The 248918-nt window shown below is 46.1% G+C and overlaps 3 protein-coding genes and 1 non-coding gene across 4 annotated transcripts; 2 read left to right on the top strand and 2 right to left on the bottom strand.

The window, feature by feature from the left end:
- The first annotated feature begins 2845 nt into the window (after nt 1–2845).
- UNG (uracil DNA glycosylase) lies at nt 2846–15058 on the top strand. The gene is made up of 7 exons (XM_060118841.1): nt 2846–3054; nt 3713–3919; nt 4430–4525; nt 7268–7365; nt 8011–8099; nt 9476–9654; nt 13840–15058. The coding sequence occupies exons 1-7, from the start codon at nt 2926–2928 to the stop codon at nt 13978–13980; spliced, it is 939 nt and encodes a 312-aa protein (XP_059974824.1). The 5' UTR covers nt 2846–2925; the 3' UTR covers nt 13981–15058.
- Nucleotides 15059–41136: 26078 nt separating this feature from the next.
- On the top strand, nt 41137–147790 carry ACACB (acetyl-CoA carboxylase beta). The gene is made up of 53 exons (XM_060119398.1): nt 41137–41222; nt 48480–49135; nt 68387–68519; nt 70925–71063; nt 73547–73656; nt 73870–73951; nt 75104–75202; nt 76201–76310; nt 76405–76515; nt 79465–79674; nt 79962–80132; nt 82372–82533; nt 84358–84521; nt 87844–87994; nt 88093–88196; nt 89516–89597; nt 92052–92197; nt 93333–93483; nt 94770–94904; nt 96999–97145; nt 99010–99198; nt 100958–101058; nt 102629–102717; nt 102810–102934; nt 107160–107273; nt 107438–107551; nt 108132–108221; nt 111444–111562; nt 114488–114625; nt 115683–115782; nt 115871–115978; nt 119412–119468; nt 119706–119747; nt 121141–121356; nt 123021–123176; nt 124049–124252; nt 125605–125760; nt 128862–128984; nt 129287–129556; nt 130480–130577; nt 131622–131742; nt 133651–133761; nt 134628–134771; nt 136270–136390; nt 137949–138045; nt 139897–139993; nt 141377–141512; nt 142504–142681; nt 144502–144614; nt 145555–145709; nt 146397–146567; nt 146681–146817; nt 147541–147790. The coding sequence occupies exons 2-53, from the start codon at nt 48489–48491 to the stop codon at nt 147665–147667; spliced, it is 7371 nt and encodes a 2456-aa protein (XP_059975381.1). The 5' UTR covers nt 41137–41222; nt 48480–48488; the 3' UTR covers nt 147668–147790.
- TRNAW-CCA (transfer RNA tryptophan (anticodon CCA)) lies at nt 59655–59727 on the bottom strand. Its single transcript has one exon. It is a non-coding gene; the product is annotated as a tRNA-Trp (tRNA).
- A 6912-nt stretch (nt 147791–154702) lies between the features above and the next one.
- On the bottom strand, nt 154703–178158 carry FOXN4 (forkhead box N4). The gene is made up of 9 exons (XM_060119472.1): nt 178073–178158; nt 163909–164054; nt 160817–160941; nt 160610–160723; nt 160171–160298; nt 159445–159541; nt 158330–158540; nt 156001–156393; nt 154703–154962 (listed from the first exon to the last, which is right to left on the bottom strand). The coding sequence occupies exons 1-9, from the start codon at nt 178156–178158 to the stop codon at nt 154703–154705; spliced, it is 1560 nt and encodes a 519-aa protein (XP_059975455.1).
- Between the last annotated feature and the right edge of the window lie 70760 nt (nt 178159–248918).

The raw sequence follows: 248918 nt of genomic DNA, 5'->3' as shown, positions 1-248918 counted from the left end.
ATCCCATAAAATTCCCCCAAGTCTCCTAGTTATCAACTTGCCCCCTTACCCAGCCCCTGGCAACCACTGATGTGTTTTCTGTCCCTAGAGTTTTACCTTTTCCAGAATTTCTTGTAAATGAAATGATACAATACATAGGCTTTGTGTCTGGCTTCTTTCACTTAGCCTAACGCCTTTAAGATGTATCCATGTTGTTTGTATCAGTTTATTCCTTTTTATTGCTGAGTAAGCTGCCCTTGTACTCACGCCCTACAGTTTGTCCACCCACTTGCCACTTGAGGGGCATTTGGGTTGTTTCCAGTTAGGGGAAAATACAAATAAGGTCACTATATCTATTCATGTACAAGCTCTCATGTGAATACAGATTCCAATTTCACTTGGGTAAATACGTAGGAGTGGGATCGCAGGGGCACATGGTAAGAGTATGCGTCACTTTATACAAAGCTGCCAAACTTTTTCAAAGCGGCTTTTATGTTCTTATTTTAAAAATAATTTTAAATTATGAGCATCTCTTCTTCTTACACATCAAGCTCCTTGTCCTAGGCGCTGGAACACAACGGTAACAAGGATCAAGTCCCTGCCCTCACCCAGGTTACATGTTGGAGATGGAGACAGAAATAAACAAGGAGAGAATAAATAAGATTATTTTATTTTATCTTGGCCACACCACAAGGCATGCGGGATCTTAGTTCCCTGACCAGGGATCAAAACCGCGTGCCCTGCAGTGGAAACGCAGAGTCTTAAGCACTGGACCTCCAGGGAAGTCCCAATAAGATCATCTTAGATAGTACAGAAGCTATAAATAGAGTGACCTGCTAGAAAGTGGGGCAGGAGGAGAAGGCCCTTCAGAGGCAGGGTCTCGAGCTGAGACCTGAGGTTTTCCAGGCAGGGGGACAGTGCGTGCAAGGTGTCAGACCACACAAAGGACAGCTGGGTATGCCTGGTGACTGTGCTGAGAACCAGACTCATCATGTCACAGCAGCTGGGCTTCCGTGAGAGGGCGAAGCAGCCTTGCCAACTGGTAAGAAGCAGGGATTTTTTTTTTAAACCATTTTTTTTTTTTTTTTTTTTTTTTGCGGTACACGGGCCTCTCACTGTTGTGGCCTCTCCCGTTGCGGAGCACAGGCTCCGGACGCACAGACTCAGCAGCCATGGCTCACGGGCCCAGCCACTCCGCGGCATATGGGATCCTCCCGGACCGGGGCGCGAACCCGCATCCCCTGCATCGGCAGGCGGACTCTCAACCACTGCGCCACCAGGGAAGCCCTAAACCATTTTTAAGAGTTGAAGTATAGTTAATTTACAATGTGTTAGTTTCAGGTGTACCGCAAAGTGATTCAGTTATACATATATTCTTTTTTCAGATTATTTTCCATTATAGGTTCCATTGAATATAGTTCCCTGTGCTATACAGTAGATCCTTGTTGTTTATCTATTTCATATATAGTACTGGGTATATGTTAATCCCAAACTCCTAATTTATCTCTGCCACATCCCCTCTGGTAACCATAAATTTGTTTTCTATGTCTGTGAGTCTATTTCTGTTTTGTAAATACGTTTATTTCTATCACGTTTTTAGATTCCACATATAAGTGATATCATGATATTTGTCTTTCTCTGACTTCACTCAGTATGATAATCTCTAGGTCCATCCATGTTGTTGCAAATGGCATTATTCGTTCTTTGTTACGGCTAATATTCCATTGTGTGTATATACCACAGCTTCTTTATCCATTTATCTGTCAATGGACGTTTAGGTTGCTTCCATGTCTTGGCTATTGTAAATAGTGCTGCTATGAACATTGGGGTGCATATACCTTTTCGAATTAGAGTTTTTTCCCTATATATGCCCAGGAGTGGGATTGTTGGATCATATGATAACTCTATTTTTAGTTTCTTTAGGGAACCTCCATACTGGTCTCCATAGTGGCTGCACCAATTTACATTCCCACCAACAGTGTAGAAGGGGTCCTTTTTCTCCACACCATCTCCAGCATTTACTACTTGTAGACACTTTAATGATGGCCATTCTGACTGGTGTGAGGTGATACCTCATTGTAGTTTTAATTTGCATTTCTCTAATAATTAGAGATGTTGAGCATCTTTTCCTGTGCCTGTTAACCATCTGTATGTATGTAGAAGCAAGGATTTATTCCAAACATATTTGGAAACTATAGGATTTTAACCTGGGGATTATTATGGTGTAATTTACATTTAAAAAAGATGATTAGGTAGGAAAAGAGAAGACCCGCTGGGACTGTAGTTAGTAGACCAGAGATTGAGAGCAGCATTTGAATTTGGGCTTTATTATGGAGATAGACCCAAGAGGACCTGTCCCCAGTCTGGATGTGGGGAGGGAGGGAGAGGGGAAGAATCCCAGGTGTATGGGGATGTCTTTCAGAGGATGACTAGTTTGGAGTTTAACCTTTATGACCTCTGTTAAAGTCTCCCTCAAACCTTACAGGTTAGGCCTCTAGGCCTTATTTTGTCGTCAGTAAAACAGGTTGTGAAAATTGGACAACTAAAAGCAAAACAATTACTATTTTAAAGCTAATTTCACTCCCACAAAAGACCCTACGGGGCGGGTACTTTTAAGTTCCTTCACCGGCTAAGAGGTGGAGGGACCTGCCCAAGGCAGAGGTATGATGGGTGAGAATAATGAATGAAAGAGTAAACATCTGAGTGAACCGACCTAAGGAACCCCGCCCGCTCTAAAGACCTTTCGGAGCCCCACTTCTCCCCAGGGACCTTGCCCATCGGCCCCTCCCACACATGCGCACTAGGCCCTCCGCTGCCCCCTCGCCCACCCCCACCCCCCGGTCGGAGCATGCGCGGGTTGCTTGGCGCCAATTGCTGACCGCCGCAGCTATCGCCAAACTCGCGGGTCCCCGGGCAGCGCGCGTTCGCTCCCTCCTCGGCTCCAGGATGATTGGCCAGAAGACCCTCTACTCCTTCTTCTCCCCGAGCCCCGCCAGGAAGCGACGTGCCTGCAGCTCCGAGCCGGCCGAGCAGTGGAACGGCGTGGCGGCGGTAGCTGAGAGCGGGGATGCGGCGGTAAGGCGCGGCGGGGACCGCTTGTGGGGCCGGGGGTCAGGGGGAAGGGAGAGTGAGGAAGGCGAAGAGGGCGAGGAGGGCGGCGGACCCCGCGCGACCGAGGGGTTGAAGGAACATGGGGCTGAATGGGTAAACTGGGGCCTTCACGTGTTCAAAATAGCCGCCTTGGCGCCCCATCGGCGGCCATGCTGAGGGATCAGCCAATGGAGGCGAACCTCGGGGCCCACGGCGCCAATCAGAGGCGAGGGTCCGGCCCACCCTCCAATCAGAGGAGGGAGGGGGTGGGTCCTGGAGGGGAGGGTTTTTGCCGCGAAAAGACCGCGTGGGGACGCTAGTGGCGGGACCCGCGGGGCGGGGCCCTGGGTGCTGGGCCCCTTCTCCGCGAACCCGTAGCGAGGCGCTGCGGGCCTTGCTCACAGACCTTTTCCTGCCCTGTTTTGGAACCAAACTCGAAATTTGGGGCAGCGGCCTGTTAGTGCAGGACTGGGATCAGCCCTGGGTTTCCAGAGTCCGGTTTTGTACGGAGCTGCCGAGCGGGGCTGAAACCCCAAGAATGGGTGTCCTCTACCCTGGGCTGTTAGGTTGGGGACGGAAGCTGCTGGCTCCCGGGAGAGGCCCGCTGCAGCTCGTGACCCGTTTCTGCGGGGACCACTTGCAGGCCAGCCCCGCCAAGAAGATCCGGGCCGGGCAGGAGGAGCCTGGCACGCCGCCCTCGTCGCCACTGAGCCCCGAGCAGTTGGTCCGCATCCAGAGGAACAAAGCCGCCGCGCTGCTCAGACTCGCAGCGCGCAATGTGCCTGTAGGTTTTGGTGAGAGTTGGAAGAAGCACCTCAGCGGGGAGTTCGGGAAACCATATTTTATTAAGGTAAAGTTGGAGACTGCGGGCACTTGTAAATATAGCAGGCCAAGCCCACGTTTATAGGATATTGCTTTCGTGAGCTCCTACTTTCCCTCCTTCAACATGCAGCCATGATGTTTTGAATCTGCCCAGTTTAAGATTTTTAAAAGACTATGAGGTGATATCATAGCTTCTTTTAACCCGTTTGTTTAGTCTGCTCCCTAGGAAAGAGTGGCCTGGTAAAACCACAAACCCGACTGAATGAAACCTGCCCTTTAAACAAAAGAGGGAGGGGTTGGCAGCTGCCGGAAATCAAGGCTGCCAGGCCAATCAACTCTGACCCAGCCCAGAGAAAGGGGAAGGGAATTAGAATGTCGGGAGGGGAACTGTTTTGATTTTTACGCAGAATTTGGATATAAAACTTGGCAAAGAGCTAGCTAAGAGCTCTTCCAGTAGCTTGCATTAGAAGCTTTCTTATTGAATTCTTATGCTTTCCAGTGAGAATCTGATTGTAAATCTAGCTTATCTTTCCATCAGCTTATGGGATTTGTTGCAGAAGAAAGAAAACATTACACTGTTTACCCACCCCCGCAGCAAGTCTTCACATGGACCCAAATGTGTGACATAAGAGATGTAAGTACAAGTTGTGGATGACTTTTACTAAAAGGGGAGTAGGACTCAAATGGTAGTTTTTAATTAGGGACACTGGAGTTAAGCCACTGTCCATAATTCAGTAATAAATAAAATACTGAAATTGTGAGGTTTGGCGGGCTGTATTTTAGCCTATATGTACCCTGTTTAACTTTTACTGTGTGCCGTTCATATAGCAAAAAAAAAGTATGTACGTAAACCGTGGGTCTGTATGCTCTCACTTGTATTTTATTTTATCCTTAAACCGACCCCATGCCCGTCAGAGGTAAAATGTGGTGGTGAGGAAACTGAGGCACGAAGCAGTTAAGTCTTTTTCAAGTGGTTGTCAGCAGTCCCACCTTGACTTGCAGCTCAGTGTTCTTTCTGTCTGACCACACCATCCTTTACGGTTGATGCTTTCAAACTCTTGACCCCTGGCCTGAACACATCTCCTGTTAACACATTCCTTTGCTTCGGTTCAATGTATACAATGGCTGCTCGCTGTCAGAAGCTTGTTTGTGGCTTCCCACGGTGCAAACTTTGAAAGCTGAGGGTGAATATGGCCACCTCCTGCTTCCCAGCCTCACCTCCACCTTCCATTCTCCTCCTTTGGAGCTGGACAGGGCGGTGACCCTCTCCTCACTTCTGTCTTTTGAAAACCAACTAGATGCATCTCTGGCACCTCCCGGAAGGAGGCCTGTCCCCCACTATATTTGTGATGTGGGTTTCCTTTGTGATGTGGGTTTTTAGTATCTGCTTGCATTGGAGGTGTTCCATTTTTTTGTTCTCCTTTTGCCTTACTGATTTTGTAAGCTGAGGGTAGGAATCCCGTGATTTAATAAGTACCTGTTAAATCAAAGAGAATTGAAATTGTTGAAGAAGCCATCGTGATAAGGCTGACACTCCTAATATTTAGCAGACTTCACAATTTTCATTTCAGAGCAAGCACTTCGAACGTACCTCCTTGTTTATAAAGTTAAAAAACAAGTCCTATTAAATTCAGTACTAGTTTGCCCCTTGTTTGAAGTATGTCCTGTTTTGAGTACCAATGAGCAATATTGTAAAGAAAGACTAAGAAAAGTGCATGAGACTTCTGAGGATCAGATGGCCCAGTGGGGCTTCTTTGCCAATGAGCATGTGGAGGGTCGGGGATGTTACCTGGCTCCTCTGAGGTCCTTATCCAGGACCAGAACCGGAAAGCTTCCCCGCTCGGACAGGTTGCTTCATGTTGGAGAATATGCCAGGGGCAGTGTGAGTACCATCCGGAGGAACGGAGAGGCCCATGAAAGCTGCCCGATTGTGGGAACGTCTGAAGCTGGATTTTGAAGGATAAAGTGTATGTTGGCTACGGAAGGAGAGTCTTAAGAAGGAACACGGCAGAAATGTGGGAATGAAGAGAGGTGGGTGGGCGGGCACCCGATCAAAAGGCCTAGGAGTATTTTCACACCACTGACGGTGACAGTGACCTCATTCTCCTCTGGTTCCATCCCTTAAGAGGACACAGGCAGACCTTGTTTTATTGTGCTTTGCGGATCCTGCGATTTTTACAAATCGAAGGTTTGTGGCAACCTTTCATTGTCGAATGATGGTTAGCATTTTTTAGTAATAAAGTACTTTCTAATTAAGATTCGTACTTTTGGGCTTCCCTGGTGGCGCAGTGGTTGGGAGTCCGCCTGCCGATGCAGGGGACACGGGTTCGTGCCCCGTTCCGGGAAGATCCCACATGCCACGGAGCGGCTGGGCCCATGAGCCATGGCCGCTGAGCCTGTGCGTCCGGAGCCCATGCTCCACAACGGGAGAGGCCACAATAGTGAGAGGCCTGCGTACCGCAAAAAAAATAATAATAATAATAAATAAGATACGTACTTTTTTTTGACATGCAGTTGCACACTTAATAGACTACCATATCGTGTATGCACTAGGAAACCAAAAAATTTACGTCACTTGTTTTATTGTGATGTTTGCTTAGTGAGACAGTCTGGAGCTGAACCCACGGTATCTCCGCAGCGTACCCGTCCAGGGGAACAGGCTCCTTCATATGCTGCTGCTGGGCAACTGGAGTTTCTTCAGCTCGTGGAAAAGCAATTTGGCATATGTCGATGAAAATTTTAAATACACTTATACTGTGACCACCAACTCCACTCTTCTGAATCTATTCCATAGAAATGAAAGCAGCAGTCTGTAAAGATACATGTAGTAGGATGTTTACTGCATTATTTTTTTAAGGGAAAAACTGGGAAACCAGCTGATTGCCCATCAACAACTGAGCTCTGTTGACTTAAAGGAGGCCTGCAGTGTATGATGTGAGAAACACAAAAATGTAGGGTGATGAGTACAGTGACCCTCATTATATATCAATAGGTGATTATAAATGGTTGAATCAGGACGGGGTAGGGATGACCGGGAGATCTTGTTTCTGGATGGTCGTACTTGTGACAAGGGCGTATTTCCTTTTGTAATTTGAAAACTGAAGGGGATGAAAGCAAAGTTGACCCCAGCTTGTTTCAGACACGTGGGTCAGAGAAGGGAGGGGGCGCTGCAGCAGATGACTGAGGGAAGGATAACTGGGTGATGCAGAGTGATGGTGCCAAGTCACCTGCTCCCTTCGGGGGGCTCTTAGTTGGGCCGGGAGGGGGGCCTGCCCTTGTCCTCATAGTGCCCCTCTGTATAAGTTATCAGCCAGCCAGGTGTCCGTTCAGACTGCCTGTACTATAGTGTTTGATCCTCGCCATCTGGTGTTCACAGGTGAAGGTTGTCATCCTGGGACAGGATCCATATCACGGACCCAATCAAGCTCATGGGCTCTGCTTTAGTGTTCAAAGGCCCGTGCCACCCCCGCCCAGGTACGCAGGCTTTACAGGTGGCTCAGCTCCAATCGTGATCACTTTCAAATTACAGGTGCACCTGTTTGTGGGACCGTCACTAGCCTTTGGAGCAGGATTTCTCAGTTTCTGCACTACTGACATGTGGGGCTGGGTCTTTGTGGTCGGGGGGCTGCCATGTGCGTGGTAAGATGTTTAGCAGCACCCCTGGCCTCGAGATGCCAGCAGCATGCCCCCCCAATTTGTGACAATGAAAAATGTCTTCAGACGTTTCCAGCAGTCCCTTGTGGGGCCACATCACCCCTGGTTAAGAACCCCTGCTTTGGAGGATTTTACATATCATTTACAAATATAATGAACATTAAAGGTATAAACTAAATCCATCACTTGGGAGTGGGGTGGTAACTCCTGGGCTAATTTGCTTAGGTTTTCCAAAGTTCTCTTCCTTAAACCCAAGCACTGACCGAAGTAAAGGCGTTTGGCAGGTGTGCCTGTCTAAAGGAAAGGCAGTGTTTCCCATGAGTCAGTGCAGTGCGTCCTGTTGTTCGCCCCGAGGGCTGGCTTTGCAGACTAACCCGTGTGTGTGCTGGAGGGTCCTGAACTTTCCGAATTGTGCTTAAGATTCTGTTTTTTGTTTGTTTTTTTTTTCTTCTGGCTTGCTTTCAGTTTGGAAAACATTTATAAAGAACTGTCTACAGACATAGATGGTTTTGTTCATCCTGGTCATGGAGATTTATCCGGATGGGCCAGGCAAGGTAAACCAGCCGCTGCTCGATGTCTTTTGGATGGATTTCAACTGTCTTTTCTGTCTGGCTTGCTTATATTTTTAAAAGATACCCGTGAAGAACCAGAGAGCTCTAATAAAATGGCTAAGTTTATGTAAGTCAAAGAATGTATCTCACCACCCCCTGATATCCAGGGAGAGGAGATGGTCTGGAGGTTGAATCCATTGCCAGTGGCCAGTGATTTAATCAATCATGCTTCTGTAATGAAGCCTCCATAACACCCCTAAAGGATGACATTTAGAGAGCTTCTGGGTTGGTGCACGTGTGGAGATTGGAGAGAGAGGCAAGCTGAGAGAGGGCATGGAAGCCACATGCCCTTTCCCTCTGTCTGGCCCTTTGCACCTCTTCATCTGACTTGACTGCATCCTTTAATATCCTTTGTAATAAACCAGTAATCTAGTGGGAAAAAAATGTATCTCGCTTTTATCCTGCAGCCAGTGTTTTTCATGTTTTAATCATAGCACGAAAGGGAAAAGTTGGTTCCTCATGATTCATATTTTACATTGAGCCACTCAACTTCGACCATTCAGAAGGTGGCCACAAGTTTTCTCATTTCGACACACGGGTTATGTTGTGTGTGTTTAATACCTATCTGTGGGACGTCTTTCTCCTTTTTTAACAAACTATAATCAGGATAAGGAAAGAATATCTACTCTTCCCTTGCAGTGAGATTTTTGTTTCAGTGAAACATCTTGGCCTCCTTGTGTTACTTTCCAGGGTTATTTCCTATCAGTTAGGGTATATATTTTTAAACAATTCTTTCTGATGATGGATATAATGCATGGTCACTGTTGCAAACTCAGAAGTTCAGTCTTGAAAGTGCAGAGGTGAAAATGAATCTCGCACAGAGGCACCAGCTGGTCATGTCCTAATGCTTTCTCCACCACCTGATTTCAGGTGACTGCACCAGCTTGCATCTCAGGGTGGTTTTGTCATGCTCAGAGCCCATTATTGGGTGTTTAGGCCAACTCGTTTCAGCCTCCCCCTTTTTTTTTCTTTTAATTTTATTGAAGTATAGTTGATTTACAATGTTAATTTCTGCTGTACAGCAAAGTGATTCCATTATACATATACATATTCGTTTTCATATTCTTTTTCATTATGGTTTATCACAGGATATTGAAGAGTTCCCTGTGCTATACATCCTAGATACAATAGTTTGCATCTGTTAACCCCAAACTTCCAGTCCGTCCCTCCCTCATCCCCCCCCACCCCGGGACAAGCACAAGTCCGTTCTCTGTTATCTGTGAGTCAGTTTCTGTTTCGTAGATATGCTCATTTGTGTCGAATTTTAGATTCCACGTTTCAGCCTCCCTTGAACCTGCTTCTTCGCTGTGTGCTCGCAGGTGTTCTCCTGCTCAACGCCGTCCTCACCGTCCGGGCGCATCAGGCCAATTCCCATAAAGAGAGAGGTTGGGAGCAGTTCACCGATGCTGTTGTGTCCTGGCTCAATCAGAACTCGAACGGCCTTGTCTTCCTGCTCTGGGGCTCTTATGCTCAGAAGAAAGGCAGTGCCATTGATAGGGTATGTTTTGGGGTTGGTTTTTTTTTTAAACAGGTTAGAGAATTGTAGGAATCCCTTTATGTCATCCTAGAAAATCCATATCCTAAAATGAAGCTTATTTTCCCTTAAAACTGTGATAATTAGGATTAGGTTTCCCATCGAAAATTGAACAGAATTCAGGGACTTCCCTGGCGGCCCAGGGGTTAAGACTCCGTGCTCCCAGTGCAGGGGCACAGGTTCCATCCCTGGTCAGGGAACTAAGATCCTGCATACCACACAGCGCGGCCAAAAAAAAAGGAAAGAAAGAAAATTGAACAGAACTCAGACGAAATGATTAGTTGTGTATGAGGAGAGCAGCTGGCCAGCTTCTGCTTAGATGCAGTTGGTAAAACTGGCATAAAGTTGCTGCATACACAGAAAGATACACAGGTCCCCATGTTCCATTCATGTAACAAACGATGCAGTAAATGATGAGCGAGGTAAGTCTCTTGCTTTCAACAAGTTGGAGGGTATATGGAAAACATGAAGAGTTCCACTTAATCGCAAATGTAACCTCCCCCCATGACAACACCATCAGCGATGATTATTAAACCTGGGCCCTGATTGCTGGTCCCCGACCCCAACCCAGCTCTTCAGTCTCTGCCCGCCCCACCGCATCCTCCCCGACCCACCTGCGTATACTTGGTTGCTAAGATTAAAAACCGGAAGTCATCCTTGAATGCCCTCCCTCATCCCCTTAAACCCAGTCCTAAAATCATCCTAATCCTGCCTCCCCTCTGTGCTGAGCACTGGCATTTCTCTCTGGGATGCCTGTGACCGGACTGGAGGGGATGCTGGTATGAAGGCGACTGGCGAGGGGAGGAGGGGGCTTGGGGCTGGGAGGGAGGGAGACAGCAAGGAGGAGTGTTTAGCTTGGGCTCCTGGGAGGCACTGAATTGGGCGGTGAGGGTGGGGGGAGAAATCACAGCATAAACACGTCATAAGCGAGGTAAAGGGATGAACCGAGGCGACATGGCAGTGGTTTATGGTGTATCAGAGACGTGCAAACAGGCGTCAGGAGCAAGTCCAGCACTTTTCACACGGCATCTCTCCTGACCTCGACAAAGGCTACTGGGGGTGGAAGGGATACGCTGACCCCGCTTTGTACTCGGGCGCAGGGAGGCGAGGTCACTTGCCCACTTGCGGTGAATGGAGCTTCGGACTCTGATCCGAGCAGCCAGCTCACCTGGGTGGGGAGGCCTGCCCAGCCCACGGGCGAGGGTGGCAGGGTTCCAAGCCAGCCATCAGCTCTAGAGACTTGACTCACATGTCAGTTATCTCCTCCATTTTCTCTTAAGTGGAGTTCTACTTTTATTTCGTAATTTAGGCCTTTTTTCCTTTTTAAGGTAGTAGATTCACATGGTTAGAAACTAAAGGATATCAAGGCCTCCCCTCCTAGTCCCCATCCATTCCGATTCTTCTTGGCCTGGGGTAGGCACTGGGCTTTACTGTCTGATGTCTCTGTCCAGTGTCTTTATACACCTGGATGCAAGCAGCAAGGGGGCGTGTAGGTCAGATGGAAGAGCTGCTTTCTCTATAAAGGTTCTGTGTGAATGAACAGGATGTTTTCAGGTGTTTTTCTTTTCGGGAAGGGAATAGTAGGAATAAAACCTGGCATGAATGAACTAACTGCTAAGATCTGATTATCTCGGTAGTGAAGTGTGTGTGGGAGTGATTTCCAGTCTGTGTCTTAGGTTTGTGGTCAGAAGCGCCCTTACTCAGTATATCTGTAATCTTAATAATGGTTCAGTTTGAAAGTAAACAGTTGTTAAAGTAGCTTGACCATTAAAAACCCGACTTCCCTGGCGGTTCAGCAGTTGGGACTCTGTGCTTCCATTGCAGAGGGCCTGGGTTCGATCCCTGGTTGGGGAGCTAGGATCATGCATGCTGCATGGCACAACCAAAAAAAAAAAAAAAAAAAAACTAGTAGATTGACCATTAAAAACCAAGTTGCACATCTCTAACCCGGGGTATCTCCTGAGCACTAGATCTGTATATTCAGCTGCTTCCTTACTAGGGACCTGGAAGCACATCAAATGCAACATTTACCAATTCTCCTTTCCTCGTCCATCCCTCACTAAACTTGGGCCTCTGGATGCCCAAGGATAAAAAGGACCCTGTCTACCCAGTTGCCCAACCAGAAATCGCATATCATTCTTGACCCCTCCCTTTCTTTCCCCCTCTCCTTCCCCCCTCCACCCTTTGTATCTATCCCCACCTCCTGCATCCAGTCATATACATACTTTCTTCTCTCAGCCTGCCCCCCCCCCAACCTCCCCAACTTAGCCTCAGGTCAGCCCCATCTCATCTTGCCCAGAGCAGAGCGTTCAGATGCCTTCTCCTTGGAAGGCCTTGACCTGGGCTCATGAGCTGGGGTCTGGGCACGGCCCCAGCCTGCCTCTCACCCTCTGTGAACTCCAGGCTCCCTGAACCACCTGGACTCCCTGCCCCCCACTCCCCTGCCTGCCTTTGAACGTACTGCTTCCTCTGTCCAGCACGTAGAGGTCTCTTCCTTCCCTGGAGGCTGGCTGACTGGTCCTTTATAATGCACACAGCTCACGTGTTCAGGGGCTTGCCCCATATGCTGTACCCTGTGCTGAGCACCCGGCCTGCATCCCTTCCCGGGATGCTCTGCATGCACAACCCATCTTTTGTTCTTCACGGGATCTTCCTGAGCTGGCTCTGCTGTTAACTTCCAGTCCACAGGTGAAAAGTGACCTGTGGCCTAGGGAGGGTCAGCGACTTCCCCGGGGCTGTGCCACTGCTGAGTGACAGGGCCAGGACCTGAAGGAACCCAGGTTCCATGCCCTGACCCACACTGGGCTGCCTGGCTTCACTGATGGCCCCTCCTCAACCCTCCTTGAAAGCAGGCGTATCTTTTTTTTTTTTGCGGTACGCGGGCCTCTCACTGTCGTGGCCTCTCCCGTTGCGGAGCACAGGCTCCGGACGCGCAGGCTCAGCGGCCATGGTTCACGGGCCCAGCCGCTCCGCGGCATGTGGTATCCTCCCGGACCAGGGCACGAACCCGTGTCCCCCACATCAGCAGGGAGACTCCCAACCACTGCGCCACCAGGGAAGCCCGGCAGGGGTATCTTGAAAGACAATGATTTGTTGGGTGATTTTTTTTTTTTTTTTTTTTTTTTTGGCTGCATTGGGTCTTCATTGCTGCACGCGGGTTTTCTCTAGTTGTGGCGCATGGGCTCTAGAGTGCAGGCTCAGTAGTTGTGGTGCTTGGGCTTAGCTGCTCCACGGCATGTGGGATCTTCCCGGACCAGGGCTCAAACCCGTGTCCCCTGCATTGGCAGATTCTTAACCACTGCACCGCCAGGGAAGCCCTGTGGGTGATTTTTATTTAAATACAGGAAAGAATAAAGAAGAAAACAAAAATGGTCCAGAATCTTCCTGCTAGGTTAACTACAGTTGACATTTTAAAAAATTTTAAGCATTCTATTTTGGTGGTGAGATAATGCAAACAGCATAGAAAGGTACAATCTTTCACCTAAAGGAACTATTATAAATAGTGTCTTGGGTCTTATCCCCCCACCAAATAATTTTTTTTTAATTTAATGCATTTATCACTTTTTCTTGCTTTTTTTTTTCCACTTGACATATTTTAGAGGTCTTCCTGTGTCAGCATATGTGGCTTGATCTTGTTCTTCTAGTAGCTATGTGGTGTTGAGTTGCCAGAACTTTAGAAAAATATTTGTAATCTGTTGCATAACCCTGGATTTATAGTAGGTTTTACCTGATAGGAGCTGTGCACCTCCTCATGCCTGCATCTTTATGGAGATGTGTGCATCATGTCGTCCTTTACCAAATACAGTCTCAGCAGCGGGAGACCTAGCAGTCCCACTGCTGAGTGGGACTGCTGGGTCATAGGACAAGGGCCACCTATGAGTCCTGTCGAGAGTGCCCAGTGGAGGGCAGAGATGGTTGCTCTGCATCCTTAGAGCCTAGCCCAGGTAGTGGCTCTACCAACCAGTGGAGGATGAACGCACGGACCTGTGTGGATGCTGCAAGTAAACCAACACCATGAGGAAAGCGGGCGAATTTAGAGCAGTCACAGGGGAGCGGCAGAGCTGACAGAAGGCGCCACAGCCAGAGTGGTTTTTTTAAAAGTCCTGAGAGTGTCCCCACAATCTCACTCCCCGTCTCCTCCTCTTTCAGAAGCGGCACCACGTGCTGCAGACCGCGCATCCCTCGCCGTTTTCGGTGTACAGGGGGTTCTTCGGATGCAGGCATTTCTCTAAAACCAACGAGCTGCTGCAGAAGTCCGGCAAAGAGCCCATCAACTGGAAGGATCTGTGACCTTGACCCTTGGGGGTCAGGGGTCTTTGAGTGGTTTTCTAGAAGCTGTGATTGAAGTATCTGTCATTTACAAAGTCAAAGTCAAAAAACAATTTCCCTCCTAATTCTTCAGCACCCTGCACAAGGGCACACATTTTCCGCAGAGCAGCAGTGAGCCAGGTAGCCTGGGAGCAGCTTTACCCAGCCAGAAACACAAAAATCACCCTGGGACCTCTGGCCTGGAATATGCTGTCTGTGGGTCAAGGTTCTTGGAAGGGAGATGAGGTCAAATACTCTGGACTTTGTTCCCCTTTGTTATTACTTTCATGGTCAAAGCAGGGAGGAGATAAGCACCTTTTTGGTACAGCCAGCTGCTACTTGTTTTTACCTGGCAGGTTAGACTTTAGGTTTTGTGGTGTTGGGTGTTTTTATTTGGAAAGGCCCCCTTTCCTTACCCAGCCTGGCATTCCAGTATTGGTCAGGTACACTGGCCCGTGATCTTTCACGGAGCCCTCAGGAAGCCTGAGGGTTTTGCAAGTTCCCAGAAATTAGGGATCGAGTTCCTGACTGTAGTACTGGCGAAAATTGCTAAGGAACCATCCTTGGTGTGAACTTTCACTTCTGGAGGCTGGGGAAAGTGAACTGGGTCTAGTCTATGCAATTAGTTATATAATTCTTTGGGTGTTTCTAGGAATAAGCTGTGGAGGTTGAACAGGAAGGAGGAGAAAAGTTTTTGTTGGTTTTTTTTAAGAGGAAAGAAATGCTTTTTTCCTAGCTGCATCTCGCGTGGGGTTTGAGCCAGCTTACACTGCCAATGTTGTTTTTTCGTGTGTGGGGGGTAGGGGTGCGTTTAGACTGAAATCACTTTGGGATTTTTTTTTTCAGCAACACTGGTGAATTTTGCTTTTTTAAGAAAGATACTTAACGCAGATGTATATATATATATATATATATATTTTTTTTTAATCCTTTTTTTAAGAGGCAGTCTTTATTAGGTGTGCACCTCCATCCCAGATGCCGTTAGAGCGCTGTTTTGCTGTTAGCTGGGTTAAAGGGTTAACCCTGCGAGAGTTTGGTAATAAAAGATTGTTGAAGTTTCGCTCGGTGCCTGGTCCTTCTGGGCCCTGGGCGGACGCCCTTTAGGCTGCTCTTGGCTTGGGGCGGCCCGTGGTCGCCATGACAACCAATGTGGGCCGGAAGGGCCGCCTCCGTGCCGCCCTTCCTCTTTTCTCCCTCCCCCCGCCCCTCCGCTCCGATGGAGCCGCCTACCCCTGCGCCAGGCCTCGGTAATCCCTGGGCCGGGTTCCCGGGAGGGGCGCGAGCAGGAGGCGGCGAGGCGGCGAGGCGGGGCGCTCCGAGCTCGGCCCCAGCCGAGCCTGGGAGCCTGGCGCAGCATCCCGGGCGCTGTGGAGGGGGTATGGGGGCTGAACGGGGTCAGGGTCTGCTGGGACCCTAAAGGAGCCACTTCGGACTGGAAAAAGCATTTCTCCACGGATCTTGGCATGCTCACCATGGCTGCGTGTCCTGCCAAGCCCTGCGACAGTGCAAGGGCAGCTTCCCCCCACCCTCCCTCAGCTAGCTTTCCAGACTCTTTGGGCTTGAGGTGTGAGGCCAAGGCACTGGGAAGACCCCCTGATGGTGGCCCACTGACCTGGCAGCACTTGGCTCCAGTAGCTGGGGTGGAACATCCAGAGGAAAGGTCGGTGTCCCCTGCTGTCTGATGAAGGGAGCAAAAGAATAAAGAAGTCTTGGGGCTTCCCTGGTGGCGCAGTGGTTGAGAGTCCCTCTGCTGATGTAGGGGACGCGGGTTCGTGCCCCGGTCCGGGGGGATCCCACATGCCACGGAGCGGCTGGGCCCGTGAGCCATGGCCGCTGAGCCTGTGCGTCCGGAGCCTGTGCTCCGCAACGTGAGAGGCCCGCGTACCGCAAAAAAATAAATAAATAAATAAATAAAAATAAAGAAGTCTTGGGAACGCGGGTGCTCGTGTTTAAGTGGGCGAGAAGGACCGCATCCAGTGAGAACATCCAGTCTAACACGTTTCTTGGGAGGGCAGGGATTTGGAAACTTGCTTGAGAAGATTGCTTTCCCTCTGGGCCTGAGTTTTCTCATGTCTGAAAAGAAGGGTTTATGATCCCACATTGTGCAAAATCAGCACGAAGATGCATTTGCAGTTTTCCCTCTGGTAACTTTGGGGTCCTCCCCTAAGCGTTCCAACGGATTCCCTTTATCCAAAGAAGTGAGAGAATAATGTTTATCAGTGAGGTTTTAACACCGGTCTCCTAATGCAGTGCTGTGAGTAGGGAGGAAGCAGAGAGCTCTGAGGTACCACAAATAATTAAAAAGCAAACTGATTTTTTAAGAAAGATTGAACCTTGGAAGTGTAGTGACACTTTAAACAGAACACAGAGCAGCATCTTAAATGGTCTATGACCACCCCTGCCCCCAAAAAAGAAATACAAATTCGATCACTGATTGTTTAGAAACAAGGTTAATTTTTTTTTTTTTTTTTTTTTTTTTTGCTGTACGCGGGCCTCTCACTGCTGTGGCCTCTCCCGTTGCGGAGCACAGGCTCCGGACACACAGGCCCCGCGGCCATGGCTCGCGGGCCCAGCCGCCCCGCGGCATGTGGGATCTTCCGGGATCAGGGCACGAACCCGTGTCCCCTGCATCGGCAGGCGGACTCTCAACCACTGCGCCACCAGGGAAGCCCAGAAACAAGGTTAATTTTGATGAACTTTTAGCTGTGTAGTTGTAACTTTTTTTCACGTGTTTTCAGATTTGCTATGATTATAGCACTGGGTCACTGGGTATGCAAAGATGTGTAAAAAGGTGTTAAGTTCAGCTGAGTAAATGAAGATCTAATTGGCATCATTAAAAGATTCATGAGTCAAGCAGCATCTCATCTAGCAGAGACATACTCTGAGGGGTTGTACAAAGTGGAAGGCATTTGTAGAAGGGAGGGTGGGACAAGGAAATCATCGAAAAAAATGAAAGTTCATTGGAGGAAAGTCAGTTCAAGTGACAGTGGCTTCTCACTGGGGTTTGTGATTGACGCTTTGGGGTAATTGACCAGAGTCAGTCACCAGAGGGCATAAGAGCTCCCTCTCCAGGCCCTCCCAACTCCAGTTTTAGTTGAGGTTTCCTTTTATTAATTTTCAGTTACCGCCTTTTGATCAAGTTCTTCCTCCAAAAGCATCGCTGATCCAGAGACAGGCTTTCCAAATTCAGCCTTCGCTCCTCGGTGCCAGGAAAGACCTTTTCTGGGTGTCATGTCCCACACTGGAGGGAAAGTGCACCGACCAGACACTGCCTGAGGCCACATTTGAGTAACAAGAGACAGTGGTAGGGAGAACTCGCAGGCGTTTCTTATCCCAAGTCTGTCTTTTGTCAAGGTTGTAAGTGTTGGAAATCACCGCGAAGCGCTGAGCGAGCATCACCTCGGTAAGCGCGTCATTTTCACGAAGTTCCAACAAACAGGAGGTGGAAAACGTAACAAGTATGCAGAGCAGAATTGAAAACAACATAACAAAACCATCTGTACACAGAACCATAAAGACGGTTCTAAACCAAAACCTTCACATACAAAGATGTAGCCAGGAGGTGTGCAGAAGGCTCCTGCATAAGTGACAGTACCTATGGACCCGTTCATTGTTAGAGAGGCTTTAGCATCATTCCACCAAGGCTCATATACTGTATTATTATATATTGAAAGGGTGTCTAAATACATGGGTATGTCGGTGAGCTTACAAATGGCCTGATTACATTGGCTGCCCCACAGAGTTTCTTATATAGATACTCGAGAGACCGCATTTTCCCATCCCAGGGTTGGGTTAGATTGAAGCAAAGAACAAGGTTAGGTGGGCTTAGTACCCTCACTTTATAAAACGGGCCCTTGGCACAATTTAAACACACAGTGGCATTTGGGATTTATTGAAATTACTTCTAGGGTGGAGCCAGGCCAAGTGGCAGTTGAATGAAGTCCAGCTGCAGGTGTTCAAGGGTCTCAGGGCTCCAGGAGCAAGAATAGTTTTAACAGGATTATGGACCTGGCAGATCAGAATCGTTGGTAGCCTGTTTTTGCCGTTTTGTAGACGTCTCCCCACCAATGGTGATTCATAATTTGAGTCATCTTAAATGTACTATGGTGGATGAAGGAATGTAAACACAAACAAAAAACAAAAAAAGGGATTTGCCAGGGTTCCAGGAAGAACCAGGCAGCCGTCTTGGGTTTCCAAGAGCCCTGACCATTCATTTAGTTTACAGCCATTGTTTACCCACCTTAATTTCTCTTGATTCAGGAGCAGACCATTGCCATTTTACAAGGACATCAGGATGGCAGAAGTCTGGCAGTGAGGGATGATTTTTTGCAGAAGCAGAACGGATTGCATCCACATGTGTTACAATCTTTATAGATTCTGTTGCTGTTGCCTTTGCATGAGAGTCATCCAGGACATTTCCCTGATACTCAGGTTCAGTCCTTTTAGTGTGAGTCTTAATTTTGATGATAGCAATTTCAGAAAGTAAGAGAATAGCAGTAAGAAGATTGTTTACTTGTTGCCCATTTTCTATTGGGGTCCCAGAGGATGTCATACAACATTTTAAGATAATAACTAGAACTACAAGTGATAATCATTGTACCAGGTCCTATCAGATTTCTAGGAATTTCACACGATTTCTGGAACACGTACATACCTGTACAAACACAACATTAAAAAAGCTTAGTGGGGACTTCCCTGGTGGTCCAGCAGTTAAGACTCTGCACTCCCAATGCAGGGGCCCCGGGTTTGATCCCTGGTCAGGGAACTAGATCCCGCATGCCGCACCTAAGAGCCTGCATGCCACAACTAAGAGCCTGCATGCCGCCAACTAAAGATCCCGCACGCCACGACGAAGATCCCACACATGGCAATGAAGATCCCTAATGCCGCAATTAAGACCTGGCGCAGCCAAATAAATAAATAAATATTTTTTTAAAAAAAGGTTTAGGGCTTCCCTGGTGGCACAGTGGTTGAGAGTCCACCTGCCGATGCAGGGAACACGGGTTCGTGCCCCGGTCCGGGAGGATCCCACATGCCGCAGAGTGGCTGGGCCCGTGAGCCATGGCTGCTGAGCCTGCACGTCCAGAGCCTGTGCTCCGCGGCCGGAGAGGCCACAACAGTGAGAGGCCCGTGTACCGCAAAAAAAAAAAAAAAGGTTTAGTACTATTTCTTGTTTGACAGTGCTTCTCATGTAATTTAACATATCAAATAAGCCTAATTAGTTTAACAAATATTTTGGTAAGTTCAGGGGCCCTGTGGGAAAATCCCAAAGTTTCTTCCAGGTCAAAAAGACTTCATTTAGAATTTGATTTGGGGAAGCTTGTTAAAAATGTGAAGAAAGGGCCTCCCTGGTGGCGCAGTGGTTGAGAGTCCGCCTGCCGATGCAGGGGATACGGGTTCGTCTGGGAGGATCCCATATGCCGCGGAGCGGCTGGGCCCGTGAGCCATGGCCGCTGAGCCTGCGCATCCGGAGCCTGTGCTCCACAACGGGAGAGGCCACAACAGTGAGAGGCCCGCGTACCGAAAAAAAAAAAAAAAAAAAATGTGAAGAAAAAAAAAAAAGGTTTAAAAACACTGCCTAGATAGGATCACAGGTTACTGTGAAACATTACTTAGTTATCTATTTAACCAAAGTGACAAAAATAATTTAACAGGCAAATATAGAAGGTTATACAGGTGTTAGCAAAACTTTAGCTCTTTTAATTTTAAGAAGACTCAGTTCTCCTGAGTAACCAAGGACCTGATGACAAAGAGCACAGGAGATCACTGTGATAAAACACAAAATCTTTGCTTTCTAGGCAAATTACTCTTAAAGAAAAACCTTTTACAATCTTATCAGGAGCAGATCAACAATCCCAGAAAACTTGTTCTTTCAGCAGATGAAAGAAAATTAAGCTTTAATTTTACATAATATTGAAGCCTATTTCCAGAACCTTTCTGGTAGCAATACAAATTTTAAACCACTTGACTACAGAAGGTAAATTTGTCCTTCATAAGCAGAAGTTCTAGTTTAGACAAAATTACTCTCACTTCCCTTAACAAAAATGCATCTTTATTCTTCATGCCTTTTCTTACCCAAAACACATCCTTTCCTTGCATACAGAGTTGTTTCCCTTATTATTTGTAGTAGTTTCAATAACATATGTTAGAATTTTTAGCCTTGAGAGATCTTTAATTTCTAGTGAAAACTAAGAAGCAAGTAATTATGAACTGTCTTTAATATTAGCATTCTGTGGCTTGGCAAATTTATAAATACTTTTAATAGTTTATAGAAACATGCTTTTTGGTGTGGCTTAAAACATGTTTACTAATAGATCCACTTCATTTCTCTGCAGTGGGAATTCAAAAGCAGATAAACCTATGATCAATAATTAATATTAAATATTTTATCTTACTAGGGAATGATCCATATATTCAATAAGTTTCCATCATTTAATTTAACTTAGCAAAATTCTAAAGTTTCAGGTTGCCAGAAAGATTTGGGAAACTTATTTGAAAAGTTCACCTAAAAAACCTTTTATCTTACATTTATTTAATTTACTTGCCCTTAGCAGTTATGTTTAGATTACTTATGAAAATTTCATCATACTGAGTTATTTTTCTTGTTGACAAATTTGTAGAATAAAAGAATTATATTTAATGCTAAAAACTCTAAAGACATGCCTGTTTTATTGAAGCCAACAAACTTAAACTAGCTTTTATTTACTGAAGATTATCCCAGATCACATGAGGCATTTGGGTTAGTTTCTATTTTTCTGAGAATTTAGAATGCCCAATCTTTAAAAGTGCTTGACCTTCCAACCAACTAAATAGAGCTCTTTTACAAAATAATTTTAGCAATACCATCCAGAAGTAGAAAAATATCTCACATTTAATATCTATATCTATTTATCTCTCTATATATCTATCTAGATACCTTTATATACATGTACACAAATATATAAACAGATGCAAACAGATTTTATAAGTTTTCCTTCTTTTGTGCAGGACAGTTCTATATCTAATGTCCTGATCTATTACAATAGGGCAGGTTTGGGGATTGGCAAAAATGATTGACAGACCCCTCTGCTTATTGTTGGACTGTTTCTTTCTCTCTGGGTGCACAGTTCATTTTAACTTAGGGGAGGAGCCTAAAAAAATTACATCAGGCTCTGAATATCAGCTTCCAATTTTCTGATCATAAAGTTATTGAATCCTTTCAAACATCTTGTCAAGTTTTAGCCAGGGCAAACAATAAATACTACTGGCAGCGTGAACAACCCCATGAATAGTATTTGTAGTTTCCCCTTGGCTGTTAAAGGCAATAACAAACACAGCAGTTTACCAGAAAATCCCTCAGCGTCCCGTCAACTTTGGGAGGGGTCCATATGGGGCATTTAGGTTGATGTTGAAGAATTTGCATAAAGTTTTAAGGACAACCACTTTCCCACTGTCCCAGGTGATTACAATGGAGACATCAAGTTCTCTGCCAGTGTTTTTTCTTTTTAATATTTATTTATTTGTATATTTATTTATTTGGCTGCCCCGGATCTTAGTTGGGGTACTCGGGATCTTTGTTGCGGCATGCGGGATCTAGTTCCCTGACCAGGGAAGTGAACCTGGGCCCCCTGCATTGGGAGCTCGGAGTCTTAACCACTGGACCACCAGGGAAGTCCCTGGGCCAATGTTTTGATAATGAACTGCTAAGAGGGTGAAAAGGGGGAGGCCTAGGTGTTGTTTTAGATACCTTTTGCATCTTTAATTTTTTAAATTATCCTTTTGCAATGAATCTTCCAATGAAACTATTTTGGAATCCTGAAGCATTTTGGTAGCTTCCGCATACCATTTAAAATAGGTATCCCATCTGTTTGTTCAACTTGGGATCCCTTTCTCTCTAGCGTATTTCTTTTTTTTTTTTTACCTAGCGTATTTCTTAAATGAACAATCTTGTCTGACTGGAACATTCCCCAGGATGGCCATTGTAATTCTATGTAGTCTTTATTAAGACTTTGCCATTTTTGTAGATATCTACAGCTTCTTGGACCACAGTTCTTAGACAAAATAAGCAGGTGTGTTGGAAGGTGGTGAGCTCACCTCTTTGGATATAAAGGATCTGTTTCTTTTAGCTAAGTCTTTGGGTTTCTTGGAGCCTCACTAATAATCTGGGGAGTAGGGAAAGGGTTTAACCTCCAGGCCCCAAAGAATGAGGACTGTGGGTTGATTCCAAACAAATGAGCTGCAGCTGCTACCAGTAGTTCCCAAGGTGGAATCTGGGGGAGGATTCCAAATAAATGGGAAATTGTAGACTAAACGGTTAGCAGTTCCCAAAGTGGAATCCAGAACGGAGTTTAAGGGCTGGGATTTTTCCATCTGGGAAATTGTGGTCTTAAAGGCTAGGGACTTAGCTTCAGGTAGAACTATCTGCCAGCTCAAGCTGACCTGCCCTGTAAAGGAAAGCCCATTGGGTTGGGAGCTTGAACGCAAAGAGGGTGGAGCCCAAACAGAGGGGAACTTACCAATGGCCTTCGCAAACGGCAAGAAAGACAGTGAACTCAAACCATTTCTCATTGTCCCCGAATGTCATCAGGAGTTTGCTTTGGATCCCCTCACTGCCACCAATCTGTTAAAAAACAAATTTCAACTGAGTAAATTTGAAGATCTAATTGGCTTTATTAAATGATTCACAAATCAGGCAGCATCTCATCTAGCAAGCGGAGAGATACTTGAGTTGTACAAAACGGCAGGTTTTTATAGAAAGGAGGGTGGGACAAGGAAATCATCAACAAGAGAAAAATGAAAGTTCATTGGAGGAAAGTAAGAGTTCGGGTGATAACAGCTTCTCATTGGCTGAGCTGTGGCCATTTCCATTGGCTGGACTTGTTACTGGGCGGGAAGAAACTCTTTCTCCTGCTGGAGTAGTAAAGTAGTTGTATTTGGGAGTGCTAGGTATGTCTCTTCTGGTTGGGATCTGTAATTGATGTCTTCCTGTTTGGGGTAATTGATGAGGAATGGGAGGGTGTGAGAGCTCCTTCTACAAGCCTTCCAATTTCAGTTGAGGTTTCCTCTTACTAATTTTCACAAAGGCAGTCTTGGCTTTGTAGGGCAGGGATCAGCATACTTTTTCTATAAACAGTCATCCCGTCTCTGGGAAATTCAACTCTTCATTTACACGTATAAAATGTAAATGAATGGTGTGGCTGTGTTCCAATAAAGCTTTACGGACACTGCAATTGGCATTTAATATGATTTGTGAGTGTCACAATCTTTTGATTTTTTTTATAAAGCATTTAACAGATGTAAAAACCAGTCTTAGCCCGGGAGCCATAGGAAAACAGGCAACACGGGCCGTAGATTTTGGCTCCCTGCTCTAGTGCTTCCACTCAGGTGGCAGCAGTGATGGGGCCCGTGTGTTGCGTCCTCCCACTGCCTGGCCAGTTCCACGTGGCTTGCTGTGGGAGCCCGTGAGTGCCCAGCCAACAAATGATTCCCTTCTCAGGCAAGGAGAGTAGTACCTATCTGCTGAGGGCTTTTGGAAACATGCGACACTCGGTTATGCAAAATGTCGTTCCGGGAACCCCAAGTTATAAATTAATCGTGTGAAAGCTACTATCTTGTTTGTGACTTAAGTCCAGCGGGGCAAGGTCAGGGAGTGGGATTTTTTTTTTTTTAACTGTAGCATGTTGTGGGTATGCTTTCATTATTAGACAATACATTCTCTCCCTCTTAAAATTCCTCTTCGGCTTCAGTTTGCTCCTGGTATAAAAAATCTTAAGAGTTTGGGGTTGGAGAAACAAAGTTTTTGGCGTCTGTGTGTGTGACAGTGGCTTTTCATCCTTGTCAAAGCTTCAAGGGGTACAAGAAAGAACTGGTGGGGGCCCTGGGCTACTTGAAGGAGGGTCCTGGTAAATGACCTTGTTTGATCTCAGTGGGAACCAGTTTTTAAATTTCACAAGTATGTTTGGAAATGCCGATATTCGTGAGAGGGCATCCCGAGAGATCAATACATTGCTCCTCAATTGTGCACTTCCTGTGTCCTTGTGTCCCTCTCAGTGGTATTTGGGGTGATGAAGGGGGGATCTGGCTTCTAGAAAATGCTATGCCATAAACAGAGTGTCCAGGAAGAACTGAGCCACAGAAAGAGTTCTTTCTCTGTGTGTGTGGAACAGGAGGGGGAAGTGTTTCTAGTCTTTTGAGAATAAGGAATTTCATTAAAAAAAATAGTAAGTGCCTGCTATGAGGAAGCCACCATGCTAGAAGTTCAGTGCCCACCATTTCATTTAATTTTCTCAACCCTATGGTGAAGTAATTAGATGAAGAAACAGGCTTGGCCATTTGCCCAAAGCCACAGGTGACAGAGCAAGGATTCAAACTCAAGTCAACCTGATTTCAAAGCCCAGTAGCCTTTACCACTCCTGACACTCTGCCCAGATCACAAGTATTTGGAGTCATCGGGGAGGGATTTTCAGTGGAGTGTTAAGGAAATTTCCCTGAGTCACAGATGGCTCTCCCCAGAGACATAGGAGACCATGTCTGTATTTTGAGAGATGCTTCTTCCAAAGGATTGTATGAGCTACTCTAGAGTGAAGTAGGCTTGATAAAGAATCTAAGCACCGTCATCTGCCGAGTCCCCGAGCTGCATTATTTCATCCCCAGCTCCTATAAAACACATGTGCTACTCTCCCAGGCTCCCGCTGTGATACCCAGGCTCCAAGAGGCCACGGCAGCAGGTGAGGAATATGCTTCCTGCTTGCAAGTCCAATGAAGAAAATTCCAAGAAGTCCACTATTTGATAACTCTTCCTTCTTGGAAAACAAGCCCAGAAATGAAGTTGCTCTGGCATGGTGAAGGCTGCACCTGCACGGTCACCATTGAAATCATTTTTGCATCAGTTCAGGGCCCTTACAGATATTTCCACTTGCCAAGCCACTGAACTGCGGTCCCCTTAGCTTTTCTTGGCGCACAATGCAATGCCACCCCCCCTTTAAAAAATTTTTTTATTGGAGTATGGTTGCTTTACAATGTTGTGTTAGCTTCTACTGCACAACAAAATGAATCAGCCATACACATACAGATATCCCCTCCCTTTTGGACTTCCCTCCCATTTAGGTTACCACAGTGCATTAGGTAGAGTTCCCTGTGATATACAGTATGTTCCCATCGGTTGCTGCAATGCCCTCTTGTGTGGCCTCTGCTTTCCCTGCTCTGGCTTGGACCTGGACGTGACCTTTATCCTACATGCCTCCGGCTCTCCCTGAGCTGTAGAACACTCTGTCACTGTGGCATAGGCTGGATTTCTGTCTTCGCCACCAGCCAGCCCGAGCTAGAGCCAGCTGACCCTGTCTGGGAACGGAGCTGTTTTGGTTCTTTTTCCCCCACAAGTCCCGAAAAATAGGAAACATTTCATCAAGTGGCGTCTTCCTTGAGAGGGTTTTATAAAATCTCTTCCAGGGAGAGAAGCCAGAAGAGTTTTTGATAATGATCATCTTAACCCATTCGAGCCTTCACTGTGGGCTTGTTCCAGAAGCCATTTCTCAAACACCCAACAACCTGCACGGGGTTAATTTTCAGCATGTCACAGGAGGGCCAGAATGACTTTGTATTGCTGACGACAGCTTGGACTTTAGCTGCGCCGTGGCTTAGATATCTAGGGATTTTGAAATAAAGCGAGTGATGGGATTAAAAGGAGGGAGGCAGAACTGCTCCCGCTTCACCTGGGTTATGCCTCCTCTTCAGAGTCTTGAAAGTTAAGCGCTCTGGGGATATTTTTAAATGGCAGGGGCCAGTTAATCTAAAAGTGACATTTACAGTCACGGCAGTGAGCAACTAGCTGGCTGAGATTCAGGTCCTCGGCTAACAGGGAACCCGGAAAACCTCAGCCTGAACGCACAATTGAGAGGACACGGGGAAAGAAAAGGTGGAGAGATAGTGGTAAGTGAGTTCCCCGCCTCCCTGGGGTCACTGACCATACAGCCAGCGTCCATGTGAATAGGAATTTAACACATAGTGAGGGCAGCCCCTGGACAGAGGCTTGCATGCGGGCACAGAGGCACGGCTGTTTGCGGGAAGCTGATGTAAAGGGCTCGAAATGTAATGTAGATGAAGGACCTTTTCTTTGCTTCTATAAATGGTTATGTTGCTGGGGATCCCTGTGCAAACTTTCATCAGCTCCACACACCAAAATAGTTTAGGCTTTAGTTTTACCTACAAGGCAGTTCTGGGAGATTTTGGCCCCCAAAGCTTCTGTCTTCAAGAAAATTCTGTTTCTTATAGATGTCCAATCTCTCAGACTGTTGCTCATTTTTTTTTAAAAAAAGCAGACTCTGAGAGTAAAGCATTTCTGGTGGTCCTCTGTTGCTAGAAAGACACAATTTTCTTTCATTTTTAAAAAGCGTAGTACAAAGTAAAAGTCTTGAAGCAGCACAAGGTAAAATGAGGCGTCTTCTTGAACCGTACTCTGTCTATCCCTCCTCCTCCCGGGAGGCGCTATCCCCTTACCTTTTACAAGGCACAGTTTGGTATAAAGCTCCCCAGAACTTGTTTCCTTCAGACATTTTGTTCTGGGCATTCACTGTGTGCGTAATCATATCTCTCACATCAATCATTACTGTTATTTTAACATAAACAGGCAGGACTGAGGGGGAGTTCCCGGGAAGCAGGTCTTTCAATTTAAAAGCTGAAAGGTATAGACATTGTTTTCTAAATAATTTTTCCTTCTAACAGTGTCTTGGGGGATCTTTACAAAATGTGATTTCTTTACTGACTCCTCCAGATTTTAAATGGAAAGACCCAGCCAATCCTAAGTCAGGTGATCAGAGGTACAAACATCCCCAAATCGTGACGTTATTTGAAGAGCTCTCGGAAGGCATTTTATATTCATGCAAAAGAGTTTTATTTGCTCCTGCTCTGGTGTCATGTGCACTCCCTCAGACTCTAATCACCTTCAGATCTGAGACAGAATTTAGAGTATGACGTTATATGAGATACTTGATCTTTTTTTAAAAAATAAATTTATTTATTTATTTATTTATTTATTTTTGGCTGTGTTGGGTCTTTGTTGCTGCACGCGGGCTTTCTCTAGTTGCAGCAAGCGGGGGCTACTCTTCGTTGCGGTGCGCGGGCTTCTCATTGCGGTGGCTTCTCTTGTTGTGGAGCACGGGCTCTAGGCACACAGGCTTCAGTAGTTGTGGCACACGGGCTCAGTAGTTGTGGCTCATGAGCTCTAGAGCGCAGGCTCAGTAGTTGTGGCACACAAGCTTAGTTGCTCTGCGGCATGTGGGACCTTCTCGAACCAGGGCTCGAACCTGTGGCTCCTGCATTGGCAGGTGGATTCTTAACCACTGCACCACCAAGGAATTCCGAGATACTTGATCTTTATGGGGAAATAAACATTTTAATCTTTTGAAATGGAGTTTCCTCAAAGTCTTATCCCCATTAGAAATGTTGGGATACCTTATTCTAAAGCTTCCTCTGCATTTTGACTCAGAGATCTTACTTCGGAGGAGAGTGTATCTGTTCCTTGGGGAAGCCTGGAAGCATGGTCAGAAATCTTGCATTTTATCTGAAAACTTCATGTACAGTTCACATTCTGTTCTAATAGATCTCTTTGTTATTATAACAGTAAGCTTATTACCATAGAGTAAGATGGTTCTCCAGGAAGATAGTCTATGTTCCATTATTCTAGGGATCCAGGGCTGCTGGGTACAGCAAGGAAACCGAGGTATGGATTACTGAGTGGTTGGCATGTGCCAGGTGTTTACCCACAAGGGCACTCCTGGTAAGGAGATACTATTTACTCCTTTTCACAGCAGGAAACCAAGGTTTGGAGAATTTTGGTGACAGGCTCAGGTCAGTCAGATGACAAATGTCAGAGCCTCCACCCAGGTCACTCCCACATCAGAAGTTCCGCTCTCTGCCCCGCTGGGGCACCCAGCACACATTAGCCACCCCGACCTGTGCTGGGGCCCCCGGAAAAGAAGCACACTTTTCCGGGGTTTTGTGCCAGTCCTGTTGGACTCACTAAAGCGCCATCTCTTCAAATCAAATTAAATCATGAGTGACAGTGATATCAGAGGGAAACCTTGAACGCGCCCTCCTTTCTATTTAGAAGTAAATCAGTCGCAGGCTTCAGTACTAGCTAGAATAATCGCTTGTTGGAAATGCCTCTCTTAGCAGGCTTCCTCCACTCTGTTATTAGGAAAGCTGTGCTCTCTTATTTCCACACTCCCAATAAAGTGCGGCTTCTGGAGCCCTCCTGCTATGGAATAACCGGTGCAACGTGGAAAAACTCCTCTGGTTCCAAGCAGTTCAGGAAACATTGGGCTGCCTGTGGGGAATCCAGACCCTTTCCAGCAGTACTTGTCAGAGCCTTTCCTGTGCTCACCTGCAGTGGGACTCTCCAGGATGTGACTTTGGGATTTGGCAAGGATGGGGACCGTCTTTTGTACCGCACAGCCACCACTTGAGAAGCGTGGAACAATTTAATGCCTTCCTCCCTTCCTTTCAAGAATCCTGGGAGGCAGGATCGTGGAAGGATAAGATTCCAGGCTTGAACTCCTGAGCAGGGTTCAAAGGCTGTGTGTGTGTGTGTGTGTGTGTGTGTGTGTGTGTTTGAGTATACGGAGCTCAGGCTCCCAGGGCTCTGGATGGATTGGAACAGGGAGATCTGCTAACAGACGATTGCACTAACTCAGCTTTGGGTGGAGCTGGGTATAGGAGAAGGGATGGAGAAAACACATGTGCACGTGCACACACACACAGACACGCACACACAGCAGCTGGACAGCCCAACTCAGGTCCCCGACCTGCCCCTTGATGATGTGACCTTGGGCAACAGACTCTCCCTCTGCACCTCATCTCCATTTGCAAGGCAGGAGTACATCCTTCATAGAGTTTTTGCAGACCTTTAAAGGGATGATAAATGTAAACTATGCAGCATAATGCCTGGTAGGTAGTAAGTGTGCAACGAATTTAGCCTTTATTATTATTCAACAATCTCATTGGTTTCTTGAAGAACTGCTACGTTCCTCCCGCTGTGTTTACACCGGACCTACCGAAGAGCCCTATTTCCAGAGTCATTTTTTCAGATGCCTGCTTGCTAGGAAAGGGGTGGGGAAAGATTAAATCTGGGTAGACTTGGGTTTCAGGCCCCGGCTACCCTCCCAGAATTGACTTTCAAGGCGGGGAGACAGGTATGCACGTAACAGTGACCTCACACACGACTGCACGCTGTGATGAGTGCCAGGAGGGCGAGGACAGGGAGCCGTGAGGGCGCAGAGCAGATGCTGGGCATTCTGGGTGTTCTGTCTCCTGCAGTCCCTTATATCACAGGGAGGGGGAGCAGGGTGCCCGTCCAGGTGGCTGCCCCACGCCTCAACTTGGCACTCACACCCTTGGGGCAGGAGGACTGCACCGGGAGGCAGGAGAGCTGGGCGATCAGACACACCTGAGCCAGGTGCGGGCATCCATGCGTCCAAGAGGCACTTACCGATCCTTCCGTGTGTGAGGCGCTGCACTGGGGAGCGGAGAGCAAGACAAAGCCGGTCCTGGTCCTCAGGAAGCTTCCATGCCACTGGGGCAGATGGATGAGAGTATGAGTGAAAATATGGTGTCATTTCAGCAGGTGATAATTGACATAAGGGAAGGGATGTGTCATAGAGAATAAGACAGACCCATGGGGTCAGGGCAAGTCTAGCGGGGGAGCACTGGAGCCAAAGACAAAAAAAAAAGGAGCAAGAGATAACCATGCCAGGAGGCGGAAGGAGGCAGGGAAGGGAAGAGCATTCCAGAACATGGGCCAACGCCTGTGGGACTGAAGGGGACCACTGTGGCCAGATCACCAGGGCCACGTGGACCATGGGAAGCAGTGCAAATTCAGTTCAGCTGCTCACTGCCAGCATGACCTTGGGTGAGTTTTTTTTGTTTTTTGGCTTGGGTCTTCGTTGCTGTGCACAGGCTTTCTCTAGTTGCGGCGAGCGGGGGCTACTCTTCATTGCGGTGCGCAGGCTTCTCATTGTGGTGGCTTCTCTTGTTGCGGAGCATGGGCTTCAGTAGTTGTGGCACGTGGGCTCAGTAGTTGCGGCATGCAGGCTCAGTAGTTGTGGCGCACAGGCTTAGTTGCTCCGCGGCATGTGGGATCTTCCCGGACCAGGGCTCGAACCCTTGGCTCCTGCATTGGCAGGTGGATTCTTAACCACTGTGCCACTGGGGAAGTCCCCTTGGGTGAGTTTAACTTCTCAAACCCTGGGTTTCTTCCTCAATAAAATATGGCTTCTGGTGACACTGATCTCACAAGGCAGAGTGAGGTCACGATTAGAAGATGCTCAGTACAAGGCATATATCCAGAAAAGATGAAAACTCTAATTCGAAAAGATCCATGCACCCCAATGTTCAAAGCAGCACTATTTACAATAGCTAAGACATGGAAGCAGCCTAAATGTTCACTGACAAAGGATGGATAAAGAAGATGTGGTACATTTAGGTTGGTTCCACGTCCTGGCTATTGTAACTAGTTAGCTAGTGGGAAGCAGCAGCATAGCCCAGGGAGATCAGCTCGGTGCTTTGTGACCACCTAGAGGGGTGGGATAGGGAGGGTGGGAGGGAGGGAGATTCAAGAGGGAGGGGATATGGGGACATGTGTATGCCTATGGCTGATTCACTTTGGTGTACAACAGAAACTAACACAGTATTGTGAAGCAGTTATACTCCAATAAAGATCTATTAAAAAATAAAAGATGTGGTACCTATAAAAAGAATGAAATAATGCCATCTGCAGCAACAGGGATGGACCTAGAGATTTTAAAACGAAGTGAAGTAAGTCAGACAAAGACAAATATCATATGATATCACTTATATGTGGAATCTAAAAGAATGATACAAATGAACTTATTTACAAAACAAATAGGCTCACAGACATAGAAAACATGGTTACCAAAGGGGAAGGGTGGGGGAGGGATAAATTAAGAGTTTGGGATATGTACTATATAGAGAATAAATAAAGAACAAGGACCTACTGTATAGCACAGGGAAGTATATTCAATATCTTGTAATAACCTTTAATAAAAAAGAATCTGAAAAAGAATATATATATAACTGATTATATAATTGACATCCTTATATAATTATATAATATATAATTGACATCTCTTCCCTTATGTCTATATATATATATATAAACTGATTATATATAATCAGTTTATATATATATATAACTAATTCACTTTGCTGTACACCAGAAACTAACACAACATTGTAAATCAACTACACTTCAATTAAAAAAAAGAAAAAAAAAGAAAGAAAATGCTCAGTACAGAACCTGACACATAGTATTAGTAAATATTAACTACTGGTATTCAGGTTCTAACTAGTAGGCTGGGTGCCTTACATCTTGCTTTATGTGTTTTTAAACTTTTTAGTATAGAAAATTAACCTTTTTGAAAAACACATTCAGAGGTGGAGTGAATAGCACAACAAGCTGCTACATATTCACCACCCCCTTCAATAACTATCGACTTTCTGCTCTTCTAGTTTCTCCTAGTCACACATACACCTTTTCCCCTGTATTTTCCTCCCAACATTTTATTATGAACATTTTCAGACATACAACAACGTTGAAAGAATTTTACAGCAAGCACCCATAAACCCACCACTTAGATTCTGCCATTAACAGTTTACTCAGGACTTCCCTGGTGGCTCAGTGGCTAAGAATCCGCATGCCAGTGCAGCGGACATGGGTTCGAGCCCTGGTCCGGGAAGATCTCACATGATGCGGAGCAACTAAGCCCCTGCACCACAACTACCGAGCCTGTGCTCTAGAGCCTGCAACTACTGAAGCCTGTATGCCTAGAGCCCGTGCTCCACAACAAGAAAAGCCACCGCAATGAGAAGCCCGAGCACTGCAACGAAAAGTAGCCCCCGCTCACTGCAACTAGAGAAAGCCCACGCACAGCAACAGAGATCCAACACAGCCAAAAATAAAATTAATTAATTTAAAAAAATTTTTTTTAAACCCAATTTACTCTATTTGCTTGGTCACATGTCTATTTCTCTACCTACACTTTTTACACATTTCTTTTTTTTTTCTTTTTGGCCACACCACTCGGCATGTGGGATCTTAGTTCCCTGATCAGGGATTTACACATTTCTTATAAATTGCAAACATCAGTACCTTTCCCCCTGAATACTTCAATGTATGTATCAGTAGCTCGAGTTCTGTTTTTCTGGAGTATTTTCAAGCAAATCTCAGAGCCAGATAAATAATTTAGTACATATCCCTAAAAGAGACGAGGACTTTTAAATTTTATTTATTTATTTTTGGCTGCGTTGGGTCTTCATTGCTGTGCGCAGGCTTTCTCTAGTTTCGGCGAGCGGGGACTACACTTCGTTGTGGTGCACGGGCTTCTCATTGCGGTGGCTTCTCTTGTCATGGAGCAACGGGCCCTGGGCGTGTGGGCTTCAGTAGTTGTGGCACGTGGGCTCCGTGGTCGTGGCTCATGGGCTCTAGAGCGCAGGCTCAGTAGTTGTGGTGCACAGGCTTAGTTGCTCCATGGCATGTGGGATCTTCCCGGACCAGGGCTCGAACCCGTGTCCCCTGCATTGGCAGGCAGATTCTTAATCACCGTGCCACCAGGGAAGCCCTATAAGGACTTTTTAAAAAAGCCATTGCCATGATTATCTACCTCCAGCACAATTATTTATTTATTTATTTAGGCTGCGCTGGGTCTTAGCTGCGGCACACAGGATCTTTTTAGTTGTGGCATGCGGGATCTTTTAGTTGCATCATGCGGGCTTCTTAGTTGGGGCATATGGACTCTTAGTTGCAGCATGCAAGTGGGATCTAGTTCCCCGACCAGGGATCAGACCCAGGCCCCTTGCATTGGGAGCGCGGAGTCTTACCCACTGGACCACCAGGGAAGTCCCATACCTCCAGCACAATTAATGCTATTTCCTTAATCTAGTATCCAGCTCATGCTCAGTGTCCTCCAGTTGTCTCAAAGGTGTCTTTGAGGTTGTTTTGTTCAAATCGGGACCCACAAAACGTCCTCTTGTCTCTTTTAATCTATAATAGTCACCACCATTATTAAATGCCCGTTACTTATTGAAGAAATGGAGCCATTTGTCCTGTAGAATTCTCCCCATCCTGGATTTGGCTGATTAAGCATCTTCCAAGTGTCTTTTAGCACATTCCTCTGTCCCTCTTTTTTTTTTTTTTGGCCGCACTATGCGGCTTGCAGGATTTCAGTTCCCCAACCAGGGATTGAGCCCAGGCCATGGCAGTGAAAGCCCAGAATCCAATCACTAGGCCACCAGGGAACTCATCCTCTGTCCCTCTTAATAAGTATTAAGTCTAGAGGTTTGAATCAACTCAGGTCCAAATCCAGTGCATTGTGTCATGTCATATGACTAGAACAGAATGTCTAGTCATCCCACTTTTTTTAAAATTTTTATTTTATTTTATTTTATAGAGCAGGTTCTTATTAGTTATCTATTTTATACATATTAGTGTATATATGTCAGTCTCAATCTCCCAATTCATCCCCCCTGCCCCAGCTTTCCCCGCTTGGTGTCCATATATTTGTTCTCTAAATCTGAGTCTTTATTTCTGCCTTGCAAACCAGTTCATCTGTACCATTTTTCTAGATTCCACATATATGTGTTAATATATGATATTTGTTTTTCTCTTTCTGACTTACTTCACTCTGTATGATAGTCTCTAGGTCCATCCGTGTCTCTACAAATGACCCAATTTCATTCCTTTTTATGACTGAGTAATATTCCATTGTATATATGTACCACATCTTCTTTATCCATTCGTCTGTCGATGGGCATTTAGGTTGCTTCCATGTCCTGGCTATTGTAAATAGTGCTGCAATGAACATTGGAGTGCATGTGTCTTTTTGAATTATGGTTTTCTCAGCGTATATGCCCAGTAGTGAGATTGCTGGGTCATATGGTAATTCTATTTTTAGTTTTTTAAGGAACCTCCATACTGTTCTCCATAGTAATTGTATCAGTTTACATTCCCACCAACAGTGCAAGAGGGTTCCCTTTTCTCCACACCCTTTCCATAGTCATCCCACTTTTAGTGATGTTGACTCATCAGAGAGTTTGGGGATGGCAGCCTGATCTCCATTGTGAAATGCCCCATCAACCTTTCACCAGATGGTTTTACAAGCCACTGATGGCCGGAGCCTAAAACATTTTATTTCATTGCTGATTGTGGATGGTGGTTTTCTACTTCTACCAATCCTTCTGCGTTTATTAGCTATAACTTACAACTTTCTCCCACCGTTTGGTAACCTTGAAATATACAGGGGCTTTTCCTATAGGAAAAGCAGGATAAATGCTTAATTACACCCCTTTTTTTGTAAGTCAATTTCCAAAGTAATAAGTGGTGCCATGGCAACCTTCCAATGTGTCAATGAGGTTGTTTTTGTGTTTGTTTTCAGTAACATTATGACCTCATGATTTTCAAAAATATATTTGATGTATTTCAATCCACTGCAGTTGTCATCTTTTTTGGGCCCCAAATATCTTTTCTTTGGCAGGGAAGCCTATTCAGGTGGTGCCTTCTGTGTTTACATTTCTGCCCCAGCCCTGGAGTCAGCCATTTCTCCAAGGAGTCCTGGTTCCTTATATATGTGAACATTTTACATGCTCCCTGTGGTTTCTCTGTGCACAGTGGACTGGAGGGACATGACAGGGGCAGCCAGATGGGTTAGGAGGCTGGTGCAATGGTCCATGTGAGAGATAACAGTGGCTTGAACTTGATCTTAGGTAAAACCCTTAGCACAAGGCTTGATACATCATGGAAAGTGCAACCAATGTTAAATGAATAAATGAAACGTTCTTTCATGATTTGCATTGTTTATGTATTAGTGAATTGAAACCTCACCAAAACTCTATGAGGAAGACATTCTTACCATCCCCACTGAATCCTCAAGAAAACCAAGGCTCAGAGAGGCGAGGAAAGTTGCTCAAGGTCACACAGGAAATGAAGAATCTAGCACCTCCAGATCCTGTACTCCGACCAATACACTGTGCCTCCCATAGGGGTCTTAGTTTCAAACTCAAAAATGACCTAGATTAATTGTTGGCACAAAACCTGATCCATCAGTGAGGCCGACCTGCTTACACTTCATGAGATTGTAAACTGAGATTCCGGGGTGGGGGGCGCGTCCCAAGGGCTGGGGCATCCCTCAGACCCTCTCCCTGCCCCTGGACATTTCTGTGTCGCTGTACCTTAGCAGGAAGTGGCCCTCGAGACTGCTACTGCTACTGCTCTCCACACAACCTACAAGCTCTTCCAAGCGTTCTCATTATCCAGTCTTTGCAGGAGCCCTGTGAGGTTGGCATGTTTCAAAACTGGGAAGTTGAGGTCCCAAGAGTCAAATACAAACCATTAAAGATTTTCCTGGTGATGGCACCAGGGCTTGAACCCCCAGATTCTCTGATTCTGTATCTACAGCCGTTTTTGCTTTTCGATCTGGACAGAGGAGAGGTTGCTTCTTTTTAGGGAGAAAATCATCCTTGGGGCTCAGTCGATTCTGCTCCAACATTTGCAACCAGATTTCCAAAGCTGGCAGGAAGCTCTGGGACAGCCTTGGAGGGGAGCCGCTATCCCCAGGGTGGTGTGTGGCTCAAATGGGGAGGAGGACGCCTCCTCCTGAGTTACACCACTGCCTTTCAGTCTGGATGCTGCAATGGCCCTGCCCTGGACTAGCCCGGGTGGAGGCCCTCGGCCAACAGAGCCAGGGCAACAGGTGGAAGAGGTGCCCATCCCATAACAGCTCGACATCAGGGGAAAGTGTTGCATAGGATCCCTGGTCCCCGAGGCAGGGACCGTCAGCACTGCTGCCGTAGCAATCACGGCAGCTCCTCCTGGTTGCCTGCTTCATTTATGCCAGCCTAAGCAATCTACCTGTGTGAGTGCATTTAATCGCCCCGATGGGCTGCTTGGGCTGGGGAAACTAAGGCTCAGGTTAACCGCTCTGCTTGTAGGTGGCAGAGCCAAGACCCCACCCCAGGCGGCCGGCCGGTACCATGTGCTCTCGGCTCCCACGCTGTAGCTGTCCCTCCATAGCTCCAAGAAGGAGCTTTGACTCCCTGAAGCATCTCATGGCCCTGCCTCAGCCTCCATCCCTGTCTGCTGCCCCACACCCACCTCACTGTTTTCTCAGCACAAGGCCGACTGTGCGGTTCTTGGAGAGGTTCTGTCTCCTCCCGACTCCGGGCTTCTGTATCTCCTGCTCCATCTGTCTCCAACACTATTCCTCCTCCTTCCTGCCCTGGCACCTTCGCCTGGTGAAATCACACTCCCTCCGTCTCAGCAGAGATACTCCTGAGAAAGCTTTCCCTGGCAGACCCAGACCGGGGCCTCTGTTACTGGCTCTTCAAGCGCTTCTCCTTTGTGGCGATTCTCCTGGTTGTGCCCTTACATTCCGCCGTGATCTTACTTGCTTCCCCGTGAGATTGTAAACCCTGCATGGGCAGGACCATTCCTGCACTGTTTGGACCATATCTATGGCAGCCAGCACCATGCCTGGCAGGTGCCCAGCAATTACCCGTTGGTGAACAAGTGATGGTTGAACGCAAATTCACAGCACAGAAAGAATAGAGGGGAAGGAGGGTAGACTTCCATCTGCAAAGGTGGCAGGGGACCAGGACCTCAGGCGTGTGGGACAGTTGACTTCGGCGGTTTCTACAGGGATGACTCAAGTGAGACAGGCTCGGAACACATGAGCCCTAGCGGCCTTTGAGACGGCAGAGTGAGTTTTCCATTGGAGGTGGGGGACCCACTCCTCTTACATTTCTTTGAGGCAGGGGCCAATCTGGAACCGTTCAGGCTGGGTTTGCCTGGGCCCCCGCACAGGTCAACCCTATCAAAAGCTTGGCTTGGCTCCCCAGGTGTTAATCAAGCACCTGCAATGCGACAGGCACTGAGGAAGTGCCCCTTTCTAGGTCAGCAGTCCTGGAGGACCCTGGGACTTGTGGTATCTGAGCCTTTTCCGAACGGGGGGGGAGAACTGAAATTCACAGACTTTTCTCAAATGTGTTTTCCTACTGGAAGCTGTTCTCAAATCGGTGGCCCCTGAGACTGCATACCTGCTCGATTCTAGGATCAAGTGGTTGTAGATATTTTAGGCTTACTCTAAAGGCTTTTATTTTAGGCTTACTTTAGGCTTTTCAGTATTTGCTGAAATTTTCCAGAGACCTAGATGTTCTGACAGGTGATAAGTCTCAGAACTGCTGACCCTCTCTGGGTCTCTTCCAGGCTTCTGATTCCCCCCCATCCAAGAGGGAAGCCGGTTAATCAATTGAATCAATAGTCTGCTCACCTCCACCTCTTATGAATCTAGGCTTTGGAATCAGGCAGAGCAGGGCTGGATTCTATCTACCTCCAAAGCTGTGTGACTTTGGGAAATTCACTTCCCCTCTCTGGGCATTGGATTCTCACGCCTGGTTGGATTCTCATGCCTGGTCTGTGAAACAGGATAAGAATAGTACTTCCCTTGTAGGGATGTTGTGAGGAGTAAATGAGATCCTGAATGCAAGGTGCTCATTATAATGGGAGGTATAGTTGTTGTTATTTATTAGTTAATGTTTGTAGTTAAAGAATAACAGAGAACAGAATCTGTTCTTAGAGGTGAGGGGCAATTCTCTTGCTGTCTCTGGACATTGATTGGTTCCTCTGGGGTAAGGAAACATGACCTTGTACCAATGCCCTCAGCCATAATTGCAGGGGAAGGTGACATTTTTAGGTTACACAGGGTGTGTGACTTCTCAAGTCTCTCGGTCTGTAGGGAGCTACATCTCCCTCTCCTGTCACCTGAAATGTCACATTTCTTCTTCAGATGCCAAAATACTAAAGAAAAAAAATGACTATCCTTCACAATAGAACCAATTTGCTAATCGCTGCTCCTGGTTTAGTAACTTTGGCCGAATCCCTATCTTTATTTTATTTATTTATTTATGTCTGTGTTGGGTCTTTGTTGCTGCGCGTGGGATTTCTCTAGTTACGGCGAGCGTGGGCCACTCTTCGTTGCAGTGCACGGGCTTCTCACTGTGGTGGCTTCTCTTGTCACGGAGCACAGGCTTCTAGGTGCGCGGGCTTCAGTAGTTGCAGCACGTGGGCTCAGTAGTTGTGGCTCGCGGGCTCTAGTAGCAGGCTCAGCAGGTGTGCCTCACGGACTTAGTTGCTCTGTAGCATGTAGTATTTTCCCGGTCCACGGCTCGAACCTGTGTCCCCTGAATTGGCAGGCGGATTCTTAACCACTGCGTGGTGGCTAAATCTTGATTTGAAAAGCCTTTTTTTTTTTCTCCTTTGGGTTGAACTCTCCTGTGTCCCCCAAAGCCTTTCCCAGGAGAAAAACCCCAAGGCTAGAAAAGTAGTTTTGTTACTTATTTCTTGGTTGCATTTTAGTTTCTTCGGGGAGTGGACTCAGAGATTTAAAAACAAACCCGTGGCTCTAAGAAACCAAGCAGTACCCCCTGACACTCACTTCTCAGGTCTGCTGGTTTAGGACCTTTCTCAGGGTTTATAGAAGGAAATTCTGCACAGAGAGCGGAGGACATGAAGATTAGGAGCGTGGGCTACAAAGGGAGGCCACCTGGGTCCTAAAAGTGTGAACTTGGGGAGTGATGGAGCCTATAACAGGGGAGGAAGAAGCGGGACCTCTTGCAGGGGCTGCAGGGAGTTGATGAGATCATGTGTGTGAAGCTCTTAGCACCAGAAAATGCTGGTGGCAGGAAAACACTCCCTCTGATTTATTAGAGGGATAACCTCCTTCCCCTACCACCCTCCTCTCCTTAACTTATCATTTCTTCCCCTTTTTTTGTTTTTTGCTAAACTCATTTATTAGTTTTATTTTTCCTTATAGATTCTATTCCTTTCTTCCTTTTAAAAAATTTTTTAAAATTTATTTATTTACTTATTTGGCTGCATTGAGTCTTCGTTGCTGCATGCGGGTTTTCTCTAGTTGTGGCGCACGGGGGCTACTCTTCGATGCGGTGCACGGGCTTCTCATTGCGGTGGCTTCTCTTGTTGCGGAGCATGGGCTCTAGGCACGCAGGCTTCAGTAGTTGTGGCTGCGGGCTCTAGAGCACAGGCTCAGTAGTTGTGGCGCACGGGCTTAGTTGCTCCATGGCATGTGGGATCTTCCCGGACCAGGGCTCAAACCCATGTCCCCTGCATTGGCAGGAGGATTCTTAACCACTGCGCCATGAGGGAAGTCCCCTTTCTTCCATTTTTTTAACCCCTGTATTGACATTTAAGAATATCCTCTCTCTGAATAACATAAAAAGTCACACACACACACACACACACACACACACACACACACACACACACACAGTTCTCAGGACCATCTCCACTGATCAGGGAACAGACAGAATTTAATGTACAGAATTTAATTCAGCCTGACGCAGGCTGCTGAAGCCCCAGATATGCCTCCCCTTTGGGAAAGCACCTGCCCTGCGGGGCTGAAAAGCTGAAGTGAGTCCAAGGACTGTTTCTGATGTGAGTATCTACCTGTCCCATCCAAGCACCTGACCAGTGTCGGATGGGTGCCCCCACCCACGTGAATCCATTTCTGTCCATTGGTGGAAGAGGATCCTTACTCACCATCACCAGCCGCCTTCTTTCCCTTTTGGCTCACCAAGAAGGGGAAGGTGGTGGTTAGCGACCAAACAGACCTTGGTTGGTCCTGCCAATAATCCTGTGAGGTGGGTGAGGCGGGTGAGGCTGGGGATTCTCCCTCCTTTTCTAACATCTTACGGAAAAACCTGAACGAACTTTTTGGCCAACCCAGTAGATGGGGAAACTGAGGTTCACAGAGGGGACATGATTTAGCCGAGACAACACTCTGTGGGTAGCAGAGTGTCACCATGCGGTGACTTATCCTGCCCGAGGCTCTCAGCTCAGATTGCTAATGATGATCGCTAAGATGAACTGCGCCTGGCCCTGTGCTCAGCGCCCTGCATGGGTGACCACTTTGGACTATCGAGAACTCCATCGTGGAGCTGCATCCTTATGCTGCTTTGCGTAGCATAGAACTCCTGCAGCAGAGCCGAGATGAGAACCCAGATCAGTGTCCAGGGCACCCAGCAAGGTACCCAAAGACAGTGGCTCTTTACTGTGAATATCACCCCACACAGGCCTGGCGCGGGGGACCTTGGTGCTAGTCATGGCTGTGTCATTAACTTCACATGTGACCTCTGGCCTCTGCTCACCTACAAAGCAAGGACACTGGACATGCCAAGTGTCCCCCTCTTAGGCTGCAGGTTGGAGGCTAAGTGGCTTTTTGGGAAACGCAGGGTGACCTGTGATGCCCCCCGCCCTGTGGGCTGGAGTGCAGGTTGAAGTATCCACCTGGCAGCTTTGACCACACTGGCGGCCCGGCATAGCTTCCTCTATCACTTGAATGATCTCTGAATTTGCAAACCGTTGTTGCACCATCGCCTGCCAGCCAGAGGCCCTCGAACTTCGTCCTGATGCTTTTGCTTCTCTTTCCATCAGTATCACCTTGGCCAAACCCAGGTTCTGCTGGGACTCATGCTCCCCTTCTAGCAGGTGTCTTACAGATGAACACATGGGAACAGGAGGCTGGCGTGATTATGGGACTGTTTAAAACTCATAGAGTGTTTAAAACTCCATGCATAGCACAGGGAGATCAGCACAGTGCCTTGTGACCACCTAGAGGGGTGGGGTAGGGAGGGTGGGAGGGAGAGGCAAGAGGGAGGGGATATGGGGACATATGTATGCGTATAGCTGATTCACTTTGTTATAAAGCAGAAACTAACACACCACTGTAAAGCAATTACACTCCAATAAAGATGTTTAAAAACAAATGAACTCTAGAGGCTCAGCGTTGGGCAAGGGGGTGGCTGACCACAGGAGCAGCTAAGTAGGCTCTAAGTCCAGGAGTGTGGCAAGCCAGAGGGAGGTGGCCCTGTGGGCCAGAGCGTATACACAGCCTCTTAAGTACTTGAGCTTGAAGCTGGGGGAGGGGGAAGGGCGAGGACCTTGGCAAATGGCTTATATTTGTGGATGACAGATAAGGACGCCTGACTTGGGGGAAAACTCACTCGTGTCCAGCATGAGCTGGTCCAAACTCCTCCCCATGGACTGATGCATGACACCAGCCTCCTGCTGAAAGGTGACACCTCACGGCCCCAGTTCCCTCAGGCACCCCGTGGGAGCCTGTCAGACCCACATGAGAGTGGAGCCGGTGGCCGTGGCCACAGTGGAGGTAAGTGGCAGCGAGCAATCGGGAGTTCATCTTGGTGGGAGGCGACATCCGAGTGGGGACAGGACGGCTGGTTTAATGCTGACGTTCTGCCCTCCTCTGTCCCTCAAAGGCCAGGCCAGGTATGGGTGGCTGTGTTGGAGGCGGGTGGCTGGAGAACAAACTCCCGACCCCCCTCCCTCTCCAGCCCTTGCTTCGCTGCCAGCCAGCACCTGTTGGAAGCGAGCAGTTTCCTGCATTTGTCATGGTCAGGGCCACGACTGCTCTGCTCTGGCACCAGGCAGCTGTTGCTTGAGTTCGGTTTGCAACAAATAAAAATAGCTTCGGCCCTCGCTGGGTTTTCAGGTCAGCTGGGTTGTTTCAGCAAAGGGCAGCAGCTCGGCATGGCGTGTCCACAAGGGTTCACTGGAAGGACTTCTCTGGCCCTGACTGCCCGTGGATTCGAACCACACGCACAGTTCTCCTTCTAGACCGCTGTGCACATCTGGCTCCACCCTCCAGGTACACAGCCAGGTATCTGATTTTAGGGTCGTATCCAGGTGCTTGTGGGAACACCCTCCGCTTTATGGAATTTATGTATATCCAGTTTCAATGGTGGAGCAGTGGGAAAGGTATGAGCACTGGGCCTGGATGTGAGCAAAGTCAAGGAACCGAACTTCTCTGAACTACAGTTTACCGAACTGTAAAATGGGACTGTAATAAAGACCATAGCAATCGTAAGATCCACCAAGTTGTTCTGAGGATTGGAAGCTTGAAGGCACTGTACATGCTTGGTGGCTTTTTGATGCTTCTGATAGCATTGACACAAATGCTATGTAGGTTATTCAAAGAGCAACTGTGAGACAGGTAAAGGGGGCAAGACTCAGCATCCCCATTTTACAGGCGAGGAAACTGAGGCTCAGAGGGTTTCTTTGGGAGCTTTCTCAGAGAGTTCCCCATTTGTCTCTATGTACTTACTTGGAAAAAGTTCTCATGTGGTGACCTGTGGGTCCCCCATCATCACACTTCCAAGAAAAGGGAAAGACCCTGAGGTTTTTTGTGCGGGTAACCTCTGCAAGGTAGGTTTGGGATGTTTGACCCACTGGCTCCTATCAGAATAACAGCAGATCATAAAGGATTTGCCAAGTGAGGGAGGGGGCTGAACTGGGGAGAATTGCCGGTCCCTCCATTCATTAGAACTTCCAATTTAGAGCTTGGCAACTTCACCCACCAACCCTCAGTTGCTTACCATGCATGTGTCTCGCCATCTTGCCCATCTGGCCATCCACTCAACCCCTCTCCAAGCACCACCTATCTATCCTTCCACCCACAGTCCCCATCCACCATCCATTCAACCAGCCAGCAAGTTCCCAAAGTGCTTGTGTTATGCAAAACCGCATAGTTTGATTGGTTTTCCAATGGAAATCAACGTAAAGTATTCATTCTCAGGGTTCCTAAACTCCAAACCATTGTAGCATATTTTTTCTCTTTTATTTCCTCAGCAATAACTCAAGTATTTTTCTATTTGGGGTAGGGGGAAGCTCAGCATTTCAATGTAATGCACTTAGTGTTTCTTATTTCTCAGAATTTCCAATGTGTACATTTAAAGTGTACCTAAAGTTGGCCACATTTGTATGAGGTCTTCTGCCTGGCACTCTACTTCAGAACTGCCATGGAGACACCCAGCTTGATCCCCTGGTGTTCCTGAATGCACCTTCAGAAATGAGATCCTGAAACCAAAATTCCTGCCTGCCTCAAGCCATCTGTTGGTGCTCAGTGGGTATGCATGGATTTATCATTCATTCAGTACATACTTTTTGAGCACGTACTATGCACCAAGCACTACTAGCCTGGGCACAAGGATCCAGAAATGAGTGACAATTGGTCTTTGTTTCCAAAGGTCTCTGAGTTGGCCAGGGAAGACCAGTGAACAGGCTGTTTCCACAGTGGAGGTCTGTACCCACTGGCTGACTTGGAGTGGGTGGGCAGTGGAGCTATGAAAGCACTTGGCCCATGTGGCCAGCAGAGGGTGTGAGGGGGGAGTGGCCAGTGGGCACAGTCTTGAATGACCTTTATGCAATGCCATAACCTCCTGCTTGGGGAGGATATAGGGCTTTAAGCTGTCGAGCCTCCAGTAAAGCCAGGATAGCCTTTGCACCATTTTTGGCAATGCCATCTGCCAATGACCAGAGAACACGTGTGAGTCAGTAATTTCAGGACTCTGACCTTTCTTGCTGGTGCTTTTTAAACTTGTCTTGAGAACTTACTGTATGCAAGAGATGAGTAAGAAATACACCTTTTCCCCAGAAGCTCCTGTCTCACAATCTAGAAGCAGGGGGGAAGGAGTGCATAGGTGTAGGAGTTAAGACCAGTGGTTCTCACATGAGGGCACCTTTACCCCCCAGGGACATTTGTCAATGTCTGGAGATAGTTTTGGTTGTCACACCTGAGAGGGAGGAGGGTGCTACTGGCATCAAGTGGGTAGAGGCCAGGGGTGCTGCTCGATATCCAGCAATGCCCAGGACGGTCCCCCCCACAAAGAGGTATCCAGCCCCAAATGTCAGTAGTGCACTGACTGAGAAACCCAGGAGTAGGACAAGGCTTGAGCATCAGAAAGTTGGGGTGCCGCTGTGAACATGTGCGTTTATGTATTTGTTTGCCCTTGTTTTCAATTCTTTGGGGATATGCCTAGGAGTAAAATTCCCGGGTTGTATAGTAATTCAATGTTCAACTTTTTGAGGAACCACCAAACCGTTTTCCATAGCAGTTGAATTTTACATTCCCCCTAGTAACTTACAACTTCTCCACATCCTCACCAACACTTGATATTGTCTTTCCTCCTTTCTTTCTCCCTTCTTCCCTCCCTCCCCCTCCCTCCCTCTTTCTTTTTCTTCCTTCCTTCCTTCCTTCCTCCCTCCCTCCCTCCCTCCCTCCCTTCCTTCTTTCATCCTAGTGGGTGTGAAGTGGTACATTGTAGTTTTGATTTGCATTTCCATAATTACTAAGGATTCATGTTTTCATGAGCTCTTTGTATATCTTCTTTGGAGAAATTTCGATTCAAGTTCTTTGCTCGTTTTAAAATCAGGTTGTCTGTCTTTTGGTTGCTGAATTGTAAGAGTTCTTTATGTGTTCTGGATACTAGGCCCTTACCAGATATATGGTTTGTAAAAATCTGCTCCCATTCTGTACATTGTTTTTTCACTTTCTTGATAATGCCCTTTGGTGCACAGAAGTTTTTAATTTTGATGAGTCTGATTTATCTATTTTTAATTTTGTTGCTCATGCTTTTGGTGTCATATCTAAGAATCCATTGCCAACTCCAAGGTCATGAAGATTTACCCCTATGTTTTCTTCTAAGGGTTTTATGGTTTTAGCTCTTGTATTTAGGTCGTTGATCCATTTTGAGTTAATTTTGGTGTATGGTATAAGTTAGGAGTCCATCTTCATTTTTTTATATGTGGAAATCAGTTGTCCCGGACCCATATGTTGAAGAGACTATTCTTTCCCCATTGAACGGTCTTAATACCTTTGTCAAAAATCAATTGGTCATAGATATATGAGTTTACTTTTGGACTCTCAATTCTATTCCATTTGTCTATATGTCTGTCTTTATTCGAATACCACACTGACTATAGATTTTTTTTCTTTTTTTTTCTGCTTTATAACAAATTTAATCAGTTATACATATACATATGTTCCCATATCCCCTCCCTTTTGCGTCTCCCTCCCACCCTCCCTATCCCACCCCTCCAGGCGGTCACAAAGCACCGAGCTGATCTCCCTGTGCTATGCGGCTGCTTCCCACTAGCTATCTACCTTACGTTTGGTAGTGTATATATGTCCATGCCGCTCTTTCGCTTTGTCACAGCTTACCCTTCCCCCTCCCCATATCCCCAAGTCCATTCTCTAGTAGGTCTGTGTCTTTATTCCTGTCTGACTATAGTTTTGTAGTAAATTTTGAAATTGGAAAGTGTGAGTCCTCTAATTTGTTTTGCTTTTTTAACATTGCTTTGGCTATTTGGGGCCCCTTGCAGTTCCATATGAATCTGTAGATTGCTTTGGGTAGCGTGGCCATCTTAACAATAGTAAGTCTTCCAATCCATGAGGATGGGACATCTTGCCATTTATTTAGGTCTTCTTTAATTTCTTCCAGCAATGTTTCATAGTTTTCAGTCTATAGGTCTTTCACCTTCTTGATTAAATTTATTCCTAGATATTTTATTCTCCTGGATGTGATTATAAATGGAGTTATTTTCTTAATTTCCTTTTCAGATTGTTCATTGTTGGTGTATAGAAACACAACTGATTTTTGCATATTGATCTTGTAGCCACCAACTGCTTAATTTATTACCTCTATTAGTGTTTTTTGGTGGTCCTTTAGGATTTTCTATATATAGGATCATGTCACCTGTGAATAGAAATGGTTTTATGTCTTTTCAATTTGGATGCGTTTTATTTCTTTTTCTTGTTTAATTGCTCTGTCTAGGACTTTCAGTATGATGTTGAATAGCAGTGGTGGAAGTGGGCATCCTTGTCTTGTTCCAGATCTTAGGGGAAAGCTTCCCATCTTTCAACATTGAGTATATATTTTCTGTGGTTTTTCTTCATTAATGTGCCTTATTCTGTTGAAGTTCTTTCCTATTCCTACTTTTCTGAATGTTGTTATTAATGGTTGTTGGATCTTTTTTTTTTTGGCTGTGCCGTGCAGCTTGTGAGACCTTAGTTCCCCAACCAGGGATTGAACCCGGGCCCTTGGCTGTGAAGCTGCAGATTCCTAACCACTGGTCCACCAGGGAATTCCCAAGGGTGTTGGATTTTTGTCAAATGCTTTTTCTGTGTTCATTGAGAGGATCATGTGTTTTTTCCCTTTGTTCTAGTAATGTGGTTTGTTCATTGATATTGAACAATCCCTTGACTTTTTTTGAAAAGGAAACTTGATGATCCTAAAAGAAAAAAATCTCCTGACCCTTTGTTCTATTAATGTGGTTTGTTCATTGATATTGAACAACCCCTTGACTGACTTTTTTTAAAAAGGAAACTTGATGATCTTAAAAGAAAAAAATCTCCTGACCCTGTGTATTACCTAGAAAATACCCCTGACAATATTTCAGCAAATTCTGTAGCCCAAACTGTGCAAGAATTGCTTGGATCATGTAGTTCTGGGACATCTTGAGAACTTTTCCATTTCCCTTAAGAGTGTTGTGTTGAAATTTAAAAAGAAAATGCAGGACTTCCCTGGTGGCACAGTGGTTAAGACTCTGTGTTCCCAATACAGGGGGCCTGGGTTCGATCCCTGGTCAGGGAACTAGATCCCACGTGCATGCCACAACTAAGGAGCCCTCCTGCTGTAACTAAGACCCGGTGCAACTAAATAAGTAGATAAATAAATAAATAAAAAGAAAATGCCTTTTAGATATTAAAGTGATAAGCTTGAGTTTTGTGGTCCTCCTTTTTTTAAAATTTAATTAATTAATTTATTTTTGGCTGCATTGGGTCTTTGCTGCTGCGCGCGGGTTTTCTCTAGTTGTGGTGAGTGGGGGCTACTCTTTGTTGCGGTGCGCAGCCTTCTCGTTGCGGTGGCTTCTCTTGTTGCGGAGCACGGGCTCTAGAGCATGTGGGCTTCAGTAGTTGTGGCACGTGGGCTCTAGAGCGCAGGCTTAGTAGTTGTGGCGCACGAGCTTAGGTGCTCCGTGGCATGTGGGATCTTCCCAGACCAGGACTCAAACCGGTGTCCTCTGCATTGGCAGGTGGATTCTTAACCACTGCGCCACCAGGGAAGCCCTGGTCCCACTTTTTTAATGCTTCTACTGGATAATTATGGCAAAATTGGGTCAGAAATCTCAATACATTCAGGTTGCGTTTTCGTTTGTTTGCTTTTTAAACTATTTCCTGCAAATAATAATTATCTATTCATTAATAGGGTAGAGTTAGTGTGATGGTCACAGGCATGGGTTAGAAATCAGAATATCTGAATTCATGTATTCAACAAAATGAATTTTTGTCCATTGTTAAGCTCTCACTCTGTACCAGGCACTGTTTTAGACCCTGGAACAGAACAGACCCTCCTTGGTCTTGCTGAACTTTCATTCTAGATATGAGCATACCTGCATCAGGTGTACTAGCGCTATAAAGAAAATACGACAAGATACCCATTCCTCTTTCCAAGACCATGATGATGGTTGTGATAATAATACAGTGATGCTGATGATCCTGGTAGTGATGAAGATGATGATCATAGAAGCCAACAATCCTTTTCATCTACAGATTGGAATATAATGAAGTCTTTTTTTAAGATAAGCTTTGTTGAGATATAACTCATATACTGTTTGACTCACGTAAAGTGCAAAATTCAATGGTTTTTAGTCTATTCAAAGAGTTGTACAACCATCACCACAATCAGTTTTGGAACATTTTCATCACTCCAAACAGAAACCTTGTACCCTTTAGCTTTCACCCCCAGCCCATTAGCCCCAGGCAACCACTGATGTTTCCATCTCTATGAATTTGCCTAATCTGGGCATATTATCTAAATTCATGGAATCATACAATATGTGGTCTTTTGGGACTGGCTTCTTTCACTTGGAATGGTGTTTTCAAATTCATCCATGTTGTAGCATGTACCAGTGGTTCATTCCTTTTTGTGGCTGAACAATATTCCACTGTATAGATAGACCCCATCTTGTCTATTCATTCATCAGTTATTGGGCATTTAGAGTGTTTCCGCTCTGGGGAAATTATGATTAATGATGCTGTAACAGAGTCTTTTAGTGTACCTGATCTCATTTAGTTCTCTCTCACATACATGTTTATGATTTATGGTGAGTGTGTGTTAGTTTATTTAGAGGTGGGAAACTGAGATCCAGAGAGGTTAAGAAACATGTCCCAGGGACTTCCCTGGCAGTCCAGTGGTTAAGACTTTGCCTTCCAATGAAGGGGGTGCAGGTTTGATCCCTGGTCGGGGAGCTGAGGTCCCACATGCCTCGTGGCCATAAAACCAAAACATGAAACAGAAACAATATAGTAACAAATTCAATAAAGACTTTGAAAATGGTCCACATCAAAAAAAAAATCTTAAAAAAAAAAAAGAAAGAAACATGCCCCAGACCACAGAGCATGTAAGCCGGCAGGAGCACCCCTTCTCTGCTCCCCGTCTAGTGCTTCTCCCCTCCAGCCCTCTCAGCCGAACACACAGAACCTTAACTGGCTCTCACCACCACCTCCTTTAAGAGCTAGATAACACGATTACATAAATCCTAAAACGTCTCTCTTGTTCCCTTACAGATTTTCTGAATGATCCTGCTTCTTCTTCTATCTTATCTGATTTTCTCCTGCCTGACCTTTTTCTGGTTAAAAAGCTGGGGGAAAATGACGGACTCCAAGCAAGTCACCAAGAGTAAATTGAAGGTGAACTTCATTGCAAGTCAGGAGCCTCTTCCAGCCTCAGACAGCTCCAGGGAGCCACTGCAGGAAAATTGCAGCAGCAGCTCTCTGCCAGAGACCCCTGACCAGACTGAGCCAGCCTCCCACAAAGGTCCCGAAGACACCTGCCAGCAAAGAAACTCCCAGCCACCCCTGCTGCAGAATCCCCAAGGAAACCCCCTTTCCTCTGATGATGCCATCCCAGCACGCCAAGCCAACGGGACAGAGACCGAAGGCCTGGAGACCCCAAATACCAATGGCCTGTCCGTGCTAGCCAGACCCCAGGGCCAGCGAGCCAGAACCCTCTCCAAAGAAGACAGGAAGCGGGCACACATCAAGAAGCAACTGATGACCAACTTCATCCTGGGCTCTTTTGATGACAACTCTTCCGATGAGGACTCTGGCACTGGCTTGTTCAGAGAATCTTCCCGGAAGGGCAGCCGAGCCAGCCTGGGGACCCTGTCCCTGGAGGCTGCTCAGACCGCAGGCGAGACTGAGACCCCTGTCCCCACTATAAGGTAACGTACCCTCTGTCCTCATAACCAGGAGGTGCAGAGTTAGGGTGGGGTCCCCACCCTTCCCTGCTCAGCCAAGCTACCCGCTCATGCCAATGCTTTGAGGGTAGCTATGTGACAAGCAGAAGACATGAGCCTCCCTGCTTCCTTCCTTCCCTCCTATCAAAATCATTTATTGAGGGCTCCCCTGGTGGTGCAGTGGTTGAGAGTCCACCTGCCGATGCAGGGGACACGGGTTCGTGCCCCGGTCCGGGAAGATCCCACATGCCGCGGAGCGGCTGGGCCCATGAGCCATGGCCACTGAGCCTGCGCATCCGGAGCCTGTGCTCCGCAACGGGAGAGGCCACAACAGTGAGAGGCCCGCGTACCACCAAAAAAAAAAAAAAAAATTTATTGAGCATCTACTGCGTGTACAGGGCCCCAGGCCAGGAAACTGGCTTTCTAGAAGATCGTGGTCTGGTTGGGGAGGATGACCTTGTATGCAACAACTAGTTATAATTTAAGCAGAATGAGCTCAGATTGGCAAGAGCCAAAGCAATGATGGGAACCCAAAGGGAGGGACAGTTTCCCTGACTCCTGATGAGACATTCATTTACTTGTTCGTTCATTTGTTCATTCATCCAATAGGTAAATAACAACTGTAAAACGTGCCTTCCCCCAGTGATGCCTTAAAAGCAAAAATTCAAGGGAATTCCCTGGCTCTCCAGTGGTTAAGACTTTGCACTCTCACTGCTGAGGGCCTGGGTTCAATCCCTGGTCAAGAAACTAAGATCCCACAAGCCATGCGGCATGGCCAAAAAAAAGGGCAGAAATTCAAATACTATTACACATCCATCAAACTGATTGTTGAAAACAAATACCTACAGGTCCATCACAGGTGGGACTGTCCCGGGAGTGTAGTCAGTGGCTTCATTTCTGTTGTTCTTGTTATCAGACTTTGCCACCCCCAACTCCCAAATTGCAAATGGAATACGGTAATTCCAAGTAGAAAACATGGAAAATATGGGAGAGCAGAGAGTACAAAAGAGCCACCAACCATGACTTTGCCAGCCGGAAAGAACCTCTGCTGTGTTCTAGTGTTTCCTCCTGCTGCCAGTATGTTCTTCTGCCCTGGGAGGGGAATCCTGTTGGCTCTTCTTTTAAGCAGCTCTTGCACGCTCTCTGCTAAAATGAGGAAAAGCTGGACTAGGACATGGGCTCTTACATAGGCACCATGTTCCCGGTGAGCATGGTTACTGGAACATTTTTAACCCTGGTTACTGGAACTTGGAGATAGAGAAAAGAGAAAAATGCACATATTCCCTATACTGATGATCTTTAGGGGAAGACCGTTTTGAGTTTCTGGAAGGGTTAAAAGAACAGTCAGACTTCAGGGTTGAGTTCCACCCTGGCTCTGCCACCCCGCACTGTGTGACCTTGGGCGTGGCACATCGCCTCTCCTGGCCCCGGTCCCTCATCTGTAAAATTTTGAAGGATTAAATCGGATAATGTTTATAAAGTACGCACAGCGTTTGGGATACAGTAGGTGCTCAATAAGCAGTAAACTCCTCCCCAGCTCCTTTCCCACCAGCACCCACTTCACCCAGCACTCGAATTCACCCAGAGCTTCCCCACTTCTACCTACCCCTCTTCTACCTACAGTTTATATAAATTACCCATGTATCCTTTATAACAATGGTACAAGGCTGGTGGTGGATCCCTATTTTACAGATGAGAAAACTGAGGCTCCGAGAGGTGAAATAAATACTACTCAGCTTTAAAAAATAATGAAATAATGCCATTTGCAGCAACATGGATGGACCTAGAGATTATCATATTAAGTGAAGTAAGACAGAAAAAGACAAATATCATATGATATCACTTACATGTGGAATCTAAAAAAATGATAGAAATGAACTTATTTACAAAAGAGAAACAGACTCACACACATAGAAAACAAACTTATGGCTACCAAAGGGGATAGCGGGGGGGATATTAATTAGGAGTTTGAGATTAACATACACACACTACTATATATAAAACAGATAAACAGCAAGGACCTACTGTATAGCACAGGGAATGATACTCAGTATATTGTAATAACCTATAATGGAAAAGAATCTGAAAAAGAATATATATATATATATGTGTGTGTATATATATATATGTGTGTGTGTGTATATATATATATATATATATATATATAAAACAATCACTTTGCTGTACACCTGAAACTAACATGACACTGTAAATCTACTGTACTTCAATTTTAAAAAATGGTTAAAAAAAAAAGAGGCAAAGTACCTTTTCTAAGATCATGCAGCTAGGAAGTGGGAGAGCCAAGTTTCAAGACCAGGTCTGTTGGACAGCAGGATTCATTCCACTGTGTCACAGTGTGTTCTCCAGTAATCTCCAACATTCTCTCCCTTCCAGACCCTTCTTTCCCTCATTATGACGGTTTCAGCAGGGATTAGGGAAAAACAGTTTATTAAACCAATTCACCCAAATGAAAAAGCATCAGAGATTATGTTAGACGTGGATGTCCAATGAGGGGTTGCTAAGTGGCATCTAAGGAGGAGGAATGGTGAGATACATTTACCACACTGGCTCCAGCAGGAAACAAGATGGAGAGTCCTAGCAGGGAGATAGGAAATGTACAAATAAACAGATAAACTGATAAGATAGTTTCCAAGTTTGTTCAATGCCAGGAAGGAAACAGGCTACAGAAGAAATACCTGTGGGGATCTGTTTTAGAAAGATGTGGTCAGGTCAGGGAAGAGCTCTTGGAAGAGGCAACTTTCAAGCCAGAACAGAGCAGTCCAACATAACTTTCTGCCACATTGGGATGTTCCAGAATGGAATGTTCTAGAACTCTGCTGTTCAATATGGAAGCCACTCATCATATGTGACTACTGAGCACTTGATATGTGGCTAGTGTGACTAAAGAGCTGAATTTTATTTATTTATTTATTTGTTTGTTTGTCTTTGGCTGCACTGCGTAGCTTGTGGGATCTTAGTTCCCTGGCCAGGGATCGAACCCGCATCCTCAGCAATGAAAGTGCGGAGTCCTAACCACTGGACTGCCAGGGAATTCCCAGAACTGAATTTTAAATTTAAGTTTTAATTAAGTTAAATTTAAATAGCCTCATGTGGCTGGTGGCTGTTGTCTTGGATGGCACAGACCCAGCCCTAATTGAAAAAAGGGAAACAACTGTGTGAATTCTTCCTACTGGTGCTAATTAAGAACTTATCAAGCAAATAGGCTGGCCAAAATAATAAATGTTACATTAGTATTTTCTCCTGAGTCTTGGATTCCGAGAAAGTTCTGAAGATTAAATCAACTCATATTTCTAAGGTGCTTAGCAAGAGAATAAAGCACTTAATAAATGGTAGATTAAAATGGTAGGGCGGGGGGGAAGACTCCCAAGTTTCTACTCCCTGTCTTCCACTACTGTTTTGAGGGGTCTTTGCTGGTTTGTTCTTAAAAAAACAGTTTTTCTGGACTGGCAAATTTATAAAGGTAAACGATACTTAACTGAGGGCCTATCTTTGCATATGGCTGTGGGCCAAAGCAGGAAGTGAATTTTCTGCCCTTGTATCTTCATTGCATAAAAGTTAGCATTGTAGGTGAATCATTTTTCCTGCCTTGTCCCAGCAAAGGACTGGGGGAGGGGTAGAAGGATCTTGGATTTTATAAACCAGAGACACCAAGACATAGAGATGAAGGTGCATTGTGGGGTGATGGGGCACAGGGAGGACCAATGTGCTGTGTGACCTTGGGTAGGCCTCTTCCCCTCTCTGAGCCTCCAATGCCTCACCTGCAGCATGAGGAGGCTGGACCAGACTCCTGAAAGCTCACAGGGCACACAGTTCTTTTGCCCCCAATACATGTGCTTTTCAAAGTTGAGAATTTTGAATTTTAGTACCAGGGGCAACTCAGGTGGTTCTGCTGGTGCTTCCCAAGATCCTGGTATTTCCGTTAGAACATTTCCAGCCCTAGCTGAGTCCCTGAATCAGGGGCCTTTGATGGAGGGGACCCGCACGTGTTCGTTGTTTCTGATGACCTGGCACGAGAATCCCATGTGGAAGTATCTTCAGGGAGTCAAGGCCCACCTTTACAGTATTCCCCACGTGCCCCTAGTTTCTTGATTGATCACCCTGATGTGTTGTGAAAACTTAATCACCCCTTGAGATCATGTCTTTAGTTTCTTTGTTTACTTGGTTGTTACCTGTGTCCTGCATTGGACCACAAGCTCCATGAAAACAGGGCCATATTTTTGGGGTCTCCGCTTTTCCCCACTGCCTAGCCTAGTGTGGGTTCGTGGTAGACTTTGAAGAAATACTCACCAAATGCGTGAATGAAACAAGCAACCCAAACCTGCCAAAGATAGAATTCTGAATTTCTGGGGCAAGCAAGACACTTTGTGAATGAGTCTGGGGATGAATGAATGAATGAATGAATAAATGGATGGATGGGTGGATGGACGGATGGGTTGGTGAATGGATGGATGGATGAACAGATGACTAGGAGTTTTGTTGTCCCTCTTTAGCAGCAGTAGAATTTCTGTTTTCATAAAATCCTTTTTGTATAAATCTTGTGATTTGTAGACTAGTTCTGAGGTTAAACTCGGATTTCAAATGTTTCTTCTGCCTTTAATACAGTTATGCAACCTCACGCTTCCCTTCCACTTTCCGACTGGACAAGGGCTGGCTATGATTATAGATTGATTACAGATCCAGTGACTGTGCTGCCTGCTCAGGGCTTCCCTCCTGTCTCTCTCCTTTTGGGTTCATCTCAAACCAGGAGTTGGAACTTGGTCTTTCTTTGGACTTGGAAACAGTCCCCCAGGGTTGGAATGTCCATGCAACCCTTCAGAACAGAGCTGATGAGAACATTACATGATGTATAATAGCAAAATAGTTGCTCACATATTGTGAAATGAAGGTTACAGGGCAATCCCACATGTTTAACAAGCAGCAAAGTGGTTAGTACACGATGGACCTGGGCTAAGACACCAGGTTCAAAGCCGCCTCTTACTATCGTGTAACCCTGATAATCCTGCCCTATGGGGTGCATATGTGGATCGAGGGGGATGGGACACATTCAGGATCACGCAATTGCAGTCCTGAAATGTAAAGTCCTGAAACTTAAGTTTATAAGTTGGCAGTGAACTCACCAGCAAAACCTGCCTTGATGCAGAGTTATTTATAGTCTTGTCCCATTTTGTGTGAATATTTATGCCTTCTGCTGGTGAAATATTAACACCATAATGTGCCACATAAGGCTTTACCTTCCTAGAAAAATTTCCAAATTCTAAAATACATTGGGCCCTGGGAATTTCTGGTAAGGGATTGTGGGCACATGTATGTCATGTGCTGAGAATATTCCCTGGTGCATATTAAGCACAAAAATACTCATCCTTAATAAATGTGTGTGTGTGTGTGTGTGTGTGTGTGTGTGTGTGTGTGGCTGGAGAGACTGTAAGGAATGTCTCCAAATAGTTAGTAATCATTGTCTAACTCTAGTAATAATTGTCTAATTATGTGGTACACTTATGAGTCATCTAAATTTTCTTCTGCATTTTCTAACTTTCTGCTGTAAATATCATTGTTATAAGAAGTTTTAACAATGTTTAATAATAAAACAGTATAAAAATTACGGGGAGGAAAAAGCGAATCAGTCATCTCACTTCCTAGATAAGCTGAAACCCAGAGAGGTGCAGGGGTCTGTCTGAGGCCTCCCAACAAGATATCATAGGCCCTTAAGCCATTCAAACCCAGACCCTCAGCAGATGCAGATCAGAAAGCGGTCTTCAAACTCCCAGTGTTGATGTTGCCGCCTAACCTGGGCCCCAGAAAAAGTACCTCCACCCTCCTCCTAACTTGTTCTTTCTATAAATGGGAAGCGTGAGGAGATGAGGCAATTTATCAGGCAGCCTTCAGCTGTGCATCCTTGGGGATGTCACCTACCCTCTCCGTGGCTGGACTGGATGCTCTAAGTCCTTTGTGGCTCTCATAGCCTTTGCTTTTGTGTGGAGGGTTAGACAGGCCTGGGTTCAGATCTCAGACCAGTCCCATGCCCTCTCCGCTGCAATTTCCTTCTCTCTTGAAGGGGGATAACATCAGTGTCTACCTCAGAAGGGTGCAGAGATCATGAGAGCGGCAGGGCTGGGAGTGGACAGCCCAGAGGCTGCCTCGGTTGCCATCATCTGCTTTTCTTTTAAATTGAAGTATACTTGATTTACAATGTTGTGTTAATTTCTGCTGTACAGCAAAGTGACTCATACATATATTTATACATTCTTTTTCATTGTTGTTTATCTCAGGATATTGACTATAGTTTCCTGCGCTATACAGTAGGACCTAGTTGTTTATCCATTCAATGTATAATCGTTTGCATCTACTAATCCCAAACTCCCAGTCCATCCTTCAGTTGCCATCATTTGAATGGGCATCTCCCAAAGTTCTTATATGTGGCCACGGCTATTTCCAAGCCCCACCGGGCATACACCTTTAAGGTGTAGCAACCTGTGTCCACAGAGGAAGAGGGACTGAAGAGGCAGGTGAAGCTCTCTGATAAGAGGATACAATGCAAAGCAGAGAAGTTGAAATATCCACACAGTGTCAATGAGTATTGGGGTTTGTCAATAGAGAGTAAATATCTAGAAAAACGTTGAGTAAGCTGGAGAGCCTAACTGACTTTGGGTAGGGTAGGGTGTTTTGAAATACCTTCATTTCCTGATTTTAATTGTTTTTCCTGTTTTGAGGTGGTTACATGGAAGTGTGAGCCATTTGGGTCATGAGTACTTCTGGGTTTTTATTTGAAACTTAAAAAAAAAAAAAAAAACAGCCTACAGCAGGTTTCCTTTTTGGAGGGACTAAAGATAAAGCCATGAAGAAGCTTCCAGAGACTCTGAAGAACTGAGAATTTTGTTCACCTGTTTTATTTATGAAAAAAAAATTTTGTTGTTGTTGAAGTACAGTTGATTTACAATATTATGTTAGTTTCAGATGTACAGCAAAGTGATTCAGTTATACATATACATATATATACTCTTTGCCATATTTTTTCCATTATAGATTATTACAAGATATTGAATATATATATTTTAAAATTATTGTTGAAATGTTGTTGATTGTATAGTTAGAAGACTAACCAGCTAACCAGTGCCCTCAGGCAAGCCTGCTTACGCAACTCCAGGGAAAGGTCACTGTTCACTTTGTGGCCGCCTGGATGGCGCCCCCTGGATGTGTGGCCCTAGCTGTGCCTTTAGAAGAGAATTCCTTTGCATTTATTTTATTTCTAATTTTTCGGGTTTGCAATCCACATAAGCTACATTTACTACTACTGCAATGCTTGCTAGGCAGTGTGTCGGATCCTTTTTATTTATTATAACTACTTGGAGAAGCATTCATTCATTCATTCTAACTGGAATCAGACTGCCTGGGTTCAAGTCGCCAGCTGTGGCACGTTGCGCGATAGACATCTCTGTGTCTTCTTTCCTTATCTGTATTACAGAAATAAAACAGTTAAGATTGCTGCGACGATTAAATGAGACAGAGGCACCGAAGAACACTCTGTAAATACCTTATCAGCAGGAAACGTACTTAGGGTCACAGGGCAGCTGCGTCTTTCCTGTCTTGGAGGCCCTCATTTTAGCTGGGGACCCAGGGGGTCCCAAGTGTGTGCTAGAAGCTCACCGGGGGGAGGGGAGGCGTGGAGCAGACGCGTCCCTGGAAGTATAGGTGAAAGAATAAGCAAAAACCGGAACTTGGAAACCAAAAGTTGACTGCGGGGGCTTTTACCAGGCACCGTGGTGACATCTGACTCACATTTTAAATAACCCATATTTTCCACCACTTCCCTATTGTGTGCGTATTCCAGCACGTGAATTGCTTGCAGGTTTTTCCCAGCTGCCAGTCTGTAGTGGGGGATGCCATCCTGGAATTGTTCTACTCCAGTCCGGGGAGCTGGGGAGCCAAGAGGTTTCTTAAAGTCTCGGGCCACACTCTCCCGGCGCCCAAGGTCAGCGGTGGCTGCGCTACTGGCTGGTCCGGGGCGGGGTTGGGGGGAGGCGGGACCCGGTGTGGGAGATGGCGGGGTCCGTGTCCTGTCCCGGGACAGGAGGTGGGGCCCGGTCAGGGGGCGGGACCTCTAGGGAGGCAGGGTCCCCTTGGTCGGGGCGGGGCCTGGGCGGGCGCGTCTGCCCCGGACACAGGAGCTCAGGACGCCCTTCGGGATGGAGGAAGTCCTGCGCCGAGTTGGGCTCCTACAGGGTGGTTCGCCGCCCGGCCCGAGGCGCTCTAGGACCGCGCCTCCACCTCCCTGTCGCTACCTGGCTGGGCCCCGGGACAGGGGTCTGCTTCACAGGGGTAGGGGGTGCATGCTGTGCATCCCAGCAGGAGCCTGGTGGGCGGCGGGAGGGTCAACATGAGTCCCGCCAAGGGCAAAGTCTGTTTCCCCGATCGCAAAGTAAAGTAAGTAAGGCTTCAACTTTAGTGACCGTTAAGTTATCTTTTTTTAAAAAATTTTTATTGGGGGATAATTGACTTACAATGTTGTGTTAGTTTCAGGTGTACAGCAAGTTATCTTTTTATAAACTCGTGCAGAGTCCTTCCCACCCCCACTCCCCGCCCCCAGCCGAAGAAAGGCCGGCTTCAGTTTGGCAGCTGGGGAGATGGAGCCTGCCTCACAAACTCTAGCTGGTCTTGGCGGTGCAGGTGGTTGCCAGATTTGGCAGTGATGTTGATTGGAGAAGGGCTCTCGGAAGCGCACAGGTGCCTCAAGGTTGGCTGGTTGGCGGGGCCCGCGCTTTCCCCCTCCTCCTCCCCTTAGCCTTGATAAAGGTGATGGTTGCCTGACGGCAGGTCGTTTTGAAGCCTGGTGATCGTGAAGCCCGGGGCGAATCCACGTACCCTTGGGCAGGCATCCCACTTACGGTTATTTCCCGAGCAGGTTAAGTGTAGGCATTTCTGTGCCTGAGCCCTTCTTAGCACCACCTGCTTCATTTTGTTTGTTTGTTTGTTTCTTTCTTTCTTTTTTTGGTCTTCATTTTATTGCATTTTTTAAGGTTACCAAAGTGATGCTAACTGTGTTTGTTGTTGAAAATTCAGAAAATTATAGATAAGCAAAAAGGAAGAACAAACTCACCCGTACCCCTCCCCTCCATTTGATCTTTATTAACAGCTGCTGTATAGTCTTTCAGCCTTTTTTTATTTTTGGTGCAGGTATGCTTTAATTTATGAACTCGAATCATACAGAACATACTATGTTGTAACTTGCTTTTTCACTGGGCATTAAGTAGTCTACCACTAGACTCAGCACACTGTGGCCCACAGCCTGTTTTTGTGTGGCCTGTGTGCAAAGAATAGTTTTTAACTTACTTACCTACTTATTTATATGTTTTTTGGCTGTGCTGGGTCTTTGTTGCTTCGCGCAGGTTTTTCCCTCTAGTTGCTGCAAGTGGGGCTACTCTTCATTGTGGTGCACGGGCTTCACATTGCGGCAGCTTCTCTTTGTTGTGGAGCACGGGCTCTAGGCGCGCAGGTTCAGTAGTTGCGGCTCACGGGCTCTAGAACACAGGCTCGGTAGTTGGGCACAGGGGCTTAGCTGCTCCACGGCATGGGGGATCTTCCCAGACTAGGGATTGAACCCGTGTCTGCTGCATTGGCAGGTGGATTCTTAACCACTGCGCCACCAGGGAAGTCCCAGTTTTTAACTTTTAAATGGTTGAAAAAAAATCAGGGAATTTCCTGGCGGTCCAGCAGTTAGGATGCTTTCACTGTGGTGGCCTGGGTTCAATTCCTGGTCAGGGAACTAAGATACTGCAAGCAGCGTGGCACAGCCAAAAAAAAAAAAAAAAAAGAAAAGAAAAAAACAGTTGAAAAAATCAAAAGAAGTCTACTATTTAGTGAGATGTGAAAATTACATGAAGTTCAGATTTCAGTGTCTACAAATAAGGTTTTATTGAAACATAGCCACGTTATGTATCATCTATGGCTGCTTTTGTGCTTCAAGGGCAGTATTTAGTAGTGGAATAGAGACCGAATGGACTCTAAAACCTAAAGTATTCACTTTCCCGTCCTTTACAGAAAGCATTTGCCAACCCTTTTTCCACATGGTGCATTCTAGGGGTCCATAGTGTTCCTTTAAATGGGTACACTTTAAAATTTATAAACAATCTCCTACAGAGAGTGGATATTTAGGCTCTTTCTCCCTTTTTGTTATTATAACTAACACAGTGAAAAACAGCCTTGTAGCTAAGTCTCTCCCTATCCTTTGTTCTTTTCCCAGGATGTATCCATCTGGTCCATAAACATTACCTGACTATCTCCTGAGTGTAAGGCCTGCATCTGGAAGGGACACAAAAATGTTTGGGAAACATGACCTCTGCCTTTTAGGAACTCTTTTTTTTTTTTTTTTTTAATTTATTTATTTTGGCTGTGCTGGGTCTTTGTTGCAGCTCGTGGGCTCTTTTTTGGGGCTTGTGGGCTCATTTTTGCAGCGCACGGGCCTCTCTAGTTGTGGCATGTGGGATCTTAGTTCCCCGACCAGGGATCGAACCTGGGCCCCCTGCATTGGGAGCATGGAGTCTTAACCACTGGACCACCAGGGAAGTCCCTAGGAACTCTTGATCTAATGGGGGAAGCAGGTGTTTTCTTAGTAATTCAAATTCAAGGCCCACGGGAGCAACAGTAATTAACTGCTACCCTTCATGGGGTGCTTTCAGGATGCCAGGCTGAACGCTTCGTATGTGTGATCTCATGCCAAATTTACAACAGCACCATGGGACACTCAGTGGGTGCTGTCATCTCCATTTTACAGATGAGGAAACTGAGGCTGTCAGTGCTGGTGATAGCATAACGGGGATTCCGCTCAGGCTGTTGCCCAAAGGGCTCTTCATAGGCAGCCAGGTTTTCATGCATAACGTGCTTGAATAGACTCTTTCAAAATATAAGCCCTTCCTAATGTTGGACTAGTCAGAAGACTAAAGGACTCGACTGGTAACTAGTTACTGTGGCTGGTGAGCGTGCCAGGGAAGTGAAGACTCTTGGAGCCAGAAGGGCCTCGGTGGTTGTTTAGTTTCTCGGATGCAGGGTTCAGAGAGGGCAGGAGACCCAGATGTGTGGCCAGCCCACCAGGAGGGAGGCTGACCCTCCAGTTTTTTGGTTTTTCCTCAGAGGAGCCTAACAGAGCCTTCGGGGGCACCCTCCTTGGAGTGCTCAGAGCATGTCTGAGCAAAGGGCCCGCAGAAGGATAGGGGTCCCAGATTTGAATCACAGTCATTCTTGTGCACTAAGTTTTTTGTGGAGCATGGTAGTCACATTCCTTCCACATGTGGAGCCCTAATCTAACCCATCTGGCCAATACCCTCAAGTCTTACAGGAACGAAAGCAGGCCACGTGGTCTACAAAGGATACATTTTTTTCTGATCTATAAAAATATTAACACAAAAAGTTTAACCTATAACTCTTTTTTTTTTTTTTTTTTTTTTTTTGCGGTACGCGGGCCTCTCACTGTTGTGGCCTCTCCCGTTGTGGAGCACAGGCCCCGGACGCGCAGGCTCAGTGGCCATGGCTCATGGGCCCAGCCGCTCCGTGGCATGTGGGATCTTCCTGGACCGTGGCACAAACCCGTGTCCCCTGCATCGGCAGGCGGACTCTCAACCACTGCGCCACCAGGGAAGCCCTAACCTATAACTCTTGAATCACATTTAATTATACACTTTAATCCAAAAGAATAGCTTTCACAAACTACTTTATTTTTTATTTTAATTTATTTTAATTTATTTTAATTTATTTATTTTTGGCTGCATTGAGTCTTTGTTGTCGCATGCGGGCTTTCTCTAGTTGTGGCGGGCGGGGGCTACTCTTCGTTGTGGTGCATGGGCTTCTCATTGCGGTGGCTCCTCTTCTGTTGCAGAGAACAGTCTCTAGACGCATGGACTTCAGTAGTTGTGGTGCATGGGCTTAGTAGTTGTGGCTCGCAGGCTTAGTTGCTCTGCGGCATTTGAGGTCTTCCCGGGCTGGGCTTGAACCCTTGTCCCCTGCATGGGTAGGCAGATTCTTAGCTGCTGCGCCACCAGGGAAGCCCCGACACAAACCACTGTAATCCAAAAGAATGAACTTGCACGAAATTGGAATTGTCCCGTCAAGTTCAGACCATGTGATCACTGTATATATAATAATATGAAGATGCTTTATTGGGTCACTGCATGGTTCCTCTCTTAGCTTAAAGTCGCTAAAAAGATGGAGATAGACAGCCGCACTCTGCCTCTGAGCTCTGTAGCCTTGAAAAGTGCCATCAACCCTTTGAACCCCGGTTTCCTCATCTGTCAGTGGGACTGATCCTAATTGGCCTTTTCAGGGTTCTTATGCCCAGCACTCAGGGCCGTGGGTGCTGTCCTGAGTCAGCACAAACATTTGCACAACTGATAACAGTGATCACAGAATTCTGTTGCAAAAGAGGCCTATGCAGTCAAGAGGCGTTTGGGATCCTGTCCTGAAGACCTGGACCATCTACTAAGGAGCCAGAAATAATAGGAAGGCAAGGTCCCAAATGCTGGCCAGCATTTCTTGGTGTGCAAACAGGGCCAGAGTTCAGAGAACAGAGAAGTGAATGTGGGTTGGAGTGGTTGGAGGACATCTCAAGAAGAGACTTGAGTCTCTGTTGGGATGAAATAAAGTTGAGGACCGGAAGGCAGAAGAGTCTGGTCTTTAGTGAGCCCCGCAATATCCCGTTATGATGTCACTGCCGAGGGAATCCTGCTCAGGACCAAGGCCCGCTGCCCACGTTGAAATGTTGGTTGTTGATCTGTGGGTAGTCTCACTCCTATGTCGTGCACATTAGAATTTCCTGAGGGGCTTTTGAAAAACCGAAGTCTGCAAACTTTTCATAAAGGGCCAAATAATAAATATTTTCGGCATTGTGACAGTATGGTCTCTGTCACAGCTACTCAGCCCTGCCTTTTACTGCTCCAGCTCCCACAGGCAGTATGTAATTGAATGGGCCTGAGTGTATTCCAGTCATGATTTACAGACACTGAAATTTGAATTTCATATAATTTGCACGTGTCACAAGGTATGATTCTTTTTCAACCATTCAAAAATGTGAAAACCTTTATTAGTTTGTGGGAGGTACAGAAGCAGGTGGCAGACTGGATTTGGCCCTTGGGCCCTAGTTTGCTGACCCCTGGCCCAGCCAAAGTGGCCATCTCTGGAGGCACTGAGGGGGCAGTTGGCCTGAGAAATTTCCAAGCGTCCACTTATCGGGGGGTCCAAAGATGAGTTCAAAGCTATCAACCTTTCCTGGGCTATGCAATGTCCTTTCTTGCTTACTTGCTGGGTGATAATAGTAAGGCCTTTACTTCCATCAGGGCATAAGCTCAGAGCAGTGACCATCCCTGTTTTATGAAAGAAATGGTAGGGTAAGGGTTTTAAGAGCTGGTCAATGCCAGGGCCCTAGCCTGATGGCCTCACACTGGGGCTTTTATACTGGCTCCCGTGCAGAGAGGCACCTCAGCTAAAGCTCTTTCCTGCAGGCCAGGCCCAGTGGTGAACCCTGGACACATGCTCTAGGCGACAGATCCTATTAATAGTATAAATATTCACATCCTATCAGGGAGGCAAGGCACAGAATATTGAAGCAACTTTCCCAAGATTACACAGGTCATAAGCAGTAGATTTTGCATTCAAAGCCTGGGAGGATGGTTCTAGTCTACTGGGCTTTCTCACTTGTGGCACTGTTCACATTTGGGGCCCTGTAATTCTTTTTTAAGGGCCGTCCTGGGCTTTGCAGGATGTTGAGTGGCATCCGGGCTTTTTATCCACTAGATGCCAGGAGTACACTCCACGCTGTGATGACCAAAAATGTCTGCAGACAGTGCTGTGTGTCCCCAAGGGAGCAAAGTTGCACCCAGTTGAGAACCCCAGATTACCATATTGTCTCTCAAATGTAAGTGCTTGTTTTTGAAAGTACAGACCATAGAGTTACTTCCATTTATCTCAGATAGCTTTGTGCCTTGAAATTAGATCCCGGGGGTCAGATAGAATTGGATTGGAAGCCCAGCTCTGCCACTTGCCAGCTGTGTGACTTGAGGTCAGTGGGCCTCTCTGAGCCTCGGTTTCTTCATCGCGAGCAGGAGATGATGGTCTCCCCTGCATAAGGCTGTGGGGATTCAGGGAGGAGCCCCCTGTGCCCAATCTGTGGTGACATTTGAGGGTGTTTATTCCTTCCTTCCCAGTGCAGTCCTGCCTGGTCTCGTGCCTGGGCAGCTGATGGTGTTTGGTGTTTGGCTGACAGCTCTGTTGTGTAGCTGACCGCACCTGAAGCCACTTCCAAAGTCACCGTGGAATATTTCAGCCTCCACACTTGCCTTGGAAGGAATGCCAGCCAAAGGTCAGTCCCCCAGAGCCAATGTTGATTGGCCTCCAACTTCGTCAAAAACAGATAAAAATAGCCACTAGCCTCAGGCTGGCCCCACTGAAGCAGAGCCACACCAGCAGCATTGTGTGTTCACCCGTGTACTTTGCTGGGATGGGTTTGGGACCCTTCCAGTGGAGGGGCTGTGTCACCAGTTTTGAAGTCAAAATGGCGCTGTGAATGGTTTTTCCCAGGCCACAGAATGGTGTTTGTCTAATGGTTGAGTTTTTCTTTGTTGCTCTTTAGGTCAAATTGCTGAGTTTTAATGTTGCATGTATAAAAGTGGGATGTCTCAGACTTTCTGAAGCCACAGGATCAAGCCAGCCAGTTGGGGAAGACCATGGACAGAATGGGGAGGGTGGATAGTTGGGGAGGAGGCCATGGGCAGAGGAGTGGCCTGATGCCTTTCTTGGTTAGATTGGGAGATCAGTAGACCCTGATCCTCCTGGCATCACTGCATTGAAATAATATAGAGTTTACCGTGTGCCAGATGCCATCTTTTACTTTCTGTGTATTGATATGAGCTTATTTTATCTTCACAATCCAATGAGGTACATGTTATTATCCTCATTTTACGGTGGAGGATACTGAGTGCCTTACCAAATGGATACCAAAATGACCATGGCTTTCAGCATCCCTATTACAAAGTTAATAGCTTTTTCTTCTTATTGAAAATAATATATCATGGCAGAAGATTTAACAAATATAGGCAAAGAGGAGAAAACAGAAACCACCCATAATTCAACCACTTTGAGAAAGCTGCTCTTAACATTTTGGTATCTATTTCCCTAGATCAGGGGTCTGCAAACAATGGCCCTCAGGCCGAATCTGCCTGTTCTCTAAAGAAATAAAGTTCTTAAAAACGAACTGAACTGCTTGTTGGTTAATGGAATGTAATTATGATGAAAGCACTGTTCCTATTTGTAAGATGATATTGACCTTCAGAGTCCTTTTCTAAGTCCTGTTTCGTTTCAGCAGTTCAGTCCTAGGAGGTTTTAGAAGAAAAGCTGCTTGCAGTTTGTGGGAGGCAGGAAGGCCAGTTCAGGGGCCGGAAATCATTTGTTCATTTGTTTGTTCTTTCGGACAACATACATAAGCTTTGTTGAACGGAGACAGTCTTAATTGAAAATACAAATCCTGTGGTGGCATAGCATCATTATCGGTTTCTGTCATTCATTTCTGGTTTTGTTTCCTGGCCAAGAAGTCCGTTTTTTCATTTCTGATAGGCAGAGCTTGGGTTGGGGCGGGGGTGAAGGGGACAGACTGCAGGTTTGTAGAAGGCTTTTCCCGCGGGGAACTGTCCTGGATGGATAGACTTTATACAACAGAAAATGCCCACACCCAGTATTTCCTGGTGTGATGGAAAGAGCCCCAGTCCCGCTGACTTGCTGGGTGATTCCCTTTGCCTGACGGGACCTCAGTTTGCCCATCTGTAAACTGGGCTTTCTCTCCCCACAGTGGCTTATTGGCTTCCAGCTTTGCTCTTCCCGGTGACGTGCTGGCAGTGTTCCTTAGGATCTATCAGTTCTTTTCCTTTTTTTCCCCAAATATTTATTTATTTATTTGGCTGCGCCGGGTCTTAGTTGCGGCACGTGAGATCTTCGTTGCCACGTGTGGGATCTTTTGTTGCAGGATGCAGACTCCTAGTGGTAGCATGTGGGATCTAGTTCCCTGACTAGGGATCGAACCCGGGCCCCCTGCATTGGGAGCACGGAGTCTTAGCCACTGGACCACCAGGGAAGTCCCGGGTCTATCAGTTCTTCACCAAAACTTTTGGCCCCCCAAACCCACTCAGCCCCAGCCTCCCAAAATGCCTGGTGACACAGTTGCTGGATGCACCCCTGGGTGGCGAACCTCTAACTTAATGCCTGGCAGGTGGCTATCTCCCTGCTTGAATAGCCCATTTCCGGGTTGAGAGAGTGGGCTGAATGCCTGAATCTGTACCTGTCAAAACCCCGCCAAATGACAGCAGAGAGATTTTTCTTAAAGAGCTGGAAACCCATCAGGCCCTGGAAGAACAGGAGGGGAAGTTAGCAGCCACATTTTGGAAGCCAGAAAGCAGAAGAGCAAGCAGTCACTGGCTGAGCAGAACCGAGAGGGCTGAGCCGTAAAGCAGCAGTGAGGGAAGCTGAGAACCTGCACCCCAAAAGGCGCAGGGATTGGCAACATTGGGTGCCTCTGCATCTGGGTGCATCTACATGAGAAGGATTGGGTGAAAGATCCCCTCATCTGCTCCAGGTGGCTGGGGGCTTCCCACTTCCACCCCAGTAGCAGGCAGGCGGTTTGATCTCTGGAGAGGGAAGGGCAGAGGGTCTTTGGACTGGAGACCGATGGGCACTGTAGAGCCTGTGGAGCCTGTGTCCCAAACCGGAGGATGGGTGCTGTGTGCGTGCTGAATCCTGAAAGCTGCCCTGCCCCCCAGACCTGTCCCAACACTTCTCCCGCTTCCCCCTGGTCCCTAGGCTCCTGGCCAACCTTTATCCTCCAGGCAGAAGACCCCAAAACTTTTCCTCACTGGGGGAATTGGACCAGCCAGGGAGGATGACTCTAAAAATACTTGGGGTTCCCCAACACACAGTCCTCCCGGATCACCCTGCATTGAGGTCAGGGTCCAGTGACCCCAGCCTATGCTCAGTACTTCTCATCAGCCCTCTAGTTCCTGCTCTTGGTCATGAGGAAGCAACCATAGCTTATCAAACATTTGGGTGCAGTTTCTAAGATGGAAGGCAGGCCCCAAACATACAAACAAAAGGGACACAGGAAATGTGGGAGAAATAGAAACCACATCAGGAGAAGAGAACTTGGAGAAGCTATCATAAATACCCTCATCGGGGGCAGGGAGGATATTATACACATAGGAACAGGATGTATAGAAGAGGGGATATTGACAGACCAAAACCAAGCTCTTAGATGTTAAAAACACGATATTAGAAGTCAAAAACTCCACTGAACACTTAGGAGATAAGGCTGAGGGAATCGCCCAGAAGGTAGAAGAAAAGAGAGAGAAAATAGGAGAGGGGAAAAATACATAAACTAGTGGGCAGTCCAGGAATTTCAACATCCAGGTAACAGGAGAGAATGGAGAAAAAAGAGGCAGGGAAGTCACCAAGGAAATATTTGAAGATAAATTCCCAGACCTCAGTTTCCGGATTGAAGGAGGCTGACAGCTTCCCAGCCTTACTGATGGAAGTAGACACATACCTCAGCACATCACTAAAATCATTCCCTAAAATTGTAGAGTACTAGGGCAAAGAGAAGATCCTATAAGCTTCTGGATATGAAAAAACAGGTCACCTACAAAAGGATCAAGGATCATCATGGCTCTGGTTCTAGCATTCTTGGAAGCCACAACAACAGTGACATAAGGCTTCCAAAATTCTAAAGGAGAAAGTTTTCCATCTTAGAATTCCACGCACAGCCAAATGATCGGGTCCAATGTGACGACAGAAGGAAGACAGTTTTAGAACATGCAAGGCCACAAAATGTTTACTCCCCTGAACACCTTTTCTTAGAAAGCTACTGAAGGATGTCTTCCATTGAAACAAGAGAGTAAACCAAAGAGGAGCAAGACATGGAGGACAGAAAAAAGGGATCCAAGAGAACCAAAAAGAGTCTCTGAGGTGATAGTGGCAAGGGAACCCTATGCAGCCAGGATCAAGACAAGCATGTTGGGGGCATTATTGTCATGTGTCCTGCCATTGTACCATCTTTTTAACTGGATGAAACTACTGGTGGATATGCCCCAGCAAAACACAGGAGTCCATCAAGAAAGAGGGAGCCATGTGGTCCCTCAAATTCAGGATTAAACCCCAAGGAAAGGCAAAGGGAATCCTAAGGATGCCAGTGAAGGGAAGTCCCAGTTGACGGTTGCATAGGGGTTTAGATAACAGCGTCTGGATGAAAGGAGCGTCGAGGCCTTCAGGAGTGATGCGGTCAATGGAAAATAATGGAACCAATCAATTATCTTATGTGTACTAAGAGGCTGAGGAGTGAGATGAATTAGTGACAGATGCCAGGAAAACCAAGTCAATGAAAAAAATCACTAACTCCAGAAAAAAAAAAAAAAAAAAAAAAAAAAAGGAACATCTGGTATACCACAGCCCCTCACCTGTGAATAACGATCCCAGACTCATAAAACACCGAATACTGAATTTACCAAATTGCAGTATACCTGTATTGAGAGGTTGGGGAAAGGGGAGCCGATTGGATGGCTGCTTAAGAGCACTAATTCCACATCTGTCAAGATAAGAAGTTCATAGATGGATGGTGTCTTAAATGGATGACTCATGAGATAATGTACACATATTGTTCAGAACCATGGAGATGTGTAAATACCACAAAGAGTCAAACGTGATTTCCTCTGGGGTGGGGTTCTAGCAGGGGGATGGGGCAAGGACCCTCTATTTGTTATACATTTTTTTGTTTTCAGTTTTTTCAAAAAATTTGATATACACGTACAGAAAAGCACGTGAAAGATACAAACTGTTTAACAAGTGTAAAGTATTAGAATGTGGGAACTTCCCTGATCATAAACTTGGACCCCTGTTCTAAGCTTTTTTGTATTACTTGAGCCGCTAAATTATGGGCATGTAAAGTAAGAATGACTCTAAGATGAAAAATCTGATCGTACAGCTTGGGGCAGGTCAGAGGGTCGTTCCTACTTCATTTGTGATCTGACCTCTGGAGTCTCCTCGTAAAGTGTTTCAAGTTTCCCGGAGAGGGACTGCAAAGCAGCAGGGGTCTGATGGGCTTTGGCTTCTCTGTGGATGTGCATTTCATAGCTGCCGGGTGCCCAACCCCCTTCCCAGCGTCCCAGACCTGCTTGCTCACGGGTCTGTCCTGTTCCCTGGCAGGCCCAGCATGTCCGGGCTCCACCTGGTGAGAAGAGGCCGAGAACAGAAGAAGCTGGACCTGCACAGAGACTTTACTGTGGCTTCCCCTGCCGAGTTCGTCGTGCGCTTTGGCGGGGATCGGGTCATCGAGAAGGTACAGATGGGGTCCCGGCACTCGGTGTGGGGTGAGGTGGGCCAACCAGCCCCAGGCTGCAGAGGAAAAGTCCTGCCCCTTTGTGAGTGCTTGCGAAGGGCTGGGCGCTGGGGTTCATCAGCTTTTCACCCTCATGACAGCCTAAGTGACAGGTGCGTGACCCCATGTCACAGAGGAGGAGACTGGGGCCTCTGAGAAGGGTGGGGAGGCAAAGACCCTTCGTGCAGGGGGCTGCTTTCTGGGTTTCTAGGAGGGGAGCCTAAGACCCAGCTCTGCCCTCTCGAGGGATATAGCTCCTTACAGGAGAGCAGACCCAGATACTAGAATGATAGGGATGGAAGGAAACAGCTAAAATTGGTGGTTTGTGAAGGCTTTTCACATTGTTTCCTGTTCCAGCCGGTAAAGACCCTGACCTCGTGCTCTTAGATCATTCCCGTCATATTCACGGAGAAGCTAGAGCTCAGGGATTTGACATTGGTTGTCCAAAGTCACATAGGTAGTAAGTGCTGAAGTCAGAATTTGAACCCAGGTCAGTTTGACTGAAAGGCCTTTTTCTTTTCCATTTTATTTGAGGGTGGTACTAATAATGATAACAACCGCAACAACAGTGACAGCAGCTACCATTTATTGAGGGTCTCCTCTGGGCCAGGCATCCTGTTAACTGCTTTACATTGTTGTGTCTCATAGAACCATCCCCACAGCATTGTCAGTGGGGATTATTTTACAGATGAGGAAACTGAGGCCCAGACAGGGGAAGTGGCTTGCCCAGGTCTCACAGCTAATCAGTGGCAGAGCTGGAATTTGAAACCAGAGCCCATGCCCTCACCCCAGCATCCTAAGTACGGCATTGAGCCACAGAGACTCATATAGGTTCCCCAATCCGGCTGCCACCAGACTCCCTGACTGAAAATGCACACACCCACACGCCCCCCCCCCCCCACCCCGAAGCTTTGCTCTGATAATTAGGTCGAGGAAGCCATAGCCCAGCCGTTCTGTCCTCACTCACGGGAGGCATTTCTGAAAGGGGAGAAGGAACGCAGAAACTATGGTGGCCACTCACGGGATGTGACGTCTGGGCTCGCATTCCCTTCTGTAAAATAAATAGAGGCGATCACATCCCAAATCTCCAATGGGACTTGTCCTTCAGGGCCGTCACGAAGATTAGTCAGTGATGGAAGGACCTTAAAATTATGGACTTGGTACAGAAGTTGGAGCTTTGAATCTATACACCTAATTTTTTTGTTTTTTTTAACAAGAAAACTAGAGCTTGGTTTTATAGAGGCCAAACCAGGAGGTTTACCAGTCTGAGCTCCTCATATGAAGATGAAGCACAGAGTGGGAAGGGATCTGCCTAAGGCCACACAGCAAGTTCACAACACAGTGAGAACTGAAACTAGGGCCCCTCTGTTGCTGGGGACAGCCAGCCTCACTGCCTTTCTTCCTTCCCAAATGTGGGACCTTTAACCTTCTGGATACAGAAGCAGCCACCGGGGACAGTTCAGAGCATAGGTCATACTGTGGAGGGCTCACGAGTGCCAGCTTTGCCACTTACTAGCTGTTTGATCTTGGGCAAGTGCCCTAACTCCTCTGGGTTTTAATGTCTTTAACCCCAAATAGTGATAAAAGTACAACCTCTTTCAAAGGGCTGTTGTGAGGTTGAAATGAAATGGTGCTGGTAAAATACACTCTACTGTAGCTTGGTACATACTAAGTGCTCAAAAAATGCTACATGAACATGATGGCGCCAAACAGAGGAATCAAAAATCATTAACCCACCCATCCATCCATCCATCTGATCATCCATCCTCCCATCATCCATTCAACCATCCATCCACCCATCCATCCATCCATCCATCCATCCATCCATCCATCCATCTGATCATCCATCCTCCCATCATCCATTCAACCATCCATCCACCCATCCATCCATCCATCCATCCATCCATCCATCCATCCATCTGATCATCCATCCTCCCATCATCCATTCAACCATCCATCCACCCATCCATCCATCCATCCATCCATCCATCCATCCATCCATCCATCTGATCATCCATCCTCCCATCATCCATTCAACCATCCATCCACCCATCCATCCATCCATCCATCCATCCATCTGATCATCCATCCTCCCATCATCCATTCAACCATCCATCCACACATCCATCCATCCATCCATCTGATCATCCATCCTCCCATCATCCATTCAACCCTCCATCCATTGGATCATCCATTCATGCATCCAGCAGACTTTATGTACCTGCTCTGTGCTGGGCTGAGTGCCGTAGAACTACAAAGAGGTGCCATGGGAGGCTCACAGAGGTGAGATGAGCCCTGGGGTAGCACTCAGCCTCCAGCACAGGTGGATGTGCAGCTCTGGCCCCTCCTCGTTTTCCCCTGTCCAGGTGCTCATCGCCAACAATGGTATCGCCGCCGTGAAATGTATGCGCTCCATCCGCAGGTGGGCCTATGAGATGTTCCGAAATGAGCGGGCCATCCGGTTTGTAGTCTTGGTAACCCCCGAGGACCTCAAAGCCAACGCAGGTATTGATACTTGGGCCCTGACTTTCTTCCCCTCTGCCACGTCCCCCCGTCCTTACCTGCCCTCACCTCCTTCACCCCACCTGGGCCAAGTCCATCTTGGACCCCAAACAGCATCGCAGGGTACCTCTCCTGAGCTCGTATTTATTTCCCCTTTCTTTATTTAATTAAAATTTCTGCTGACAACAAGAGTGACCCATATGTCTTATAAAAATGCAAATGGTTAACATGCAAAGCGGAAATCTCACCTTTGAGAAACGGTACAGTAGATTTGGTGTTTCTTCCTCCATATGTTTTCTTCTTGCACTTGTACTGTTTTTCAATCATTCCTTCATTTTTCTATTTCTTAACCTCTCCATGTCTATTACCATTGATCATTCTGTTAATAACTATTGGACAATTTGCCTTTTCCCCTGAACAGTTGTATCCCTTTACAGACTCTGCACACAGCAGCCAAACAGATCTTTTAAAAACACAGATCAGGTCCCATCAGCCCCCTCCTGTGTCCACCACCAGCTACCTCAGCCCCCCGAGCCTCCCCAGACTTCAGGCCCTTGGCTCTGCTCTGCACAGACGTGGCCTCCTTTTTGCTCACTACAGTGACGACAGGTTTCCTTGTTAGCCCCATTTTACAGATGAGATAATCGAGGCATGAGGGTATAACTCACTTGCCCGGGGTCATGCAACCAGTACATGATGCAGGCGGGATTGAAACCCTGGGCTGAGTCCACAGCCTTGGGCTGTCGGGTCTCCTATCGTGCTCAGGCTACAATTCCAGAACCTCACTCAGGCCAATTAAGGCCTCACATGACTTGGCCCCTGCTGGCCTCCTGGACCCCCATCTCCCGCCTCTAGACATCCAGCCCTGGGCCCCAGTCACACTGGCCTCATCAGTTTTGGCCTCGCTCTTTCCTGTTGCAGAGGCTTGGAATGTTCTGGAGCTTCTGCTGATAGTGCTTCCCCGAAGCTCTTTGTACAGCAGGTCTCCACCCCTCCACGCACGACTTGGGTCTCATAGTCTTCCTGGGCATCCCTCTCAGAGAGCCCCGGTGCTGCTCACAGCCTGTAGTTATCATGTTTGTCTCTTGTTTATCTTCTCCAACATGATAGTAAAATTCAGCAAGGCGAGGGTCATGGTCTGACTTCTCGCTTTATAATCTCTGGGACCTCTCCAGTCGCCAACACAACGTGTTGGGTTAACATCAGAGGCCGGCGGGCCCGGAAGGAAGCATGGCTCTCTAGTTTCTTTCCAAGTGTGCACATAAAGTTCAACATCATTTCTTTTCAGGGTCTTCAAGAATTTCATAGTACAGATGTACCAGCTCCTGACTTTTGATTGAGTCTAGCTTTTCACAGTTCAAAACACTGCCCTGTGAACACCCTCTTACATCAGTCTTTGGCCTCGTCGATGAGTGTTTTCTTAGAACATATTTCTAGAAGTGGGATTCTGGTTTTAAAGAACATGAATATTTTTAAATCAAAACATTGTATTGTATTCAGTTTTGAAAAGGAAGGAAATCCTGTCTCATGTTACAGCAGGGATGAACCTTGAGGACATTATGCTCAGTGAAATAAGCCAGTCAAATACTCTATGATTCCACTTATATGGGGCACCAAGAGTAGTCAGATTCATAGAGACAGAAAGTAGAATGGTGGTTGCCAGGGGCTTCGTGGAGGGGGATGGGGAGTTGTCATTTTATGGGTATGAGTCTGAGATGCATGAGATGAAAAAGTTCTGGAGATCTGTTTCACAACAATGTGAATACTTGACAGTACTGAGCTGTACACTTCAAAAGTGATTAAGATGGTAAATTTTGTTATGTGTTTTTTTTATTACCATGATTAAAAACAAACATTGTATTGTTTAATGGCTAAACAATATTAAGATAAACCTTAAATAAGAATTTTTAGGGAGTTCCCTCGTGGCCTAGTGGTTAGAATTCCAGGCTTTCATTGCCGTGACCTGGGTTCAGTCCCTGGTCGGGGAACTGAGATCCCACAAGCCGCGTGGCAAGGCCAAAAATTAAAAAAAAAAAAAAAAAGAATTTTTAAAACCCACCTCTAATCCGACTATCTTGATAGCTTGTTTCCTTCTTTTTTGTTGCCTTCCAGGCCTCCAGACACCCATGTGTTTTCTTTTTTTTTTTTTTTTTGAAGTCTTTATTGTTTATGTTTTGGGTTTTTTTGGCCATGAGGCATGTGGGATCTTAGCTCCCTGACCAGGGATCAAACCCACGCCCCCTGCATTGGAAGCACAGAGTCTTAACCACTGGACCGCCAGGGAAGTCCCCAGATACATATATATTTTCACATGATTAAAGTCATACTCAGTTTTCTTTGAACTACCATATACATTTGTCCATTGTTGCCCCCGAATCTTCATGGTTATCCTTTCAGTAGCGGGGCGTGGTTGCATCCTGCAGATATCCTGGCCTCGACTTCAGTCTCTCAGCCCTTCTTTTCTTTTCTCTCCTGTTTAACCCCAGAGTATATCAAGATGGCAGATCAGTACGTCCCCGTCCCAGGAGGGCCCAACAACAACAATTATGCCAACGTGGAGCTGATTGTGGACATTGCCAAGAGGATCCCCGTGCAGGTAAGTCAGACGGGACACCCCAGTCTACCCGTGGCGGGGGTGATGCCCTGAGCTCTGGAGCAACCTGATTCTGCGGTTTGGAAGGGATGGAGGAGCTGGGTCCTAGGAGACCCTGAAATCCAGGGCTGATGTGACCCAGCAAAGAGCTTCTGGGGTGTGATGGGAGGCGGGTTCTTGAAGAAAGACCTTTGTCATGCCTCTTTGTGTTTGCAGGCGGTGTGGGCTGGCTGGGGCCATGCTTCTGAAAACCCCAAACTTCCGGAGCTCCTGCACAAGCACGGGATTGCTTTCTTAGGTAGAGTGCGCCTCCGTCAGATGCGTGGGAATTGGGGTGTTGATGAGTTGCTCGGTGGGTCAGATTCTCTTTAATACAGCCCTGTAAGGAGGGGACCAGTTTGATATTCCCACATCACACTTTCATGGTCAGGAGCAAATGAATCCAGGGGTGGGAGGTCACATGGATAGGTCAGCCAGCCCAGGGAAATAGGAGCCATTACCATGGTTACCACAGCAGAATAATGCCGGGCAAGCAGAACCCTCTGCTGGTGTTCCTGTTGGTACTGAGATACCAGTCATGGTCAGATTTCTAACTGGGTTTGGAAACCTTTCTGATAAGGCCACACCTTTCCTTGGGCTGTTCTCAGACCTTTGGAATGCCCTCACCTCCTGGGACCAGAGCCTCTCATCTCTACTACTTATTAGGTAAAATGATACTTACTGTCAATGGCATCTGTTTGTTTCAGGATTTGGATTTGAAATTTGTAAACATTGCTCAGTTACACTATCTGTTATGTGTGATGGGAATCATTTACCATCCCCAATAAGTCCCTATTGCTGCTCCTTATCTCTGGGCCCACAACCCAGACTTGCATATAAAGCAGCTTGGTGCTAAGTCAATACCTGATACTCACCTAAGGGTCTGCCTGGTGACCTGTGCTCACTGATGTATTCTTTGTCCATGACCTCTGATTGGCTGTCACATGGGACTCTCATTATCTCTCATGTTTAATTCTGGAGAGTGATGGTCCAGCCCCAGAGCCAGCCAACTACAGCCCAGGCCAAATCTGGCCTACTGCCTGCTTTTGTAAATAAAGTTTTATTGAAACACGGCCCTGCCCATTCATTTATGTATTGCTTATGGCTTGTTATAGAAAAAGTTTGCGTGGTCTAGTGTTTTGAGGTGCTGGCTTGCCCCCTTCGTCTAGCTTTTTGCTAGTGAACTTTGTGTAGGCCATAGAGCTTAGGTTGTAAATCACGTTTACAATCCAAATGTATTGAAAGTTGACTGGTAAAGTAGCAGACTAATAGATTTTTTCTTCCCCGACTTGATGTTAAATCCTTGGAAGCTGGGACTTGGGGACGTTTCTTTGTGTACCTGGTTGGCACCTGGCTTCCAGGGCCTTGTGGCTGACTTAAGTCTGACTTCCCCTTTGCCCCAATCCCTCAGGCCCTCCCAGCGAGGCCATGTGGGCACTGGGAGACAAGATCGCCTCCACCATCGTGGCCCAGACGCTGCAGATCCCAACGCTGCCCTGGAGTGGAAGTGGTAAGGGACCCTGAACCTCACTTCGGGGGAACTCCTGGGCCCAATCTTGCTAATGTGAGCAGAGGGGGTGACAGGAGTATACTTTTTTAATTCTTTCATTAAAAAAATTTTAAATGATCATGAAAATGGTCCTGTTTCATTGTAGACAACTTAGAAACTAGGAGAAGTACAGAAAAGGAAATAGAAATCCTTTATAATCGACTGACCCGGTTTTGATCATTTGTTATATTGTTCCAGCCTTTTTTCTAGGCACATCCTTTAAAAAACCAGAGCTCTTACATTTAACAGTTTGTGACTTGTTTTTTCTCACTAACCTTTCTATGTCAGTAAATGCACTTTACAACATTTAAAATGCCTGCATAGGACTATATTATACAGATATACTGTAATTGACTTAACAGTCCTCTATAGTTATACATTTAGGTTGTTTCCGATGAATTTTTTTCTAATTTTGAAAATATTAAAAGCTTTGATAGTCCTGTACCTAACTCTCTATGTCCATTTTAATCACTTCCTTAGGATAAATTCCTAAAAGTGGAATTTCTAGAATAAATTTAAAAAAATAAACAGGAAAAACATCTCAAGAGTTTCTTATTCAGTTTGATTTTTTTCCTCCAAAGATTGAATTTTAAATTTAGAATGAAAAGTTTGTTTCTGTTTTTGTTTTTTTTTTAAATCTTCACAGGGTTTTGGAAAGTAATGATTCACATACGAATGACTCCATAGGGTAAAGTTGGAGTTGGGGTTTTTTTGGATTCAGGTTAATATGGCTGTTCTTGGTAGACTCGGTCTGAATTTTCTTAAGCTTGGTGTCCCATTCAGGGTTGAGTCAGTCCTTAAGGAAATTAAAATCCACTGCAGGAAGCTGAAGGGCTGTGTCTGAATTCTGCTGGTCCAGAGGCCAGGTCTAGAGTGGCTTTGGTGGGAAGAGGCCCTGTGTTTCTGTGTCGTGTCTGTGCTCTTTTGGGGAAGATTCAGTTTTCTTTGTGACCCTCCAGGTCTGACGGTGGAGTGGGCAGAAGATAGTCTGCAGCAGGGGCAAAGGATCAGCGTCCCGGAGTACATTTACAACAATGGTTGTGTGAAAGATGTTGATGAGGGCTTGGAGGTAAACGCTCCTGGGGGGTCAGGTGCCAGAACCTTCTCATCATCCTGGTAGCAGCGGAAACCTCTAAAGTGGTCTCTTTGTCCTTTGCCCCCAGGCAGCAGAAAAAATTGGTTTTCCCTTGATGATCAAAGCTTCTGAAGGCAGTGGAGGGAAAGGCATCCGGAAGGTGGAGACTGCTGAGGACTTCCCAATACTTTTCAGACAAGTGAGCTGTTCGCGCTGCATATTTTTCCATGTGTCTTTGGGAATTGTGTTTATTCAGTTGGTGGCCACCAGATTCTTTCCACTAACATTATTGTGTCACAATCAAGAGGACACTTGCGGGAGCTGCAATATTGCTGTGTTGTGTTGCAAAACATATGTATACATTTTTACTCGCAGAAGTCCAAGGTTTTTGTTGATCTGTACACTATTTCCTTAAGATGTTTGATTCTATGAATCAGTGTGTCTCTAAAGGATTTCAGAGGTATCTGTTTGTGAGAATATCTGTTTGTGTCTATACTTGTCTATCGAGAGATGGGATAGTTTGTACATTTTAGCAGTTTCAATATTTTTAACATTTCTAGACAATTGATTTTTATTGTCTGAACGAATCATATATTTACTTATTTGTAGCTGGTTTTCCACTTTTAAAACATTATGCCCAGGGGGTGGGGGAAGGGATAAATTAGGAGCCTGCGGTTAACATATACACACTACTACATATAAAATAGATAACCAACAAGGGCCTACTGTATAGCATGGGAACTATACTTAATATTATGTAATAACCTATAAGGGAAAAGAATCTGAAAAAGAAAAAAATGTATATATAAAACTGAATTGGGCTTCTCTGGTGGCACAGTGGTTAATAATCCACCTGCCAATGCAGGGGACACGGGTTCAAGCCCTGGTCTGGGAAGATCCCACATGCCGCGGAGCAACTAAGCCTGTGTGCCACAACTACTGAAGCCCGTGCGCCTAGAGCCCGTGCTCCACAACAAGAGAGGCCACCGCAATGAGACTCCCGCGCACCGCAACAATGAGTAGCCCCTGCTCACCACAGCTAGAGAAAGCCCGTGCGCAGCAATGAAGACCCAACACAGCCAAAAATAAAATAAAAAAAACAAAAAACACTGAATTGCTGTGTTGAAATGTACATGATATAGTAAATCAACTATACTTCAATTAAAAAAATTTTTTAAAGGTCACCTAACTATAGATTAAAGAAAAACCCGTTATGCCCATTGTTGGCAATATTTATAAAAATTCACACCGTAATCTTCCCGTTCTTAACCCAACTATTTTAATATTTCTGGGCTTTCTTGTAGACCTTGCTCACATGTATATTTAATTTAGTTTATTTTTAAAATTTTTATTTTTTTATTGAAGTATAGTGATTTACGATGTTTCAGGTATACAGCGAAGTGATTCAGTTATACATATATATCTCTTCTTTTTCACATTCTTTCCTATTATAGGTTATTACAAAATATTCACATGTATATTTTAAAGAGTTGTATTTGGCCTACACAATATTTTGTTCTACGTTTTAAAAATTTCAAATTGTGGATCATAAACAGTTTTACCCTGTCCAGTCCTTACAGTTATTTTGATGATTGCACAGTATTCCCTATGTGGCCATTGTCTTATTTATCAAACCTTTCCTTTTTTGTGAAATGTTAAGCTTGCTTCCATTTTCATTATTATGCACAGTGCCACTATAGTATAATATGGTATTTAATACTATAAATAATATTTAGCTTTTTTTTTCTTCTTCTGAATTATTTTCTTGGGTAAAGACCTTGGGAGAAGAAGGATTTAGTTAAATAGCATGTACTTTACATGCGCTGACAAATACATACCAGTAAATTGCGTTCTCAAAAGGTTTACCGATTATACAGCTGTGGGCCATGTGTGAGTATTATATAAAGTAGTGGTTTCACTACCACATGTCCCTATTGGGGTGTACTGGTTTGGGAGTATTTTGGGGGGAAGAATTTATATTTTCGGGAAAGTTGCAACAGCAGTACAGAGTCCCCATCTACCCTTCCCCTCCTTTCCCCTATTGTTAACATCTTTTGTAACAGTACCATGATTGTTACAGCTAAGAGATTAATTTCGTTAATCCATGTCTATTAAGTGAACTCCAGACTTGATTTGGATCACCCCACTTCTCCCCGCTAATATCCCCTTTCTGTTTCAGGATCTAGTCCTGGATCCTACCTTGCATTTAGGGGTTGTACAGATTTTAAAGCTTTTTTCTTTCTTTTTTAAAAAACAGGCTTTACTCTTTAGGGTGGTTTTTAATTCACAGCAAAATGAAGTGAAAAGGACAGAGCTCCCATATACCCCCGGTTCCCCAACTGCATGCAGAGCCTCCCCCAAGCTTGTTTTTTTAAATTACATGAGTGCAATATGAAAATGTTCTCATTGTCAACATTCAGGCAATTCAGTAATACGTTACGAATAAAAAAGGAAAGGTCCCTTTCGCAACATCACCTCTCAACCCCTCGCCCCTTCTCAGATGTAACCCCTGTTAGCCACTGGGTTTCTTTCCAGTACTTTTACTGTAGTATAGACTTTTACATAGACCTTCATATAATTCTCTTTTATTATTTTTCACATAGGTGGGATCATCCCATGTGTTATTGCAACTTGCTTTCACAAAGAATTTGTCTTAGAAATAATTCCATGTGAACACTTATTTTTACTTCATTTTTAAGGGTCTCTGGACAACATGCCTATGAGACAATGCCTTTCAGACATTAAAGGTATGGAGTAAGTCGGTCTGTAGGTTCCACCGAGGAGAGCTGGCTGAGAGAGTGAATTAAGTGGGAGGAAGAGAAGCCTACAGAGTAGTGTGTTTTGGTTCTATTTTTGTTTCAAGAAACATTTTCTCTGTACGCATAGAAGAAAACCAATTTGTACCTAACTCTTAACAGCATATTATCCTTAGGAGATGTTGTTGCAGGGGAATTTCAGTTTCTGCATTATGTATTCTCATCATATTTGACTTGAAAACCACGAGAATGTAATGTCTTTGAGGGAGGTAAAACTAAAAGATCGGCAAAACCACGGGCATCCCTGCCATCGTTTCGCGCCCTCTTTGGAGAACTTCCTGCTCCAGCCCTGCTTCCCCAGGGAAGAGCCAGCCACCCTGCCGTCCCCCCAGGTGCAGAGCGAGATCCCCGGCTCCCCAGTCTTTCTCATGAAGCTGGCCCAGCACGCCCATCACCTGGAGGTCCAGCTCCTCGCTGACCAGTATGGGAATGCCGTGTCCCTGTTTGGGCGTGACTGTTCCATCCAGCGGAGGCATCAGAAGATCATAGAGGAGGCGCCGGCCACCATTGCCACGCCAGCCGTGTTCGAGATCATGGAGCAGGTGGGCTCTGGGGAGTTCGAGGGGAGGCATCTCAGCTCAGAACCATCAAGAGCTCTCAACGGTCCAAGTTGCCAAAGTGGGGTGGGTGTCCAAGAAGAGACCAAGTGGCGTGGGGAGCCCATTGTGGAGATGATTTCAGCCTCACACGGGGTTACTGGAGTACGATCTCAGAGGTCCCAGGGTAGTTTACACACAGCAGGTCCTCAGCCTGCCTTTAGTGAGGGAGCTAGTACGTTTTCCCCGAGAAAACTGCTGGAAGCCCCTCACTCACCTCCATCTCTCTGCAGTGTGCCGTGCGCCTGGCCAAGACCGTGGGCTACGTGAGCGCGGGGACCGTTGAATACCTCTACAGCCAGGATGGCAGCTTCCACTTCTTGGAGCTGAATCCCCGCCTGCAGGTGGAACATCCCTGCACGGAAATGATCGCCGATGTCAACCTGCCGGCCGCCCAGCTACAGGCAAGGAAACGGGCTCCGAACCCTGGGGCTTCTTCTGCCCACAGTGGGGAATCCCCTGTCCTGCTCAGATTAGACCTCCCTGCTCGTCTCTTGGCTGGTGTCCTGGGGAGTGACTGTTTTAATGTGTGGGTAGCACGGAGAGCCATGCAGTGGTTTATCACCTTTGTCTGCCCTTGGAGAAACTGGCAAAAGCCATGGACCTTCACCCTGGAAAAATCTATTTTATACAATTTGGGGGCATTTGTAGACCTCCCCAGTACCCGTTCATAGACCTTTTTTTCATTACAGCCTTCTGATGGGGCCCTTTTAGACATTTCCGCCCCTAATTTCTCCCCTATGAAATGTTAATATCACAGATATACTGTATATTGGTTTGGATACTGTAGATATAGCTGTGCGTTATACAGGCATACCTTGTTTTATTGCACTTTGCTTTATTGCATTTTTTGTTTGTTCTTTTGTTTTTTACAAATTGAAGGTTTGTGGCAACCTGTGTCGAGCAAGTTATAATGGTGCCATCTTTCCAACAGCATTTGCTTGTTTCGTGTCTGTGTCACATTTTGCTAATTCTTGCAATACTTCAAACCCTCCACTAGCAAAAAGGTTTAAGACTCTCTGAAGGCTCAGGTGATGGTTAGCATTTTTTAGCAATAAAGTATTTTTTATTTCAGGTACGCACATTGTTCTTTCAGACATACTGCTATTGCACACTTAATAGACTACAGTATAGTGTAAATGGAACTTTTATATGTGCTGGGAATCCAAAAAATTTGTGTGACTTGCTTTATTGCAATATTCACTTTATTGTGGTGGTCGGAATTGAACCCCCAATATCTCCAAGGTCTGCCTGTACATAGAAAGAGTAAGATTATTTTCACCCCCAAGAACAAATGTTTGCCCTCTTGGGCTCACCCCTGCTAAGAACATGTCACCCAGAGTTAGGAACTCTTGCATTAATAGAAACTCTTTAATTTTGTTATTAATATCTCCTTCCTTCCTCCCTTTTTTTCTTTCTTGAAAATTTCTTTTAAATTTTTAAAAATTTAAATTTTGATTAAATTTAATTAATTGAAAATTTAAGTTAATTAGTTTTACTTTGATTTAATTAATTTTAATTAATTTTTTAAAATTAATTAATTAATTTTTTAATTTCTTAAAAATCCTCCCAGAGTTTTTATTCCGTTTTTTATTTTGTTTATTTTTTTCAGTTTGAAAAATTTCAGAAAAGTTGCAGAAATAATACAATTAACACCCATACCCTGCACCTCGGTCCACCACTTGTTAGCATCTGACCACATTTGCTTCCTGTCTCTCTATTTGTGTTTTTGTATAATTTTCTTTTTTTCTTGGCTCAACCTTTTGAGAGATGTTTTGGCTTGAACTTCATGCCACTTTGCCTCTAAATCTTTCAGATAAGAACCTCCTGGGAATAATACCGTGATAGGATCGCCCCACTCCAGAAATAGAGCTTTGACACCCTCCACTTACCTATCTAATGTTACTTACTGTCCACATGAAAGTTTTCCCTGTTGTCCCAATAATTTGTTGCTGTCCTTTGTTTTTCAAGTCCAGGATCCAATCCAGGATCCCATACATCCCTTTCCATTTTCATGTCTCCTAATCTCTTTAATCTGGAACCGTTCCCCAGTCTTACTTTTTTGTCCTGGATGTTGACATTTGTGAAGTGTTCAGGCAGAATGTCCCTCCATTTGGATTTGCCTGGTCATTTCTTCCTGCTGGAAGTCACATAAACACTTTGGCAGGATATTACACAGGAACCATTGGGTCCCTTTTAGTGTGTCATCACATCCAAAGACTCAGCAGATTCAGTTTGCTCTTTTGGTTCACCTGGTGTCCGTCACTGTGTGTTTTTCACTCGGTCCTCCAGCCCAGCTTTCCCTGTGTCCTTCACAAAACGTTCTTAGACTCTGCAGCTGGACACCACCATTCCCCCACCCCTTCCACAGCACTAAGGATCTGTAACTTTTATTTGATGCTCGTGATGTTGTTCTGTGACTGTCGCTTCTTTTCCCAGCCACACAGTTCACTCCTTGGGGGCAGGGTCAAGCCATCTGTCTTTCTCCGTGCCTCTCCTGTCACCGTGTCGCCCGGTCTGGTGGGCACAGGAGGAGCTCAGTATATCCGAAATCATTCACCCCCCCCCCACCTCCATCGCCTCTAGCACTGGCCTCCACGTTTGGGGACTGACCCGCTTTTGGGATGGATTTCTTGATTTCAGATCGCCATGGGCGTGCCTCTGCACCGGCTGAAGGATATCCGGCTTCTGTATGGAGAGTCCCCATGGGGGGTGACGCCCATTTCTTTTGAGACCCCTTCCAACCCTCCCATCGCCCGAGGCCACGTCATTGCGGCCAGAATCACCAGCGAAAACCCAGATGAGGCAAGTCTGAGGGCCCTGAGTTTCCACCAACTCTGACCTCCCAGCGTGTGGCAGACCCCGAACCTTAGCCTGTTGAGACATCCAGGTTCACAGTTTACAGGCGAGGACACTGGGATGCGGGAAGGGACATGCCACGGTTTATCCACATGTGATGTGTCCAGGTACCAGGCAGATGCCTTCATATGTCAGTTACGTGACAGCCCTGCCGCTGGGCATTGTGACCCCACATTACAGCTCGAGAGGTTGGGGTGACCACCTTCACACCCGGGACTTGCTGAGGCCATGGCCAAGCCCCACTGGTGGACTTTACAGACCACGTCCATCTTTGGGATAAACAGCCAGGTTTAGAGCACAGGTCCTTGGATTTCTGGCCCCATGAACTTTTTGCTGCAACATACAATCTGGTTCATTCTAAGGAGTCCCTATGTGACTTGTTCTTACTTGTGCCTTAAGATACCAACCAGCTGGCATCTATCAAGTTTACATGCTTACTGACAGTTGATTGTCACATAATCTCCATAATCTAACACAATTTAGTTGTTTCATAACTACATCTAAGAAATTTGGGATAAGAGAGGTTTGGGTTTTTTTTTTACCCCCCACCTTTTTTTGTGTGTAAATAAATTTATTTATTTATTTTTGGCTGCATTGGATCTTCGTTGCTGTGCCTGGGCTTCCTCTAGTTGTGGAGAGCAGGGGCTACTCTTCATTGCAGTGCGCAGGCTTCTCATTGTGGTGGCTTCTCTTGTTGGAGAGCACGGGCTCTAGGCTCGCGGGCTTAGTAGTTGTGGCACGTGGGCTCTAGAGTGCAGGCTCAGTAGTTGTGGCGCACGGGCTTAGTTGCTCTGCGGCATGTGGGATCTTCCCGGACCAGGGCTCGAACCCGTGTCCCCTGCATTGGCAGGCGGATTCTTAACCACTGTGCCACCAGGGAAGTCCTCCCACCCCACCCCCACCTTTTTAATGAAAGAATTTTAAACTATGGTGACTGTATTAGTTTGGGATCTTTGGCTACAGGCGAACAGTCAGTTCTGATGGTGGACAAGCAAAATGGGAAATTTTCAGAGGGTTGATGCCTTGTTCACAGGTGCCTGGGAGGATGGAGGATCACGTGTAGAAATAGCCCAGGCACCTGGAACTTTCCATCTCTTGCCAAAACGAATGCCTCCATCACAAGCTTCAAGAGTTCTAATCCCAGCAAGAGGATCCAACCCACCCCCCCTTTACCACAGTTATACTCAGAAAGGGATGGGTCATCCCCACAAAGGGAATTATGTGTGTGTTAGCATCAGCAAGGGCTAACACTGGATTTCCTTACCTGCTGAAATTTTCATAATCTGGAATTGGAAATCCAACTCCTCTTTTTTTTTTTTTTTTTTTCTTTTTGGCTGTGCTGCACAGCATGTGGGATCTTAGCTCCCTGACCAGGGATTGAACCCGTGGCCCCTGCAGTGGAAGCATGGAGTCTTAACCACTGGACCACCAGGGAAATCCCGCCAACTCCTCTTTTATTTACACTTTTTATTATCAACAATGGCAAACATTTAAAATCAGTATGTACCTTCACTCAGCTCCATCAGTGATCACCGGTCCCGACTTGGTGGTGGTTTTTTGACTTTTTTTTTTTTAAGTAAAAATGACACACATTGACGTGCTCACCTGGAAACACCTGCACCCCTAGTGAGAAGTATCAGTGTTTTATTCATCACGCTAAGCTCTTGGGTATGGGGGGGGGGCTCTTGGGTTTTCCTAGGATTTAATTCTGATGGAAATATATCTGGAGTAACTATTTCTTCCTTTTTGCTTTTTCTGTCTGGGCTCCAGGGGTTTAAGCCGAGCTCTGGAACGGTCCAGGAGTTGAATTTCCGCAGCAGCAAGAACGTGTGGGGTTATTTCAGCGTGGCTGCCGCTGGAGGCTTACATGAATTTGCCGATTCCCAGTTTGGGCACTGCTTCTCCTGGGGAGAGAACCGGGAAGAGGCCATTTCGTCAGTATCTCCCTCCCTCCCTTCCTTCCCTCCCTCCCTCCCTCCCTCCCTTTGAGAAACTAAAAATTAGCCTGCTGCTTCAGATGCAGCAGCACTTTAGAAGGTGAGGAGCAGACCCTATTTTAAATACCCTATGGTGAAGTCCAAGAACCCAGTCTCTCCTCTTCCCATCCTTGAGATCCATGACATACATGAAATTAGTTCACCAAGGTCATTGGTCTTGAGCTTATTACAGGTCGATCTTGAAGGAGATCCAAAGAATGTTCAAGGTGATTCTAAAAGTTTAAAAGGTGCTGAGTACTATATCCTTTTTTTATTTTTTATTTATTTTTATTTTTATTTATTTTATTTATTATTTTTTTTTTGCGGTACGCGGGCCTCTCACTGTTGTGGCCTCTCCCGTTGCGGAGCACAGGCTCCGGACGTGCAGGCTCAGCGGCCATGGCTCATGGGCCCAGCCGCTCCGCGGCATATGGGATCCTCCCGGACCGGGGCACGAACCCGTGTCCCCTGCATCGGCAGGCGGACTCTCAACCACTGCGCCACCAGGGAGGCCCCCTATATCCTTTTTTTAAAAAGGTGGTGCTGGTTGGGATGGGGCTGGGGGTTCTTTTAAATTTAAATCTCATAAGTGCTTCCTGGAGAAACCTACATTGACAAAGAAGCTTACAAATTCCAAAACATCCACATCTTTTTTTTTATTGTTGAAGTATAGTTGATTTATAATGTCACGTTAATTACTGATGTATAGCAAAGTGATTCAGTTATACCTATACATACATTCTTTTTTTTATATTCTTTTCCATTATGGTTTATCATAGGACATTGAATATAGTTCTCTGTGCTATACACTAGGACCTTGGTGTTTATCCATTCTATATTTAAAAGCTTACATCTGCTAATCCCAACCTCCCACTCCATCCCTTCCCCAACCCCGTCCCTCTTGGGGACCACCAGTTTATTCTCTATGTCTGTGATCCTGTTTCTGTTTCATAGATAGGTTCATTTGTGTCATATTTTAGATTCCACATATAACTGATACCATATGGTATTTGTCTTTATCTTTCTGATTTACTTCACTTAGTATGATAATCTCTAGTTGCATGCATGTTGCTGCAGATGGCATTGTTTCATTCTTTTTTATGGCTGAGTAGTGTTCCATTGTGTATATTTACCTCATCTTCTTTATCCATTCATCCGTCAATGGACATTTAGGTTGCTTTCATGTCTTGGCTACTGTGAATAGTGCTGCTATGAATATAGTGGTGCATGTATCTTTTTAAATTAGAGTTTTGTCCAGATATATGCCCGGAAGTGGGATTGCTAGATCATATGGTAATTTTATTTTTAGTTTTCTGAGGAACCTCCATACTGTTTTCCACAGTGGCTGCACCAACTTACATTCCCACCAACATTGTAGGAGGGTTTCCCTTTTCTCCACACCCTCTCTAGCATTTGTTATTTGTAGACTTTTTAATGATGGCCATTCTGACCCGTGTGAGGTGGTACCTCACTGTAGTTTTGATTTGCATTTCCCTAAAAATTAGCGATCAAAACCCCTGCGTCTTAACGTTTCTCCTGCCTTGACCTGGGAACAAAAAGGTAAACACCAGTTTGGTTCATAAAATTAAACATTCTTGTGGAGGTGTCTTTTAGAGTGAAAGACATTTCATTTGAAAAACATTTAAATCTGTCTGGCCTGGGGCGCTTAGCCATGAATTAAATGGAGTTTGCTGCTTTTGAGAGAGAGAGTTTCTTGGCCAGCTTTGAATAATTCATCTTAATCAGTGAAAAATTGAGACGCTTGGAGCAAATAAGGATTAATAAAAGGTGGGATGGTGGTCAGCCAGCCCAGCTGTCTCTGAGTGAAGTGACCTGTGGCTTGTCCCACACTGTGAGTGGCCAGTAATCACTTCAGCAGAATAGGAAGGAAAAATTCCAGCTCTTGTTGCTGTCAGTGTCCAAGAGGGGGATCAACTGTCCCTGTTTTCCCAGGACTGAGTGTTTCCCGGGATGTGGGATTTCTCAGTGCTAAAACTGGGAAAGTCCTGAGCCAACTGGGACAAGTTGGTCACCTTTGAATCCAGTGGCTCAGCCTGTAGATGCAGGTTCAGGGCCCACACCCAACTTACAGTAGCCTATTTAACACCCTCATTTATTTATTTATTTATTTATTTTATATGCTAGAATTTTCTCTTTCTTTTAGTGCGTTTAATTTTTTTTTAAGATGTTGGGGATAGGAGTTTATTAATTAATTTGTTTATTTTTGCTGTGTTGCGTCTTTTTTGTGCGAGGGCTTTCTCTAGTTGTGGCAAGTGGGGGCCACTCTTCATCGCGGTGCGCGGGCCTCTCACTATGGCGGCCTCTCTTGTTGTGGAGCACAGGCTCCAGACGCGCAGGCTCAGTAGTTGTGGCTCACGGGCCCAGCCGCTCCATGGCATGTGGGATCCTCCTAGACCAGGGCTCAAACCCGTGTCCCCTGCATTAGCAGGCAGACTCTCAACCACTGCGCCACCGGGGAAGCCCCAACACCCTCATTTAACCTCACTGCGTCTTCATTTTCTCACCCTCCCGCTGGGGTCTCGTGTCCCCTTTGTCACACCTGCTGGCAGCACGCAGGAGCATCGTAACTGGTGTGAAAGCTCTCCTCTCCCAGGAAGGGTTCTTATGCCCCCTCTTCCTCTGCTGCCTTTCCCCATAACATTCTCCCTATGATTTCATGGAGAGTGGAGGTTTCTGCCCTTTGGACTGGACACCCTGTTTGGGGGGAGGCAACCCCTCTGGGAAACGGGAGGTGGTTACAACCAACCACATGTGGGCTGGTGACCGCCATGCCCAGAGGGGGCCACCAGTGTTAGCCACCTACTCGTGCACCCCAGGCACACCGGACAGCTGCGTGGACAGTTAAAGAGCGGCTCGTTCTTGGGACACTGGGGGATTTTGATAGGTCCAGTGGGAGAGGGAGCAACTGGCATGGTTAATAACAATTATAATCACTGTAATAAATCATTTCATAGCAGTTAAGGTTTATTGATCAGTGACCATGTGCTTTATACAGACTGTCTCACTTTAATCCCCAAGCAACTGTGTGAAGACAGGGTTATTCCCCCATCTTCCAGATGAGGAAACTGAGGCCCAGGCAGTTAAGTCACTGGCCCAAGATTTGCTGTACCAGTCAGTGCTGGAGCTGACATTGCCCCAGGCCGTCTGATTCAGGGCCCTCCCTAAACTTCTGTGCGGTTCTGACTCACTGGAAACCACTCCAGAACTCTGATGACGCATACGTTAATTGGGAAAACAATCCATGTGCCTTCCCCTCAAGGAACATGGTGGTGGCTTTGAAGGAACTGTCCATCCGGGGTGACTTCAGGACCACCGTGGAATATCTCACCAACCTCCTGGAGACTGAGAGCTTCCAGAACAACGACATTGACATCAGCTGGTTGGATAATCTCATCGCCGAGAAAGTGCAGGTGGGGAGCTGCACGTGTCTCCCCTGGGGGTCCTGGAGCCCTCCTGGCTCCCCGTGGCTTTGGTCACTGTGGATACTGACGTGCAGAGTCTCTCCCAGGCCGAGAAGCCGGATATCATGCTTGGGGTGGTGTGCGGAGCCTTGAACGTGGCCGACTCGATGTTCAGGACCTGCATGACGGATTTCTTACACTCGCTGGAAAGGTGGGGCCCCTGGGTACTTCCTTTCCCCTCTTGGGATATGTGTTGTTGGCACATAAGGCAGAAACATGCTTTATTTGGGTGTAAATCCATCACCAAGCAATTAGTGAACCTCTCCTACGTGTTTGCCTCTGTAGAATTCCTTGGATAAACCTGGGCAGCCCTAGAAGAGGCTGGGGTAGGGGGCAGGAGGGGAGGGATACTCAAGGCCAAGGCAGCCATCATCCTATAGATGGCAGTGCACTTATTCGTGCTGACCTGTGCAAGGTACGTCGTAACACTCAGGAGTTCAGAGAAGAGGAGGTGGATTTGAGAAGCAAAGCGGGTTATAGGTCACCTCTACAGATGGTTCTTTTTTTTTTTTTTTTTTTTTTTTTGCTGTACGCGGGCCTCTCACTGCTGTGGCCTCTCCCGTTGCGGAGCACAGGCTCCGGACGTGCAGGCTCAGCGGCCATGGCTCATGGGCCCAGCCGCTCCGCGGCATGTGGGGTCTTCCCGGACCGGGGCACGAACCCGTGTCCCCCTGCATCCCCCTGTTACCCGTCCTGAGCCGTCCCAGGCCATTCAGCAGAGGCAGGCGGACTCTCAACCACTGCGCCACCAGGGAAGCCCTACAGATGGTTCTTTCCCAGACCCTCACCTGAATCAGGTGACCAGTGAAATGGACCCTGTGGAAGTGGCCAGGAGCTCCCTCTCAGGATAGACCAGGGTTTCCCAACCTCAGCACCAACTGACCTTTTGGGCTGGGTCATCTTTTGTGGTGAGGGCTGTCCTGTGGGACAGGGTAGGAAGTTAGCAGCCTCCCTGGTCCCATCCATAGCTTCCCCTCTGCCCCTGGAAGTCAGGACAATCAAGTATGTCTCTAGATATTGCCAGATGTCCTCGGGGTAGAGGCAAACCCCACATTGAAAACCACTGTGGTAGGCAAAGGAAACTACTGAAAGGGAACTAGAAGGGCGAAAGTTCTTAGTGCTTGGATAATAGGCTTTTGAATGGTAACAGAATCACAATCTGTGCATTTGTTTCTTTCATAAGCGGGTGGCAGAATTCCCACGTAAGGAATTTTTTTCAAGAAGAAGCAATATGGTTATTGCTTCTTAGAGGAACCTTTTTGAAATGTCACCTCCTGTAGCAAGAGCAGTTTCCTTAAGTTCTAAGGGACGTCAGGCTCCTTGGGACTCTCCATTCCTTGCCTTTTATCAATCGGGTGTGTTGATAGTTAGACGAGGCAAAGAGTGGGTGGTTTTTCATATCCAGGGGATGGATGGCTGCGGAGTTCTTGGTCACTCCCAAACTGACCACAGGTCTGTCTTCTCTCTCAGGGGCCAGGTCCTCCCTGCAGACTCTCTGCTGAACACTGTGGATGTAGAATTAATCTACGGAGGCGTTAAGTACATCCTCAAGGTAAAGGTCCCTGTTAGATGTCTCCCACACCCTGGTGGCTCTAGGGAGTTTTATTTCTGCAGTGGGCCATCCCTGCAGTGGATTTTCTCATGCTTGGTCCCAGGACTCCCCGTGCAGTCCCGTGACCTTGAAATCTAAGGTCCTTGGATTCCAGAACCCGTAGGCTTGAGCCACGCACACAAGGCACATTAGAGCGTGTATTGGTTTCCTGTGGCTGCCGTAATGAAGTCCCATAAGCTGGTGTCACTTCAAACAACAGAAACTTATAGTCTCTCAGTTCTGGAGGCCAGAAGTCCAAAATCAAGGTGTTGGCTGGGCCATGGTGTCTTTGAAGGCTCCCAGGGAGCATGCATTCCTAGCTTCTGGTAGTTGTGGGCAGTCCTTGGTGGTCCTTAGCTTATAGGTTGTCACTCCAGTCTCTACCAGTCTCTGGCTTTGTACGGCCACCTTCTCTGAGTGTGTCTGTGTCTGTCTGTCTGTCTTCACATCCTCATCCTTCTGTGCCTGTCTCTCTGGGTCTCTTCTCTTACAAGAACACCAGTCAGACTGGATTTAGGGTTCAGCCTAATCCAGCACAACCCCTCCTTAACCAACTACATCTGCAAAGACCCTATTTCCATTAAAGTCACAAGCTGAGGTTACAGGGAGGACTTGAATTTGGGGGGACATAATTCAACCCCTTACAAAGTGTGAGCTGGACTGTTGCTCAAGAACAGAGCGTCTGGGTGCATTTCCCAGGGCTGTGAGACTGGCTTTGTCCACGTCTCTGCACTGAGAATCAATGTGTGGATTTCTGACTGCTTCCGGGTCTATCACCGGCATCCCTGGAGCTTGTCAGGGTTGCTCTTCTCTGTTGGAAGTATCTAGTTACCCGTCCTGAGCCATCCCAGGCCAATTCAGCAGAGTATCAAAGAATATTTGAGATGTGCGAGCACAGGGTGAGCCCCCCGGGTCCAAGTCGGGGTGACTTTTGGAGCGATGTGTCCCTGGGAAGCCAGGGCCTCCCCAGCACTTCCCAGCCTCACATTCCATGGAAAAGGCAACAGAATTTTTATTTTCTCTTACTTGATTTTTAACATTGCTGAGCATACATTGAACTTTCAACTTTGGAGATTTTCAGGCTTTGTTCGGCCAAACGAGTGTGTTATCCACATAACGTGTGTAAAATCGCTTCCCTTTTGCCCCTGATGCTTCCTGGCTACCTTTGGGGGCCTGGGTCCCCTCAACTTGATTTTAAATATGACACATGCTCGTTGCAGAAAATTTCAAAACAGCAAACAAGCATGAAGCGTCAGAAAAACAGTCCACCATGGGGGAGTTCCCTGGTGGTCTAGTGGTTAGGATTCTGCGCTTTCACTGCTGTGGCCCGGGTTCAGACGTTTTAGCAGACCTCTTTTCAGTTATTTTTTCCTTATGCATTGATCTTATAAAGTCAAGATCATAGTGCAAATGTTTTTACTGCTTTGATATTATCATGGCCTATAGTTTCCCCCTGTTATTAGCAAGTTTTCCTTAACATCAGTTTAGAGTCTGCAAGCACGGTCCAATAGAACTTTCCGCAGGTATGGAAATGTTCTAAATCTGCTCTGTCCAGTATGGGCCACCTGGGGCTGTGGAGTACTTGAAATGTGGCGAGTGTAACTGAGGAGCTGAATTTTACCTTTCATTTAATTTTAATTAACTTACATTTGAACGTCTGGCTAGAGGCTACCATATTTGACAGTGCAGGTCTAGAACATTCCATGGCACACCCACTGTTGGAGAGCTCGTTTGATTCTAGGTTTTCCTGTTACCATAAATAACGTGGCAATAAATATTCCTCTATTTCTTGCCATCTTTTGTCACTATATATATATTTTAGAGGTTGAGGGCTCTCTTTAGGGTATTAGTTTTCTGAGAGAGAGCACATACTTTGAACTGAGGGCCAGGTGGGGCTGGTATTTCAGATTGAAATGCAGAGCTGAGGCCAGGGCCTGGCCGTGTATGTCTCCTTCCAGTGTCCCAGATCCACTGTGTGCCCCTGGGCAGGGCCAGGCCTAGCGGGCAGAGCCCTAGTCCATGCCCAGGTCACTGATGGAGGCCCCAGGTCTGCCTCACCCAGAGCAAGACCCCCATCTCCATGGCTCCCAGGGCAACCCTGCTTGGAGACAGGATCAGAAGAAAGCCCCCAGCCCTCAAGGGCACACAGTGGACAGTGATGCCCGGCCTGGGACTACACGGGCGGCCGGCAGCCACTAGCCCACCCACAGGACAGGTGTGGCTCGCTGACCCCGGGCTCCCTCCCCGTCGCTGCTCCCTTGGGGTGAGTGAGGGCTGGGCCTCGAGAGGTGAGGTGTCCACCCCAGCACTCCCGCTGTGGACACTAGCCTTTGCTTGTGGCCAGGAGGTTCTCTGGGGGCACAGGGCCAAGCAGGCATCCTCATTTCAGGTGGGGGCATTGAACTGTCCCCACAGGTGGCCCGGCAGTCTCCAACCACGTTCGTCCTCATCATGAATGGCTGTCACATCGAGATCGACGCCCACCGGCTGAACGACGGGGGGCTGCTGCTGTCCTACAGTGGCAGCAGCTACACCACGTACCTGAAGGAGGAGGTCGACAGGTGTGTGGTCGTGGAGGCACACAAAGCCAGCTCTCCCCTGCGGGTCTGCGGGTCTTAGCTAAGGCACCTTCTCTGGAACATTCTGGGGCTCCTGGAGAGGTTAATCTCTTGGCTGGAATTCCATGCAGCTGGCAGGCATTTATGGGAGGCTCCCAGGAGGCCCTTTTCTAGTGACTTGGGAGGATCGAGAGCCGAATGGGACGTGACTCCCAGCTCCACGGCCTGCAAGGTGTGTGCTGAGTGCCAGAGGCTCCGGGTCTGAGCTGCAGTGTCCACACCCATCACATCAAGGCTTGGAGAAGATGAGACCGTCCGATTAGGGAAGGGGCTATTTATTGAGCATCTGCTTACACCAGATGCTGGATTAGGTGTTAGGATACAGCCGTGGTCATGACTCATGGAGTCTGTCGGGGAAGAGACACATCGAACAAGCAGATGGCGGCAGGAAAGCTTGCTCTGTGTCTGGATGGGTGGAAGGCGGGATGATCCGGAAGCACTTTGCACACAGGGCATCGCGTGTCGTCCTGGTCCAGCGTGTCTGACCACCCTGAGCTCACACGATGAAACAGACCCGCCCACCCCCACGGAAAGGCAGCAAAGACCCCCCCGACCAAGAGAATAAGATGGGGAGGAGTGGGGCTCCAGAGGCCCCGTGCCTGAAAAAGCTCCAGCTAGATTCCCTTCCGAGTCCTCAATGGAAGAAGGTGGACTAGATTCATCCCAGATCTGTGTTTTTTTTTCCCTCTTTTTAACCCTTGTTCTATCTGCCAAGAATGTTCAAGATGATTATAAGCTCCATCCATGGGGCATGCTCTTGCCAGTTCTAAGGTGATGGCTTTCAGTGGGTCAGTATTTACTGAATAATAGTGATTGGTTGCTTTCTCTATGCCAGGGCCTGTTGGAATTATGTCAGGCAAAGGAACTAGTTTTCAGCCAGTAAAGGGTCCCACCCAGCTCACTCCCAAAGTCTCTGCCGTAACTGTCAAATGCTACCATTTGGGAAAAGTCACACACAGGGTGATGCTCCCGGCTGCCTTTAGGTAGGGAAGATGCTGTCGAAACCCTGACTCGGGCACCTGGGTCGATGGTCCTCCCCAGTCTCCCCACCACCTCCGCCCACTCCTTCTCTCTCCAGTTACCGAATCACCATCGGCAACAAGACTTGTGTGTTTGAGAAGGAGAATGATCCCACGGTCCTGAGAGCCCCTTCGGCGGGGAAGCTGATACAGTACATGGTGGAGGACGGGGGCCACGTCGAGGCTGGGGGCAGCTATGCTGAGATAGAGGTGACCGCAGGCCCCCTGGGAGGGGGGTAGGGCTGCAGCCAGGTCTCCCTTACCTCCCATCCCCCAGGCAGGGCCATCTGCCAATGCTGCTTCACCTAAGCCAGCAGACCTCCCCTCTCACCTGGGCTGTCATCTGCAGATTCCTAAGAGAGCCATGTGTGTGGGGTTCAGCCCCAATTCCCTGCAATATCCAAAGGGGAAAAAAATCTCAAAAATGTGTACCTCCCCAGGAGTGAGTAAGAACCGATGAATGATCATTATGCGGACAATTAAAAAGTGGTAAAGCCAACAGAAGCAAAGCACTTCCCACGTGGCAAGCACCATTCTAAACATTTTATCTGTCTTTAATTACCTTCTTTAATCTTCCCAGCAATCATATAAGTTGGACACAAATGGGACCCCCATTTTGTACATGAAGACACGGGGCCCAGGCAGGCTAAGGAACTCACTCAAGGTCGCACCAAGCCAGGATTCAAACCCGGCCTCCATTCTCTGCTGCCCAGGAAAATAGTGATTTTTGTAATGAAAATATAGCAACGGTAGTAGCTGACGCTTGTCGGCCTCCTACTGTGTGCCATCCTGCTTCATCCTGATCAGCGCCCTGTGAGGCAAGACTGTCATTTCCTCCCATTTTACTGTTGGGGAAACTGAGGCTCAGAGAGGGGAAGGCATGTGTGGAGATCACAGAGTGATGGGTGGGAGCAGGGTTCCATCCCAGGCCTGGCTGACTTGGGTGCCCAAGCTGTGAACTTCTGACCAAAAGGGTGGGACAGTCCTGTTGGTCTGCAGCCCACACGTGATAAAACTGATCACGTCCACATGGCCAGACTCTCAGACCAGTTCAAGGGGGCTGATGACTGTACTGCAGTCATGTTCTTCATTCCCCAGAGGGTTTTCTCACTGCCTTTAAAAACCGGAGCTGGTCACAAAATGTACCGCATTTTAGGAATGTGTGTGGCAGTCACCCTACATCATATGATTCATCTGTATTTCTAAGAGAGAGGCCTTCCTTTGGAAATAAAGACCAGTTTCCATGTCTGTAAAATGGGCACAATGAACACCTGCCTCCCTGGCTGGCTTTGCAGATGGAAAAAATTTATGCCCAGTGCTGTGCCTGGTACACAACAGATTGTGTAAATGCTGGTTCCCTCTCTACCCTCCGCTTGAACTCTGCCCACGGAGTCATTCAATGTAAATGACACAGTCCCTGCTCCAGAGTTACTAGTTTGGGGTGACACAGGCCAGTCCTAGTGGGCTCCATCTAATTTCTTCTTTCTGCAAAACAGGTGATGAAGATGATCATGACCCTGAGTGTGCAGGAAAGTGGCCGGGTGAAGTATATCAAGCGCCCAGGGGCTGTGTTGGAAGCAGGCTGTGTGGTGGCCAGGCTGGAGCTTGATGACCCTTCTAAAGTGCACCCGGTATGTGGCACCTGGCACAGCTACCCCGTGAGCCAGACTGGCTTGTGGCCCCGGCTCTCCTGCCACCACCCGCTCACAGCAGCCAGCACGACGGGCATAGGAGTGTGCCTGCCTGTGCTCACATCCTTCTCAGCAGCTTCCCATCCCACTTAGAATAAAAGCCATGTGTTTCCGATGATCTCCAAGACCCCCCTTGAGCTGTGCCCTGCTTTCTTCCCTGGCTTCATCTCCTCTCCCGCTACCCCTCCCTTAATCGAATGCTCCAGAACCGTCCCCCTGGGGCCAGCTCCCTCTGCCTGGAAGAACTTTCTCCCAGACGCTTACAGGGGAAGGGTTCTTCCTGTGAACTTTGACGCAAACATCATCCCCCCGGTGCGTTATATAGAGCCGTCATGTCTCCGTGACATGACATGACTTACCCTCCTAGAGTAAGCCAGGTCTGCGGGGAGGTGGCTCGCCATTTATGCATGTAATTTTGTTTTCTCTACAATAATTAGTGTATATGCCCAGGATAAAAGAAAACCTAGAAAAGCATTTCTAAAAAAATCAAATCGACTCTTTTCTTCAGACTATTCTGTTAGTTTCATTTGTTTTCTTCTCCTTCTTTTCATTATTCTTTTTAGAGGGTTCCCAAAGCTAGAAATAGACTGAGCTTTGTTAGATCACCAGGAAGGTCTGTGCCTGCTTTGTGATTCCTTTTAGCAAACGTTTCCTGGGCTAGGTTCTTGAGACAGCTCCCAGCAACAGATCAGGAGGCTCACAGATGCCCTGAGAAAGACGGGCAGATAAGCCTTTGTAATTCAGCTCAGTAAGTGCAGTCAGAGGGACTGCCCTTGGCCGCTGGCTGTGAAGGCCCAGGTGGAGAAGCAGATTGTGGAGAAAGGAAACCCTCCGGTTAATCTTCAAGGGTGAGAGGAGCCTGCAGGGTTGGGAGTGGAGTTGAGGGACGGGAAGCTGAGGGTTCTGGGCCAGCAGAATAGCATGCCCCAGCTCCTGGGTCCCAGTGCCTCACACAGTTGGTGTTGCGTGGATATTTGTAGAATAAATTAACAGACGAATGGATACATTAAGTCAGTGTTTCCCCTTTGGGGAGCTTTTTATTTGGGGATCCTTTAAGGCTAAATGTTTATGATTTACAAAAAGCACGGACACTTGCATGAGAGTTTCCTAAATTTTCACTCTGCTAGGCATTCATCTTTGGGGTTCGAGTGAGACTGAAATAAATAGAGAAAAAACAGGAAGATGATCTTGGTTAGAAAGCAAAGCAAAACAAAAACATCTGTCGACAAAAATAATAAAGTCTTTAATAGGAATAGAAAAGAGTTTTATTTGAACCAAACAGGACCATAGCCCGAAAGACAACCTTTCAGATAACTCTGAGGAACTGATCCCAAGGAGCGTTTTTTTCAGCACAGTTTTATGTCTTGTCAGAGCAACGAACATGAAACAAGTCAGGGATACATTCCTTCAAGGTTTCAAGACACACACACACACACACACACACACACAAACAGAACAGATCAGCACGTACACGACGAGTCCATATGGCCTTGGCACCTGGTTAGGGAATCTTATCATCAAAGGAGAACCAGCATTGGCATCCGAGGAAGGGAGGCATTTCATCTTTATTTTTAACATGGACATTCTTTACTTCTGGTCTGTGCGCCCTTTTCTTTAATAATTAAAGCAGATATACGATGTATGTTTGATTGGCTACAAACTGGCTGCTCTAGTTAGCATGAAATTCAAGTTAACTCATGTAGAAGCCAGAATGACTTCCCCAGATCTCAACATGTGAACATTTTTTTTTTTATCACATCTAACGCCCTCCAGAATTATTTGGGGTACATAATTGACGCTGACATTTGTAAAGGGGAAGATTTGGAAACCACACACAGGGGTGTGAATGTAGCAATTTTAACTTTCCAATACAATGTTTTCTTCTGTCCCCGCCTCCCCCGCAGGCTTCATGATAACCGCATTATGTGTATTGCGTATATTGTGTGTTGGCAGCTTTGCCTCAACCCTTGGCTTGTATGTCTCATTCAGAGGCCACAGTGGCCTTGACCTCTGACTCCTGTGGTGTCTCATCAGGCTGAGCCGTTCACGGGAGAGCTGCCCTCCCAACCAACGCTGCCCATCCTCGGAGAGAAACTGCACCAGGTTTTTCACAGTGTCCTGGAAAATCTGAGGAACATCATGAAGGGCTACTGTCTGCCGGAGCCTATTTTTAGCATCAAGGTGGGTCACGTGTGCAGGGTAGGTGTGTATCACACACACGTGCATAGGTCCGTATGAAGAGCCAGGAGATCCCAGAGATCTTTATTGAGGTAAGAAATGAGAAAATGATTCATCCTCTGTTGTTTCTATCAAGGACCCATTCTCAGGAAATTCCTCAGTTTCATTGTAAACATCAGTGTATGTTTCTCTCTGATTATAAACTGTTGTAAAGGGGACATTGCTTTTTGGGGTTGGGTTCAGCTCAACGCTGAGAATGTTCACATAGTAAATTAAGAAAGGAGTCGATGTGGGTCACCCTCTTAAAGAGACAGCGAGGAAGGGGCTTTGTCCAGAAACACAACTCTGTTCATCATCCCAGGGTCCCGTTGTCTGTAGAGAAACAAGTCCTCAGATTTTCAGACCTCCGTGAAAGACCCATGCTGCTAAACTCAACTGTCAGTAACTATAAAATTGTGCTACATCCCATTCCATCCCAGAAAAGCCAACCACAGTGATGGTGGTCATAGTAATAACTCAGCCCTTGTCCTGTATGTGCTATGTGCCATCTACTACTCTAAGTACTTGAACCTTATTAAGTCATTTCACCGTCCCAACACCCTAGGAGGTAAGAACTGTTATTATTTCCATTTTACAGGTGAGGAAACTGAGGCACAGAGAGGCTACAAAATTTGCCTGGTTTCACCCATGAAGAGGCAAAGAGGGGACTTGAACCCTGGCCCTCTAGCTTCAGAGTCCATGCACTTAGCCCCTAGGTTATGCTGCTTAATTGCTAGAATTACAACATTTTTTTAAGTCTTTGCACTTGCCTGTGTGTGCATGGTTTCATTTTTTTTTTTTTTTTTTTTTTTTTTGCGGTATGCGGGCCTCTCACTGTTGTGGCCTCCCCCGTTGCGGAGCACAGGCTCCGGACGCGCAGGCTCAGCGGCCATGGCTCACGGGCCCAGCCGCTCCGCGGCATATGGGATCCTCCCAGACCGGGGCACGAACCCGTATCCCCTGCATCGGCAGGCGGACTCTCAACCACTTGCGCCACCAGGGAGGCCCCATGGTTTCATTTTTAAACCTTACAACCACGTTATGGGGTTGGTGCCATTATCCTCCCCATTCAAAGACCATCAACAGTTCTGCTTCCGGGTGAGCCGGGAGCACTGCAATGCAGCTGTTAAGAGTCTCTGAGTCTGCCTGAGTTTGCATCCTGGCTTTGCTTCCTACTAGCTGGGTGACTTTGGGTAACTTGATTAACCTCTCTGTGTTTCAGTTTCCTCAACTGAAGTCTGCGTGAGTTTGCATCCTGGCTTTGCTTCCTACTAGCTGGGTGACTTTGGGTAACTTGATTAACCTCTCTGTGTTTCAGTTTCCTCAACTGAAGTCTGCCTGAGTTTGCATCCTGGCTTTGCTTCCTACTAGCTGGGTGACTTTGGGTAACTTAATTAACCTCTCTTGTGTTTCAGTTTCCTCAACTGGAAAATGCAAATAATGATTATTCCTACTTCGTAGGGTTGTCTCTGAGGATCAAATGAGAACAAGCAAATCCAGGTCCTAGAACAGTGTCTGGCACAAAGCCAGTGTCCCACAAATGTTCGCTTTTCCTAGGGCCTGGTGTTCTATCCCCACACCAGCCTGGCTGTTTGGATGCATGGAGAGGGGAGTGGGGCCTTCCTGGGTCGGGAAACTGGGTGTTCGTTCCCCCTGTGGTCAGGGGACCATTCTACTCTGGACTTTTCTACAGGCCACTGGGTCTAGATATTTGGCCACTCAAGTGCACGGGGCCTGGATGGGCTGAGTGTGTCAGCCGCCCTGTGGTGGGTGGCCGTGCCCATGCCCCCAGCACAGCCTTGGGCCGACTCTGTACTCCCCGCTGCAGCTGAAGGACTGGGTGCAGAAGCTCCTGATGACCCTCCGGCACCCAACGCTGCCACTGCTGGATCTGCAGGAGATCATGACCAGCGTGTCGGGCCGCATCCCCGCCCCCGTGGAGAAGGCTGTCCGCAGGGTGATGGCCCAGTACGCCAGCAACATCACCTCGGTGCTGTGCCAGTTCCCCAGCCAGCAGGTGGGTGCCCCCCACCCCCACTCCAGCCCTGCTGGGAGCTTGTCTCCCCATCAGTGCGGACGTCCGGTCTCTGATCAAATCGGGCTTCACGAGACCCACTTACACCCGAGATGCTGGGGACTGAGAGTTTTCTTTCACGCCTTCTCTGCAGAATCGCAGCATTCCCCCCAAAGCAACAGTTGTTTAGAGGAACATAAACAGTTATTAGGCCTCACTCTGTATAACTCGGCTTCGGAACAGGAGTAAGCAGTTGGCGCAAGCAGAGTGAGCGTTTTCCAAAAATACGCTGGCTGACACAGTAGAGGACATTGTGAGTTCTTCTTGCCAGCGTGTAGCACTGATTCTCCCCCTCTGCTTTGTGTAAGGTGACAATCTTGGGGCTATACGTATATATAATATTTTTTAAGAATGGAAACCATTCCCGGGTAGTATCAGAAATCTCTAATAATTCTACAATGGCCTCGTTTTGCTCTTTTTTGGGGGTGCTTTTATCAGGCATTTTAAAGGAAATCTGCATTTGGAAGAGCCACCTCTACCTTCGTGCCCTCTGCCTGGTTATAAGGGCTGCCTCCCACCATCACCCCACCCACATATCAGCAATCTGGGGCGCCCGAGGTCAGTGTAAGTCAGTTTATTCCCAGAGGTCAACCTCTAGGTTGGAGTATCGTTCGGCCATAAAAAGGAATGAAATACTGATTCATGCTACCCCAGGGATGAACCTTGAAAGCATGATGCTCAGTGAAAGAAGCTAATCATTAAAGACCGCATGTTGCCTGATTCCATTTATATGAAACATCCAGAACTGGCAAATCCATGAAGAGGAAGTAGATTAGTGGTTGCCAGGGGCTGGGGGCAGGGGGGTTGGCGAGTAGCTGCTAATGGTTATAGGATTTCTTTTGGGGGAGAAGAAAACGCTCTGAAATTGGATAGTGGTGATGGTTGCACAACTCTGTGAATATACTACAAAGCACTGAATTAACTGTACACTTTAAAAGAAGGGGGGTGGGGCCTCCCTGGTGGCGCAGTGGTTGAAAGTCCGCCTGCCGATGCAGGGGATACGGGTTCGTGCCCCGGTCTGGGAGGATCCCATATGCCGCGGAGCGGCTGGGCCCGTGAGCCATGGCCGCTGAGCCTGCGCGTCCGGAGCCTGTGCCCCGCAACGGGAGAGGCCACAACAGTGAGGGGCCCGCATACCGCAAAATAAATAAATAAATAAATAAATAAATAATAAAAGAAGGGGGGTGGAATATAATGGTATATGAATTCTATCTCAACTAAAAAATAATGAAAACAAAGCTCTCAAGGACCCCAGTTGAGAAAAATACACGTTGCAACCTTCTAGGAATTTGTTATTGATGCAGGTTTTTCATTACATGTTTTTTGTCACCACAAACAATATGCCGATCGCATTAAATCTAACTGTAAAAATAGGACCCCCATACCCAACACCCTCATGCTCCCTGGGGTTGGAAATTCCTTTCTCCTCTTTCCCCAGAGCATTTGTATTTGTGGAAAGGGATGATACAGTGGTGTGTGTCTTTATGTGATTGTTGTCATTCTGAGCTCTTGAGTCCTCAAGCCACATGTTGAGTGGGGTGTGCAGAGCTGTTTCTGGGTGGCCAGAGGGCTTTGGGGCTGGAATTCTAAATTTTTTAATGGGATCTCCATGGGAGCCTGTGGTGGGTCCTTCTGGTGACTTCTGCGTGGCAACCAGATTGTGTGGTTTGAGTGGCCAGACCTGTCCTGTTTTCCCATGCAGATAGCCACCATCCTGGACTGCCATGCGGCCACCCTGCAGCGGAAGGCCGATCGGGAGGTCTTCTTCATGAACACCCAGAGCATTGTGCAGCTGGTCCAGAAGTGAGTCCTGGGCCCTCCTTGGGGTGTGGTTATCACACTCAGTTATCCATGTATTGCCCCAGGGTGGTGCTATCTTAAGGGCAGGCTCAAACTGAGAGACAGTACCTGGGGTCCGATACCCCAGTTACAGCCCCAGCACAGCCCTTCCTAATAGCAGAACAAAGCAACACCCTTTACCTCCGTGAATCTCAGTTTGCCAGTCTGTAAAATGGGGATAAAAACACTTCACACACCATAAGTCATTTTGAGCTATGAGCAGATTGATTTTTGTAAAGTGCTGACACATAGTGAGTCCTTGTGGTAGCTTTGATTATGAGACAGTGGGATGAGATGGCTTTATAGGCTGTAAAGGATTATACAGATTATCCTTGCGGTTTTGGGGGATCCTTGCAAAGGAGGAGTTGGCGAAGAATTTGTATTTTATCTTAAGTAGTTCTTGAGCAGGGAGAACTATTCTGGTGATAAAAAGAACTGCCCTTTTGCATGAAAACTCTACCCAGCAAGAAAGCTTTGCCTATAAGGACAGAATCCAAACATTCTCAGACTTCAGCGGATTAATTCAGCGCATATTAGCCATGTGCCAGAAACTATCAGAGGTGCAGAGGATATAGGACTATAGGAAAATGCCGTCCTTTTCAGGGCGCTCCCTGGCTCATGGGGACTCCTACTAACAATATAGGATCGCAGCTGAGGAAGGAGATTTGAGTTTGGATTCCCCACAAAGTGAGAGTCACAGCTGAGGGCTAGGAGGGGAATCCCTTCCCCGGAACACTTTGACCGCTAACGCTAACCCATCCTTCAGCAATGGAAATGCCTAGGAGAAATGAACAAATGATAAAGGAATCAAATTCCATAGCAGGTTTTTGTGTGTTAAATATAAATCTCAAAGCTCTGTCTTATGTTGTGTTCGTGTGTGTTTTTAAAATCACATCTGAATAAAAGAGTATTTTAGGTTCTTACTCTCTTTTGTTGCCATTTGGTGATGCTGGGGTGAAGCTGCTTTCAGCTTCCCTAAAACTCAGCATCACATTCTCTTAAAAACTCAATTCCCTGTGTTCTGAAATAGTTTAGAAGAGGAAATGGTTTAAGGAACATCCAGGTTACCATTTGGTTTTAAAAGGGAAGTGAAATTTACACAGGGATCTTTGGGTAAATGTCCTTCAAGTTTTGTTTTGTTTTGTTTTCCAATCTGTCTTTATACATTGAGTGGTTAATTGAAAATTTTTGCTTTTCAACCATGCATGCAAGGCTGACCCCTTTCAGCATCCCAACTCTGTAAGTGTTTTTCCTTCTCTATGGGGACGGGCAGGCATCATCCAAAGGCTCAGGCTTGGCCCCTCATTGGATGTGTGACCTTGGGCAAGTCATTGGTCTCTCTGGCCTGCGGAGTTCTTAGCACAAATGAACTAACTCACACATCCCTCCCAGGCCTAAAGATTAGAGGGAGCAGCCTCCAGTTTCTTTATTAGTGTTTTCTCCTTTTTCAAATCATAAAAGTCCTGGCTGTGGATAACTCCGGCACCCCAGGAAGTGGAGTCGATCACTAAGGCAGCCTTCCCTTCCTCCCCAGATACCGCAGTGGGACCCGGGGCTACATGAAGGCGGTGGTGTTGGATCTCCTGCGAAGATATTTACTGGTTGAGCACCATTTCCAACAAGGCAAGAGTCGCCACCGCAAGCATTGGTGACAAGCCCACGGGGGCAGGAGGGGCCCCGAGCCTTACCCCACGTGGCCTTTTGTCTCCCTGCAGCCCACTACGACAAGTGTGTGATAAACCTCCGGGAGCAGCTGAAACCAGACATGTCCCAGGTGTTGGACTGCATCTTCTCCCACGCACAGGTGGCCAAGAAGAACCAGCTGGTGATCATGTTGATCGTAAGCAAGAAAAGTCGCCCTTTACCCAGAGTGGGGGTAGCTCAGGGCTCCACCGACTTTTTCTGGAAAGGGCCAGAGAGTAAATATATTAGATTTAGCCCAGGATATGGTCTCTGTCCTGACCTCTCAATGCTGCTGTGGCACAGTGTAAGCAAATGGGCATGGCTGTGTCCCAATAAAACTTTGCTTATAAAACTAGGCAGTAGGTAGGATATGTTGACCCCTGGGGAAGATCATGACTAACCCACAAAGCACCTACTGTGTGCCAGGCACTCCTGACATGCTTTACAAATACTAACTTGTTTAATTCCCCCAGCAGCCCTAGGAGGTCGGTACCGTTCTCATCCTCCTTTGACAGAGCACAGAGAGGTGAAATCACTTTCCCAAGGGTACCCAGCTTATAAGTGCAGAGCTGGGATTTGAACCCACAGCGTGGCTCCAGAGTCATGAGCTATGATTAGTCAAGGGGTATTGGATTCCGAGTCTTCTGGTAGGGCTTTCACTTTGCCTTCTTGGTGAAGCGTGGAATGTCTTTGTTCTTATTTCTCCTCCTACCGGGTAATAATTAACAATCCTTTATAGCTAAAAATTTTTTTCCTTGACGTGACTTAGAAAATGCAGGATCAGCAGATAGTAGCAGAGACTTGGGCTTGGCTTATAGCAGGAAGGGGTCGGCAGATTTTTTTCTGTAAGGGGCCAGAGAGTAAATATTTCAGGCTTTGGCCATGCAGCCTATGTTGAAACTACTCAGCCCTGTCATTGTAGCGTGAAAGTGGCTGCAGACAATATGTGAATGAATGAGTGTGGCTCTGTGCCAATAAAACTTTATTTACAAAACTGGGCAGTGGGCCAGATTTGGGCCTGGGCTTATAGGGCAGTTAACACCCTAACAAGATGGATTCATAAATATTGATATTTTTGTAAAGAATCATTTAAAAATCTCCTAGTGCAGCATGAGATTCTCTTAATCCTGGCTGTACTTGAGAACCACCTGGGGTGGGGATGGGGGAGCTTTTAAAAAATACAGATGCCCAGGCCCCACCCTTGGTCCATTAACTCAGGGTTTCTGTGGATGGGGCCCAGGCATTAGTACTTTCTGAAAGCTTCTCCAATGGGAAGTTTAAACGGGGACTGTATATTAGATAATAATATTGGTTTAGTGTTCAATTTTTGGGGTGTTTTAACAGTTCTACAGTTAGCTGGGGAAAGATCTTTTTTCTCAAGGAGGTACATTCTGAAGTAGTGGGAAGGATCATGGTGTCTGCAACTGAAAGAGAGAAAGAGAAAAGAGTGAGAGAGTGTGTTTGTGTGTACAGGCATGCACGTATGCTTACTAGAAAAGCAAGTGTGAAAGTTTAGCAACTGCTGAATCTGGATAATTTTCAATGTACTGATCTCCTGTAGTTTTGAAGTTCTTCAAAATTAAATTTGGGGGACTTCCCTGGTGGCGCAGGGGTTAAGAATCTGCCTGCCAGTGCAGGGGACACGGGTTCATTCCCTGGTCCAGGAAGATCCCACATGCCATGGAGCAACTAAGCCCATGCGCTACAACTACTGAAGCCCGTGAGCCACAACTACTGAGCCCGCATGCCACAACTACTGAAGCCCGCATGGCTAGAGCCTGTGCTCCAGGACAAGAGAAGTCACTGCAGTGAGAAGCAACGAAGAGTAGCCCCCACTCGCTGCAACTAGAGAAAGCCCGTGCACAGCAACGAAGACCCAATGCAGCCAAAAATAAATAAAATTTTAAAAAAAATTAAATTTGGGAGGAAGGCTCCCCAAGTGCTTGCAATATGCAGCCAGGATTGGGAACTTAAGACCGAGGACATATCTAGTCTTGGGGGGAATTTCATTGCTAAAATAATATAACCTTTTTCTCAAAGTACCTCCATTGGATGGAGTCTTTTTAAGTGTGAGTGTCTGTAAAACAAAGGATGCCTTTATATAATTTATTACAGTCCACTCGCCATTTGTTCATAGGCCAGGGCTTGGGTCTGTGGGTAGTTCTGCTGTTTGCTACTCTTTGTGTACATAATAACTCTCTTTTGGGCGCGAAGTTCTTAAAAATAATTTTTATCAGAGGATGGCCTGGGGAAGAGGACAGCCTGGTGGAATGGCCCCCAGATCAGAGAACTAGGGCACTGCCAGGGGCTTCTTGGTGAAGGAGCCTAAAAATGTTGTAGCAGGTGTGGTTTGGGGGTTATATGTGAGATTCATTATTCTTCTGGCTCTCTTGTTTCCATTTGCTAGAAAATGGTGAGTTCTTTGCATTTGACGGTATTTGATGCTTTGGAGATTTTGAGCAAAGACTTGTTAATTGAGTGATTACTTGGAAATGAAATGTTTTTGAGTCTTTACAGGGAACCTCATTTCTGAACGTCAATTCAGTGGTCACAGGACTTTGCTAGTGACAAAACAAAGAAAACAAAACATGATGCTGTGAGCTAAAATATACGCCATGGGACCACTTCACAAAAGTTAACAAGAAAGAGAGAGAGAGGGCTTCCCTGGTGGCGCAGTGGTTGAGAGTCCGCCTGCCGATGCAGGGGACACAGGTTCGTGCCCCGGTCTGGGAAGATCTCACATGCCGTGGAGCGGCTGGGCCCGTGAGCCATGGCCGCTGAGCCTGCGCGTCCGGAGCCTGTGCTCCGCAACGGGAGAGGCCACAGCAGTGAGAGGCCCGCGTACCGCCAAAAAAAAAAAAAAAAGAGAGAGAGAGTATTTTAGACTTTTGTGTGTAGAGTGTGGTGGCCAGATTTAAAAATTTTTCATACAAAACTTGTCTTGAGTCTTTCCTCTCTTTTTATTTTTTATTCCTATCTTTGGCCATGCCACACGGCTTGCAAGATCTTTCCCAACCAGGGATCGAACCCAGGCCACGGCAGTGAAAGCCTGGAATCCTAACCACTAGGCCACAGGGAACTCCTGAGCCTTTCCTCTCTTAGAAAACCACTAGCCTGGCTGTTGGACAGCGCCTGCGTCCTGTGCTATCCTTGGAGCCACAGGCTGGTGGAATGATGGAGACTAATGCCACCGCCACTTGATAAAGCAAATCAGAATTTGGGAGGGAGAGAAAGTTTAGAATAATTTCCCACGAGATTTCTTCAGCGCTGACATGCTATGTGTTTATGTACAAGTGTGAAATATTAATATGTTAAAAAAAATTTTTTTCTGATTGTAAAAACAGTGTGGTCTCATTCTAATTAGGAAAATGCAGACGCAGATGCGGAAAAGAATGACCCCTGGCCCCACCACCTGGTGACCACTTGGAGAATGGCCTGGTGCAAGGAAGGGGGAGTGTGATGCCCAGGCATTCAGATTCCCAGCATTCATTGTTCTGTCTTTGTGGGTATTGAGGGAGTATAAGCTCTGAGCCATTACCAAGCCCTTCTTGCATTTAGGGCATAAGAGGAGTTGCATAGACCAGTCGCATGCGGCCCTGGTCTCCAGCAGAAAGGTCCCTTGTTCAGAAGCGGAGAGGAAGGGTGCACATAGGAACCCTCATCCCTCCCTCTTCTGCAGGTTCCACCTCTAGATCTTCTCTCTTGCAGGAAGCCTCCCTTGACCTCTCCAGGCCCTAGATGCTCCCCTCACACCGGGGCTCCTGGAGGGTAGCTTACACACCCTCACCAAAGCCTCCCATGTGGCTCTGACTCTTTGTTCATACCTGCCTCTATTTCCCCTCATCCCTCTTCTCTGAAACTGAGCTCCATAAGTCAGGCAACAATGTTTAGAGGAAACAGGGAGAGGCCATAGGGACAGGAGAGCCCTGGGTTCAAATCTGGCTCTGCCTTGCACGTGCTCGGTAGCCTTGGGGCAAGGCATGTTGCCTCTCTGAGCCTCAGTTTCCTCATCTGTAAAGTGGGAATCATATAGTAATTTGTCAGTGGGTTGGGGGCATTTGAGGAAATGAGTGGAAAGGGTCTAGCTGCTTGCCCGGCCATAGTAAGTACCTGATAAGTGCTGGCCATTAATAGTGATGCAGACAGAGACTTTGTTGTCTTTTTCTTCATGCCAGGAATTTAGGGCATGTTTTGGGGTGGATGAATGGGAGAGTGAATGAACAGGGGGGTACTTGGTGGAGAGTGGCTAAAGGTATGTGTATCCTACTGTGCAGGTTTGCGGGGGCAGCCACCCCCCCACCCCCCTGGCCAAGGGTGAATGCTGGCCTGTTTCCTTCTGGTAGAACAGAGAGCCATTTGGATTTTGTTTCTCTCCCCCAAAGGATGAGCTCTGTGGCCCAGACCCTTCCCTGTCAGATGAGCTGACCTCCATCCTCAGCGAGCTCACTCAGCTGAGCAAAAGCAAGCACTGCAAGGTGGCCCTCAGAGCCAGACAGGTAGGGTTGCCAGCTGTGGTCCCCACTGCGCATGAGGTCACAGGGTGCTGTCGTTCCCCACGCGCGGCCCCCACCGTGCATGTCCCCTCTGCTGCAGGACCCGCCCCTTGGCTCCTCCCCATGAGGATGGCTCACCCCAGCCCCTCTGTCCCCTCCCCCTGCAGGTCCTGATTGCCTCCCACCTCCCCTCCTATGAGCTGAGGCACAACCAGGTGGAGTCCATTTTCCTGTCTGCCGTCGACTTGTATGGCCACCAGTTCTGCCCGGAAAACCTCAAGGTGAGGCCATCTCCATCCATCCACTTGGCAGAGAGCACACGCTGTGGCCCAGGTGGGGCCTGGGGGTGGGGAAGTGGGCTCCCCCTTCCCTCGATGGGTTGGCACTCGGGTGCAGGGCACAGTTGCCAACTCCAGTGGTTTAGTCCAGTGTGGGCAGGGCTGCCCAGGGGACGCTCTGGGAGAGGTTGAGTCCTGCAGGATGGACAGAGCCTCAGGCAGCAAGGCTCTCCCAGGAGGTGTGATGTTAAAAATTCATGTGTGATGGAACTTATTGGAAGCTGGGAGCACTCACATGGTTGGGTCATGGCTTCATCTTCCCAGGGCTCCCCCACCCCCTAAATCTGCCTCATTCACAGGCTTCCAGGCACCCCCTCCACATCTGGAGCTGGGAGCCCTGGGAGCAGTCACCCCAGAACTGCCTCCATGTTCAGATCTCGTGGGCCTGGGAAATGGGCAACGTTTCGTGATAACAACACGACCAGCCTCCTTCCCTGCCCCCATCCCTCCTGCTTATCTGACTGCTGGTTAGAACTTGTTAACATTCCCTTTTCCTTCTTTTTCCCCCTTCCATTTCCTGTAGAAATTAATACTCTCAGAAACGACCATATTTGACGTCCTGCCCACTTTCTTCTATCATACTAACAAAGTCGTCTGCATGGCATCCTTGGAGGTAAGTAGGAGAGAGGCCCCCGTAACAGCACCAGTACTGACCATGCCGGTCTTAACATCCACTGCCCGCCTGCCACATGCCTGACCCTGGGCCACGTGCCTGGCAAACGTGATCTTATCATTCTCTGTACCAGGTAGGTCCTGTTACTTACACCTGTCTCACGGAGAAGAGAACGGAGGCTCAGAGAGGTGAAGCAACTTGCTCAAGGTCACACAGCTAGGAAGTAGCAAAACCAGGATTCACATTAGGTCTGTCTTAGTCCAGAGTCCTTGCTGGTAAGCCCTGCTATCTTGTGTGCCCTTCCAGCCTCTTCCGGACCAGGCACAGTTAAATATGAACCCCCAAGGGCCAAGTCTGAGGCACTTCATCCAAACTTTCCAACTCACCTGCCTTAGGTACCTTTGAAAGAGTTTTTCACTTGGAACTATGAGAGCCGGAAGTTGCCTAGGTAACAATTTAAGGTGACCTCCCTGTGTGTCAGGCAGAGGTGAACATGAGCAGTGGTGAAACCTGGATTAGAGCCAGGTTGTCTGCTCCCGCTCTGGTCTTCCTGAATTCAGGGGCTGAGAGGTGTTTGGTTAATTTCAGGGCATCACGACGTTTCATCTGCTTTTCAGAATCCTTTCAAGGAGTTATGAGATGATGGGTGTTTTCAACTTGACTGTCTTCCCCTGGTGATTTCTCCTCATTTCTTTTTTTTTTTTTTTTGCGTTACCTGGGCCTCTTACTGCTGTGGCCTCTCCCGTTGCGGAGCACAGGCTCCGGACGCGCAGGCTCAGCGGCCATGGCTCACGGGCCCAGCTGCTCCGCGGCATGTGGGATCCTCCCGGACCGGGGCACGAACCTGTATCCCCTGCATCAGCAGGCGGACTTTCAACCACTGCGCCACCAGGGAAGCCCTCTCCTCATTTCTTTACCTTCTGAACTTGGAGTCTCAGTCCCCTGTGGTGCCCACTCTTCTGCCATCTTTTAGACCCCATGGGTCACCCATCCTGATGCCAGAAGGTTGACTGGGTCTCCATGGAGACCATTTTGGGCTTGTAAGCATGTTACAGCCACTGTCTCTGGGCCTGCAATTTTTACCCCTCCCCTGGTTTCAACTCCAAGAACCCCTCCAGGCCCCACTCTTTGTTCGCAGCAGTGAGACCTAACACAACTCTTAAGTAGCTACCAAGTGTTTTCCCCCTGTCTTCAAGTTTCACCAGTAATTATTGAGACCTACTGTATTCCAGTTGCTGGGGATACATTAGAGAATAACCATAGTCTCTGCCTTAGTGGAGCTTCTCTGGCTGGGGAGAGACACACACTCAGTATTTCTTTAATTATACATGTGATAGGGCCACAAAGGGAAAATGCAGGCCGTGATGAGAATTGCACAGCAGTACTTAACCTTACCAGGGGGTTCGACTCAGGCTTTGATGAGAAAGTGACATGAAAGCGTCTGAAGAGCAAGTAGGAATTGGTGGGAGGGAGAAGCAGAGATTCCGGTCAGCAGCGTATGCAAAGGTCCAAGCTGTGTGACCTCTGGCAAGTTGCTTTCCTTCTCTGGACTCTTAGATTCTTGCACTTTAGATAGGGATAGTAATGCTGACCTCACAGGATGAGTAAGCATCAGATGTGAGTATTGATCACCATTGTCACCCATCATCCAAACACCTGTCCTATTTAGGGGGTCCTAAGTCTAAGGGTCCTAAGTCAGATAGAAAGCAGCAGCCCACCTTCCCCACTTAATAAAGTGCTGAATCCCATTTATTTCTGTTAGTGATTTTTCTAGGATGCTTTCTTTACATGTTCCATCACTTTGTTGGGCAGTTTTATTGAATAGAATCCAACCTTTTCTTCATGACTCAAGATGAGCGTTGTAAACATAAGGTTTTCACTTGGCCTCTTGAGTTGCGTAGAGTTTTTTCCCCGCTTAAAATGTGTCTGGTGCTCCCAGACCATGCCCAGGGTCACTGATTCTCCAGGAAGACTCCCAGGACTCAGCATATAGATGTGCTCACAGTTGTGATTTATTACAGCAAAAGGATACAAAGCACAGTCAGCAGAGAGAAAGTGCTCATGGGGTGAAGGCCAGGGGACACCACACACAAGCTTCCAGTGGTCCTCCAGGCACTTTTAATTCCTTGACAAACAAATTATGGCAGCACATGTAAAAGTTGTCTACCACAGAAGCTCATTAGAGACTTAGCACCCACAGTTTTATTGGGGGCTGGTCACACAGGCACTCTGCCTGACACATACCAAAATTCTAAACTCCCAGGAAGAAAACACATGTTCAACATAAATCATACTGTTTGCATAGTTTAGGCAACGTCAACCATTCTTATCTGGGAATGGTGGGAATCCTCCCTAAATCTGAGTTCTTAGTTGCTAGCAAAAGGGCAGCCTTGCAAGCAGGCCTTTCAAAGGATAGCAATTAGGCCTGCTGTGCTAACTTTTGCTGCACAGTCCCTGGCTTCCCTGTTCAATTAAAAAAATTCCCAATGCTTAGACTCTAGAACCGTGTGGTCCAATACGTCAGCCACTGGCCACACATGGCTTTTGAGCACTTGCAGTGTGGCCAGTCTGATTGAGCTGTGCTTGAAGTGTAAGATACACACTGGATTCCAAAGACTCAGTATGGAGAAAGAATTTAAAATATCTTAATTTTTAAAAATTGATTACATGTTGAAATGATAATGTTTTAGGTATTGGGGATGACATGAAATGTATTATTAAAATTATATTTAACCTCTTGCCTTTTGAGTATCAACTGGAAAATCTGAAATTGATTTAAAATTGCCTTCATGGCCTGTGTTGTATTTCTGTTGGACAGTGTTACTCTAGAGCAGGAGTCAGCAAACTATAGTCCGTGGGCCACATCTGGCCCACTGCCTGGTTTTGTAAATAAAGTTTTATTGGAACACAGCCACACCCACTCATTTGCATATTGTCGGTGGCAGGAATGTATGCCCCCTGTAGTGGAAGCATGGAGTCTTAACTGCCAGAGAAGTCCCTACAACAGCAGAATTGAGTAGTTGTGATAAAGATATATTCCACAAAAGCCTGAAATATTTACTATCTGGTCCTTTGCAGAGAAAGTAGCATCCTGAAGAGTGAGCAAATTTGCTGTTAGCTACCACTTTAGGGATCATGTTTCAAGATCGTTTCTGGGACCCTTCAGCCTGAGTTTTCGCAGGTGTTGAGGGCACTCCGTCAGCTGTGCTTCTGTTTCGTTAGGTTTATGTGCGGAGGGGCTACATCGCCTATGAGTTAACCAGCCTGCAGCACCGGCAGCTCCCGGACGACACCTGCGTGGTGGAATTCCAGTTCATGCTGCCCTCCTCCCACCCAAACCGGTACAGAGTGGTACCCACCTGGGGGGCCAGCTTGTGCTTCTTTTCTCCCTGACCACTGTAGCCCTGTTTCTGGAGGGACCCAGCAGGGATGTCTGGGAACTGTTGGGAAGACATCAGGTGCACCACTTCCCCACCCTGGCATCTCCCCCCATCTTTGTTCTCTCGTCTGTAAGATGGAGATAGCCCAGTGCTTATCTCCGGTAGCCACTGCCCACCTGTGGGATATCGAAATTAAAGTGCATTACAATTAAATTAAAAATTCAGTTCCTCGGTTGTACCAGCTGCATTTAAAGTATGCACTAGCCACAAGCTCACATGTGGCTTGTGGCTGCCATGTTGGACGTTGTGGTTCTAGAACATTCCGTCACTGCAGAAAGTTCTATTGGACAGAGTTGTCCAAGACCATGATGAAAAGTAAATGAAATAAGGCAAAGACAGCATTTAGGGCTGTGCCTGGCATGCAGAAAGTTGATGAATATTAAGGGTCCCTTTGAAGTTCATGACTGATACTATTATTACCGTCTGATGGCATGACGTGGGTTGGGCTCTATGCTGAGTGCTTCCACACTCTATTTCATTCAGACTTATTCCCCACCCCCAAAAAAGAATTGTGACATTTTCCCAATTGAGAGAAAAGGGGACTGACTCTTTGGGGGCCTGGAATCATTTTGGGGGTCTGTGGGAAGGGTGGTGTAAGAACTTTTGAACTTGTCCGCCCCTGAGGAGGAATTCTTTCCCTTCGGATTGCATTGTCACAGCAGTTCAACCCCGTTAGGAAAGGGGGGCCGCCCTCTGAAGGCCGGGGGTCACTCACGCCTTGTTTCTTGGAAGAACCTACATGGGTGTCCAGGTTATTGGTTGTGACCCTCAGTATAGACACAGGGTGTTACCAGCCAGGGAGATGTTGAGGACCCTAGAGGGCTTCCCTGACTGTTTCAGGCCCTTGCCATTGCTGTCGGCTGGGAGGGCCAGGAGCTTACTTGGGACCTGTGGCCTCAGCTGCCTCCACAGCCCAGCTCTTGCAGGCCTCTGGGAAGGTCATGAGGGGTGAGGTCTCACCGCCCAGCAGGGCCTGGCTGGACCCTCTGCACCTGTGTCTGTAGAGCCAGGCACGTTGTGAATTGGGTCTTGAGACCAGAGGGGAGGTCAGGCGAGAGGCCAGCAGGACTTAGGTCCAGGCCCAAGGGGCGCTGAGCATGGCCAGAGCCGGGGAACTCAAGAACACGGCCATGCCTGAGGGGCTGTTGTCCTAGTTCCAGAAAAGCAGCTGGTGAGGCCAAACCTTTCCATGTTTTTTCCAAGAGAAGCAGGAAAGCTAGACTTTAAAAAGAAAATCAGGGCTTCCCTGGTGGCGCAGTGGTTGAGAGTCCGCCTGCCGATGCAGGGGACACGGGTTCGTGCCCCGATCCCGGAAGATCCCACATGCCGCGGAGCGGCTGGGCCCGCGAGCCATGGCCGCGGAGCCTGTGTGTCCGGAGCCTGTGCTCCGCAACGGGAGAGGCCACAGCAGTGAGAGGCCCGCGTACAGCAAAAAAAAAAAAAGAAAATCAAATCCTCAACTTTTCAGTGTGGACAGGTAGTCAGTGTATAAGGAATATATTAAAAATGCGGCGCGCACCGGCGTCTGTCTGGAGCCACAGGGTCCGTCTGTGGGCCGAATTCAGCCCATACTGCCACACCAGTGTGTTACCCCTGCATTCAGCTGCCTGGGAGCAGGGGACCTGGCGGATGGTTTCAGGGGTATCCAACAGGAAGGCACACACAGGCCCTGCCCCACCTGGATTGGGGGTCCCCAAGAGCACCCATGGTTTCTAGAATTCACTAGGAAAATTTCCAGGATTCAGTATATTCATGCCTGTGACTGTGATTTATTATAATGAAAGGCACAAAGCCCAGTTAGCAAAGGGAAAAGGGGCATGGCGTCAAGTTCAGAGGAAGCCAGCGCAAGGTCCCAAGAGTCCTCTCCCAGTGGAATCACCCAGGACATGCTTCATTCTCCCAGCAGGGAGTTGTGATGGTGTGTGTGCAGTGTCGTCCAGCAGCTGGTTACAGGCTCAGCGCCCAGGGTTTTCACAGGGAGCTGGTCACGTGGGCACCCTCTGCTGAGCATGTACCAAAATCCTAGAGTCCAGAAGGAAAGCTCAGCATAAACCACACCGTACAAGCAACGTGGGCACAGGGAGCCTCCCTCATCATTTAGGGAGTGGGGGCAACCCCAAGTTCCTGGACGCCAGCCAAGGGCCAGCCTTGCCTGTAGGTCCCTTTTTCAGGAGAGCAACTCAGGCCTGCTCTGTTGACTCTTTTCTGCCCCCATCTGATGAGCAACCCCTCCTTTGCTTGATTCCAGGCCCCTATCCTAACTACCCGGGGGACCCATTTGGATTTGCTCCGGGTGTGCAGCCAGTCCTGGGGGCAGTGGCCACCTAAACTCCAATAGGCTGCTGGCCTGGGGGTCAGTTTTGGTTTCTGGCCCTGTCCGTAGGGTGGGTTTGATGGAGGGGAGGGGTTAGGGGAGCAGAGGCCTGGAATGTCTTTCAGAACCAAGGCTGGCCCTTCACCGGCCGCCGGGGGCTGGGGCTCTCTAGGAGAAACTGGCGCTGAGTGCATTCTTACTCTGTGGCTGAGTTCACTACTGTGGATTTATCAGGCGACCATGTTGGAATTGGACTTGCATGCATGCACGTACCGTTCATTCATTTATTCATTCACATGTGGAGCTCTTGCTCTATACCAGGTCCTGAGGAATCAGATGAGACTCCCCAGCCCCTGTCGCTCTATCCCATCCCTTCCACCCCGAGTCTAAGCCCCCCTCTTTCAGAAGCCTCTAATGTGGCGCTGGCTCACCGAAGCTTCCAGGGCAGGAACAGCTCTTGGGGCTAGATCCACGGGTGGCTGCCTCACCCCCTACTTCCCACCCCTCTGCAGGATGGCCGTACCCATCAGCATCACCAACCCTGAACTGCTGAGGCACAGCACGGAGCTCTTCATGGACAGTGGCTTCTCCCCCAAGTCCCAGCGGATGGGGGCCATGGTTGCCTTCCAGAGATTCGAGGATTTCACCAGGTACCCAGTGTGGCTCAGTCTCCCCAGAACACCCCATGCACAGGGGTTGAGTGAGCTTCCCCTGACCCCCACCCATTCATTGCACACACAGGTGGGGGTGGCCCAGACACATGGCACAGTGAGTTAATAATAACGGAATAATAATATCATCAAAAGTGTGGGCTTTTGGGCCTCCCTGGTGGCGCAAGTGGTTGAGAGTCCGCCTGCCGATGCAGGGGATACGGGTTCGTGCCCCGGTCTGGGAGGATCCCATATGCCGCGGAGCGGCTGGGCCCGTGAGCCATGGCCGCTGAGCCTGTGCGTCCGGAGCCTGCGCGTCCGGAGCCTGTGCTCCGCAACGGGGGAGGCCACAACAGTGAGAGGCCCGCATACCGCAAAAAAAAAAAAAAAAAAAAAAAAAAAAAGTGTGGGCTTTTATGTCAGCACCTCCTGCTTTTGAATTCTGGCTCTGCACTGCTTCCTGACTATAAGACTCTGAACAAGTGATTTCTCTCTGTACCTTCGTTTTCTCATCTGTATAATGGGCATAAGAGAAGGACTTACTTCGTAGGGTCACAAGGAAAATTAAATGAATAATACATAGAAAATATTGTATTTAAACTATAGTTAATATGTAAATAACATGCTCAAAAATGTCAGCATCGTTGCCCTTTTTTCATCTTGGTCCTGTATATTATGCATCATGCTTGGATTATCTTATATGTTCACAGCAGCCTTGGGAGGTGTAGTGGTTACTTTTGTTATCCTCAGTTGACTCAGAGGAGTGAGATGAGGTTGCAAGGGTCTACCAGCCAGTAAAAGGGGGACCCCAGCCATGCCCCCAAAGTGTTGGGAGTCATTTCTTTTATTCACCATCTCAAATCACAGAGGTTCATTCTTCCCTTTCGGGAAAGACCCCATCAGTGGTGCCTTGGACCTAGTCAGGAACCACAGGAATTCTGCACAGATTTGGATGTGCTTACAGAGTGGTGGTTGGGAAAGAGTGAGGGTCGGGCCTGACCTATCACCGTGTGGGGCAGCAGCCCCTCAGCCCTCCCTCTCTGCCCCGTGCCCCCAGGAACTTTGATGAGGTCATTTCCTGCTTTGCCAATGTGCCCAAGGACATCCCTCTCTTCAGCAAGGCCCGTACTTCCCTGTACTCCGAGGATGACAGCAAGGTGAGTGTCTGAGCAGGAAGCAAGCCGAGGAGGGGGCGGGCTGGGGCCCTAGGCCCTTCTACTGCCTACCCTTGGTTTTCTCTCCCAGAGCCTCCGAGAAGAGCCGATCCACATCCTGAACGTGGCCATCCAGTACGCAGACTACCTGGAGGACGAGCAGCTGGTGCCTATCTTCCGGACATTCGTTCAGTCCAAGGTACGCTGGGAAGCCTCTGGTTCTGGGTCCCTGGAGAAGGAGGAGGGGCTGTCTTGGTGAGGTGTCCATGTGCCCAAGTCACTTACATAAACAACCATGTATGCATATAACCGTGGGTTGGTTTTATAAACATGTGGTGGCCATTGCCGGCATGGATTCTTACCCAGCAGTAGGGACAGCTGTTACATGTGCTTAATGACCCCAGCTGCAAACAGATGTGGAGCAGCTTGGCAAGTGTAGGTAGTAGAACTATGGGGCAGGTGCTGTGTGACCTCTAGCAGGTTACTTTATCTCTCTGATCCTTAAGTTTTCCCATCTGTAACATGGGATACTTAAGCTCATAAATTAATCAAATCTGCCAGGCACACTGTATAGCTGTTAGTTCTTTACCCTCCTGACTTGATCTCAACTTTAAGAACACTTGGGGGCCTCCCTGGTGGCGCAAGTGGTTGAGAGTCCGCCTGCCGATGCAGGGGATACGGGTTCGTGCCCCGGTCTGGGAGGATCCCATATGCCGCGGAGCGGCTTGGCCCGTGAGCCATGGCCGCTGAGCCTGCGCGTCCGGAGCCTGCGCGTCCGGAGCCTGTGCTCCGCAACGGGGGAGGCCACAACAGTGAGAGGCCCGCATACCGAAAAAAAAAAAAAAAAAAAAAAAAAGAACACTTGGAAATTTTTGGCTGTTGCTTTTTAGTGTATTTTATCTGTATATGTGTTGTATTCCCCCATGTTATTCTGGTGGGAGGGACACCTCTTAGCTCCTCTGACTTGGTGTCCCTCAGAGGACCTGGCCTGGTGCTTCCTAGGCAGGAGGTGTTGGGTGAATAATGTACGGATGATGCCATGAAAGCTTAGGGACATTATTGTTAGTGATGTACTTAGCCTTATGTGATTGATTAATCAACAGTGTAATGATGTACATTGTAGAAAATGTTGAAGGGGCAGACGGATCTGAAAAGCTTGCCCCGCCATCCAGGGCAGTGACTGTGAGGATCCTGGTATATTTCCCTCTAGCCTGTTTCTTAACATAGCTGATGTCCTTACTGGACTTTGAGCTTGGCATCCCATGGCTTAGATAAGGCAGCGTTTGAGCTGTTGGCAGTTTGCCTGCCCCCTAACCAAATCAGACGATGCTCAAGATACTTGGTGGTTCTTCCCCCGAGGGGGCAGTGGAGGGGTGTCAGAATCACCTGTGAACGGCCGTGCTATGGGGGGCAACGTGGCTGTGTGTGGGAAGGAGACAGTTCGCTACATTTCGACCCAGGAGGATATGCATGAACTAGAAAAGATTAAACGTATGTGTCTCTGTACAAATAAGTGTTTATACACGGCATACCAAAGAGAGGAAAGTTAGCAGAATATACACCTACCAGGAGAGTGGGAGACATTTTAATGTTCCATATTTCTATATTTAAAACTTTTTGCACTAAGCAGATACATACGTACACATTCGCAGACACATACACACACCTGTATGTTCACGCACACCTTTAATTGAGAACAGTAATCAGGCTCCCAGTAGAATCCTCTTCATTTTCCAATTTATCCTGTTTTCTTTGCAACCTGCATTCTGTTAAGTGTTTTTTTGATTATGTCTCCTTACCTCTTTCTGAAATGGGCTAAGACTGTTCATTTCTCCTAGTAATTTTCCTTATCACATGGAGAAATTTAAAAATATCCTTATTTTCTGGTCTTCTGGGTTTTTTCCTTTCCCCAGAGAACTATACATAATAGTATTTATTTCGTTTAGGGAGCAACTAAAAACAGTTTAGTACTTTTCTTGGGTAATTTTTGACTGAAGTTGAATATACACAGAAGTGCACAAATCATTAATGCACAGCCTGATGAATTTTCGCAGGGAATTCCCAAGTGTGACCAACATTCAGATCAAGAAATGAATGTTCTGGCCTCTTCTTGAGCCTCTTCCCATCACTACGTCTCCCCCGCCAGAGATAACCAACCAGTATCCTGACTTCTAATAGTAGAGATTAGTTTTGTCTGTTTTAGAGTTTTGTATAAACTAAAGCATATGGTTTGTACTTTTTTGTGTCAGTCTTTTTTATTCAGCTTGTCATCTTTTTTTTTTTTTAAATACAGCAGTGCCCCATCCCACCAATTTCATTAAAGAGTTCATGAAATGTTAAGATATATATATATATGTAATATGTATGTATATATATATATTAATAGCTTTACTGAATATAATTCACTTAGCACACCATTCCCCCGTTTAAAGTGTACAATTCAGTGCTTATTAGTACGGTAGTCCCCTTTTCTGCAGTTTTGTTTTCTGCAGTCTTAGTTTCCCATAGTCCACCGCAGTCTGAAAATATTAAATGGAAAATTCCAGAATATTTTAGGTTTAAGCAATTTGTAAGTTTTAAGTTGTGTGCCTTTCTGCATAGTGTGATGAAACTTCGTGCCATCCTGCTCCGTCCTGCCCAGACGTGAATCATCCCTCTGTCCAAGCGTAGCCGCCTGTTAGTCACTTAGTAGTCAGCTCGGTTATCCCATCAACTGTCATGGTATTGCAGTACTCATGTTAAGTCACCCTTATTTTACTTAATTATGCCGCCAAAGCACAAGTGATGCTGGCAAATCGGACATGCCGAAGAGAAGCTGTCAAGTGCTTCCTTTAAGTGAAAAGGTGAAAATTCTTGACTTAATAAGGAAGGGGAAAAAAATGTATGCTGAGTTGCTAAGATCTATGGTAAAACCAAGTCTTCTATCCGTGAAATTGTGAAGGAGGAAAAAAGACATGCGTGCTAGTTTTGCTGTCACACCCTAAGTTGCAAACATTATGGCCACAGTGAGTGATAAGTGCCTAGTTAAGACGGAAAAGGCATTAAATTTGTAAAGGAAAATATCTTGAGAGCCCACATTCACATAACTTTTATTACAGTATATGGCTATAATTGTTCTATTTTGTTATAATTATTGTTAATCTCTTACTGTGCCTAATCTATAAATTAAACTTTATCGTAAGTATGTATATATAGGAAAAAACATAGTATGTATAGGGTTTGGTCCTATCCGTGGTTCCAGGCATCCACTGGGGATTTTGGAACGTATCACTCATGGATAAGGAGGGACTACTATGTATTCATAGAGTTGTGTAGCCATCGTTACGATCATTTTGTTTTAGAACATTTTCACCACTCCCACCAAAATACCCATTAGCAGTCACCCCATTTTCCCTCAACCCAAAACCCTTTCCCCTGCCCAAGGCAACCAGTAATCTACTTTCTGTCTCTATGGATTGGCCTATTCTGGGTATTTCCTATAAACAGGATAAATGGAATTTCATACACTATGAGGTCTTTGGGGACTGGCCTCTTTCACTTGGCATGCTTTCAAGGTTGATCCGGGTGGTAACATATATCATTGCTTTTTGTGGCCAAGTGTGATCCCACTGTGTTTTTGGTTTTTAATGCAGAAAAACATCCTTGTGGAGTATGGACTCCGAAGAATTACATTCCTGATTGCCCAAGAGGTCAGTCCGATTCTCAACACATCTTGAGTTTTTCGCATTCTTCAAGGCTTGGTGCCGTTTATTTGATGTTTACTCTGTAGATTGGGGTGGAAAAAATCAGTCCCTAGAGAAGAGATGGCTTTCCAAATGATTCATTCTAGAAGTGGACTGGGTTAGGGTTAAAAATCACAAAACAGGTCTATAAATATTTAAATGAGTCTTGCTTGATTTGTCTTTCATATGGATTTCTTTTTGCAGAAAGAATTTCCCAAGTTTTTCACATTCAGAGCAAGAGATGAGGTATGGTGAAGAGCAATGCACTGGTTCTTGCTTCCCTGGGATATTTGCCATATGTATACATATATCCCCACATCCCCTCCCTCTTGCGTCTCCCTCCCACCATCCCTATCCCACCGCTCTAGGTAGTCACAAAGCACCGAGTTGATCTCCCTGTGCTATGCAGCAGCTTCCCACTAGCTATCTGTTTTACATTTGGTAGTGTATATATGTCCATGCCACTCTCTCACTTCGTCCCAGCTTACCCTTCCCCCTCCCCATGTCCTCAAGTCCATTCTCTACGTCTGCGTCTTTATTCCTGCCCTGCCACTATGTTCATCAGTACTGTTTTTTTTAGATTCCATATATATGCGTTAGCATATGGTATTTGTTTTTCTCTTTCTGACTTACTTCACTCTGTATGACAGACTCTAGGTCCATCCACCTCACTATAGATAACTCCATTTCGTTCCTTTTTATGGCTGAGTAATATTCCATTGTATATATGCACCACACCTTCTTTATCCATTCATCTGTCAATGGACATTTGGCCAACCTCTTTTTCTTATGTTCTTCCAGAACAGTGGTTGGCAAACTATGGCTTGCAGGCCAGCCCCCTGTTTTTATAACCAAAGTTTGATTGGAACAGAGGCCACACCCATTAATCACTTACTGTCTCCTGTGGCTTTCTCACTCCAGCAGCTGAATCGAGTACAGTTGGCCCTCCGTGTTCACGGATTCCACATTCGTGGATTCACCCAACCATGGATGGAATCTCCGCAGTTGGTTGTGTCCGCGGATGCAGAACCCGCGGATCCGGAAGGTGGACTGTGGTTGTGACTGACCGTACACTCCATCAGTCCTCTGGCCTTTTAAGAAAAAGTTTGCTCATCCTTATTCTAGAACAGGTGGGCTTGTTCCCAGCACAAATCCAGTCTCCACTAAAGAGTATTTTAATTCATCCAAAGCCTTACTTTCCTAGTGAAGACGCATCCTTTCTTTAGCTTCTTCATTTCCTCTTCAGTCTCCAGCACTGTCAGTTGCCTCCTTCTGGGGCCCAGTTTCCACAAGGAAACTAGGGCTTAGTGACTTCTTGAGAAATACTCTGTGTGGTGGCAGATAGAGAACAGCCTGGTGGTGCCAGCAGGTGCTGGGGACTAGTTAGGCTCCCCTGGGGCCAAGAGGCTTATGCCAGCACAAGATTCCATGCTCGTGGCTCTCCTCTGGACCATCGCAAAATCCCAAATCTCTTGAGCTCCCAATTAGAGGACATCATGAATGCTTCATTCCTGAGTTCTAAACCTGCAAACACCAGGGATCTGCAGGACAGGGCGTGGATCAAGCAGGCACGTAGCCCCAGTGTCCAACTCCACCTGTGTCTGTGTGTCCATCTGTTTTCTCTCTGGTCGGCCCACAGTTTGCAGAAGATCGCATATACCGTCACTTGGAGCCGGCCCTGGCCTTCCAGCTGGAGCTCAGCCGGTTGCGTAACTTTGACATAACTGCCATGCCCTGCGCCAACCACAAGATGCATTTGTACCTGGGCGCTGCCAAAGTGAAAGAGGGCACAGAGGTCACGGACCACAGGTTCTTCATCCGTGTCATCATCAGGCATTCGGACCTGATCACCAAGGTAGGATGTCACGGGGTGTTTCTTTCTCCCCCTGAACTTGTCACTCACGTGCTGGCCTTGCCTTCATTGAGTTCCTGCTCTGGGTCAGGCCCTGGGCTGCACTCTGGGGATCTCAGGGTGCACAGGGCACACACAGCCCTGCCCTTGTGACGGACACTGCAGTCTGGGGATGGAGTGGGAGGTGGAAAACGAAGTGGTCTGTTTTCATGGGGCAGCATGTGGATACTTCCTTCTGTCACGGAGATCTCTCTGCATGAGGAGAGAATTGGGAGGATAGAAAAGAAATATCCTGATTTGTTAAGGGGATTTTTTTATACTTGCTCATTGCATGAGTGATCATGTCCCATTGTTTCTTGCATTTAGAAAAGTGATTCATGATTATATTGTGAAGATTGCAAAAAATACTGAAAATATTTTTAAAAATTAAGGAAAAGGACCAGAATCCTGCCACTTAGGGGTCAGCCCTGTTGGTGACCCTTTCTAGGCCTAATTCCATATATGTATTGGGATTGGGTTGTAGGTGTAATGTTACAGATAGGAGCTCAGGCTGGACAAATCATTTAAAGACTTTTTTTTTTTTTTTTTTTTTTTTTTTTTACTGTAGACCTCTTTCCATGTTAATGAAGATGATTTCCTTCATGCAATTCCCTTGCATGGATGTATATCTTGTGTGTGTAATGTTTTTTAACAAATCCCCTAGTGATGGATGTTAAGCTAATCAGTATTTTGCTGCCTCTGTCACCTAGATATTTTAATAGCTTTTATGATTATCCAGGTACGGTAAGGCCAACAGATCAGGAGACAGTTGTGATTGAAAAGATGGTTTATTTGATATCACAGATTCCAAGAGGAGGGGGCATGCTGAGCCATGGGGGCCACATGGGGAAGCACCAGGGCTGCTCAGGAGGCAGAGGGAGGGGGGATACATGGACAGGAGCCTTTATTGTGGATTCTGCAGGAAGGAATGGGTGAAGCAGGGTGAACAGGCTTGGGACTGGCTGGCTTGAGTAATTTCAGCAGGCTGTGAGCATAGGGACTGTCTCTAGTTGTCTGATACCTGGCCCTGGGGTGATTAGGGCCAGTGGATAGTGGCCTGGAGGGTGAGAGCCTGACAAAGAGGTAGTTGGGGTGTGGGGTCTGGATTGTTTGGTTTGCCTGAAACGCATGCTCATGGGTGTGTTGTTTACAAACTCCAGGAATTGGCTAACTCTGGGAGGGGCAGTCCCTCCAGGGTCAGCAAGGCCCAGCTGTCAAAGCCTCAGAATACAGAAAATAAAAGAGGCGCTGGGGCTTCCCTGGTGGCGCAGTGGTTGGGAGTCCGCCTGCCGATGCAGGGGACACGGGTTCGTGCCCCGATCCCGGAGGATCCCACATGCCGCGGAGCGGCTGGGCCCGCGAGCCATGGCCGCGGAGGCTGTGTGTCCGGAGCCTGTGCTCCGCAACGGGAGAGGCCACAGCAGTGAGAGGCCCGCGTACAGCAAAAAAAAAAAAAAAAAGAGGCGCTGAATACACGAGACAGCCTTGGACATCCCTTTACCTCTGGAGGCAGGGCTCTGCCGTCTGACCTGGCACGCCTTTTGGAGGAGGGGGATGTTCTCCTTTCCCTTTGACTCTCTGGGCCCTGCGCCCCTGGCCTAGCGGCTGCCCCTCTCCCCCCTTGACAGGAAGCCTCCTTCGAGTACCTGAAGAACGAAGGCGAGCGGCTGCTTCTGGAGGCCATGGACGAGCTGGAGGTGGCGTTCAACAACACCAGCGTGCGCACCGACTGCAACCACATCTTCCTCAACTTCGTGCCCACCGTCATCATGGACCCCTCTAAGGTCTCATCTCTGGGGGTGGGGCTCTCACCAGCCTCTAGGTTCACCTTCACTGGGACCTTCCTGCTTCAGGGTATCGTCTCGTGGTGCTCGAGACCTGAGCTCCAGGATGCATATGTGCATGTCTGAGCCTCACTTGCTGCAGGTGGAGAACAAACCTTCCATCGATTAATTCTAGAGCCGTTTCTCAGCCACCACCCTTAGGACTGTCCCTAAGGATGTTCCCCCTCTGTGGGCACGCTTCACGTTTCAGAAGACACAGATGCCCAAAATGTCCTTTGCAAACCAAAAGTTTGTCCTCTCCCTAGTTCCAGGCTCTGTTGGGGGCTGCATGTGGGTGGGGGAAGGGGGGTGAGAACCTGAGGTCTGTGGCTCAGCCATTCTCCATTGGCTGGTTCTTCACGAGCAGGCAGAGTTTGTGGTGGTGATTCTGGATGAAAGAAGTTCTAGTCCATCAGTTTGGCATGTGTGGGGTGCAGAGGCCCATGCTGATTCCCCAGCTCCACCAGTTCACATAGTTCCTTGAAGAGAAAATGCATAGGCTTGGGATGCATGATGGAGAGAAAGACAGAGTAACATAGGGGCACTAGCTCTTACCAGCCTCAGTTTCCACATCTGTCAGTGGGGGACAAAAATACCAGCCTCTCTGAGTAATTATGGAGACGGAGTGAGATAATGAGCTTAAATGCTTAGCATGATACCTTTGATTATTATCAGCTTATAGTTAATGGATACATGCTACGTATTGCTCTGCTATATACACGCAGTGCCTTTTGCATTCAGTATATCTCATCTTCCTGTTATAATCAGAGCTAGAACTGTTACTAGTGTGTGCGGAATGGGTCCTGAAATTGAATTGCTGTGGTTTGTGGTAGATTGAGGAGTCCGTGCGGTCCATGGTGATGCGCTACGGCGGCCGGTTGTGGAAACTCCGCGTGCTCCAGGCTGAGGTCAAGATCAACATCCGCCAGACCACTACCGACCGCGCCGTTCCCATCCGCCTGTTCATCACCAACGAGTCAGGCTACTATCTGGACATCAGCCTCTACAAAGAAGTGACCGACCCCAGATCTGGAAACGTAAGGCCGGGCTGGCTGACAGAAGTCAAGTCAAAGTGGAGGCAGGCTGCCCGGAGAGCAAGATGCAGAGTAAAACGGCACTTGGAAGCTTTGCTGTGTCAGATTGGGACTGCTCCTCTGAGTTTTATGATAAACGTGTTAGCTTCTGAATCCCAGTTGTTCATTCCTCTGGGAAGGAGAGTGAATCCAAAGTTTAATCCAGTCTAGAACCAGGTTTGGGATAAGATGTGGAGTATTACGGCTGCTTATAATACAGTTCCCAAGTTAGTTCAGTTAGGGAAATGGTATTTTCCCCAACCGTGTTTTGGAGTAGACTTTTGTAAAATGAATCAAATTTCCTATTGACTACTATATATACATGTAGTAGATTACATGTATATATATAATAACTTTATTTTGAAACACTTAAAGACTCTCAAAAAGTTGCAAAAATAGCACAGAGAAGAAAATTTAGGACAGAGGATACTCATGTACCCTTCACCCAGCTTTCCCCAATGATAGCATCTTTTTTAACCAGAGACATTGTCAAGACAGGAAGTTGACACTGGTCCACTTCCTGTCTTGACAAGTCTATTAACTCAAATGCAGACCTTATTTGGGTTTCACCAATTTTTACATGCACTCTGGTTTGTTTGGGGAGTGTGTGTGTGTGTGTGTGTGTTAGTAGTATGATAATTACAGTTTTGGAGCTGTGTCTCCACATCTGTTTCCCACAGTGGCAGAGAAGAGATTACTTTCCCGGGCACTCACTTTGTTATGTGATACATGCTATGCTTCCCCTCATTGAATTTTTTATTGAAATATAGTTGATTTACAATGTTGTATTATATATACAGCAGAGTGATTCAGTTATACATATATATATACACATTATTTTTTTAATATTCTATTTCATTATGGTTTATCACAGAATACTGAATATAGTTCCCTGTGCTGTACACTAGGACCTTGTTGTTTATCCATTCTATATATAATAGCTTGCACCTACTAACCCCAAACTCCCAGTCCGTCCCTCTCCCACACACCCTCCCCCTTCACAACCACCAGTCTATTCTCTATGTCTGTGGGTCTGTTTCTGTTTCATAAAAGTTCCTTTGTGTCATATGTTAGATTCCACATATAAGTGATATCATATGGTATTCGCCTTTCTGTTTCTGACTTTCTTTGCTTAGCATGATAATCTCTAGGTCCATCCATGTTGCTGCAATGGCATTGTTTCATTCTTTGTTCTGGCTGAGTAGTATTCCCTCATTGCATTTTCACTGAGGACTGGGAAGAACTAAATTGGGCAGGAGTGTGGTTCTCTGAGACTTGCCCTCCTCACTCTCTGTTTTTCTTTCTTTCTGGTCCAGATCATGTTTCACTCCTTCGGCGACAAACAAGGGCCCCAGCACGGGATGCTGATCAATACTCCCTACGTCACCAAGGATCTGCTCCAGGCTAAGCGATTCCAGGCCCAGTCCCTGGGTACCACCTATGTGTATGACTTCCCAGAAATGTTCAGGCAGGCAAGTCCTGAGGCTGAGACTCAGCACTGCCCAGGGTCCCCTTAGAGACTCCACTGGCATCCACACCCCCCATCCTTAGTTACTCTTTTTTTTTTTTTTTTTTGGCCACACCATGCGGCTTGGGGGATCTTAGTTCCCTGACCAGGGGTTGAACCTGGGCCCACGGCAGTGAAAGCACCAAGTCTCAACCGCTGGACCGCCAGGGAATTCCCCTTAGTTGCTCTTCTGAAGACCCCACTCTAAAGAATACAGTATTCATGAAGGAAAAGAAACTAATATTGAGAATGACGTCATAGTATATTTTTCTAAAACAAACCTAATTTCATCCCAGTGATAAAAAAGAATATAATATAGAAACTTTGGAAGGTAAAGGAGAGTGAAAAGAAGGAAAAAGTGACTCCTTGTCCCACATACTAGAGACACATTGCTCACCACTTCCTTCTGGTCTTTTTTTTTTTTTTTTTTTTTTTGCAGTACGCGGGCCTCTCACTGTTGTGGCCTCTCCCGTTGCGGAGCACAGGCTCCGGATGCACAGGCTCAGTGGACATGGCTCATGGGCCCAGCCGCTCCACGGCATGTGGGATCTTCCCGGACCGGGGCACAAACCCGTGTCCCCTGCATCGGCAGGCGGACTCTTAGCCACTGTGCCACCAGGGAAGCCCCCTTCTGGTCTTTTTAATGCTTATATTAAGTGCTGGCTACATGCCAGGAACCATTCTAAGGGTAGATAGACCATGAGGAAGAGGATGGGGTCACTGCCTTTGAGGACTTTTTGGTCTACTTAAAAAAATAATGTTTTATGTTTTTATGATTATTAAATATACACTGGATACAGAAAAATAGGAATAAGCAAATAAAATTTCACTCCTAGGTAATCACTTGTCTACCATTGAGGACTGCAGTAACATTTTAGTGTATTTCCTTCAAGTATGCTTTCTATGCCTTTATTTTTCTTACGTAGAAGGGCCTTTCAAGGAGACTGAGCACACTGGCATTGGTGATATGGGGTGCCTGTGTACATCTTCTCCATTGCCTTGTGAATGACGTTCATGAAACTGAGGTCGTGGACTTCTACTGTCCGCAGGAAAGCATCAGTGTACTTTAGGCATAGGAGATGCAGGATAGTAGGTAAAGCTGCCGTTTAGGGTCAGTAAGGCCTGGGCCTGAGTTCCAAATTTGTCCTTTACTTCCTGTGTGTCCCTGGGCAAGTTCCTTCACCTCTCTGGGCCTCACTTTCCTCCTCTGTAAAATGAGGCTAATAATATTACCTACTTCCCCAGATTGTGGTAAGAAGTATATATAAAGTATTCAGTAGATGCTTAATAAATGGAAACTCTTATAATTGAGAATGTCATTGTCTGTATCCTTTTGCCTCAGAAGTCACAGGCCGTAAGAATAAGAAACAGACAAGTCAGGAATAAATCCATCCACTTTCTTTTAGATAAAGAAACAGAGTAAGGTGGACAACCCATAAATTTGAAAACAGATGAAAATTTCTGAGAAAAATATATCTTATCAAAACTGACTCAAGAAGAAGTAGAAAATGTAAATAGATTATACATTGAAATTGAATTAATAGTTCAAAAACATCCATCCACTAAAATTGGGCCCAGACAGGGACTTCCCTGGTGGCACAGTGGTTAAGAATCCGCCTGCCAATGCAGGGGACACGGGTTCGAGTCCTGGTCCGGGAAGATCGCACATGCTGCGGAGCAACTAAGCCCGTACGCCACAACTACTGAGCCTGTGCTCTAGAGCCCTCAAGCCACACCTACTGAAGCCCGCGTGCCTAGCGCCTGTCCTCCGCAACGAGAGAAGCCACAGCAATGAGAAGCCCATGCACAGCAACAAAGAGTAGCCCCCACCCGCAACTAGAGAAAGGCCACGTGCAACGAAGACCCAAAGCAGCCATAAATAAATAAATTTGAAAAAAAGCATTAATGAAATTGAATTCGTAGGTCAGAAACACCCATCTACTAAAATTGGTCCTAGACAGTTTTACAACAATTGTTGTCAAACCTTCAAGGGACAGATAATTCCCTTTGTATACAAACTGTTTAGAGAATAGAAAAAACAAAGGGAATGCTTCTTAACTCATTTTATCAGGTTATTATTACTTTATTATTAATCCAAGGTAAGAACATTAGGAGAAAGGAAATTTAGTATCTCATTTATGAACACAGACACGAATCATAATTAAAATATTAGCAAATGAAAACCAGTAATGATTTTTTTTTTAAATTTAGACTAAGTAGTATTTATCTTGTGATAGCTTGTATGGTATTAGGAAGTCTATAGTTTACCATGTTAATAGATTAAGAAAGAGCTTAAATTTCTCAATAGGTGCCAAAAATGTATTTGAAAAGATAGTATCCATTTTTAATAAACTAAGACTAGAAGGGTTTTTTTTTAAATTTATTTCTGGCTGCATCAGGTCTTCGTTGCTGCATGCGGGCTTTCTCTAGTTGTGGCAAGCAGGGACTACTCTTCGTTGTGGTGCGCAGTCTTCTTGCGGTGGCTCCTCTTGTTGCGGAGCATGGGCTGTAGGCACACGGGCTTCAGTAGTTGTGGCACGCGGGCTCAGTAGTTGTGGCTCGTGGGCTCTAGAGCACACCCTGAGTAGTTATGATGCACAGGCTTAGTTGCTCCATGGCATGTGGGATCTTCCCGGACCAGGGCTTGAACCTGTGTCCCCTGCATTGGCAGGCGGATTCCCAACCACTGCGCCACCAGGGAAGCCCAATGCTGTGTTTTAAATGTCTGCACATATGATGAAATAAAAATGTAAAAGCATACAGAGGACTGATGGACAGTAATTCAGGATAATAGTTACCTGAGGGGAGCAGGCGGGAGGAGGGATGGGAATGGGATGGGGAGGGGTACACCAGGGACTTCAACTGCATTTTTCTTATTTCTCTAAAAAAATCTTAAGCTACTATGGAAAAATTATGATTTGACAGAGCCATGAGATAGGTGCTTGGGTATTTATTTTTCTGCATGTATGCTTTAAATAGTTCATGATTGAAAAAGAGAGAAAGCAGTAGAAAATGTACTTCCTTACTGATGACTTCAGGTTTTTCTCTTTCCTGTCCTCTCTGTAGGCTCTTTTTAAAATGTGGGGTTCCCCTGACAAGTACCCCAAAGACATCCTGACATACACTGAACTAGTGCTGGACCCACAGGGCCAGCTGGTGGAGATGAACCGACTTCCTGGAGGAAATGAGGTAAAGAACTGAGTCGCGAACACAACATTGTAAATCAACTATACTTCAATAAAATTAAAAAAAAAAAAAAACTCACAGAGCCCAGCCCCTGGCCGGAATCACCCTTTAAAAAAATTTCCTCCTGGGGGACTTTCCTGGCGGCCCAGTGGTTAAGACCCTGTACTGCCACTGCAGGGGGCATGGGTTCAATCCCTGGTCGGGGTACTTAGGTCCTGCATGCTGTGCAGTGTGACCAAAAATAAATAAATAAATTCCTCCTGAAGAAACAAGCCCGTTTTCTCATGCATTCGTGTCCTCGCCAGGTGGGCATGGTGGCCTTCAAAATGAGGTTTAAGACCCTCGAGTACCCAGAAGGGCGCAACGTTATCCTCATCAGCAATGACATCACCTTCCGGATAGGATCCTTTGGCCTTGGAGAAGACCTTCTGTACCTGCGGGCATCCGAGATGGCCCGGGCAGAGGGCATCCCCAAAATCTACCTCGCTGCCAACAGTGGGGCCCGTATCGGCCTTGCGGAGGAGATCAAACACATGTTCCAGGTGGCTTGGGTGGACCGGGAAGACCCCCACAAGGTACGTCATAAAGCTGGGGTGGCAGTGTGACTGCACTGAGCTCATGTTGTATTTTCTGTGGGGGCGACAGCACCTCCAAGGGGGCGGAAAAAATCTTTTTGCCCTTTGTGTAGACAGCATAGATATCCATAAAGTACATAAACAGGCATTAAAATTTCATGGGAGGGGGTGACGATTAGGAAAAAAGGTCTAAATGGGATCCTTAAGGGGACAATAATGAAAAAAATTTATTTTTTATGTAAACACAGAGCTAATACATACTGAGCATCTCTTGGAACGCAGTGCACACCGAGGATGCAACTGTGAATGATAACATAATCCCTGGCCTCAGGAAGTTCTTAAAAATCATCCAGGGGACCTAGAGACACCAGCTACCATAAAAAGCAAAATGAATAGAGAAAAGCATACATCTTGTGATGTGAAAATGCAGGGGACAGAGTCATTCTTTGCAGCCGGAGCATGAGTTCTCAAGAGGGGGTGGTATTGCCCCTGCCAAGGGGGCAAAAATTATTCTTTTCATGTAAAAAGCATACACACACATATATATGTATACATACATACACACATTACATAAACAATATATCTACAATAAAATTTTATTGGGGGCGGTGTTGGCATTAAGAAAAAAAAGCTCCGTAGGGGAAAGAGAATGAAAAGATGATTAAAAAACATTAAATCAGAGAGCCCAGGAAGAAAGTGAGGTTGTGTTGTAAGGACCAGTGGAAAGCACAGAGCAGACCTTCAGTTTCTTGCTGTTTTTAACATGGTATTAACATCAGACAGGTGACTGTTATTAACATGGTGTTATTAACACCCCGCCCCCCGCCCACCCAACACTGTGTTGACATTAAAACAAAACAAAACAGTGGCTGTTGAGTGCAGGAAGCTGGACTCATAGCCTTACTGAAGTATATATTTTTAAGGGAATTAAATACCTGTACCTGACTCCCCAAGACTACACCACAATCAGCTCCCTGAACTCCGTCCATTGTAAACACATCGAGGAAGAAGGAGAATCCAGGTAAATAACTTACCAGGCAGCTCCTTCATTTTGCCTGTGGTTAATTTCAGCTACTCCCAGGGGAATCTCCCTCTTTCGCTTCTGGGCTTGTGACAGTATGTCAAGCAGGTGGTAGTGTTTGTACAGTGGGACCCCCGAGCTCCACTGGGGGCACTGATAGCTCCGACACCTGGGGCATCCTTTAGGGTGAGCCCATCCTTGTCATCCCAACATGAGGCACGCCCTTCACAAAAATAACGCATCGTGCAAGGAGAATTAGGTTGGATTCCCACAGTGTCCCCAGAGCTACAGGTTCACAATTTGTGACCAAATTAGCCAAACTGACCCAGCAGTGATTTGGTGAGCTGGGAAGATGCAGGGGGGGCCTGCTCCGTGAGAACGTCAAGGGCAATACCGGCTGTCTTTTCCAGGGAAGGTTGTGGGTTTTTAAAATCAGATTCTGATTTAAATCAGAATTTCCCAGGCTGAGTTCCCTGGAATGTTAGTTGGTGATTTGGGAGGATGGGAGGAAGTGAAAATTTTCCATAGTCAAGTAAGTTTGGGAAACACTGGGTTAGATGAGATCCAACAAGCATCTTTACTGCAGGCCTTCTCAGAACATTTAATGCACTGAAATGCCTTGTGAGTCCCTAATGGGTTAGGCTGTACAGTGTACTTATATGGCCGTGGAATCTTGATTGATTGATTATGAACCAAGTGGCTTCTCCTTGTACACCCCCATGTCTCTGTAGACCAAAGGCTATTCTAGATTGCTTCTGGAGGAATGCAGGGTGGGGTGACATTTCATTAGAACAGCCTCTGAATAGGCAAACTTTATCTTTGGTTGGAGGGGTGATGATTATCGATGCTGTACGTGCCCTTCTAGAAACTTTAGGGCCAGTCATCAGGGGCCTAGACCCCTGCCTTCATCTCACCTCTGGCTGCTTTATCACTTTCCAATCCCTCACCTTGCTTAGCCTTCCTTCCTCGGGTCCTTGGGAAACGATCAGCCTTGGATTTTTCTGGGCTAGAGCTCAGTGTTTAACTCGCATTTGGTTCTTGAAGGTATGTCATCACGGATATCATTGGGAAAGAGGATGGCCTGGGCGTAGAGAATCTGAGGGGCTCAGGCATGATTGCTGGGGAGACCTCCCTGGATTATGATGAGATTGTCACCATCAGCTTGGTGAGTCCCCTCCTATTTTCTTTTCCGTCTCAACTTTTTATTATAGAAACTTTAAAATAGTCAAGAAAGCAAAGAGAATTGCTAATGAGCCCTATGTACTCATCACCAGCTCCAACAGTTATCAACGTGTAACCATTCCTATGTCCCCAGTCCCTCTGCCCCCCTGTTCTGGAATATTTTAAAGCAAACTCCACTTATATCTTTCCATCTGTAAGTACCCCAATGTGGGTCTTTACTAGATTAATGCTCCCCCCTCATTTTTTAAAAACATAACCACAGTACTGATACACCCAACAGTATCAATGGCAATTCTTTAATATCAGAACACAGTTTGCGTTCAGTTTGAATAGTTATCTCAGAAATATCTTTTTAGGGCTTCCCTGGTGGCACAGTAGTTGAGAGTCCACCTGCCGATGCAGGGGACACGGGTTCGTGCCCTGGTCCGGGAAGATCCCACATGCCGCGGAGCGGCTGGGCCCGTGAGCCATGGCCACTGAGCCTGCCCGTCCGGAGCCTGTTCTCCGCAACGGGAGAGGCCACAACAGTGAGAGGCCCGCGTACCACAAAAAAAAAAAAAAAAAAAAAAAAAAAAAAAAAAATCTTGTTAGAGTTGTTTGGTTTGAATCAGGGGCCAATCACCTCTTATTTAAAAGGTACTGAGTATTTAGAAGAACTTTTGTCCGATTTTAACTGGTACTAAATGACTCTCTTCCCGCTCCCCAGTTTGGCCTTTTCAAAAATATTTTCTGTTTCTGGTAGAGTCGTAGTAATAGTACTTTTCAATGGTAAACTGTCACTCAAGATATGATTTTTACCTTCAGTGTTGTATCTTCAGTTTCCAAGGTGGAAGATGTTGTCCATGAGTGTCTTCCTTAGGCTTGTTTTCTAGATGTCATTTAAATATGTTTCATATATATTTCAAAATAAAAAGATTTATGCATATATTTACATATTCCAAAATATTTTTATTTTGAAGGATACAAAAAGATATGTATATTTTTATATATTCCAAAAATATATAAACATATATGTATCTTTTATTTATATATATACAGACAGGCACACCTCAGAGATGTTGCAGGTTTGGTTCCAGACCTCTACTGTAAAGCAAATGTTGTAATAAAGTGGATATAGCAATAAATGTCACATGGATTTTTTGGTTTCTCAGTCCATGTAAAAGTTATGTTTACACTATACTGTAGTCTATTAAGTGTGCAATAGCATTAATGTCTTTTTAAAATGTATACACCTTAATTAAAAAATCCTTTATTGCTAGAAAATGCTAACCGTCATCTGATACGCAGGGTTGCCAGAAACCTTAAGTTTGTTATAAAAAAAAAAAAGCAATATCCGTGAAATGCAGTAAAACGAGATCTGCCTGTATGTCTTTTTATTTTGAAATAGTTTAGGACACACCAGATACGAGATAGCATAGGCAGGTCCTATATACCCATCACCCAGCTTCCCCCATGACAGTATAACCATCGGACGTGATCAAAACTGGAACATTGACGTTGACACAATACTGTTAACTCGGTACAGACCTCGCTCGGATTTTTCCAGTTTCTCATGCCCTCCTAGGCCTCCTTTGGTTGTGTGAACGGCTGCAATGTCTCAGGAGTGACCAAGCTCAGAAGAGCCACAGACATGCCTCTTGAAGCAAGAACCAGAACATTCCACTTCTGCTGTCTTTACAACACTCTTCTTTGCTAACCCCATTCTTTCTGGTTAGGAGGCCGAGGTCAGGCACCCTGAAGGAAGGCTTGTGTCACGCTGTTTGGCCTCTAATCAGGTTGCCAGTGGCCAAGCTTAGCTTCCATTGGTGCCCAGCGGGTCCCTGGGCTGTCCCCACTGTGGGAGGTGGGGCACGTGGCCCTGGGGAATGCAGGAGGGATCCTGTCTCCACAGGTGACCTGCCGAGCCCTTGGGATCGGGGCCTACCTGGTGAGACTGGGCCAGCGAGTGATCCAGGTGGAGAATTCCCACATCATCCTGACAGGGGCAATGGCTCTCAACAAGGTGACCTTGAAGGGGCCACTGGGGAGTGGACATGTAGGGGTGGGGTGGGGGAGGGGTCATTTTAACTTTCCCAGTGTCTCCGATGGGGGATTTTTCTCAACATGAAACCAGTTTCATGCCTACTGATGTAAGAGCTGTTTTTCCATTTTGCAGTCATATGGGCCTCTTATGAGCCCAAAAAAATATGTATATATATTAGGCTCTTCTGGTGGAACTAACTCTGTATTACTGTAATTTAAATTTTTAAATATTTTTGAAATGTTAAAAATTATTAAAATGGCATTACACATTGCAGAAAATTGGAAAAAGAGCCCCCCAAAAAGTAATTTTGCTCCTTCTATATTTTGGTGTATTTTCCTCTCGTCTTATATCTTAACATGGTTAGTCTCCTAGTGAGTGCAGTTTCATTCAACTTTTTTCACTGTATTAAAATGCTTTCCACATTGCTGTAAAGCCTCCATAACATAATATCTGCTAAAATCCCACTGAGGGTCTCAAAGTCTGGCCCCTGAACCGGCAGCATCACCTGGGATCACATAAAAATGCAAATTCTCAGGCCACACTGCAGACCTGCTGCATCAGAAATGTTAAGTAGGGTTTTGCTTTGGAGTTGACTAGAGTAATCAGCTGGCTCACTGGTTCTCAAATTGTGCTACATATTGGAATTTTCTGGAAGTTGAAAAAGAAAATACCAAAGATTCTGATGTAATCGGTCTGGGTACAGCCGGGGCATCGGGACTTTTGGAAGCTCCCAGATGATTCTAACATGCAGCCAGGGTTGAGGACCACCGAGGGAGATGACTTCCTAACAGGTGGAAGGGCCCCGGGCCAGGCAGAACCTTGCTAACCCTGCCATGTCAAAGCAGGTCCTGGGCAGAGAGGTTTACACATCCAACAACCAGCTGGGCGGCGTGCAGATCATGCATTACAATGGTGTCTCCCATGTCACCGTGCCGGATGACTTCGAGGGTGTTTGTACCATCCTGGAGTGGCTGTCCTATATGCCAAAGGTACAGTATCCCCCCCTGCACCTAAGAGCCTGGAAGACTCTGTTGTCAAGTTCATTTGCCAGGTGGTGTGGGGAGCAGGGAGCACTGAAGATGTGGCTGGGTTTCATTTTTCTTTATTCCTCCCTCCTTCCCTCTCTGATACCAAGCCCTGTACTTGCTGTTCTTTGCTTTTTTTTTAATGCCATTGTAAGGATGCTCTCTGTCAATCCTTTAGAAAGAGGTGGCAATTTCAATGTGGATGGACATGTGTTAAATGTGGAATGATGTATTTAATGAATTTAAAAACAAAATAGAGTTCTTACAACTCCTACACCAAGACCAAGATTTAAGAGTCATCACTAATATTTACTGAGCACTTACTAAAGTCATTATGTGAAGCCCTTTATCTTCATAATGTTGTTAAATCCTCACAACAGCCCTATGGGAGAGCTGCTATTATTATTACCACTTTACAGATAAGGAAATTGAGATTTAAAGAAATGCAGTACCTTGTCCAAGGTAATATGGCCAGTAAGTGAGTGGAAAGAAGCCTCTAAAATGCACATGCCATCCTGTATGACAATTACTAGCAAACGAATTACCCTGAGATAATACAGCTAGAATTTTACACACAAGGTGCTTTGAATTTTAATGTCAAACATCAGCAACTTTAATATTTATTTTTAAATCTTTGTTTGTTAATCCCACAACTCAGAAAGTTAATTGCTAAATATCCTCTTTATACCCAGGGAAATAGTTTATACTTAATTTACCAAAAAAATCACCTCTGTACTATTTCCGTGTCATTGTAAATTCTCTAAGGGAATAGTCGATGGTTGGGGCCTGAACAAACAGAATAAAAGGCTGTTCTCTAACAACAACAACAAAAAGGTGGCGTTTCCTCTCATCAAAAGAGGTAACATTGCGGGCCTCCCTGGTGGCGCAGTGGTTGAGAGTCCGCCTGCCGATGCAGGGGATACGGGTTCGTGCCCCGGTCTGGGAGGATCCCATATGCCACGGAGCGGCTGGGCCCGTGAGCCATGGCCGCTGGGCCTGCGCGTCCGGAGCCTGTGCTCCGCAACGGGGGAGGCCACAACAGTGAGAGGCCCGCGTACCGAAAAAAAAAAAAAAAAAAAAAAAGAGGTAACATTGGACAACAAAGAATCCTCAAGCTTTGCAGTCAGGCTCGATTTGATTCTTGGCTTCCTCCTCCGTAGTCATGAGACCTCAAGATCATCTCTTAATCTTTTTGAGCCTCGGTTTCCTCATCTGTGAAATGGGAATAACAATAGCACCCACCCCAGGGTGTTATCATGATGGTTAAGTGACATGATGTGTAGAGCCCGGCGTTTACTAGGCCCCTCACCAAATGCTACTCATAAATGTGATGATGAGCTATTTGGGGTTGGGCTTCTGTCATGTAACCAGGCATCACCACCAGAGGAAGAGAGGAGGGCATAGAGCAGATGTTATTGACAAGCACAGAGGACTAAGTTGGAGACCTGGCTTTCTTTTCTAGGATAATCGCAGCCCAGTCCCAATCATCACACCCACTGACCCCATCGACAGAGAGATTGAATTCCAACCATCTCGCTCACCCTATGACCCCCGGTGGTTGCTTGCAGGAAGGCCTCACCCAAGTAAGTCCTAAAGGGCTTTGCCTGAGACCTGGGTCTTGGGGTTTCTTTTCTGAGCCTGGGATAAAGGAACGTGTCGGTAGAAGCACTGTTACTTGGTCAGATATCCCAGAGGGATACACCTGAGATCGAATGCCAAGGGGGTGGAGGAATGGAGATTTTTCTCTAAGCTTTTCCTGAGCTATTGACCAAGAAGGGGTGGAAAGAGCCTCCGGTTTCTGGAGCTGATGGATGGGGGTGCAGGGTAGCAGAGGTCATGGCCTCCCTCCCCAAAGTTCCCCAAATGCGGTTACATAGGTGGAAACTCTGGTGCTGTGACATCAGGGTTCCAAAGAGAAGAATGCTTCTCTCTCTCCCTCTCTTTTTCTTTCTTTTTCTATTTGGCTAAACCTAATAAGGTAATTCTCCATGAGTTTACTCAGGACGAGCAACTTAGCCTCTTCTGTGCCCACGTTTGCAGATTCACGTGGATAGATGTGCACACACATGTTCAAACACACCCGTGTGCACCCACATGCTTTCACACACACATTTCTTTCTCTCTCTCTCTCTCTCTCTCTCTCTCTCTCTTTCTCTGAAAGGGACACGTAGGCCTCCTGGAAGTATTTGATTACATTCAGAGCAACCAGAACAGGAAAGCTGAGCCGCCCCCGTTACCACAATCCCGAGTCTAGAATTTCACACGCTGTCCCCTTTAGAACTTGGCCTCCCCATCCAGCTGTGTGGGGCAGGGGACGTGCTGCCAGGAGCGTGCCAGGCCCTGCCAGCAAAAGAAGCCCCGTGCCCTGCTTCTCCCTCTGCCATTTCTCTTGGGCTTTCTCGCCTGCGAGCACTGGCTTTGTCTTGATTTTTAAAAACTGCCTGATATATTACTGACAGTTTTCTCCAGCTAGTCGGGCCAGCCCCCAGGCAGACACTGAGGTTGGGCTGCTTTGTTCCCAGAAGCCCAGCCTCCCACTCCTGCAACTTGAGATCTCTCATGCTACCTGGCACCACATGTCCAAACTGCAGTCATTTACACCGTGGTGTGGATTCCTGGCACCACGTCCTCTCCAGGCTGCAATTGACATCATCATATTCATTCTCTCTCTGTCTCTCTGTCTCTCTCTGTCTCTCTAAAATTGAACACTTTCTTCCCAGTTAAATGATTTTGAAGCTGCAGCCACCATGTCAGGGATGAGTTTTGGGGGGCAGGTGGTCCCTTCTTGAAATCCTACCTTCCGAAGGCATCCATCAGCTCCCTTTGCCTCTTGGGAAGAAAAGGCAGAGACTGTGATTAGGGTCTCCTTGTGTTTGGCCTTGACAGGAGTTGATGTATATAGTTGGATGTTCTATATGGACGGAATTCCTGACTTGCTGTATTTTTTGCAGCCCTTGTTGGGTGTGTTGGGGGGTGGGGGAAGGGTCGGTATCTGTGTAGTTTTCCAGGAAAAAAGGTATTTGGGCTGTCAAGGTCAGGCTGTCCTTAGAGAGCCGGGAGAGAAGTCTGCCCCTCCAGGCGGATGCTGGGGGCCCTTATCAACCCAGCCCCTGGCCCGGGCTTCTGCGCTTCTGCCCACAGCCCTGAAGGGATCCTGGCAGAGTGGATTCTTCGACCAGGGCAGTTTCAAGGAAATCATGGTGCCCTGGGCCCAGACCGTGGTGACGGGACGAGCAAGGTAACCCTGAGGATGGGGCGGGCAGCACACACCTGGCCTCCCCAGGTATTGGGACTCCCAGGTACAAAGCCAGGGATTCTTTCCTCCTAGGTGGCCCCAAGGGACACTTACTTCCTGGCCCCAGGATTTTCTGAAAGAAAAACCAGTGGGGGGCAGGGGGGGATGGTTTTCTGGATGATGAACTTCTTCATAAAGTCTGGATTTGTCTGTGGCTTTAGAAGGCATCTCAGCCAACCTCTTGCTGGGGGCCAGCACCCTTGCCCCTTGTGTCTGCCCCTGGGGCAGGGCTCCCTAGCCAGGGGGGCCATGGACCCCTTTGGGAATCAGAAGGTGGTACTCCCCCCGGAAACTGCACAGACAGTCAGAACTGTGAATCCCCATTTCAGGAGGGCCACAGGCAGGAACCCCTGTCGTAGACCATAGCTGGCAGAAGGCTTAAATGCTTGAATGCTTTGAAAGCTGAGCCTCTCATTCCTCAGTGGTGTAGCCCTTATCTTTTTGGATCACTCCAGCTGCCCCAAAGTTCCTCTTTATATGGAGCCCAAAGCAGCATCCTCATAATTTACCACTCAGATTCCTGACACGATGTAGTTGCTTCAAGTCCAGGTTCTGGAGTTGGACCTGAGCTCTGTCATTCACCCTCTCTGGGCCTTTACATCCTCATCTGTAAAATGGGGGTAATAATTCGACACCTCCCCCACCCCGAAGGATTGTTGTGATGATTAGAAGAGATGACATATGTTAGGCACTTAAATATAAACAAGGAGTTCCCTGGAGGTCGAGTGGTTAGGACTCCACGCTTCCACTGCAGGGGGCGCAGGTTTGCTCCCTGGTCAGGGAACTAAGATCCCACATGCCACACAATGCAGCCAAAAAATTAAAAAATAAATAATAAATAAATAAAAAGCTTTTAAAAAAATCATGAGCACTCCACAGGTGGTAGCAGCTACCATCACTGTCATTATTGTTGTTATTATTTACCTCCCTGCAATAACTATGAAAATACTAAGCCTAATATTGGAAGTTAGCTGCTTCTCTGTGTTGTTTTTTTTTTAATATGTTTTTTAAACATGAGATGAAATCTACTCCTCCCTCCATAAGGAAGCTCTTTATTTGAAGACTGCTGTCCCCAAACCTGCCTCATACAAGTGTTGGGAGTGTAGATGAGAGTAATTAAGTGCTGCATGTGGCTGGGGGCAGCCAGTGGTAAGCGGTGATAGATACCGATGCCACGGACTCCCCATGACTGAAGCTCCTTCAGGCTCAGCATCCCTCAGCCCTTTTCCAGATATGACGTGGTGTCTGGACCCACGCTGTCCACCGTGGTAGCTGCTGGCGACACGTGACAGTTCAAATTCAGATGAGTTACAGTGAAAGAGCATGACACATATTCAGTTCCTCCGCTGTCCCTGCCGCATTCCAAATGCAGTGGTCACGTGCAGCTCACGGCTGCCACACTGGTCAGGCAGATAGAGAACGTGGCCATCATCATGGAAAGTTCTAGTGGACAGTGCTGCTCCCGTCCCTGCACTGGCCTGGCCCTCCCCACAAACATGGCTGCTGTTGCCCCAACAAGGGCACCCAACGGACCTTGCCTTGCCAGCCTGCTAGTTAGTTTGTGAGGCTTTTCACTGCTTTGGGGCTGCTGCTTTGCCTTCCGGTAGAATAACCTGCCAGACTGAAAACAGCACTCTCTTCTGTATGCCCTCATCCCGGCCACCCAGAACCCAGCCCATATGCCCGTAGAATATCACATGTAGAATATCAGCTCGGGCTGGCTGGACTCACCGGTCCCCGAATCTGCCTGGGATGCTGCCCAGCGCCCCAGTTCCCTTGTGCTCCACCTTGCAGGCTGGGGGGGATCCCCGTCGGAGTGATCGCTGCAGAGACACGGACAGTGGAGTTGGCTGTGCCCGCAGATCCTGCCAACCTGGATTCCGAGGCCAAGGTTAGGGGCCAGGGAGTTGGGGCTGCTATTTTCGTGTTTTTTTTTTTTTTTTAATTGAAGTGTAGTTTACTTACATTATCATATTCATTTCAGGTGTACAGCACAGTGATTCAGCATTTTTACAGATTATGCTCCATTAAAAGTTATTACAAGATAATGGCTATAGTTCCCTGTGCTATACAATAGATCCTTGTTGCTTATCTATTTTATACATTGCAGTTTGTATCTCTTAATCCCATACCCCTAATATGCCCCTCCCGCCTTCCCTTTCACCTTCGGTAACCACTAGTTTGTTTTCTATCTGTGAGCCCGTTTCTGTTTTGCATATATGTTCATCTGTATTATTTTTTAGATTCTACATATAAGTGGTATCATCCTGTGTTTGTCTTTCTCTCTCTGACTTATTTCACTAAGTATAATATTCTCTAGGTCTATCCACATTGCTGCAAATGTCAGAATTTCATTCTTTTTAATGGTTGAATAGTATTCCATTGTATATATATACCACATCTTCTTTATCCATTCATCTGTTGATGGGCACTTGGGTTCCTTCCATGTCTTGGCTATTGTAAATAGTGCTGCTATGAACATTGGGGTGTGTGTATCTTTTCAAATTAGTGTTTTTGTTTTCTTTGGATGTATACCCAGGAGTAGAAGTGCCAGATGGTATGGTAGTTCTATTTTTAGCTTTTTGAGAAACCTCCTTACTGTTTTCCAGAGTAGCTGCACCAATTAACATTCCCACCAGCATTGTACGAGGGTTCCCTTTCGTCCACATCCTCACCAACATTTGTTATTGTAGACTTTTTGATGATAGCCATTCTGACGGGTGTGAGGTGACATCTCATGGTAGTTTCGCTGGGGCTGCTGTTCTGGCTGGCTCAGCTGACAAGAGTGGGTCCTAGGTGGTCACACGTCTGTCTTTCCAGCTCAGAGACTCAGGGGAGTCCCTGGCCCTGGGGGGGCCGCAGCACTCTCTGTGGGATGCATCGTGCTCTGCACTGTCTTCCTCAGAGGATGACGGGTCCCTAGGAATCCCTCCCACCTCCAGCCCCCATCGCTGTTGCTATTTCTAGGGTGGGCCACACCGCATACTGGGAGGAGTTCAGAAGTCAGAGGGCAGGTCCTTGGACCCCACTCAGTGGCCTCTACTAGCTTGGCGCCTGTCAGTGGGCAACAGGAACCTCCCTGGGCTGCAGCGTGAGGGCCACGTGTCTGAGGGTTACAGACGAGCTGTGGGCCTTCCCCATGAGCCCTGGCTCCGGTCTTGGTGCCAACTTGGATCAGACTGCCCGTCCTCCGGGGTGAAGTGTGGGCGGCCGTCCCGTGTTCCGGGGCTGCCCTTGCACAGAGGAATCGGACCCAGGCCACTCTGTGTTCCAGATAATCCAGCAGGCAGGCCAGGTGTGGTTCCCAGACTCGGCCTACAAGACAGCCCAGGCCATCCAGGATTTCAACCGGGAGAAGTTGCCCCTCATGATCTTTGCCAACTGGAGGGGGTTCTCCGGTGGCATGAAAGGTAAAGTGGCCTTCCTTGTGGGTGCCCTGAAGCCTCGGGACAGCCTCCTCAGAGTCCCATCATCACTTTAGCTCAGCTCCCCCAACCCTGAGCCATTCAGGTAACGCCGCCCGTTTTACAGTTGAGGAACTGAGGGTGCCTGGTGTGACTTGCTAGAGGTCACGGTCACACCAGGAGTGGCAGGGGAGGCAGGGGCGGCCCCGGGAAGCTGCCCAGTGACCTGGGCTGTCACCCCCCGACTTGGTAAGATGGGGAGAAGGCGCCTGCCCTCCTCAGGGGGCTGCTGTGAGCATCAGTGACCTGACAGTCACGCAAGTGCTTTTTAAGCCACCAAGCGCATTTCAAGATACAGTGACTATCAGTGGGATGTTGAGGAAAGAGCCGGACGGGGGCCGGCGGACCTGGTCTGAAGCCTTGCTGGGTGGGTGACTGCTCCGAGCCGCAGTTTCCCTCCTCTATGAGGGGAGTAAGAATAGGACCAACTCAAGGGCCAAGGTGAGGACTCGCTGAGCCCATCACTGGCACGCGGTGTTTACTCTCAGTGTGATTATGGTGGATTTTGTTATGGTGCTGTGGTTACCATGTAGGGTGCCTGGTACTGGATGGATGCCTCTTGGTAGAAAATAAGGACCATCTGCCTGTGGACAGGAGGGAAGGGCCTGTGCTATTGTGGGGGAGGGTTCTGTTCTGGGAATAGTGGGACAGGCCAGGTGCATCTCAGAGTCAGAGCTGGAAGGAGTCTTAGAAATCGTTCTGTGCCTCCTTTTCCAGGTGCGGACACTGAGGCCCAGGGAGGGAGGGGGACCTGTCCAAGGTCCCATCGGCACTTAGGGAGCAATCTGTGCCTGGGCCGGTTCCTGCCTCTCGGCCCAGTGAGAGTCTTTGCGTAGCACTGTACAGCCTCCCAGCTGACCACACTCTCCCAGAACCCCCAGGACAGTGAAGACTGGGGCCTGCAGTCACCTCACCGGGTGGCTGCCTTGCTTTTCAGACATGTACGACCAGGTGCTGAAGTTTGGAGCCTACATCGTGGATGGCCTCCGGAAGTACAAACAACCTATCCTGATCTACATCCCACCCTGCGCGGAGCTCCGGGGAGGCTCCTGGGCGGTCATGGACACCTCCATCAACCCACTGTGCATAGAAGTATACGCGGACAAAGAGAGCAGGTGGATGCGTCACCCCCGACCCACCTTAGCCTTTTCTTGTTCTCACTCCCAGTCCTTAGGCCCCATCACCTTTGAGCCACTGGCTTGAGGATGGCAGGGGTGTTCTGAGTTTCTGAAGGGACAGGGAGCCTCCAGTTTTACCAACCTGAAACTAGCATCCAGTGTGCGACTGGATTGTCTCAGTAGAATTAGTGGCTGGAGCCCAGAAGTGGTGGAGGAATTGTTGTCTCTTCTTTCATCACTTATACTCACCTGCTTCCCAAGGAAGTTTGCAATCAAATTCAGAAAGACCCAAAGCCTCTGAGCTTCCTGGCAGCCAGGATGAAAAGGGAAAAATGACCAGTCATCTAGTTCTTACTAGACTCTGAGTCTCTCCCAAAGCTCTCCTGTAGAGACTGGGTTTTTTTCAGTTTTATAACCCAGGGCCCAGTACAGTGCCTGACTCCTAGTGGGTGCTTGGGAAATACTGGCCAAATGACTAAATGAATACTGGCATGAGAGGATACCAGTTCTTCAAGGGAGAGAAACCTTCTTGGCACTTTTTATTTTTTTAAGTCAGGAATTCATCCCAGGAACTCTTACAGAAAGGATAATGACAATAACACTTGCAACTCAGTGTTTGAGTGCCTTCAAAATGAAGACTATGCCAAATGCTGTGTAGACTCTAAAGGCTTCAACAGTAGTTCTGCCCAAAATATAGATAGGCACCTTCTTCCTGTGTCTATTCCCTTATTCATTCCCTAATCCAATGAATATTTATTGGGTACCTCCTATGTCTCAGGCGGTGGGTTAGGCATTGTGACATGGTGCAAATGAGCCAAACCTGCCCTGCCTTCAGTGGTCCTAGACCTTCATGGAAGGCTGCTGAGATCACCCTCCAGGAAGACCCAGGACGAGAACAGCCTTGAATGGGGTCATCATTAACTTTTCACTCTGGCCACCAGGAAGCTCAGAGCTACATATAGTATTGTTCAGGGTTTCCAAGCTATCAAAAGAAAAGGGGGCAGGGGGATGGGCTTCCCTGGTGGCGCAGTGGTTGAGTGTCCACCTGCCGATGCAGGGGACACAGGTTCGTGCCCCGGTCCGGGAGGATCCCACATGCCGCGGAGCAGCTGGGCCTGTGAGCCATGGCCGCTGAGCCTGCGCGTCTGGAGCCTGTGCTCCGCAACGGGAGAGGCCACAACAGTGAGAGGCCTGTGTACCACAAAAAAAAAAAAAAGAAAAGGGGGCAGGGGGAGACTGAGGGGTGAGCGAGAGAGTTGGGAATGAGAGGGTCGCTCATACCTTGGATCCCTCAGTGTGCCTTTGTATGCTTTAAGGAGATCAGAAACAGTACCCTGGCCCTAGGAGAGCAGAGATTAGGAAGGCCAGAAAGGACTGTGGCTGAAGAGCTCGAGGCTTATGTTGTTCTGGAGAAAGTCATACACTCTTGGAGCTGAAAGGGCCTTCCAGAGTTCAGAATAGTCCATTCCATTTTTTACTTTTTGGCCTCACCATGAGGCATGTGAGATCTTAGTTCCCCAACCAGGAATCAAACCCGTGCCCCCTGCAGTGGAAGCACGGAGCGTGAACCGCTGGACCGCCAGGGAAGTCCCAGAACACTTTATTTTAAAAGCTGGTTTAGTTCTTCATTCTATGGATGTAGAAGCAGATAACCAGAGAGGGGAAGTGACTTGCCCGAGGTCACACAGTGAGTCAATGAAAGAGCAGAGGACTGACACCAGATTTCCTGGCTGTCTTGCCTCCCCCTGCCGTGTCCTCTGGCTGTCGCTTGCTGGGGGACACCTCATACACCACCCCCCTGCTGCTGTTTTTTTCAGAGCGAGTGTTCTGGAGCCAGAGGGAACAGTGGAGATTAAGTACCGGAAGAAAGATCTGGTAAAGACGATGAGAAGAATCGACCCAGTTTACAAGAAGCTTGTGGAACAGCTAGGTGAGTGGGTCTGAAATGAATCAATTCTCAGAGGTCAAGAGGGGCTCAGCCCACTCATTGCTGGAGGTTTCTGGTATGTTAAAAATAGTGAAGATATACCAAAACACAGCAACAAAAATTATGAGATATTTTAAATGTTCACATACAGTTTATCAACTCCTTTAACATTAAAAAATACACACTATGCCTTAGTAAATGTATTTCTTGGCACACACAAGATATAATAATTGAAGTATTTCGAGCCAATAAGAAACATTAGAATTTTGGTAGCAAAATTACCCTTTAGAATTTTTCCATCAGACATATTTTTGTTTGAGTGACAGCTTTGTTTCACTTGTAACTTTAGGTGTAATTCTCTTTAAAAGTCCATGTTAGGTGTCAGTGTCTTTATAACTGATCTGTGTCATCATAAATTCACAGGATTTATGATGATGGCGATGCCGGGTGTATAATTTCTTTGATTTGGTATCAGGGTAATGCTGATATCACAGGGCGAGTTGAGAAGTGTTTCCTCCTATTTTCTGAGTTTGAATTGGCACTATGTCTTTAAATCTTTGATAGCAGGTTTCTAACTACAAATTCAACTTCTTTATTATATATAGGAATGTTCAGTTTAATCTGTTTCCTCTTAGGTGAGCTTTCATAGTTTGTATATTTCAAGGAATTTGTCTGTTTCATCTAAATTATCGAATTGGCATAGACTTGTTTATAATATTCCCTTATTAGATTTTACCATATATATTAAAAATGGTAACTGATAGGGTCCTGTGAGCACAGTGGGCCTGATAGAAGGGGATAAATTTGAAGTTGCGTGTTGAATGCTGTCTTGCAACCCTGGGTGCATTTTTGAGACTCTGCACAAGCGACTTGACTTCTGGGCATTTTCTGAGTTAAAGCTGAGGCCTGTCTTGCACGCCCTGGTTCTTGCCCTTGCCTGCAGGAGTGTCTGAGCTCCCCGACAAGCACCGCAAGGAGCTGGAGGGCCAGCTGAAGGCCCGGGAGGACCTGCTGCTGCCCATCTACCACCAGGTGGCGGTGCAGTTCGCCGACCTCCACGACAAGCCCAGCAGGATGTTGGAGAAGGGCGCCATCTGTGTAAGAGCCTGCGGCTCTAGGGTCGGCGTGAATGGCCCATCCTAAGGTCACCTGGTTTCCAACACACAGAGGATATTTGGGCTCAGGGCTTTGGGCTGACCTGGGGAGCTTTAAAACAAAAACATCCTAGTGCCTAGGTGGCTCTCCAGACCAATTAAATCAGAATATGGGTGGTGGGAGTGGGGAGAAGCCAGGCATCAGTATTTTTTTTTTTTTTTCAGATCCCCAAGAGATTCCAATAGGTAGCCAAGTTTGGGAACCACCAGTCTAACCTCTGTGTGTGTTTAGAACTGCTGGTCCAGGTTTGGGAACCATTGTTCCCACCCTGCATTCACCCACCACTGACCATCACAACCCCACCCTATTGCCCTGTCCCCACGAGGACATCCCCAGTCCTGCTCCCACTGCGTCCCGTGCTCCTTCCTACCTCGCCTAAGCCCTCCGTACCTCTGGTGAGCCTGTGTTCTGTGTCTGGAGGTGGACGTGGGCGCCAGGTTTGTTCCCCAGGAGAGGCGGCCTAGAGACCTGGTAGTGTCCTGCCTCTGCCGCCTCCCCAAGCCTCAGTTTCCTGGCCTGTAAAATGGGAATGGTCCCAGATCCTTCCCCAGCACAGGGCCGGGCCCTGGCAGCCTCCCGAGTCCCCCGCCCCACCGTTTCTGGGGGCTCAGGCCTGGGGCTTGTCCGCAGGACATCCTGGATTGGAAGACCGCCCGCACCTTCCTGTACTGGCGCCTGCGCCGCCTGCTGCTGGAGGACCAGGTCAAGCAGGAGGTCCTGCAGGCCTGCAGTGAGCTCAGCCACGTGCATGTCCAGTCCATGCTGCGCCGCTGGTTCATGGAGATGGAGGGGGCCGTCAAGGTGGGCCTGGGGCAGAGATAGGTGGGCTGGCAGGTGGGGGCCAAGGGGGGCCCGAGGGGGAGCCCCTCCCGGCAGGGTGTCCCTCCCTGACGCAGCCTCTGTCCCCTCCCCAGGCCTACCTATGGGACAACAACCAGACGGCGGTGCAGTGGCTGGAGCAGCATTGGCAGGCGGGGGAGGGGCTGCGCTCCACCATCCGCGAGAACATAGAGTACTTGAAGCGAGACTCTGTCCTCAAGACCATCCGAGGGTGAGTGGCCGTCCCGCCTGCCCACCCACCTCTTGGACTTGTCAGCGAGCACAAAAGCCAGGACTCGTGTGCAGCCGCCTGCCCTCAGAGTGGCCACTCGAATCCACCGCATCTCACAGTCCCCGGTCTCAGCCTCGGTGTCGGGGTCCACGGCCCAGCCCCCCGGCAAAGAGGCCGCCACTCCCCCAAGCCAGATCTCCCAGCACAGAGTCCTAGGGATGCTATCAGGAGGTTGTGCAGTGATTTCAATTCATGGTCCTTGTTGGAATATACAGGGTGCCTGGTCCAAGGTCACAGCCAGAGCGTGTTTGGTTAGAGAACCCACATTCCAAGCTCCTAGGCCTCAGGCTGCTGGCCCGCACTCTGTGTCAGCCTTTCTGGAGGGTTGGCTCCCTGCATCCCCATGGAGTAGATGGCAGAGCACAGGGGACCCCATTTGGGGGAATGAAGCTGAGGTTCAGGGGCAGTGCTGTGTCTTGGGTCACACAGCTTCTCACCAGGAGATTCCACTGTTGTTCCTTGAGGTTGTTCTGCTTCCCTCCTGCCCCAAAGGACCGTCACCCTGACAGTGACCACAGCAGGAAGAGTGTCGGGAGCTCTGGGTGGTTGGCTGCCCCCACCCAGGAATGGGAAGGGGCCCTGCAGAGGGATCTGGGGCTGCTGTAGGGCCCATTGAACTCAGGGGGCAGGAATGACCTCGCCCTTCTTTCGCCTCCCATGCAGCCTGGTTCAAGAAAACCCCGAGGTGGCCGTGGACTCCCTGGTGTACATATGCCAGCACATCAGCCCGGCTGAGCGGTCCCAGATCATTCACCTCCTGTCCACCATGGACAGCGCGGCCTCCACCTGACCCGGTCCTCCCAGTCACTTGCAGGTCCACGGGCAAGAGAAACCACACTGATCTCTGACTGCAGGCCCTCGCCTGCACCTTGGGAGTTTGCTTTTTTAAATTGCTGCAAGGCTGCTCACCCCCAAGTCACTCCTGTTTCAATAAAAGGCTCAGAAGTGGCCCCTTCCAACCAGAAATCACCTCCTCTCCATTGTTGGGAAGTCTGTTTTTTGTCTCTTAAGACATTTTGCTGCGTCACTGAATTGAATTGAACCCAAACTCCCCAGTTTCCGCCACTTTCCGGGTGCCTGCTTTGTGGGATCCAGGTGTTCTTTTTAGGCTCATTTTATATCAGAGCATGGAATCTTATTATTATTATTTTTACTCTAAGACCAGCTTATGATGTAAGCACCTCATAGCAGCATAACAAAGAAAGAAAAATAGAGACAAGACAAGAGAAAACCTATTTTTGTAGTGCTGCTTATTCGGGTCCTGTTGAGTCACCAGGAAAGGGTATGAATGGTTTTTTATGAAGAGTGTAAAATGGTATTTTGTTCCCCATGTGGCCCCTAGTAGCGAATCACTAGCAACGTCCCATTACCAGGCTTAGTTCTCTCATTAGCAGAGAATTGCATAGCCGTAGGTTCAAGGGCATTGGGAGACTTCTTTTAAGTGATTCACAGCCCTCTGCCAGCCCCTTCCCTCCCTCCGAGGAGGAGAGGACGAGCCCTCCCATGTCCTGGAGGGTGCATGAAGAGGCAGGCATCCTCCAGCCCAGGTTGGGAGGACAAAGAAGAGAAGGAAAGCCTTCTCCAGACTCGCAGCCCAGCTCGCTCACAGGTGTCACCGCTGTGCTAGCCGTCAGCTGCCTTGGAGGCCCCTTCGGGTCACCTGCACTCTTTCGCCTCTTGCCTCAATGTCCGTTGGTGGGATCTGGCCCTGACGGACAGAGCTGTTGGTTCCCGAGGACTGGACCACGAGGACCACACTGATTCACTCAGGGAGGGCTTCGCACTGCATCTGCCAGTACCCAGCTGTGAAGGCCGCGCAGCGTCAGGACCTGCGATCCTTCTGGCCCCGTCCATCTGTCCCTGGGTGCCAGTGATGGGAGGCAGTTGGCCACCCTCCACTGCTGTGATGGGCAGTTTGAGGACACCAAACATTACACCTGTCCAACTTGGAGGCCAGCGACGTTGCCCGGGGAAGCCCCTACAAGCTGGGATGCTGGAGGATGTCTGAGGCCATCGGCCAATGGCAGCTCTGGCCGATGAAGGTGGCGTGGGTGCAGTGAGGGGTGGGAGAAAGATAAATTAGCCGTTGTCACATCCTGAGACTGGAGGGGGCAGGGAAGAGTCCATGCTGCTTTGGGAACTGAATGCTTTCTGTCAGGGGGAGGCCCTCCTGGTTTGGCAGGGATGATAAGTCGATGACTAGCTGCTACCCAGGAACAGTGGGCGGAGGAACCTGCCAGGAAATGTGTGGAATGAATAATTTTTTGAAGGAAGCACTTTGGCCTTGGCTTATTTGGACCAGAGAAAGCAGGCCACCTCACTGGGGAATCGCTGTCCAACTTCCAACAACCACTGAGATCTTGTGCAAGCCCCCCATCTCAGGAGGACAAAGCTCTGATCTGACCTCCCCTCCCAAAGGCCACCGGGGGAGCGGGGGACCACTTCATCCTTGCAGCTCAATTTCAAACATGGACACAAGCTGCTGTCTGCCAGCAGCTGAACAGCCTTTCCCTGCTGGGGTCGACTTTCTTCCCTCGAGAGGCTTAGCACAGGCGCCTCCAGGGAAGGGAGAAAGGATCAGACCACTGAGTGTGGACAGAGGCCTGGGTGGGCAGCCCGGGTCTAAACTGAATGCTCAGGGTGACGGCCACTGGCTACCTACAGTGACCTGTCCTCGTCCCGTGCAATCCCATGAGCTTTTGAGGTGGATGCTACAATTCTGCCTACTTTCTGCCTCTCTGAACTTAGCTAGGTACCTCATATAAGTAGAATCATACAGTATTTGTCTTTTTGTGACCGGTTTATTTCATTTAGTATAATGTACTCAAGGTTTATTTATGCTGTAGCAGGTGTCAGAATTTCCTTCCTTTTTGAGGTTGAATAATAATTCCATCGTATATATAGATCACATTTTGTTTATCCATCATCCATCGATGGACACTTGGGCTGCTGTGAATAGTGCTGCTATGAACATGGATGGCAAATATCTGTTCGAGTCTCTACTTTCACTTCTTTTCTTTTGGGTATATTCCCAGAGGGGAATTGCTGGGTCATATGGCAAATCTGTATTTAAGGGTTTGAGGAACAGTCACCGTTTTCCTTGGGGCTACACCATTTTACATTCCCACCATCACCGCACGAGGGTTCTGATGTGTTCATGTCCTCATTAACACACGTTGTTTTCTGTTTGTTGTTTTTTTATGGTAGCCATCCTATTGGGTGGAGCCTAGAAGTCATTTTAACTCAGAAGACATTGAACCTTTTTCCTTGCATCCCTCAAACATCTTGGGCGGGATGTACAGACCCCACCAGCGAGCCTTTAAATTCCCAATTCCTCTGCCTTCCGCTTCCGCTGCCCACTCAGCTGCTCCTCCCCTGGCTGCGCGGCCTCCCTTCCTTCCGCCAGTGAAGTTTCCCATGTTTCAGCTGCCTATTTAGTCTTTGTCCTGCTACCCCTGGACTCAGGAGACTGTGACTCCGGAGATGGAAGGTTCAGCATCTGTACCCAGAGGAAGAACGGCATCGGTACAACCAGCATCCTCCAGAGGCACCACCTCACCTCCTACTTCTGACCTTTTATCCTTCCCCTAACCTCCACCAGCTGCCGTTCAGGAGCAAACACTACACCAGGCAGTATGGTGCCATGGAAGGGGCCAGGAGATCTGCAGACCCAGGGGTTAAATCCCAGCAGCGTAACCTCAGAGTTTTGGCTCCTTTTGTGTGTGTGTGTGTGTGTGTGTGTGTGTGCGGTACGCGGGCCTCTCACTGCTGTGGCCTCCCGTTGCGGAGCACAGGCTCCGGACGCGCAGGCCCAGCGGCCATGGTTCACAGGCCCAGCCGCTCCGCGGCATGTGGGATCCCCCGGGACTGGAGCACGAACCCACATCCCCGGCATCGGCAGGCGGACTCCCAACCACTGCGCCACCAGGGAAGCCCTGGCTCCTTTTTAAACCAGCAAGTAGACAGAGTCCACTGAGCCCTCTGAGACTGACGATTGACTGTGGGGAAGCAGAGTGTCATCAGAATCCCATCTCTACCCCTTGCTAATCACAGGTAAGCTCCTCGGCCTCTCTGAGCCTCCGTTTCCTCTTCTGTAAAATGGGGGTGTGTTTGTTTTCTACGGCTGCTGTAACAATTAGCACAAACTCAGTGGTTTAAAAACAACACAGATTTATTCTCTTACAGTTCTGGAGGTCAGAGTCCGAAATAGGTCTCACTGGGCTAAAATCAGGGTGCTGGCAAGGCTGCAGTCCTTCTAGAAGCTCTAAGGGAGAATCTGTTTTCTTGCCTTTTGAAGCTTCTAGAGGCCTCTTTCCATCTTCAGAGCTTGACATTGACTTCCCTCTTCTACTTTGAGCCTGTGATTACATTGGGCCCACCTGGATAATCCAGGATGCTCTCCCAGTTTAAGGGTAGCTGATGAGCAACATTAATTCCATCTGCTACCTTAATTCCCCTTGCCATGTAGCATAAAGTCACAGGTGCTGGGGATTAGGATGTGGCTGCCTTTGGGGGCCATTATTCTGCCCACCACAGGGGATGACAGCTTTACACCATGGGGAGTAGGAGGGAAAAATAAGGTACACTGTGTCATAGTGCACATTGTAGCATGGAGTAAGCCCTCTCTGTTCCTAAGCCAGTGTTATTTGTCTTTTTGTTGTTAGACTGTGGGTGATTTCTCGTGGAGGGGGAAGAAAAGCTGCATGATCATGATCTGAGACTCAGTTTTCTCATCTGGTAAATGGGACCATCCCACTGGCTGGGTGTCTGGTTGTGCTGTTTCAGGGAGATGCTGCTGGAGCAGCGTTTAACTCCACGATGCACACGGCAGGCCCTCAAAGGGTGGCAATGAGTATGTTTCTCCCATTAGTTGGCCAACTGCAGAGAAACCCTCAGCTAAGCCTCATTCCTCCGTCTCTCTTCTATGCTTTCTTCTGGCGTCAGCGTGGTCCCTGCACAGGTGGGGTTCTGGCTGTGACTGGGGCTCTTGCCCAGAGCCCGTGACCCTGTCGGCCTTGGCATTTTTGCCCTGACTCTGTACATACCTGGCCCCACTTGCCTGTGGTAAGGAATGGATGTGACTCAAGAAAGGGCTCCCCAGCCCTCTCCACGTGGTGATCCAGCCACTCAGGCTCCATCCTTCCAGCTTAGCACCCCAGGAGGAGGGCACCCCTGTGTCTCAAAGCTTCTACAAAGCCCCCAGGTGATGCTTATTGGCTGTGACCAATATGGCCGAGTCACTTGCCCCTCAGTCAGTCACCGGAGATGCCCGGGGGTTGTGATGCTCTTATTGGTCAGGTCTGAGTCACAGGGCCACCCTGGAGCCAAGCTGAGGAAGAGGGGTGCTGGGGAGAGAAAGGCAGCCCAGGGCTGCTGCAGGCACCCACTCCCTGCGGCCTGCCTATTCTCCACTGAGGTGGGGCCCCATTCAGCGCTTCCCGATACCACCCACAGCCCCATCATCCCCTGCCTTCCCTACTTGCTAATCATTGCATGTGTGTGAATCTGGTCTCCCCAGTGAGGCTGCAAGCCCCTTCCTGGGTGGGCTTAAGAGTTCAACCAACTCCTAATTAATATGCCCTTTTGCTGTTACCTTGGGTGGCAAGTCACCTCCATTAGTCCTCTGAGCCTCAGTTTCTCCATCTGCAAAATGGGTGTAATAACTAGTAAGACACACCTCTTAGGGTTGTAGCGAGGATGGAGTGAGCTAATTTACAGCAGTGACTGGCGCAGGGCCTGGTGCTGAAAAGGGTGCCCCCTCCTCCCACCTTGCTGCCTTCTCTGACCCCAGGTGGGCACCAAGAGCCAGCTCTGGGGAGTGCTGCTGAGCTCGGGCTCTGGACCTGGCACACACAGACTCAGTCCTGCCTCTTCACTGGACCCTGAGTCCTACCCAACCTCTCTGAGCCTCGCCTTCTGAATAGTAAGCGGGGTTCACATCACTGCCTGAGCAAATGCCCGCTCATCCAGAGCCTGGCACCATGGGATGGTGACCGGCGGCCAGGCTAATTTTACTGATAACAACAAAGTCCTCCCAGTGTCTGGCACAATGGGAACCTGGCATCAGAAGACCTGGGTTCAGTGTTCCCTCTCTGGGTCTCGGTTTTCCCATCTGTAAGGGGGGTGTCTCCGCTGTGAGGGGCGAGGGGCGCTGTTGTCCTTTACCCCTCCCTCCCCCGTCAACCCCACCCACCCACCCAAGCCACAGAGCTGCGTTCAGCCTTTATTGACAGAAGACGGTTCTCCACCACTATGGTACACAGTCCTGGCATCACCCGAACATGCGTCTCCTTAATGACTCAGACATTATCGGCAGGGGGCGGGTCACGTCACACAAAGCAGCTGAGCAGGGCCAGTCAGACGGGCAGCACTGAGCTGGGTGTAACGATGGTGATGCTTGGTGGAAAGTTCCAGAATTAGGAAGAAGTTAGAGATGGTCCTTTGAGACAGGCCTGAACACCAAGCCTCCCAGGTGGCTGTGGATTAATCAGAAAATTCTGGCTCTAGGGTTCAGGAACTCCCAGATGTAGGAACCCAACATCCAGTTGGTCAAAAGAGGACAGTGGTATAAGCTGCTGCCATAGGCCGATCCCTGGTTACCTCTTGTCCCAGCCCACTCACCTGGGTCCCCTCTAACCCGACTGTCTGCAGAACCTGCCATTTGGAAAGTCAGTAGCTGGCAACAAGAGGGGGGAAAAAAACATAAAAAAGGTCACAGGGCAGTGAGACAGGTCAAAAAGTGCCCATAAATACTCTGCATTGCGGCTTAGACAGCCCCACTCGCTACGTGGGTCAAGTTTTACTTGGTTCACAGTTTACTTTCTTTCCATCAGGAGTGCCTTCAATTCCAGTACAAAAAGCCCCCTGCCATTCCTCCCATTCCCATCCTGACTTGAAGCCCCCAGCGCTCAAAACTAGGGTGTCTCTCTTTTTAGGTACACATGGCAAGAAATTCGAATCATGACTGAACAGTTAGAAAAATATCTGGTCTCTAATTTTAAAGAATAGGATGTTTCACAGTATCAAAAGTGCTTGCTTGTTCTAAAAAGCAGCCCAAGGCTGCAAAGAGCTTAAGCCAGTTGGAGACGTGGTGCGCGGGTAATTTAGGAGTTAGGATCGCTGCTGGGCTGCAGGGAGGGACCATAGAGTCTTGTTCCAGGGGCCACGGGCTGAGTTTGAAGAAGTGGCGTGGACGTGCTCCAATAAATATAAATAAATGTACGTAGGGTCACAGTGCCCGGCATGGCCCAGGGATTCGCTCTGTGAAACCCTAACGGACTAAGGGAGAAGGGGGCCCGGAGGCCAGCGGGGCAGGTGCCTGGTTCAGAGTTCAAGTTGCTCCGGTCCAAGGGAAGTTGTACGGTCTGCCAGCCCCGCTCCCAGCCTCAGGGCCTGTCCGCCGGAGACTAAGGCAGGTGTTTCATCCTAGGAGAATAATAAATTAAAGGCCTTCCCCCTGGGGTGTCTCCATGGCACACCAATGTGTCCCAAAGTGGGCTGCAGGTTGTTTGGGAGCCTGACTGGGGAAGCAGTCTAGAGAGACCTTGTTCTCAGCTCGGCTAGGCCTCGCGTCTCAAGCCTCGGAGGAGCATCAAGAGTGGGGGAGGTGGGGATGCTTGTCCGCTCTCCTCTGTCCTCCTGACTTGGGGAGGCCCCAGAAACTTCCCGTGGAGGTCAGGGAGGAGAGCAACTACTGCCCTGTCGGCCAGCAGCCCCAGCGACCGTTCAGAGGCCTGTGGGAGGGTGAGGGGCCTTTCTTGCAGGAACATCCGGCTCGGTGAGCATCCTTCCTGGGCCAGGTTCTGGGGCAGGCGAGGCCGTGGGCTCAAAGCAGGGCTATAGGCTTGTTCCCCGGGGCTCCCAGGTACTGAGAGGAGGAGGTGACGGCTGGCGTGGCCGCACTGTCCGGGGTCGAGTAGGTGCTGTAGAGACCGGTCACCTGCAGGTCTGGGAAGGACTGGTCACTGCCGCCGGAGACGGGGGTCAGGCCCGAGGCCCCCAGCTCACAGCCCAGTGGGGAGTCTCCGAAGGCGCCCAGTGTGTCCAGGCTGAAGCCCTCATCCTTGATCTCCTCCCAGAGGTTCCCTTTCAAAGACAAGAGCGTTCATGTCAAATGGACCCGAGTTCGAAGGCCATCTTGGGGCTGAGGCAGAGACCACGTGTGGTGTTTAAAGTCACGCGTCGCAGGACAGCATGGAGGAGCCAGCGTTCCCGGCCCTTCCCTCTCCACTGGGAACGTCACTACCATCTCGGAGCCTTGGGCTCCTCGGGAGGGAATGAGATGATCAGAGAACCCACCGCCTAGGATTGAGAGGCTGAAACTAGGCAATGAGTGGGAAACACTCGGCCTTTGTTAAGTGGTACCATCATGGTCAAGCCAGGGGACAAAACCATGATTTTCCCAGCACGTTTTAACTGCACGATAATCCAGGCGGAGGAGCAGGGTAGTTCAAACATACCCATTTCACAGCTATAACTAACTTGCTAACTAACGAACCTGATACCTTGTCCATTTCCCTCACTAGACACGCAACTCCTTGAGGGCAGAGGATTTCTCAGCCGTTGGCTGGCACACAGTAGGCGCACCAGTGTTAGCAAATGGAAGACTTATGAGCCTTCACTGAAGCCTGAACTCCCCTTGCTCATTCATTCATTCATTCATTCGTTCCCCGTGTATTGAGGATGACCATGTGGGTCAGAGTGTGACCTGGCACGAGGTTGGCACATGCAGGTTGAAGCAGTTACTGGTTGAAAATTTGGGGTCAGAGAGGCCCGGGTTGAAATCCCAGCTCTGCCACTTACTAGCTGGGCGACCTCAGGCCAGTGATTTCACTTCTCTTGGCCTCAGTTTCCTCATCGGCAGAATGGGAATATGAAATGGCAGTGGCCTCCCAGGACTGTTGCAGGATGATGTCTCTGAAGTGCTTGGCACAGGGCCTGGTATACCGCAAGCGCTAACTAAATGCTTGCTGTAATTTGCTGGGATTAGGTGGTTGGGAAGTGTTTTCTGAAGGGACGCGCTGTGGGGTAAATGCAGACTGCCCTCCCTGACCTTTCGGGCTGCTCCTCCCCCAGCCTGTCCCTCCCCGCTCCGTTCCCCTCACCCCCTTCCTCCAGCCTCACCCTGCAGAGCGAAGTCCATGATGCTGGGGTCCAGGGCGTCCACCTCGGTGTTCATGTCAGTGCTGATGTTGACGAAGTCCACAGGTGCCCTTCCCACGGTGGGCTGGGGGAGGGGGCTGGGGCTCAGGTCCGGCAGGGCATGCAGGGGTGGGGTCTGGGCTGGGGCAGGAGAGTCTGGGGTGAGATGTGCCTGGGGCTGGGCCTGGTGGTGCAGGGGAACCGACTGCAGGGACAGGGTCATCAGTGGCTGGGGTGGGAGCTGGGAGACGGCCAGGCAGCTGTGGGCCATGGCCACCGTGGTGGCATGGGTCAGCACAGGGGCCTCAGGCTCCCCTGGCTTGCCAGGGCGTCGGCAGCTTTCTGGCCTGTCCGAGATCAGCTTGTCCAGCTCCTCTGCAGGCAAGTGGGAGAGGTCACTCATCAGAAGCCACCCTACAGTTTCTGGGCCCCAGCCCAGGCCTGGATTCAAATCCCAGTGATTTTAGCAAGCCTCTTGGACTCTCTGACTCTCAGTCTCTTCATCTATGAGATGGCGTCACACACTGTGCACAGGGTTGTGGAAGTGGAATGAAATCACAGATTACATAGGGACTTTGAGGAATGAGAGGAGTCTCAAATAACATTGGCTCCTCCCATGGGAGGAGCAATAGGACAATCCTATAACTCTAGGACTTCACTTAAACCTCATCACAGCCCTACGAGAGGGAGGTAAGGCAGAGATTACAAATCCCACGAGATTGGGACAAAATTTATTAACATACAGGGGGTCCTAGCCACTCCCTGCTGCTAAAGAGACATGAAGCGTTGCTGTGGATTGAAGCTTGGATCCTCCTTAATGCTCTTGGATAGAACAAGACGCAAATTACTCTTGAATTATTTTTGGTTGTTGGCTTGTATCTCATTGACTACAACACAGTTTTGAGACTGGATCACTAGGGTCCCAGGATCTACTTGGGTTGCACCCATTTTAGAAACGAGGACACTTTGAATTTAGAAGGTGAAATGGCCTGCCCTAGCTCTCACACCAGATATTGTGTCAGGACGGGCCCTGGATCTCGAACCAGACCCCGGAGCTCTCAGCTGAGGGCCTACTGGATCCTGCTACTACGGTCTTTCTCCCCATCTTATTGAATTGTTCATCTCTGAGCTAGACTCCCATCCCCCTTGATATTCAAACCTCAAACACGATGATATTCACAGGGCCAGGCCAAATATTCCTAAGGCTGGGTGGCATTAGCCTCCCATGCCACTCTTTTCATTCATATGTCACTTGTATGTCCCCAGCTTCCATCTCTTAAGTAAAAAAAAAAAAAGCGGGTACAATATTTTTTTTCTAATCTAAAAGTAATTCACAAACAGGGTAGAAGATTTGGAAAATAGAGAAACGTGAAGAATATAAAAATTACCAGTGGTCTCTCCATTCACAGTAAAGATTTTGGTATATTTCTTCCTGTCCGTGTGTATGTGTGTGTGTGTGTGTGTGTATACATGTATGTCTATAGATATATACATATGTGTGAGTGTATGTATGTATATATATGTATATATGTATACACACACACACATATATATACACAAATGGGTGTGGATATATACTCATTTTAGAATGTGACCATGTTGTGTATATTGATTCATAAGCTGCCTCTTTTCACTTATTGTATTGGGAGCATTTCTTTATATTCCCAAAATATTTTTATCTCTAATACTTGCACGGTATAACATTATGTCTATTTAAATAATCCCCTATTGCAGGATGTCTAGATTGCTTTCAGTTTTTTACTATCAGAAATCACTTCATGATGGATAACTTTGTTCATAAAGCTTTTGATCAAATCTTTGATTTCTTCAGTATAAACTGCCAGAGTAGAATAAGTGGACCAAATTGGAGGACCAAGTTTGCAAGCTTTCGCTACATTACTTTGCCCTGGAAAAGTTTCACAGCTTATGTTCCCACCAATTGTACATGATGATGCTGATTTCTCCACATCCTAGCCCACACTGGGTGTTATTGTTTTATTACTTTGGGAATCTGTACTGATGTGGTAAGAAAGGTAAGGAAGCCATGCTTTCCCATGGTTGTTTCGTTCGACATGTCTGTGGGAGAAACTGGGGTTGTTAGCGAGATACTACAGCTTTTCACGTTTCTGACCAGACTCTTCAATGGACCAGCCACCATGTAGGGATGGAGAGGAGAGGTGTATTCAGGGGAGGGGAGGGGGGACAGTCACCAGGCGCCCATGTCCCCGCGGTGACTGGGCTCATTGTGGGATGGGCAGGACGCCGGGCGGGTGTGTGTGGGGGGGGGCGGGGCGGGGCACCCGGGCCTCACCGGGGTTGGCCATGCTCCGGTGGATGGCGGCCAGGTCCTTCCTCTTCCACTTGTGCATCTCCTCCTCCATCTTGTCGATGCGGGCCAGGTTCAGGGCCCACAGGCAGCCCTTCCGCGAGGAGGAGCCGCTCATCTTATTCTCCACCTTCTCAAAGCACTTGTTCAGGGACAGGTTGTGTCGCACTGAGTTCTTCCAGCCGTCGGGAGCCGTCTGTGGGGAGAAGTGGGCCCGTGGGAGACCCCTGCAGGGACGCCCCTCTGAACCCTCTCTCTCCTTAGGGATCTCACACTCAGGGCTAGAGGGGCAGGGGGACGATGTCAGTGTCCAATGCTCAACCTCGAGTTGGGAAGACAAGAGAGAGAAGGGGGGCATACTGGCAAATGGGAGGGTCCATGCCCTGATTGTACATGGGTCAGCTGCACTTTAGCTCTGGGCAGTGGTTAAGACATGAGGACAAGGCCCAGGGCTGCCAAATCTCCCGCTCTTTCTCTCCCACTCAGGAAGCAAGAAAGATGATGCTAATATGTGGATAACTGGTCGAGTGCATTAAATGCCGATCATTTTTATAAATGCTCATACTTTATTGTTAGGTAACCAGATATTGCAATGCACCTCATACCCTATTCATTTTATTCCCTCTCTGTCTCTCTCTTACTAATGGTCAACCAGGTGCCAGGAGCTGCCAGTGCCTTTACATGCAGATCCTTACTAACCTTGCCAGCTGGGTATCATTCTCCCCATCTTACAGAGGGGGAAACTGAGGCATGAAGGGTGAAACTGAGGCTCAGAGAGGCAAAGGTTCTCACCAAGTCTGTGTTTAGCATCATTATGTTTTACTGAGTCTGTGCTGAATAACTAGGTTGGCCCTCTACCCTTTGCCCCCTGGGATGCCTGGTGAACTCCTCTTCATCCGTCAGAGCCCAGCTCAAATGCCCCCTTCTCTTTCGGGATTTCTTGGCCCATGTCTGTGTGAGTGCACATTGCAGGTGTCTATGGACATAACCAGGGGACTAAAAGGGTGGTCCCGTTTGGCCCGGGGCCAATCCTGGGTTCTGGCAGTGCCAGGGAGAGGCCAGAGCTACTCCAACATCCCTACCCTGGCTGGGCCCCTCACCTTGAAGTAAGGGAAGTGCTCCTTCATAAAGCTGTAGATCTCGCTCACGGGCAGGCTGCCTGTCTTGCTGTTCTTCAGGGCCATGGCGATCAGACAGCTGGAGGCAAAATGTGGGGCAGGCCAGGCATGAAGTCATCTCAGGCTGACAGCCCAAGCCTCCTCTGCCAGGAAGCTGGCCCTGCTTAACCCTACTGGTACCAGCCCCTACACATAGTGTTAGCTCTTGATACCTTTTCCTGGCCCTATGTCTTTCCCACCCCCTGACCTTGACCCTGAGCTCAGCCATTGGTACCGATTTGAGAAACCTTGTCTTTTCCTCCTTTCTATCCGTTTCCCATAACTAATGGGCCTTTAGACTTTCACTAGGCTGCTTACCCCCCCGGCCCAAAATCTTGTGAGGTACATAATACTATTATTTGATGACTTTTTACATCAGAGGGAACTGAAGCTCAGAGAGGCCAAGCCACTTCCCCAAGACCACACAGCTTGTGAGTGACAGAGTGGAGTGCTGGGCTCTGTGTCTGGGGTGGGTTCTCAACCCTGGGGGTTGACTGACCACATGACGGTCCTTCCTAAGAATGGGTCCCACCTGGGGGTTCCCCACTCCCCAAAACCTCCCCCTTGGAAGCCTGGGCCACCACACCCAACTGTCTGAGGTGCCCTCAAGGCAGCCCTCACCCCTCTCCTCCCTGAGGTCCCCACAGTCCCAGCCCCCCTGGATCTCACCTGTATGAATAGATGGGCTTGGGGTAGTGTTTGGGGTGCAGTTCCTGAGATGAATGCACAGCCATGCGGGGCTGGGGGTAGGGAGGCCGTGCCCCAAACGGGGAACCATACAGGCCCACAGGAGCGCACTTCCCACGGGTGGGGACGGGGAAGAGTGGCAGAGAGAGAGACGGTGAGAGAGAGCATCAGTCACTCCGATGACCCCACCCCACCCCACCCCATCTCAGAGAGCCAGATGCAGGGTTTACAACCCCAGCAGACCGTCTTGTCTCCGTCCACTGCAGGGTTTTCGGGGGAGCCAAATGAACAACCCCATGACATGGTGAAGAATGTTATTCCCATGTTCCAGGTAGGTAAACTGAGGCTCAGAACAGTCCCTCGACAGTCCAAGTCAGGAGTGTCTGCCTCTGAGTCTAGGGCCCCTCCAAGCCCCCGGTACCTGCTGGACGCCCGGGGGTAGCGGGAACTGTGGTTGGGAGGTGGGAGAGTACAGCTGTGGCGGGTCCTGCAGGCTGGATGCAGGCTGGCCCCCCACAGGGAACTGGTTCATTTGCTGGGGCCGGGAGAGAAGGAGACAGAGGGTCAAGAGGGACTCCAGCCCTGTTGGACACCCCCCTCCCTCCCTGACCCCTGTGGTGGCACTTACGCTGGCTCCATGGTTGGTCAGGTGACCCAGACCCAGCATGCCTTGGGGGGCCATGCCAGCTGGGCCATGGAGCAGGGGACCTGGGGCGGCTCCCAAGTGCAGGTCAGCTGTCCTGGCCAAGGCACCTGGATAAAGGAAGCACAGAGATGCCCAGGCTGGGGGAATGGTGGCTGCGGGCAGGGACAGCCCAGTCCCTGGGCACCTCCAGAGAATGGAGCCATCCCCCACCCTTGGGGCCTGGCATATAGTAGGTACTTGACAAATTACTTCTCTGAGTATAGTGGTGGAGAGTGGGCTCCTACCAGCTGCAGGCCCCTATCTGCTCTTCTGCCAAGCATTAGCTCAGGGATAGCAGATGTACCCCCTTCTGTGCTGAGCCTGTGACAGACACTGCATCTATCACAGAGTCTCACTGCACCAGCCTGATTTTAGGTAGCCACCTCCAATCAAGCAAAGCTGATGTACAAGATGATCCTGCCTTGGGGCCTTCAGCTCTCCTCTGAGTTCTGGCTGCCACCTGGGCTCATCCTTTGTGTTTTGGTCTGTCTGCCTTGTCCTTTCTGACCAGATCCTTAGCTCCCTGAAAGCCAGGACCTTAATTTATGTGACTCAGTGCTCCAAACACCTGGCATAGTGACAGGCACGCAGGAGGTGTGCAGTGATGGAAGGGGCTTTCTTATTTCACAGTTTACATCTATGGAGTACCTACTGTGTGCAAGGTACTTTCTGCATCGAGTCCTCACAACACCCCATGAGGGCAGTTTTATTATCTTTTCATTGCAGATGAGGAAGGAGGTTCAGAGGGGAAGGCACCCGCCCAAGCTCACACGGCTGTCCTCTTGGGGTTCTAGATCAGGGATTGACAAACTATTGGCCACTAGGCCAAATTGGCCCACAGCATTTTTTTTAAATTAATTTATTTATTTCTGGCTGTGCTGGGTCTTCGTTGCTGCGCATGGGCTTTCTCTAGCTGTGGCGAGCGGGGGCTACTCTTCGTTGTGGTGCACGGGCTTCTCATTGTGGTAGCTTCTCTTGTTGCGGAGCATGGGCTCTAGGCACATGGACTTCAGTATTGTGGCATGCAGGCTCAGTAGTTGTGGTGCATGGGCTTAGTTGCTCCGCGGCATGTGGGATCTTCCTGGACCAGGGCTCAAACCAGTGTCCCTTGCATTGGCAGGCGGCTTCTTAACCACTGTGCCACCAGGGAAGCCCCACAGCATGTTTTTTTAAATAAAGTTTTATTGGCACACTATACCCATTCACTTACATATTGTGTATGGCTGGTTTTGCACATCAGTGACAAAGTTGGAAAGTTTCAACAGAGACCATCTGGGTTACAGGGTCTGAAATATTTACTGGCCCTTTACAGAAAGTTTGCTGACCCCTGCTACTTGGCCAAGAACAATTTGTCCAATGAAAGATACTCCTGGGGACTTCCCTCGCAGTCCAGCGGTTAGGACTGTGCCTCCACTGCAGGGGGAGTGGGTTCAATCCCTGGTCGGGGAACTAAGATTCCCACATGCCACGCGCAGCACAGAGAAAGGAAGGAAGGAAGAAAGGAAGGAAGAAAGAAAGACTAACTCCTAGGCATTACTTTTTCAACTACGGGTACTTTTAATGTACTGTGGTGCTTTTTATTTTCTGGCTTAAAATTACCACGGCATATTTATTTTTAAATACCAAAAGCCTCTCTCTGGTCCATTTTTTGAGTTTCTTTTGATCACTGACAGGCATTCAATTCAGATTTAACAACTTGGTCTGCTGGAGAGAAAATTACACTTATCTAAAAATCTGATTCCATTAATTTTAGCACAGAAATACAGAAGTCTGTGAGAACAATGTATTCCTGCTGGTAGCATCTGTATTTTATTTTAAGAATACAGCTTTATAAAATACAGGAACTTGAGAACCACTCATAAGAGGACAGAAGCAAACCCAGTGTTCGTGTACAGTTACTCTTCCGTCTTGGGGAAGGAAGGCTGCCTAGTGCATGCACTATGGTGATTGTTTTTGTTGACTGTTTTTCTTTGACACTTTCTGTGTCTCTAAACATTTAATCCACTTGCTTTGACTGCAACTAGCTGCTATTTACTGAGCACCTACTGTGTGCCAGGTCCTGAGCTCAGCACTTTCTTCAAAGAAGTCAAAGTACTTTAAAAAAAAATTTTTTTTATAATCACTTTTTAAAATTGCAGCGTAGGGACTTCCCTGGTGGCACAGTGGATAAGACTCTGCGCTCCCAATGCAGGGGGCCCATGTTCGATCCCTGGTCAGGGAACTAGATCCCACATGCATGCCGCAACTAAGAGCTCACGGGCCGCAACTAAGAGCTCATGGGCCATAACTAAGGAGCCCGCCTGCCACCACTAAGACCCAGTGCAACCAAAAAAAAAAAAAAAAAAAATTGCAGTGTAGTTAATTTACAATGTTGTGTTAGTTTCAGGTGTACAGCAAAGCGATTCATATATATATATGTCCTTTTTCATATTCTTTTCCCTTATAGGTTATACAAAATATTGAGTATAGTTCCCTGTGCTATACAGTAGGTCCTTGTTGTTTATTTTATATATATCAATGATAGTGTGTATATGTTAATCCCAAACTCCTAATTTATCTCTCCTCCCCCTCAAAGTACTTCTTTACTTTTTAGAGGTAAATGAAATAAACTTTTGTAAAGGGTCAGACAGCAAATATTTTAGGTTTTGCCAGCCATGTGATCTGTCTTCTTTGTTTTTTAATAACCCTTGAAAAATGTAAAAGCTTTCTTAACACAAAGGCCACAGGCCACAGACTGCATTTGGTTCCAGAGACCGTCATTTGCTGACTGCTTTAGGTGTTCAAGATGTACAGGGGTAAGGGAAGGTCTGTCTTTATTTGTTGCTGAAAACTTAGCTCACACAGAGCCTGGCACACAGTGATGAGCATATGAACAAACCACATACCCCTGGGGAAGGTAGAGTTAGTCCCATTTTACAGAGGCAGAAACAGAGGCCCAGAGAGAGAGAGGGTGACCTGGCCAAGGCCACACAGTGGTGGATGGCAGTGCTGGGCATTGCCCCTCCCCCGCCACCCCACCTCGCCCCCGCGCCTACCTGGGTGCGCGTGTGGCGCACTGGGGCCACCCAGGTCCACATGGCCACTCGTCACCTGCTGCAGCCTCGGCACGTCCACGGCCGTGAGCCACGACAGTGATTGCAGGTCCCCGGGAAGGTCATCATCGCTGGTGGCGGCCAGGAGCCTGTGGGGAGGGGCAGGAGCTCGGGCAGGGGCGGGGAGCTCAGGCCAGCTCTTGGGGGGCTCGCCTACCTCTGGAATCACCCCCTTTAGCCTCACCTCCCCCAAGCCACCCTAATCCTCCAATCTGCCCACTCCCAGAGATCCCCCTTTGGCAGCCAGATTGCACACCCTCAGATCTTCCCTCCCTTTATTCACTTAACACGTCTTACTTAGTCCCTACCCCCAAGTAATCAACACTAATGTCTGTTGAGCACTTACTATGTGCCAGGTACCAAAGCAAGTCCGTCAAGGGTATTAACCCACGGAACACCCCAGTCACCTGATGAGGCAGGTGTTATTATTATTCTCATTTCACAGATGGGGAAACTGAGGCTCAGGGCACTGAGTCACTTGCCCAAGGCCACACGGAACAGGAAGGGGTGGGGCTGGGAGCCCAGCCTGAACTCTTCACCGTGACCCCAGGCAGCCCCTGGAGGTTCCAGTTAGGACCCATACCCACCAACCCTCAACTGATTCACAAGCAAAAGCATAGCTTTCTATGGAAAGAAAAAGTCTGCCCATCGAGGACAGCAGGCAGGTACCCCAATTTGGGGTAACCATGGCTCCCCGGTGCCCTTGAAGTCATGCTCGCCCCACAGCTCCAGGGCCCTGGGCCTCACAGCAGCATCCTGCCCGTGTTATAATGTGGCTGCAGACCGGCCAGGAGCCCACACCACACCCAGCACACCTGCGGCCCCGCAGGCCAGGCGCCTTCTGGTCTGTTGCCCAGAGGCCCATCATCCAAATTCTAAACTCCAGGTCTCAAAACTAGGTGTCCTGGGGCCTCAGAGAGAGAGAGAGAGAGAGAGAGAGAGAGAGAGAGAGATGCAGCCTGTGGTTTTCTCATGCACGTGACCGTGGACCCAGCTGGGGCATCAGCCTCCGCCCCCTCCTGCCATCTGCGTGGCTGCCTCAAGCCTGCGTTCTCTCTCCTTCCCTCACTCTGTCTCTCTTCCCCCCTCCTTCCCATCTCTCCTGCTCTCTCTTTCCTTGTGTTTTAGGGCCACAATTAGCGTTGCCATGGCACCCGCTGCTCGGTTGTAGCCGGGCCTGGGCCCTCAGCCCACCAAGCTGGCATCAGGTGACCACTCGGCTGCCCCAGTGATTGGCTGCCTCGTAGGAAAACAGGGCCTGGAAACGATTTGAAAACTCGGCTGGTCCGTGTCCGTAGCAGCAGTTGGCCCGGCTGCTGTCCCCTGGCGGCCCATTGTGTGACAAACGACTGTTGCCCCCATGGCACGTGGCTCCCATTGTACTGGGGCCTCCCTGCAATTGTTTTTACAGCCCCCCCGGCTGCCGCCCATTTGACCCACTCATAACTCATCTGGACAAGTGACAGCCACAGGCCAGGCCTGGGCGATGCCATCTGTCCCATCAGGCCCGTGGAGACCATGGGGTGAGGCTGAGGGGCAGGGCTTGATGTGCCACCCGCTGTCGCTGTTGGGGGAGCCTGGCCAGCCCCCACCCAGGCCCCTCCTCACCCCACGGCCAGCCGACCTCCCAGCATCTGGTGGTATGAGCTCCACTCCTGCTCAGTAACCTGCTGTGGCTCCCCAGTGCCCTTGCTGCTCTACCTGGTGCTGGGGCCTCAGGGAGGAGTGGACATGAGGCCCTGGTGGCAGGTTTCTCAAGAGGGGGGCCCATGAGAGCCCCCTGAATGGTGGGGGACTTGTAAACACACCAGGTTCCTGGGCATCACCACGGAGCAGGGTATCTGGTGGCAGGGTGAATCTGTTAGATTATGTGTTGGTTAAGAGCTTGGACTCTAGGTTCTAATCCTGATCTTCACTTACCTGTGTGCCCTTGGGCCACTGACTTAACCTCTCTGAGCCTCAGTTTTTTTTTTTTAAATAATGTATATTTATTACTACAAAAGTAATATGCCACAATAACTAATGATCATGAAAGCTGTGAACTACACAAAAACAATTATTAAGAATTTATAAATAACTATAAGTTTAATGCACAAGGAAATAGGTGGACTATTAATACAAAGACTGAGAGACAGTGTTAATTGGGTAACCTTAGAACGACCTTATATCCTTTTCTTTTTCTGTCATATCACTTTTTCTTTTCACACACACGCACTGTATTTTATTTTTACAAGAGATAAATAAACTGACACCAAGCATTGTAAATGGATGACCACAGAGCCTCAGTTTTTGATCTGTAAAGTGGGGCTAAAATAATATTTCCTATCACATAGGGTATGCTGAGGATTAAACATATTGTTGCATGAAAAGACTTGGAACCATGTCTGACTTTGCCATCATTAATATCAATATTAATGTTAATGATAATATTAGCCAAGTCCTCAGGGGACTGGAAATACATCAGAGCTTTGGGCTCTGGGGTCACACAGACCTGCCCCTGCTGCAGCTACCACTAGCGGCTTCCATTTACTGAGCACTTCTTGTATACCAGATGCTGGGCTGCATGACGTGCCCATTTTACAGATGGAGAAACTGAGGCCCCAAGCTCGCAAATGCTCTGAGCTTATTTCCCCCAGAGTGAGAATCACATAATGTAACTGCTTAGCACACAGCTGCACATGTGGTAGGGGCTGAGTTAATGGTGCTCTTTTGATCATTCTTTTCTTTTTTTCCTGCTGTTTGTAAGCCCTGTTGGGCCTCCCCTCCCTCATAGCAGCAGCCCCAGCACCCCATGGCCCCACCTCCATGCTAGGAAAGCCCTTTTGGCTCTTCCTCCCCCACCCAAACTGTGCCCATCCCTGGAGGCTCACTTCAAACTCTGTCTTCTGGCCTCTTAATGCCAGTCTCCTCAGACATCACCCGACCCCACCCCTCATTTTACCCATGGGGAACCTGAGGCCGAGAGAAAGGAGGCAGTTTGCTTCCAATGTCATACTCCAGGAAAGGACCAGGGCAGGGGCTCCTGGCTCCCCATGTGGCCCCTCCCAGCCCAGGAGTACCTTCTCCTCCGGGAAGTCTTCGCCACCCAGACCCCAAGCTCAGGGACGCCCTCTGCATCCTGACTGCTCCCTGGGCCAGTGAGTCCTGCCTTGCCATCCCTCTGCCCACATCCTGCCCCTTGGCTCGCTGAGGGCTGGCCCTGAGCCCCCCATCACCCTGTAGCCCAGGACACAGTGACACTACTTAAATGCCTTCTTGGCCGGTTGAAACAGGCCGACCCCAGGCCACCAACCCAGAGAACTGCTTGACAGTGACTGTCACATCCAGCACTTTTAGCTGTCCTCTGCCCCCTTGAGTCCTTGAGACAGCCTCAGGACAGGGAGAGGGAACAGACAGCCCCACTTTACAGATGGGGAAACTGAGGCCAGACTGGTGAAAGCAAAATTGTGACCAGGACTCGAATTCGGGTCTATCTGCTGCCATCTTGGGCTGTACCTGCAGCACCACAGGCAGAGAACCTGATATCCTCTCGGGCAGATGCCCCACCCTGAGTCCTGGGCTCTCAGCTGGGGGGCTGTGTGAATGACCATCACCCAGGGGCTGGTTCAAATGCAGAGTCTAAGGTCCATCCCAGACCCTGGAATCCCACCCTGGGGCTGTGGGGCCTGGGAAGCTGTGTTTTAGTGCCTCCCTAAGCTCTGGGGGGAGGGCAGCCCTGAGGGGGTGTGGCAGGGGCTTCGGCACAGCTCAGGCTTTGGTTGGATGGATCTGGGTTCAAGTCCTTAAGACCCCCCGTCTGTGAGACCTCAAACAAGTTACTTCCGGTCCCTGGGCCTCCATTTTCTCATCTGGAAAATGGGAGAGGAACAGACCACATCTCCCTGGGTTGTTGCAGGGATCAGATGAGCCAGTGTGTGTTCAACTTTTGGCACAGGCCTGGCCCCCGTTCTCCCTTCTTGGGGGTTTGCTGCTCATTCTGGGGGTGAGCAGCCAGGTCCTGTTCCCCTGCTGCCTCAGGCATCCCAGGGTGGTCTGGTCCCCCCTCCAGTTCAGGCCAGAATGCCTGCTTCCATGTGCCTGACACATGGCCCAGCTGGCCCTGCTGGTCTCCTGAGATGGCTGTGGATGCCCGGGAGCTCTGTGATGGAGTCTGTGGGCCCCGAAGCCTGGCTTATATCCTGCTGCCCCCTAGGCTCAAATGGCATCCAGGCACTTCTTCACTGTGTGTCACAGGAACCAGGTGGTGATGCTCTAGGGCCTAAATGGGAGTGTCCCATCCCCACTGCTGGCCCCAGGGCCTTGACCATCTGTCTCCTTCTCTCCCACCCTCCTCTGCCCCTGCAAAGAGGCAAACAGCCCCCTCTCCACAGTGGCATGTAAAGGTCCCCCAAACCTCTCCCTTACCAATGCCTAGAATTCCCTCATTCAAGGTGTCCCCATGTGCCCCATTCCTGCTCTCTCCTAGCACTTCATTTTAAGTGGCATAAACCATGGGATCCTTGGCAGTTGTGACAAGAGAAAGACTTCTTGGTTCAGGAGCCACCATGGCTTCTGAGCCATAGCCCTTGGAAAGGCACTTAATCCCTAGCCTCAGTTTTCCCACCTATAAAACGGGCACAAATGATAATACGAGCTGTAATATCTTATACCCTGCCTGGGACTGGCTTGCTGGTGTGGAGGCGAAGTGGCTTGTGAACCATCCTGTCATCTGTGAGGGTTTGGGATTATTCCCTGGAGTGTGTGTGTGTGTGAGTGTGAGAGTGTGTGAGAGAGAGAGAGACAGAGACACCCTGTGTCAGTCCCCTGAGTGGGTTTCTCATCTGCTGGAAAATGATGGGATATTTGCAATGCAAAGGAAGAGGCGAACCCAGCCCCATCGCCCTGGGATCTCCCAAGCCCTGTCCTACTCACTCTCTGCATCTCTGGGTGAGGAGGAGAGCCAGCCCCAGGTCACCATGTCGCTGATGCCTCCCCACCCAGGGTCACCTCCAGAGGAAGCTACAAGGAGAACGAAACTATGAAACTTCAGAGACACAGCTCCTTCCATCTGCTCCCTCTGCTCTCCCCACCGTGCCCCCCCTCCTATCTCACCCCCGTCCCTCTGTTCTGACTCTCTCCCACTCTTTCCTTGCTAGTATCTCTGTGTTTGTCTCTGTGTATGTCTCTCTGTCTCTCTCTCTCTGTCACTGTGTCAGTGATGCCCTGTGATGAAGTCCTGGCCCCACTTGTCCTGCCTGGTGACATCAGATGTGCTTCCAAACCTTCCTGAGCCTCGGTTTCCTCCCCTGCAGAGTGGGATAACAATGACAGAGGCAAAGCGCTCACAAGAGGCTCTTAGGAAATGTCCATCCTCTTCTCCTGTCCCATCTGTCTCTGATGCGGCATCCAGGGCCCCCAGATCTCTCGCAGACCTGTCTCTGTCCCACACACTCATTCACCCATCATTCCTGTGTCCCCAGTGCCAGCACTATTTAAAGACACTGAGCCAGGCTTTCAGGGGATGAAAGCAGTTTACCCATGCTCCCACGCCCAGGTAATTCCCACACGCCCAGTGCTGGGGAACCATGGCCCCCGCCACACCCTTCTGCCAGCTCAGGTGACCCCGTGCTCTGACACGGGTGTAGTGTGTGACGGGCCCTGGGCCCCAGGGTACCAAATGTTCCCACCTCCTCCAGCACCCTCCATTGCGCCTGCGTATCTTCTCTTCTTTCACAAAGGATGCCTTCCCTTCTCCTTCTCTGGACCTGTCATCATCCCCCCACTTGAGCCCCCATTTCTCTGAGCTCCAGGGAGCCCCTTAGTGGGCCACAAGCCTCCACCTTCTGAACCTGGCTGATGTCCCCAGGGAGGACAGGGGCTGCATTCCCAGATCTTGGGGGGCCCCAGGTCTGGCAAGGGATACCCCTCAGCACCTTGGGGGGCCCCAGGAGGCCGGGACAGAGGCCAAGTTCGCTGCTGGGTGCTGATGCTAAAGCAGGATCCTTGTACCCTGGCAGGAGCCATACACCAAGAGCCCATCACAGGGCCAGGCATACAGTGGGTGCTTCATAATTACTCAGATTGGACAAGTGAGCAAACAGATCCAGCTGTCTAGATGCCCCACCCCCACTGCCCTGGGGCCCAGGCAGGGGTGAAAGGTTCAGTGTAATTTTATTTAATTTTATAGTTAAATAAAACTGAATCTTGGGCTTCCCTGGTGGCGCAGTGGTTGAGACTCCACCTGCCGATGCAGGGGACACGGGTTCGTGCCCCAGTCCGGGAAGATCCCACATGCTGTGGAGTGGCTGGGCCCGTGAGCCATGGCTGCTGAGCCTGCGCGTCCGGAGCCTGTGCTCCGCAACGGGAGAGGCCACAACAGTGAGAGGCCCGCGTACAGCAAAAAAAAAAAAAAAAAAAAAAAAAAAACTGAATCTTATTACAGCCTGTGGACACAGGTTGGGGTGAGTGAGCCCCTGAGGTGCACCTTGTCCCTAATGGAAGTGGGTTACACAACTGATCTCGCGTCATCCTCACGAGAGCCTGATCAGGGAGGTATGTTACCATTACTACCTTCCCATTTGCCAGGTAGGGACACTGAGGCCCAGGAGAAACAGGCCTGTCTAGGGTCCCCCAGCCAGAGCCTGGGTTGATTACAGCCCCACCGTCCTCTCTCCCTACCCTACAAGAAACAGTTGAAGAAATGTACTCTGTGAGTTCTAGAAAATCCAGGCACTGCCTGATAGGAAGCCATAGGTGGCTACTTAAATGTAAACTCACTAAAATTAAATAAAATGATAGATTCAGTTTCTTCGTCACGCCAGTCACATTTTGAGTGCCTGGTGCCCATACGTGGCCAATAGCTTCCATAGTGGGCCGTGCAAATGTGTAACATTCCCATCATCGCAAAGCATCCTACTAGGTGGCAGCCTTCTGGAACATTCTTCAATCTTGATGGAACAATCTGTGGTGTTTCTACCTTGCCTGAAGACAACTGGACATTTGATTTGGATTTGGACATTTAAGGAGCTGATTTCATGGAAGTTTGAGTTTTATTAGATGTGGGTGTAAAAGAGTCCTCCACCCCACCCTCCCACCAGTGAGGAAGTTGTGGGGAAGGGCTCTGTAAAAACTGGAGCTGCATATAAGGCAACTCATGAAGTAGTGAGCTCTCCATCCTGGGAGCATGCAAGTAGGAGCCAAGGGATGACCTGTCAGGCCCCTGTTGGATGAACGATGAGCCTTAAGCAACCTCCAAGGTTCCTTTTGATACAAAGACCCTGTAACTCAGGGGAGCAGTCTGCAGGTAAATCCCTGGTTGCATTTCCAAAGTTCTAACATCTTGGGCAAGCCCCTTTCCCTCTCCAGGCCTCAGTTTCCCCATCTATAAAGCATTACTGGCAGAGTAGAAGTTCCCTCAGGGTCCCATTGGTCCTAGGTCTCTAGGGAGGCAGAGTAGCACCCCAAGGTTAGGAGCAGGTGTGAAGCCCAAGACAGGCAGGCCCGGGCCTGACCTCTTCCTGGCTGTAGGCCCATCACCTGCCCTGGGCCTCAGTTTCCCTGCATATAGAATGGGAATAATAATAATAATAGCACCTACCCTAAGGGGGCTGTTGAGAATACATTAAGAGTTCACTTAAGCATTATATCAGATGAAGCATCTGATTTCAGTTTAACCTGAAAAAGCAGGTTAAACTATTACCTCAAGGGTTCCAAAGGGGACCCCTGGCAATGCATCCTTCTCAAACCAAGTGGAGGATTTGTCACCAGCAGGGGATCCTCATTAGTGAATAGAAAGCTTTGGGGGCAAAAAGAAAAGAAAAAGACCTAGGTAGCACTCCAGAGTCCCCTTCTGAATAAAAGGGTTCACTCGCAGCTCCCCACCCACACAGGAGGCACTTCTTTTCAAAGCTCGGCCACATCCATCTTCTCCTTATTAGAATGCGCGCGCGCGCGCGCGCGCGCACACACACACACACACACACCTACCCCTAGAGGGCATCATCATCCCCTTTCACAGATAGGAAAGGTGAGGCCAAGCCAGGTGAACTCGCCTCAGCAGCCTCTTGGCAGTGGCCCCAGGTACTGGCCTCAGCACCTCCAGGCTGACCCTCCCCAGGCCTCAGTTTCCCCATCTGGAACACAAGGGGGTTGAGTCCCTTCCATCTCCATGGGGCGGCCACTGGGACACACCACCTGCAGGGCCACCTGGGGTGGAGGACTGTAGAGGTGGGCAGCCCACCTCTGCCGGGAAGTGAGATGCTGAAGGGTACAGTCTCATTCTGAGGGGGTTGCAGCGTGGAGTGTCTGAGAGGTGGCAGAGCCAGGTGGTACCCTGGGAAAATCGACATCAGAGTAATAACCCTTTCTTGTCAGTGCAATAATGGGGCTGCCATTCCTCAAGTGCTTCCTCCATGCTTATCACTTTACCTGTGTTTCCTGTAATGAGTTTTGCTCTGAAGGTTCTGGGCTTATCAGAAGGCCCAGGCCCGCCCTCCGTAATGCTACATTCTGAGCCCATCTCAGCTAGAAAGCCTGGGCCCTGGCTCCCGTGTTTCTCTTTTTGCAGCATTTCAGTGTAGTTTGTTACGAGTGTAGGCTCTGGGGTCCACCAGGCCTGGCTTTGAATCCCACTCAGTCACTTAGTAGTTGTGAGATTTGTCAGCAGTCATCTGCCTCTCTGAGCCTCAGTTTGCTCATCTGTAAAATGGGAGTGCTAACGCCTGTACACATTTCATTGGGGGCTGTAAGGACTGAATGAGATAGTTCAGGTAGGGCGCCCAGCCCATCAATGTGTATTGCGTGCTAGGGGTTCAGATTAGTGTCAACATCCTCCGAAGAGTATGGATTCAGCGTAAAGTGGGCTCCATGGGGAGGTCAAAGTGCAGAGTACCCGACACTCAGGAAGCACCAGCTTCATTCCACAAATTTTTCCTGAACTCCTACCTGTCAGGCCCTGTTCTGGCAGGCAGACAAAGTTCCCTCTGTCCAAGGAGAGAACTTTCTAATTGACCTAGGGATTCAAAGAAGGGGAAGTCTGCCCCATGGCATGCCCACCTTCCTGCCAGCCCTCTTAGGTCTGCATATCCCTCGTCTCCTGACGGCCTGTGGGATGGCTATTTATCATGCCCATTCCATAGATGGGATGGCTGAGGCCCAGAAAGAGGAAGGGATACCCCTCAGCCACACAGCATGTCAGCAAAGGAGCTGGGATTTAAACCACCCACCCTGGAGCCTCTTCATTCAATGTTCTGCCAGTACGGCTGAAATAAATCAAGATGTAAGCAGGAAGAGCAAACCATTATCACGTTATTTGTAGAAGGATTAGGCTGCAAGGTGCCTCCATGGTGATGGGGCCACTGGTCAGGGGACTTTGTGGTAGCCCTGGGCAAAGTGAGATACAGCTGGAGTCCATGGCTGCCATTCTGCACTGGCCAGGGGACCAAGCTGATAACATTAATTAACAATATCTTTAATTGATCAGCCGTGTTAATTAATCCCATGGAAGGATGGAAGATGAGCCAGGAGAGTAGGGCACTGGATGGGGTGAGCCCAGGGGGACCTGGATTCCAGTCCTGTCTCCACTCCTAATGGGGGTCCTTGTGCAAGTGACTCAATGCCTTTGAACCTCAGTTTTCTCACATGTAGAACAGAGGTGATAAAAGGGCCTGGACTGCTTCCTGGTTCAGGGTAGGTAAATCACTGCAGGGCGTGGTACAGTATGTGGCTCGAGTGCTAGGCAAGTGTTTGTGGAATGGATGGATTTCATACCCAGAATTCAGAGCAACCTTTCAAAAGGGACATCAGATCTTGTCACTGTCCTTAAAATCCATCGGGGTAGTAAGAGTCGAGCTCCTTGCCATGATCTGGTCCTTGGCCATTTCCTTCCTTCTCCCCTTTGCTCTAGCAAACCTGTCCATCTTTCAGTTCCCCAAACATTCTATGTTCTCTTTGCACATGCTGTTCCCTCTGCCGGGAATGCTGTTCCATGCACTCATTCACAGCTGGCTATTTCTCATGTTTCTGGCCACAGCCTAAAATTTCCCTCCTCTGAGAGGTCCTCCCTGATCACCCCCACCCCTGGTGGTCTTTCCTGTGTTGTGTCTGCAGAACGTTTAGCGTTTTGCCATGAGGTATATTCATTTATACATGTTTCCAGTCTTTCCACTCTAGGAGGGCAAGGATGGAGAGGCTCTCTATTTTGTTCAGTACCCACCAAAGGGCCAGGCACCCTGTGAGCATTTATTCCATACATGCTGGAGTAGGAAAGGGAAGAGGGATTCCCCCACAGGCCAGCCCAGTTCAGCTCCAACACAACTTGTGTTCCCCAATCTCTATCCATTTCCCACCCAGCTTAGACACCACCTCCCCCAGGAAGCCCTCCCAGGCCCGTCCAACATCTCCCAGTGTTTCCATCCCCAGGAATGACTAGTGCTATTAGTATCTACCCATGGCATAGATTCCTGAGATCACTCATTAATTTTAACTCTCTTGTCTACTCCTGACTTCTCAATGCAGAGCCCACATTTAACCCTTTATTTCCTATCTTGGGAGTTCTCAGAATTGAGACAGCAATTGTGCAGTGGAAGGAACATCTGTTTGGGGTTCGAGTCCTATCTCAACCCCTTTGTAGCTGTGTGACCTTGGGCAAGTCACTTCACATCTCTGTGCCTCAGTTTTCCCATCTGTAAAATGGAATAAGAATTCCCACCACAGAGGGAAATTGTGAGGATAAGATCAGATACCCTGTAAGAAAGGGCACCAGGCAGGTACTCAAACATTTCTTTCTTTTCTCCTCTGGCCTTTCATGGCTACTAGGAGGGGTTTGCCAAGAAAATATTGTCTCTGCGGGAGTGGGGTGTCAGATCAGCATCCCTGCAGTACAGAGAGGCACATCTGCTATGATTATAACCAGGAGGTTTTACCTGCCTTCTGGAGATATGGTTAGTAAGAAATTGTTACATTGTTACCAACTGTTCTTGTTTACGATCCAACCTTTAAACAAAAGGGATTAAACATTCCATGCAGCTGTTTATTTAGTGAACATATCATTTGTAATATCTTTCCTAACCGTTTACAGGAAGAAGAAAATCGAATGCCATTTTAGCAAGCTTAGAAATTCCCAACTGGGCCAAGAATGAGCTTAATGTGAAATGATTTGATTAGGAATTTGGAAAAGAGACTCTTCCCTTTTTAGAACTTGGCTCAGGACTTGGTGTGCGTGGGCATGCTGTGTGCATGTTTCTAGGGGTGGAAACACAAGACCCCAAAGGAGGACTGCACCCCACGAAGGCTACCTCTCTTTCCTTGTCCGAGGGTAGGCGAAGGAGCTATTCTGGCCACCCTGAACACCCTGAAGGGTGCAGGGTTGTAAAGATGCTCAGATGGTCACTGCCCCTGCCATATGGAGCCCCTCACCCAAGGAGATTACAACCGATGGGTGGAGCCACTCTGGAATGGGGGTAAACCATCCCCCACACTCAGTGCAGTGGGAGGCTTAAGAGGAAAGGCAGGTGGTGTCCACCTGCCCTGGTCCACAGGACAGGACTTTGTCATCACTTGAGAGTGAAACTTCTCTGAGTTTCCGTGAATGTGCTATTTCTCATGTGCTATTTATCCCTCCATCTCTCCATCCGATGCATATTTATAAAGTTATCTACTGTGTGCCTGGCACTGCGGTTCACTGATGAGAAAACCACTGTCCAGAGAGGGAAAGGGTTTTGCCCAAAGTCACCTCCTTTATTAGAGGAGGGACTGAGGGTCTGGGGAATAAACACCCGGCACAAGGCTCTGTAATGATAACCACTGAGCAGCATGGCTCTGGGAGAAGCTGAAGTTCTAAGGAGCTAACAGCCTGCCTCCTTTTGCAGCTCTGGGCATCCGTTTTCCAATCTGTAAAAGGAGGTTGTTAGATCTGACCTCTAAAACAAGGAGTTAGCACACAGTAAGTGCTTAATAACTCTCATTATTTCCTAGTACCCCTAAGAGTGGATTCCCTCCTAGTTTTGAGCCAAGGGGAAAGCAGCTAACCCACGTTGAGCACGAGCTGTTGTTAGCCATTGCTCAGGAGATCCTCAGCCCCAGGCAGCGGGGATGCTGCTGCCCATTTGCTGTCTAGGCCGGGCCACTGACTCTCGACAGCTCCCTGGGGACAGGGCAGCTGCCTCCAGCTGCTACGCCCCCCACCCTCCCTGCACACAGCCATTGAGACTTAACGGCCAAACTCAGCCCCTGGGGATGGAGGGGCAAGCAGCTGCATGGAGGGCTGCAAGGGGGCTGGAACCAGGCTGCACTAGCAGCCTGAGTGGTCCTCAGAGTCATTCTCTGGAGATGTGGGAGGGGGAATGAGAAGCCCATAAACTTCTCCTGGTCCATTATTCAGGGAGAAAAATGGGAGTGGTTGGAAGGGGTGGGGGAGTCTCTGTATAATCATAAAATCTCCCCTCCATGAGAAAGCACTCTACCCCAGGCCTGGCTGAACACCATTTCTAGATGGAAGCACAGGATCCTCCCAATGACCCACAAATTGGGCTCTTTCATTGCTCCATTTCCCAGATGAAGAAACTGAGGCACAGAGAGGGGCAGTGACTTGTCCAGGGTCACACAGCTGTGAGGTGGTGGAGAAACTTGCTCTGTTCCAACCCCATGCGCTCTTCACCAGTGGGGCATGGGGGTGGTGGCCATGGTACCCTCTGGGTGGGACAGCCTAGGGTTCGAGTCCCCACTGTCCCCATAACTACTTGCATAATCTTGTAAGATCACTTAATCTGGCTGAGCCTTGGTTGCCTCATCTGCCAAATGGGCACAAGAGTGCTACTCTCATAGGGTGGTTGTGGCACAGGGCAGGCAGGTACTAAAGGGTTAAGAACCACCAGCTATTATTATTGTTGTTGTTGTTATTTTGTTATTGTGCCTTCTGTTTATGCTGTTTAACATAAGAAAATAGCCCTGAATCCATGTGGAAAAGAACAGCTGGACCCCCAGGATTTTTCCAAGATCATATAGTTGGCAAGTGATAGAGTTAAAATTGTTATTTAATCTTTCTAACAACTCTATGCAGTGGGTACTATTTCTGTCCCCATTTCATGGATGAGGAAACTGAGGCTCAGAGGTCCACACAACCAGAGAAGCTGGGATTCTAACTGACTCCAGAGCCAAGCTCCTAACCCTTAGGCTGTCCCCAGCCCACTTGCCGTGATTTAAACCCTTTCAGCGCAGAAAGGAAGCCCATAGGTCTTTGGTTGTGCGATCTTGGGAAAACCATTTCACTTTTCTGAGCCTCAGTTTCCTCACCTGTACAATGGGGGCTCATCTGAGCAGCCTCCCAAGCTGGGCATACAGTAGGTGCCCACACACTGCTGTGTGCCTGGCCCACATCTGGGGTCCCAGCCCCGCCCACAGCAGTCTCTCAGCAAATATTTGTTTGAATGTGTGGCCTCATTCGGGACTCAGAAGGCAGCCTTCAGGCTCACAGCCCTCTGGAAACAGCCGCCCTCTAATTGGGGGCTTCGGTCTTCCCTAAAGGCACCGCTGGTGAGTTGCTGTGGCCCCGGGAGGTCAGACAGCCCCTGAGTAAACAGGGCTGATCTGATGTGACAGCCTGCTCTTCCCAGGCCAGCCCCTGTCCTGTCCCCACTCCACAATCTGGGCTGTGCCCCCTCTACCCATGGACACGGTACTTGCCTTGTGGGTGGGGCACTGGGAACCGGGGCAGCCCTTCAGTGGCTCAAGGGAGAGAGGCTGGGATACTTCCTTTTTCTCCTCCTCCCTCCCTTTGCTGGTGACCTTGGACAAGCCCTTTCTCCTTGCTTGGGGGGCATTTCCTGGAGCCCTGTTAAGACCACTGGAGGAGAAGCAATAACTGCTATTGTCCTCAACATCTACCCAGTTGCCCAGTCTCTCACCCAGGCGGGGACAAAAAACTGCAGGTTTTCAGTGGTCCCATTGCCCCACGCCACAAGTCACACACCCTCAGAGAGACCACCTTCGAAACCAAAATCTTCTAGCTCTCCTGCAAAATCACAGAATGTAATGTAACCATAGTTCTTGGTCAATTTCAGAAACCATAACCAGCACATAAACACTTTAAACAATTCAAAAAGATACCATTTGTTATTGTTGAAGCCCTCACCTGTATTCCTGTGGAGAGGGGTGGTGATTTTGCCCTGAGTTTCGAATAATTCCTGACATCATGGATGAGATGTCACTTTCTATCATCTCCTTGGGGAAAAGACAAGCAGAAAACAAAGCTCCCATCAGCAACGATGTGGACAGGGCAGAAAACTCATAGGTTTCCCACAATTCAGAAGGATGGAGCTCAAACAACTAACAGAACTCTTTAAAAAAAAAAATTGTAAAGCAATTGTATTCCAATAAAGATAAACGAAAAAAAAGTACTAGAGGATTCCTGGGTGTCACAGGTCACTTTCCCAGGGCAATTCTACAGGGTTTTAGAAGCAAATGAAGAGAACGGAATGAAATTCCAGGTTCTTTCAAATTAATGGAGGAAGGGCAGAGGAAGGCTCTAGAATCCAAATGTCAAGTCTTGGATAATGTGGACTTGCAAAATAGGAATCAGAAAAACCTGATTCCCTTCCAAGCCTAGTATTTTCAACCACAGCTCGGCTTGACCACTTTGGAAAAAATAAACAAAAAAGGACAGTTTGATGTGTCATGTATGTTTCTCTGGGGGAGCCAAATTCCCACTTGCAAAGGGAATAATCTCCGCAGGGCTCCCGCCCTGGAAATGCCTTCAAAAATGCCACATGTCCAACTCCCCACTCCACCTCCTCACCCCCCGCTGCACACAAACTTAACCTTTAAAAGAAATCTTCCCTAAGTTTCTCAAACTCTGAGGCTGAAACGAACACAGAAACCCACTAGACTCTCAGATCCGCCCCCAAAGTCATCAAGGACCCGTGGAAAGGAGAAAAGGGGAGTAAAGAGAGGCAGCTCCCCGCGGCCCCTGCCCCGGGTCTCCCCTCAGGAAACGCAATGCAGGGCACTGCCCGGGAGGAGGGAGCAAAGCCGACCCTGCAAGGCGGTACCTGGAGCCGATCCTCGCTGGGCCGCCGCCGCAGGCGCTCCTGGGGCGGGATGGGGTTTCTGAGGGGGGCTCCCTCGCTCTCGCCCCTCGCGTTCTGCAATTTGGCCGCCGTCGCAGCTCGAACCGTTTTTAAATTTCCCTCTCTGGAGCTGTCCAGCTCAGAGCATGCGCAGTAGCTGTGCGGGGGGCTTTTCCCCAAGGGTCAGTTACAGGGCAGGGTCAAGGGGATTGCAACGGGCGTTTCCCAGCAGCAGCGAGCCTTGCACGCCCCGTGGCTCCGGGTGGGGTGTGGCGCAGGGGTAGGGACACCCCTCTTCAAACTTTGCCAGCAGTGGCCCCGGCTGCACGCCTGCGAGCATGCGTTGAGGAGCAGTGGGAGGGTGATTTAGGCCAAAAGAATTAAGTTGCAAAAGGATGCTGGGTGCATTAAAATTTGCAATCCGTCACTGCCCAGGGGAAAAGGAGGTGGGTGGTGTGGAGATCTGTTGCAGCCCCCTCTCTTCCCCAAAGGGGGGATGGGCCAGGAGGCCGAGTCTGGGCTCCAGGTAGACGCTGATTCGGGCCACCTGTCTCTTTAAGAAAGTTGCGCCCGCGCGGATGGGCGCGGCGCGTGGCCGGAGGGAGCTCTCGGGGCCGGGAGCGCTCGTGCCGGGTGCCTCCACCTGCTGGGACCGCTGGGGGTTGGGGGTGGTGCGGGCCGGGCCGGGCGCGGGGCGTTTCGGGTCTGTGCGCCGCGCCCCCCTGTCCCGCGTGGAGAGTGAGTCGGCCCAGAGCGAGCGTGGCTGGGCCAGCGGCTGTGGTGGAGGCTGCGATGCTCGGGGTCCCGGGCGGCCAGCGGAGCGCAGCCGAGCCGTTGGGAGCCGCGGCCCGCCGGTGCGCCCGCGCTCCCGCCTTCCCCGCCGCCCGGCCCGCGCCGCCGGCTGCCCCGCCCCGCGCCCGCCGCGGGAAAGGTGGCGCGGACCGCGGGCGGCGGCGGGGTCGAGCGCGGACAAAGGTCTCCCCAGACGCCTTAGAAGTGGGGCTTGAGTTAGTTTGATCCCCCGAGAAAGCTTGCATTTTCAACTCCCTCCCTCTTGAGCCTCTATTGGAATAGTTTGAAATGATAACAACAGCAATAATAGTCACAGTCATCCTTTATTTGCTTATTTCTGCCGCCTCGTTTATCCTTCACACCATCCCCTTAGGGGAGAGGATGGTCCCCTTTTGGCACAGAGGGAAACTGAAGCTCTGGGCGGTAATGAGTGGACAAGGGCGCACGGGCAGAGTGGGGATTCGAACTAGGCCACGGAGACTCCACAGCCTCTGCCCCTGCATGTGGATATTCGACTCAAATCTGCGCCTCTGGCCGAGTCAGGCCGGGCATCCAGTGCTTCTTGGGTTTCTCCAGGCTGTCCTCACGTTGTTTATTTATCCCGTAGCGGGCAGGGGAACCGCGTCTCCGCGCCTGTGGTTGGGAAGCCTTTCCGACCCACTGTTTACTTTCAGGAAGGAGCCGGGACTGCCTAGGCTGGGTGTACAGTACCTGGATTTCATTTTTCATTCTGGTGGGCTGTGACCTTGGCGCTGCTCCTTGTCCCGAATGGTTTTCTTGTAGCACCTGGGCGCCCTTGTTCCTTTCTTCTTCGCCAGAAGTAAATAGATCAGCTTGCATTCTCTAGGGGGGAAATGTAATTTACAGATGTTAGTTAAGGTCATGGTCATGAAACGTCTCAGTTTTCATCTCTCTGCGACCTGCATATACTGAAAATGTGTATTTTGACCGGTTCTAGTTTACACTGTAGCAATGTAGTTTACTACGTTACTAATGTAGCAATGTAGTTTATACATTGCTTTGAATGTCCCCGAATGACCTCCAATTAATTCAAAGGTTAAGTTGTAAGCATGCAAAGCATTTGGGTTTATTTCTGTTCATCCTTAATGAAATTGTCAGTAAATAGTGTGGGAGGGGTGGGGGGTTGACGTGACAACCTCCCTTTGAAGTAACAGTCCTTTTCATCCAGGTATAATTTTATATCTTTAGAGTGGTTTGGAAAGAAAGTCTCCCTTCTGAAACCTGGTGGAGTCAGTAAAGCTTTTAAAATAAAAGGCAGACAATCTGAGTTCTGTAGACTCATGCACTATGGAGAAAAAAGAGCAAAGACCTTCCACTAAAATAAAACATTTTTAAAAAATAGAGGTTCAGTTTGTCCTGGGCAGTCCTCAAAACCCCCCTTTTTTCCTTAGGAACTTGGCCTCTCTGCAGGGATTTTTGGTTAGCAACTGTATCATTTCCCTAAAGAGTTGAGCTTTTGAGTTCTTTGCTTCAGGGTTGGTTGGTGACAATATTGCCACTCAAACGCCTCCTGTTAGAGTTATTCAGAAAACCCAGGTAACTTAGCAGAAATCCTTCTTTTGTTAGGTTAATGTATTTTCCCTTTTATAAATGTATGGTATTTCTCAAGCCTGCTGAATTATAAGAGTCACCTGGGGTGAAATTAGAACCATAAAAGGGAAGAGCTGGGGAATTCTTGTTTTGTAACAAGTCTCGGGTGATTCTCTGATTGAATAAACATGGGCACCTGTACCAGGTGATCTTAACTGAATTACATAAAGATGGCCATTTTCTGTTTTAAAGGAAAGAATGTGAAATTCACCTGTTTCCATGGCTATATAGCACCTTATCATTTGCTTCTGGCTACGGAGAACCACAGTTCGATTCTGATTTTGCAGATGGATCTGCTTCCCTGCTAGCAAGATTTCCAAAAGCCTCAACAGTTCATCAGTCCTCTGGTTATAAAGGAAAGGCAGAAGAGAGCAAAAACAATAGGTATATGGCTTTTCTGCTTACGCTCTGGTTTGATGTAGCAGAGAATGTTCCAACTTGGGCTGGTACTTCTGAAGTTTTGGGAGTTGAGCAGTAGATTATTTGCCTGGTCTGTTCTGAGCTAGGGTGCCCAAGGCTATGTAAGAAATGTTTGTTTGAGATGTTGTTGATGAGCTTAAAACCAACTCAGTCATAACTGGGAAGACCAGTTCCTCATAGGCAGTGTGTAGGAACAGTGCTGCTATTGAAGAATTAAAAACTACTCACTCACTTAGCAAGTTTAAAGCAGGCTTTGTTTGACCAGAAAGCAGCTTGATATTATTACAGGCTATGACTATTTCTTCTTTTTCCTAACTTCTTGACTTTTGCTTTGCTTATTGTTTTAATTTTCCAGTAGTGAGGGGGCAAAGGGCGCATGGTCAGGAATATATGATTTGTAACAATAAATCACTTCTCTTTCTCCCACCCTGATTCACTGGCTGGTGTAGTGAACCACAGGGCATATCTTTGAAGCAGAAATGTCAAGGTGCTTTTTCACGGATGACTATACTAGAACAACCCATCTAGGCCACAGTACCCTGGACTGTGTCTGGCACGCAGGAGACTTACAGGCTTAAAAAAAATTTTTTTTTCTTGCTTTGTCAATTGCAAAATCTAGTCAGGTGGCATTTTCTCATAAGAAAGTTCTCAACAGAAAGCTTACCCAGTATTCACTCCCCAAGGTTGATGCCGCCTCTAAAAGTAACTTCTGATTCTGATTTCCTAAGATGTCGGTTCCGCGGCGCTGTGAAGCCCCTGTTTGATGTCTAAACACAGCTTCTGCAGATGGGAGGACGGAATGGTTTTTTTCTGTGGGAGATCTTGAAAGTACGCTGGCCGTTGATCTCTTTTGCTCTTGTTAGCATGACTGATATGTGTATTATGGTTCTCTGGGAGTGCGCTTGTAGAGGATAATGCCACTTATAATTGTTGGCATACGTCTTATTTAATAAAAGGATGCCAAACCCTTGGAGGTTTCCAGGAAGGGAGTACTCTAAGGTTTTTATATCTTGATGGTACCCTATTGCTTTCACCAGTTCAATCACTGCCCTGTCCTACTCCTCAGAAAGGTGGTTGGTAGCTAATAAATTCAGCCTTTTATTGAGTGGGACCCTGGAATGTGCTCCAAGCAGGTTGTTGGAGCTTTCTCCTCCCCTTTATAATAACTTAATTTAGTTGTTGTTTTGGCAATGTCTGGGCATTCCTTTTATTAATTTTTTTCTTTTGAGAATTTGAGTGTTGAAAGAATAAAACCCAGAGGCTTTTTTTTGTCTGTGACTTCCCCAAAGCCAAATTGAGAACCCTGGGTTGTAGGTTCCAGGGCTTATTTTAACCGGGATAAGGAAAAACTTGCTAACACTAAGAGCAGTCCCAGGCTGGCCTGTCTTCTCTGATGGTAGAAAGTGCCCTTGACCCAGCTGCTGATGCACAGGTTCAGAAAAAGTGAAGGGGGGTTCACAAACCAGAGACAAGTCGGATTAGAGCTCTGAGGCTCACCCAGTGCCGACCCATGGAGTTCTACATCTCATCCTAGAATGTCAGTGCCAAGTCCATGTACACAAGTAGCATTTTTTCTGTTGAACATGGACAAGCAAGTTTCTGTTGTTTTAACAAATTTAATTACAGCTAATCGTGATAATTCAGAGTAAAAAAATAAAATAAATGCTTTGAAAAAAAACTTAAAATCCGGTATCAATTTCAATGTATGTATCTTGGCAGTGACCACATTGAAACTATTGGCCAGTTGTCTTTCTATTTGGCTTTAGTTTAAAAACACAAAGACTTTAGAGACTAAAACAGGCTCCTAGAATAAAAATATTTTAAAAAGCTGGGTTATCTCTTGGCTGGTATGGCTATCTACATTATTATAATGCTTCTTGATGTAATGCTCATTTATCCGGCCCTGAAAAACTGAGATACTTTTTGAATAAAAAAAGACATATCTAATTGTTTGGCATAATTTTGACCTTAAGCATATTTTATTTTTGGAAAGTAAATAATCACAGACATCTTAACATAGCAATTCCGTATGAATTAGAATATTTAGAATCACCCATTCCCTGCAGACTCTAAATGTGATGACAGCACCCTAGGAGGGGGACTTTGTAATGGCTCAGCTGTGAGGCCAACCAGGGTTCAAGTCTCAGTGCTGCCCCTCCCTTTTGAGTAGTTCTGGGGTGAGTTATTCCCGTAATTTTGTTTCCCTATTTCGAAAAAACAACACCCATCTGTCAGGGCTGTGTGAGGCTTGGAAATAGCACCTGATGTATAGGAGATGCTCAACCAATGACGGGCTGTGTTTCCAGGTGAGTTTGTATTCCTAAAGGTTCTTAATTGTTCTGTAGCTAGATTGTGCTGGAGCAAATAAGGAATCAACTGAGTTCCTCTGGGAAGCTCTCTCAACCTTTTAAATCAATAGTCTGGATTTACTACAGTTTGCTCGTGATCTGAAAGGTTGGACAGCCTTTGTCTGGCATCCAGGGAGAGATTAGTTTAGGCTCCCTCAAGATAATGCTGTTTTAGGTACAAAAAAATATCCAAGATCATTATCTTCTGCCCCAGTCCATACTTCTACCCAATCTAAGCCCTTTCTTTCATTTATCCACCAGGAAATCCCACTCAGCAATCACCATGTGGGGAAAGCTCTTGCCCCTGAATTCTATAATTGATTTAATCTGGCCACTTTGCATACTTTGTCATGTGTGTATATGTATATTCTCATTGTACAGGGTATATTGCTGCAGCCTCTGGATCTATATTATGGGTGCAATAAATGTACCATTCCACGTCTAATCTGAGTCTACACTATTAGACAGAACTGTGACGATCACTCTGTTCTATATTCTGTTTTCTTTGTATGTCTTTTTCTATTGGTTTCTAGCAGGCATCCTTAACCAGGGGTCTGCAGGCCACACACAGCCACAGACAGGCATTGTTTGGCTCATGGGCTTTCTTTTTAAAAACTTGAATTAGAAGCCAGCATTTTAAAATCCTTCAAGCTGTGATTTCCAGCTTTTCTTGAAAAATCTGAAAAGTTGGCCGTGCTAGGCCCACAGTCCCAGGAGGGAGCCCTCGGCCCGGACAGCTCGGACTGAATGCCGCTGCCCAACCCCCCACCTCCCACCCCACCCCCATTAGAGGGAGGGTCACGTGCTTTCCAGTTTGCCCCAGGCTCCACCACTCCTTATCGCCCAACCCCAAGGCCAAGGTCTTTGCCGTTGGTCTCTGACCCTGTTTTTCTTGGATCTTTGTTTTCTTATAATAATGACGACAAAAGTAAAATGGTTTTTGTGCCTGTGATGCTGTCAGAACCTCAGAAGGATTGTCAGTAGCTAATAAAAAATAATAAGGTATCCTTTTTGGAAAACTTATTCTGCTGGATGAAGTGCTAAGTGCTTTGTACATCTTTCTTGGTCCTTACAGTGGTGTGTGTCGGGGGGGTGCAATTGCACCCGTATGAGACAGGGGGAAATAACTCTGATTTGGCTCACCTTAGCTATTCTACCTGACCGTGTCAGGGGATGGGGAAGAAGTGGTAGCGGGACCCCACCCTCCTACACTTCTGCACTGAGTGGTTTCTAATGGGCAGGCCCTTTTAAGCATCTTTTTAAATGATGCATGGCTTGGGACAAGACACATCCCACTGAGAAGGATGTAGCTACATCCCAGGGAATTGCTGGTCACCACACGGGTCCCATAGGTGTCATACATTTAGTGTATGGGGTAGATTATAATAAAAGTGAAGTTGAGCGAACTTTGTAACTGTTGAACTGGTTCCAACATCTCAACCATCCATAAAAGGGAAAATTTGAACCCACCCTAAAAAGTTCAGGAAAATAAAATTGCTGTATGTGTTTCAATCTAGTGGAAAGGCTTCATTCTTAGTAAAGTATGCAAAAATGTCTCAATATTTGGTATCCTGGCTGTGGTTAGACTTTATTCCAGATAATATGCTCTTTTGGACAATATATTGAAATTCGTAGCGTTAAAACTTTTGATTGGAGTAACACCTTTTGTGTAACAAACCAAGACGTGAAAAATATTCTCTGCACACTTCAAGCCAGCTCTTTTTAATATCACAGACTGATTTTGGAGGCTCCTCATTTGTCTACAAAAAGCTTTTAACAGTTCTTTGCTCAATAGAGAATCCAAACTTGGATTTTTTACTGTAAGTTTCTTTTTTCTGCAAACACCAGACAGCCCTGAGTGGTTTTTAAAGACTGCTCAGAGAACTCTCTTACTTTTATCACTACTGCACGTTCAGATCCTGTTCACCAGGAATAAAAAAGCAGTGTGTTCCCTTACTTAAAACCCCTTCCCAAGGCTCTGGGCTGGGTTGTTGTTGTTGTTTTCATACCTCTATTTGTGTCTAAAGAGAAGTGAATGTAAAACAGTAGCACACAAACTTTTTGCTTTTTATTGCAAGGTAACAATCCTGGCTGTTTGTTTTAGAAATGGTGATGTTGTATCATTGTAACAAATTATACTTAAAAATCATTTAGTGTGAAATTTCAGATTAATCCCACAGGGACAGGATATTAACAATCACCCAGCCCTTTGGAACATACAGATGGTGAATCTGGGATTTACAATAGGAACAATTGCTGATTACATGCATGGGTGTAACGGACAAAAAGACCTCCACAACTTCAGCCTGGAGAAGTGCGGTGGAGGTCCTAGCGCCTGACTTGTTTGAGACGCTCAGTCCCTAAGGATGCCTGCGTTTCATCACCTAGCCTGTACCATATTCTGCAGTGCCTTCTGTGTGCTCTGAAACCTACCAAGTGCCTATGCAGAAGCATCCTCTCAGTGTGCTTAGCTTTAACTCTTGTAAATTCCACTAGAGTTCCTGTAAAGAGCAACTTCATAGTGGGACATGCAGTGGGAATTTGGCAGATGTGCCCAGCCCAGAGAGCTGGTTATCAAAACCAATAGCTGCTGTTCACTAACTGCTGGGAAGAAAGTCATCCTGTGCCGCATGGACTGGGGGCGAGGGAGGGTTCTCTGCTTCAGAAATTAATCTGCACCAGAAATGAAAAGGACTCCTAAAGATTGATACAATGCCCCTGATTTTGAAACTGTCCATCCGCAGAGCCACAGACTGAAAACCCCTTGACATACTTAATGTTGAGAGTGAAAACGGCACCCTCGTACACACAGTCTTGAATCCAGACCACGTTACAGTAAGTGAGCAGCCAGTGTGTTCTTGGGACTCTGAACTAGGTAAGTAAGCCTGTTTTCTTTTTAAACTATTTGTATTCTTAAAATAACTGTTCACAACATTTTAAAATCAGAGCATAGTCATTTCAGTGGTAATTAAGATTCATAGGCAATGTCTATATACAAACACATAAGTTCTCCTTCCAAATCTCTGGTTTGATTTCAGATGTAAAGGTGAGAAATAACTTTCCAATAGGGAGAATAAGTTGTCTCAGAAGAAAACCCAAAAGCCTGAATGCCTAAAAGAGTTTAAGGCAATTCTCTTGGCTGTTTAGGATTTGTTTCTCAAAAACAAAGCAAAACCTTCTATCCAAATGAACTGTTTATCCTAAGTATTGATTCCAAACACCGTTTTGTTACATAGCTCAAAACAAAAGTTCGAGTCAACACTGTATGTCTGACTCCAGGAACTATCGTGCTTTGAGGCATGTGCACCCCACACGGGTTTTATTGCTTTTCCTGAACCCAGGGATTTGTGACAGAGATGGGCCAGCTGAGTGATAATGACCATGTCCTCTCTTGGACCAATTAATTACCCTCCCAGAAGGGTTTGGCAGCCCCATCTTGAGGGGACGCTTGTAAGCTTCTCAGGATTATTCTAGAGTCAGCTTGGCAACTGGCTCTTAGTTCGGCTCTGTTTCTCAGGCGCTGGGGTGGATAGGACCTTGTTCAGAATGATCAATGTGGCCTTTATTGTCATAAATATCAATGATAATTAGTAACATTGGGCAAGACTCATTCCTTGGAAAAAGCCTATCAGGTTTGAAACATGTTAAAGTATCAAGTGTAAGATACATAGTTGTTGGGCTTCCCTGGTGGCGCAGTGGTTGAGAGTCCGCCTGCCGATGCAGGGGACGCGGGTTCGTGCCCCGGTCCCGGAAGATCCCACATGCCGTGGAGCGGCTGGGCCCGTGAGCCATGGCCGCTGAGCCTGCGCATCCGGAGCCTGTGCCCCGCAATGGGAGAGGCCACAACAGTGAGAGGCCTGCGTACTGCAAAAAAAAAAAAAAAAAAAAAAAAAAAAAAGATACATAGTTGTTGATATACTGTTTAGAAAAGCAAGGGATGGCCAAAACAAACAAAAAAATTGGAGTATAACCTAAAGTGTAAAATAAATATCCATGAGTATGTACCGACATAAATGATTGAAAAAAAATAGATAAATGGGGGAGAAATGAGAACTATTCTTAACGGAAGATCCCAAATAATGTATTTACATACTCTGTCCTCTAGGAGGCAGATATTAATTCTCTCCCCTTTCCTGCCCCTTCCCCACTGGGCTGGTCTGAACGACTCACCTCCCAATAACAGTGTATAGAGAGGGAAAAATAGTCACGTTACAGGGGGGCAGCCTGGCCCATACAACCTTAACCAGGTGATGCAGGTTAATAGCAGTGATGACATGTGGATCCCATGAGTCCCTGATGGGATGGGATAGGATGCGATGAGATGCACTTCACCTCTGTGGTATTCTTTCTAAATCTCTAACTTTGCTCTACTGATGAGAAGAACAGACAAACCCAAATTGAGGCACATTCTACAAAGTACCTCACCCATGCCCTTTAAAACTGTCATGCTCATGAAAAACAAAGAACAAGAAACTGTCCCAGCCCAGAGGGGACTGGGTAGGGATGACGACTAAAGGCAGTGTGGTGTCCTGGGTTGGACCCTGGAAGAAGAAGAAGGCATTAGTGGAAAAAAACGGGTAAAATCTGAATTAAGTCTGGAGTGCAGTTAATAGAAATGTCCCACCTTGGGTTTCTTAGTTGTGACAGGGTACCATGGTAATATGAAATAGTAATGGAGGAAACTATGTGAGGAGCAGGGGAGAGCTCTCTGTATAATCTCTGCAACTTTTCTGTAAGTTTAAAATCATTCCCAGTTTATTTTAAATCAAGTAAATGACACATCCATGTTCACAGCGTTATGGAAAAGAGTCAAGAGGTGGAAGCAACCCACGTGTCCACCAGTGGATGAATGGATAAACAGAACTTAATAGTATTCAGCCTTAAAAAGGAAGGAAATTCTGACGCATGCCACAACATGGATGCAACTTGAAGACATTATACTAAGTGAAATAAACCATCACAAAAAGACAAACAGTGCATCTTTCCACTTATATGAGGTGCCTAGAAACAGTCAAATTCACAGAGACAGAAAGTAGAATGGTAGTTGCCATTTTATGTGTTTTACTCCACAAATTTTATGTTTTACCATAATTTAATACATTTTTTGAAAAATCAAGAAAATGAATATAACAGTTGTACAAATTATGAAAAGCTTTGCTTACCAAAAACAAGGCCAGAGAAGGATTCTCAGCCTTGGTGTTAACACTTGGGCTTGTTGATTCTCCGTTTGGGGGTGCGGAGCTGTCCTGTGCTTTGTAGGATGTTTAGCAGCACCCCTGGTATCTACCCACTGGATGCCAGGGACACCCCACCCCCCACGATGAAACCAAAAATATCTCCAATGATAAATGACTCCTGGGTTTCAGGGGCAAAGTTGCCCCTGGCTGAGAACCATTGGACTATTGTAAGACTGGGGAGGAAAGGAACAGATTAAAAAAACAAAACCTTCACGGTCTCATATAGTAGTCAATAGCCACATGGGGCTATTAAAAATGAATTAAAATTTAAATTTGTTGCTTGTTCATTAGCCACATCTCAAGTGCTTGATGGCTACCATATTGGACAGTGCAGATCCAGGTCATCACCATCGTTACAGGAAGTTCTGTTGACGGCACTGTTCTAGATGTTGAGCTTATTCACTGCATTGATTTCATCGGTTTGGTGTGTGTAACTTTTAAGTCCTTTACAGGCTCTCCTTGTGTACGATGTTGATGGTGAACGATAGAGCAGACTCACCATTAGCCACGCCGATAACTGTGAACCAAGCTGCCCCTCATTACCTGCTCCCAACTGTCCTAGTCAGGAGAAAACTAAGGGGGACAGAAAGCAAAATAACTTGAGTTGAGCTTACCCACCTGTCAATGATCATAGGACACATCATGGTCTAAGAGCTCCTCATTGCCTCTCTTAAATTAGGACCGAGCCCCCCATCAGCTGAAAACCATCCTTGTTAGCAGTCCCTCCCAATTCTGGCCATCTTGGTATCTTTCCCACCCAGCTGGGTCTAAGGAGCAGACAAGCAGATGGAAGACAAGGTCTGTTGGTCCCAAGGGCAGAGGGTAGAAGGAATGTGCATGTAGTTGGATGTTGCTGATTACATCCTGTAAGCACATAGAAAGCATTCCTGGATTATCTACTGTATGTCTACTCTCCTCTCTTAGACAAATAAAAACTAGCTGTTACTATTCAAACACACCTTTAGGTCTCAGAATGGGGAAATTCAGACTTCCTCCTTCTTTTTTCCAAGACCTTCAGACAGGGTCTTCTGGTGAAAGGATAGCTCCCTAGGATCTGACACTTGGCAAGATCCTGGGTACAAGAGCAGTCCAGTCCAGTTAGTTGCCTGTTTTTCTTTCCAAAAAATCTGCCTTCCAGTTGTCCAGGGTGGTGTGAAGCCATTCTTTTATGCTCTTATCTCATTCCTTGTTGGTGTTTTAAAATTCAGTTGTTAAATCACCAATACCTTGTTTATCCACCTGATTTCCTCTGGTCTGGAAAATAACAAGAAAGAATTGGGCTCCTTGTGAGAGAGGGGCCTGGAAAGGTGTAGGATGGCGTAAGGAGTCTGTAGAACACTATGCCAGTAAAATACACTTAACAACACTGTGTTACACAGTTAAAAATTTAAGAGGGTAAAACTCATGTTAAATGTTCTTACCTCAATCAATCAATCCATAAACACATGTTATATGCCACTAAAAAGAACGAGATGAATCCAAAACTTTTTTTAGCTTTTTTGAAGTATAATCGACAATTGTAAGATTTAAAGTGTACAATGTGATGATTTGATAAACATAGATGTTGTGAAAGGATTCCCCCCATCAAGTTAATAAATCACCTCACATACTTACCTTTTTTGTATGTGAAAACATTTAAGATCTACTTTCAGCAAATTTTAATTATATAAGACAATGTTATCAACTATAGTCACCATGTTTTTCATTAGATCTTCAGACCATTCATTTTGTAGCTGAAAATGTGTATCCTTTACCAACCTCGCCCTATTAACCCCAGTCCCCAACCCCTGGCAACCACTTTTCACTGTTTCTTTGAGTTTGTCTTTTTATTTTTTTTTTAAGATTTCACATGTAAGTGATACTATGCAGTATTTGTCTTTCTCTGTCTGGTATACTTCACATAATGTCCTCTAGCTTTATCCATGATGTCGAAAATGGCAGGATTTCCTTCTGAGGCTGAATAATATTCCATTGTGTATATATACCACACTGAGTTTATCCATTCATCTGTCAACAGACATTTGGGTTGTTTCCATACCTTGGCTATTGTGAATAATGCTTCAATAAACAAGGGGGTGCAGATATCTCAACAAGAGAGTGATTTCGTTTCCTTCAGATATATAACCAGAAGTGTGATTGCTGGGTCATACAGTTCTATTTTTAACTTCTTGAGGAATCTCCATACTGTTTTCCCTAGTGGCTGTATCAGTTTACATTCCCACAAACAGTGCACAAGGGTTCCCTTTTCCACACATTCTTGCTAGCATTTGTTATCTTTTGTCTTTTTGATGAGAGCTATTCTAACAAGTGTGAGATGATACCTCATCGTGGTTTTGATTTGCATTTCCCTGATGATTAATGATGTTGAGCATCTTTTCATGTACCTGTTGGCCATCTGTATGTCTTCCTTGGAAAAATGTTTGTTCAGGTCTTTTACCCACTTTTTAATTGTTTTTTTTTGTTGTTTTTTGCTATGAGTTGTATGAGTTCTTTGTATATTTTGGATATTAAACCCTTATCAGATAGGAGGTTTGCAAATATTTTCTCCCATTCTGTAAGTTGCCTTTTCATTTTCTTGCTAGGTTTCTTTGCTGTGCAGAAGCTTTTTAGTTTATTTTACTCCCACTTATTTATTTTTGCTTTTGTTGCTTTGCTTTTGGTATCAAATCTAAAACATCATTGCCAAGGCTAGTGTCAAGGAGTTTATCCCCTATGTTTTCTTTGAGGAGTTTTACAGTTTTAGGTCTTATGTTTAAGTTAATCCATACTGAGTTGATTTTTTTTTTTTTGTATGGTGTAAGATAGGAGTCTAGTTTCATTCTTTTGCACATGGCTGTCCAGTTTTCCCAACACCATTTATTGAAGAAATTGTCATTTCCCCACTGTATATTCCTGGTGCCTTTGTTATAAATTAATTGACCATATATGTATGGGTTTATTTGTGGGCTCTCTATTTGTTCCATTGATCTATGGGTCTGTTTTAATGCCGACACCACACATTTTGACCACTATGACTTTGTAATATAGTTTGAAATCAGGAAGCATGATGCCTCCAGCTTTGCTTGTCTTTCTCAATATTATTTTGGCTATGAGGGTCTTTTGTGGTTCTGTACAAATTTCAGGATTTTTTTTTTCTATCTCTGTAAAAAAAAAAAAACGCTGGAATTTTGATAGGAATTTTGCATTGCATCTGTAGTTTGCTTTGAGTAGTACAGATATTTTAACAATATTAATTCTTCCAATCCATGAACATGAAATATCTTTCCATTTATTTGTGTGTGTAATTTATTTCAATGTGTTGTAGTTTTCATTGTACAGATCTTTCACCTACTTGGTTACATTTATTCCAAAGCATTTTATTATTTTTGATGCTATTGTAAATGGGATCATTTTCCTAATTTCTCTATCTGATAGTTCATTGTTGCAAAACACTTTAATGGAGAATAGTTCTATAACTTTGAAAGATCCAGAAACAAGATGAGAATAAATGGAGAGAGACAATTTTTCATGCATGAGATAATTTATTTATGGTGGTAAAATAAATAAAATTTACCATCTTAACCATTTTTAAGTGTACAGTTCTGTAGCATTAAGTACATTCACATTGTTGTATAACTATCACCACCATTCATCTCCAGCATTTTTTTCATCTTCCCTCACTGACAGTCTGTACCCATCAGACACTAACTGCCTCCAGTCTCTGGCAACAAGCATTCTACTCTCTCTCTCTCTCTATGAATCTGACTACTCTATACCTCATTTGTGCTTTTGAATCTGGCTTATTTCAGTTAGTGTAATGTCTTTCAGTTTTAGCCATGTTGCAGCATGTGTCAGCATTTTCTTCCTTTTTAAGGCTGAGTAATCATCTTCTGTGTGTGTGTGTATGTGTGTAGACACACCACATTTTTGTTTATCCAGTCATTCATCAATAAACATTTAGATAGCTTCCACCTTTTGGCTGTTTTGAAAAATGCTGCTAGGATCATGGGTATGCAAATATCTGTTTGAGTCCCTGCTTTGAATTCTTTGGGATATATACCTGGAATTGGAACTGCTGGATTGTAGGATAATTCTATTTTTAATATTTTGTGGAACTTCCATACTGTTTGCCATAGCAGTTGTACCATTTTACAGTCCTACCAGCAGTGCACAAGAGTTCCAGTTTCTCCACATCTTCACCAACACTTGTTATTTTGTGTTTTTTAAAAAAATTATAACCATCCTAATGGGTGTGAAGTGATATCTCATTGTATTTTGATTGGCATTTCCCTAATGATTTGGAGGTGATAATTTAGCATTGTAATTATGTCAGTTCTCCTTAATTAAACCATTTGATAAAATTCCAATCAATTATTAATCCACACTCTTAAGGCATAATGAAAGCACACATGAACAGTGAAGAAGAACAGAGACCCAGAAATGCACTCAGGCATGTGAGAAAAGTTTCTCTGACTGGCTAATAAAGGTGAAACTGACTAGCTGATAAACATTTGTGGTTAATCATTCTCTCTAACTTCACAAATAATCAGTAATACAAAGTAAACTGCAATGGAATACCACTTTATACCCATGAGACTGGCAAAGATTGTAAAGCCTGAAAGTGCCAAGGAAAGGCAATGATACAGAGAACCAGGGGCCGTAATGCACTACTGAAGGAAGGACAAACTGACTTCTATGATCATTCTAGAAAAGGGTTTTGCAGAATGCAATGCAATTATGTTCTTATGTGCCTTATGACCCAGTAGTCTCACTCCTGGGCATACACTCCTGAGAGGACTTGAGTGTATGTTCAAAAGAGAACACATCTGAGATGTTCATCACGCTGGTGTTTGAGGGAGTGGTGAGCTGGAAATGACCTAACTATCTATCATTAGGGAAATGGATGGGTTGAACAAAGCGGATCTATACCTGGAATACGGTACAGCAATTAAAAGCAGAGAACCGGATATGTTTTTAAAATGTTTCGTGATGCGTTGAAAGACCTATACATAAATTGGATCTTCCTTCTTTAAAAGATTTCCTGAAAGCCTCTCCCAGGCACTCCCACTTGTAGCTCTTTGGCTAAATATGGGCCGTGTTGCCTCCCCTAGCTGCAAGGGAGCCTGGAAAACCCAGCATTTTACATTTCCATCCTGTCAGATAGGAGGCAAGGGAGGAAGGAGCTCTGATTGGTCTTTGGTGCACAGTGTCTACCATGCATTCTGAAATACTCAAACAGAATCCTGAGTATTTTATTTTAACCGGGGAATCTTATCAAAAGGCAGATTCTAGGGCTTCCCTGGTGGCGCAGTGGTTGAGAGTCCGCCTGCCGATGCAGGGGACACGGGTTCGTGCCCCGGTCCGGGAAGATCCCACATGCCACAGAGCGGCTGGGCCCGTGAGCCATGGCTGCTGAGCCTGCGTGTCCGGAGCCTGTGCTCCGCAACGGGAGAGGCCACAACAGTGAGAGGCCCGCGTATAGCAAAAAAAAAAAAAAAAAAAGATAAAAAAGGCAGATTCTAATTCAGTAAGTCTGGGATGGGGCCTGAGGTGGTACAGTTCTAAGCCCTCCCAGATGGTGCTGAGGCTGCTAGTTCCTGGACCTTATGTAACAAGGTTCTAGAAGGTCTTCTGCTTTTGAGAGTTCGGCGGGCCTGGGTGTCATCTAGGTGTCAACAGGGGATGGAAAGCAATGGCTAGTCTTGGGCTTTGGTCCATGGAGGTCAGTCAAGAGAGTATATGCCTCATTGTTTTGGTTACTACTGGGGAATAAAAATCCACCCCAAATTTTGTGGCATAAACAACCATGCTTTTATTATGCTCACTAATTCTGTGGGTGATGAGTTCCAGTAGGGAACAGTGGGATGGGCTTGTCTTTGTTCCTTGATATCCGGGTCCTCATCTGGGAAGACTGGAAGGCTGGGATGGGAGTGATTGGATAGCTGGGCTCAAGCTATCTGAAAGCTTGCTCACTCTCACATCTGGCACCTGGCTGGGGAGCCTGGAGGACGAGAGCTGCCAACCAGAAGGGCTGCAGGTGGCCTCTCCACATAGCTGGGCTTCCACACAACATGGCAGCCTCAGGGCAGCCAGGCTGCTCTGATGGCGGTTGTGTCTTTTTTTTTTTTTTTTTTTTTTTTTTTTTTTTTTTTTCTTCTTTTTGCGGTATGTGGGCCTCTCATTGTTGTGGCCTCTCCCGTTGCGGAGCACAGGCTCCGGATGCGCAGGCCCAGCGGCCATGGCTCACGGGCCCAGCCGCTCCGCGGCATATGGGATCCTCCCAGACCGGGGCACGAACCCGTATCCCCTGCATCGGCAGGCGGACTCTTAACCACTTGCGCCACCAGGGAGGCCCGCGGTTGTGTCTTTGAAGCCACACAGTGTCCTTTCTGCCACATTCTGTTGGTTACAAGTGAGTCACAAGCCCACCTAGATTCAAGGGAGGAATTAAACTCTACCTTTTGATGGAGGAATGGAAAGATCTAGAAGAGCAGTGGAATGGCAGATACTCTTGTGACCATCTTTGGAAAAATCCCATCTGCCAAACTTATTTTTAAAACTTTTTTTTCCTCTTTATGATTAAGATATTTTGCAAAACACAACACCTTTTCAATATGTCTCTTATATAGGTGTTAACGTTGTCATTTTGTTAGAGTTTAAAATCTTGCTCAGGGAACCAGGGGTGAAGACGATGGATTCACACTGAATCTTTCCAAATGCACCATCCTGAGAGTGCCTTAGTTCTCTCTTCTTTAAGGCTTACACAAGACATTTGCGTCCTTGATGACTATTTTTCATTACAGGGTAAACACTGTCTAGAAAACATTTCTGCGCTGAGGTCCTGTCAGCTTGCAGCAACCTTTGCCAGAAGAGGGTAATCAGATACCTTGGGCACAACCTGCTTGCCTGTCTGCACCTGTGCAGGTGATCTCTTTCACCTGATGAGTGGTCCCATTATTGTCCCGGTTGCCTAGGGCCCTAGGGCAGTTTGTATGTCTCTGCATTACTTCCTGCTGCATCCCTGTCCGCCTACTTCAATCCCATCACACCATCTTGGTCTCTCTTCTCCCAGTTCCAGACTAATAAGTGTAGTTGACAGAAATAGTAATTTCATTCCTTAGTTGTGATAAACGTGCCAGGTTATATAAGATGTTTACATTAAGGGAGACAAGGCGAAGGTTATATAAGAACTTCCTGTACTGTCTGCAACTTTACTACAAGTCTACAGTTATTCCAAATAAGAAGTGCAAATGTGTGTGCACATATACATGCATGCATAAACATACACACATACGTGAAGTCAGCCACACTTCTGTTCCAGTATTTTTTTTTAAACAATCATTTAAATGTTATGGTCATTATTTTAAAGTTTTTAATATCAGTAGTCACCCTATTTGGCTAACAATGTAGATCTGAATGTAGTGGGGTGTAAGTGGCTGATGAATGAACGATTTGTGGTGTTATTCCTACTTCCTTATTTAATAACTGGATTCGTAAGGGCTTCTTAAGCCTGAGTGACCCATGTTTTGTTGCCAGGCCTATCCCAATGACCCCAACCAAGACCCCTGTCCCAATTCGTCTATCAGAGAAAAATGAATCTATTTCAGGAACTATCACTCCTTATTATCTCTAATTGGGTCTGGCGGCTGGAGACAAGCCTCATTATTTTTAATTGGGGCCCATCGTTCTAGAACAAAACGCCACCCAGTTGCATGCAGATCATGCCTGGATATTTGCTTGCAAGTTCAAAGTGAAATTGCGTCGTGGGATTTCCAGGAAGTCACACTATTTTTATCCCTTTGTTTCACCTAGCCTTATAGTTGTAGTCTTGGGTTGTTAAACCAAAAATAATCATTGGATTGGGACTGTCTCTGTTTATGTCAGAGGGTTGGTTTTTTGTTCATTTTGTTGTTGTTTTTGAATGTGGGTACCAGTAGAAGTTTTTCTTTCAAAATTAATGAATATTATAATACTGGACTGGACATAATTTGACAGACTGCTCACTTAAGTATCATTTAAATGCTGCTTTTGGGCATGGCATTATGCCATGGATAAATTTTCCTGGTTGAAAGGGACTCTTTTTTGTTAATTTTTCTAATCTACTCTAAAATAATGCTTCACGTATCATACACTTTAGTGTTTCTTCGTTATTATCCTGTTACTAAACCGTCCGTCAGAGTCTGAAGTAGGAAATCCATTTTAGAAAGTTTGCAGGAGTATGTTTCCTGTTGATTTTTAGAGCTTTCGGTTGTCCCACCTTTCATATTTTAACAATCCAAGATGGCAAATAATTCCTTCTTGAGCTCAATTGACTTCAGAAGGCCTTTGGAGGAATGGTTTCCACAGGAGGTAGAAGTTCTGAGATCCAGCCTGGGTCATCTCTCTTGAGAGAGCTCATGCCACACAGGGTGGGGGTCTCTGAAGTCCCCAGATGCCTGGCCAAACATTCAGACACAAAGTCTGGGCCCTCCTCAGAGCCGAGAGCTTCTTGGGAAGAAGGCAGACCACCCTGGAAGGAAAATTGTTAGGAGCAGCTTTTATGTGCTTTGCCTCCTCAGGAGAACTTTTTAGACCTTTCAGAAAAGAGAAAAGGGTCGAGACAGGTCTTCGATGTGATGGGAAATGATGGATATGGCAGGGGTCAATTCCTTCAGTCCCCCTGCAATGATTTGTCCCTCCTGCTCTCAGCTGTAGAGTGTAACTCCTTTTTCAAAGCTGAAGATTTGTTGCTTTTGTTTAATAGTGTAGTTCTGTAGCAGACACACAACCTAACCTGATGAGGATTTTCTTCCACCCTCTTGTGTTTGAGATTCCTTCTGAAATCCCTTTTTATCTCCAGTAGACACATCAGAATTGGCGCTGCGTCTTTTGATGGCAGATGTACCATATAAAGTAGGGGGATTTGTCACAGATCTTCCTGTTTTTGTTCTGTGGACACTCAATGAATATTTACTGATGAAGAAGAAAATGAAGAAACAGCAGATTGGCAGTCATTAACTTCTACAAGCATAGGCACTGTTTTACCCCAATGCACGTAGAACGCGTTTATGGCTCCGAAAATTAGCACCACATGCCTCTTGACTGGGGAAATTTGCCCCCTTGCAGAAAGGAAAAAATATAACCCTGTGGTCTCTAATTTATGGGAAAACACTTGCTCAAATTGTGATAAAACTGTTTATTGGGAACGTTGTCTAGACCTTACATCTGCTGATTTCGGTCCCAACACCTCTCAATTCACTTTTTAGAAGATTGAGTGTGAGGTGTTTGGCCATATTTCTCCCTGAGAAGGGGACCCGTTCACCATTTCCCCAAAAAGCTCGGTGGGAGGGATGCCAGGCTCGCCGCCCCCATATGAGAGCCCCAAGTTCTAATTCCCTGACAAGGCTCACTCCCCAGGCTAGTGTGTGGTTTACATCTTTTCAACTTCATTTTCATAGCACACTTGAAAGCTCAGTTACAATAATGATCGCGTGGCTCTTAAAAGATCATTTCAAGCTATTACTAACCCAAGTTGCTATGACATTTTGGTTTTATCACACTTCATAGAGCAAACATTTTGAAGGTACAATAGAGAAAATGTGGAATATAGAAGAACCAGGTACTATAGCTGACTTTCTGGCTTTGTGACTTTGGGTAAGTTATTTATCTCCTCTGTGCCTTGTTTCCTCAACTTGAGAACAGGAACAATAGCAGGATCTATCTTGTAGGTTATTGTAGGGAGTAAATGATTAAAAATGTATAAAACGCTTAGAACAATACTGGCCACAGAATAAGTACTGTGTTAGGATTTGCTACTATTACCAAAGAGCTGCAAGACTTTCATGGACCTTAGTCCTTTTTTTTTTTTTTTTTTTTTTTTTTGCGGTACGCAGGCCTCTCACTGATGTGGCCTCTCCCATTGCGGAGCACAGGCTCCAGACGCACAGGCTCAGCGGCCATGGCTCACGGGCCCAGCCGCTCCACGGCATGTGGGATCTTCCCAGACTGGGGCACGAACCTGTGTCCCCTGCATTAGCAGGCGGACTCTCAACCACTGCGCCACCAGGGAAACCCGACTTTAGTCCTTTTTAAGCCAACTCCCAAGTTTAGGTGGTACCTAAATGCCTTAGCTACTCTACATTTATCCTGCCATCTCAAATGACCCACTTGCCCATTTGCTTATCCATCACCTTCTCCTTCTTATTTATTCATTTCCTAGTTTTCTCTCCCTCTCTGTAGGCAGCAGTCTCCTCTGATGTTCTTTTTCTTATAACCTTTGCCTATTCAGTCTGGTCACTGCTGACTTATTCTTTTTCTCGAGATGAACTGAGACAGCAAACAGAAGCACACAGATATACATGATTGTGGCTGACATGAGTTGCAATCCTACTGTGTGTGAAGGCCACCCTCATACCAACCCTGGGAAGTAGATATCATTATCCTCATGTTCACAGATGAGAAAATAAGGTTCAGGAAAATTAAGCAATTAGGAAAGCTAAGATTAAATCTGCTGAAAATGCCAGCTGAAGCTACTACATTTTTTACCGCCTCAAGCTGCCTCCTGCTTTTTAGCAGGACATTTTCTTGGCCATGTATCTAGAAGCCTCTGTTTCATTTTATAGACATTTCCCCCCTCTTCTTATATTTAGCATTCTTATGCTGTGCTTAATTTTTCTTCCCTTTGTTGTTGTTTTAATAACATCTTTATTATCATTTGAAAACCATAAAATTTACCTGTTTAAAGCATACAGTTCAGTGAGTTTTAGTATATTCACAAAGTTGTGCAATCAGCACCACGATTCCAGAACATTTTTGTCACCTCACAAAGAAACTCCACACCCATTAGCAGTTGCTCCTCTTTTCCTTCTCCCCTCAGTCCCTAGCAAACACGAATCTACTTTCTGTCTATGGATTTGCCTATTCTGGACACTTCATATAAATAGAATCATACGGGCTTCCCTGGTGGCGCGGTGGTTGAGAGTCCGCCTGTTGATGCAGGGGACGCGGGTTCGTGCCCCGGTCCGGGAAAATCCCACATGCCGTGGAGCAGCTAGGCCCCTGAGCCATGGCCGCTGAGCCTGCGCATCTGGAGCCTGTGCTCCACAACGGGAGAGGTCACAACAGTGAGAGGCCCGTGTACCACAAAAAAAAAAGAATCATACAATATTTGGCCTTTTGTGTCTGACGTATTTCATTTAGCAATGTGTCAAAAATTTATCCATCTTACAGTATATATGAGAACTTCATTAAAAAAATTTTTTTTGGCCATGCAGCACAGATTGTGGAATCTTAGTTCCTGGACCAGGGATTGAACCCAGGCCATGGCAGTGAAAGTGCCAAGTCGTAGAGTCCTAACCACTGGACTGCCAGGGAACTCCCTCATTCTTCTTTAAAGCTGAATAATATGACATTGTATGGATATACCACATTTGTCTATTCATTTATCAGTCAATGGACATTTTGTTATTTTTTTTTTCATGCTATATAACTTAGTCCACAATTTCTTTTGAAGATAGAAAAGAAATGGTCTTTTTGAGGTTGACTGGATTAGGAGACTTTGTGGCAAATGAAAGTATTTCTTATAGAATTATGTATATGTTTCATCCCCTTTTCAACAGTATTGTACAGAATTGCTCTTTTCATAGTGTAAAGGGAATCAAAGAGAAATAAACCTAACAGATACATAATCTCACCAGTATTCTGCAATATTTTTTTCTGTTCATGTCTGATTTTTTTTTTTTTTTAATCAATGAACTTTGAATCTCAGCAGGTCTGGAACTAGGATGAGGCAAGGGTGTAAAATTTAAATGGTTGCCAAAAAAACTCAATAGTCAAGATAAGCAATGTTTTTAAAAAATCAAAATTAATGTCAAAAAATCCATGATGAGTAAAATATCAAAAATGTAAATAAAGACAGGATCAGTATCTCTGATATACCATACTTCTCACACAGTATGACTAGGTTCTTTTTGGTAATATCCTACTTCCAGATATTAATCATACCTTAGATTTAGAGAATTTTGAGTCTATAAAGCACTATCTTGAGAATACTTCTGTGCCTGGTACCGCACTGGTTACTGTGAAGGGCAGGATGCAAGCAAGAACATTTGGATAAGAAGTAAGTTTCAGATATAATTTTGCATGTTGGGATTGGGTGGGAAGGAGGAGGAGTTTTTTGTTTTGTTTTTTGTTTTGCCAACAAAGAAAAGTACAAAGAAAGTTAAATAGTTAAAATAATTTGGATGTGATGTTGTGATTTATAAGAAATATATATTTGGTCTTTGTCCACAGTTGCTGACTCACAGCTCCCCAAACCCTTGGAACTTTTAAGTGTTACAAGAGATAAAAAAGTGTCTTTTGTTATGTTAATGAGGTGGCTTTGGGGATGCACCGGAGGATGGGGGCTGGTTGCCAGGAGACCAGGGCTTGCCCCCCACCCCAAAACCTCTTCCCTCTCTGGGGAGGGAAGAGGGGCTGGAAGTTGAATCAGTCTCCAATGGCCAATGATTTAATCAATTGTTGACTTGGGGGAAAAAGACACAACGTAAAAGCTGTGGGTTGAGTTTATTCAGTATCTTACTGAGGACTATAGCCTGGGAGAGAGCCTCTCAGCTCTGAGAAACTATTCCAAAGAGGTAAGGGGGGAGGACAGTATATGTGTGATTTTGGTGAAAGGTACTGAAACCAAGCCCACATCTCAGTAGAAGTTTTCTGCTGGTCACAAGGAATTGATATGTTAGTTAATGGTTTTAGTGCTTTTCTAAGTATGGGAAGATATAAGAATCCAGGATCATAAAATTTTCTCCTGAAAATATCTAACTATCTGAAGGTCTATTTTGCCAGTTTTCCCAGTGTGCAGAGTGCCTCATTGCTGATCTCTGCCCTGAATTCCTTTCAGGGTGTGCTGAAGGCCATTGACTACAGGGGCTTATGACTTAATTCTTGTAGAACTGGGAGGCGAGCAACCTTCCTTAGCTGGCACAACCATGCCAGTGTAATGAAGCCTCCATAGAAACCCCAAAAGGACAGGAGTCAGAGATCTTCCAGGTTGGTGAGCACGTGGAGATTCTGGGACAGTGGTGAGCATAGGACATGGGAATTCCATGCCCCTTCCCACATACCTTGCCCCATGCATCACTTCCATCTGGCTGTCCCTGAGTTACATTCTTCTATCATAAACGAGTGATCTAGTAAGTAATAGGTTTCTCTGAGTTCTGTGAGCCACTCTAGCAAGTTAACTGAACCTTAGGAGGGGGTTATGGGAATCTCTGGTTTATAGCCAGTTGGCCAGAAGTCCAGGTAATAACTTGGACTTGGGATTGGCATCAGAAGTGGGGTGGGGGTGGGGGGATAAACCCTTAACCTGTGGAATTTGCGTATAGTGTCAGCATCAACAAATTGTAGGACACACAGGGGGTGTCCTGAGAATTGCTTGTCGTATAATATGTCTGGGGAACCTCACCCCCCAAAATTGGAATTCAGTAACCAGAACACTAAAAGAGTCTTGAGGAATTTCTTTAGGAATATGACCAATATAATCAGCCTTGTAATTACCAGAAACATACTGAAACCAGGACTTCCCTGGTGGTCCAGTGGTTAAGACTCCAAGCTTCCACTGCAGGGGGCATGAGTTCAATCCCTGGTCGGGAAGATCCCACATGCTGCCTGTGAGCCGTGCAGCCAAAAAAAAAAAAAGAAAAGAAATATATTGAAACCAAACCTGGAGTCAAAAGGAAGATTGGTTTTATATATTTTTTCTTAATGTTTAAGTTTACATTCAAGAATGAGAATAGTGCCAACAAGACCCATATACCCTTTACCCAGATTCCCCTACTGTGAGCAGTTTATCCCATTTGCTTTATCATTCGTGCTCCCTTTGCCCTGAAATCATCTTCTTTCTAGCATCTTTTCTCCTCCAGTGCAGGATTTCATCAAGGGTCAGGTTTTGTGTTTAGTTTTCACAACTCTTTAGCCTCTTTAACCTGGAACTTTTTCACAGCCTTCCCTGGTCTTTTTATGTTGTTTGTTTGTCTGTTTGTTTATACTGCAAGTTCTTATTAGTCATCAGTTTTATACACGTCAGTGTATACATGTCAATCCCAATCGCCCAATTCAGCATACCACCATCCCCACCCCACCACGGTTTTCCCCCCTTGGTGTCCATACATTTATTCTCTACACCTGTGTCTCAACTTCTGCCCTGCAAACCGGGTCATCTGTACCATTTTTCTGGGTTTCACATACATGCGTTAACATACGATATTTGTTTTTCTCTTTCTGGTTTACTTCACTCTGTATGATAGTCTCTAGATCCATCCATGTCTCAACAAATGACTCAATTTCACTCTTTTTTTATGGCTGAGTAATATTCCATTGTACACATGTACCACAACTTCTTTATCCATTCATCTGTCGATGGGCATTTAGGTTGCTTCCATGACCTGGCTATTGTAAATTGTGCTGCAGTGAACATTGCGGTGTGTGTGCCTTTTTCAATTGTGGTTTTCTCTAGGTATATGCCCAGTAGTGGGATGCTGGGTCATATGATAATTCTATTTTTAGTTTTTTAAGGAACCTCCATACTGTTCTCCATAGTGGCTGTATCAATTTACATTCCGACCAACAGTCAAGAGGGTTCCCTTTTCTCCACACCCTCTCCAGCATTTGTTGTTTGTACATTTTCTGATGATGCCCATTCTAACCAGTGTGAGGTGATAACTCATTGTAGTTTTGATTTGCATTTCTCTAATAATTAGTGATGTTGAGCAGCTTTTCATGTGCCTCTTGCCCATCTGTATGTCTTCTTTGGAGAAATGTCTATTTAGGTCTTGGGCCCATTTTTGGATTGGGTTGTTTGTTTCTTTAATATTGAGCTGCATGAGCTGTTTATATATTTTGGAGATTAATCCTTTGTCCATTGATTCGTTTGCAAATATTTTCTCCCATTCTGAGGGTTGTCTTTTCGTCTTGTTTATGGTTTCCTTTGCTGTGCAAAAGCTTTGAAGTTTCATTAGGTCTCATTTGTTTATTTTTGGTTTTATTTCCATTACTCTAGGAGGTGGATCAAAAAAGATCTTGCTGTGATTTATGTCAAAGAGAGTTCTTTCTATGATTTCTTCTAAGAGTTTTATAGGGTCCGGTCTTACATTTAGGTCTCAAATCCATTTTGAGTTTATTTTTGTGTATGGTGTTAGGGAGTGTTCTAATTTCATTCTTTTACATGTAGCTGTCCAGTTTTCCCAGCACCACTTATTGAAGAGACTGTCTTTTCTCCATTGTATATCTTTGCCTCCTTTGTCATAGATTAGTTGACCATAGGTGCATGGGTTTATCTCTGGGCTTTCTATCTTGTTCCATTGATCTATATTTCTGTTTTTGTGCCAGTACCATATTGTCTTGATGACTGTAGCTTTGTAGGATAGCCTGAAGTGAGGGAGTCTGATTCCTCCAGCTCCGTTTTTTTCCCTCAAGACTGCTTTGGCTATTCGAGATCTTTTGTGTCTCAATACAAATTTTAAGATGATTTGTTCTAGTTCCGTAAAAAATGCCATTGGTAATTTGATAGGGATTGCATTGAATCTGTAGATTGCTTTGGGTAGTATAGTCATTTTTACAATATTGATTCTTCCAATCCAAGAACATGGTATATCTCTCCATCTGTTGGTATCATCTTTTTTTTTTTTTTTTGTGGTACGCGGGCCTCTCACTGTTGTGGCCTCTCCGCATTGCGGAGCACAGGCTCCGGGTGCACAGGCTCAGCAGCCATGGCTCACGGGCCCAGCCGCTCCGCGGCATGTGGGATCTTCCCGGACCGGGGCACGAACCCGTGTCCCCTGCATTGGCAGGCGGACTCTCAACCACTGCGTCACCAGGGAAGCCCGGTATCATCTTTAATTTCTTTCATCAGTGTCTTATAGTTTTCTGCCTACAGGTCTTTTTTCTCCCTAGGTAGATTTATTCCTAGGTATTTTATTCTTTTTGTTGCAATGGTAAATGGGAGTGTTTCCATCATTTTTCTTTCAGATTTTTCATCATTAGTGTATAGGAATGCAAGAGATTTCTGTGCATTAATTTTGTATCCTGCAACTTTATCAAATTCATTGATTAGCTCTAGTAGTTTTCTGGTGGCATTTTTAGGATTCTCTATGTATAATATCATGTCATCTGCAAACAATGACAGTTTTACTACGTCTTTTCCAATTTGTATTCCTTTTATTTCTTTTTCTTCTCTGATTGCCATGGCTAGTATTTCCAAAACTATGTTGAATAATAGCGGTGAGAGTGGATATCCTTGTCTTGTTCCTGATCTTAGAGGAAATGCTTTCAGTTTTTCACCTTTGAGAATGATGTTTGTTGTGGGTTTTTCGTATATGGCCTTTATTATGTTGAGGTAGGTTCCCTCTATGCCCACTTTCTGGAGAGTTTTTTTCATAAATGGGTGTTGAAGTTTGTCAAAAGCTTTTTCTGCATCTATTGAGATGATCATATGGTTTTTCTTCTTCAATTTTTAAATATGGTGTATCACATTGATTGATTTGCATATATTGAAGAATCCTTGCATCCCTAGGATAAATCCCACTTGATCATGGTGTATGATCCTTTTAATCTGTTGTTGGATTCTGTTTGCTAGTATTTTGTTGAGAATTTTTGCATCTATATTCATCAGTGATATTGGTCTGTAATTTTCTTTTTTTGTAGTATCTTTGTCTGGTTTTGGTGTCAGGGTGATGGTGGCCTCATAGAATGAGTTTGGGAGTGTTCCTTCCTCTGCAATTTTTTGGAAGAGTTTGAAAAGGATGGGTGTTAGCTCTTCTCTAAATGTTTCATAGAATTCACCTGTGAAGCCATCTGGTCCTGGACTTTTGTTTGTTGGAAGATTTTTAATCACAGTTTCAATTTCATTACTTGTTATTGGTCTGTTCATATTTTCTGTTTCTTCCTGGTTCAGTCTTGGAAGGTTATACTTTTCTAAGAATTTGTCCATTTCTTCCAGGGTGTCCATTTTATTGGCACAGAGTTGCTTGTAGTAGTCTCTTAGGATGCTTTATATTTCTGCGGTGTCTGTTGTAACTTCTCCTTTTTCATTTCTTATTTTGTTGATTTGAGTCCTCTCCCTCTTTTTCTTGATGAGTCTGGCTAATGGTTTATCAATTTTGTTTATCTTCTCAAAGAACCAGCTTTTAGTTTTTTTGATCTTTGCTATTGTTTTCTTTGTTTCTATTTCATTTATTTCTGCTCTGATGTTTATGATTTCTTTCCTTCTGCCAACTTTGGGTTTTGTTTGTTCTTCTTTCTCTAGTTCCTTTAGGTGTAAGGTTAGATTGTTTACTTGAGATTTTTCTTGTTTCTTGAGGTAGGCTTGTACAGCTCTAAACTTCCCTCTTAGAACTGCTTTTGAGGCATCCCACAGGTTTTGGATCGTTGTGTTTTCATTGTCATTTGTATCTATTTTTTGATTTCCTCTTTGATTTCTTCAGTGATCTCTTGGTTATTTAGTAACGTATTGTTTAGCCTCCATGTGTTTGTGTTTTTTATGTTTTTTTCCCTGTAATTCATTTCTAATCTCATAGCGTTGTGGTCAGAAAAGATGCTTGATATGATTTCAATTTTCTTAAATTTACTGAGGCTTGATTTGTGACCCAAGATGTGATCTATCCTAGAGAATGTTCCGTGTGCACCTGAGAAGAAAGTGTAATCTGCTGTTTTTGGATTGAATGTCCTATAAATACCAATTAAATCTATCTGGTCTATTGTGTCATTTAAAGCTTGTGTTTCCTTATTTATTTTTATTTTGGATGATCTGTCCATTGGTATAAGTGAGGTGTTAAGGTCCCCCACTATTATTGTGTTACTGTCGATTTCCTCTTTTATAGCTGTTAGCAGTTACCTTATGTATGGAGGTGCTCTTAGGTTGGGTGCATATATATTTATAATTGTTATATCTTCTTGGATTGATCTCTTGATCATTATGTAGTGTCCTTCCTTGTCTCTTGTAACATTCTTTATTTTAAGGTCTATTTTATCTGATACGAGTATTGCTACTCCAGCTTTCTTTTGATTTCCATTTGCATGGAATATCTGTTTCCATCCCCTCACTTTCAGTCTGTATGTGTCCCTAGGTCTGAAGTGGGTCTCTTGTAGACAACATATAATGGGTCTTGTTTTTGTATCCATTCAGCAAGGCTGTGTCTTTTGGTTGAAGCATTTAATCCATTCATGTTTAAGGTAATTATCAATATGTATGTTCCTATGACCATTTCCTTAATTGTTTTGGGTTTGTTTTTGTAGATCCTTTTCTTCACTTGTGTTTCCCACTTAGAGAAGTTCCTTTAGCATTTGTTGTAGAGCTGGTTTGGTGGTACTGAATTCTCTTAGCTTTTGCTTGTCTGTAAAGCTTTTGATTTCTCCATCGAATCTGAATGAGATCCTTGCCGGCTAGAGTAATCTTGGTTGTAGGTTCTTCCCTTTCATTACTTTAAGTATATCATGCCACTCCCTTCTGGCTTGTAGAGTTTCTGCTGAGAAATCGGCTGTTAACCTTATGGGAGTTCCCTTGTATGTTATTTGTCATTTTTCCCTTGCTGCTTTCATTAATTTTTCTTTGTCTTTAATTTTTGCCAATTTGATTACTATGTGTCTCAGCGTGTTTCTCCTTGGGTTTATCCTGTATAGGACTCACTGTGCTTCCTGGACTTGGGTGGCTATTTCCTTTCCCACGTTAGGGAAGTTTTCGACTATAATCTCTTCAAATATTTTCTCTGGTCCTTTCTCTCTCTCTTCTCCTTCTGGGACCCCTATAATGCGAATGTTGTTGCGTTTAATGTTGTCCCAGAGGTCTCTTAGGCTGTCTTCATTTCTTTTCATTCTTTTGTCTTTATTCTGTTCCGCAGCAGTGAATTCCACCATTATGTCTTCCAGGTCACTTATCCATTCTTCTGCCTCAGTTATTCTGCTCTTGATTCCTTCTAGTGTAGTTTTCATTTCAGTTATTGTATTGTTCATCTCTGTTTGTTTGTTCTTTAATTCTTCTAGGTCTTTGTTAAACATTTCTTGCATCTTCTCGATCTTTGCCTCCATTGTTTTTCCGAGGTCCTGGATCATCTTCACTATCATTATTCTGAATTCTTTTTCTGGAAGGTTGCCTATCTCCACTTCATTTAGTTGTTTTTCTGGGGTTTTATCTTGTTCCTTCATCTGGTACATAGCCCTCTGCCTTTTCATCTTGTTTATCTTTCTGTGAATGTGGTTTTTGTTCCACAGGCTGCAGGATTGTAGTTCTTCTTGCTTCTGCTCTCTGCCCTCTGGTGGATGAGGCTATCTAAGAGGCTTGATGGGAAGGGCTGGTGGTGGGTAGAGCTGACTCTTGCTCTGGTGGGCAGAGCTCAGTAAAACTTTAATCGACTTGACTGTTGATGGGTGGGGCTGGGTTCCCTACTTGTTGGTTGTTTGGCCTGAGGCAACCCAACACTGGAGCCTACCTGGGCTCTTTGGTGGGGCTAATGACAGACTCTGGGAGGGCTCACGCCAAGGAGTACTTCCCAGAACTTATGCTGTCAGTGTCCTTGTCCCCACGCTGAGCCACAGCCCCCCCACCCCCGCCTCTGCAGGAGACCCTCCAACACTAGCAGGTAGGTCTGGTTTAGTCTCCACTGGGTTCACTGCTCCTTCCCCTGGGTCCCGACGTGCACACTACTTTGTGTGTGCCCTCCAAGAGTGGAGTCTCTGTTTCCCCCAGTCCTGTCAAAGTCCTGCAATCAAATCCCACTAGCCTTCAAAGTCTGATTCTCTAGGAATTCCTCCTCCCGTTGCCAGACCCCCAGGTTGGGAAGCCTGACGTGGGGCTCAGAACCTTCACTCCAGTGGGTGGACTTCTGTGGTATAAGTGTTCTCCAGTCTGTGAGTCACCCACCCAGCAGTTATGGGATTTGATTTTACTGTGATTGCGCTCCTCCTGCCATCTCATTGTGGCTTCTCCTTTGTCTTTGGATGTGGGATATCTGTTTTAGTGAGTTCCAGTGTCTTCCTGTCGATGATTGTCCAGCAGCTAGTTGTGATTCTGGTGTTCTCACAAGAAGGAGTGACAGCACGTCCTTCTACTCTGCCATCTTGGTTACTCTCCCTGGTGTTTATAACATTGACGTCTGGGGAAAATACAGCCCCTCTCACCCCATTTGATTAATGGAACTTGTTCATCTTGTGTTTGTCTGATGTTTCCTGGCAATTCGATTCCAGTTATGCATTCTTGTCGACAGTACTGCAGAGGTGATGTTGCTTCGTTCTCAATGAATCAAATCTGGAGTCTCACCATGTCTGTTTGCTCCTCGTTGGTGATGCTCACTTTTACCACCCAGTGGAAGTGTTGGTCTGATTTCTCCACTGTAGAATTACTATTTTCCTTCTTTCTGTTAATGTGCAGTCTGCTGGAAGATATTCTGTACCTTATCAAAATGTCCCCCTGGGTTCAGTATCCATTCAGGATCCTAGCCTGATTCAGTGTTTACTAAGATGATTGTAAAATGCTGGTTTAAACTCTCAAATGTAGCCCAAAGACAACAGAATAGAAAAGAAAAAAATATGAGAGGTTTTTGTTCTGATTATATCAGAACCTGATAAATGAGAACTGGGTACATTTTCCCAGCATCTGGCACAATGCTTAAGAATAATGGCTTGCATGTCTACCTGATATCACTGGTTACTAGCTATGTGATCTTGACCTTGGGCAAGTTACTTGGTTTATCAAATCTATATCTTGCTCCTCTGCAAAATGAGGTTATTCGTATTTGACTCAGAAGATTTTTTTTAACATCTTTATTGGAGTACAATTGCTTTACAATGGTGTGTTAGTTTCTGCTTTATATCAAAGTGAATCAGATATATATATAACAAGCACTAAAAAGTATACTAAGATACACGTAAGAATCAGAAAATATTCAGTCACATAGAGCAAACCCCAAGTCTACTGTTGCTCCCACCATCCACGGCCTCAATTTTGTGATTGTTGTCTATTCAGGTATTCCACAGATGCAGGGTACATCAAGTTGATTGTGGAGATGTAATCTGCTGCTCCTGAGGCTGCTGGGAGAGATTTTCCTTTCTCTTCTTTTTTTTTATTATTATTATTTTTTTTTGCTTTATAACAAATTTAATCAGTTATACATATACATATGTTCCCATATCCCCTCCCTTTTGCATCTCCCTCCCACCCTCCCTATCCCACCCCTCTAGGAGGTCACAAAGCACCGAGCTGATCTCCCTGTGCTATGCGGCTGCTTCCCGCTAGCTATCTATTTTATATTTGGTAGTGCATATATGTCCATGCCACTCTCTTACTTTGACTCGGAAGATTCTTATAAGGCGTGATGGTTAATTTTATGTGCCAACTTGACAGGGCTAAGGGATGCCTAGGTAGCTCGTACATGTCATTTCTGGGTATGTCTGTAAGGATGTTTCCAGAAGAGATTAGCATTTGAATTGGTAGACTGAGTAAAGATCACCCTTATTAATGTGGGTGGGCGTCATTCAATTGTTTGAGGATCTGAATAGAATAAAAAGGTAGAGGATCGGGATACATGTATACGTATAGCTGATTCACTTTGTTATACAGCAGAAACTAACACACCATTGTAAAGCAATTTTACTCCAATAAAGATGTTAAAAAAAAAACAAACAAAGGTGGAGGAAGGGTGAGTTTGAATTTCTGTTGTTTTAAGTCACAAGGTCTCTGGTATTTTGTTATGACAGCCCAGGCTAAGATAATTACTGAGTTTTTTGACACCCTCTTAAATTTTGCACCCGTGAGACACTTACCTCACCCTAGTCCTGGCCTTGCTGCACTGTGAGCATCCTGAGGTCATATCTCATCTGTCTTGTTCACTGCTGAATTCCTAGTATGTTGTACCCAGTAGGCCCTCCACAGATATTTGTTGAAGGGTACATGAATGATTGCATTTGGGCATCCCACCTGGGCTCTCTGGCCTTGCTGACCCCGTGGTGATTATTTACACCATTCCCACAAGAAAGGACATGCAGTGCCTGCCTTGCCCTGGAGTAGGATTCATTGTCAGGCATCAGCCTCTTGTTAGTTGCAGTCACATCCAATTCACATACCACACAACTCACCACTTTAAATCGCACAATTCAACGGTTTTAAAAATATATTCAGGGGGCTTCCCTGGTGGCGCAGTGGTTGGGAGTCCGTCTGCCAATGCAGGGGACACGAGTTCGTGCCCCAGTCCGGGAGGATCCCACATGCTGCGGAGCGGCTGGGCCTGCGTGTCTGGAGCCTGTGCTCCGCAGCGGGAGAGGCCACAACGGTGAGAGGCCAGCGCAAAAAAAAAAAAAAAAAAATATATATATATATATATATATATATATATATATATATATATATATTCAGAATTACACAACCATATACGTTCAGAGTCATACAGCCACATATATACACATACTATAGAACTATTATAGCTCTACAGTGTTGTACTATCTCAGCAGGACAAACACCCCTAAATTGCAATCTTTCTCTTAGCTATTATCATCTGTTTATTCTTTTTCAAAACACTGACAATATTTTGTCAGTTTTCAAATACGGATTGATCTGTAGATTGGAATTGCATTCAATCTATATAAATATTAATGGAGGGTAACTGACATCTTTAAGTGTTGTCTTTGTAGCAGGAATATTCAAGCCATCTTTATCTCTTAGTAAACTTAAAACTTTTTCTTTAGGAGGCTCCTGTACATGTCTTTTTAATGTTAGTGCTAGAGATCCTATGCCCCTGTAGATGAGGTTTTCTTCCCAATGTATTTTCTGTTAGAAAATCAATAGGCAGGGAATTCCCTGGCTGGTTCAGTGGTTGGGACTCTGTGCTTTCACTGCTGAGGGTTCAGGTCCTATCCCTGGTCGAGGAACTAAGATCCCACAAGCCATGTGGCATGGCCAAAAGAAAGAAAGAAAAGAAAATCAATAGGCAAGTGTTGTGTCTTGTATTTATCCTGTATTCAGCCACTTTACCGAGTGCTCTTTTTAACTCTAGGGGGTTTTACATTATTTCTCTTAAGTTTTCTAGGTATGTCATCATTTCATCTGCATTCCTCTTAATTTTTGAAATCTCTACAAGAAACAGCACTCTAGTTAATGTTTCCCTGACTTCTCTTATGCAAATCCATTTGGTTCTTCCTTGATGCTGTCTGTTAGGCCTCTTACTTCTACTTCTCTTTTTCCTTCCTAAGCCCCAGAGGACCCTCATCCAGTGATCTAGACCGTTCCCAATCTAGCCCATTCCTTTCCCCTCACTTCGCAATCCATCTTGCCAACTTCCCTCCCTCCCCACTCCTCTTACTACATCCTTCAGAATTACATCTGTATTCATTAAGACTGTCAGTTTCAAGTGGCAAAAATCCAGCTCAGACTGGGTTGAGTATTGGATCACACTTGTGAAAAACGTGACTGGCTCCAAGGGTTTTATGCTGCTATCAAGACTTGCTCTCCAGCTCTATTTTCTTCCAAGATGAGTTAATCCTCAGACAGATTTTCTCCTTGAGATCACTTCTAGGTACTACAGGCTAACTTCCTACAGTTTATCAGTGTCAGTGGAATAAGAGGGCTTTTCTCTCCCAAGGATTCTTTTAAATTCCAGAACGAACTGTTGTCAGACTGGCTTGGGTAAAACATACAGCATCTGTGCTAATAATAACCTGCTCCCTTTGCTTAGTGTTCCTGCCATAGTACTCATGTTTATAGGAGGCTTTCAAAATCTTGTATATTTTTCTGTAAAAGAGTGGTTTGTTCATATATAAAATTTTAGAGGGAAAGAAGTGCTTCCCATTAATAAGTTAACATTTCCACCTGGAGCCATTGCTGTCCCTTTAAAGACTAGAAGCCTTAGAGAGGCAAAGGCCTTGATGAGCAAAATCCCAACCTAGAAACCATTAAGGAAACGACTTCCAAACAAATTTAACTCTATGTAAATTGAAAACAAAGTTTGAAAACTCCTAAAAAATGTCAAAAGGCAAGAAAGAAACTGAGATGATTATTTGCAACATGTGACAAAGGGCCAATTTCCTTAAGTTGTAAAGAGCTCTTACAAATCACTAAGAAAAAGATCCACAGTCCAGAAAAGGGGAGGGAGGAAAGAGACAAGGATTAAAGATGAAGAAATTCAAGTGGCCTTTAAGCATAAGAAAAAAAACGTCTCAACCTTCTTTACAACTAAAAGAAAGTTGCAGCAATCTAGACTTTTGATAATACGCAGTGGTACCTGGCAGGCCATATTATGATGGAACTAATAAGCATCTTTGGGCCCTGCTGGGAATGTATATTTGTGCATCTTTGATGGAGGACAGCGTGGCAATGTTGAGCAAATGATAAAATGCACATAAACCTTGACTTAGCAATTCCACTTAGGAATTTAGTATCCCACAGTTCTTCATATATGTGTGCCTCAAAGTCAAGTGTACGGCATTATTTATAATAGCAAAAAACTAGAAACAACCTAAACACTAATCTCTGGGGTCTGGTTCAATATTTTATGGTGAATTCACACAACAGGAACCTACACGGCCATGAAAAAGACCATTAACCAATACAGTTGTGTACCTGGAGCGTCTACCACCTGCTGAGGTCATTTTGAACACCTCTCTCTTCTATTACAATAAAACTATTTTCAGTAATAATCATGAAATTAGACAACAACAATAGTCAGAAAAAAAGTGGAGAGAGTGAAATTTGTCTTATTTCACTTTTTATTGGATTGGCCAAAAAGTTCGTTCGGTTTTAAGTAAAAGTAAAAGACGTTTTTCGTTTTCACCAAGATTTGTATTGAACAACATATTCACTAAACGAATGAACTTTTTGGCCATCCAATATATGTAAAATCATGCCAGTAAAAAAAAACTTCAAAATTAAAATATTTCAGTACAAAATAGGAAAAGAAGTAATGGATCAGAACTTTTTAATTACATTAATGTGTTTTGTGACAAAAGGGGGAAAAAGTTATGCCTACATATTTTCTGTCACAGTGATGAACAATAACATTACATTTTGAGTTTTTAAACCTTAACTTTTGCAAATTTTGCCAACATCTTCATGGCTACCGTTCTTTTTTGCATATGCATATTCAATAGATGTGAAGAAACAGGCCATGCAAACAGTTAGAAAAAGTCTTAAAAACAAGGATAAACTTGGTAGATACTCATAAAAATTCGTTTTCACAATACATTCCAGAAAAATGCAATATCGTCCATGTCTATTTCTTCGGCTCAATTCTTGCAACTTTCCAATGTCTCCAGAGATGAAAGTTTCCAGCACAACAATTTTATTAGAGAATTCACTATATTCAGTGAAAATTTCTGAAGTTTTTCTTCTGCAAAAATCAGTGAAAATGGCTGAATGACAGCAACTGTGGAAATAAATGAAGATCAACCGAATGAGAACAAACAAAGGCTATTTATTCAGAGCTTGGGACAACAAGGGAGTCAGCCACCATCATTTGTGTTTGGGCAGGGAATCAAAGGCCGGGAGAGAAGTGAGAAAGCCTGCATAATGGGGAAAAAAGGAAGGCATCAGGGATACCTCAACTGGTTGTTGTTGGCACAGGGAACTGGACGTGGGCTAACTAGAAGCAGGGCATCCTCTGTGATTATCTAAGGGTACATATTTGGCTTTCTCTAATTGGTCCTAAGTTGGAAGTGGGGACAAAAACTAGGGAAGCTGGCAGTTTTTAATCAAGTCCTGGCCATTTTGAGCCAACAGTTATGGAGTTATTGTTTGGCTTTCCTGGATTATTACTGGAGATGGATGGCAGGTTGGCTTCCTGGGCTGTGTGTTATAGGTACAGTGTTGGTTTCCTGAGCAGGTAGCTACAGGTTATGGGTCAGAGTTCTGATTTTGTACGTGGTCTGGCCATTGTCCATTTATATATTCTGTCTCTTGTGTACACTGATGTTATTTCATTCTTTGCTTTAGAACAAGCTTCCAATCATGGGTGGAAATAAAATGTCAGGGTTTAAATGCCTTGATTAATTTTTTTTTCCAGTAAAACCATTCTCTTTTGTCTTTTCTCCTGTCACTCTTCTTTGAAATTTGGAATTTGTCTGATGTTTTCTCATGATTATTTCAGGGTTATGGGTTATTGGGAAGAAAACCACAGAGGTAGAGTGTCATTTTCATCACATCACATTGAGGTTATGTCCTATAAACATAATTTATGACTGGGACTTCCCTGGTGGTCTAGTGATTAAGAATCCACCTTCCAATGCAGGGGATGCAGGTTCGATACCTGGTCGGGGAACTAAGATCACACACGCAGCGGGGCAAGTAAGCCCACACACCGCAACTACTGAACCAGCACACCACAACTAGAGAGAAGCCCACATGCCGCAACAAAGAGCCCGTGCACCGCAGCGTGCCGCAACTAAGACCCAACACGGCCCAAAATAGAATAAATATTAAAAAATAAACCGAAAAAACCCCATAATTTATGACTGTTGATGTTGACCTTGACCTGACCTCTTTTTAAATTAAAATATATATATATTATGGGCTTCCCTGATGGCGCAGTGGCTGAGAGTCCGCCTGCCGATGCAGGGGACACGGGTTCGTGCCCCGGTCCGGGAAGATCCCATGTGCCGTGGAGCGGCTGGGCCCATGAGCCATGGCCACTGAGCCTGCGTGTCCAGAGCCTGTGCTCCGCAACAGGAGAGGCCACAACGGTGAGAGGCCTGCGTACCGCAAAAAAAAAAAAAAAAAAAAATATATATATATATATATATACATATATATATATATTATGACACCAAAAGAACTGTTACACCTGATGAGTTCAGCAAGTTTTCAAGATACAAGATCAATATACAAAAAAATCAATTGTATTTCTGTATATTAGCAATGAAGTATCCAAAAATGAAATCAAGAAAATAATTCCATTTATAAAAAGTATCAAAAAGAATAAAATAATTAGGAATTTTGTTAAATTAAATAGTAATTATTATTAAATAATAATTATTAAATAGGAATTTTGTTAAAATTTTGTTAAATTTAACAAAAGAAGTGTAAGACTTGTACACTGAAAACTATAAAATACCATTGAAAGAAACTGAAGAAGACCCAAATAAATAGAAAGACATGTTCATGGAAAGAACGGTTTAACATTGTTAAGATGGCAACACCCCTAAACTGATCTACAGATTCAATGCAATCCCTATCAAAATCCCATCTGGCTTTCTGCAGAAATTGACAGGCTGATCCTAACTCAGAATAGCCAAAATAATCTTGAAAAAGAAGAATGAAGTTGTATTACTTAAATTTCCCGATTTCAAAACTTACTACAAAGCTACTGTAATTAAGACAGTATAGGGACTTCCCTGCTGGCACAGTGGTTACGATCCGCCTGTCAGTGCAGGGGATACGGGTTCGAGCCCTGGTCCAGGAAGATCCCACATGCCGCAACGTAACTAAGGCTGTGTGCCACAACTACTGAGCCTGTGCTGTGGAGCCCGCGAGCCACAACTACTGAAGCCTGCGTACCTAGAGCCCGTGCTCCACAAGAGAAGCCACTGCAATGAGAAGCCCGCACACCACAACAAAGAATAGCCCCCGCTTGCTGCAACTAGAGAAAGCCAGCACTCAGCAACAGAGACCCAACACAGCCAATAAATAAATAAATATTAACAAACAAACAACAACAACAAAAAGACTGTGTAGAACTGGTATAAGGATAGGCATGTAGATTAGAGGAATAGAATTGAAAGTTCAGAAATAAACCCATACATTTATGGTCAACTGATTTTCTACAAGGTTGCCAAGACAATTCAATGGGGGAAAGAAGAACTTTTCAACAAATGGTGCTGGGACAACTGGATATCAATGCAAAATAATGAAGTTAGACCCTCATATTGTATTTAAAAATTAACGCAAAATAGGCCAACTATAAAATTCTTAGAAGAAACATAGGTGTAAATCTTTGTGACCTTGGGTTAGGCACTGGTTTCTTAGATAGGGCACCTACAACACATGTAACCAAAGAACAAACAGATGAATTTGGCTTCACTGAAATTAAAAACTTCTGTGCTTCAAAGGACACTATTAAGAAAATAAGATAGGGACTTCCCTGGTGGTCCAGTGGCTAAGACTCTGCATTCCCAGTGCAGGGGGCCCAGGTTCGATTCCTGATCAGGGAACTAGAGCCTGTGCACTGCAACTGAAGATCCTGCATGCCACAACTGAAGATCCTGCATGCCACAACTGAAGAGCCTGCATGCTGCAACAAATATCCTGCATGCTGCAATTAAGACTCAGCACAGCCGAATAAATAAATATTAAAAATAAAATGAGAAGACAACCTACAGAAAAGGAAGAAAATATTTGCAAATTATTTATCTATTAAGAGTCTAGTATCCAGAATATGCAAAGAGCTTTTACAACACAACAATAAAAGGATGGATAGTCCAATTTAAAAATGAGCAAAGGACTTGAATAGACATTTCTCCAAAGAACATATACAAATGGCCAAAAAACACATGAAAAGATGCTCAACATCTTTAGGCATTAGGGAAATGCAAACCCAAACCACAGTGGGATACTGCTTCACACACACTAGGATGGCTATAATCAAAAAGAACAATAACAAGTGTTGGCCAGGGTATGGAGAAATTGGAAGTCTTGTACATTTCTGATGGGAATATAAAATGGTGCAGACACTTTGGAAAATTTGGCAGTTCCTCAAAAAGTTAAACATAGAGTTACACATAACTTACCAGCAATTCCACTCCTAAATATATGCACAGGAGAAATGAAAACATATGTACACAAAAACTTTTACATAAATGTTCATAAGTCATTGTTCACAATAGCCAGAAAGTGGAAACAACCCAAATGTCCATCAGTAGTGACTTAAGATATTTTTAATTAATTTATTTTATTTTATTTATTTTTGGCTGTGTTGGGCCTTCATTGCTGTGTGAGGGCTTTCTCTAGTTGTGGCAAGCAGGGGCTACTCTTCGTTGCGGTGCGCGGGCTTCTCACTGTGGTGTCTTCTCGTTGCAGAGCATGGGCTCTAGGCATGCAGGCTCAGTAGTTGTGGCATGCGAGCTCAGTAGTTGTGGCTCGCGGGCTCTAGAGCACAGGCTCAGTAGTTGTGGTGCACGGGCTTAGTTGCCCCATGGCCTGTGGGATCTTCCTGGACCAGGGTTACGAACCCGTGTCCCCTGCATTGGCAGGCAGATTCTTAACCACTGCACCACCCAGGAAGCCGCGAGTTAAGATTTTAAGCATGATCTAGTGAAAGCCTGCTGGGCACTGAAATGCCAAGAACTCCAAGTTGAATCATTGAGTAAAAATATCAAATTGCAGAACTTTATATACCATATGATACACTCGCATAAATGTGCACATGTGATCATAGCCCTACACACAAATCAACACTGTACTTGTTATGGGTACATATACAGGCACGTACGTGCATAGAAAAAAGTCTGGAAGGAAACACAGCAAGAAAATAATGGTGGACCCCTGTGGGGAGGGGCCTGCAGAGGAGGTGGGCCTAAGAATGCCAATCTTAGCTATAATATTAGTACTAGCACTTAATGATGCCACTGGTCCCAGGCACCTTTCCAAGTGCTTTACAGGTATTACAATCCTCGTAACAGCCTGGGGAGATGGTACCATAATCCTCCCAAGTTTTATACAGCAGGAAACTGAGGCCCAAGAGGGGAGCCACTTGCCCATGGTTCTTCTACATCCTATAGGGATCATGGTGGGGGTAACAACCCAGATACCTGCTCCACAGAAGTCTTTTAAATAGAATGCAACTTGACAAACATAAAATTAGTTCCAGGGCTTGCCTGGTGGCTCAGTGGTTAAGAATCTCCCTGCCAATGTAGAGGACATGGATTTGAGCCCTGGTCTGGGAATATCCCACATGCCACAGAGCAACTAAGCCTGTGCGCCACAACTACTGAAGCCCGCGCGCCTACAGCCCGTGCTCCACAACAAGAGAAACCACTGCAATGAGAAGCCCGCGCACCATAAGGAAGAGTAGACCCCGCTCACCGCAACTAGAGAAAGCCCGTGTGCAATGAAGACCCAATGCAGCCAAAAATAAAAATAAATAAAGTTATTAAAAAAAATATTAGTTCCAAACCTGGAAGGGACCAGCTCCGAGTTTCACAACAAAGCCACCTGCAGTTCCATTGCCTCCAAAAACCTGAACGTTGTAATTCTTTTTAATTTCGCAAAATTTTCTTTGAAAAAAATTTTTATTGGGCTTCCCTGGTGGCGCAGTGGTTGAGAGTCCGCCTGCCGATGCAGGGGACACGGGTTCGTGCCCCGGTCCGGGAAGATCCCACATGCCGCGGAGCGGCTGGGTCCGTGAGCCATGGCCACTGAGCCTGCACGTCTGGAGCCTGTGCTCCACAACGGGAGAGGCCACAACAGTGAGAGGCCCGCGTACCGCAAAAAAAAAAAGAAAATTTATTGAAGCATAGTTGATTTATAATGTATTAATTTCTGCTGTACAGCAAAGTGATTCAGTTATACACCTGTATATCCTTTTTCATATTCTTTTCCATGGTGGTTTATCACAGGATGTTGAATCTAGTTCCCTGTGCTGTACAGGAGGTCCTTGTTGTTTCTGTATCCCTATATGTAATAGTTGTGCATCTGCTAACCCCACCCTCCCAATCCTTCCCTCCCCCACACATCCTCCCCCTTGGCAAACACCAGGCTGTCCTCTCTGTCTCTGAGTCTGTTTCTGTTTTGTAGATATCTGAACATTGTAATTTTTTAATGAGGCACACATGCATGATATTTGCTTCTGAAAATGAATAAGATAAAAATAAGAGAAATCTCTGGGGAGAGCCAGAGTCTCCATATTCTGGATCTTGAAGTTGCCCTGTCAACTTGCTTCCTTGAAGTTGGAGGATGTAAAGTTTTCCAAACAGAATCGAGAGGATTCCAAGAGGATTTCTGCTAAGCTGGATCTAGGCTGGGAGGTTGGGAGAATTTTTACTTTTTTAGCATAGCTCACTGAAGGACCTGATGGCGACCTGTCAGGAACGTAAGTGACTGACTACTCAAAGATCAGCAGTAGCTGTAACATAATCTCGAGAGAGGTCCAGTTTCCAGTTCTTATCACTCTCCAGCAGCCCCGTGTGCACACAGGGCGGTGGCCATAGGGCGCAGTCACTGCCTCCCGTGATAAATTATGAATACTGCTCCGCCCAGCAAGGTAGAGTCACCTCATACTTTGCTACTGAGCATCAGGCGTCGCAGGAGCATAAGCCAGTGGGAAGCAAACTTTGAATGGCTTAAGCGGAATCATTGCTAACAACCCAGTCTCTTCTGTGCAGGATGGCATCCAAGGTAATGGGACTCAAAGGTGGCCTCGCTGTGACATTTTCTCTTCTACCTGGAGCCACCTAGACACAGTAATACCTGGGCTTCCAGTAGGCATGGGGAGAGAACAGGACTCATGGATAAGATTCTGAAATTGGTGAAAATTTTATTTAAGGCAGTCTTTGGATGCCTCCCTTTTGTTGGTTGGAGGAGGTGTGATCACTGAGAACTGAAATGTGGTGTGTTACAGATTCATTTCAAATCGGTCTAGAGCAGAGCCTTCAATCAAACATTCTGTGGTAATGGAAGTGGTCTGTATTCTTGATGTCCACTGTAGTAGCCCCAGGCCATGTGTGACCTTTGAGTGCTTGTGATCTGGCTGCTGGGACTGGAGAACTAAATTAAAAGTTTTTCTTTATCCTAATAGCCACATGTGGCCCGTGGCTGCTGTGTTGAGCAGCCCAGCTAGAACCTTAAATAATAGATGGTGACCTAATAGTGAAGAAAATCGTAGGTAATTTTTGCCCTTAGATGTAAGACTACCTGTAAATTTTCTTTTTTATCCCAGATATATTGTGTGTATTCTTAGACGTGGTAACTCCAAATTATCCCAGGTAAAAATCACCTTAAAAAGCGAAAACAGATCTTTTCATTAGCCTGTAGACAATGAGAAAATTCTCCTGAGGTGACTGAAGATAGAATTTGAGTGTCAGACCTATTGCCTTTTTCCAGGAATTAATTAAAAGGCATAAGATCTAGAAGGACACTTTTTTTCTGGCTCCCCCCCTTTTTGGGGGCATAACCGTCTCATACATTATCTATTCAGAAAAAATTATTTGTTGAAGGATTATTTCTCCTTCTCTAGACAGTCAAAAAGGTTACAGAAGCATTTATATATATAGTTAGAATAATTTAGTAGCTGGCCACAGAACCCTCCTGCACAATGAAGAAACTCTAGATACAGCTTGTCATCGAGCCGTTCAGTCAATGATTCATTTCTATAGCACCTAATACTGTCTCCTTGGCAACCGGTAACTCCAAGAGGCACTGTCCTTGACCGAAAATGTATTTGAATGCCCAGAGGTCCTGGTTTCACTTGCCATTCCTGCATTATATCTTTTCTTTTTGTCTGCGTTGGGTCTTCTTTGCTGTGCACAGGCTTTCTCTAGTTGAGGCGAGCAGGGGCTACTCTTCGTTGCGGTGCGCGGGCTTCTCATTGCGGTGGCTTGTTGTGGAGCACGTGCTCTAGGCACGTGGGCTTCAGTAGTTGTGGCTCGCAGGCTCAGTAGTTGTGGCGCGGGGGCTTAGTTACTCCACGGCATGTGGGATCTTCCCGGACCAGGGCTCGAACCCGTGTCCCCTGCACTGGCAGGCGGATTCTTAACCACTGAGCCAGCAGGGAAGCCCCCTGCATCATATCTTAAAATAGGAACTCTGGGAAGCCTGATTCACTGGGAGAAATAATTTGGTTGATTGGTGGAGAGGAGTATTCACTGTGGATGGGGTCTTCAGAGGAAATGGCACAGGTAGACCTGTCCTCAAGCAAGGTCATGTGTGGTATTTTCTATTGTCATGGCCATATGAAATTCATGTAGAAATTCATGCAGATGTATCTATATGTGGTTATACTTTTTTTTTTTTTTTTTTTTTTTTGCGGTACGCGGGCCTCTCACTGCTGCGGCCTCTCCCGTTGCGGAGCACAGGCTCCAGATGCGCAGGCTCAGCGGCCATGGCTCATGAGCCCAGCAGCTCCACGGCATGTGGGATCTTCCCGGACCGGGGCACGAAACCGTGTCCCCTGCATTGGCAGGCGGACTCTGAACCACTGTGCCACCAGGGAAGCCCTATACTTTTTTTTAAAATGAAGGAAGTTATCCTTCCTTAATTGGTGAATTAATTCCCAGACTCACTTGGTAAACCGTTATTGGAATGGAATACTACTCCATAATAAAAAAAGAACAAACTATTGGTCCATCCAAGTTGTTGGGTGGATCTCAAAGTCATTATGCTGAGCGAAAAAAAATGTCAAAGGTTTGTATACTGTACGTCTTCATGTAATTTTTGAAATGATATTGATTATAGAGATGGAAAACAGATTCCTGGTTGCCAGGAGTTAGAGAGAGGATGGTTGGTATGACTGTACAGGGTAACATATCTTTAGGGGTAATGGAGCAATTCTGTATCTTGATTGTCATGGTGGTTACATGAATCCTTACATGTGATGAAATTACATAGAACTACACACACACACACACACACGAGTGCATGTAAAAACTAGTGAAATCCGAATAAAACCTGAAAACTGTCCCAATGTCAATTTCCTAGTAGTAAAGTTATATTACCTCTGGGGGATTTGGGTAAAGGTTACATGGGATACTGTATTATTTTTGCAACTTCTTATGGGTCTATAATTAGTTCAAAATAAAAAGTTGAAACTTATTTGGAAATATTAGAGATGAAGCCATTTAGAAGTGACCTCAGAGGGAGCTGGGTTTGATGAGAGAAGCAAAATGACGAACTTAAAGACACATGAATAGTGATGCTGATAATAACTGAGTACTTCGCTCCTGCCACTTGACTGGGCATCATCCATGTTTGTGTACTTCCATATGCTCCTCACTTTATGCAGATCATGTGGTCAGTTGCCTCTTTCCTTCAAGTTAACTGGATTGTAGGGACTTGGTCAGAAATCAGAAAACTCTCCTATCAGGTAATAAGGAAGAGATTCATAGTTTACATCCATGTCCAATATCTATAGAGGATGGCTTTCATCATGTTTCAAATAAGTACTTGGCCATGGTTCAAATATATTTTGTGACTTTATATATTTTGTGCCCTTATGACACATCAAAGAGTCAAAATGCGGGCTTCCCTGGTGGCGCAGTGGTTGAGAGTCCGCCTGCCGATGCAGGGGACACGGGTTCGTGCCCCAGTCCGGGAAGATCCCACATGCCGCGGAGTGGCTGGGCCCGTGAGCCATGGCCGCTGAGCTTGCGCGTCCAGAGCCTGTGCTCCGCAACGGGAGAGGCCACAACAATGAGAGGCCTACGTACCGCAGGGAAAAAAAAAAAAAAAAAGAGTCAAAATGCAATAAGCAATTTTTAAACTTTTTATTTTTAAAATATAGACATAAAAAGTTTCAGAAATTGTACAGAGAAGATCCCATGTACCCTTAAGTCAGTGTGCCTCTACGGCTACATCTTACAGAGGTATAGTCAATATTTAAACCAGGACAGATGACATTGGTATGAAGTGCATGTGTAGTTCCCTGCCACTTTTTTATCACATCTGTAGATCCATGGAACAATCACCACAATGTATTTATTTTTATGCTGGTGTCTTAAGTGCTAATTAAGTGAGCTCATTAAGCCTCTAAGAAACTTATTCTCCTGTTCTGTTAAGAGGTGGTTTCACTAGAATGTAGGTGAAGGTGGTGTCCAAGTAGTATGATGGGTTCAGAGAATAATTGGGCTGGATGAGTTGCATCTTGGGTTTCATTTCCAATAACTTCATTTTTAATTTTGCCACTAATTTTGGTATGGCTTATTTTTAAAGCAAAGCTACATCTAAACCAGGCTGCATGTTTTTGTTATTACTACTATGAAAAGTCTTATGAACGCTTTCCTCCAGTCCACTTCTACTATCTTACCTTATTTTTTGACTAGCAAAATAAATATTTTATACTAAAATCTTGAAGAAAAGCAAAATCACACAGAATTTTACAGCAGGAACTTATGACACTTTTAAGTAACTTTGTAGTTAACCACTTTTTACTAGAATCAGAGAAAAGCCATTTAAAAGGTTAGTCATTGAGTGCAGGCTTGTTGTCTTGTTCACTATTCCTATAATTGTGTTTTATTTCTAAAGAGATTATAAATTCCCGATAAGGACCAGGTACCTACCACAATGCCTTGCACACAGTAGATGATCAGAAAATATTTGCTAACTGGTTGATCAGGTGCTGTGTTCATTTGAAAAACAAGAAGAAAGCCCCCATAATTATGATGATTTTGATTGTGCTCATTGTCGTGGTCTGAACGCAGGTTGGAAAAGAATTTCCAGACACAAGGCAGAATGTAAAGAAGATAGAATTTATTAGAGGAAAGGGTCGCTGCCAGAACAGACTTCCTAGTAGTCTGGGAGAGTTGAGCCCGAACGTGTGCTATTGATCAGTTTTTATAGCCAGAAAACAAGGAATGGTCCGAGGTGAAAATTTCATTTACTGATTGGTCAAGGCACATATACCTTTCTTCTATAGGGTGGAAGTGGGACAGGGCATGTGCCTTTCCTTATTTGGGACAGGTCCCGTTGCCCAGGTGGGCGTTGCCCAGGTGGGCTCAGGAATTTCTTAACCATTGGTAGGGAGGCGATAAAGAGTCCGATAGGGGGTGTGTCGCTAAAACTTTTTCAGGCAGGGTTGTCCTTTGTCCTTGAAGCACCATTGTCCTTGGGGCACCACATCATGTCCCTATTTAATTGGATCACTCAAATTTCCAGTGTGATCATTGGCTTCTTAAGTGGACAGTACAGATTCTAGGGTCAACGTTTCCAGTAGTAGTTTTAGCAGGCTCTGTAAAATTTTCTCTGCTTGAATCTAACGTAAATGATTCCATGGTAGTCGGAGAAGCTGGTTCCAATTACGCTTTTTTACCCCCATCACTTTCATTTAAAGAAAATAAAACTCTATTTTCTCTCCCCTTTGATTTTCTAGATGTTCAGGATTCTGTCAGATGAGCTTTACTCTCTCTCTTTGCTTCAGAATTTGTTTTACTAGTGGAACAAGAGGATGCCCTCAATATGGTTCAGAAGATGAAGGTTTTTTTCCTCTTTTCAAGGCTAGATCCTTTGTTGTCACAGAAGCCTGGCTCTGCTCATAATTCCACTTTTAATGAAGTCTTTAAAAGATGACATGTAATGATGAAAATAATTCTAGTTCTTAATACTTTAATATCAGGGGTACTTGGCCATATGACTTAAACAATACCATTGTGGCCCAGAGAACTTATTGGGAAATTAACTGTTGCCTGAATTTTGATTTCTAACCTTGTAATTCTGCAGGTCTCAATTCTAGATGATCTTATACCATGTGATCTTTTATAGTGTCATTCTTAATTTATGAGAATCATGTTATTTTAGAAAAATGACATAAAATCACATATAAAACAGTATCCCAGTATTTTTACACACACACATACACATGGGTGGGAAAGACTAAAAGGAATATTCCAGAAGGAAAACAGTGGTAATTTCTGAGTGGTGGGATTATGGGTACTTTTTATTCTCCTCATCACATTTTCCCAAAATGTCTAAAATGAACATGTAATTCTTTTATAATCAGACAGGAAAAGAAAAGATAGCATTTTAAAAGAGCTATATTTATGAGGGGCTTTTAATAGTTGCCTATTTAATAAGTATACTTTTCATCCTCATCTCCCTACTTTATCTCATCAGAAACCATTCAGTGTTTTTTGTTTTTTTTTGTTTTCTTTTGGCTGAGCCGCGTGGTTTGCAGGATCTTAGTTCTCAGATCAGGGATTGAACCGGGACCCTGCAGTGAAAGCGCAGAGTCCTAACCACTGGACCAGGGAAGTCCCAGAAACCATTCAGTGTTAATAGCAAAATCCAGAAAAGTAAATTTAAAGAAATGGTACACATTGATCTTTATTGGTGGCATATTTGTCCCCAAGGGATACGTGTGGTCTCCCCTTTCTCCTCTCTCCCTGTCTCCCTCTCTCCCCCTCCCCTTCAGTGAGCCCTTTTCTCAACACTAATTCTTTCTCCATTTTCTCATTCATTCTGCCTCAGGGGAATTACAGTTTCCTTTTACTTTCAATCTTCCTTAACTTAAAAATTTTTCCTAGATCACTGGGTCTTAACATGGGTTTTATTCAAACAGTAAGGTGCATACCAGTCACAGAGGGCTATTGTTAAAATGCAGATTCTGACTCACTAGTTCTGGGGCAGAGCCTGAGACTCTGTAATTCTAACAAGCACCCAGGTGATGCTGATACCTTGCACCACAGCTTGAGGAGCAGAGTTATAATTATGGTCCTGGGCTAGCCTCATTGGAATGGCCTGGGGTACCCGTTAAACATGCAGATTCCTGCGCCCACCCTCTGCACGGTCCCAGGCTTCACCCGGAGATTCTCCTGCGTGTTGAAGTTTGAGAACCACTGCCTTAGGGTTAAGTGATTGCTAACTGTGCTGGACGCCACAGCCATTTTTCCCTGAGTGTTAGGAAAACACCCCTTTGGGGATGGGGAATAGTTTAAAAAGCTGTGTTGAAAGTTGTCTATTCTGTGATGTCTGTTAATTTCCTCATTGTCCCACAGGGATGTGGACTGGGTGGGGGGTACCCTGGGAAAATTCCAGGCCACACATTAGCATTTGTTGTTCCAGATAGGTTTTAGTATAATTCTTGGCCAATGTCCAATTTCTGTTGAGTGTTTGCAAGGCTCCCAGACCACGAACCATCTTTCTTTCCAGTGAAAGATAGCTGAGGATACCAGGAAGATTCTCCTTCAGGCAAGAAAATGCTTCTTTTATAAATTCATCTATAAACTCAGGGAAATGGGACTTCAAGAACTTCCATGGACTTGAGCAAAGGCTAAAAGTAATTAGGATAGATATCCTCCATTCAAAACTACTAGGTTGTACCACCATATTCATTACAGCATCATTTATAATAGCTAAGACATGGAAGCAACCTAAGTATCCATCAATAGATGCTAAGTGAAATAAGTCAGGCAGAGAAAGACAAATACTGTATGGTATTATTTATATGTTGAATCTTTTTTTTTTTTTTTTTTTTTTTTTTTTTTGCGGTACGCGGGCCTCTCACTGCTGTGGTCTCTCCCGTTGCGGAGCACAGGCTCCGGATGCGCAGGCTCAGCGGCCATGGCTCACAGGCCCAGCTGCTCCGCGGCTGAATCTTTTTTTTTTATTAAACTATTGTTGATTTACAATATTGTGTTACTTTCAGATGTACAGCAAAGTGATTCAATTATATATATATAATTACATATTATATATATATTCTTATTCAGATTCTTTTCCATTATAGGTTATTACAAAATATTGAATATACTGCCCTATGCTATAGAGTAAATCCTTATTGTTTATCTATTTTACATATAGTGGTCTATACCTGTTAATCCCATGCTCCTAATTTATCCCTCCCCTCCCCCTTCCATGTTGAATCTCAAAAACAAAATAAAACAAAAACCCAAGCTCATAGATACAGAGAACAGATTGGTGGTTGCCAGAGTTGGGGGTTGGGCAAAATGGATGAAGGTGGTCAAAGATAACAAACTTCCAGTTATAAAATAAACAAGTCATGGGGCTGTAACGTACAGTATGGTGACTACAGTTAATAATATTGTAGCTATATTTGAAAGTTGCTAAAAGAGATCTTGAAAGTCTCATCAAAGGAAGAAAATTGTGTAGCTATGTAAGCTAATGGCTGTTAACCAGACTTTGTCGTGATCCTTTCCTAATGTATAGAAAAATCGAATCATGTTGTACACCTGAAACTAATGTAATGTTATATGTCAGTTACACCTCAATTTTAAAAAAAGAATGTGTATGGAGGAAAAAAATGCTGTAAACATCCAAAGATCTTTTTTCTAATATTTACTGATCTGATTTATTTACTTATTGTTGGGAAGTAGTGAGAGAAGTCTAGCCCTTGCATTTGATATTGTTTAGTCCTTTATGCTGAAAAGTATGTGCAGTTAATGGCCATTTCTTTCTCCACCTGCAACTCCCATGGGGCAATTAAGGCTCCATGAACTGTTCTAATTCTTACTAGGAGACCATCTAATCCCTAAAGTAATTTAGAAGCATTATTCTGTTTACTGATATTCATAATTATATGCATTCAGTAGTGATTAAGAGGCCGCAGTTGGATAATCAAAAGCTGACGGTTTTCTTGTCGTTACATGAAAAGATAGTCCCTCGTTTCAGCCGTTGAGCCATCAGTGTTGAGCAAATTGGATACATAAAAACTTGCAATATTATAATGCTCTATCACTCAAGTATGAGCCTTGTAATTTCCACAGCTGAGACCCCTTCAATCAAAATACCAGGCCATGCTTTCTTTCTGGAGGTCTGTTTGGTTTAAATTTTAGCTGCCACTGAGTGCTGTCATTCAGACTTGGGGACGGTGCCTTCAGAAGGGTTTTCTTGAGAGCTAGAAGTGTTGTCTGTTTATGGAGCAAACACTAAGTTCTACTCGAGAAACTGCTACCTGTTGTTTGCACAGTTAAGTTTTGGTTTGTGTTTGGTGAGCAGAGAAGCAGCTGGGGCTCTGGAAAAGTAACATCTCATCTCGAGTTCTCAACGACCTTATTTTTCAACGTCTAACAATGCTAGCTGTAAAAATCTTAACTAAGAAGAATCCTAGCCACAGTTTGAGGGATGTAGCATAAATCATCAAACATTTGTTTGGAAAGGGTTATATTTGAAATTCCACTTTGCTTCTGTTGGTGCGTGCAGCTTTTAAATACCATGGATTCAGAAGTCTGGTTCCTAAGGAATAGAGACATTTTTTATAAAGGACCAAATAGTAAATATTTTAGGTTTTGTGGACCATCAGCCTCTGTTGCAACTACTCAAATCTGTCATAGCAGGAAAGCAGCCACAGACAGACATACACAATATCGTGGCTGTGAATTTCATATGATTTTCTCATGTCTTTTAAAAAAATTATTATTATTGTTATTATTATTATTATTTGTTTTTGGTAACAACAGGCGGTTGTCTGGATTTGGCCGGTGGGCCATGGTTTGCTATTCTCTGACAGGGAGCATCAAAACTGTTCTATTTTTAGAATTTCATTGACCACTGACCGAGCTTCTGTAACTAGCTTCATTATGAATTTTAATTTCTCCTTAAGTACCCACTGATTTTCTCCAGCATCTTTTCGCTGTTTGACTCTGTGACCAGAGGCAGTTTCCTATGACACATCAAGATGATAATAAGAAGCAAGTGTGAGGGCTTCCCTGGTGGCGCAGCGGTTGAGAGTCCGCCTGCCGATGCAGGGGACGCGGGTTCGTGCCCCGGTCCGGGAGGATCCCACATGCCACGGAGCGGCTGGGCCCGTGAGCCATGGCCGCTGAGCCTGTGCGTCCGGAGCCTGTGCTCCGCAACGGGAGAGGCCACAACAGTGAGAGGCCCGTGTACTGCCAAAAAAAAAAAAAAGAAGCAAGTGTAACATGCAAACCTCAGGATTGCTATAAAAATAACCATAAAGTGACATGAGTCATTTTTGAGAATCTATGACAGCCAAGCCCATCGGTACTCACTGATTTCTTATCAGCATCACTAGGTGGTATATAATCTTCATACAGCTGCAAAGTAGAAACAGCACCAGAGGTGTTTTAGATTTGTACATATTCCCGTATGATTAGCTACATCTTAATCTGGCCAGACTTTCAAGATGGGATTTTTCCCACCACCTGAGGGAAGGATCCTCTGGTGTTAAAACTATTTTATTCCTAGGGCCTCCCTGGTGGCGCAAGTGGTTGAGAGTCCGCCTGCCGATGCAGGGGATACGGGTTCGTGCCCCGGTCTGGGAGGATCCCACATGCCGCGGAGCGGCTGGGCCCGTGAGCCATGGCCGCTGAGCCTGCGCGTCCGGAGCCTGTGCTCCGCAACGGGGGAGGCCACAACAGTGAGAGGCCCGCATACCGCAAAAAAAAAAAAAAAAAAAAAACTATTTTATTCCTTTGAGTACCTTTAAAAAATTGGCTCTAAGATAAATGTTTCCCAACTTTTCCTACGAATTGGCTTCTAGGTCTTTGGGTCTGAGTTTTGAGTTAAATTTTTTAGTGGAGGCATGAAAGGAATATAGATACAGCCCATCGGGAGTTGGCATGTAGTCTTTCGCTGATGGAGCAAATGTTTCAAACTGTTGTTATTCAAGATGGTTTTCAGTGTCTGTGCCCGGGAGATGGCCCTTCACTACGGGAGGGTGGGAGGTGACTGGGAGCTGCCTCACTAACTAACAGAACTGCGGGCCGGATTTCTGGCCTGAACCCAGACGCGTCAGCGCCTCGTAGCTCCTAGGGAACCTGACAGGCAATTGTATTATGAAAGCTGACATGCTGAATGGGCCGCTTTTAACGATATTCTTTACCTGTCTCTTTGTGTTAAAGTGGGAACGAGCAAAGTAGCAGAGGAGAGAGTCAAGGAGGGCGGGGGGGAGCTGGCAGGTGGACTAAAATATCGGGCGGGTTTCATGTGCGGAGCCCAATGTAGACTGCGTAACAAGAAAGGGTTGCACAGAACAAATCTCTTTTGTTTCCTGTCATCTTTAAATGAGTGTCAAAGTAGGCAGGGGGGCTTTGACCGTTAACCGCACAATTTAGCCGGCCTGTTGTGTCCTGTGGGCCCCACCTCCTTGGAGTTTCTCAGATTAGAAAAGAAGACCCCAGCCCCTTATAAATGGGGCATCTCTTGTTCTTTGTGTCCAGACTGCCCAGTGTGAAATCCACAGTGACGTTAAATGTTTTCTAATGAATAATTACTGAAAGGAAATGGAGGACTATATGTGTAATGGATTGTAGCGCATTAAAATGTTTTATTTTGCGCACAAAAATGTTGTCCTTCACAAGCACCGTGATTGTTGCAAAAAGGCCTTTGTGCCGGACCTGTTTCAATGGATTATCTGCAAGCGTTTCCATCCCAAATGGGAATCAAAGGCCGCTTTTGGCAAACTAATGTTTTTCAAGATGGCAGCCATGAAACACATTTAGTATTTAAAGTTGCGGAGTTTAAAGGAATGTTTGAACTCGGGAGATTTTCTCACTTACTTTCCCCCCTTTTGATTTGGGAAAGGGTAGCAGCTCCCCACCCCCGACCTCTGTCCTGTTCCAGCAGCCGAGGGACGGTCCTCCTTTAGCGACTCTTGGAGCCTATTTCTTAGAGACAAGCAAAGATGTCCCAGGCGTGGGTGGTTGGCACTTGCTCTTGGCTAAATTTCATTTTATTTTTTTCTTGGATGCATGTGGCTGAATATGTGACTGCAGAATATTGCAAATGTCACCTTGTGGTGAACTTATTAAGAACTTCCCAGTGGGTTTTACGGGGCAAACTATTGAGATTTGAGTGGCTATTCAGCGTCTAAGCATTGAGATCCTTGGGTGTGTGTGCCAGCTCTAATCGGTTTATGACAAAACTAATGGGAGTTTCTGTGCTGCTTGAATTGGTGCGGGGATATCTACTTCAGAGTTTCAATACTGTTTTGTTGCCAGTGAGACAACTGCCATAGCAAGGATCTTCTCTCTCTTTCCCTGGAATTTTACTAGTACTAATGTGAGTGTGCTGAGGACAAGAATAGCTGTGTCTGATGCTTGGCGAAATTTTTCTGGAAGGTAATGTTCCAAACTCTTTGGTCATCTGCTTTCATGGGGTCGAGGGTAAATGTGTTCATTCCCTGGAAGAAGTCTCTTTGGTCCTCATGGATGTAGCCAAAGACATCCACAGTCTTGCTTTTTTCCATGGGATTAATCATACTGAAGTATTGTACTAAGAAAAAAAGACCAGATACGCATTTCTCATCTGTGAATTAAAGATGTCGGCAGAAGTGGGTCTTGCTTGCAAGATGCTGCCTGAAATCCTCGTTGGTTTTTAAGCTTTAGATAAGGGACACAGCCACAGGATTCTGTGTTAGAAATAGATACAAAAACCAACAGTTTTAACAGGTACAACAGAGTATTGATCTCCTTTCCGATAATGTAAACATAACTTCCATCCCCCGAGTCTTTCTCTGTTGGTTTATCCTGGTTACCTGATGTCTTCACAAGTCTAACGAATTTTCCAGGTGAAACAAGGCTTCTCAGTGACTTAGCTTTCCCAGCTAAGATTTTATAGAGAATAAATGAAAAATAAAAGTGTGCACTTCCTCACAGGCACTGCTCTCCTACATTCTTTATCTTGAGAGGAAACATGACGATTAAGATGTGATTTTTTTTTTGGTTTTGTTTTTTAATTTATTTATTTTTGGCCGCATTGGGTCTTCATTGCTGCACACAGGTGTTCTCTAGTTGTGGTGAGTGGGGGCTACTCTTCGTTGTGGTGCGTGGGCTTCTCATTGCGGTGGCTTCTCTTGTTGCGGAGTACGGGCTCTAGATGCGCGAGCTTCAGTAGTTGTGGCACACATGCTCAGTAGTTGTGGCTCACGGGCTCTAGAGCGCAGGCTCAGTAGTTGTGGTCCACAGGCTTAGTTGCTCCACGACATGTTGGATCTTCCTGGACCAGGGCTCGAACCCGTGTCCCCTGCATTGGCAGGCATATTCTTAACCAGGGTGCCACCAGGGAAGCCCCAAGATGTGATGTTTTTTAAAAGGCTTTTTATTGTGGGGTATAACCCACACACTGAAAAGAGTATAAATAAATGTGCAGTTTGATTAATTATTATAAAGCTCACACCTGTATAACCACCATTCTGGTTACCCCAGAAGCCCCTCATGTGCCTCTTTCATTCAACTCCTTTCATAGCTACTATTCATGACTTTTTTTTTAAATCAATTGCTGAGCATTTGCAAACAAAAATTACAGTTTAAAAAAAAATCAGACTAGTTTCACAAAGTGGAAGCATCTAGATGATTTTAACTGGTACAGAGATGGCATAGTTGTGTGCTCATGTGTATTGGGGAAAAGAACTAGCAAACCGAATGCATCACTGTTCAGATACTATTACTTAGAACAAAATGAAAGTAGGCCTTGTTGCTGATCTTGCATCAATACAAAGAAAAACAACTGAGTCAATAATAGAAAAAAGTCAGACTTGGACCCAGCAAAAGTCACAACTGAAACGTGCAGTGACTGGATTCATTAATGATTGTCTTGGATGGAGCAGATTGCTTCCAGTTTAAGTTTGGAAAGAGAAAGCAGATATCCAATAGCCTTTATTGTTCAGCCACCAAAGCCTTTGTAATTCTGTCAGCAAAAATGAGAGCTTTTACCCACAAGCTACAAGTCACCAAATAACTGTTGAGGAACATCAAGGTGTGTCCTTGTTATTTCGTTGATGGAGGGCAGGGCGCCACTGATCGAGAGATTTGTTTAAAGGGCATATCCCTGTACTGAACCTCATGGTTTAAAATTTGAGCTCTAGCTTGAGCCCAAAGATCATCCTTTTTCTACTGAATTTATTAAAAAAATTCTATCCATTATGTTATTGTTACCAAACGTATATTCATGTGCCTGATGCACAGTGAGGCCAAACAAACCAAAACCTTGGAGTTTAGAGCAGAGAAAGGTTTATTGCAGGGCCATGCAAGGAGACGGGGGCTTGTGGCCCCAAAACCCCCAAATCCTTGAAGGGTTTCAGCAAAGCACTTTTAAAGGCAAGGTGAGGGAGGGCCATGGTTACTTGTTGCAAACTTCTTGGTGTGGGAATCCTTTGTTTTTGCAGCTGTCCACATAGGTCAGGTCACCATGTTCCTGTAAACCTCCAACAAGACAAATTTTATTCTCTGTTCTGCAACTTTTTATCTCTGTGTGAATGGAGTCTTAAAGGTCAGAGCCCTGAGAATAGGCTACCCTGTATATTTCAGGCTATAGGCAAAATTCTTTTACAAAAGATGCAGAGCCAGCATGACTAAGCACAGGAAAAGGAACAGATCTAATATGGAGTCAGATTTGTTCTTCCCTATTATATTATGTCTTATTTCACTGGTTACAAGCAATAGAAATAACCCTAATTAGGCCAAAAAGGAATTACTTTTTTCTTTTCTTTTGACCTTAGATGCAGGTGACAAAGATGGAGTGTCCCCAGTTCATATCACACATTGTGGTCTTTGTGAAGCCTCTCTCCCGATTTGTTCTCCTCCTTCTTCTCCCCGCCATTCACCTTCCCAATTAGAGATTCCACCCCCCGCCCAGGGCATTTGGAACACATCCTTAAATGTGGCTATATCCACGTGCAACATGTAGCTTTGTTTTGCATGTTGCTTAAAGGGTAACTTTGTTTCTTTGTCTGTCATAATGCATGTAATATCTTTCCACGATACTGTGACTTCCCTGGCGGTCCAGTGGTTAAGACTCCTCGCTTCCACTGCAGGGGGAATGGGTTCTATCCCTGGTTGGGGAAGCTCCACGTGTCTGCAGTGCGGCTGGGGGAGAAAAAAAAAAAAAAAGATTCCCTGGGGTGCATCTCCCATGCTATTCAGTCCCTAGTGGAAGACACTGAGGTGACCTCCAAACTGAGCTGTCAGTAATGACCATTTCCCTTCTTTATATTGCTGCAATCAAGGTCTAAGTCCCTGGAGAGAGAAATCTGGAAGTCTGAGCTGTGTCTTCCACCCTCTTCTTGGCTAAAGGAGGTGGGAGCATCTTACTGGACTGGACCACGTGACACCTTCCAGTGGGAGAGAGGACACACCTGTGTCAGGGGTGTAGTCAGAGGAGGAGGTACAGGGGCTGTGAGAGCAAAAACAGACATTTAGTACCACAATAGGAAAAAGAAAGAACAATACTCTTGGACTCGGTGTCTGACCAGGCACTGGGAAAAGCAGACAGACACAAGAAGTTGGAACAGTGTGGACAACCGAGTACCTGTACCTGTCACCTCATGTAACTCTGTCTGGCCCACATCCCAGTCCAGTCTGGGACTATTAGCATATATTTGCATATATATTTTGCAGTCACAGTACACATATACATTTGTACTCTGCTGCTCTCCCTTAAAAGGGAGAAAACATTGGCTGCATAATCTCATAAACATTACTTTAATCTCTATACATACTCTCTCCAGTTGGTGTAATATACTTGACTCTTTACTGTTGTAAATTTAATGTAGATTTTAGAGAACACCACAGAAACATAGTTGTTCGAAATGTGTTCGAAATATTGTTGTTCGAAATATTTCCTTAGCAGAAATTCTCAGGCACAGCATTACTGGACCAAAGGTATAATAATTATTCTAATGATTTTTTTTTTTTACATATGACATTACCTTTCTAGAGAGAATCAAAACTTACTATGCTACTTGCAGTGTATTTGGTTTTAATCTCACCTCAACCTTGCAAGTATTGTGTATTATTCTATCCCTTACTTGATATTTTCTGGTAAAAGCATGATGCTGTTGTTATTTTCATTTGTATGAATTTAAATATTACTGATGTTGAGCACCAATAGGTAATCTTTGGCCCAGATGTCAGGTACTGCACAGGCAACAGTAGTAATGGCAGTAACGTAGCTCAATCCGGGGCATGTTCCTTATTCCAATTTTGTTGCAAAACTGAAAATGCTTCCCAGGCAAGTGGCAGTATGTAGGCAAAGCCAAAGGAGATCAAGCTTCTATTTAAAGAATGACTTTGGGATTTTTCTTCCCATCCTTTGCTTCCATCTCATACTTTTCCCCTCTGGCACTTGGAGCCACGTGGGGGTGGGTGGTAAGCTTGGAGTTGGGTGCAAGAGTTCTGGAGTCAAGCCTCCCTCACTTACCATCCGTGGGCCTTAGTTCTTTCCTCTTTTGAAAAATCAAGATACGTGCTATTATCTTTGTAATGGGGCTTTGTAAGGAATAAATGAGATGATGAGGTGGTTGACATAAGGCTAAGGACCCAGCACCAGCACCCAGGGTGCATTTGTGGCCCATCCTCCATCACAGAAGGAGGGTGAGATGCCTCTCTGAGACCCACTGCCACCCAGACCACGGAGATGTGCCTTCCCTGGAACTTCATGTGCTTTTTCTTTTCAGTTCACTTCTTTTTGCCAAAACTTCTCAAACCTGTGTCCCATCAACTTTAGGCACTACAATCGAACCCAAAGCAAAGGGGTCCAGTGGTGAGTTTTTAGCCAAAGCTACAACCTATCCAAGATAGGGGGGTTTGGAGAAGTTTGGGGGTCCCCATCTGTACCCCTCAAGTCTAACCACATAGAGATCCTTGAAACAGCCCTAGAACTGGCTTTGAGGCCATTGTATCTGGTGGTTTTATTTTGTGGTTTAAGTAGGATGAGCAAATCTATTCAAGGTTCCAGAACAATCTCCTTGCCACAGAACCAGAAGCTCTAAATGCAGGACACATCTGTGGTTCTCACTCAGATGCAGATAAACCTGTTATATGAAAGGGATGAAGTACTATGTTGGAACATTGAAACAGACATAGAAAAACACTTGCATTTGCTACATAAAAGGCCAAATTGAGTAGAGAAAGAAGAATGAGTTGGGAGTGACGGGTGTGTGTTGAATCCCAGCTCAACCCCTTACCGGCTGTAGGAACTTAGTCAATTCTCACTATTATTACTACATCCATTGTTATTTTATTATTTACTACTTCTGGGGGAGGGACTGCTTTTTATTTGGTGCTACCTCGTATCCTTACAACAAATCTATTAAAGAAATATTGTGGGCTTCCCTGGTGGCGCAGTGGTTGAGAGTCCGCCTGCTGATGCCGGGGATACGGGTTCGTGCCCCGGTCCGGGAAGATCCCACATGCCACGGAGCCTGCACGTCCGGAGCCTGTGCTCCGCAACGGGAGAGGCCACAATGGTGAGAGGCCTGCGTACTGCAAAAAATAATAATAATAATAAATAAATAAATATTGTGGGCTTCCCTGTTGGCGCAGTGGTTGAGAGTCCGCCTGCCAATGCAGGGAACAGGGGTTCGAGCCCTGGTCCGGGAGGATCCCACATGCCGTGGGGCAACTAGGCCCATGAGCCACAAGTGCTGAGCCTGCGCTCTAGAGCCTGCGAATCACAACTGCTGAGCCCGCGTGCCACAACTACTGGGGCCCGCACACCTGGAGCCCGTGCTTCGCAGGGACAGGCCACTGCAATGAGAAGCCCACACACCGTGAACTCGCTGCAACTGGGGAAAGCCCGTGTGCAGCAAAGAAGACCCAATGAAGCCAAAAATAAATAAAATAAATAAATTTATTTTAAAAATATATATATTGTGACCTCACGTTATATGGTAGCAACCTATTTGGGAGATTCTTTATAGAAGTTCTTTATAGAAGAACCTTTATAGAGTTCCATTGTACTGCATGTACCATAATTTAATTTACCTGTTTCCCTATTGATGAATATTTGGATTTTATCTTTGTGAGATCATATATAATAGGATAAATATAAATAAAATTACTGCATCAAAGAATGTGTACTTAATTTTTAAAATATAATAGCAAATTACATTTCATTGCCAGACTCACAAAGAGTATGTTCTCAAACTTTACCTGTCAAATTGCTAAAAATGAGAAATGGTATTTCAATAGTATTTTGATATATTTTAAATAGCATTTCTCTTTGGAGAGAAGTTAAGTATTTTTTCCTTGTGTTTAAAAGACAAATTTTCATGTTCTTTTCTGTGAATTATTGTTTATATCCTTTGTCCACTTTGGGGGTGTATGCATGTGGAAGGGTGTTCGACTTTTTCTTATTGATTTATGGAAGCTCTTATATTAAGGAAGTGAGTCATTTGTCTGTGTGTTGCAAATATTCTTTTCCAAAATTGTTTTTATCTTTTGGCTTTGCTTTGGATGTTTTTTCCTAGGCTGAAATTTTTCTATGTAGTTGATCAGTCTTTTCTTCTGTGGCTTCTGAATTTTGTATCATAGTTAGAAAGGCATTCCTCCCTTCACCTGTATTTTCTTCTAATATTTTATTTTATAATTTTCTTTTTTAATGTTTCAATCTGTGATCCTCTGGGATTTGTTTTGGTTTCTATTGTTTTTGATAAATGTAATTATCAAGAATGAAATGAAACTTTATCAAATGCCTTTTCAGAATCTATGAGATGCATGGTTTTTCCACTCTTGATCAATTGATATGGTAGATCTATTATTAATAGATTTTCTAATATTGAATTCCTGGAATAAATCCCACTTGGTCACGTTTTACTATTCCTATATTGTTACATTGAATTCTGTTTATTAATCACTTATTGAGGAATTTAGTATTGATATACCTAAATGAAGTTAGCTTAGTTTTTTTTTTGTTTTTTTTTTTTTGGTATGCGGGCCTCTCACTGTTGTGGCCTCTCCTGTTGCAGAGCAAAGGCTCCGGATGCACAGGCTCAGCGGCCATGGCTCATGGGCCTAGCCGCTCCGCGGCATGTGGGATCTTCCCGGGCCAGGGCACGAGCCCGTGTCCCCCGCATCGGCAGGTGGACTCTCAACCACTGCGCCACCAGGGAAGCCCTAGCTTAGTTTTTAAAAATATTTTTATTACAAAATACCATACATGGAAAAGAATATGTATGTGTGTGACTTAAAGAATAATAACTGGGCTTCCCTGGTGGCGCAGTCATTGACAGTCCGCCTGCCGATGCAGGGGACATGGGTTCGTGCCCCGGTTCGGGAGGATCCCGCATGCCGCGGAGCGGCTGGGCCCGTGGGCCGTGGCCGCTGAGCCTGCGCGTCCGGAGCCTGTGCTCCGCGGCGGGAGAGGCCACAACAGTGAGAGGCCCACGTACCGCAAAAAAAAAAAAAAAAGCATAATAACTATATGCTTCCACCCAGTGTAAGATACTAAGTACAGTCCTCGGTTTTCCTGGTAGTTGGATCACCTGTGAATGTATCCTTAAGCAACATACTGCTTAATTTTGCTTGTTTGGGACCTTGATTAAAACAGAATGAAACTACAGATATATGTGTATATTCTTATGTGACTTGCTTTCTTTGAACGATGCTGCTTTTTTTTTTTTTTATAAATCGAACCATGTTGATGGGCCTGATTGTGATTCATTCACTTTCACAGCTGTGCACAACATAATAGTTGAATTAAACCTCTTTGTTGAATCTCCTTATCCAGGATCTGGCATGTATTTCCATTTCTTGAAGTCTTGTTTTGTGTGCTTCTGGAGTGTGTTAAAAAGAGCATGGATTCTGGAATCAGACTGTTGAGGTTTGAATCTCTGTCAACTATACTATCTGTGTGGCATGTTATTTAACCTCTCTGAGCCTCAGTTTTCACACCTGAAAAATGGCAGTAAAGTACCTATTACCTCATAGGGTTGTTGAAAGGTTTCAAATGAATTCATATATGAAAAGTACTTGAGCTAGTGCATGGTGCTCTGTATAACTGTTTGGTATGGCTATAGCATTATGTGATAGTGATAGCCATGTATTTTATTATTGTTAGAACTTGAGGTTGTTCCCTGTCTTAGCTCGTTACAAATAATACTGCTGAGTGCTTCTTGTGTTTGTCCCTCACTGCACATAAACAAGAGGAATGAAGTTGCTTGGTCATAGGGTGTGTGTCCTCAACTTTTACTAGGCTATGCTAAATTGTTTTCCAAAGTAGTTGTACCAATTTATACTCCTATCCACAGAGTTTGAGAATTTCTGTTGCTGGACATTTTTGCTATCCTGTCCTATCAGGTTTTTAAAGTTTTACCAATTTGTTAAGTATGCAGTTGTATTCCATTGGGGTAAAAATTTGCCTATTTTGTATTTTTATTGGCCATTTCATTCTTCAACAAAATGCCTGTTTGTCATGGAGCCGGTTGGTTTTTCTTATGCATCCCTAAATTCTCTTTATGTGTTAGAAATAGTTTTTCTTTCACGCTGTACCTTTTCTTTTCACTTTTTAACTATCTTTTAATAAACAAAAGCTCTTGATTTTCATACAGTCAAGATTGCATGTCATTCCCTTTATGGTTGATATATTTTTGTATGAATTATGAAGAAATCCTACCCCATGGTGATGAAGATAACTTTTACATTCTCTTCTAAAGATTTATAGTTTTGCCTTTCACATTTAGATCTTGATTTTTGTCACATCTTTGAGATATAATTCACATACCATTCAGGCAATTCACCCTCTAAAATGTACAACTCAAGTTTGTTATTATCAATATATTCAGTTGTACAACCATTACCAAAATCAATTTTAGAACATTTTCACCACCTTAAAAAGAAAACTTGGGCTTCCCTGGTGGCGCAGTGGTTGAGAGTCCGCCTGCCGATGCAGGGGACGCGGGTTCGTGGCCCGGTCCGGGAGGATCCCACATGTCGCGGAGCGGCTGGGCCCGTGAACCATGGCCGCTGGGCCTGCGCGTCTGGAGCCTGTGCTCCGCAACGGGAGAGGCCACAGCGGTGAGAGGCCCGCGTACCGTGCCAAAAAAAAAAAAAAAAAAAAAAGCAAACTTTTATACTATAGCAGTCACTTCTCATTTCCTCCCAAACCCACTAACACTTGGCAACCACTAATTAACTTTCCATCTCTATATATTTGCCAGTTCTGGACATTTCATATAAATGGAATCATGTGATCTCTTGTGACTAGATTCTTTCACTTAGCATAGTGTTTTCAAAGTTTATCCATGTTATGTATCAGTACTTCATTCCTTTTTATTGCCAATTAACATTCCATTGTATGGATACACTACATTTTGTTTTTGCATTCATCAGTTGATGGACATTTGGGTTGTTCCCACTTTGAGGCCATTATGAATAATGCTGCTGTGAGCATGTCTACATGAGTTTTTGTGTGGACACATGTTTCCATTTCTCTTGGGTATATACCTGAGAGGAGAACTGCTGGGTCATATGGGAAGTCTATATTTAACATTTTGGGGAACTGCTAGACTGTTTTCCAAAGTGGCTGCACCATTTTATATTCCATCAACAGTGTGTGAGGGTTCCAATTTTTCTACTTCCTTGCCAACACTTGCTGTTGTCTGACATTTTGATTGTAGTCATACTAGTGGGTATGAAGTGATGGCTTATTGTGATTTTGATTTGCATTTTCCTATTTCAACTCTTTTAATATACAGACTATCTTGCAGTGTTCTCCCACAAATGATGAAGAAACTAGATAGTTTGTTCCATAGAATTCCCCAGGCTGGATTTAGGTGATTGTGGTGGAAGCATTTTTTTTTTAAGTGTTTCTCATTCTTTGTTTTCCTTAGAATTGGAAATTAGATTCCAGACCTGTGCAGCCTAAACACTAGTCAGTAGCCTAAACACTTTGGCTATTTAAATCTAAATTAATTAAAATTAAATTAATTTTTCAGTTCCTCGGTCTCATCATATTTCAAATGCTCAGAGGCCACGTATGGCTCATGGCTGCTACATTGGACAGTAAAACTGCAGAATATTTTCATCATCTCAGAAAGCTCTATTCTTTTGAAGTGTTGGCCTGATCAGGTTCAGTGAGGCTTAATCAAGATTAAGCTGTGCATGATTTGAATCCATTGAAATCTGAGATTTGCTTTATGACCCAGGTGGTGGTCAATTTTTGTCAGTGCTCTATGTGCTAAATGTATACTGTGCGATTGTTGGGTGTAGTGTTATACTTGTGTTAGCTAATTGTGCTGTTTAGATTTTCTCTGTCCTACTGATTTTTTGGCCATTGTTTTCTGTCAGTTGCTGACAGAGGTTAGTTAAGGTCTTCCACTATTAGACTGTCTGAATAAACTATAGTGCAGTTGACCCCTGAACAACATGGGGGTTAGGGGTGCCGACCCTCTGTGTAGTCGAAAATCCACTTATAACTTATAGTTCATCCTCCGCAGATTCAACCAGCCACAGGTCCTGTAGTACTGCTGAAAAGCAGTTTACTCTTGAAAAAAAATCTGCATTTAAGTGGACCCACAAAGTTCAAACCCGTGTTTGTTCAAGGGTCAACTGTATAGTACGAACATACAGTGGAGTACTTTGCATCTAAAAAGGAATGAGGAATGTCATTTTAAACAACTCTGAAGGGATCTCCGGGATAGATTTCCCAATGAAAAGACAGGTGGAAAATTAGCATGTAGAGTTTCCAAGGTATGCCTAAGAAAGGGGGGAAACAAATCTACGTGTGTATTTGCTTCCATTTAAGAAAATAAACAAGTTTAGCATTTTAAAGCTTTTGAAATTGTTGTTTACAGTGGGAAGAAGGGAATAGGGTGGAAGGGACTGGCGTGGGAGCTAGCTCTTTGAATATGCCTTATTTTGTTTTTGGCACCATTAAATACATTTTACATAATGATAAAACAAAATTTTAAAATTAGTCTCCCCAAATAAGGAATAAAACAACAGGAATGAACCTAAATATGTATCTGGTTGCTGGTATAGATGGCCACATGGAAACCAACTATTTCAAGGGAGCTTAAAAACACAGTAATGTGCCTATACAAACCCAGTGAAGTACATTCTGAAGACGAATAATTTAAAAAATTTCAAACTCTCTTCAGTAATCATGTTGATGATGGTGTTCGTATTGCTATTTTGAGACTGGTGTGTGTATTGTGGAATAAAGCCAATGAGTAATTGACTGTGTCACTGAACTGGAATTTTAGATAGGAGAAAGAGGAAGAGATATAAGTAAAATAAGATTAAGCACAAGCCCCTTAGTTGTGTATATGAATTGGTAGAATCAGAATAAACTCATGATGTATTTTATTTTAAGAGTACTTCCTTGCTGTCTAGTGAAAAGCCTTAGAAACAATGATCAACCCAGTGGCAATGAGCACCCCTAGTGTCTGATTATGGTATCTACCACCTCCCCGCTGAAAGAAACCAGAGCTCCTTGGGTAGATTCAAGGTCTGGGCTGACAATATATAAAATAAACCTAAAAACAGCTTGGCATTTTAATAAGCATGGGACACTATCAAAGACTATTAAGGCCATGTCAAAAGGACTCAAGAGCCCACTTAAAAGGTTCCCACAGACCAAAAATTGGATAATTTTAGCATCAGTAAGGATAAATAATTGCCATGGAATGAAATATATCTAATACATTTAAACCTACTAGCTCATAATATTAAAAACTCATTGTCCCCTTTGAAGGATGCTACAGAACTAACTGATTATTCTGAAAATGGGAAATCAAGCATTTATCCTGCCTTTTTTTTTTTTCAAACTGTACCTCAGGGTAACCAAGTAATTGATAAGGTTTCTCTTTATAGAAAGATCCCAGCTAATAAATGAAGAAGTGGTAGAACTGGAACGTTACCATTTTTTTTGCAGTCTTCTAAGAAAATGTGGATTTAGGCATTGTGTATAAGAGCACTGACATCTCAAAATGACAGTGAGACCTTATGTGCCTTCCGCTGGAAGTACACTTCACTGCCTATAAAGTCTTTTAGCCTGAGTAAAACTCAAGCCTGTATTTGATAAGTCCTCTAAGTCAAACTACCAGTTTTTAGGAAGTGCAGGGCAAAGAAAAACATGTTAAATGACCCCATAAGTATGCAATCAACAAAAATCCAGAAGGTGGGAAATTCTATAGGACAAATGGTCCAATTTCTTCAACAAATACACTGCAAGAAAAAAGGAGAGGGAGCCCATAGAACAAGAGAGACTTGAAAGACCCACTGAGTAAATTCAATGTGTAGACCTTGTTTGGATCCTAATTTGAGCAAACCAACTATACCAATATCATATAAGATAGAGAAATTTGAACACTGATTGTGTATGATAATTAACATCAAGGAATTATGTGAAGGTCTTTATATATGATAATGGTGTTGTGTACATATAATTTAAGAGCTTTTTACCTTTTAGAGATACCTACTGAAATATTTATAGATAGTGATATGGTATCTGTGACTTACCTTGAATGAATCCCTCCAGTGTCAGGAGGAGTGGCGAGGCATAGCTGAAGTAAGAGGGGCCGTCAGTTAATATTTGTTGAGGCTGAGTAATGGGTACATTGGGTTTGGTATGCATTTGATACTTTTGTGTGTGAACATTTTTTCATAATAAAACTTTAACTGTATATATTTACAGGAAAAGAGTTCTTTAAGGAAATATTTGAGGTAAAAAATAGTACTGGTGGTATACTGATATGACTATAAATGTAAAGGAAGTCATCAAATAATGAAGATTGGGGAACATGATACAGGGGACATGCAGGGGTTTGCAAACTCTCCTTTGCCCTCAGGGTTCCTCAGACTCTCTCCCAAGGAGACTTTCCCTTCCACCCTTAATCAGAAAGTCTCTGCTTTTTAATTTTGTATACTGAGGTTTCTTATGACTTACCTTGAACAAAGTGTTCTGAAGTATAAAATAAAATTCAAAAGCTACAACTCTAGGACTTACTTTCTCCCTTAAAAAAATGCCTCCTTCTCATTTTCCAAGCTTAAGGATAGTAGCCAAACCTGTTGGCTGAGTTTAACATGCAAGAGCTGTGGTTCACATTCAAACTGCTATTCTACCAATGGAAAAGCCTTTTGGCATCTGTATTAGTCAGGTTAAGCAGCCTTAGGCTACAGTAACAAACAGCCCCCCAACTCTCAGAAGTTTACCATAACAGAAGTTTATTTCTTGTGTTCACAAAATCTACTAGGGTCTGGATGATTCTTTGGAACTTCTTCATGTGTTGACTCAGGAATCTAGGCTGTTTTGGTTTTGTGGCTCATCCATTCAGTGAGAGAAATTCTCAATCATTGCAGCACTGAAGGAGTCCTAATAACCCACCAAAGGGTCTGGCACAAATGTCACTTCTATTCACAACCTGTTGTCTAGAAGTAGTTATGCGACACCATCTAAATGCAAGGGGAAATGTGGGGCAGCCCATGGAATATCTGGCAGGCATTTCTGTTGCTGCCAAAGCATCTCACCATCTTTATTCACATTGTGCCCACCTCCCGCACTGCCCTCCGTCCCCCGGACACACTGGGTCAAGCACTAGATTGTGTAGAAGGTGATATGATCAGATCACCATTGACAACATGATTCTTCCAAAACATTGGTCCCGTTGGGAGCATCTCATTGAATCCCTTGCCTTCAGATGAGTGAAATACCGAAACCATCCAAGACAAAGGGTGGCCTGCTTTATTTTGCAGTGTCTGCAAAACTAGTGTCCCATGAGGCTAAATACATGCTATAGGACTTTACATAAAATTCTACATTTTAAACTTCTCTTGAGGAATTGAAAGGTTTGGCAACACAAGCCGTATATCCGTCAACCAGCCAAAACTGAGCAGTGGCTGCACACAGATGGCCATTCACTCCCTAGTCTTAAGTGAGTCCCGGCCACCTGCAGCTTGATTGAATCCCAGTACCTGCTCTTTAGGTAGCAGAGTTTGTGATCACTGCTGTGTGTGTTTGCGTGGTGGTATCTACTACAGTCTTATTACCCCAAAGATGGAGTTATTTCATAGGTATAGTAAAGACCTCTCACTCTTTAATTTCCCTCTTATCTGGTCATTTATGGTGTTAATGTTCTCTTCTTGATAAAGTCTCTTAATCGTCTTCTTTTTGGTCAAAGCTGAAACCCTTCAATTTCTTTATTACTGTTCCCCTTTCTGCTCCAATATTCATCCCTCTGACCATTCTTGTCAATATCATTAGGATCCTCTAGCTTGTTCACACCTTCTAAAGGTTATTTTGAAACAAACTAGATAAAAGAAATCCAGATATTAGAATTGAAATACTGCAACAAACAAAACTCCAGGCTGACATGGATAGACTGTGTTTTGGCCCTTGCAGGTTAAAATTATTGTCACATTCCTTAATCTAAGAGGTTTTGTCAAATCTCTTTGGGCTGGAAGTTCGCATAAGGCACTGGGGCTGACTGCAGGACTCACTCCTGTAAGCATGCTGTGGCTCCCATCTCTAGGACTGGAATAAGAAAGAAGCTTTGTTACGATCTCTGCACCCTCCACCCGCAGAGATCCAACTGCAGTAATATTTGTGGGTACAGCTCCAGAGATTACTTCAGACTCCAGCCCACTCCTAATTTAATATGGGGCTTGTTGACTACTTACCAGCGGATTTCTTTTTTGCTTTATTATGGTCTTGTTTCTAATAATCTATTAATATTAATGAGGACAGAAGCCAGTACTTACAGAGCTGATATTGTATCTGGCACTGTTCCAAGAGCTTTCCATGGTTCTGTTCAAACCAATAACCCTATGAAGTAGGTACAATTATATTCCATTTTACAGACATGAAACAGACTGGGCCTTGGAGAGATTAAGAGACTTTCCCAAGGATTTGAAGCTGGACAGACTCATGTTCCACAGTCCTTGTGCTTCATCACTATGCTATACTGCCTCCCTTATAAAAAATATTTAAAACGGGAATATTTGTAATCACTAATATAGTTTGATCTAAATGCATCGTTTTCATTCTTAGCAGGTGATTGTGCCTTCTAGCTCCATTTAGCTAGTGAAGGGAGACACCTGGTGGTGATCTTGTTTTTTAAAACTTTTCATTATGGAAAATTACAAGCAAATACAAAGTAAACAGAAGAGTATAATCCCTCCTGTACCCATCACCTGGCTTCAACAATTATGAACATTCTGCCATCGTGTTATCATTTTTACCTCCACTTACTCCCTGTCCTCTCCCCACTTGATTATTTTTTATGGTTCTTTTTAAAACAAAATGTACATGTATCATAATGTCCAACATCGTAACCATTTATCTTGACAAATAGATACACCCATGTAACTCAGAGTCCTCTCAAGTTAGGGTATATTTCCATCACTCCAAAAATGTCCTCGGCCAGGCAGTCCCCCCATAACAAGGCAACAATTGTTGTGATTTTCACTGTCGATTAGTTTTGCTTGTCCTAGAATTTCATATAAATGGAATCATACAGCGTGCAGTCTTTTGTGTCTGAGTACTTTCACTCAGCATAATGTCTGTGTCATTGTGCATACCTGTCATTTCTCTTTTATTCCTGTACCCATTCGATTGTATAGATGTTCCACAACCATTCTCCAGTTGATAGGAATTTGGACTGTTTCCAGTTTGGGACCATCATGAATAAATTTGATGCAAACCTTCATGTTCCAGTCTTTTTGTGGACATATGTCTACATTGCTCTTGTGTAAATACTTAGGAATGGAATTGCTGGATGAAAGGGTAGAGGTTTGGTTAACTTCATTAGAAATTGCCAGACTTTTCCCCAGTGATTCCATCGCTTTACCTTCCTGCCAGCAATGTATGAGAGTTCTGTCTGCTCCACAATCTTGGGAATGTTCGATGTCATCAGTCTTTTTCGTTTGAACTCTTCTGGTGGCATCTCATTGCGGTTCTGATGTGCATTTCTCTGATTACTAATGATGAGCACTTCCCTGTGTGCTTATTGACCGTCTGTCTATCTTCCTTTGTGAAGCAGCCATTCAAGTCTTTTGCCCAATTTCTGTGTTTTTTGCTTTTTTTTAACTGAGCTGTTGGAGTCTTTTATTCTAGATACAAATTCTTTGCAGGTATATAGTTCATGAACATTTTTTTTTGCCAGTCTATGGCTTGCTGATTCATTTCTTAACAGTATCTTCTGATGAGAAGGTTTATATTTGATGAAGTTCTAATTTCTTTTTCTTTTGTCTCTTACAGTTATTTCTTCCTGTGTCCTAAGAAAATTTTGCCTTTCTCTGGATGAAAAGATATTCCCCTCTGTTTTCTCCTAGTAGCTTTACAGATCTTGCATTTATATCTAGATCTAAAATCCATCTCAAATGAATATATATTAACTCTATATACTTATATATACATATATAAATGTATATAATATACAATATATTTTATTGTATAATATACATGTGTATGTAGTCTGATGTAGGGGTTGAAATGCAATTTTTCCTTATAGATATCCAGTTGTTTGTACACCATTGGTTGAAAAGATTTTCCTTTTCCGCACCAAGTGGTTTTGGTACCTTTGACAAAAATCAGTTGACACACAGTCTTGATTATTTAAAGAAGTGTGAGTCCTCTAGCTTTGTTTTTCTTTTTCACGATGGTTGCGGCTATTCTAGGAACTTTGCACAGCCATATGTACCAGGTGTCCATTTATTGTCTCTCAGATCCAAATTCACCGTTCCGTACCTGCTCTGGGATAATGAAGTGGACTCCTTAAACATTTCTCCTTGAAGAAGGCATGATGTCAGTCTTTGTCACTAGAAGGTGCTGGAAGGACATTGCAATAGCAGACGGTTTCTCCTCACAGCTCCTTTTGTGATGTTTTGCTTTTCCTTGCCTTTCAGCTGCCATCAGCTGCACAGTGGGATGTGGCAGGCAGACATACACGGACTGTGTACCCAGAGCACAGAGTCCCTTGTGACTTTGCAGCCCTGGCCTGGTCACCACCTTGCCACAGTCCTCCCAGTACAGACATCACACACTCCAGCCCTCCTACCCACAGCAGCTCCCCACTTTCTCTGCACACCCCCAGCCTCAGCTTCCCTGAGCCCTGGAGAGCTGTTTCCCACGGCCCTCCCAACCCAAACAGGGCAGCACCAGGTCTCCCGCCCAGCGGTGATCCGGCTCCCTTTGCTTGTCTGTTCCTGGGAGGGTTGTTCTGCTGCCTGGTCTGCCCTTAGTA

This window comes from Mesoplodon densirostris, chromosome 15 (assembly GCF_025265405.1).
Source record: "Mesoplodon densirostris isolate mMesDen1 chromosome 15, mMesDen1 primary haplotype, whole genome shotgun sequence".
Lineage (NCBI taxonomy): Eukaryota > Metazoa > Chordata > Mammalia > Artiodactyla > Ziphiidae > Mesoplodon > Mesoplodon densirostris.
This window is presented reverse-complemented; position numbering and strand designations above follow the sequence as displayed.

Bases quoted from the DNA above. Each gene is read 5' to 3' on its own strand.
- FOXN4 (XM_060119472.1), bottom strand. From the start codon at position 178,158: ATGATAGAAAGTGACATCTCATCCATGATGTCAGGAATTATTCGAAAC. The intron at 159,542-160,170 runs GTGAGATCCAGG...TTTTGCCTCCAG, and splicing joins AAGCCCATCTATTCATACAG to CTGTCTGATCGCCATGGCCC. The intron at 156,394-158,329 runs GTGAGGCCCGGG...ACTTGCCTGCAG, and splicing joins CCGGAGCATGGCCAACCCCG to AGGAGCTGGACAAGCTGATC.
- UNG (XM_060118841.1), top strand. From the start codon at position 2,926: ATGATTGGCCAGAAGACCCTCTACTCCTTCTTCTCCCCGAGCCCCGCC. The intron at 3,055-3,712 runs GTAAGGCGCGGC...GACCACTTGCAG, and splicing joins CTGAGAGCGGGGATGCGGCG to GCCAGCCCCGCCAAGAAGAT. The intron at 9,655-13,839 runs GTATGTTTTGGG...CTCCTCTTTCAG, and splicing joins AAGGCAGTGCCATTGATAGG to AAGCGGCACCACGTGCTGCA.
- ACACB (XM_060119398.1), top strand. From the start codon at position 48,489: ATGATCCTGCTTCTTCTTCTATCTTATCTGATTTTCTCCTGCCTGACC. The intron at 87,995-88,092 runs GTGGGGAGCTGC...AGTCTCTCCCAG, and splicing joins TCATCGCCGAGAAAGTGCAG to GCCGAGAAGCCGGATATCAT. The intron at 114,626-115,682 runs GTACCCAGTGTG...CCGTGCCCCCAG, and splicing joins AGATTCGAGGATTTCACCAG to GAACTTTGATGAGGTCATTT.